The sequence below is a fragment of the Elaeis guineensis genome, chromosome 8 (genome assembly GCF_000442705.2).
Source record: "Elaeis guineensis isolate ETL-2024a chromosome 8, EG11, whole genome shotgun sequence".
NCBI lineage: Eukaryota > Viridiplantae > Streptophyta > Magnoliopsida > Arecales > Arecaceae > Elaeis > Elaeis guineensis.
The window spans coordinates 3,280,529-3,498,028 of NC_026000.2; the positions used below are offsets into that span (position 1 = coordinate 3,280,529).

Genomic DNA, 217,500 nt, shown 5'->3' on the forward strand with positions numbered 1-217,500 from the left:
TAGAGGCAGAGTTCTACGTAATGTCGAGAAATGTACCTTCTGGGCTGGGTTTACTTGCCCTCTCCAAACAACATGCTATCCAACCATAATTTTGGCCCATCATCATCATCATCAGATTACGGCTATAATAGCATTGTTTATCTTAAACAAATTGTTAACAATAAAAATAATTATTAAAATAACAATTATCGTAGTGGTGTTATAATAAAATAATGGTTTTCTTTGTTTTTAAGATAGAGTAACATACTTTTCTAGACTGCATTACGACTTTTAAAAAGAATTTTGAAAAAATAAAACAAAATCTAAGAAATATTATTTTATGTAAAGAAAGTAATAATATGAAATAACAGAAATAATGAAAAAATAACAACCATTATATTTTTATATATTTTTTCATCTTAGTGATGTTATGTTAGGTGTTTGAAACTATCACGGCGACGGTTGCTATGGTTTCTATAACACCATTGTTTAAAATCATGCTCCATGATACTTTGTCTTTCACTCATGCTTCTCACAGATTTTAAAGGTAAGCGATCATTGAACTAACAATATTCTCTCTCTCTCTCTTTATGATGCCTAACTCCTTGTCATAATTCTAAATAAATCATATGACGGTTATAATGATTTTGGCCATTCCTCCCATTTACTTATTGTGGTAAATAACGTGAAAAAAAATATGACAGACATTATTTGCCATTATTTCCTATTACATGGAGTGCAGCTATTATTTTTATGATTTTTAATATGAAATCTGAAAAATTGTGTGATGGCCTGACCCGAACAAGAATTTCAGCCCACCAAAGCCCAAACAAAAAAAAAAAAAAAAAAAAAGGAGAGAAGACTCCCTTCGGGAGTCTTCTTCCTCCTCTCCGTCGGCTCCCAATCGGAGTCGGAAAAGAGCTCCCTCCGGCTCTATTTAAGGAGGAGATCCCTCCTCTCTCTTCCACCAAAACCTGGGATCCAGTCGGCGGCAATTGAAAAATCCTCACGGAGATACGTCCCTGTGCCCGTCCAATTATTCACCGAAAAGCCTCGCCGGCGTCGGAGGTAAGCCTCCTCCCCTTCCTCTCTTCTCCCCTTTCCTTCCCATGCCTGTGTGCATGCTTGCCGGCGACCGGAGTCGTCGGATTTTATTGCAGAATAAACCTTTATTTTTGTCATTTTTCGATGTCGGTGGTCACTGCCGACCACCAGTTTGACCCTCCTCTCGTCGTTGGGTCGCCCTCTCCTGCCGATGGTCGCCCCACGCCGGTTGCACCGTCGGTCGGCCAGCCAACAGGGGATTGTGAGATCCCCTGTTTCGGCCCAAAGGAACCCACGGAAGAAGAAAAAAGAAGAAGAAGAAGGAAAAGAAAAGAAAAGAAAGAAGAAGAAGGAAAAGAAAAGAAAAAAAAAAGAAAAAGAAAAGAAAAAAAAAAAAAAGAAAGAAAAAAAATAATATAATATATAATAATAATAAATAGGATTTTCTCCTCTCTTTTCGTGAAGAAAAAAAAAAGAAAAGAAAAAAAAAAAAAATAAAATAATTAATAATAATATAAATAATAAAATATGAGAAAGAGAGTTTCTCTCTCTTCCTCTCTCTTCAGCTGAACTAGTATTTTCTCTCTCTAGAATTGACTTTCTCTCTCTAAATTTCCTCTAGATTATTTCTCCTCCTAAGATTTCTAGAATTTTGAGAAGAATGATGATGAATTTAAATGATTCGTGATGGATTTTTGATCTGTGATCGTCGGACGGTACACCGACATCCACTTTGATCAGATCAGGTATTTTTAGATTTTATTTTCATGATTTTATTAATTATCCACATGATAATTTCAGCATGATTTGATCTGATCGATCGATTTGTTGAATCATATTGTCTGAAGAATTCAAGATGAGTTTTCTTCTCTAAATTTTCTCTCTCTAAATTTTTCTCTCTAAAATATTCTCTCTTGATTGATTCTCTCTCTAAAAAGGTTAGTGAATGAAGAAATTTTTTAATAGTCCTGATCTGATTCTAATGAAAATTCTGATCCATGATTGTAGACAGGTACTGGCACCCACTTGATCAACATGAATCTTTAGATTTGATCATCCATGATTTCGATCTAGCATGATTGATTTGATCAGTTGATTTCACAATCGAGATATTGGACCAATCGTAATGTTGATTGTGTCACCTGATCAATTCGAATTGTACCTCATGAATTCTCTCTCCTCTGATTTCTCTCTCACTTGATTTTATGAAATCGATGAAGAAAACTCGATCTATCATCTTAATCCGATTTGATCTGATAGTCAAACTTTGGATCGTTTAGGTCTAATTAGATTTTGATTAGATAAATTAGATGATCGGACTAATCTAACCGTTGAATATGGTATTCGTATTCTTTCTAATTATTGAAATTGATTCTGTATAGGATTTGGAGTTTGATCATGGATATCGCGATTGATCTACGAAGAATTTTTGGAAAAAATTTATAGAATTATGTGGATTTATTGGAATGGTTCGAGGTAAGTAATGTTTCACTTTTTCTAGATTTATCGATAAATTATAATGTATTTTTCTGACATGATTTGTGAAACGATGCATGAATTGGATGAATGGTATTTTGTTATGAAAATATCTTATTTGAAATGTTATGATGAAGCATGATTGAACATATTGATTTCATGATGCATTATATTGATTGATTTCGATACTACATGATTATATATTTTATTATCGAAATTAGAATATGAAAATGATTTATGAAGAATTATGATATAAGAACATATGAATTGACAACCTGACTATGTAAAGGACCTGCCAATGGGGGCATATACGTTGGCAATTGATTTTCCTGAGGGTTCATGTCGCCAGAGAGACCAGCGACAAACCGCCAGAGAGACCAGCGGTTCCGAAGGACTTTGCTGCCAGATGATTCGCAGCTCACCGCAAGAAGATACGCGGTGTTATGACCTGCCACAGAAAAATATGGTCATAGCTCATGGTTGACGAAAAAATTTGAAGAACGAAAGAATTGAAATCTGAAAGAAACTTAATTTCGAAAAAGAAATGAATTTGGCATGAATTATATTGCATAATTGAAAATTGATTTCGAATTGATGAACTCTATATGCTTATTTTCTATAAATAATTATTTACTTAAATGCCTGATGAAATCTGTTGAAAGTGATCATTGCTTACTGGCTGTCTAGCTCATTACCTCCTATTTTACTATTTTTACAGATGTTGAGGAATTAAGATGATACAAGATATGAATGGAAGAGTGATCAGAAGCAGAATCCTATATTTTATTTTCGGTTGAAAGTTTATTGAATTTGATGTAAGGACTATGAATCATTGTTGAATTTATGAGATATTAAAGAAAAAATTTAGATCGTTATTTTTGGATTTGAATTATTGACTAATTATTCTCTGTTATTTTAAGATAACATGATAAGATCCTTGCATGCTTATGGGAAGAGTTTTCTATGAGTATGCGGCGGTTGCCATGACCCTCGATTCACAATCTCGGTCGGGGCTGACAATTAAATGGTATCAGAGCATAAGTGGATGAATTATGAAACATAGAATCAGATATAGAATGGGTATAAGTGGATAGACACTAGGGACATTATAGTGTAGATCTTTGATGATTGTAGTGGGAGAAATATTTATAAATTTTGATTAAACATTGAGATTATGTATAAAAGGATCGCAAGAGATTATGACATATGGAGTTTGAAATATGATGGATAATCTATAGATATGATATGATTAGTTAGATCTTGATCGAAAGTAATCACAAAAGATTGACATAAAATTTTTATGTCATTATGGTTATTAATTTGATCATTGGTTATTCAAGTGAATCGTAAGTTCAAATTCGATGTGAGAATAATACTATGATATTACTTCTAGTTGAGAAGTTAACTATTATTGGTAAGATAAAGATTTGATGATAAAATATTGTTCAGGATGGACTAAGAAAAATCTTTTATGATGCTTGATTGGAATATTTATCGAAATTAATTTGGTATGTGGATTATATATAAAGTGGCATATTAGGATGAATGCATATTTGAGGATATTGCAAAGAAACCTATTTCTTATTGATGAAATCGATTATGAGATTGTAGAATATTCATCGTACTGGAATCTTTAATGATCATCCTTAGATCTAGATAATAGATCTTATTATGTCTCTTGGAGACTACGTGATGTGTATGAAATTTCAATTTAAAGATTTCGTATCTAAGTTGATCAAAAATTTTCTATATTATTGTTGAGGTTGTTAATAAAAAATTGATATCTTTAGATTAAGATAAAAGATCTGATTTATATTTATTTCAGATTAAGGGATCCATGTGAATTTACAATTTAGAAATTTTGGATTTAGGAATTGATATGGAGTTTCTTTGCTTTTGTTAACGAGGTCCCTAATTGAATTTACTATTAAATAGAGATTTGATTTTTTGAAGCTTGTATGATTGTTATGAAAGGATATTTGATAGATATTGAAGATCCTGATAATAAAAATTTAAAATATATATAATAAAATAATGATTTAAATTCTTATATATTCTGATTATGTCCAAATTTGGTAGAGCATCGAAGGATTTTTTTTTATTGATTTGACTTATAAGGATTTTTGGTTTGAAAATTTTCGAATTGAATTGATATGAGAATTAAGATTTGATTTATATTGATTATAGTAAATCTATATGATGGTTTAAATATGATATTGGACTCAAGGGTTAATCAAGATTATCGTACACCAGTAAAATATGAATGAGAATCGAAAGTTAATCTTTGACTTCAATTGAAATTTAAAATTTTAATTTTTTTCTATTGATAAGGTAAAGAAATAATTTGATCAAAATTTTTTTCGATGAAACTAAAAAATTTTGATTGTTAGATCAGAGTGCGCAGTGGAAGCATGGTAATCTGGATTACTTTAGTAAGTCAGGAATGTTGATCTTTTGAGTTAAAGAATTATGATAGATGATATGGTTTGATACAAAAAATTTATTGATATTAGAAAGAATAATATTTTAAAATTTTGAATTATTTTAGATATCCTAATGTGATTTTTAAAGTAGTACTTCCACCTACTATGCTACAAAAAAATATTTAGCATCCTGATTTTAGGATGAGTGGATCCTTAATTTTTGATTTTAGATTTAGAATATTTAGAGATAAATTTTTTCTATCCTAGAATTAAATTTTATAATTCTCTATTTATTAGAAAGAATTTGAGATTGTTATCGAATGATGATTTTGATCTTAAATTATTATACTCAAATATTTAGCTCTAGGGTATAATAAAATTTGAAGTTTGACTCTTTTGATCATTATTATTTCTCTGACTGAATAGAAAAAAATTTTGAGGTTATCTATTGATATTGATGATTATTCTACAAAAGATGGATTGGAGTTATTTATAATTTAATTTGATAATGAATCGATTAATTAAGAGTTGTTAATGTTTAAATAAAGAAAATTGATATACTTACTTAGAATAGAGACATTGATTTTGATTATAAGAAAAATATAATTTTAATTTAGATCAATGTTTGAGTTATTGATTTTTATTATGAAATGACTTAATGATAAAATTTGCTTCAAGAATTAGAATATTTAAGAGTTTGAGGGTTTGAGTAAGAAAATTTCGATGACTAGAAATAGTGATATTGATTCAATCAACAATGGTGATATTGATCTTTATGAAATGACTTAATGATGAAGTTGCATCGAGAAATAAAATATCAAAAGTTCAAGAATGAGATTGAAATGATAAATCTTCAACCTTTGAAAGTACGAATAAGAGAAAATATTTTTAAATTTTGATTGATTGGGATGTCATCATATGATTCATAGAAGTATATTTTCCTATCTTATGATGGGTTGAAATTAAGAGTGGTTAATATTTTAAAATAAATAAATAAATAAATAAATGATGATGAATGAAGTTCTTATGCAAGAATAGAGATATTTACCTTCTTCTATTCACAAGAGATAGATTTGATTTTAATTTGAGTCATGAGATATTGAATATTAATTTTTATAGGAAATGAGATCATAATTTTAAAATCTTGAAATATTGAAAATCTTTGAGATGTAGATCTTGATAAATAAGAAAATGAATGGTTCCGTTTCAGATCAATATTTGATGTATTGATTTTTTTCTTATGAAATGATTTAAGAATGAATTTTATATCAAGAATTAGAATATTGAAATATTTGTGGATGAGATTCAAGTAAGAAACTATGAAGACTCAAGCAAGAAAAATTTCGAGGACGAAATTTCTTTTAGAGAGGAAGAATGTGATGGCCCGAGCCGAACAAAATTTTAGCCCACCAAAGCCCAAACAAAAAGAAAAAAAAAAAACAGGGGAGAAGACTCCCTTCGGGAGACTTCTCCCTCCTCTCATCGGCTCCCAATCGGAGTCGGAAAAGAGCTCCCTCCGGCTCTATTTAAGGAGGAGATCTCTCCTCTCTCCTTTCCATCAAAATTTGGGATCCAGTCGGCGGCAATCGTCAGAAAATCCTCACGGAGATCCGTCCCTGTGCCCGTCCAATTGCTCGCTGGAAAAGCCTCGCCGGCGTCGGAGGTAAGCCTCCTCCCCTTCCTCTCTTCTCCCCTTTCCTTCCCATGCCTGTGTGCAGCTCGTCGGTGACCGGAGTCGCCGAATTTTGTTACGGAAGCAACCTTTATTTTTGCCGTTTTTCCGATGCCGGTGGTCACCGCCGACCACCGGTTTGGCCCTCCTCTCATCGTTGGGTCGCCCTCTCCTACCGATGGCCGCTCCATGCCGGTTGCACCACCGGCCGGCCAACCAACAGGGGATTGTGAGATCCCCTGTTTCAGCCCAAAGGAACCCACGGGAAGAAGAAGAAAAGAAGGAGGAAAAGAAAAAGAAAAGAAGAAGAAGGAAAAGAAAAGAAAAAAAAAAGAAAAAAGAAAAAAAGGACAAAAAAAAAAGAAGAAGAAAAATAATATAATAATAATAAATAGGATTTTTCCTCTCTTTTTCGTGAAGAAAAAAAGAAAGAAAAGAAGAAAGAAAAATAAAATTAATTAATTAATTAATAATGATATAAATAATAAAATATGAGAAAGAGAGCTTCTCTCTCTTCCCTCTCTTTCTTCAGTCTGAACTAGTATTTTCTCTCTCTAGAATTGAACTTTTTCTCTCTACTTTCTCTCTCTAAAATCCTTCCTCTAGATTATTTTTCTCTCCTAAGATTTTTAGAATTTTGAGAAGAATGATGATGAATTTAAATGATTCTCGTGATGAATTTTTGATCTGTGATCGTCGGACGGTACACCGACACCCACTTTGATCAAATTAGATATTTTTAGATTTTAATTTCTATAATTTTATTAAATTATCCACATGATAATTTCAGCATGATTTGATCTGATCGATCGGATTTGTTGAATCATATTGTCTGAAGAATTCAAGATAAGTTTTCTCTCTCTAGAATTTTCTCTCTCTAAAATATTCTCTCTCTAAAATATTCTCTCTCTTAATTGATTTTTTCTCTAAAAATATTAGTAAATGAAGAAATTTCTTTTAATAGTCCTGATCTAATTCTAATGAAGAACCCTGATCCATGATTGTCAGACAGCGTACTGGCACCCATCTTGATCAGACCATGAATCTTTAGATTTGATCATCCATGATTCTAATCTAGTCATGACTTGATTTGATCACATTGATTTCACCAATCGAGATATTGGACCCATCGTAATGTTGGATTGTGTCACTTGATCAATTTGAATTGTACCTCATGAATTTTCTCTCCTCTGATTTTCTCTCTCTACTTGATTTTATGAAATCGATGAAGAAAATCTCGATCCTATCACTTCTTATCTGATTTGATCTGATAGTCAAATTTTGGATCGTTTAGGTCCTAATTAGATTTTTATTAGATGAAATTAGATGATCGGACCTAATCTAAACCGTTGAAATATGGTATTCGTATTCTTTCTAATTATTGAAATTGATTCTGTATAGGATTGTGGATGTTTGATCATGGGATATTGCAATATGATCTACGAACAAAATTTTTGGAAGAAAATTTATAGAATTATATGGATTTATTGGAATGCGCTCGAGGTAAGTAATGTTTCACTTTTTCTAGATTTATCGGCAAATTATAATGTATTTTTCTGACATGATTTGTGAAACGATGTATGAATTGGATGAATGATATTTTATTATGAAAATATCTTATTTGAAATGTTATAATGAAGCATGATTGAACATATTGATTTCATGATGCATTATATTGATTGATTTCGATACTACATGATTATATATTTTATTATCGAAATTAGAATATGAAATATGATTTATAAAGAATTATGATATAAGAACAATATGAATTGACAACCTGACTATGTAAAGGATCCCACCAATGGGGACATATACGTTGGCAATTGATTTGTCCTGAAGGTTCATGTCGCCAGAGAGACCAGTGACAAACCGCCAGAGAGACCAGCGGTTCCGAAGGACTTTGCTGCCAGATGATTCGCAGCTCACCGCAAGAAGATACGCGGTGTTATGACCCTGTCACAGGGAAAATATGGCCATAGCTCATGGTTGACGAAAATAATTTAAAAATGAAAGAAATTGAAATCTCGAAAGAAAACTTGAATTTTCAAAAAAATAAATTTGGCATGAATTATGTTGCATAATTAAAATTGATTTCGAATTGATGAACTCTATATGCTTATTTTCTATAAATAATTATTTACTTAAATTCCTGATTAAATCTGTTGAAAAGTGATCATTGCTTACTGGGCTGTCTAGCTCATTACCTCCTATTTTTACTGTTTTTACAGATGTTGAGGAATTAAGATGATACAAGATATGAATGGAAGAGTGATCAGGAGCAGAATCTCTATACTTTTATTTTCGGTTGAAAGTCTTATTGAATTTGATGTAAGGACTATGAATCATTGTTAAATTTATTGAGACATTAAAAAAAAAATTTAGGTCGTTATGTTTTAAATTTAAATTATTGACTAATTATTCCACTGTTGTTTTAAGATAACATGATAAGATGCCTTGCATTCTTATGGAAAGAGTTTTCTATGAGTATGCGGTGGTTGTCATGATCCTCGATTCATAATCTCGGGTCGGGGGTGTGACAAATTGTTTCTAGATAAATAATTGTAATGATCAAAATATTCTTGGTTAATCTGTTTTTGAGGTGAAGATTCTTGGATAATCTGCAGTGTTTGTAAGTTCGGGCATAAATGTAACATTGCTATTTTGCTAGTAGCCACACCGTCGACGGCCAGGTAAAAGGAAAAGTTTCTAGACTCTTAACTTTCTTCCACCTAGAAGGATCCTGCCACGTTCGTGTGAACGCTAGCATAGGCAAAAGTCTATGATAAAGAAAAAGAGAACGGTGGAGCTCAAGACAGGAAAAGTTTAGGGATAAAGGCCACACTCCACCTTTTCCTTCTGCCCGTTTGCCATTCTCCTCGGCGGCATCCATAAAGTTAAAAGACAATTATGCCGAAAATTAAAATAAGGTAAAGTTAAAGATAAACACAAGATTGCGGATTGATTTTTTAGGATGGTAAACAATACATTGTAGATTTGGCACCTAATAAAATCAGATTTGCCAGCTTGGCCGACCAATGATTGAGCAACATATGGCACGCACAATCAAATATAGGGTGGATCTCAGGTGAATAGGGCAGGCAATAATAGCCCATCGTGATCTTAGATTACGTTTGATGTATTGTTAGATAGTGATAATCTGAATTATCTGATAATTTAGATAGATTGTCAGTAATGTTTGATTACTATGTTTGATACACGCAAGTAATATTGCCATAAAATTATTGAGAATCTTGATTGAGATGTTTGATATAATAATCAGATTACTGATAATATAACATCAAATTCTCAAAATATCTTTAAATCAAATTTATTAAATCAAATAATAAATTAAAATAATTAAATAATCAAATAATAAATCAAATTTATTAAATCAAATAATAAATTTATTAAATCAAATAATAAAGCAGATAGTCTTATAATTCTTCATATAATAATCAAATATTTTAAAATAAATATTACTAATCACATAATAATAATATTTTATTATTACTCAAATAATATTTTTATTATTAATAAAATAAAAATATTTTATTATTTATTTTTTTTCTTCATTTCTCCCTTTCCTTCCTCCCACTCCCTACCTCGGTCGATCCCTACGCCTGTTCCACCCCACCCCACCCCGATCGATCCTTAGCTGCCGGCGTCGCACCCATCCCCTCCAGTGCACCACCAGCGACCCCACCCCAATGCCGTCCTCCACCCCTCTGCCATGCCCGTTCCACCCCTCTACCGTCCGTCTCTCTGTCGCGATCATCCGCACCACACCCACCGCAATCTACTCCGCATCTGCCGTTCGCCTCCGGCTCCGCAAGACCACCACCCTTCTCTCCTCCCCCCTACTATTCGCACCCGTTCTGCCTCTCTGCCGCGACCGTTCGCACCACACTCGCTGCCGTCTGCTCCGCACTCGCTGTTCGCCCCTGACTCCGAGAGGCCACCACCCCTCTCTCCTCCCCCTTGGCCGTTCGCATCCATTCCACCCCTATGTCGTGGCCATTCATGCCGTAGCCGCCACCGTCTGCGTCGTAGCCACCGCAGTCCACTCCGCACCCGTCGTCTGCCCCTAGCTCCACGAGACCACCACCACCCCTCCCCTCTCCTTTGGGCCCCGACGGCTGTCCATGCGACAATGGGTGGTTTAGCAGCGAGGAGGATGAAGAGGATGATGAGCGGGAGAACGAGAAGGAGTTTAGATTGTGTTTGTTTGATGAAGATAGTTTCGTCCAAATTTTTTATTATCAGATTATCAAATATTTGATAATCTGGATAGCCACCCCTACTCTTGATAATCTATATTATTTTATGGAAGATAATCTGGATTATCAATCCAAAATACATACCAAATATAATAATCTGATGGAGCCCCTTTAAATTATCAGCAATCTGGATAGATTGCCAGCTACCAATCGCAATCTTAGAGTGGTAGGTAAGAGATGATGTAATAGCTCATTCGAGGATCAGATAGTAACAAACTCTTATCTTTCTCTCTGGATAAATCAGACAGGAGATCTCAAGTAAAAAGACTTTACCTTACTCAATTCATAGCGTGTATTTTTCAACTTTTCTTCTTCTTTACTTTATTCCATCAAAATTTTACTTAATTTAAACATCGAAGAGTCCCTCAATAAATAAGTTTTGGCAAATCATAATTATCTTTTTTTATTCATAGATCGGATCCCATTCCGTATAGACCAACTCCATTCAAGCCAACCAATCTTCATCACCATTGCCAACTCCACACTAACTCTATTTGGTCATATTTTGGGCGGCAATGGAACTTATGATTGTTGCCACTTGAGAACATTTGATATGTCACAACTCAAATTTCTCTTCCATTCCTTCATAATACTTGCAAGCGTCTACTTTAGTTGATCAATGAAGTTATAAAGATTGCACTTTCATGGACCCTTCCAGTCATCAAGCCCAATTGGACTTTTGGATAATTTACAAAGAGTGAAAAAGGGAAAACGAGAAGGCTACTTCCACCCTTGGAGGTAACAATCACTCGAAAGAGATAAGCAGCTTCATCTCATTAATATTCAAGTTCTGTTCCAAGCCTACAAATTACAATCACACATGACCACGGAGGAATGTATTGTTGAGGCTTTTGGTCATTCTGTATGATAGGGGTTCATGAGGGCCAAAATCTGCGATTCTAATCTCCGCATGTCACCACTTTGTCCCCCATGTTACGCCATAGATGCCTTTGTTAAGGTCTAACTCGATAAAACATTAATGAATCCTAAAGTTATAATGGATTATAGGCGTGGCATTCTCTTATAGTCTGGGACTTTCGTCATAATTGCCTCATAAATACTTTTTCCTTAATCATAATGTCCAATTTTTAACTCAGCCATTTCAGCTAGTTTTCTAACTTTTGTCGAACTCAACGACTGCTCCTCCAGGCAATTTTTATCAAGTGTTACGGTGAAACCCTATATTAATATATAAGATATTTCCGATGCATAAATATTATGATGCCAAAAATATAACCGTACAGATGTTCACGTATTTCTCCCATATAAATCCTAACATCCTCATCAGGCTAAAAACTCTGTCGGATCCTTATAATTCTATTATGGAGCCTGAGATTTGATTGATTTTCTGTCTTGGTCTACAGCATGTCAACATTTGGTTGGGTTGATCACAGCTCATGAGAAAAATGGTTGAGTCACTCCTGAAACCACCTCCAAGCAGGCTTGATCAATAACAAACTGGATTCACAAGAATGACTTTTTTCTACCAAATATGGGTTAAATATCGAACATCTCTTTGGAAAATGTTCCCTAGAATAATTTGCGAGGAATTTTATCCCCAGTCCCTGTGTCATGCCTTATTGCTGCACTTGCATCGTAAAGACGTTCCAAATCCTATGGGACCGCTTAGGGAAAAAGATAAACATATTGACCTTTACTTTAGTTAGAAACGTTGTTCATTGTTCGTGGAAGTTTTATTCTCTCTCCGTTTAATGTATTCCAGGAGATGGTAGCCACCGTGGGATTGGCTGGGCTAGAGTTTGGGCTTAACCCTTGGCTGCCACTCACCGTCCCGGTTCCATCATGCGTCATATGCTTGACCAGATTTTATCCCTTATTTTGAGATAAGCTATCCTTAATGGACGTTGGATGAATTCATCCTAGTGCGAGTAGCTGTTGCAAGTAAAATGAAGAAAGAGAAGGGGAAAATAATTAAATTTATCCTGGATCCATGCCCGATTCATCGAATAATTTCTTCTTGTATCCGTGAGGACCGGCAACACCTGCTCAAAACCATTTCCCAAAAAAAACAAAAAAAAGACGCGGGTGGGTGGGTTTGTGTGTGTTGGGGTTGGCGGGTGGGGGTGGGGGTGGGGGTGGATTTGTGTGTGTGGGGTGGGGGGTTATTTGAGGCCACTACAAGTCTATTTTTCCTTATTATCTTTTTTTTCCTTATTATCTCTGTTAATTAACCCATACCAAGTCTATTTAGCCTAATTTTTATTTGATTAAAAAATTAGATCTGATCTGGAGTTTTGTTTTGAATCAAAAGGAGTACGGATCTAAAATCAAAGTTTTGTTTTGAATCGAAGGAGCACGGATCTAAAAATCAGCTATGAGTCAAGGCCACGACTTTTAGATCTAAATGACTTTAAGTTCCATTTATATCTGGTATTCTATTTAATATATTTCTTATATTTTTAAAATTAAAAGTTATACAAAATTTATAATATTTAAAAAATTTAAAGTTTGAAAAAATACATATCTCATGCATAAAATAAAATTCAAAATTATAAATCATGTATAGAGCCACTTTGCATGATCGTAGCATTTTTAAATAAGAACATTCATCTATGATGCATGGTATTATGTTTGCATCAATTTTTGACTGAAAATTTATTTTATTATTTTTAGAAGTAAAATATGAAAATATATTGAAAAAATATTATGAAAATAAGTATATTGGTTATCATAAAAATTATAAGAAAAATTCTCTAGTTAGACTACGTTCTGGATCTAACTAACGGAACTGATCATTGGTCTTGTATACACTGATACATTGCATATTTATTTTTAGGACTAATCTCTTTGTCCTATCACAAGATTAATCATAATCATGTAAATCAGAGCTAATTTTCTTATGAGTCTAGCCAGTGGGACTGATCACTAGCATACGCTGATGAATCATGTGTTTCATATCATCGGCTAATTTCTTGTGGACTTTGTCATAGAGCTGATCGTGGCCATAATCACTGAAGACCAAGAAAGGATTTAGTATTTTATTATAATTAAAAAAAGTTTAATTTATAATTGATCTTTCAGAAATTTGGTAACTTATTAACTCTGTAAATTTTATTATTATTTTTTTTTAGATCCAGAAAAATATGTGAGGACTATGACCAAGTTACGAGGAGTATACGATCTTAGAGGATATTTTACTTAACTTTATTTTTAAATAAATATAGATTTTGATTTATATTAATCAATCTTATGAGTCATTGGTAAACTATGTTTTATTTGAATCAATAATATTAGAAGTTTATTTTTATTATCACTGTCTGTATATGGATTGATACAATGCATTTGAATGTGAAGATGGACTTTACATGTCTTGAGAGATTAAATTCTAGAGATATGCGGTCATCTACCATGTATTCGGTTTGGACCATCGGGTCGGGGTGAGATCATATCCAAGGATAAGCACGGGTGTTCTTAGAAACTGGTGATGCTAAAGTATGCTGCCTGTAGGTTCCCTTTGTTTCTTAAAAAAATATATATAATCAAGACGACACCAAATCCAAACCCACTAAGAACCTGTTTGGATGGCGGTTGGGAGATTGTTAGGGTTGGATTAGTAATTTAACCAGTCAAACAAGAGCTCCAAGTAACATGTTAAAGCTAATCAGTCGACGTCAGAAAGTTGCCTAACCTGGTTTATTTTATTTCCCGAGGAGATTGAAATAAAGTTCATTTTTAGAGCTGGTGCGTCGAAGACATTGTCCCACATGAACTGGAGAGTGGAGACAAGAAGTACAGGAGACAAGCGGAGCTGACTCACGTTGGGCTTGGCATTAGCAGCTTGTTTGTCCGGATATGGATCGGTGAACGTGGCATCAAAAATATAAAAAAATATGAAAATAAAAGGAAAGATAAGGGACAAAACTAGCAAGGCCTAGCACTAGAAGGATAAAGAATATAGAGAAATTAAACCTTACAATGCAATGCATGTGCCATACGATCATACATACAATCAATCACAGTTTTTTATTCTCATAAACCTCATTCATAAATATTTATCTCGGTATATCGCTATATAAATAAATGGCTGTGATAATCTATATGCACTGTCCATTTATGACATAGTATCATAGGATAAAATTTTTAGAGGATATGAGCTTCTAGTTGGCATGTTTGTCCAATGTCAACACCACATGACGGTTGAATAAAAATGTAGTGTCACGATAGATGAAAGCCAAACGAAGCTCATCATAAATGAAAAGACTATCCATCCATGGCCTTCAAGGTTGTGACAACGACTTGAAAAATCGATGCATGCTGCCAAACTGGGCTTAGATGGTCATGACCGCAAAAAGTTCTCAGACTTGATAATGATGACTTTTTGTCTCCTTTTTTTTCGTCACTCATTTAATCAGAGATTGTTTGTTTCCGCTAGTTTGGTCCTGGGCTCAGTCGCAAGGACCATGTAAAGAGGACTATAGTTTTTTTTTTTTTTTTTTTGACCATCATTTAGTTAGAGATTGCCCATTCTTACCTATCACCTTGGAATATCCATGGAAGTACAAAGTTGAATCGCTTTTTTTTTCATCACCTAGGGTCGAATATAGTTTTGAGCAGGGCATTTCCTTTTTTTCCTTGTGTATGTGAACACACCCTAGCTTCAAGTCATTCCATGGATGCCATATTTGCTAATATATGGAGAGAGATAAGAGAAACAAAAATAAAAAATAACGATGTGTCTGCTATGGTCATATTTTTGATAAAAATAATAAAATATTATTATTATTATTATTTATCATTAATGATAAATAATATTAATTAATATTAAATAATTAATATAAATATTATTTACATATAAAACAATATTATTTTTGGTAATGCTAATTTATTCATAATATTATCTATTATTTATTGTTAAAAATATTGGTATTTTGTATTTTTAATGTTATGCTACTCGTGTTTTTTAACTAATAATAAACAATAATTTGATTTATTGTTGTTTGTCCATTATTTTTTTTATAGATTAAAATATGATTTTCTTGCTTCTTATGAATAAGTAGCATTATCGATATGACTTTTAAAAAAAATACATCCTGAATGCAAAGTAAAGGATTCATATGTTTTCTCGTTTCTCTAAACCATGTTTATTGGTATTTCATTGAATTCCATCGCCATCATGCAGAAAATTCTTATTATAATTCTAATATTCTAAACCAGATCGTGAGCATTTTGCGTCTTTAAGTCCTTCTTCCCTATAAATTTTTTATTTTATGTAGCGAGTATTACTTGTTTACATGAATACAAAAGCTCCGGAACCTTTACCTTCCTTTGTCAGTGTAGTGTAGTGGTGAGTATTTCCACTCGTCACCCAGGCAACCTGGGTTCGGTCCCCGGAAACGGCCTAACATTTCCTTTTATCTTTTGAAATTTTTATAACTTGCCTCATCCCTTAGTTGGGATTGAATGTTAATCTCCCAAACCAACTCAGACCCATGCTTATAATAGCTTTTCCCGTCACAATGCTTTCTAGCATAAGGATTTATTCCTACAGGCTATACATATGCATGCATACGTACTTGCATATTTAATTAAAAGTGATACATATGCATGCATACATACTTGCATATTTAATTAAAAGTGGGGAGTGAAGATTTGTTTAATATTGCGTGGCCAAAGAGAAACATGAATGGGAGAGGATGAGGACTCCACTAAAAACAAAATATCAGGGAATAAAGAAAAAACAAAAGTGAAGACTAGGTTCAATGACCATGGTCACCAGATATAAGATTCTATTTGACAAAGATTTCCCTGCCAATAAACAAACGAAGGATTCTCGCAGTGTTGCCCCCATCTTGGAACGAGAGATGGAGAGAGGAAGCTTCATCTTTTTGTTGTTATGGAGATCCACGTAAAGGCATCTGGCTCTCCTTCACGTGGGGTTCAAATGGGTAGATCAGTAATGATTAGAAACATGGTTAATTTGTCGCCATCTTAGCAATTGGGGGACAAATTAAGATATACGGTCAGCAAATCCTCCTGGCCCAAATAATGGGAAATCTTAGTTACGTGACATATTGTCTTTGTTAAAACAGACAATTGGAATCGGCACCAAGACGCACAGATCCTTAAATTTCTGCCACATGCTCTATAATTGCAAGAATTTCTTGTTTAAAGAATCTGCATCAAACTTAGGCATCTTGGTTTTTATTTTTATTTTAAATTTTTATAAAAATTCTGATATATTCTATGCAAAATTCATTATCTCGATATCGACTTTCGTACGGATAAAATCTTATTTAATATCATGATTCGATATAAAATCGATACGGTATAATATGTTTCGTTATAAATAATATAAAATGGTACAGTATTATCGGACTTCACGAAAAGTAGTTGTGAATGAAGTTCTGGGATAAACTACGGAGAGAGGAATTGTGCGTATGAGAATAAGATTCCGGTATGGCAATAAAGAATAAGGAACTCCACAAATCATTGAAGTTTTGCCTCCGCTTCTAGGGGAGCGTCGGCAGAGAATCGGATTCCTGAGGTGACGCGGCTGACGCGCTCCACTGTACGCGTTCCACCGATGTCCCCCGCATCTTGAGCGGCGTCACCTCCCCTGGGTGCTCTCACCGCGTCCCAAATCTAAGTCTTCCCTCCCTCTTGTTCGCACCCACACAGCCGATATCCGGCTGGGATCTCTTGTTCTCTTCCTCAGATTGCGTGGAGGTCAGGGGATGGCTTGTCTCCGAGATCTCCTCATCTCTCTTATCTTTGTTTTTGTTTTTGTTTTATTTTTTTTAATTTTTTTTCTCTCTCAGAGACTTAGATGAGGTACGAGCCAACTCATCCAACGACAACATATAAAATCTTCATCCTTATCAGAACCGGCGGAAGTTCAGCCCAAAATTTCTCGATCTATACCCACCTAAGGACTATTTTGCATCGCCCATTTGGTCCAACCAGTTTTGCAAAACAATCCCCAATATACCTACTCTAACCTATCAAATCTAATTTTTTTATAATTCTCACATGCTGATTTTGAGAATGATTTAACCAACTGATAGTAAAAAATAATCATTCAAAAAATTGTTATTCAAATGACTTGAGGGAGTATTCTTATCAAAAATAAAAAAAATGATTTGAGGGAGTATTTGATTTACGATGAGAGTCGAAATTGAAATGAATTAGAATCAAGATCGGAACGATCAAATCTTCAAAATGTTTGGATTATGATCAGAATCGGAATAAAAATTTGAATTCTTAGAAAAGAATAAGGATTGAGTTTTAGATAAATTGAACAATTTTTATTCTGCCTTGAAATCGAAATCGAAATGGGATTCCTCCCAACCAAATGGTTAGAATTGAAGTTATTCATTCCCGTTCCGATTCCAGACTCCCACTCTCCCAACCAAATACCTCTTAAATTTTTTTGATCCAAATAGAATATTATCTTCACAAATTAAATTAAATTAAAACTTTGATCCATCCGGCCCTAACTAAAGAAAATCCTTTACTCAAACGTGACCAAACAAATTTGAGCGGCTCATGTTTCTAGATGGTGTCGATTTTTTGGTGCTCCTAACTTAGATGGATTGGATTTGCAAATTAAAAAATATAATTATATTATATTTTAACTTGTTTGTTTTATTTAAAATCATAGCTATTTGAATTTTTTTTTTTTTTTTGGCCCGGAAGAAGACCTTGTTTCATATAAAGTGATTCAGGGCATCATTTGATTCTCGAGTACCGTAGGATCAACGCTTAAAAAAATGTTCCATACATGCCAAATAGCTTTTGTATAAGATATTAGCAAGGAATAGTGATGCTATTTCAACTTGTTCGTGGCATGGCTATGAAAAAAATATAAATTAATATAAAACCATCATTTATGCATATTTTTCTTCAATAAATAAAAAAAATCTCCTCAATCAAAATTATTGCAATGAGAATAGCCAAACCAAAAAATAAATAAATAAAGGCATATAATTATTTTTATTTTGCCTTTGAATTATTTGACATAAGGTGTCCTTCATGAATTAATTAGAGCAGCTATATTTTTTTAATTTTTATTCTCTTAAACTTATTTTTATTGAGCAATAACATGATTTATTTTTAATTAAATACAGTTTTTTCTAAAAAAAATATGATAATGAATATAGTTAAAACAACTCTCACAATTATCCACTTCTAGAGGACATCGGTGCACGTTTGATGTTTTTTTACTCTTTTTTTTTATTAAAATCAACTATTTCAAGAAGTATTGGTATAAATACATTCGTAAATATCTAATATACTTAAAATGTAGAGCGGACATGGAACCATATCTGATGTGCTCAATCATATAGAATACTATGCATCAATTGCATTATTCTTTTGATAAATTTTATAAATACCTTCTCAATTTTATCCCAATTTTATTTATATCTTTCAACTTTAAAAGATGTCAAATTAATCCTTTAAATTTTTAAAATATTTCAAAATGATCCAATTGTTCACTTTCTAATAAATAATATTAGCTTTTCATTTTAATGGATGAAAATGCCCCTCACTCATATAGAAAGAATCACCGGTGAGGAAGAAATGGAGATAAAGAGAGTGGTCATAAAGAGGAAGGGCGAGATCGTGAAGGTCAGGGTGGAGGGGAAGAGTAGCATTGAAAGTCTTATAGATGGGATTAGAAGATAATGAGGGTAAGGGAGTGAGGAGGAAAGAGATGAGGCAAAAAGAGGAGTTGTTGGCAAGAAGGGACGAAGATGGAGTGAGCCATCACGGAGGAGGAGGATGAGGAGGTGGAAAGAGGATTAGATGGAAAAAAAAGAGAAAGGAGGGATTGTTGATGACAAGGGGCGGAGGTGGAGGGAGCGGCCGTAGAAGATGAGGGGTCATGGATGGACTTATAGGAGGAAGAGAAGGAGAGTTAGATGAGGAAAGAAAAAAATATATGGAGAAGAAGGGAGCTACCATAAAGAGAAAGAACTCATAAGCGGGGTTGGAGGATAAAAAAGATGAGATAAAAAGAGGATCACGAGAAATGAGAGGAAGGGAGAAGGAGTTATCGGCAAGAAAGAGAGGGAGTTGGAAGAAACCAGAGAGGAGTCATAGATAAGCTTGAAGGAATAGAAAGATGAGGAGTAGATGACAAGGAAGAAGAGAGGGGGAAGGAAGGGCCGTGGGTAAAGAATGGATGAAAGGGGAAGGCTCATGGGGGGAGGGGGATGGCTCATGGAGAAGAGGAGAGGATGAGAAAGGGGAGGAGGAAGAAGGAGGAGAGAGAAAAAGAGATGTTGGCAATGGAGAAAGAAGGGAATAATCGGAGAGGAGTGAAAAGATGGACATAAGGATAGTTTAATCTTTTTGTAAAATAATGATATTATATGATGGTCATGTAATATCATTTTATTAATGGATATAAATAGTAAAATTATTTTGAAATATCTCAAAAATTTAAAAAATTAATTTAATATTTTTTAAAATTGAAAGGATGTGAATAAATTAAAATTAAAATTAAGAATATATTTTTTAATTTATTTTTTTAATATATAGATATGTTAGATTAAATAGCTAGAGCAATACACAATAAGAATCAAGAAGTAGCAGGGGATAATGGTGGCTTCTTTTATAAAAGAGGGAGGTATGAGAGGCTTTATTCTTTTTCCTCCCTTCAATCATTGGTTTGGAGAAAAGAGAAATATTATTCCATAAGAACCACAATGGTCAAAATGAGAGTGTAGAATGCTTCCACAAGTTCTGTTCATTGCTCATCGCACCGTGATGTACTTCCGACGATGCTTATGGAGTCCAGTGCCTCTCAATCGATGGTCATCGAGGACCAACAATATTCTTTATTGTAATAGTTAATGCCAATTCTGTATTTTCTTTTGTCCCTATCCGTAAACACTTTACTTTTTATATTTTAATTAATCGAAGATTCACACATTGCATGAGACTGGATGTATGAAAATAATTTTTTTTCTAAATTTGATCAGATTAAAAAAAAAATTATATCTAAATAATAAAATAATATTCATTCAAATTTTTAAGATTACTTTGTATTCTCAATTATCTATATAAATAAATTTTAATTGTAAAAATATAATAATATTATATATTAATAATATAATTTAATGTGACAATGTATTTTTTTTAGAAGGCACAATAAAATTTATTTAAAAAATTGAATTAACAATACTTCAAAATTTCTTCATATATATATATATATATATATATATATATATATATATATATATATATATATATATATCGTGTCTCTCCGACCTCCAATTTTCACATCTGACTTTTTAGTTTCTGCGGTTGAGCATTGCCGCAGCCCCCCTCCACCCATTCCGCCTTGTCCGTCAGCTTTAACTTGAACCGCGGATCTTCGAAACCATGGTATCGCATCGGGTCCAAAGAACCACTGTAACCATCGTATTGAATCGGGTGCAACGAATTGGACTCGAAATCACGCGAAAAATGAGCGGCTCGGTACTGTGGAGCCGGCGTATACTTGGCGGTCTGCCTGTGCGCCACGTTTTGGGGGTCCTCTACTTTCACGTCAAAATCTCATTGGCGACCTAGGAGTCAGCTGGCCAGGGAATTTCAGCGGAACCAAACCGCACCCGGCTGGAAGCGTCACGAGGAAAAATCCGCTTGCTGGCTTTAGCGCACTCGAACTGAAACTGCGTTTCCTTGCCGTGCTAGGATTCCAACTCGCTATCGGAGTGGGAATGCCGATTCCACAAGGTAACCTAAGAAACCAAAATTAAAAAAATTTAAAGCTTAGGACGGGTGCTAAGCGTCCAATCAACAAGGAATAAAAGTAATTGTTTGGGGTTACCAGGGTCCAACGACTTGCGGGGCAAGCCAAGCGGGCCAAAGCGTCTGAGGGGGGCTATAAATAGGGGGCCACAGCTAAAGAAATTCGCTCCCCCACGTCTTCGAGTTCTTCCAGAGACCTGATTCTCTTTATAAAGCCTGTCTTGTTTCTCGCCTCCGAGCTCTCTCGGATCCATCCATCCCTCGCTAGGTTTCGACTTCTTTTGGTGCTCTCCCTCTCTCATCCTGTTATCTCTTCTCTCTCGGCTTCAGAGCTTGTTGAGTTTTTCGCCGCCGCCTTCGAGCAGAGTCTTTTCTGATTAAACAGTATGTTTCTTCTTCTATTCTCTGTTTTTTGATTATTCTTTTTTTCGTTTTTGTGATGAGATGTGTTAGACGTATTGTGGTTTGATCGAATTTATATTGTTTTCTCCGGTGATAATCGCATAGATTTACATATTGTTTGGTATTCATGTTATCGTTGTTCTTTTTGATTCTTTTTTTCTTTTTTCTTTTTTCTTTTTGTTTGAATAACAACAAGAACTGGGTGTTCTCTAGGGTTTCGATTTGGTTTCAGATCTGTTCTTTGATGGGTGTTTCCGTCTCTTTTCTGTGTTTTGTGATGGATTTAGATGTTGAATCGATAGCCATTGTTGATGGATGCGATTGTTTTCTTTTCAATCTTCAGAACGACAAATCTTGGGTTTCTTGTTGCTATATTCTGGTGTTTTTTTTTTCTTTTTTTGGCTAATTTTGTTTCCTTTTTTACTGTTCATGGTTTTGTGATATATCTTTTTTTTTTCCTTTGATGCATGTCTTTGTTTCTAGTTTTATTTTTTTATGGTAGATCTGGGTGTGGCAGGACATGGTCTTTATTCTTATTTGCTTCAACATATGATCCGTCGGTATTTATTTGGTATTCTCACTGTGTTTCCTCTGCCCTTACATCCTATGAATCCCGTGTTTTGTTTGTTTTTTTCTGTTTTATTTGGCCTAATATTTATTCTTTTGCGCTCTTCTTTATCTTCTGGTATTTTTCCTTTTTATGTTTCTCTGTACACGGTGGGAAGGCCCCTGGTTTACTGTTTATAGTTTTACTAATTATTTATTCTTATCTGCTTCAATATATGTTCTGTAGATTTCCATGTGTTGTTCCTCTATATGTTTTTCTCTAGCTGCGTTATTGTTTCATAGGTTAGATTCTGTTATTCCTGTTCCTTTTCTTTTATTTCCCCTATCTTGGTTCTGTTCTTAGAGTAAAACGTGATATGGACTATATGTATTATGTTTCTTGTGTGATTCTGTCACGCATGCTTATTTAATTTTATTTCTTTATTTCTTGTTTTTGTATCAATAGATATGTGCTATTAAAACACTTTTTGCAATCCTTTTCTTTGTTAACCTGTTTGCTAGAATTAGATCTTGTGCCATTCTGCCCTCATGAAATAATTAAACTGAAATTGGTGAGACTAACCTGTTTTTTTCTGGTGTCACAGGAGGTGTGGATGTTTTAATGGAGTCCAAAGGTGGCAAGGAGAAGTCTAGCAGTAGTAGTTCATTACAGTACGAAGTTCCCCTTGGCTACAGCATTGAAGACGTTCGACCGCACGGTGGAATCAAGAAGTTCCAGTCTGCTGCATACTCCAACGTAAGTAGAAGAGAACTCAGATGTTCATTTTTTTTTTTTTTTTATTCATCTGTTATCTTTTATTTGTATACTAGCTACTAATATGTTGTTATCTTGATCTGTTGCAGTGCGTGAGAAAGCCATCTTGATATCCCTATTTGATGTCCTCTTTCGTAGAGTAGGATTTCCCACAATTCCAGTTTCATTTCTGCTTTAAACCAACTTCTCTGGCTAGCTGCTTTTCTGATAAGCAGACCTCACTCTCAGTCTCCCTTCTTGTCGCCCTCTCTTCTCCTTCATTGACCACTCATATTCTCATGCTTGATTCTGATTCGATGGCATCCTCGTTGGTTGATTCACCGAACCCTTCCCCAGTCTCACCGATTGGGTTTGAGGGCTACGAGAAGCGCCTTGAGATCACTTTCTCTGAGGCACCTGTCTTTGTGGATCCCCAAGGCCGGGGCCTGCGTGCCCTCTCACGGGCCCAGATCGACTCTATTCTGGAGTTGGCACGGTGCACCGTTGTGTCTCAGCTCTCAAACAAGGACTTTGATTCTTATGTTCTCTCCGAGTCAAGTCTCTTCGTGTACCCATGTAAGATAATCCTGAAGACCTGCGGGACTACGAGGCTCCTTCTGTCCATTCCCAGAATCCTGGAGCTTGCCAAGGAGCTGTCGCTCTCTCCTCTGTCTGCAAAGTACTCCCGTGGAACCTTCATCTTCCCTGGTGCCCAGCCATCTCCCCACCGCAGCTTCTCAGAGGAGGTTTCTGTCCTTAATCAGTTCTTTGGTGGCCTCAAGTCAGGTGGTAATGCTTATGTGATAGGTGATCCAGTGGCACCCAACCGTAACTGGCACATATATTATGCCACCCAGAAGCCTGAGCCGCCCATGGTTACTCTTGAGATGTGCATGACTGGACTGAGCACTGAGCAGGCATCGATCTTCTTCAAGAATTCTGTGGTTGGACATTCTTCTTCCTCTAAGGAGATGACAAAGCTCTCTGGGATTTCAGATATCATCCCCGAGATGGAAATATGTGACTTTGAATTCGATCCCTGTGGATACTCAATGAATGCAATCCATGGCCCTGCTTTCTCCACAATCCACGTGACCCCAGAGGAAGGTTTCAGCTATGCTAGTTATGAAGCCATGGGTCTCAACCCTGGCTCATTGGTATTTGGGGACTTGATCAAGAGGGTTCTCAGGTGCTTTGGCCCTTTGGAGTTCTCTGTTGCAGTTACTATCTTTGGTGGATGTCGGCTAGCAGGCACATGGTCGAAGAAGGTGGAAATAGATGGTTATGCCTGTAATGATCTGGTCGAGCAGGAGCTACCAGGTGGTGGTCTGTTGATGTACCAGAACTTTGCTGCTTCTGCTGTTACTGCTGTGTCGCCAAGATCCATCCTGCATTGCTGGGAAGGAGACAGTATGGAGAAAGCCGGCAACGTCGAAAAAACAGGATACAGCTGGGAAGGTGAGGAGGCGGTGGAGGAGAAAGATGGGAAAGATAAGAAGATGTTCTGAGAGGATGGTTATGGTCGTGAAAGCAAGTCTGTTAGTATTTGCCTATCTTTTGGCTTAATTAGCTAAGCAGCCAGCCAGGCTATTAGTATTTGCTTATGTTATTATATATGATATTTGAGTTTGTTAGTGGTATGTTACTTTCATGTGTTGGGGTCTGAATAAGAGCTCTGGGTGGCTTGCTGTGTCTGCCACAATGAGCAGTCTGTTTGGAATTTAAAAGTTTTTGGTCAAGTGATGTTTGATGTTGGATTATCTGAACCTTAATAAATTTACAGAGCTTGAATAAAATGTGAGGTTGGTTATCTATGGATTTCCATGCCACTTATGTTCGCTGGCACTCTTGTCCTTGTAGGGATATGATGATACCTTCTTTATATTTCTGATGATGGTGGTTGCATGGGAGCATCAGGTGATACAATGATTGTGTGTGCGTGTGTATGTTTTCTTTCGTTTTTTGTATTCGTGATTGTGATATGATTTTGACCTGATTGATCTTTTTATTGTTTGCTGGGACCTGCTGTTCAATGGAAGTGCATGAAGAATTTTTTTTTTTCCTCCTGGTGGTCGCCCTTTGCTTCTTTTGAGTGTTTCTGCCATGTACCTGTTCTTGCTAGTTTTGGTTTGATTTTCATTTACTGATGATTACCATGCTCACTTGATTGCTGTGTTACATTGCCTGTTTGATGTGAGTTGCAGGCTTGAGAAACATATTCTGTAATTCTCGCAAAACGCTGCTGTCAATTCTTCAGCTTTGGGTTCAGTTTAATGTGAATTAAATTCAGTTTCCATTTGGTTATGGAGCCACGCCCAAGGGAAACTCTGCAATCCCGTTCATCAGTTTCATGGGGCATTGGGCTTGTGATTTGGGCATATGGTACAAATGCTGTGATTTTTGAACCTAGTGGGAAAGGTAACGCCTGGAAATCATGATGTAAACAATCTGTCGGCTTACAAATTTTAAACATCTTCCATACATTGTTCACAGCGTTTTCCCCAGTTTTTTCATGCACTGATAAAAACGGAATCAGAGAAGCTCATTTCCATTTCAGCTGTAAAGCGAGCTGGCGAAGATGGAGGGGAATTCATGGAAGGCTTTTAGCAGTGGGCAAAGTGTCGATATTTCCGCCTCATTCGTATCAGTAAAATTGCCATTGTTTGTCTTTTTCTGTGTTTCTATCTGTCACTTTGGTAGATTTTTTTTTTTTTTAATGATCGGAAACATCCAGGTTTTTATTTTCTAAAGAAAGTTATGATATATAATTCAGTGTGATAAATATTGTTGTGATTCTGTGAAAGTTTAATGTGAGAGAACAAAGAACATGGTAAAGAAAAAATAAAGGGAAAAAGAAGATTGATAGTACGTGGATCTTATTGGAGTGGTAAATGTGGTTGAGCTAGAACTAACTTGCCACTAATTAACTAATCTAAGGCCATTTTTTGACCATATTAACAATCATCTAACCTTCATGGCTTAGCACCTTCGTTTGTAAAGGTGAGGGTATACGTTTTTGATACTTATTGGTGCTGACCAATTTTCTTTATCTTCACATGGCCTTCATGTACATATAGATAAGTACCTTCATATATATATGCATGTATATATAATTGAATGTACTTTATATATACATATATATATATATATATATATATATATGTGTGTGTGTGTGTGTGTGTGTGTGTGCATCCATCTACATGTATATATCCTCGCTTGTGTTTTTTGTGTTTCGTTTTCAGTTCAAGCAAACATTCTTGGCGGATTCTTGGAAGGGGTTGTAATTAATTGTTCCAAACTATAAGACTGGAAGTGGATAGTTTGAAAAACAGCAAGTTTCTAAAAAATGAGTTAGGCGGTTACTGCAACCATTGGTTCCAGAAAGAGATATCAATGTACTTTTTTTATCAAAGCGTAACCTGCATGTATACTTAGGCCTAGCTCATCTTCGTGACATGCAGATGTTGTATAATAGCTGTAATCTTGTGGCACACCAAATGGGTGCAGGCATGGTATCCCCTTGCCATGGAGAGGAGCACTAGTGCATCAATAAGCACCTCATTAAGCAGTGTAGAGTGCACATGGTAAGTCCATGTTATGGGCTGCATTCACAGGCAAAGAGTCATCTAATGCACATGAACAGCATATTTAGTAACAATATTTTTGCATAAGAGACTGAATATTTAGCAGGCCCCAACAGTCTGCTGTACAAGTCTTTTATTCCCAGGAGCAGCTGCCATCTTTGTGCAAATCTGATGTATGATGTATATCATCTACTGTGTTCATGCAATGTATAACAGCAGTATTGATTGATTATAACATCTTCCCTTCTTTCTAAGATTCAGAACCAACTTGTTTTAGCATAGGCATCACTATTTTAATATACAGATTATGCAAGGGTAACTCAAAATCTGATATCATCTTCTCCCTAATTAGTTGATTCTTTAAATGCCAAGTGTTCAATGTTTGACATGTATAGCTTCAACAATGTTTGTCATAAGCACCTGTCCTTATGGTAGGTGTATAACAGGTTTTGATGTTCAGCAGATTCTACTCTTTTACAAAACAGTTCAATCCAATGTTCCACTCTCTAATTATGTTTAGAAAGGTTCAACAATGTACATTTAACCTGCATCTCCATTCCCTAGCGCCACCATTGGCCTAGTTTGCATCTGGTACGACTAGTTCATGTCTATACCATTTGTATGCACAAGGATCACCATACGCACAGTATGCGTTCGCCATATTACATGCGAAGATGTCCAAGGATGTACGCATGTACCCTTTCACTGCAAAAGGGTTTGTTGAACATGTATGCTTGTGTTGTTATCTTTGCTTCCACGAGCTTGGAAACCTTGCTGTTGGGGAGTGATTGTTTGAAATAAAACTATTATAAGTTGGATAAAGAACTCTTAGACCATGTTGACTCATCAACACCTGTTCTTTTGCACAAATATAGTATTTATTTCTGATTTTTCTTACAATTGTGGTGAGAAGTTTATTTGCACCATAATAGAATTGATATCATCTAACCTTGGAAAAAAAATAAAAGGTGGAAAACTGTCTCTAGAATTTCTTATCATAGTTTTGGCTCATATAATCATCCATACCTAGTCTTATTAACTTTACATGATTTTCCGGGTACATAGGGGCATTCTCCTATTTATCAAGAATTAATGCATTTCTTCAAATAAAAGCTTCTCATTCATACTTGTTCAAGGCCTGATGTTGCTGATGACATCGTAGTTGTGAGACACTTGCTAATTTCCATGCATGGGTTAATATCAATTATTATGCTATCCGGTGTTCTTCTCAATGAAGTCCATGGGAAGCCTCTTCCCTTTTGCTAGAGTTGTTCATTTATTGTTACAAGTCAGAATTTGCCTCAATAGTTAAAATTATGTATGTGATGTTGTCTTATCAAATATTCATATATAGGATGAAGTCATGATGTTGATTCCATTAAACAACATTAATCTAGCACAGAATGTGCGAGTTTGCTAAGGCTGTTACAGTTTTTTTGTTTCCATTAGGTGTAGTTTCTTCCATACATAGCCATTAAACTTCCATGAGATGGTTGATAGACAATCAACAGCTCTTCTGGAGAAGAGTGTTATGACCCGGAAACGTGTAGATCAATTTTATGAACGGTCGAACACAGGGCCTAATAATAACAAAATAGTGAAGACTTAATGATGCCTTACAGTGCCTACAATTATGGCCCTTCATAGTTCATAGTTTCTCGAGAGGTTCTCGTGAAAACTTTGAGAGAATTAGTTGTATTTTTTATACGAAGAACATCCTATCAACCATTGCTAAATTATAACCATAACAAACTAGCCTGCATAACTCTTTCTTTTGGATTTCTTTTTCATTATTTATCCCTACCAAGACCGAATTCATGATCAGCATTATCTATTTCCAATTCGCTTTGAACCTCTTTTTGTGTAAAAGTATTGATTCCACAAGCACGACAATCGTCAGGCAGTGCAACGCTATGACTAGCTCAAGACTGCCAGCCATATGTAGAGCAAAAAAACCAGAAATTTGGGCAAAAAGAAGGACTTTGTATTTTGTTGAAAGGTTCACTCATACACAAGATTATATATGTAGATTATTTAAGCATATTTTTTGGAAAAATATGTTTAAATTCAGTTTAGGTTTAAAGAATATAATCTACCAATTCATCCTTGATGAATATAGAATGCAGTGTTTCAAGTTTAGGGAAGAGATACAGTCTTTTTGGCAAGTCAAGGTCCAACGAGTCGAAGCAAGCATGATGTTGACTTTGTTAAACAAGATTTTCGGAAGGTTGTAACTTCCGGCCTAACACATTGGATGGAAGATACTGGACTGCATGTGTGTGGGGGGTGGGGGGTGGGGTGGTGCGGGGGGTTCTTAGCCTTTCCGGTAGGTTTCACCAAATTTTAGCTTCATATCGAGCTCTGACTGATTTAGATTTTGGGATGCCTTGCCCGGAATGAGAGGTGTAATGGTCATCTATATTGACGCAAAGCAGCAGTGATTTCTCCAGATAGTCTGTAATTCCCGTTGCATCTCACGGATGATGCTGGGATTTAGTGGCTGTCCATCTAGCAAAAGATTGTGGTGAGACTAAAAGCTCCGGGACGTAAATGCTCGTCAGGATTTACCAGATTTGATTATTAGAATGGATTGTTTAAGGAAGGTGCAGCTTGACCGTTGTTGTTGCCTATTGGCTTAGTTGGGTGTCGTTTTAAGACTAAAGCTTAGATTGCGAATTCTGTTCCATATTATCATCTTTTCTTTTTTTTTGATAGAACATTATCACCTTTTCATTTCTCGCGTCATGATGTATTTTGAAGTTTGAGCCTTCGTCCAATATTTAAGAATTATAATTGAATATTTCTGTAGTGCTTCAATCAATGTCAATCTTAGGCCATCATTAGGATCGACAGTCTAACTGGTTGCTTTTAGCATCTAGAAGGCCTATGAAGTTGGGATCCTCAACGCAAGTTGGTCTCAGGAAAACTAGTGATTTCAAATATAACTGGGAAAAAAACACAAAACGTGCAAAGCTGACAAATTAGAAATTCCATGCATTCGGAAGGATGGTTCCGTACTGCAGGCTAAGTAATGCAGGACTAACATCTGATACGCAAGGGAGGAATTAGAGACCGTTTAAAAAAAAAAAAAAATCTCTTATAGTCATTCTGACAACTGTGCATTTTATTTCAGCTAAATGACTAAGTGCAGACCTTAATGGTGGGCCTTGTGTTAATTGAACATCATTGCATGTTTTGACTTCATTCGTGGACCTGAGCAATGCTGCTAGTTGCAATGCGTGTGGGGCATCACAATCTTTTCAGTCTAAGTTGATAGTGCCCGGATTAAATTGAGTAACACACAACATATAAACAAACCAATTATTGTCATAAGCGTACGCTTCAAGCACATGTATAAATAACACAAATGCTAGTTTATGTTCGGTTGGATGGCATTGCTAAGTAAGGTGATGCTTCAGTTATTTTAAAAAGATCTGTTATTAGGCCCTAACCCTATAGAGTTTTATGCTTATGCCCTTTCAAACTCGATCATCTCCCTAGGTCACAAAAAGATTATTCTTGGATCATGATAGGCATACATACAACAAAATTAAAAGTGGTTGCTTGATTTTAACCTTTTGAGTCAACTCCTGTCATCTCATGCATAATGCATGGGTTCTGCACCATCTCTCTTTCCCTGGAAGAAACAATCCGCTGGGTTATTAAGATGTTCAAACTAAGAGGCAAATGTTTTACAAAGCTGCTTCCCACTTCCCAACCTTCCGACGTTACATACATAGGTTGCTAGTTGGAAATAAGAGGAACATCAAAGTTGGGTATACGCTCTTCCATTCTGGATGGGTGTTCTTATAAGTGTTACATATTATTAAGCATGAGCTCCTTGGGCAGCTGCTTGTTTAAGTAGAGGTCATGTATTTGACGCCTTAACTTGGTGGTTTTGAGTGGCATTCGAGGTGGTTGCAGAAGATGGTCGAACACGTCCTGGATGTCGGTGTTTCCATGGACAAGGTTCCTGAGAGACATAATGTAGTAGTAGGCTCGAGGCACGATGACGGCTTGTGTTAGCATTAGTATACGTATGCAACAGTGACAGGCACAGTTGAAGCATGTGGACGAGCATGAAATTAGGTGGTCAGGCATGGCACGGTCTGCTCGAAAATGGTATCCAGTTCGGTGTTGGCCTCTCCAATCTAGCAAAATGGCACAAAGGCTTGCTCTACCGCACGGTGAAAGTAATTGAAACAAATTAACGTAGACGCTTCCAAGTCTGTAAGCAATTGAGATGCAGCATCGATAGTCCTGCACCTCACTCACCTGACCACCTGGAATACCTGAAGTCGCAGTGCTTTGCGAGCTCTCCCAATAACCCAGAATTTTCCTACCCTTCTAAATGGTTAACCAGCGGGCTGGCCGGCTGATTCAGAGGTACCTGCCTTCAGGGAGGGGCAGGGAATGCTTGAAGGCCTGGCAACGGCCTTCCACTTTTTTAGCCAGCGGATATTTTTTTTAAAAAAAAAAAAGACAAGCCAATGTAACCTCCTACACAAGAAAGATCAAAAAAAAAAAAAAAAAAATTCATTTGCAATTGTTGCCATGCATATATCTATTGCATTGAACTCTCCTGTAGTCACTGAGGACAAGAGGGTGGCAAATATGGTGGTAGGAGACGATAGTTCAGCATCCACAATTCCACATGGTATGAGATGTAGGCCCAGATTGGAGGCAGACCTCTTTGTCCCGTATACATCCCAGTCGTTTTCCAACATGGGTGACGGGGTTCTATCAGAATTTGTTACATGGTGGCCAAATACAGCGACCAAACTACAACAGACAAACGAGATAAAGAAAGAAAGAGAGATGACAAGCCAAACAAACCATCCATCCAATCAACCATACAAAACGGAAGCAAGGGAAAGGAGATGACGAAGCCAAGCCAAAGCCAATGTTCCTGTCTTCCCATTCCCACCAACCATCATCATTAACCATTTATATGGCAACATGCCCACATCTCATTCACATGATCAAACCAACGCTATAGACGTACAGAAGAACAAGAAGACAAAGTAGAATTTGAAAACAAAAATAAAAACAAAACCACCAAAACAATATATACATATATTTTTAAAAAAAAGTGATTGAGCCTATTACGCCAATATCCCGGTTCCAAAAGCGGACATACACCTCAAAACAAAGAAGAAAACCTCAATCATCTTGCGTCTGTAGCCTTCCACCACCACCACCACCACCAGCAGTAGGCCGTCGCCGTCTCCTCCTCCTCCGCCACCGCCGCCATTGCCGACGCCGCGGCGCCTTCTTCCATGCCGAGAGAACCGGATGCCTTTGCCTTGGAGACCAATGCTCTCTTCCCCTCTTTCTTTAGCTCGGGCGTAGAGGCCTGCCGCCCTTTTGAGGGAGGAGACCTCTTCGCTGCTCTTGCTTTCTCTTCACTCTACTCATTCTCCTGGAGAGAAAGAAACAAAGTAAAGGGCAGTAAATCTCTCTCCTTTTTTTCCCTCTTGGAGAACTCTTTGATATTTATCAACCCCAGATTAAGTGCACTCCTTCCAACTTCTTCCGCCCTCTCCTCTCCTCTCCTCTCCTCCCATCCCTCTCTGAACTCTCTATCCCACAAGCAATAGCTTCCAACCTGAAATATTTGTACCCAAAGACCTCGAAATGACCGAAATGCCCCTACTGCTATCCTTGACTAAGAGATATAATGCCCAGAAGAGAAGGTTTAAACCGGGGGTAATTCGGGGACGCGGCGATCAAGAACCGTACTCTTCCCGGATTTCGCGTATCCATGTGAGAGCTTTGGGCCGCTCCTACGAGGCTTGAGAGCCGGAGAGAGCCAAAGAAGTGGAAATAAGAAAGAAGCAAGCCAGCAATGGTCTTGGGATTTCTCCTCTCCATTCTCTTTTTTTTTCCCCTCTATCAACCCATTAATGACAGTTGGAGGTCAGTAATTTAATGGCTCCCCTTAATTTTGGGGTCATTTACTATTAAATTACATAGTTATTTTGGCCTTATGCTATCCTACTCTATTATTTTTTTAAAAAATAATTTGAAAAAAAAATGGTATAAGAATCGGAAAAAAAAAATACATGTATTTAATATTTATATATATAATAGAAAACGACCTGGGGGTAAGAGTTCTAAATGTATGTAGCAGCCCTGCCGCGGGCGCTGCCGCTTCCATGTGCGTGGCCTCTGGCAACCACAGACCAGCAACACCGCGACGAGATTTCCCAACGGGACCATCGACACGTCACCCCCTGCCACGATTACTAAATTACCCCTAGAGATTACAACCGTGGCACCGGTGTGAAGAGAAGGTCAATATGGTCATTCGAGATGGCCGCGGCTTGGTCGAGAAAAACCTACCGAGCGGCTAGGGCGGGGGTGGTCTAAATTTAGATTTTAGAAGCCCAAGAAGCAAGCAAAGGCCGGTGGGAGATTGTACCAAAAAAAACAGAACGCTGGGAGATGGGACGGGATGGACGGGGGACTGGTTTGAACGACTGTTTTGAGGCTGAAGCTTGGAATCGAGTGTCGAGACCACCACCATTGGACCGGACATGGAATGTCTGAGGAAACGGCCAAGCTCTTAAATCTCTGATATAGTTTTGGAAAAAATAAATAAATAAATAGAAGCAAAAGAAAATATTTGAAAACAAAATCCAACGGCTATGCTTGCATCTTGACTGAACATCATCTGAACCTTTCTTATCAATTTATTTTATTCATTTTTTAAATAATGAAGATGGGGAGATCTTTCAAGAGGGATGGCTGTCTTTCATGAGAGGAGGGGAAGTGCACAGAAATCCAGGAAAGCTGAGAGGAGAACGGAAAGGGGTGGGAGTTTAAACAAGTACCGATAAGTAGATAAGATAGATGGATAGATTGATGATAGATTTCTTACCTTTCTTCCTCCTAACCCTCCTTTTTTTTCTCTGTCTTCTCCTTCGCCGCCAAGAATGGACCAAATCCACTACTGACGAGCATTTATCTCAGATCTCTTCGTACCCAAGCAGCGCTCTCAACCATCGATCAATTGCAGTCTCGCAGGGACCCCCGCACGCCCTCCTTAATGTTGCCGTTGCTTTCTATCTCTAATGCATGAAAGTGGAGAGATGCGGAGTGCTCTTTTTTTTTTTTTGGAAGGAGATGGGCTCTCCAAAACGAGGATGCGTGGCCTCTTTCTGTGTGACGGCTCCTACTGTGGAGCGAGACCGTGAGAGGACTGAGGACCAGTAAAACAGTAGAAAATGACGACATCTTTTGATTTTTTTTAACAATATCTTATCGCAACAAGAATAAATAGGTGCCGTGGAACTGTTGGTAATAAATAAGCCTAAAGTCTGGGTTAATTACGTTCATGCCACTGAAACATGGATCTCAGACGGTAGATCAACCGAGACCGTCGTGGTGTTTGTTACCGTTGGTGGTTGACCAAGTGACCGAGATCCCGTCACCTCTGAGAAGATTTACCTTGACTTGTTAACACGGCTGGTGCACTGCTGTCCACCCACGAATCGGGTGTATCGACGTGCTTATTATTTCTTGGGTAGTCCAGCCCTGAGCTTCCACGTAAAATCCATCTCCCTGCCAAACTGCGGCCTCAGCGGCGCGGTTCAGGAGCGACTCCCCTGTTCACCCGTTAAGATAAATACAGCCTTCCGTTCTTACCGGATTAAAAAATATATACACGGTCTTCCACCGTTGTGGCAACCTGAAATAGGACTGTAGGAGGTTAAAGTAGGATCCTGGAATAGACAGAGGATATTCCTGTGTTCTTCCAAATATCCATGAAAACTAAAAAAAATAAAACATCCAAAAATTCAATGAAAATATCTGTCAAAAATTGCGCATAGCATAGATTCGGTATGGCTAGTCATATATTGCCATTCAATCTATAGTATTGTTAATCTTTTTATAAATATGTATTACTGAAAAATCAAAGTGGATGGAAGCCGATCACTAAAAATGCTCATCCAAATAACTATCTAACAACTATCATATGGCACACATTATCATATAGCACGAAATTTTTCGATAGAAATCATAGCTTTCATTATTGTAGTAACCCAACCTAAGCTAAGAGGATAAAATAGGATCCTGAGGCCACCAGGGGTTATTCATGTGTTTCGTAAGGGTTGAGCCCTCGATGTGCATGACTTGGATAACCCATGTCAAACCAGCAAAAATCTGCCGCATCGGGTAATAAATTTGTATTTTCTTGACGCATTTGATTGAAACACGAAAGAAACTGCTTGAGAGCAACTTCGGTTCACTTTATTCAAAGTAAGTTCGGCATTTCCTTATGCTAGTGATGCTTTAAAATCAGAGAAATTCAGTCTCCACTTCTATGAATTCAAGAACACACAAACTTGATTTTTGGTGGAACGCTCCCGTGGACATGTCTTTCGAGTGAAAATAGTTGAACCACCTTTCAAGGGACTAAATAAGCTGAGAGTTTGGCATAAATCGAGTGGCTAAGATCATCTATTGTAGTTAATTATCAAGAATCACGTTCGAGTAGAGCCATGAGAGATTGATTCTTACCACCTTTTTTTCACGAGGAAAAAAAATCTTTGACTGTAGTGCTTCCAACCTTATCTAATTGCAGCCATTTTTATTGATTAAAAGGTGCACTATATTTTGTAATATTATCGTGGATTCCCATATCTATCGTCTAAATTAAGAATTCAAATGCCGATCGAGAAGGAGATTTCATTAGGAAAACCCATGTGATGGAGGACCACCAAAACTTAAAAAGAAAGCATAGCTATATCTAAAGCTATATTTGAATAAGCTGGAAGGGTGACATTTTGAACTTCGTGCTAACTTGAGATAGTGGGATAGAGCACATTTTGAAAGATCACTAAACTAACGAGCACTCTTTTAAAGAATATAAGCGGTCCATTGGCTTATCAATGTTTACTGAATTTAAATTTTGAAGTTCATATTAGCCATATTAAGAAAAACAATTCAACACATATTGCTGCAAAATGAAGCTTCATCGATATTATCATAGTTAAAAAATTTATATTGAACCGTATCCATGATGCTCAACATTGAGTTAGCTTCCAATGTATCTCGAATTATTCAAAATGAAAATTGGACGACGAAGTTTATAAAAGATTTATCAAAAATGCATCAGTACTCGCAAACTTTCAAAAAATTATGAAAATGTCATTTCACCACCTATAATTTAAAAGGTGATTTCTTGTATTTTTATCTGATTTTTATATTTCTTTCTTATAGAAACTAATGTTATACAAGATAGAATTCCAACAAAAATAGGAAAATATTTTTTCTTGTTTATTTGCTGTTAATCTTTTTATTTTTTAGAAAAATTATATCTTAGGGGAACTAGAAAAATCTCATTGACTTTAGAAAATGTCTCCTATGAATATCCTCTATATACTCTTAGAATTCCTTAAAATAAAGGTAAAAAGTTCTCTTAAGATTCTCCTCATTTTGTTTTTTTTATGGTAAAAATCTGTTTGAGATCCCATGGTGCGAGGCTATGATTTGGGAGGAGACTTTGGTGAGAGGTCAGAATTCTTTTGCCAAGACTAAGTAAAGGCCAAAAGTACAAGGTTGAAAATCCAGCAAGAACAGGTGGCAGGAGGCCTTTCGTTGTCCTTAGTTTAGGTATAGTTCTTAATTCCTAAGTGTTATTTACTTGCTTAATTTAGCTTCTAGTTAAGTTTCGTGCTCCTCGTTTTTGTTTTTACTATGCTTTTTTAATCGCGTGCAAGACAGAAAATTTTATAGAATTCCTCACCCAGATCATTTTGCCATTCACATTTTTTGCTACCCTATTTCCGTTTTATTAGAGTTTGATAATGTTCTTCTAGGTGGAGGAAGAGGATATCCAATTTTTTTGAAAAATGAAACCTTTATTCTTTTAATATAATACAATTTTTTATTTAATTATATATATATATATATTTAAAATATTAAAATATCAAAATTTGGACAAAACAACCTAGAAAAATTACGGTCACAACATGGAGAAATAACATTATCCATAGTGTACAAAATTAACCAAAGTTCTCATCTAATATTTCACAGCATATATGATATTGTACGACACTTATCTTGCATACCGTAAATTTTTACGTTACCATTGGATTCAGCTCGACTACTTTTGAATCCTGACAAACCAGGCAATGCTCGAAGGGCATGATCCCACAAGCTGCTGCTTGCCTGAAAACACCAAAAAAGAACTCACCAGATCCGCTCTTTATGATTGTAGGCTCCAAAAGGATGCATTAATAAAGAACAAATTTAAAGGGAAAGCAGGTCACCACTTTGGACTTTTACCCCACACTCTCCTCTCCGTCTCCTTCCCCACCCACGTGCACCAGATGTGGCAGCCAATTAGATCTAGTTACGACCACATAAGAAATCAAAAAGCGAATGCGATCATGTCGTTCACATAATCGTATCTTCCACATCCACAGCCCCCAAAGATTTGGCCAAATCCATCTCCAATGATTTGTTTCTTTGGCCAAATCCATCTCCAATCTGTTTCCATATAGGTATAGTTTTCTAATGGTACATGAGGAGGTTTAGGACAAAGGTGGTGGGAGGTATCTAGGTTGTAGATCTCTGTCAATTATAACGGCCGTCCCTCCGAAATGATTAGGTTAAAGCCTTCAAAGTTAGATGTCAATGAGTTCAATAAAGATTTATTAATTGGTTCGTAGGAAAAAAAAAAACTCATTAGAATATTTTTTTCAAGAAAATTTCTAGAAGTTTGATGTATAAGAAAAAAATTTTGGTATATTTGGTTGACAATAAAAAAATAATATATTTTAAAATATTCTACATTTACTTGAACATCTGAAAAGTTGTATAAAATATTTATTATATTCTTAATAAAAAAATATTATCTCATTTTATTAATGACTTTAAAAAAATTTTTAGAAAAAAAGAGACCCCATTATCTTTCTATTAAAAAGCTAAAAAACTATATCCCATGTGAGTTTTTTTTCCTCTTGAAAAATCAAAAATTTATTTCGATAAGAATGTCACTTTCTAATGTCTCTTCTTTGAAAACTTCAATTAAATAAGAAGAGTTTTTTCATTTTTTTTATCAATTTCCTCCTCTTATTCTACTCAACCCAATGAGTCCTAATAGTTTTTACTGATTGCACACATTCAATGAAAAAAAAGAGAATATACTAAAGCCCCGAAAGATTACTGCTAACACGTTTATTGATAAATTTGATTAATTCATAGGTAAATTATGCAGTGTTCTTTAATGTCTAAAATGAGACAAGCAAGCTGCACCCTCCATCTGCAACTACCTTTTACTAAAAGACCGAAATTATTGTTGATTTGTGAAGTAACAAGTTGTCATCTCATGTTCTTATTCACAATTCGCTTCCACAAAAAATATTAATAACATTCATTGCCTATATAAAATTATATTTAATCAAGCGTCCAAAATCAAGAAGGTTGCAGCAACAAATATGTAGAGGATTACACTAATGTGTTTGAAGGGCTCGATCATGCATGTGGTAAAGAGAGTGAGATACACCATTAGCATTTGGCTATAGATTTTTAAGGAAAGTAACGAAGAGAAATTTGCCAAATCAAAAAATTGCAGCACGGCGATTTCCAAGAAATTTTACTGCTACTGGAAATGTTTCTAGAAAAATACTGTATTACTATGTAAAATACCATAGCTATTATGAGACTGAAGCAATTACGCAATTAAAAATGTTTACCCAAAAAAAAATATATAGTGAGCACTATCTCCTCAGATTAACTAAAACTAAATAAGGTACCAGGATTGCCCCCATCAAGGATTTGTATCGCACTCACTTGATGAGAAGGCCAAACCCATTTATCTACGCTTTCCACACCTACGTTTGGACATTCGTACTACCTACAAGCTGGAGCAGCTTCTTCCTCGAGAATTGGACCCACCTAGCTCTGTTGCTGATGCCCTCAATGTTATTTTGGGAAAAAACGAATAGCTTCTTTTGTTAAAAAACTTAAAATTAAGAATAAAGAGAAATAATCCACTGTCGTTAGAAACAAATCAAGATGTCCCTGCTATTGCATCTTAGCACTAGTAACAGCTAATGCTTCTTTCATCATGCATAACCTACAGTTTTCCTAATCGCACCACCGATGGTTGCATCCGTGCAGCTCTTGATCCATCCGAAGGTGGCAGTGTTTACTGTTTAGTCCATTTAATTTGTTTCAATCTGCTATAAATTTGACTGGATTATATATTTAATAAACAGATCAAATTTAAATAGATAAATTTTTAATTTATTATATATCTCATCTAATCTGTATTTTATCTGATCTGCTTCAGAATCTGTTTGGATGATTGGATCTAAAATTCTATAAAATTTATGGTTCAATCATAAAAAATATTAGATTATAAGTAGGTCAGATCCTATATTTATAAGCATTTAAGATTATTTTTGAGTGCGCTAATCCGAATTTCATAGAGAGAAAAAATGATCTGTTGAGATCTTTTTTTTCTTTCCCATGAAATTCGATCGATCATTTTTTTTTTCTTTATAGGATTCGAGTCAGCTAATTCAAAAAATAATTCTAAATATTTATAAATAAATAATTATAATCTATTATTTTTTGTAGTTGGAGCATGAATTTTATAATATTTTAAACTCCATCGTGCAAACAAATTTTTAGTCGGATTTCTGCCCTCTCGGGTTGAGAGGGCATTTTCCACTTTGATTACAAGGCTAGGCCGCCAGGGACATGCACAAAGTGTACGGCCATAAACAAAAGCCGGGCTCTTCACTGAATGGTCCAGTGCCACGATATACGGGTCTAATGGATCAATGTTTTGTCGCCATCGTATTTGGGAGCTCAAATTAGGTCGGACCAGACCCAAAGTTGCATACCTGGTCTCCATATCGTAGCTCTCTCATCTGTTGCCCAAGTTCTGCTCTTTGATGGGTCCATTCCTTGGTGACAAGTCGTTCGTTAGAGAATTGTCACGAGTAATACCACGGGTGACAACTCCGAGCACCCATCGGTGGCCCGTGATCGATGTGGAATTTAGTGAATTGTGCATCTGATTTGTCGTAGATTAGTAGCTGCGGAAGGCTGGGACCACCGCAAATCTTTCAGATGGATTTATCACAACTGGATCTCACGTTGTGGTCCTTTTCTTGGATGGATGCCTCACCTTTGTAGCTTCACACAATGTGGTGCATTGGTGGACCACTTGGTTGCCCCCACATAGCGTGCTTGCTTTAGAGATCATATTAGCAAGGGTGATATGGAGGCTTTCTACGGCGAAATTGAGTGAAGTAATGGGCATGCGTTTGTCGAAGTAGCCGGACTTGCAAAATTAATAATAGGAGATTCAGAATTATATTGGTATTTCCTTTTTTTTTATTATATAATTTTTTTTATTCTTTTTGTCGACAATGATAAGGGCAGTCATTATTATAATTTATTTGTAATCTTAGAGATTGTTGGGTATAAAATACCCACAGCCGAAATCCTCAACGGAATCGACATCAGCGCAACTTCGCCCGGACTCCTACGGGAGCCGGGCTCCACCGACGACAGCAAGTGCAGCTCTGCCCGGACTCCTACGGGAGCCGGGCTCCACCGCCGACAGCAAGTGCAGCTCCGCCCGGACTCCTACGCGAGCCGGGCTCCACCGCCGACAGCAAGTGCAGCTCCGCCCGGACTCCAACGGGAGCCGGACTCCACCGACGACTGCAAGTGCAGCTCTGTCCGGACTCCTACGGGAGCCGGGCTCCATCGAAGACATCAGCGCAGCTCCGCCCGGACTCCTACGGGAGCCGGGCTCCACCGCCGACAGCAGTTGCAGCTCCGCCCGGACTCCTACGGGAGCCGGGCTCCACCGACGACATCAGCGCAGCTCCGCCCGGACTCCTACGGGAGCCGGGCTCCGCCGCCAACATCAGAACAGCTCCGCCCGGACTCCTACGGGAGTCGGGCTCCGCTCTCAGTATCAACTGCTGGTAAGCTCCATCCGGACTCCTACCAGAGCCGGACTTCACCCTTAACTTTGATTGCAGCGCAGCTCCGCCCGGACTCCTACGGGAGCCGGGCTCCACCGACGACATCAGCGCAGCTCCGCCCGGACTCCTACGGGAGCCGGGCTCCGCCGCCAACATCAGAACAGCTCCGCCCGGACTCCTACGGGAGCCGGGCTCCGCTCTCAGTATCAACTGCTGGTAAGCTCCATCCGGACTCCTACCAGAGCCGGACTTCACCCTTAACTTTGATTGCAGCGCAGCTCCGCCCGGACTCCTACGGGAGCCGGGCTCCACCGACGACATCAGCACAGCTCCGCCCGGACTCCTACGGGAGCCGGGCTCCGCCGCCAACATCAGAACAGCTCCGCTCGGACTCCTACGGGAGCCGGGCTGCGCTCTCAGTATCAACTTCTGGTAAGCTCCATCCGGACTCCTACCAGAGCCGGACTTCACCCTTAACTTTGATTGCAGCGCAGCTTCGCCCGGACTCCTACGGGAGTCGGGCTCCACCGACGACATCAGCGCAGCTCCGCCCGGACTCCTACGGGAGCCGGGCTCCGCCGCCAACATCAGAACGGCTCCGCCCGGACTCCTACGGGAGCCGGGCTCCGCTCTCGGTACCAACTGCTGGAGGAGCCGAGCCTTAAGGGAGCCGAGCCTCATCTCTGACGCCAGCGACTACAGCCGCAAGCAGACTCCGCCCGGACTCCTACGAGAGCCGGGCTCCACCCACAACTTCAGCTCCGAGAGGGTTCCGCCCGGACTCCCCCGGGAGTCGGGCTCCGCTCACGACCCCTACCGCCAGGAGGACCTCACCCGGACCTCAACAGAAACCGGGCTCCGGCCGTTGCCGAGCTTCAATCGACAGATCCACGCCCCCTGACAGGCCCTCAAATGGCCACGACCCTGCTCCACTTCCTGTGGCAGACTCCGCGCAGTACCATCATTCCCTGACAGGCCGCAGTAACCATAGCCGCCCTGCTCCACTTCCTGTGGCGGACTCCGCACAGCTCCACTATCCCCTGGCAGGCCACAGTAACGGCCACGAACCTGCTCCACCTCCTGCGACGGATGCCATGCGATTCTCCTATCCGCTGACAACGGACGCTGCTCCACCCCTCATAACAGATTCCACGTGGCGGGCCGAAGTGATGGCCACGCGTCTGCCCCACTATCTTTCGCAATCAATTCCCCTGACCATGGGCGGCCCACTACCAGGCGGTTACAAACGTCGCCATCAGTCCGTTGCCTCCTCCGCCTATAAAAGGGGGACCCAGATACGTTATTCTTTAAGCTCATTCTTCTTTATCTCAAAACTCTGCTAAATTCTCCGTTCGAGCACTCCATTCTTGTTGAGGCAGAGAACTGACTTGAACGTCGGAGGGTCTTGCCGGAGCAACCCCACCTCCAGTTTAGACTTCCCTTGCAGGTCCCGGCGGCGACCGCGGCTTCCCCGACTCCAGCTTCTCCGGCGCAAGCGGATTTTTGCACCAACATGATTGGCGCTAGAGGAAGGGCTGAACCTTCGCAGCACCCTTGTTCTTAAAGGAGTGTTCAACGGAGCCGCCTCCGACCATCTCTCCGTCATCCACTCCTAATCCTCCCCCGCGAGATCGACACTCGATGCCTCCGCGCAAGGCGTCCACCCGGCGGTGCACGGCCTCCGCGGCCAGATCTCAGGCTCCGGCCTCCCCTCCCATTTCTCAGCCTCCTCCTCCTCCCCCTCCGACGGCGGCGGTCGGCGCGGAGCAGTTTGACTTGCTGGCGCAACAGGTCAAAGGCCTCGTCGAGGCCGTACAGGCAATGCAGCAGCAGCCACCGCAGGCGTCGGCGCATCCGGAGGGGGCATCTCCGGAATGCCAGAACCCGGCGGTGGGGCGGGCCACCTGGGCCAGCCGCCCCGTCCTTCCCGGGAAGGCGAATCCGAGGATAGAGAGCCCTCAATCGGACCACGACTCCACCCCTGGGAGATCCCTGCCCCCGTTCGGCCAAAGGACCCTCGAGACTCGGAGTCGAGAGGACTTCCTGGACCGGAGGCTCCAGGAGATGAACCGGCAGATCGAAGAACTCCGCCATGCGCCTCCCGCTTATGGTGAGGACATCTGCACTGACCCTCCCTTCTCCCAAATGATTATGCAGGAATCGATCCCGCCGAATTTTAAGCTCCCCCAGTTTGAAAGCTACGACGGGACGTCGGACCCGGTGGATCATCTGGAGGCCTTCCGAACGATGATGCTGCTTCACGGTGCTCCCGACGCCATCTTGTGTCGGGCTTTCCCGTCTACTTTGAAGGGAGCAGCGAGAAACTGGTACTCGGCTCTGAAGCCGGGTACCATATTCTCCTTCGATCAAATGAGCCACCAATTCGTGGCCCATTTTGTCAGCAGCCGGCGTCCCCGGAAAGGTTCGGAGTCCCTCATCAACATCAAGCAGAGGGAAGGGGAGTCCATACGGGCCTACGTCAACCGCTTCAACATCGCAGCGTTGGAGGTCCGAAACTTGGACCAGTCAGTTGCCATGGCCGCTCTGAAAGGTGGCCTTCAGAAGAATGACCTCTTGTACTCCATGGAGAAGAAGTACCCCAGAGATTTTGCTGATCTACTGGCTCGGGCTGAAGGATACGCCCGAGCGGAAGAGGCCTTCAAAATGAAGGACGAAGAGACTGCGAGGGAGCGTCAGGCGGGAGATTCTAGTAAGCCCGCGGTCGAGAAGAGGCCAAAGGAAGTCCGACCTCGCTCCCGATCCCCTCCTGGACATAAGCGCGCCCATACTCCCCCCAGGGCACGCAGGCAAAGAAGCCCGGACAATAGGTTTCGGTGGGGTTCCCCGTCAGGGAAGTTCCGCAACTACGCCCCCCTCAATGCCTCGAAGGCCCAGGTGCTGATGGAGGTCAGGGAGCAGCTCCCTAGGCCGGAGAGGATGCGCACGCACCCCGGAAAGCGCAACCCCAACAAGTTCTGCCTCTACCACCGCGATCACGGCCACGACACGGAGGAGTGCATCCAGCTCCAGGACGAGATCGAGGAGCTCATTCGACGAGGTCGACTCGACAGATTCATCCGCCGCAGGCCTGAGGATAGAAGAGACCGGCCAAGAGCCCTCCCGCCGCCTGAACCGCAGAAAAGGGAGGAGCAGCCCGGGGACCGGCCGCCCATCGGGACCATCGACTCCATCACCGGAGGGCCTCAAGAAGGAGCGGGAATACCGTAAATGTATCGCTTACTATTTCGCTTTGAATCTACTTTTCTTTTTAGCTAACATGCTCCTCCTACTTAACGTGGATGTATTATGACTGGATATGACCCCTCCAAAAACAACGGCCTTGTTAGGGACAGGAGGAAAACCTCGCCCTAACATGAGCAAAGTCAAAGGCCCGGTTCTTTTAGACCGGATGGGGGGAGAGGCCTCACAATGCCCTAATGTGCCCCCACAGCCCTGTTAGGGACAGGAGGAAAACCTCGCCCTAACTTGAGCAAAGTCAAAGGCCCGGTTCTTTTAGACCGGATGGGGGGAGAGGCCTTACAACGCCCTAATGTACCCCCACAGCCCTGTTAGGGACAGGAGGAGAACCTCGTCCTAACTTGAGCAAAGTCGAAGGCCCGGTTCTTTTAGACCGGATGGGGGGAGAGGCCTTGCAACGCCCTAATGTGCCCCCACAGCCCTGTTAGGGACAGGAGGAGAACCTCGACCTAACTTGAGCAAAGTCGAAGGCCCGATTCTCTTAGACCGGATGGGGGGAGAGGCCTTGCAACGCCCTAATGTGCCCCCACAGCCCTGTCAGGAACAGGAGGAGAACCTCGTCCTGACATGAGCAAAGTGGAAGGTCCGGACTCCCACGGGAGCCGGGTTCCCACGACAAAGAGAGGCTTCGCCCGGACTCCTACGGGAGCCGGATTTCGCCGCCAAAAAGACTTCACCCGGACTCCTACGGGAGCTGGGTCCCGCCGCAAAGAAAACTTCACCCGAACTCCTACGGGAGCCGGGTTTCTACGCCAAAGAAGAGTTCACCCGGACTCCTACGGGAGCCGGGTTCCTACGACAAGGAAGGCTTCACCCGGACTCCTACGGGAGTCGGGTTTCCACGACAAAAAGAGACTTCACCCGGACTCCTACGGGAGCCGGATTCCGCCACCAAGAAGATTTCACCCGGACTCCTACGGGAGCCGGGTTTCTACGCCAAAGAAGGCTTCACCCGGACTCCTACGGGAGCCGGGTTCCTACGACCAGGAAGACTTCGCCCGGACTCCTACGGAAGTCGAGTTCCGTTTGCCACATGACAAGGACGGATGAAAGGGAAGAGCCCCCCCCACGACGACAAGCCAAACGACAAGAGAGGGTCAACAGACGACAACATCGTGTTATGCGTAGACAAGGGTTATCACTTCCATCCCTCGACCAGGACTGCCTCAGGTTCTCCACTACTTCTTCTAGTTCTTCCTTCTTCCGCAGCGTATCCTGGAGCGTCTGACGAAGATGTCGGCTCTCTGTCTCCGCTTCTCGACGCCGCTTCCGCAGAACTTCAGACTCCGCCTCCGCATCCGCGACGGCCTTCCGCTCGAGCGCCAGTTGGATTTTTACTTGTTGAAGTTCGGCTGTCTTCTCCCCAAGGGAGACGAAAATCCCCTCGACAGTGCCCCTCAGGGCTAGGAGCTCTTCGACATCTTGGGCGTTAGCAAGCTGCGCCCTAGCAACCAACTGCCTCTGGAGACGAACGACCTCGTCCGCCGCTTGACGGAATCTCCCTTTGTACTCTTCTACCTGCCGGCGCCAGCTGGCCCGCTGCACATCGTGGCTCATCTCAGCATCTTGAAGCTGCTTCTGGAGTTCGGAGACCTTCTGTGACCATTTCTGCTCATCCTCAACCCGCGCTGTGAGCCGAGATAAGTTCCCTTCCAGCTGGGCGATCCTCCTCTTCGCAGCTGACAGCTCCATCTTGAGGGCGCTGATCCTGGCTTCTTGAGCCCAAGTTCGGTCGCTGGCGCTCTTCGTACATTCCTCGAGCTCCTTTGTGAAGTTCGCCTTCCTCCGACTGTAGTCCATGATTGCCTTCACTTGGAGACTCCTGAAGTGGGCGGCCTCAGCGGCGGCCTCGGAATAGCATTTTTTCGACTTGCGGAGCTCGTCCTCCGACTTCTTCAACTTCTTCGTCAGATGGAGGACCTCCTTTTTTAGCCGTTGGATAGTTGACTTCAGCGGGACCCCCAGGGGCAAGGGGAGTGCTTCGGCAGGGCACTTCCATCGGAAGAAGCAAACGTCAAAGACCGACTCATTACAAGAAGAAAGGCAGAAAAGAAGGAGCAGGGAGAAAGAAAGGTCATCCACAATAAGAAATTCGACTTTATTGATTAATTTTGAAGACAAGCGGAAAGGAAATATGGCGACAAAAGAAAGATACAAGATCGGAGGTCTCAGACCTCGGAGGCAGGAGGTGGAGAGCTCGGCGTGGGGGGTGCGACTGCGGTAGCGGCAGACGAAGGGGCGGCCTCGTCGTCAGACTCCTCCAAAAAGCCGAGATCAAGGTCGGGGTATCTACTGGCCACCCTCTCTCGGCAGAGCTCGAATCCCTTGGTGAACGCCTCCAGGCCGAGCTGGACGTTCAGCTCCCTCATCTCCGCGGAGGCCTTAAACTCCTCCACCACAAGGGTCCTGGCCTCCGAGACCAGAACCGGAGTCTGCTCAGCCAGATGGGCGACCTCGGCCTCCGCCTTCCTCGCCGACTCCTCCAAGCTTCGTCTCTCCTCCTCCCGGGCTTGTCTTTTCTCTTCCCGGTCTTGCCTCTCTCTCTCCAGGGCCTCCCGGAGGGCGGCCACCTCGGCCGTCTTCGCTTGAAGACGAGCAACCTCGTCCTGGCAGCGCTCCTCCGCCTGAAGGAGGTCCCTCCTCATGCGGCCCGATGCCTCGACATAGACGAAGAGCTGGTGCCCGATCTGCAAGGACGGATAGAGAATTACAACAAAGACCGAGCGACCATGCAAATAAACATCCGCTTACCTCAAGAAAGGACCCCAAGGTGTCCCAGGCCTGCTGCTCGGGATCGACGCGGTCGATCCTCTCCATGACATCGGACAGAATACAACCATCGAGCAGCCGCCTGATCAGAGCTTTGTCGTTGAAGGGGTTCTCCGATCCCCCCTCGGAGCAGACGGACTCGTCTACAGCGGCTCGGTGGCTGCTCGCCCTGCGGGCCATCGATTTCCTCCTCCTCCCCGCGATGGGCGCATCCGTGGGGCGGACCTCCGGAATGGGGACCCCAGTCGGTGGGCTCCTTGAGGGAGCCCGGGGGGCCGCTGGCTCGGCATCCGAAGGAATGTCGATGGCCGGGGTCGCCTGGACGGGCGCAGCCAAGCTCGTCTCCTCCACCCTGGCCCTCTTCGCCGAACCGGAGGTCGTCGCGCCCTTCCTCTTCTGAGCTCTCATAGCCTTGACGAGCATCCGTGTGGCTTCGGCGTCCATTGCTGAAAAAAAAAAAAAACAAACACAACAGGAAAAGAAAAGAAGAAAGGAAAAGCGGCACCGATCAGTCCAGAGTCAAAAAGAAAAAAAGAAAAAAAGAAAAAGAGAAAAAAGAAGAGAGAAAGAAAGAGGAAGAAAAGAGCGAAAAAAAAAAGAGAGAGAGAAGAAGAAGACAAGAAAAGGAAAGATATATACTTGCTGGATCCTGAGGGCTCAGGTCGATGTTGAAAAGAAGCTGCTCCCTCAGAAGGTTAGGAAGGGAAGGAGCGGGATAACTCAGAAGCTTCTGGGCAGCCTGGAGGTCGTCCTCTCCCAGGCTGGGAGCCCGGCGGACGGAATCCCTCAGAGACCCCCAGGGGGGCAGACCTAGTTCCAGGGTCGGGCAGTAGACAAAGAGAAATTTCTCCTTCCAGTTGTGAATCGAAGAAGGGGCGCCCTTCAGCAACCCCTTCTTACCGAACTGGGGGGAGAAGTACCACCAGTCCTTCGCTGAAGGATGGCGTTTGAAGGTGTAGAAATGCCTGAACAAGGGGAGGGATGGCTGGACCTCGGCTATATGGCAGAGAGAGAGAAACCCTATCAAAAACCTAAAGGAATTCGGGGCCACAGAGGCGAGAGAAATGTCTAAGAGGCGAAAGAAGGTGGCAACAAAGGCAGGAAGCGGAAGTCGGAGTCCGGCACGGAATGCCTCCTGGTACAAACAAAAGCGACCAGGAGGGGGAGCGCTGGCCCGGTCAGAGGGGCCAGGAAGCTCCAGGTCGTACTCCGAAGGAACCCCGTACCGAGCCCTTATCAGAAGGAGTTCGTCCGGAGTCGACGAACATGGAATGGCGCCCGGTGCGAAAACCGGGCGAGGCCCTGCCCCGAACGCGGGTTCGTCCGTAGAGACAGGGGCCTGGGGGTTCGAAGCAGAAGAACTCCCAGAACTTACGGGGGCAGAAGAGTCGGAAGACATTTTTTTTTTTTGGGGAGAACCTAAAGGGCCCTAGAAAGGCAAACCGAGAAGGGAACGAGATGCCGAAGGTCAACTCAGAAGAAGACACAAAAGAAATGAAAAGAGGAGAAGCCCCTAAGCGGTAAGAAGAAGAAGGTTGGCACTAACCTATCTTGCTCTGGGGACCTGGGGAGCGAGAAACGGAAGGCGCCTACGGCTCGAGAGGGCGTTCGCTAGAGCAAACTCTCGGGGAGAGGACAGACGCCGGCAAGAAATCAGAAATGGAGTAGGACGCCTAAAGACGGGAGGACGGGTTTAAATAGATCCTGGGATCCGGTGCCATAATGATCGCGAATCCCCCCAGGCCAGTCCGCATCCGACGCGTGTCCCACTCCCCGTGGCAGACGGCTAAAGGCGGCTGGCGGTTGGCAGGGTCATAATTGCGCCGTACCTAGGCCAGCGTACCTGCAGGGTTTTCGAAGCGTCCCCTCGTACCGCCCCAATTCGAAAAGACTCCGGCACGCGCTCATTTAATGCCAAAATATCTGGGAGCGACAGGGCGCAGGATTCGAAGGGACGGTTCCGGCTGTACCTCTGTGTACTTCCTTCGTTTGAAATTCAAACTCGGATGTAGGGGGATTGGTGTTGGGTATAAAATACCCACAGCCGAAATCCTCAACGGAATCGACATCAGCGCAGCTCCGCTCGGACTCCTACGGGAGCCGGGCTCCACCGACGACAGCAAGTGCAGCTCTGCCCGGACTCCTACGAGAGCCGGGCTCCACCGCCGACAGCAAGTGCAGCTCCGTCCGGACTCCTACGGGAGCCGGGCTCCACCGCCGACAGCAAGTGCAGCTCCGCCCGGACTCCTACGGGAGCCGGGCTCCACTGACGACAGCAAGTGCAGCTCCGCCCGGACTCCTACGGGAGCCGGGCTCCACCGACGACAGCAAGTGCAGCTCTGCCCGGACTCCTACGGGAGCCGGGCTCCACCGAAGAAATCAGCGCAGCTCCGCCCGGACTCCTACGGGAGCCGGGCTCCATCGCCGACAGCAGTTGCAGCTCCGCCCGGACTCCTACGGGAGCCGGGCTCCACCGACGACATCAGCGCAGCTCCGCCCGGACTCCTACGGGAGCCGGGCTCCGCCGCCAACATCAGAACAGCTCCGCCCGGACTCCTACGGGAGCCGGGCTCCGCTCTCAGTATCAACTGCTGGTAAGCTCCATCCGGACTCCTACCAGAGCGGGACTTCACCCTTAACTTTGATTGCAGCGCAGCTCCGCCCGGACTCCTACGGGAGCCGGGCTCCACCGACGACATCAGCGCAGCTCCGCCCGGACTCCTACGGGAGCCGGGCTCCACCGCCAACATCAGAACAGCTCCGCCCGGACTCCTACGGGAGCCGGGCTGCGCTCTCAGTATCAACTACTGGTAAGCTCCATCCGGACTCCTACCAGAGCCGGACTTCACCCTTAACTTTGATTGCAGCGCAGCTCCGCCCGGACTCCTACGGGAGCCGGGCTCCACCGACGACATCAGCGCAGCTCCGCCCGGACTCCTACGGGAGCCGGGCTCCGCCGCCAACATCAGAACAGCTCCGCCCGGACTCCTACGGGAGCCGGGCTCCGCTCTCAGTATCAACTGCTGGTAAGCTCCATCCGGACTCCTACCAGAGCCGGACTTCACCCTTAACTTTGATTGCAGCGCAGCTCCGCCCGGACTCCTACGGGAGCCGGGCTCCACCGACGACATCAGCGCAGCTCCGCCCGGACTCCTACGGGAGCCGGGCTCCGCCGCCAACATCAGAACAGCTCCGCCCGGACTCCTACGGGAGCCGGGCTCCGCTCTCAGTATCAACTGCTGGTAAGCTCCATCCGGACTCCTACCAGAGCCGGACTTCACCCTTAACTTTGATTGCAGCGCAGCTCCGCCCGGACTCCTACGGGAGCCGGGCTCCACCGACGACATCAGCGCAGCTCCGCCCGGACTCCTACGGGAGCCGGGCTCCGCCGCCAACATCAGAACAGCTCCGCCCGGACTCCTACGGGAGCCGGGCTCCGCTCTCAGTATCAACTGCTGGTAAGCTCCATCCGGACTCCTACCAGAGCCGGACTTCACCCTTAACTTTGATTGCAGCGCAGCTCCGCCCGGACTCCTACGGGAGCCGGGCTCCACCGACGACATCAGCGCAGCTCCGCCCGGACTCCTACGGGAGCCGGGCTCTGCCGCCAACATCAGAACAGCTCCGCCCGGACTCCTACGGGAGTCGGGCTCCGCTCTCAGTATCAACTGCTGGTAAGCTCCATCCGGACTCCTACCAGAGCCGGACTTCACCCTTAACTTTGATTGCAGTGCAGCTCCGCCCGGACTCCTACGGGAGTCGGGCTCCACCGACGACATCAGCGCAGCTCCGCCCGGACTCCTACGGGAGCCGGGCTCCGCCGCCAACATCAGAACAGCTCCGCCCGGACTCCTACGGGAGCCGGGCTCCGCTCTCAGTATCAACTGCTGGTAAGCTCCATCCGGACTCCTACCAGAGCCGGACTTCACCCTTAACTTTGATTGCAGCGCAGCTCCGCCCGGACTCCTACGGGAGCCAGGCTCCACCGACGACATCAGCGCAGCTCCGCCCGGACTCCTACGGGAGCCGGGCTCCACCGCCAACATCAGAACAGCTCCGCTCGGACTCCTACGGGAGCCGGGCTCCGCTCTCAGTATCAACTGCTGGTAAGCTCCATCCGGACTCCTACCAGAGCCGGACTTCACCCTTAACTTTGATTGCAGCGCAGCTCCGCCCGGACTCCTACGGGAGCCGGGCTCCACTGACGACATCAGCGCAGCTCCGCCCGGACTCCTACGGGAGCCGAGCTCCGTCGCCAATATCAGAACGGCTCCACCCGGACTCCTACGGGAGCCGGGCTCCGGTCTCGGTACCGGGCTCCGCTCTCGGTACCAACTGCTGGAGGAGCCGAGCCTTAAGGGAGCCGAGCCTCATCTCTGACACCAGCGACTACAGCCGCAAGCAGACTCCGCCCGGACTCCTACGAAAGCCGGGCTCCACCCACAACTTCAGCTCCGAGAGGGTTCCGCCCGGACTCCCCCGGGAGTCGAGCTCCGCTCACGACCCCTACCGCCTGGAGGACCTCACCCGGACCTCAACAGAAACCGGGCTCCGACCGTTGCCGAGCTTCAATCGACAGATCCACGCCCCCTGATAGGCCCTCAAACGGCCACTACCCTGCTCCACTTCCTGTGGCGGACTCCGTGCAGTACCATCATTCCCTGACAGGCCGCAGTAACCATAGCCGCCCTGCTCCACTTCCTGTGGCGGACTCCGCACAGCTCCACTATCCCCTGGCAGGCCACAGTAACGGCCACGAACCTGCTCCACCTCCTGCGACGGATGCCATGCGATTCTCCTATCCGCTGACAACGGACGCTGCTCCACCCCTCATAACAGATTCCACGTGGCGGGCCGAGGTGATGGCCACGCGTCTGCCCCACTATCTTTCGCAATCAATTTCCCTGACCATGGGCGGCCCACTACCAGGCGGTTACAAACGTCGCCATCAGTCCGTTGCCTCCTCCGCCTATAAAAGGGGGACCCAGATACGTTATTCTTTAAGCTCATTCTTCTTTATCTCAAAACTCTGCTAAATTCTCCGTTCGAGCACTCCATTCTTGTTGAGGCAGAGAACTGACTTGAGCGTCGGAGGGTCTTGCCGGAGCAACCCCACCTCCGGTTTAGACTTCTCTTGCAGGTCCCGGTGGCGACCGTGGCTTCCCCGACTCCAGCTTCTCCGGCGCAAGCGGATTTTTGCACCAACAGAGATGGTATTTTTTTTTCTAACCCACCAGATATCCAATCAGATCTAATCCTAATGGGATGGATTTTATCCAATCCGATTAAGAGACAAAGTAGATATGAATTTTAAAAAAAAATCTGAAACGGATTCAGATTAGTATAGATAATGGTATGTCCCATCCCGAACCCGTCTCGATAATATTTCTCTTTCTCTCTCTTGTTTAAATAAAACCCAACTATAATCCATACTCCTTCCCACTCTGATACCCAAGGGTCAAACCTTAACTGAGCAGTGGCCTGGCGGGTCCCCCCTCCATCTTGGCACCCAAACCCTAGCAGCAATCTGATAGGGGCTTTGTGGTGGATGAGAAGGGTGCCGGTGGTGGAAAAGAAACGATGAGAGCTTGCTCCTGCTTGGTAGTGGATAAGGGTATCGATACTAACAAAGAGAAAGTGGGATCGAAAGTTTGGGATCATTCGCTCAGGGGAAGAGGCAGCTAGGATTTCATGTGCTACTTTGTTGGATCGAGCATCACCGACTAGAAGTATTGGTCTAAGGGCTCGAAGGACCGCCAACTAGGTGGCGGAGGAGGAGGGGAGGAGGGTGGTGTCCACGGCTCTGACAAAACCCTAGCCATCATCTAAGCTTCCCTATTCGGCCGCTCCAAGCCTTCGGCCTCCCATCTGATTAAGATAAGACCTTTTTATACATAAATTGAGATCTCTCTCTCTGTTTTTTTTTTTTTTTGTGCTTTCGCTTCTTTTTGATCAAAGATCAGAGGGGGTTGAGATTTTTGATTGAAATATTGGACGGGGGATTTCGGATATATCTAATCTGATCCGATCTGTTCTTATATCTCTGTTTTATTTGATCCGATCCAATTCGAGATGAATACGGGGTGGGTATGGACATGAATTTTTTTTTAAATAAGATGGATATGAATATTGATCGATCCAACTAATATCCAATCTATTTCCACCCTTATGAATCTTACCTTTGAGCTACGCCATAATTGAAGATAAATAGTGGCTGCACCCACGAAAATGTAGGCTAGATCTCGTATCAGTAAAAAAGGCCCCATCAATTTGGCTAGTTATCACTATTCAAAAGAAGAAAAGAAAAAAAATAAATTTCTTATTATAAATATCCAACTATGAATAATTTAATATTGTCAACTTTTTTTTTCACAATAATGAGTACTAGGATGTCACCCACGCTTTGCAGTGGATGAGGCGCTGCCGGCAGAGCTACGGAGATGGGGGCAGGGGCACGGTGGTCGGCAGAGCCGTGGGGGGGGGAGACACGACCGATAGAGTCGCGGGGTGGGGGTGGCGACCGGCAGAGCCGTGGGGAGCCACGACCAGTGGAGCCATTAGAGGGGAGGGGGCAGGATTTTTTTTACTCATGTGGACCGCACAATCTGCACCGGCCATCCCCCCCACCCCCCATGTAGTCCATGGAGAAAGAAAGCAACCCCCCAAACCCCCTGCGTGCGTGTGCGGCTCTGCCAGCTGCCGCACCCCACCCCTGTATCTCCGTCGGCCGTGCCTCACCTGTTGCAAGGGATCTGGAAGGGTTCCAAGCAAAAAAAAAAAAAAAAAAGAGATCTGTGGGAAGGAGAGAACCTACGGGAGATTGGAGGGGGGAGCCCGATGCTGGTGAGGATCGGGAGGAAATCGACGGTAGAGATCGATGGTAGAGCAGGGAGGACATCAGTCTCTCTTTTTTGGAGATACATGGGAAGTGAACCACTTGAGGGAGATCGGAAGGCATGGCTGATGCCGGTTACGATAGGGAGGAAGGTGATGATGGAGATCAGTGATAGGCCGTGGTGAAGGATCTGAAAGGGTTCCAAGCAAAAAAAATTGAGATCTATGGAAAGGAAAGCACTTGCGAGAGAGGTGGAGAAGGTTCGAGAGGGCTCGAGAATGATTCGATGGAAAAAGAAAAAAAAGACCAGGAGAGTCCAAAGCATGCTGAAGAAAAGATAAAAAAAAGTATGTAGCCCTCCCATATCTGATACGTATGTATAGTCAGCTCTGACATATTATATATTATATGGCATATAGAGAGTGGAGGAATGCGCTTTAATATATAGGATAGATTTTATCAATTTAAAATACAATGGTGTGAGGAGGCTGCAATGTCCGTCGGAAGGATACGCCTCTTATCTTCTGGCTTGCACACGTAAAGCCCAGACATAGAAAAAAGGCCTCATAGGCTTTTGTCAGTGAAGCAAGCCCCACATGCCGCAGAGATGTGACAATAAGAGTCCAACAAGAATTTCCCAATTGATTCAAACTTTCACCCAAAAAAAAAAAAATCAAGCTTCATTAAGAAGACAATTTGAAATTATATACAGACACAAAGCATGTAATCTGCAGAAGATAGATTCAATAATTTAGGTTTTATGTTATAAAGGATTCGGTGTGACTAATATCAACACTTTCTTCATCATTGATACCGATGCAGCTAATAAAAATACATGACATGGGCATTTTGAATGGCACCGAGTATATTTCAATATCATCTTTGATGAAGGATGTGCCTTTTTTTCTATCACCCTACGTATGTAAGCTCTAGCCAGACAAGAACAGTTTGTTGGACTTGTCTCGAGACCAAAAGTGGCATATCTTGCAGATACGTGATTGTAAGAGTCCAACAAACATATTTAACGGAGATTTGAGCACCAACAAGAAGAGCAATTTCAATTTCCATCCAAGGACCGGCAAAGGAGATGATCTACAATAAAACAAATTATAAATTGAAAAATTAGTTAATGACATGATATGGCACTTATTCTGCATAATTGGACATATACTGTTGCATTGCTCAAAAATGGTTGGGTCGTATGCACTTCAACAATCGAGGAATTAGTGAAGGTTGTTCACTTAAATTGAAGCAGATAACATTGATCTTTTTTGCAATCAAGCCACCCCAGAATTTAATTGCTTGATTCATCTATTCCAACGGCAACCCCTAAGACATTCCAATATTCTCGAGGAAAAGATGATAAAAAACCGAGAGATTTTGCATGATGAAAAGAAGCTAAATTCAGTCTCCTGAACTCATACATTTTGTGGATTTTGGAAGCATTCTAATTTTTAAGTAATGACATGGCAGTGCTTGCTGTTGCTTCAAAAATTAAAATAGGAGATAATCTCTCAATCGACCTATCTTCCCTTGAGGAAAAAAGCCTTTGCACGTTTTCCCCCAAAACTCCCTATAAGGTGAACTAAGAACTCCGTACCTAATCTTGGTGGCATTGGATGACAGAAGCACATGGAGAAGTATCGGCACATCGTAATACCCGGCCCACGAAAGTAAGCTCAAGCCGGCCCGGTCCACATTCCTTACAATAATTATAAAAGCAGCGCGAGCTCTCGCGATAGGCCGCATGGGCCTATATCTGCCTCATGTTCGCGTGCCTTTCCCCGCTCTCTTCTTCTTCTATGCCCGAGCACCACCCCTGCCACCGCCGGCGCCTCCGATCCCTCCATCTTGTGGCGACTATCTTGCCGTCCTCTTACCTCCTCTTCACCTCCTTCTTACTCTCTTTTCTCTTCTCTCTTGCTTACCAAGAAAAGACTTGGGTTAAAAAATGTATGGATCTATACGTGACATGTATGTCACCAACAGCAAATTAAGAGGGTGCTTGGTTGGAAAGAGTAGAGGTCTGGAATCAGAATAGGAATGGAGGATTCTTATTTCAATCATTTTGTTAGGAGGAGTTCCATTCTGATTCTAATTCCGAGATGAAATGAGAATGATCTAATTTACATAGAATTCAATCACTACTCTTTTCTATGAATTCAAATTTTCATTCCAATTTTGATTTCATTCACAAACCAAGTATTTCGAAAGATTTGACTATTTCAATTTTGATTCAAACTATTTTGATTTTTATTTTGATTCTGATTCCAATTACGAACTAAGCGCCCTCTAAAAGTAATAATTTACTTTAGCACACATTTTGCTTTTGCGGTCGTTATTTTAGTTGGCTATCTTCTCTATATCAGTCTTATGCCATATATTTATCTTTGGCTTAAGCCACCTAATTTAGTAACAGAGGCATAATTGGTAAGAGTTTAATCCTCAAAACACAATGCCGTATGGTATTCACTTATCTAAAATGCCAGACAATCAAAGTCAGTTGAATACATATTAACGGCAAATTAAGAAGTTGCCCTTGCAAGCAAACAGTGACAACTTAGAATTAGCATTAATCCTATACATAGAAAGTGAAATTCTTTGTGCACTGTGGGCGGTGCAGAACCGCACACACCGTCCATGATGATTGGTTCTCGCATGGGGCCAACAGAAATTTTTTTTTTCGTGCATCACATTCCAGCCCTGCGTGGGAACCAATCACCGTATGCACCGTACGTGGTTCTGCACCGCATGCGGTTCTGCACTGCCTGCGGTGCACAAAGAATTTCTTTACATAAAAATATAGAATGGGTGATGTTCAATAATGGATCCATTATCAAGAGACTAGTTAGAGCTGAGAATGCAATCTAAATGTAATCATGCAGCTCGGTTGGCATGATACATGACCTTGATATTTCAATTATCACGAAGTACTCCTTTTATATGATGACATATTGACATATCATATATTTCTTATTTATCATGCAGCAAATGATATATTTGTATCAACGTGTAAATGATTTGGTTTAGATTTTATTAATTAAAAAAAATTTGATTATCATTTAATTAATCCTAAAAATAAAATGATATATTAATAATTTTTGTTAATTATTATTTTTTTATATTTATTTTTCTATCCATCTTTATTTCTTTTGGTGAACCTTATAGATCATTTCCTCATACAACAATCAAATTTCATCGAGATGTTAGTAAGCAAGAGCCAAATATATGTCCAAAGCCAATGAAAGATTGTATACATGGCAACTCTCTAGCTGTGAGTCTATTTGAAGATAACTCAACTTCATGAGACTTGCATGTAAAAGATAAGATACAACCCCATGGGGCATGGGCTAACGTGCTTGATGTTTAAATTGGCCAACAAGATGACATTTGACTATTTGAGTCCAAATTATTTTTACGCTCATGCTCCACCCTACACGACATGACCTAGAGGCTTCGACATTGGCATCAATTGATAAAGCTGTGTTCTCAATACATTTAGTGCTACCTTATAGGATTGAAATTAAATTGGATATTGATCGGATATCATCATATTCATATCCATATTTATTTTATCTGATAAATATAAATACAGATATAGATATTATTTGGATACAAAAATTCATATTCATATTTATTTTAAATAGATACAGATACAATTTGAATATTAAAAATATGGATATAACTACAGATATTACTTAGATAATTACATTTTATGATTATAGAATTAAAGATATTACTAAATAAATGATAAATCAAGTCAATAATATATTTATATAGTTATATATATTTTTTAAAAATTAATAAATAATATATAAAATTATATATATAGATTTAAATATTTGAATATAGATTAGATAATTATATATTTATATTTATATTTATTTATTTATTGATAAATATGAATATGGATATAAATATTAATGTGGTTCTTAAATATCTATATACATCCGGATTGATTCAATATCAAATAGGCGAAGGGATCGTATCCATACCACTTTAACGCGTACCACCTCACCGTTACACGAACGTCGCAGTCGCTGCACGTGCAACATGTTTTCCGCTCGTGCTAGCAGTATGAGAGGGCCCTAGGGATGGCCTTCACTTTCGTCTCCCCCCCTCCCAATATTCCGATCCAAGGGATATCCTCTCGCTTCTCTCTCTCTCTCTCCATGCTCTCTTTTTAGGGTTTGCCCGCTTCGTACTCTTCTCTGTTTCTAGGGTTTCGATCGGGCTCGTTCCTCCTCTGGGCGCCTCCAAAGATGAAGCTTACGGTGAAAACGTTGAAGGGGAGTCACTTCGATATCCGGGTTCAGCCCAGCGATACGGTGAAGTCGATCTCTTTTTCTTTCCGTTTTCTTTGTTTACCTCACCTCTCTTGCTTGAAAAGTCTTCTTGTATTCTCTGGTTGTATCATTGACGTCAGGGTTCTTGCGATGATTAGTCGAAGGCCACATTCTTCGGGAATTCTTTATTTGGGGGGTTTTGTTATTTTTGTTGGGGGTTTGCTCTGAGTTCTTGAGAGTATATTGATTCCCTCTTTCGCACATGTTTTTCTTGTTTATTTGGTTGGATTATTGACGGTAGGAAGTATTGCTGAAAGCCACATTCTTTACCTTCTCTAAAAAAAATCCAGTTTCATACGGCTTGCATCGAGTTGTTGCGAAATTGTGGGACTCGTGAAAGTAAACAAATTTTTAGGGCAAAAGAGGCACGTTTGTCAAGAGTCCATGGAATCCAATCATTTATTTTTCTTCTTTTTTCTTTTCTTTTCATGTTTTTCCTTTTTCTTTTTGGTTGTAGGATTTTGGGTTGGAAATTTGATGTCTTTATAGGGGTTTCGTAGGAGGTTGTTTCTCTCTGCTGAAGGTTTACATGTGTGTTTTGCGTTGATGATATAGAGGGACAGCAGAGTTGTGTTTAAGTTTCCGAGAATTTCTAGACGACTGAAGTGGATGCAAGAAGATTATTCAAATAAATAATTTTTTTGTAAGCTAACAGGGATTTGATGTTATTGCAAACCCATTGTTGATGGATCAGATTGATGCTGTGGTCACAATTGCGGATTCTTTGTTGACCGCTCTGGTTGAAATTCTTCCTGTTATCCCTGCGACATGGTTCCAAAACTCTCTATCCTCCCGAATCATCTCATGATCATCCCCATCAAACCTACCCCTATATAATTTCCCACCCCTTGGAAAAAAAACTTTTCTATTCCACATTGCATGCTTCTGTGTACCTTCTGATTCATCCACACCATTTAGCTCATGATCCAAGCCACTTGACATTACCATCCTTCCCATGGCCCCCACATGTTCTACCCATCCAGAATTTCCTTATTTACTTGCTAGCTTTTTTGCACCTCCTAATGCCCTCTCTTCATATTTCTTCTTACAACCTGCAGACTTCTATCAGTAATTGTAAATTCTTGCTGTCCTTTTCCTTTGATGAAAGCTTTGCAAATCTGGCTTTTCGTCTATTCCCTCTTCCAAAGCTATGTGAAAATCAACTTGCGAATTCACTGCAATGATTTCCTACATCAATGGTTCTGAAGCATCTAATTTCATAAATTCATTAAATTCTTTCACCTTGAATATCAGATACCTGTAGTAGGAGTGGATGTTGGAGCAGATCTGGGTATGGGAGCAAGCATGCAAAGCTCAATGAGAAATGAAGGGGTAATAAAATACCTTGATCCAAGATCTTAAAAAGCAGCTGTATTATGCAGATGGTCAAGGTATTGCATAGTACCTAAGCGACATGTGGCTGCTTAGATGGGTACCTATGTGATTCCCCTTTTGCCATCTGTGTACATAGAAAGGTAACCTAGACCCTGTGTGGGGCTTCCAGGAGGCCCCATATGCATATGTGGCTGCATAGATCACTTTTTAAAATAATGTTTAGCTCTTTTGACTTTACATTCAACTTTGGAAAATTCAATCATAACTTGATTGTCTATAAAAGCTATTATGGGACAACCAATATGTTTCGCTGCTCTCTGATTATAAGTAACTTGAATGCATTATCAGGATTTTGTAACAACTTGAAAATGCTCGTGACTGAACCTTCAAGCATTATGGGATAGTGAGATTCAGCTTTTCTTCAATCTATTATTTGTTGATAACATGAATTCAATTCACAATGTGCATATGTGAAATTCATTTTCAAGCAATTTATATAACCAAACAATGATTGTATCATATGATTTGCTTATCAGTTTCTTGAAGAATCTTTGGGCACACAACACAACTATCATCCACAAATTGCATTGGTGGGGACACTTGAGCATTGTTTGCTTGTCTCTTTAAGTACCTATCTTTTTTAAAAATCTCATGAATCCTTATTATATGGTAAGTGCTGTGTGTCTGTTTCTTCAGGACCACTGATGCACTGTCACTTGTAAAATGACAAGTATCAGCTAGAGTTTTCATAAATAGCAAAAATTATTGATTACTTGTCATATAATAAGTCGATTGGCATAAAACTTGGTAAAAATTATCAAAGGATAGTTATTACTTTCTGGCTAGTTTGTCGTGTATGCGCAACTTATCAATTTCCAAAGTAAATACTTGTTGTTATTGGATTCTTCTTGGAAATCTTATTTAAATCTGAACTGATATCCGGTTCATATCCATGTCCACATAGAATATAATGAAAATGATAACTAATATCTAATTTGTATAATATTTGTTTAGAACAAATAGGGATATGATTAATATCTGATGTGTACCGATTTGTGTTTAAAACAAATGCAGATACAAACTTTATTATTTGTTGGTATCTGTCTCCGTATTCACAAAATGGATATAACCAATATCTTTTCCACATTTGATAGGTTATCCAGCCCTAGTAAAACGTAAGGCAATTGCCTATGTAGATTGAAGTATATGTCAATTGACATGTGTCTGGATGTTGATCTGGTCATATGAAACCCATGAACAATGGAACTATGCCTAGATGCTAAGGAGGTTGTGATGTTGTTCCCATCAAAATAGTAAAACAAAATTGCTCTTTTACACAACCAAGCAATCGACCCAAGTTTGCTAATTTCTTTTCTGCGCTTCATCCATTTGTAAGCAAGTGAAGGCTTTAGCTATATTTTTGGTTCCAGTTTCCTTTAAGCCCTATTAGAAACTAATTTACTACTTGGTCAATGTTATTGACTTCAAATGCTGATGCAGAAATTTGGTAGCACATTCTTTTATTTTTCTTTTCTTTAGATTCTGGATAAAATCTCTTTTAGGATGCAAAGCAATCCAAGCCTCATCATTAATGAAACTAGAGCTGTTATTTCCACCTTGAGATATCCATGTTGATCATCAACCCATGCATCCCTTGGTTGGTGGCGACTTGGCACCATGCTCAGTGCTCCAAGGTCCTTATTATCTTTTGGTTGGTTGGAAGGATAGATGGTTAAATACTTGATTGTAAATGATGTATCCCCTCATCCTAAAAGTCATCGTGTGTGATTAGTCTCCTTTCTTTTTTATAGAAGAGCAGTATGAATCTTAATCTAAAAAGAGAAAAATAATCTCTAAATGGACTTGAATTTTTTGTTTTTTACTCTTGAAATATATACTTCTTGACTTAAAAAGAGAATTAGTTAATCAAATGCTTTAATAAATGAAGCATCTATGCAAGACAAAGATGGTCCCTAGGCGCTTGGATGGTCATCCTGCCTAAAGGCCTAGAACCTCTAGGTTCCTGGGCAGTTGGGTTGTCATAGCATCTAGGCAGCTACCTATTACGACAATAGCCTTTTTAAACGCACTTCTTTTCCACTCTTTCCAAGTTAACACTATATTGTTTGAGGGGAGACAACCCTATTTACTTGGGTGGTTGGCCTTTAGATCAATGGCCACTTAAAACAACTGAAGTTCGTGAAGGTAGTTTTTTTTTTTTTTTTATAGTGGAATCTGATGTTTTCCTTCTTGGTTAGTTGTATTTTACCGAGAACTCCCTACCCCATACATGAAAGGGGAAAAAAGCTTTAAGTATCCTATTCTCACCTGCTTGAATCACATTTTTATACCTTGCTTTTCAAAAATGACTCATCATTTTCAAAAAGAGATTTCTAAGTTGAATTTTAAAGTTTGACTTTGATTCTTTAAATTTTTAAAATGTAGTTGTTGTTTCATATGAAAGGATTTGCACATACCTTAAAGGTTGTTAATAATACATAAGATCTTGCATTGAAGCTTTCTTATTTTTCACTGGTTGGCAATAGTATATGTCTATCTTCATTGAGGAAGACTAAAGTCGAAGTTCCAAGACTTGTAAAAGCAAAATTCTTGATTTGAACTTGCTTTGAAACAATGAAACCTATGCAGACCCTGTAATTGCATTTGAATGAACTATGAAAAATTCATAATAGTGTTTTTTCATCCTAAGGATAGAATTTTCTAACGCATAGAACTGAGATTCCTCATGAGTCATGATATCCTAGTTTTCCAATGCTGTGCTTTGCTTTGATATAGCCAGTGTTGCATGGACACAGATATGAGAATTGGATTGGATGCATATCCAAGTGTTTGACTCGACAAGAGGGAAAAGGGGAGACATGGGGATATGTAGGATAAACTATAATTTTAATCCAGAAATATATATTTTTACCTTTAAATATTGTTTGTTTGTACATTAAAAGAAAACATTAATCAACATACAGGTTTCTCATTCAAACTTTTCAAATAACTTAAGAATACAAGAAAAACAATATTTTACAAAATTATTTCAATACTTAAATTTTTGATCGATCTCAAGGAGAACAAATACTCACTTCTAATTAGAGGGTCAAACTTGTATTCGGAATGGTTCAACTCCACAAATCTTTAAAAGCGGCGATCAAAAGAAATTCATAAGTGTTCAAGTGTTTAATATGTACCCGTCTCAGATACATATACAACATGGATTTTTGTAGCTGGATCCATTGCCCAGGTAATGCAGCATGTAGCTAAATAAGATTTTTCAGGCACCTTGAATAGTTCATGTAGCATAGGTGGTGAAGGATAACCCATCCCAAAAAGTACTGAGTTGAACTTTGTAGGCCAATCGTTACACAGCTAATAACCTCTTAGACCCATTTATTTTCCTGACTATTACTAATGATAGGTCATTTTCTAGCGCATTTAACAAATGGCTGAACAATGTGGTTATGTTGACGATGTTAATTTTTATTTGCTATCACAATGTGGTTATGTTGGCGCTGTTAAATTTTATTTACTATCTGTGTTACTTACTGAAAGTTTTTAGCTAATTGTTTTTATCCATGTATAGATAATGGCTGTGAAAAAGATTATTGAGGACGTACAGGGAAAAGATAACTATCCATGGGGGCAGCAATTGTTGATTCACAATGGGAAGGTCTTGAAAGATGAAAGTACATTGGAAGAGAACAAAGTTAGTGAAGATGGATTTCTTGTTGTCATGCTTTCTAAGGTATTTGAATTTTCATTTATGTATGTAGAAAATCCATGATATTTCTGCAATTACTTATCATTAAATTCTTTTCCTTTGTATTTTAAGTTATTAACATGGAAAACTATGTTAAAGGTGCATACCGGTATTGCAGTGATTAGCGAAACAAACATTGACTTGGTGTTTTGCTTACAGCAAATGAATGGAATCATACTCTAGAATGTTACTCTTTTATGATCTTTTAGTCAATCACCAGGAGGATCATTTACAGTTTCAGTCAAGCAACATGCTAATTCAAAACCTACAAAATTATGCTAATGTGCAAAAGGGCTACAACCAGTGGCGACACCTTGCCTCCATGTTGGAGGAGGTTATGGGTTTAAATTTTAATGGTGTTTATTGTCATGTAGTTGACCCACATGATTCTACTAGTAATCTATATGCGTACTGACAATGTGTCTGCATCTTTTATCTCCTTACTCTTCATCAAATGTTTTAGTACCTGTATAGTTCCTGCCGGTTATTTTCCATCATTTCACAAAATGAATGCAAGTAATTATTTGATATAATATTTATCCTCCACAGTGCTTCACGTACCTTTTCTTCCTTATTTGTTGTGAAGGAATACATTAGTAAATGCATCAAACTGTTATTTTTATTATCTGTGCACAAATTGTTCAGTGCTCTAATTATGAACACACTACAACAATTGGATCAAAGCCATCCTTTTTAAGGTTGTAAATTTCTATGCTTGTAGATTAGAGGGCAAAAGGAGAATCATTAGCTGATATCATGAAGATGATGGATACTTTTTATTGGCATGATTGTATTGAAGGGGGTACAGGCATATGGCTTGATGAGTTTATTGGTCCATTTTCATATTCAAAAACCTATTAAACTGCAATCTGATAAGAAAATATTTAAAATTTCATCTTTCCATTTTGACAAAATACATCCCAAAACTTACTTTTTTGCATGGTATTAGAAAAGTAGCTTAGGAGGAACACTAATAGTTCATTTGTATTTACACTAAAATGTTAAAATTTTCAAAAGGTCAAACTTAGTAGGTCCTGAACCATGAAGCCTTTTTCTTTCATAGGAAGAACAGAACTTTACTACCTATTATTTGATATATAGACAAAGGTTAATAAAACCAAGGAGGGAAGTTAATGCTTGACCTAACTTAGAATCGTATTTTGGCCCTGACAAGGAAAAAGCACAAGTTTTGCTTGCAATGTGGAACTATAATGAGAAAAATAATTGCAAAAAGAAAGAAATTGAAAAACCAAGATAGATATTTATGTTATGATTTTTTTTTTCAAGCATACCTTTGATTTTGTTGCTCTGTGTTTGAATTGACTCCTGTCAAAGTTGGTATTTGAGAGGGAGTGCCATGATCTCTAAGAGGTTCACTTGTTCTAAAATGTAGTTGTCATAATGTTTTTTCTAATTGAGCTTAGATATTTGAAGGGCGAGTTTTTAATATATCAATCTTAGTGCCTGTAGCATTGACTCAGGTTCGCCAGCAATGGAACCTAAATAGATTAGCTTATTTTATATCTGAAATTTTGCAGTTCCATTAAAAATGTAAGGGCCGTAGGGGTTGGTTGGGGCTCCATCGGGAAAATTCATTCTAGGACCAGTGAGAAATCTAGGAATATTAACTACAGAAAAGAAAAGAAATCTATATGTATTTTACTGCCAATTCCCTTGTTCCAGAATTTACTGGATTTTGCCCATTTTGCTTTTCTAAAGTTCTAATAATATTAAAAGTTGAAAAAAAATGCATCTTGTTTTTCTCAATCCTCATAAAATTGAGCCCCTCTTGTTATGTGGGCTTTCTCAATCTGTGACTATGCTTGGATATGCCATCTCCGTGGGTTTGAACTGCTGTCCTCAACCACTTCAACTTCTAGATTTCTTTTGTTGCACTTACAGTCCCATACTATGCTCCTGCTATAACCAACCCTACCTTATCATTCTTGTCTCATTTCCAGCCATTCTGTGTCTGCAACTTGTATTTTTCATGATGTAGATTTATATTATGCAGGCATACTCGTTGGGTTGCTAAAGCATGCATGATACACCTTGAGATGACTTCTCAGTTTGACAGTCCTAACATTTATGACATATTTTTTCACCTCTCAAGGACGTGATTATTTTGACTTCTTCGTGTACTGTAAGTGTTTGAGGGCATAGATGCTTAGGGTTCTTATGGATATTATGGTAGAAACCTTCATAACTCTACTTGACTAGAAAATTAAAAGAAGATAATTAGCCTTAAAAGAATTGAATTCATTTAAAATAACATTAACAAGAATGCTGGGAATTATCTGGTGTGCTTGACACTAGGAGACCTTATGGGAATCCATCAGTTGGGTTCTTCACTCTTTGTGAAATAGGTGTTCTTGAGGCCAAACAAATCTTCACAATTTTTTTCGCAATTCTTGCCTATATAAACATTGTAGTATTATTAGTTTCTGTACGATGCACTTCATCATACTAAAACCTCCTTACACAAATTGCGAAATATCTTCCACTTAATAGTTTATGCCAGCCTTGTGTTTAGTTCCTTATACATGTGTAGTATTGCTCATGAAAGATTTATAAATGACAGACCCTTCTTTGTTTCCCTCCAATATGGCATTGCTATCTTCTGTCATTTTTGTTGTAAGCCTTTATTATGTGCTTTTTCCTTCAATTTTATTCACTTGTTGCATTGGCATCACTTCAGAGCAAAACTTCAGGTGCACCAGGAGCCTCATCTACTGCTCAGGTAGTATCCATCCCATCGTCATTGTGCTCCCTTGATTGTAAATTACTATGCTGCAGTTTTTCATTAGTGTTACTGATTCAAATATCTGTTTAAACAGCCTTCAGCTCCAGCTCCGGCTCCGGCTCCGGCTCCGGCTCCGGCTCCGGCTCCGGCTCCGGTTCCGGCTCCAGCTCCGGCTCCGGCTCCGGCTCCGGCTCCGGCTCCTCGTCCTGCTTCTAGCAACCCTCCTGCACAAGCTCCGTGAGTTGTTATTTAGCATATGTGCTGTTGCTGCATCTTGTCTTATCATTCTTTAGTATTTTCAATATTGCTCATGCCAAAGAATTCACAAAGCTGGCACCAATTATCGGGGATGGGGCTTATTGATGTTTATCAATGTTTTTCATGTCTCTGCTTCTTTTACAGGGCCTCAACCAACCTTGCAAGTGGCACTGAAAGAGCAACAATGGAGTAGGCCTTCTCTTCTTTGTTAATAATCATTTAATTATTGTGGTTTTTTATGATTTTCTCCTCTTGAAAAATAAGACAATTATGCAAAAGATTGCTAGTGATAACCGCAAAAAAATATAGGCATTTGGTTTTTGTGTTTGTGCTTTATTCAGTTCTTCCTTTCCTGTACTTTATATCTAGCTACTAAATTTTCATCTGGAGATTATGCTTGTGGTTGTAACGAAGAGGATATATTGCTATATCAATTTATTTGGTGATCAGCTGCACTTGCATGAGTCATGGACTTCACTTTATTTATTTGTTGAGGATGTTGGACTTGAGCTCCATTTCCTAGTATCTACTATTCTATGACTTTCCATTGAGTAGTTATTTCTCATTTCATTTTTTAGGCTTCATGTTCTACTTATGGACCTTCTAATACATCAAAATCGTTGCGCCTAGTGTTGCATGTGTTGCACGTTCGTCTTATATAGTGAAAACTATACATGTTGCTTTTGTCAAAACTTAAGAGGGCTCAAACATCCAAGGAGAACTAAGCAAGGTTTGCAATCTCGATACTGGGTACCAATATACAAATTGGTATGGTATAGTATGCATCCCGTGCCGAAACATCCATCGAGCCTTTTTTCTCACTTTTTATCTGGGTACCTCGATATGGGTCGATATGCTTCGATATGTGTCAGTACGCCTTAGCATGGGGCAGTATAGGACAGTACAGGGCCTATATCGATCCGAACATGAGTTTCATACTGGTTCCCACTTGATATGGTATGGTACATTCCGTACCTACAGTTCGGGCCGGTATGGTAGTCTATGCTCCTAAGTTTAGAAGTAGTTAAGTTAAAGTAGCAATTACAATTTCTTTATTAATAAAAGAAAATAAGAAATATGATTTCTTGCATTTCTCGAATTTTAAGTGTTTTAGCAATTCAAATTTGAGTTTATATGATACATTCTTGGCTGTCTAGGGAGACAAAGGAGAGGTTATGGTGGGATGAAAGAAAATTTTCTGTTAGTTGAAATTATACTTTTAAAAAAGTGCTACCATTTGCATGCTTTTGAAGATTTTTAATTTTTAAAGTGAATTAAGGCACCTTGGTTTTCAAGAACATGTAAAATCACATAACTATTGGATGCCATGATTTAAATATTGACTGATTTAAAAGAGCAACTTATGGTGAAAACTCATTTTTCATTATTGTTATGTCATTTCTATTAGCACCTTGTCAGTTTTTGCCTCAAAAACATCCACTAATTGTTTTCTCTATAATATTACTCCACGAGAATATGCAATAATATCTTCTTCAATTATAACATTTATGATAGTTATTTTTCCTCTTTTTGGGTGGGCCTTTATGATAACAGTCGATGCGTGGATTATTAGATGCTGGTTCGAGTTTTAGTCGTATAAATCCTAGAGTTTGTGCTTCTTTATTGCAGGCCTGCTGATGCTTATGGTCAAGCTGCATCCAGCTTAGTTTCAGGGAGTGATATTGAGCCAGTGGTTCAGCAGTTGATGGATATGGGTGGTGGGAGCTGGGACAAAAATACTGTTCTGCGTGCACTTCGTGCTGCTTACAACAACCCAGAGCGTGCTGTGGAATATTTATATTCTGTGTGTAATAAAACATCTTTTAGTACTTCTGGATGTGATTAGGGAACAATTGTAGGATGATATAGATGATATTTTGTATCGCTTATCTCAGGGTATTCCTGCTACAGCAGAAGTTGCTGTTCCAGTTGGTAACATTTCTTCAGCTCAAGCATCTGGTCAGGGGGCAAACACGACTGAGACAACTACAGCTCAGGCCTCACCACTATCTGGAGTACCAAATTCTGCACCTTTAGATATGTTTCCACAGGTTAATTTTTTGTGCTATCATGTTTCCCTTGCCCTTCTCAAGCACTTAAACTTTTAGCTAAATGAATTTATATATAATAGGGAACTCCAAGTCTTGGTGCAGTTGCTGGGGATGGATCTCTGGATTTCCTCAGACATAATCGACAGGTATGCCATTCAAATCCCACATTATATCTTAATTATATTCTTGCTAAAAAACACAATCTATTTCATTGGTATTTGCTAGTCCATTTGTATACACAATTAGAATAGGTAATAGTGCAAGATAATATGATAAATCATTTTCTACACATACATACCTGCACAAGTATATGTATATGTATGAATTTGGCTCTTCCTGGCAGCAATCGTGTTGAAGAAACAGAAAAGCTAACATGTTTTGGTACTTATATGTGATCCAAAACTATAATTCATTTATGTGCTTTGCAAGGAATCTATAGACAGCCTTTGACTTTTCAGTGGAATGGGCAGCTAAAGAGATGCATCATTATTTTTTGCCCAATACTCGTGCATTTGTGGTGATTTCTTTTATTCTCTTTCCAACATGACCTCAACTGTCTCTCGTTCCAAAGAAGTTTGTCAGTCATCTTCCACCATCCACTAGCGGTAGCAATTCTAAGCATTCAGAACCTTATTATATTTGGATACATGTATGTGACATTTGAGAATCACCCTTCTACTAGCTGTGGCTGAATTAGTCCTGGTTACATGATGATACCAAGCTTTTCAAGTTTGAAATCTAACTCTTAGTGATTCAAAAACAATGAATTTGAAATATAACTCACAGTGATGAAAAACAATTAATTTGAAATATAATTCTTAGTGATAAAAAAAAAAGAATCAACTGAATGCCAGTCCTGCGTTCACATTATTAGTTTTGACAATTCTCTGGGTACTATTGAAGGATATATGCCTCCAGGATCTCCCCCCTCCCCCCCGGCCCTCTTTTTTTTTTTTTTGAATATGGACTGTATGCATCGCCAGCCCAGATATGCTTTTTTTTCAATATCTTGAAGATGTTATCAACGTGTGTGCATGTACCTATTTTTAGCTGGTTCGATTCTTTTCACCAACCAAGGGAGAGTTTGGATGCTGGGCTACCCTATCTGTATGATATCATGTACCAGAGTTGGACTATATATGACTTGAGGTCCTCAGTTTCTTTTTGGATGGGAGGTAGAGGGAATAGTTGGAGAGATCAAGGGCAGCATAGAGGATAATGGAAATCCCATAAGTGGAATTTGATATCATGTACCTAATATACACAATAAAGATGCAAGTACCCTTTCAACATACATTCAAGGACATCTTGTATCCATAATACATGGATACCCATGGACAAGGTAGCCATATATATGAGCATCTCCTAAAGGTTGAGAACATTATTTGATGCCACTCTCTGAGTTGACGCATATCTTTTAAAATGTTTACTTAATCTTTTTACTTTGTTCAGAAAGGTGAATCCAATACGTTGTCATCCATCCATAGTAGTTGATTTATTTTGTATTAACTGTTGAATACTGAGCTGCATACAATCATATTTTTCCCTAATCTGCTAGTTCCAAGGATTGCGTGCAATGGTTCAAGCAAATCCACAAATATTACAGGTTAGTATTTTCTCTCTCTGTTGATGTATTAACCTGCATTTTCCAGTTTCAGAAGCAGTACATTGAAGTGTTGTTCTTGCTGTAGCCTATGCTTCAAGAACTCAGCAAGCAGAACCCTCAACTTCTAAGGCTAATCCAAGAGCATCATGCTGAGTTTCTCCAGTTAATAAATGAGCCTGTTGAAGATCTTGAGGGGTAAATTTTCCTCATCCATCATTTGTAGGGTTGTTTGGAAATTCAGTGGTTCGTTGTATTTATATTTTTGAAAATCAAGTTGTGTTTGATCGTTATAAGAGTAATGGCTTGACCTAAGTTCAAAAAAATTCAATGTTTACTGTTCGCGGTCAGCTTAATTGCACAAGTTTTGTTTTGTGTATTCCTATTTTTTTTTTCTTCTTGTGTGTGCGTGTGAGAGAGGAGGGGGGGGGGGGGGGGGGAGGTGTGGTAAAAATTCATCATATTTAATTTACATGGACAAGAGAGGTGTGTTAAAAATTCATCATATTTAATGGTAAAGATTCATCATATTTGATTTCCATGGCCATGAGAGGTGTGGTAAAAATTCATCATATTGAATTTCCATGGCCAACTTCTTTGTTAATATCTTATACAAATTTAAATTCAAAAAAGGCATACCTTACTCATTTCTTATGTCCATGTTCCATTATGTTTTCTTAATTTAGAGGACATGTCCAAAGACCTACATGACTTCCAGATATATTAGAAATTAGTGGAGGCTTTACATGAATCCCTTTGACCTTTCTCCATCTAAGAGTGGATAACTTCACCCTTGCTTTTTCTTTACTGATATTTTTTTTTTCTTTGATAATTAATCTATGTCGATCAAGATTTTGCCTGAAATATTAATAATCTTATTTCATAACATACACTTTTGCTGTGTATGGCTTGTGAATGTAACTGGTTTTTGCTTCTTTCATGTTTCTTGTGCTGTTGTCTTGTAAAAAAGATAAACTAGGTAACCAAGTTTTGGATATATTCTTGTCCTCATGCAATTAAATTGTAGTGCTATCTGGTCATTTCCTTTCTTCCTTGGGATTCATCATATTTGAAAATATCTGCAATACATGATGATTGTAATTTTTCCAGGGATCTGTTCGATCAGCCTGAGCAGGAGATGCCCCATACCGTCAGCGTTACGCCTGCTGAGCAAGAGGCAATTGCACGAGTATGTCTCTCTGTATCTTCTAATGTACCGGACTCTCATTTTGATATTATATTCTGAGTTTAATATGCTGAAATTCTTATAGATTGAAGCCATGGGGTTCGATCGGGCACGTGTCATAGAAGCATTCTTAGCTTGTGACAGGAATGAGGAGTTGGCTGTAAATTATTTGCTAGAACATGCAGGCGATGAAGAGTAAAGGTATCTCCTAGAGCATCACATTGCCGTTTTCATCCTATGATCATTTTGCTTCATGTGACCAACCAAGTTCCTGCTGTGCATGACCAGTGTACCCCTATAGCAGAGCATTCTCCTTTAAGTATAGTAGGACCACGAGAACTTCAATATAACTTCACATGTATAAAGAAACAAAGAACGAAGCAAGTGTCTAGGTTATATGTTTATTTATTTTTTTTAAGAACTAGCAAATCAATTCCTAAAATGACATGCAGAAGGTATTCTTCTCTAGAACTCATGGGACTGGGTTCTCTTTGTGGTTTGTCACTGATAGTGAGCTGGATTGATCTGAAGGACCTCAAGTTACACTTCTAAGATAGTCATCTGAGCAGAATAACTAGGTTTAAACCAAGATTGGAAAACTTTGTCTGGTCTTGGCCGAATCAAATGGATTTTGGTTTTGCTAATTTTGGCGGTCTTGGTGGTTTTTTTCCCAATTTCAGCAGTTTCAGTTCAAAATTATTCAAAGGCTTAAAATACCATAGAAATAGATGAAAAAAATAGAGAAAAATAAGTCAAGAAAATAAATTAAAATACCATGGAAATTATATTTATATTGTTTTGGCATGAGCCTCCTCTCCTCTTTTTATTATTATTATTATTATTTTTAAGGATCATCGTTTGAGTGTAACATGGATGGCAATGTAGAGTCTACATTCAACACCTATAAGAACTGAGTTTTATGCAGTCGAGCAGTAAGCTATTAAAAAAAATTACTTTTCTTTTAATCTTTCGAGAACATAATTTACTAATGCTTTTAAATCTGTAACAAAGCTTGGAATTTAAAGTTTAGTATAGAGAAAATTCTTTTTGGTGTTTAAACCAAGTAATGGTAAAGAAATTATTATAAATTGCATGTACAATGATTTGACAACCTAAGCCAACCTTGGCTGAAACTCACCATAAGCCAATGGTTTGGATTGCTCCTGGCAGTGCCTAGAACTTGGTGTGGGTGCAAGTGTTTGAGCATCCTCAACTGTGTTAGACATGGCAACCTCCAAATATCTAGGCATGCGGACATGGCATATGTGTATGTATCATGTAGATGCATTTATTATGTGTTGTTTATTGAAGATATTTTGAGATACTTTTTTTGGTAACAATAGTTTGAGATACTTGAAAGCAAGGTTTTGAGTACCATGGATAGGACTGCCTCGGTTTTTCCATGGAACGGATGCCCCACATCCAGACACCTGGGATGGTGGATGTCTTATCCCATCCCAATCTATTTCCTGATTTTGTACGGTGCCCCATCTTGACACTCAGGATGGTGGGATGCCCAAAGTGCTACTAGTGTTTAAAACCTTGATTAAAATGATAAAATGTCCTAATAAAACTTGAGGGCTCTTCATTAGAAGTGCCTGGCATTTAAAACCAGGGGTTCCCCATCATAACACCCCATAAAAAGTGCCAAATGTCACATTTTTTTGTTGACATCAGTAGGGCACTGCAAAGTGGAGGATCTGTTTCTTGTCGTGCCGTGCCCTGTTGTGTCTAGAAATGTTGATACTTTCAGACAATTTAAACATGGAGGGTCTGGGTAACATAGCCTCTGGCCGAGACCAAAATATTCCGTTGTTGGACATTCTGATGGAACTCAGAACTGTGATTTAGACCCATTTTCACGGATAATGCTTTGTCTATGTTAAGACACTTCAACATATTGTGAAGGCTGGCCAAAGTTGAATGTTACCAATATTCTTCTCATGAAAGATTTTGTGCCATTGATGAATAACAGATGGTTTGCATCAGGCTAGCATGAAGACCATCAATGGATTTGAACCATATTCCTGGAAGATTGGCATAACTTTCTTGCGCTGCCTTGAAGATGGGTCATCATGCATTTCTGATGATGGCAATGGAGTCTTGAGTTGTTTCCATGGGCCAACTATCCATCTCGTGAACGCTCAATGATTAAATGATAGAGGATGCGACAGATGATTTTTAGACATTGCTTTTAAATAACTTCTATATTATATCTCATAACTTCCATAATTGCAGCTTCTTTCATCTAATTGTCCGCCATTTTTCTCAGGTGATTTGATTTTGTCTTCTGTATTTGGTATGTAGCAGGGGGGGGCGTATAGATTGAGATATCTGGAAAGATTTCTGTGGATTGTCTTTAATTGATACTAATTTATTATAGTTTTTTTTTCCTTTTCTGTTTTTTTCTCCTTTCCTGGTATAGTAGTAAAAGAGTTTGTTTATGTGCCTACAATGCTTGTAAGCTTGGGTATTGCACATGTAAGTTAGAAATTCTTTGGATAGTCGTGAACTAGAGGAAGGAAACAGATCTACATAGAAAATCAGTGAAACAAGGGCTGCAGAGATACGGGGAGTATTGGGATGATTTGATGACTCTTGGGTCCTTGAATGAGGAGCTTTGTGGGAGAGATGGGATGGAAGTTTGTCAGTGAAGTGGTGGTTGCGTATTTAGTTTTGGTGCATTAGTTTGGCAGACATCAAGTATTAAAACGAATTGCCAATATGCACGTTTCAGTATAATAATCCAAATAAAGCCCGTCGTGACTGCATGATCAAATGCTTGGTGCCCATGATGCTGAAGATTTTCATAACGTGATTTGACAGGAAATTGAGTGATAGGGAAAAAAAAAAGGAAGCATGGTCAGTATTTATTCTGATGATACTGCCATATTTTAGCTGAAAATCATATTAAGAAACCATCACGGGACACAGGTCCTGGACCTGCCAGTTACTAGATGATTTCAATAACTTTGCTCGCTTCGTCATGATCTGCTGCCTGCTTACCGAGGGTTATAGATGAAGACTTCAATGTATGATGTCTAGTGCCAAGTAAGAGACCAAAATAGCGTGCATAATAGACATACCCTAAAATTGTCAAAACCGAAGTCATTTTCTGAAGGCAAAATTCTGCTTACCCGGATCACAATGTCAGAAAGGATGCCTAACTAGCCTGCTACCTCTTCAATTCAGCCTTATGCTAAGGTTCCCAAACCACCTAGTTGATAAGTTATCAAATTCAGATCCACTATCTTCTAAGACATGTAGGAAACGATTAAAGGCAGAGGGCATGGCTTAGGTCCTGCTGTGAAGCGTAAACTAAGCGCCTGCTAAACATGGTCGCTTATGTGATTCTGGTTGGGCTTCCATATTCAGCAGTGCGCTTTAAAGTTATAAAAGACTGCTCCACGAATCTGAAAGTCCACAGTGTATTACAGATAGGCCCGTAGAAGCAAACTAGAGCGGGCCTAACCTGCAACTCACCAGCAAACAGGTGGTATAAATCAGCTTGAATACAACTATACACTGGAAAAACGAAATTTCACCAATAAAGTTGCACTTATCGAAACAAGACAACACCGCCAGACCCGGAAAGACTGGCAATAAGCATATAAATTGGTACTAATGTTCATGACTGTTATACCTGCCTGGTAATACAAGACGAAATGGGAAGCAGTGTTTCTCTTACATTGCCTGCAATTTGCATTTAAAAAAATAAATAAATGACAAAATTGCACCTTCAAATAAATGTTTATTTATTTGATGAAAGGGTTAGCATAGCAGATCTCTTCCTTTTGCATCCCCAGTTGGAGGCCACCTGGTTTGTCTTTCTCTTACTCCCCAGATAACCTTGGCAGTTCGAAGCTCCACAGTAACACTTGACCATGGGCCCGAAATGCACGAATCTACATAAAATAAGGATATGGATCTTATTATCCTCCCCATGTAACAGATTTGAATAGAAGATCAGATGGAAGGTTGAACAAACTCTGTTGTCAAGCAACCCAGACGATACCAATGGTTGAAATACATTTACTGAGACCCTCAAAACAAACAATACACTGAATATAACTTCATTAAAAGTCATCTAATACAGAACTATGCAAAATATTGCATCAAGTGATATAAATGTCCAATAGTTTTTGTAGAACATGCATGTCATGTGTGCTTCTAATATCATGGAACCCAATCATTCAAAAATGAGAACACATTAAAAAATACACGTATGCACTGGCATATTAACCAATATTTCTGATATACATTTCAAAATATATGCATATCAATTTACAGTTTCTCAGGGAGGCACCTTATGGAAGTTGTATTTGATGCAAGTTAAAACACATTGCATGCAAAATATATCAACAGAAGGGATTTGCATGCATTAACCAATCAGCAAATCCATAAAACAAATTGCCGAAGTGAAGCATCATCAAAAAGATGCAATTACTCCAAAAACCTTATACAGTACTCCATTCATCACAACACATGGGGAACATGCGGCTAAGACAGAAAATCCAGGCCATTCCTTGCACAGACCAGGTTAAAACAATATATGTCCAGACCTGGCTCAGGCCCAACTAGAAAATTCTGCTGTGAAACCATGTGCATGACAGCCAAATAGATAGCATAGAACACAATGGGTTGCTATCGACACTGAAAAATGTTTGCTTCCTTGCAAAAACAAAGTGCAAAAGATTAAAGTGTCAATAAAAAAAAAGCAACATTTGTTTAGATTATTTTCCAAACCTTCTAATTTTTATAACCAAACCAGAGTACCAGACTCATTCCAGTATGCGATCTCCTTTACTTAACCAATGAACTTTTACCATGGGCTATAATTCAGTATTAAATTGAAGCAACGAGTAGTATTATAGAACTCATGCTCCCTTATGACCAATGATAAAACAAAGACAGCACCCGCTAGAACCATCATAGCATTGATTTATTCACCAGAAGTTCAGTATGCCATAGATTTCCTCTAGATACACAACAAAAGCCTTATTTTAACTGAAATTCTGGTGAATGTCTGATTCACAAGTAGCAGTTGATATTGGCAATCTAACAATTCATGACAACGAAACCAAGACACTTCTACAGCAACAAAAACAAGATACATCTACACAACCATAGAGTTACATCTAATGTTTTATAACAACAAAACCAAGATACTTCTACAATCCTTGTGATTGGCCACATCTACAAACAGTTAAGATTGTTGGTTGGATTTTTTTTAATCGATAAGTTTAGAGCTCAAATGTGCAACTATGACCACTCTGACACCTTGTGCATATTGGGTTGAAGATGATAAATACTAAATACAATATTGAAGTACAAATATAGGTCACCCAAGTGCTCAGTATACTGTCAATACAACAGCAAAAGCAATTAACATCTAATAAATTTACAGTATGGATATGTCCCTAGTCATATACCAGCTGACATTGTCAGCAAGTTGCAAAACAAAATTATCATCTCTCTCATATATCATACATGCCACCATGCAGAGTATAATACATAGACATGCAACTTACAACCATACAGAATCCTATATACAATATGTAGATTCGCAAAGCCACATGGCTTCACAAATACACATGATCTGCACCACATTAAGCTATGAAGAAATTGAAACTCATCATCCAGAACCGGGAACAGATAACCTAAAACAGGGATAATATTCTTTAAATAATTAAGGTTCAATAGGCTTAGCACTGAAATATTTCAAATGATAAAAAATTGTTTCTGGTAAAATCCAAAATGGCACGTAAGGTGCATCTCTGTTTTTTTTTCCCTTCCACCACAGATATTCAGAATGAGGACAGGAGCAATACAGATGGACATAATGCAGAACTATTAGTGTGCAATTAAGGCCGAAATGGCCACAAATAGATTGCAGCGTCAGAAAGAGGAAGAAAGACAAACTAATGTCAGTAATAACAGATGATTTGTTAGTAAAAATGGCTAAATGCAACCAAAATAGCCAAAAGGCCTAAAGTAAGAGATATAGTTTATATAACATGTATATTGAACTTTTTTCTGATTATCGTACATGGAATCAATAAAACTTGACAAACATGACCAACCAAGGATCATCAGCTAAAGAGCCGTGTAAGCCATTCAGTGCTTGTAGTGGTATATATAACTAGAAGTTTTACAAGGCAATTGAGGAATATCTAACTAAAAGATATAATAACATCCAGAAATAATTTGAACTTTTGCATAAACTGCAACTTAAGCAGAAGAAACCAAGAAATCAAAATCAAATAATGAAAAAGAAACAATAATTTATCTGGTACCTGTAATCATATGTCAAAGGCTCCCCAACTTCTACAGAACAAGAAGCAAACACACCAACACGTGTCTCCCCATCAACTTGCCTTTTAAATTTTTTTTAAAAAAAAAGACTGATCAGTCATAGCATGATCTGGGGAAAAAATAATTTCCTACTGTATATGAAAAGCCTAAATCAATATCTCCCAAGAACTGACTAGCTTTGAAAATATTGTTAAAAGACATACTGAGCAGAAATTTCAAAGACATACCACTTCTCTAGTTTACAATTGGGATCACAACTGTGGTTTAAAAAACGAGAAGCATTTCCTTTAAAAGTTGCATCAATCGTGAAATCTTTACGAATCTCACACATGTAAAAATTTTGATCGCCTCGGTGTTTCATGTCCCAAAGCCTTTGCTCACACAAAGCATCATCAATAACTGAAACAGAAGAAGGGAATGAAAATGTAAATCAAATGCTAAATTCATAAAAAAAGATGAATGTGAGTCTCTGATCTTTGTGTGCTGAAGATCATTCTAAATCCAAAATTTACAATATGCACATACCACGTTAAAGAAGCCGGACTTTACCTAATATATGCACAGTAATGCATGCATGAATGAACATGCAAAGAATCAACAAAAGAAAAAAACCTCAGAATATAGATATAACAATGCAAATTTCCTTCTCAACTATATTATTGTGATTAGGGAAGTTATAAGCATAGCTCTAAGAATGCTAGGTCACATAAGTCTGCAGTTAACAGACTAGCCTTTTCTTTCACATATATTGATGCTAGCATTCTGCATGTTCTATGTACATGGCAGGATACATGAATGTCTTATTTTTTTGTAAAATATTCATGGAAATAGAAGGTTGTAATTTTATTGTTGGAGATAAAAAATAGAAGAGGGGTGATGGCCCTTGAACTACCACTTCTTTGCTTCCCTAGCATTAAGGAACAAATACGTAGGGATTCTTATTTATTTGTTTCTCCTCTCTCTTAACTATATTATGATTCATTAAAAGCATTATCATATTAGAAAAGTCCAGTTACACAAGACATCTGGTTTACAAAGAAAAGACTAGTCACAAAGCTTCTGTTCACTTATCAATGAGTATGATTTAGGTTGCCTAAAAGCCAGTGATTTAAGCTAATTTATAAACAGTAGTTCATTAATTTACAATAGTGGTCAGCTAAATCGACATGCAACTGTATAGTGATTATGATCACATACTTAACTTGCAAAGGAAAAAGAGAGAACAACATAATGATGCATTTGCCAAAGACATCCAGATAATTATATTACGTTACATGATAAGGCGTCAATAACATCCAAAATATCTATTTCTAATTGCTCAAGTGAATATCCAATTCTCTACTTCCACCAAAATGGAAGCATATTAAGAGGCATGGATACTTTCAAGTTTCAACAGCCCATAGGTAACTCATAAAAAACTGTGTTTTATTTCACTGAAAGGAAACCAAACTTCTAGACTTTGGTCAACTTCGGTATGGATCGAATGCTCGTTGCTTCACACACATCCACCGAACTTAGAGTAATTCCATGTTTCTGTTTTTCCCATTGTGTGATTTATAAACTACAACAGGCAACATACTAGAAATAGTAGAAACTGAAATGTAAACTTTTGTTTCTAGGGAGGTTGATCCTCTACAAGCATAGTTGCAACAGTGATTCAGTCCAGAATAACTATCAAGAATCCAATAACAAGATACAGATTACAAATGGCATTATTTAAACACCACATAAGATTAATTCATTCTTCACCATAAATATAGAATTACATTTGAGGAATTAACATACTATGTTCCATATAAATGTTAAGCAAGCATAAAAAACATGATAATGATGTCCATCTACCTTCTCCAATATATTCGATGACAAAATCTCCCTTTTCCATTGACTCTAATGCCACTACTCCCCATCCACAATGTTTTGTCTACAAGAAAAGAAATATGAGATATATTGCATGAAATAAATTACATGGAACAGAGAAAACAAAAGTAGAATTCAAGAGAAATACAAAATTATAATTGACTTCCCAACAATTTATTTGCAATATGCCTTTTTTCTAAATGATAGAACTATAGAATCCTTTTTAAGAAAAAAAAAATGGCAATACTAGTGTCTTTTAGCACCTAAGATTTGAAAATAAACCAAGTTTAATGAAGCTACTTCAATCTTCATAAGGATGGCCTTGTAAATATTTATATGAAGCATAGAGATATTACGTAAAACCTTAGTCAGGAATCTTCCACTTAGGGTGGCATATTCACTTTGGCATCTCCTTTGAAAGCCATCCATGCACCCACTTCCTAAGCATTTCTTATCAAATCTTTCTTTATTATAGCTGCTTCCGATATCCACGTCCTGCACCAGCTTCGAGCAACTAAGCATAAAACCTAGACCTGCGTCTAAGTTAGTTAAATAAAATAATTAATCTCTAAATTTTACTATGGCATACAGAAACATATAAATGTTATTTACATCCCTGGTCCCATTGTCTAACATTCAGGTCCTAGCTTGGTCTAAACCCTAAACAATTCTTGAAGGGAATTCTAACACATGTCGTAATTTTTTTCCTTAAGATACCTAAAATACCATATTGTATAAATATGATGAACAATCTAATCCAAATTATGCACTTGAAATAAGCACATAGACAAACCTACGGTTACTATATTTAAAATCTAGTTACATCATTTAAGTACATAACTACTTGTTATAAATAATAGCATTCCAAGGTACACCTGTACAGCCTTTGTCAAAAACAACCAGTGAAAAAGAAAAATGCAAAGCAGAACCAAAATTGATGAACAAAGATTGGTCATGAATATAATATGTATGTTAAGTAATAGTTATCTTAATTAACATGCACAACATATGTATTATTATAAGTTGATAAAACCTGCAAGCACATCATCCTGCCCCTCCCTGGTTTTACTCCACTTGTCCTAGAAACAAAAGTAGAAGAAAACCCCACCACAGCCATTGTCTCTCACTGCTAGACATGAGACGGCACTGCCTCTTGTGCATCACTCTTCAGTTTTTCAACAGTCAACAATTGCTTTGTTTTCTATTCCTTTCGACTTCCATTTCCCCTCTTTCTGTTCTTCTCCTTAAACCTACACAAGTTTAGGGCATTTTGTTCTATCTTACCTTATATTGTATCCTCATCTTCTGTCTCCCTCCATGTTGCTTCTCTTCCTTCCAGTTCCTCCTCCTACTTCTACCTTCCCTAGTTCTCTTCATCATCTCTTCCATTCTCTTTATTTAACCAGAGTAATTGGATTGCCTCAAATAAAATATTACTCAACATTTTATTTTATAAATAAACTACAACTACAAAAACACTGTGAAGGACAATATGGTATCTTTCTAGTAATTAAAAAAAGATGGAAAAACTAGGTTAATTTAAAGTTACAGTATCAGAAAAATTCCATTCACAATGTACATGAAGTCTTGAGTCCTTTGCAAAGTGGATCATCAATGAATAGTTAAATGCTAGAAAAAAGGAAAATGCAGAAAAAATGACCAGACCCACCAAAGACAAAAAAACAACATGATCAACCTTTCAACGTGCAACTCAAAAGTAGAAGTGCAGTGCGTTGCAAGAATATTTGGATCAATTACAATGGAAGTATCACACGAAAGGACTTATATGTCCATCCAACAGAAATTTCAAGTATGCTTATTCAAATCCTACAAAGTCTATTTCTAAATAGAGGTGTATTAGACCTACTTGATAGTATTTTGTAGTAGCTAGATGATTTAGCTGCTAATATTCTGGGGGAACTTATATTGTTCAAACTATGCGATCATAGTTGTTGATGCCCAAAAGGCATACAATGTGGTTCTTGTCATAAATAAGTATCACTTTTCTAACAAGGCCCATATCCTCCTGTACCCTTTATTTGGTACGAAGGATGGATAGTAGGGATGGCAAAATTGATCCGACCCGATGGGTATGCACCCTACCCGAACCCGGTCAAACCCGAAAAATAGGGTTTGACCGGGTTTGGGTTCGGGTTCGGGTTTGGGTAAAACCCGAAAACTATAGTACGGGTATGGGTAGGGTATGGGTAGTGCTATTTTCTATCCGAACCCGAACCCGACCCGAACCTATGAGTATGGGTAATACCCGAACCCATACCCGAATCCATATCCAAATATATATATATATATATATATACACACACACACACACACACACACACACATATCCGAATATATATATACATATACATATATATATATATACACATATACATATACATATATATATATATACACATATACATATACATATACATATACATATACATATATATATATATGTATGTATATGTATGTATATATATATATACATATACATATATATACATATGTATGTATATGTATATATATATATATATATATATATATATATATATATACATATACATATATATATATATATACATATATATATATACACACACAAACACATACACACACATATATATGATCTCTCTCTTTCTCTTTCTCTCTCTATATATATATATATATAATTATATATGCGTATGTATGTATATGCATGCATGCATATATGTATGCATGTATGTGTGTGTGTTAGAAGTGTGTATGTGCGTATGTATGTATGTATATATATATATAATTATATATTTGATTTATCTTTATATATAAATCTTAAATTTATAGTTAATGTGATAATTATATTAATTTCATCAATTATCGAATTATACTTGTATATTTTTTTCTTCATTCTCATTATCTTTTAGTATTTCAAATTTTTTTTTCACTAAATATTTTTTATTATAGAATAAGATAATTAATATTTTTATATTTTTAAAATATAAAAATTTTGAATTCTTTATCTTTTTGAACAAGTCCTAATAAAGATAGTCTTATTTTATTTAAAAATAATACCTTTCCATCTCTATAAAATCAGAAATATAAACTTATTCAAAATATCAATAATAATAATAATTATTATTATTTCTTCATTATGGTTTTATCTTCAAATAGACAATTTCAATTCATCCCATGATAGTGATTCATCTTTAATTCATCCCATAAAAATTAAGTTTAAAATAAAAAAATACATCAAGTGTATATCAACCAAGCCAATAAAGCAATTGAATCTAATAAATAATTATTTTTACACTATATAATCTTTAATATATATTTTATTATAAAAGTAATTAGTAGCCTTGATTCTAAAGTAAAAAATTGAACGTAAAATATTTTCACTATATATTGCAGCTAAGTATATAATAAATAACTAATATAGGACTTATAAGTATATATATGTATTCAATATTTTAGTTACATAAGTGTATAATAAATGTTACATAAACTATAATAATTTTAATATAATAAGTAAATAATATAAGTGTATTTAATATTGTTATTATACAAGTGCTACACAAATTATAGTACTTTCAATATAGAGATTTTTAATGTAATAAATAACTTGTATAAGTATATAATAAGTGTATCTGGTATTGTTATCATATAAATATATAATAAGCAAGCTATTAACCAACTAATATTTATTATTCAAATTTAATTAAAAATAAACTCAAAATTATATTATCTATTAGTATTCTAATGTCTAAATTAATTAAAGTAAACTCATAATTATTAATTATAATATCTAAACTTTAAATTAATAATTATAATATATATATAATATATTAAATACCCTAACTGCCACCGGTTTTCTCCTAAACCTAAAATCCCTATTCCCTATTCTTAATTTTCTTTTACCTTGGAAATTTTGATCGCCGCACCGTCTCGCCGACTGCCGACCGTCGTCTCGCCATCTCGCCGACCGCCGTGCCGTCCCGCCTCGCCGTCCAGTCCTGCCTCGCCGTGCCGTCCCGCCTCGCCGTCCCGCTGTCCCGCCTCACTGTCCCGCTGTCCCGCCTCGCCGTGTCGTCCCGTCTCGCCGTCCAGTCCCGTCTGGCCGTCTCGCCGTGCCGTCCCGCCTCGCCACCTCTCGTCCAGCCCAGTCGTGAGCTCCACAGGCCCTGTTTTCCATCTCACGACCTGTCGTGACCTTCTGTTCGCCGCCGCTCCACCACCTCACGACCTCGCCGGCTCCCGTCCAACCCTATCGTGCCTCGGATCGAGATCCACAGGCCTTGCTCGCTGCCACTCCACCGCCCCTGCTCATCGCCCCCGTCTCCAACCCCCACCGCCCCTGCTCATCGCCCCTATCTCCAACCCCACCACCCCTACTCATCACCTCCGTCCAACCTCTCCGCCCCTGCTCATCACCTCCGTCCCACCCAGGTCCTTGTTCAGTGTTCACATCGTGTTCAGCCCAACCACAGGCCTTGCTCGCCGCCACTCCACCGCCCCTGCTCATCGCCCTCATCCGGTCCAACCCCGTCGCCCCTTCTTAGTTCTCATCACCTCCGTTGGGCCCCGCCTGCTCATCGCCTCCGTGACTCCGTCCAACCCCTCCACCCCTGCTCATCGCCTCCGTCCAACCCCGCCGCCCCTGTTCGCATCGTGTCCAGTCCTGTAGGCCCTGCTCACTGCCACTCCGCCACCTCTCCACTCCGCCACCTCTCCAACCATCGTGTTCGGGACGAAGGAGGTAATCTCAATTTTTTTTTTACTTTATCCCTGTTGTGATTGCCATACATCATCATATGATACAAATAAAAAATTATTAAAATTTATTTATTTCATTAACAAGTACTTCATAAATATTATCAATTTATTTATTTATTTATTATTTTAAATTAATATTAAAAAATTATATTACGATCTTTTACTATCTACATATCTTTGAAGCTGCATGGATATATAAAATGTTATAAATTTATAGAATAGTTGCTTATTTATGTTTTGTATATAACTTTTCTCATGGCAGTTTATTAATGATGTCGGAAGAAATATTGAGCTCTCAGAATCCCAAAAATGGAGGTTCTTCTCAAGAATTAGAGGAAAAATCTAATCCTTCAATACCACAAGGAACTTCTACTTTTAGTACAACTCTTACACCTACATCGAATGTCATGGGTGCTTCATCTGAACCAATTTCTATGGCAGATAACTCAACTGTAGAGCATGGAAAGCAAAGAAGTGTGGTTTGGAATCACTTTACCAAGAAAAAAGTCAATGGAATGGATAAAGCAGAATGCAATTATTGTCATAAGTTACTTGGAGGGTCTTCGAAGCATGGAACAAATCATTTACATCAACACATGAAATCTTGTCCGAAAAGAAGTACAAAGGACATAAGACAAATGATGTTAAGTACGGATGTTAAAGGGGATATAGCTAATCATGCTTTTGATCAAGCAAATGCAAGGAGAGACTTGGCTTCTATGATCATAGTACATGAATATCCTCTTTCGATGATAGATCATGATCTGTTTAAAAAATTTCTCAATACACTTCAACCACTTTTCAAGTGTCCATCTCGCAATACTATAAAAAGTGATATTTTTAAAATTTATGACTTTGAAAGAAACAAGATGATGAAGATCTTAGAGAATAATACTAGTAGAGTTGCCATAACAACAGACATGTGGACAGCTTCAACCCAAAAGAAGAGATTTATGGCCGTCACAGCGCACTTTATTGATAACTCGTGGACTTTACAAAGCCAACTTTTGAGGTACCGAACTCTTTAATACTTTTTTAGTGCTGTTTTATAATATTTTGTACTTATATGATTGTTTTTTGATTATGAATTATTAAATTTTTAATAGGTTTATCTATGTGCCTTGTCCGCATACCAGTGATGTTCTTGCTAAAGTATTGGTCGATTGTTTATTGGATTGGAATGTGGATGCAAAGTTATCAACAATTACTTTGGATAACTGTTCAACGAATGATGCTTTGATTGGTATTGTGAAAGATAAATAACAAATTGATTACTTGTTGCAATCTGGTTCCATGTTACACATGCGTTGTTGTGCCCATATTTTGAATTTGATTGTCAAAGATGGTTTGGATGTGATAAAAAGTAGTCTTGAGAATATAAGGGATAGTGTAGCATATTGGACTGCAACTCCTAAAAGAGTTGAAAAGTTTGAAGAAACTGTTAGACAATTACGGATTTTTTGTAGTAAGAAATTATGTTTGGATTGTCCAACAAGATGGAACTCTACTTATTTGATGCTTCAAACTGCTATTCAATATAAGGGTGTTTTTACTCGATTGAGACAACGTGAATCTTAATATAAGTATTCACCTAGTGAGAATGATTGGGAGTTTGCTCGAAAAATTTGTGAAAAATTGGAGATTTTTTATACTGTTACTGAGTTATTTTCAGGAATAAACTATCCTACTGCCAACTTATATTTTAGAAAAATTTGTCAAATTAAGTTGGCTTTAGGAGAATGGTTGTTTGAAGATGAAGTAATACATGAAATGGCAATGAAGATGCTGGACAAATATGATAAATATTGGGGTGTTGTGCATGAGATAATGGGTGTTGCTTCAATTTTAGACCCAAGATATAAGATGAGTTTAGTTGAGTTTTATTTTGATCAAGTCTTTGAGAAGGAAGAAGCTCCCAAGTATGTTGATAAAATTCGGATATTATTAAATAATTTGCTGAAGAGCTACAAGTCAAGTAACATTTCAAATGCAGAAAATGTTAAAGATAGTGAGGGACAATCAACTATCAAGTCAAAGCTTGATTATGATGATAGTGCTTTACTTTCTTTTATTCAAAGTAAAAAGAAAGCTAAAGTAACAGTTATGACTGAGTTGGACCATTATTTAGAGGATGATGTGTTGCCTTGGTCTGATGATTTTGATATTTTGGTATGATGGAAGCAAAATGGATTAAAATATCCTACATTACAAACTATTGCTAGAGATATACTTGCTATTCCTGTATCCACAGTTGCTTCTGAATCTGCTTTTAGTACAAGTGGCAGACTTGTGAGTCCTCATCGAAGCCGACTCCATGCAAAAACAATTGAGGCATTGATGTGTGCTCAAAATTGGTTATTAGCTTCTAAAAGAAAAGGTATATTAAATTTAACATTATTTATTATTTTGTGTACTTTTCACTATATTAATATGTTTATCTTATTTTGAATCATTGATAGATGGATCATTAGCTACAAATACTTATGATGATGATGATGATGATGATGGTCATTTGGATTGTTCAGGTAATAATATTTTTACTTTATGATTATTTTTCTTACTTTGTTATATATATTTACTTAATTATGTATTAATTTTTTAATTATTTGTTGCAGAGCCTACTATTTGCCTTGAATGATTTGTGGAGTTGCAGTCATTTCATGAAATTATTTGAAAGTTTGGTATTCAAGTTCACTACCTTTTTAGCATTATACTAAATTTTCATGGATGAAATAATGAACTTAATGGTTATGTTAGATTTTGAATGGTAGTTCTATTTCTATGTTGATTTCTATAAATTTGGACTTATAAATTATATTTTATGTTGAATTGATAATTTTGTTTTGATTGATAATATGTAGAAATTTATTTTGGTTGTTTATATATTCTATGTTTAAATGTAATTCTATTTTTATGTTTGATTTGTATAAATTTGAACTCATAAATTATATTTTATATGGAATTGGTGATTCTATTTTTGATTGATAATATGCATAAAATTATTTTACTTTTTTTTGGGTATAGAATGGACGGGTATGGGTTGGGTATGGGGCGGGTATGGGTTGGGTATGGGGAAATGAGTTACCCACGGGTATCCCCGAACCCGTTGGGTATGGGGATGGGTATCTCTTTTCTTACCCGATTGGGTATCGGGTAGGGTTTGGGTATAGGGTATTAAGTTCGAGTTTGGGGATGGGTAGTATACTACCCGACCCAAACCCTACCCATTGCCATCCCTAATGGATAGGTGAGGAAGGATGGATAGGTGAGATGATGAATGAGTCTTCCATCCATCTTCTTGTGTGTTTGGTAAAAGATGGAAGGATGGATAGGAACTATTCCCTCTTCTATTGGATATAGAAGGAATGTAAGGATGAATGATATTTATATAATATTTTTACTAAACTATCCTTGGATTAAAAAGTATTATTATTATCAATTTATAGAACTTATTTATACTAAAGAAGTAGGGCAATATATAAACTTATAGTCTTCGTAATTTATAATTATATAAAAATAATATAAATATTTAATTTTAATTTGATTTAAGTAAATAAATTATTTTATAAATCAATTATATATGAATTAATTTTTTATATATCTTAATTATACAACTATCTAATTAATTTATAATTTAACTTAAATAGTTGATTAATGTTATATAAACAATGTTAACTAAAAAATAGTGAATACAAATAGAAAATAGAAGGCAATTCTAATTCCTTCTAATTATGAAAATTATGTACTAAAATTAAAAAATTAGTAATAAAATTTAATAGTATAAGATTAATAATGTAGGTCAAATAATATATATATTAAAAAAATGAATGAAAAAATAAAGAAGCATTACAATTTTTTTAAAAAATTAATAAAGAGTAATTTTGTCAATGTAGAAATCCATCCCTCATATGTTCCATCTATCCTTTCAATTTGAAAGGATGCAAATTGGTAAGCTAGGATAAATCAGCAATCTATCCTTTTTCATCCATCCTTAAGATTTTTTAAACCAAACGATGGATAGGGGCCATCCATACCCCATCCATCCTCCCTTCTATGACTCCACTTAGAGTTAAAGAGGGTAGTGTTGAAGCCAATATCATCGACATCATCCCAAACTGTCTGATTCGAGGCATATAGAGCTGTATTGGTGGTGGACCATGATGGTTTCAGCCTTCACATTGAGAAACTAGCAAGGAGAGGAGGAAAAAAAGAAGAAAAGAGAGAAAAAGAGAGCGATGAAGGAGGGAGAGAGAGAGGAAGGATGGCGGATAGCCAATAGAGGGTCAAGGAGAGACGGAAAGGGGTAGAGGAACGACTCCACCCTCCAAATCCCCTATTTCATTCGAAAGGGCATAGCATGAGGGGTGGAGGAAGGGCTCTGCCCTCCGTGATCCCTCTGTGCCCTTTTACCTCTGTCGACCGTCTACAACCTTCCCTCCCTTCCTCCCCCTCTCTTTTTTCCTCTCTCCCATTCTCCCTCTCCCCCACCCTCTATACTATGTTGATATGGGCCCGGCACAGAACAACATAGGGGTGTATCAAACTATGCCATGGGGCAACCAATATAGGGCCGGATATCGGCACGACGATCCTTAGTCGAAGCTCTTTACATGTTAGAGGAGAGCTTGACCTCTTTGTTATATCCAAGCAACAATCCATCCTCCCTTCACTTCAACTTGGAGCATTGAAGGTACCCAATAAAGCAAAATAGTCTAACTAGTAACTACACGTCAATTTAATACTTCAACCACCAACATTTCTTCTTATAAGATGTGAGTCAAAATCCAAGTGACAAATGTGTGTTTACACATATACACATATAATGTATGTGCATGTATACACATGCAATATACTATACTTAATGTCCCTACTGAAAAAGTTTCAAGATAGCATCATACAACTGAAGTAAATTGAAATGTTTGATACAAACAATAATATTATGCAGTCTATGATAATAGCTGCTTAAAACTAAAACTTAATAATATAGCTTAATAAGTAGAACTTTGGCCTCAATTGCTAAATTAGCATGAGCAATATCTCCTATTCGCGGGTCTACTAATGTAGTCCACCCCCAGAGGCACAGGAGTGGCATTAGGTTCTGGGGGACCCAACCCTGTGAGATTCCCAAGTGCAAGTTGAAAGTGGGCTTGCTTCTGGCTATTTCTTCAGTCGTCAATCAGTATTGATCCGGCTACTCAGTCAATCATCAGTGCACCATGTGAGAGATTGCTTTATAGAAACTCTAATTTAGATACTTGAAAAACCAAAGGATCTATAAACCTCAAAAGTAAGGTAACAATAAATATTTGGAATAACATGACCAGATTGGGGAAATGAAAGCTGATTAATATGCTATCATTTCCAACAAATAGATGAAACAATAACTACAAGTAATGGTGACTGGTATCATGAAAGATCTAAGTAAAAAAGTTAGAAACTAAGGAGAACACGAAACTAATGGCAAAGTACACTCTACTGAGGACACTATAAACATCAATCACCCAAGTCAAGGAAAATATATTGGCAAATCTAGTTATGTTTAAAAGTAGTCATCAAACATGTACGATTGGGAGGAGACTAAAAAGGTGAGATACCCACCACTCATGATGGTAGCAATTTACCATAGTTACCAATCAAACATAATGCATACATAAGGCAAGTGCATTATGTTGATATTAATATTAAGCGCACAAGCAAATATGCAAACAACAACTTAACTGCAAACCACTAGAAAAACTGGAGGAAACTTTTACCTTAACAATTTTTATTTTTTTCTCTTTGCGGAAGGGTCTGTTTGTACACATATCTGAGCAATGACAGGCCTTGGAACAGCTGACTGAGAGACCCCTGTGGGAATAATGCGTCCACATAAATCATCATTTAATGCTTATCAAAGACCAATTTATACCAGGATTGTAGGGTATATGCCAATCATTGATTCATGTGACAATATTTATATGTACAATAATTTTGCAAAACATATGTCAGCATGTAGTAGCTCCAGCTACAAGCTTGACAACACCTGGGAAAAAAATTTACATGTGGAAAGGGCAAAAGGATGGCACAGTAATATTGGAAAAACTAAGAAGACGTGGCTCAACCATGTCACATCACTACCACCTGGACATGTCAATGTCCTATGTAATTCAGAAATAGATTTAAATCAGAGTAGGAAAAAGAGTTGAAAGAGTTTTTCAGTTTTCACACTGTAAGTTTATATTTTTTTTATCAAGTCAAAAATTTCATAGTACCCAGTTACTTGATACTAAAAATATAAGCTTGACAAGACTTTATTTGGAAAGGATTTTTATTAGGTTTTATATCATGAATCACCGTCTTCAACTAGCCCATTTGAGATAGATTTTGAATTGCATGTTGAGTCCAGTCAAAAGCATATCAAACAGTACTTTGAATCTTTGATTATTTTGTAAACTAAAATATTGAGGAAATAGAATCACATGGAAAAAGATGCATCAAATAAAACAACATTGCAGCAGTTTATCCATAACAAAAGACATACAGATTTTGACTATGCAAAATAACAATAAAAAAAACACAATCTACAAGTGAAAAGTTTGAGTCAATGGTTAACAATAATAACAATGTTTTGCAATTGAATCCATAAATATAAGCAACTGATCATGACCAAAACAGATGCCAGTACCTGCATTCACAATTTTCCCTACATATGGAGTCTGCAATGCAATTTGTGCACCCAACACCAGTTTCTGCACCATCACGCTTCTTCTTAACTAAATAAATATCTTGCTTTGTTAAGGACACAAAATAATATCACATGAGACCTGTCTTTGATAAATAAACACTAGATCTAAGTAATTAAGCAACACAACTGTTTTGCTGATTTTTGTATTTTGGAAATTTTACGAAGTTCCAAGTAATATTCAAGACTAAAGGATACTACGCCTGATATGTATGTAAGGAGATGGCTCAGTTTTGTTCTCCATAACATCTTTCAAAATGGCACCAATCTCAAACAGTTCATCAACATATGGAAGTGGCAGACGGCTAAAGACTTCCTGCAAATAAAAAGAGAACAGTTGAAACACCACCTGAAAAAGCAAAATAAAATAGTAAAGAAACTCCTCAAAAATTCATTTATTTGAACTAGCTCTTCCAGCAGCTTCCGAAACTTTTTTGGGCTCCAAATTTATTATTCTTTTAATTTTGCATTCAAAATTTCTAGATCTACAGAAAGACAGAAATTTGGGGAATCCCATTCAAACATAAATTTCCAATTCTGTGTAATATAAGAAATTTTATGAATTTTTACAACACATTCAAACATTCATTGCCCAAAAAAAGGCTGAATGTTCATAACTTCAAATATTGAGAAAATGTGCAAGATCACAATATACCATGATTTTACAGAATATTCAAATACATCCAAAGAAGAATTCTTTCATTTATAGGATATGACCAAGTAATTAGACCAAGGAACCAAATGAGGAAAGTCCCTGATAAGAAGTCCAGAAGAGAAAATTGTGGATGATGGTCCTAACCTCTACATCACTTGTGGGATCTGCATGCTGTTATCCAATCAAATAAATCAGTCCTCTCAGCCACAACCTAATCAATAAAAAATAAGAATAAAGAAGCATAGTTCTACAACAGGAACATTAAAGAAGAACAGGAACAGAATGCAAGTCATGTAGAGCAAGCAATCATATGTGTTAGCCCAATTTTGTTTGTCATGAATTTTGTGATTCACATATTTAACTTGGATATCTATCAAAAAAATGAGGAAGCAATAAAAACTCATAGCAAGAGAAGACAGATAAATAAGGCAATCAATCTGCAATGAACTGAGAGATATTAACTCCCATCCAATCTGTGGAATTTTCTGTGTAGATCATGAGGCGGAAAGTTCAAATCAGGTACTCGACTTATTAGCTATAAACAAAGTGACATTAATTTTCTTCCTTTCAGGTGGAAGAGAGCTTAATAAGTAAATGCAACCCAATCAACATCAGCATGAAAGCCTGTATTTCGTCATTTGATGTAAGTACAATAGAAAAGAGAAAAGAAATTAAAAAAAAAGATCTATAGTACTGGTAAAGATAAATTGCGAATCATCAGACAAGCAGAAAATGTAACTTTAACCTACTTCATATATGCCACTCTTAAAGGTGGTAAGAATCAAACAACAAATAAAAGAAATAAACCTAATCATTATGAAATTTGACCCTACCAACTGCTGACCCAAATTATTTTTAGTATTCTGAAGTAGTGAAAATGTGTTCCTTCTTTAATTATGCAAAACATGTGTTTTTTCAAAAAAAGAACTCTGTGACACAGATTTTTTATGAAAAATAGGATCAAGCAACAGAAATGTTGTGATCCCATAAAGCCAACACATTACCAACACAAGTGAAGGGGTTATCGCTTATCTGCATACAGCAATATAAACCATGGTATACTAATACCGAACCAGAAACCTATTCCAAAAATTGCAGAACGTTCAAAGACGTATTACATTCCTGATACAACCATTTTCATGAGGATAGCAAACTTATTAATGAACGGGCTCTCCTACTATAGCAATATGAACTTATCTAATCATTGAGGACATCAACAACACTATCCTTTTTTGCTATCTCATTTTCAAATTATATGTTTGACAGATTGCTGCAAATCTAATGCAAGGTCAAGAGATGCAGGTGCTTCTAAAAAGAGATTTCTAACACAAGAAATTTTGACCTGATTTGCATACAAGAAACCTCTATTAAGAAATTCTATGATTCTACTGAAGAATGTAACCAAGCATGATCAGCAAATTTTGTAAAAAAAGAATTAAGAGAATAGCACATCTTGTCTCATGAAGAAAAGAAGAGATCGACCTCCTTCTCAAGTCGCCAATCAGCAGGATGCCTCCAACAAACCAATGGCCCTGGTTGAGCTGTTAGATAGATGATATCTTCAGGCCATGGTGCACACTTCGGGTGTACTGCTATTGTACATTGTACACAACGCCAGTAAAATTTCTGCTTGCAAATGAAACAAGCCTGTAGGACAATAAAGAATAATGAGTAGTTTATACACCAGTTAAGTACACTCAGGATATGTTGTAAAGTCATACCTCCATAAGAGAATTTCAGGAGAAAATCCATGAGACGAAAAGGATTTGAGATAATCAATAAAATATAAGTATTTACACAGACATATAAGATAAAAGGTAAACAGAAGACGGGTGAGCATTTGTATTGTTTATAATTAACCTTAAGTGAGCAAGCAATATCTAGGGACCTGTACTAGTAAACATCAAGAATGCCCACACTTTCATAACACATTGGTGTCCACATATCTAAACATGTAAAATTTGATTATTTTGCATTGTAATGAAGGTAACTATCAAAGTTGACATGTCATCATATGAGGTATGGTAAGGTAAAAGCCTACTGCAAAAAGTCTTGTAGGGTTATTATATAAGATTAAACTGCAAAAGCATGACAATGTGGGTTGCAGTTACCTTTAATGGAAAGGATGGAGTTTCAAAGTAGGGAATAGCTTTACTTAAAGGTATACCTAGACCCCAAATTGTGGTTCAACAAAACAATCATAACACATCCTTCACAGATTGTTTTGTCAAATTTAGATAACAAATCATCTATCAAAATAACAAATGCTACTTCATATAAGCATAACGGTCCCTTCATAATTTAAGTCTGATAAGTAACCAAGACAAACTAAGATGAACAAAAAGAACTCATATTGTGAAACCCTAACCAAGGAACCTCAGAAATTTAAGAAAAAGGAAGAAAAGAATCACCAGAATAGACGCAGCAATTTAAAACTAGATCATCTGATAAAATATGATCAAGGACAGAGATAGCAATGACAACTAAAAAGAAGGTACAATGTGAAATATAAGATCAAAGACGAAAAAGAAGGAATTGAGATAGAGCAACAGAATCATCAGATTAATGATATCTTCTCTAATGAGGCACTCATGTAGCCTTCCATGCCTCAAAGGAAAAGGACAATCCTCAAGAAAACCCATACTTTAGATCCAACACCAACAGAGCAAGGGAGAAGATGGAAAGGAATGCAAAGAAGAGGATACTAGGCCTGTTGTCTTAATAAGCTCAGCCAATACTCCCTTTTCCAGTCCATAGGACTTTTTCTCTAGGCCCTTGTCATACAAAAAACTAAAAGAAAGACTCACAAGGTTGATCCAAAGGGGAGAGAAAAAGAAGACAGAGGGACTGACTGAAAAGAAATAAGAGAATAAGGGATACGAAAGCTTCCCAGTAATATATGCACATATAGAAGAGGGCCACGTGAGCATGAGGGGAAAAAGATAAGATAGGGTGGTGGTCGGTAAGCATTAAGTACTTGACTTCGATCATCATCCTTTGTATGGACGAAGACCTTAGAGACCTTAGTTTGACTTAAGAGCTTTTTGGTAGCCTTCAATCTAGAGAATTGGTATCATTTTATTTGGTGCACTGCCTGCACATCATAAATGTCATCTCACTTAAATTATCATGGGCTTGACACATGATAAATGAAGTGAGTGCGACACACACCGCATTACAGGGGAAAAAATGCATCAACTAATCATACAAGAATAGTGTTTTATGGGAGAATCAACTACTAGGATCCTACTCCAAGATAAAGATTGGATCCTCTTTTAAGACAGAAATAGTAGAGGAACCTTTAAAACTAATGATGTAAATAACGGAGAACGAGAGATTAACAACTAGAGTTCAGTATAGATTTATAAAATTGTGACCTAGAGAAAGTAGTAAACTTGTGCAACAGAAGACATTGGCTGGAAACTTTTAATCACAAGGAAACCATGTTTCATCACCTAGGGTAGCTAAAGTCAAGGAATTGAGGAATTCCTACCAACAATAAGAGAAAAAAGCCTCTGATTTCCTTAAGTTCTGCATCCCAGTAAAAAGGACAGCCTCTCATAGAAACAGGTTGGCCACTTACACCAGAACCCATTTCCCAATCACTAAGTATGATGACTCTCCTCAAGCATTAGAGAACAGTAACTTGAGTATTGGGCTAACAACTCGCAGTAACATGACAAACCAGCCAACAACTAAAAAGCAATTAAAATGACATAAAAACATAAACTCTAGATTCCTTGGCTACTTTATTATTCCAAAACCATAAAACCTATTGCCTGGAATATCCATGCTCATATAAGTGGAAGCAATGCATGTCTCACTTGATCAAGAAATTGAAATGGGATCATCGCGAGATCAAATGATCGATACATTAAGTTGACATCCACATGGTGAAGAAAGCTATTCTTCCCAACTAATTCAGCACTAAGCAATCCAAGTTGGTGCATGGTTCTTTTGATCTAGTCCTAACTTATTGAACCAAAATCTCTGACTCAAAACTGTCTACATTCAATCTGTTCATTGTTCCAAGCTCATTCTTCTCCAATTAAAACAACTAAGTCGTTCAATTTCTAAGCTTGTTTTTGTCATTGGTTAAAGTTTTCTAAATCGACAAGCATTTCCATGAAAGTTCTTGAAAGATAAGCACTTACATGTTCGATGTTTGGTAAACATATAAAGCAAAAACACTTTTTACTAAGCTGATAGCACTTATGTCTAACATAAACAGGATAGAACCTAAATTGGATATACAACTGGGAACAGACATCAAGTTCACCCTTTTAATAAACTTCTAGTCAAAGTTGGAGCCCTAATAAAGCTGATTTTGGATGAAAGTGTTATATCTAACTTATAATCCAAAGCAATATCAAGACCACTCTATTCCCTGTTAGCGAGTTCAATCCACTTATACTAGCCTTTTACCCAACTCTGTTTGGGTTAAAAGTGTAAATAAAGAATTTGGAGGCCCAGCCCAAATGTTCAGCCTTTTGGATGAGTAGAATTCATGGTGAGGTGGATTGAATTATTAGGATTTAGTCAATCAACTTGCATCATTGATAAGTTTGCTTTGTGCAAGGCATAATAATTAATTATAAGAAACAAAATAGTAGATTTGAATAGGCATAAAACTGCTTTTTTCCAGCTTCTTTAAAAAGCTGCTTGCTAATTTCTACTTATGTAAGGAAAAAATTTTTGGATATCACCATGCTAAAATGTGTCTATGCACCTGCATTACCTGGACCCTCGGTCCAGCTCCAAACATCCATATCGGATACATATCTAAATTGGATACATATCAGGCATTTAGATACATATGAAGTTTTTTGGTTACCACTTTCAAGATTGGTAGAGAGCTGAATTCTCCCAACAATGAGTTTGGCCCTCCATTTTAACATTAGGAGTACTTGTTATTTTTAGAAATTGGTTAAGGATGTAGGTCCTAAAATAACTTTGCAAAATATTATTTTTCTTATATCCTTAAGATAATTGGGAAGTTTGAATACCTTAGCAAACAATATATTGTTAATATATTTTTAATATTCAGACAAAAATAATTGAAAGAAAGATGACTTAGATAGTTTGGACACGTACAACATAGGCCAAGGGATGCATTAGTATAAAGGAATGATTCGATACATATGGAAGGAATAAATAAGGGTGGAGCTATACCAAAATCATATGAAATGTCATAAGAAAGGACTTGATATTTCAACATCTTTCAGAAAGTATAGCCCTAAACCGACCCCAACTAGTTCAAGATTTAAGCTTAGTTGAGTTCAGGTGAGACGAACAATATTTAAAGATACAAAAATATATAATTTAGCTAAATTAAATTTTATCTTACATATCCCCATATCACGATTTTCCCTCTTGTCAAGTCAAACACTTGGATATGTGTCAAAATCCATGTCCATGCAACACTGGAGTGCACGTGTGTATGAAACTATTTTTGCTTTCAAAGATGTAAAAGAATTTCCTAGAACAACACCAAACATGTCTATACATCATATATTTGGACTATTCCTTTGAAAGAAAATTGACAATACCAGCTTCCAATGTATGTGTGCTTGGGATGGTGTGTGTGTGGTCAAAGCAAGAATAAAGTATTAGAGCATACACAATCAAGGAAAATAAGGCCATTATATAAGACCTAAATTATACTAGAACAAAAATTCAACATGCAAGAACCTCCTTTCTAAAGATAAGTATGCATGAATTCTTTACATTTGGAAGACAAAAGCAAGTAAACAAAATGGTATAGTTATAGCTATATTATGTTCTAAAAAAAATTACATGCTGAGGGCACTTGAAAGGTTTATGGTTAGGGACTCCAATTTTTTGCTTCGCACAAGTCTGATGGAAAGCTTGTCGACAACCTTTGACTGAGCACTGCACTTCTTCACCAGGGTGGATACATCTTTTGCACATCTTACAGCCAACCTAAAACAGAAGCCTAACCAAATATAAGAAGCAGAAATAACTTTAACAAATAAGAATTCAACCATTGTTTTCGCATCAGAATCATCAACTATCTAGTTAGATATCACATAAGATGAATGCAAGAATACAAGCCTAAAAAATAACTCAAAGTACCTGGTCCTTCATTCAATTTTACCAGTCATCATTTTCCTTTTATAGTGTACAGAATGAGGAAAACATGAACTAGTTTCATTCTATTCTTACACATTTTTTAAATTTGATCAGATAAAATGAACATAACAGAGTTATGAGAATGACAGTGAGGATTAAAGGGACAGGTTGAAAGAAATAGATTCTTCTTTTGATTCTCTCTGATCAGAAGTTATAGACAAACTGCTGGAAATAGGATGTCAGAAAAGATAAAAGTTGGAAAAGATACTCCAGTGGGCTCTTTAAATTGTGCAAACAAGATTGATTAGATAGGTTAAATATTCACTTAAGAAGCTTTTCTTAAATGTCTCTACACTAAGAACCCTGTTTTTTTTTTTTTTTAAATTTAGTTATTTCCAGATCTTGGAAAGCAAAGAGATAAAGGCTCTCATGCATGTAGTACGCCTAGTGACTAACTAAATTGTCAAAAGATTTCCCCTATTGCTTTGATCAGTTGATGAATACAATGTCTCCAGAAGGACAACTGACAACTAATATTCTCCATTCACAGTTATTGTTATAGACACAACCGCAACGACTTCCTTTTCCTTATAATTTAATAATTTATTTAAAATCCCTGAATATTTGCAAAGTCTCACACGATTTTCTTTGTTCCTTCTCAGGAATTCTCCTAATGACAACTATTTTCTGATATTTTCCAAATTTTTCCTCATTTTTCCTGCTGAAATAAACTTTCCTATACTGGCAAAATTTTTTACAGAAATGATAGAAACTATCCTCCAACATTACAAAACTGGAAAACCAAGAAAAGAAAGAAGACGGTCCAAGAAGGGATTTAGAAACCCTAAAAGCCAAGAAATCAAAAGAAAGGCCTACTGATTTACCACACTTCTGAAAAGTTTCCAATAATGTTTTGATCGGTTGATGGAGATAATAATTCAAGGACAATTGATACAGTACTAATATTCTCCATGGCCCTAATTGTTGCAGATGTGATTAAAACAACTTGATAATTTTTCCTCACAAAATTCACTCGTTCCTCCTCAGAGATTTTCCGATGGATTACTATTTTCTCATGTTTTCCAATTTTTTTTCTCGTCTTTCCTTCTAAAAAATGGAGCTTTTCTTATCCTAGGAAAATAAAGGATAAAAACAACCAAAACAATCAGAACCGTTCTCCAACACCAGAAAATAAGAAAACCGGGGAAAGAAAGAAGATGGTCCAAGAAAGCTTACAGAAACCCTAGAAGCCAAGAAACTTAAAGAAAGAGACTTCAAGAACTCACCAATATCGGGGCATCGGTGAGGAAAGGCAAGACGCACTCCCTCTCGGGCACCCCGGATGCTACCTTCTTCTCCATCCAAACCCTGACGTGCTGCTCGAGCAACTCCCCGCCGCTGGCCTTCTTGGCCCCCTTCCGCTCCCTCTTCAGCACCGAGCACGTCCCGCGCGTGGAGGCGGGGAAGCTGAGACGGCGGCTCCACCGGCAGTCCAGGGCGTCCCAATCAAGGGTTTCCTGGCTGGAGGAAGAGGACAAGCAGGACGGATCGCAAGGCTGGAGGACGGGAAGAAGAGCAGAAGAAGAGGAAGGGGCTGAGGAGAAGGGAGGGGAAGGGGAGGGAGGAGATTACTGAGATCCGGCATGGCCGATAAAGAAGATAAGGGTTAGAGCATCGAGGGAGAGAGAGGGGAAAGGCAGCTTTCTCTCTCTCTCTCTCTTTTTGCAGGGGTGTGTGTGGGTTGGAGGGAGGGAGAGAGAGCGGGAAGGAAGACAGAAACTGAAGGGAGAACTGAATTGGGACGCGGGCGGGAAAACAGGGGAACTGTGGGGCATTTAAGGAGAGCCGGGCTGGTTTGGGTGGGCGAAATTACGGATGGATCGCCATGGGTTAATTACTAGACGGCCATCGCCGCCGCTTCTGAACCCATCGCCGGCTTTAGAGGAGAGAGCGCACGGAAAAACACGGAACGGTGAGTGATGTATTGATGCGAGGTGGAAGGTTTTTCCTGGTAAAGGAAGACATATTAGCTATATTGATTGAAATGCAATAAAAGTTTATGATACAGTGGAAAGCAAAAATCTGTGGTGAACGGTGAGAAACTGCAATAGTTGGTCAACTATAGGTACACAAAAATATCACATGGCCTCATTCACTTAAAATAGAAGAAAAAAAGTTAGATTTTCGTTTAAAATAGAAGGAAAAAAGTTAGAATTTCGCTGCCTATTCTTTGGGCATGTAAACTCTATACTTGCAATTGTTTAGTAGTCTTTTATTTTTTTTGTTCTTTTATAATCTTCTCATGATTAATGACTAACATAATCATTATATGGTTTTATACAATTTCTGTTGCTTGTGCCTCATTTTGTACTTAGAAGAGGAATGGCCAGAAACTAGCATATCCTCAATGGGAATATCTAGCCGAAATTGGCTTAAAGGAGGACAATGCCAACAAAACAAGAGAGGCTGTTCAAGAGCTGGGAGCGTGGTTTATAGAATGAGAATATTCAACAGGAAGAAAAGAAAGACTTCGGCTTAATGCCAGCAAATTTACCATGCACACTTTCTCGAGGTACCGTCGCACAAGAGGCAGAAGCCTCCCCTGTACTTCCCTGCTCGCCCAAAACAAAGTAAAGTTTCCATGGAACCAGGCTTGTAGAATGGGGGACCAACAAGGACGTTGACCACATGCATACACCGACCATACTGCAACAACCGCCGCTGCTTTTTTTGCACCATTGCCTGCCAAAGATTTCAACAACCATGGCTTCCGGTCCAACGTTTGAGGCAGAAGAAAGCACACCTTGCTTACAGCCAAGCAAATAGTAGGATTACCTAATACGACTTGGTTCCATGATCTGAAGTTTCAGAGAACGAAAATGAAGTTTAACCAGCAATGATTTGCATTTTGCCAATGAATGATGCACAAAGGAAAGCCATCTTGCTGTTCAATCATGAAGCACCATGGTTACAATTCCACACATTATAGCAACATTATCATTGTCAACTCACACATAAGTTCAATCTTCCATCCATACTGCAGATTCCTCCACAAATGCAGTATCGAGAACGTTTACAGAGACACATGTACAGACTCAATGATGCTACACTTGAGTCCCAATCAATTATTGTATCCTTTTACATTCTTGCGACTCAGAACTCCCTATCTGGGAAGAGCATGGGAGCAATTAGAGACCAGATGTAGAGAGCTGCTGTGGCCCACCCCGTCACAATCCTGACCCACACAGAGGGCCACCCAACATCAACAAGCTTACCACTTTCACCGATGGAGGTGGACCAGCCAGTCAGAAGCATAGCCGAGTACATGCTGGCAAGAGAGAAAATGAGGTGGAAGAAAGGATATGAGTAGGAGATGAGCTTCGCCTCATCCTTCTTCCTGTCTTCCTGCTGCTCTACCTTGTCAAAGGGAAGCAAAGGCTTCTCAGAACCTACACCAGGTTGAACACAGGAAACTTCAAGCACATGTCAAAAGCCATCTAAAAAACTAGAGTCAAACAGTGAAGTAGGTCTACGAATCAAAGACTGAATACTGACTGGCACGTGGTGAGCTTGGAGGTGAGAGCAGAGATGTTGAAGAACCAGCACGAACGGCGGAATAGACAACAGAGAGGACGGTAGTCAGCAATCCCAGAGTTAGACTTCCAGTTGAGACAGCTTTTGAGTGATTATGGAGACCATTGCACTCGTAATCCCTTGGTTCACTAGAGAGCCCACTGTAGCAGAGGTAAGTGCAGTATAGTGAGATAACTGATGCTGGCAATAAGCTGCCATTTACCTGCATGCACCAGCAGAAAAAAAATGTCTCAAATATGGGAAACATGTCTATATGAATGAACTATCAGCATTACAACAATAGAACCACCATAACAACAATAGAACCACCATAATAAAGATGAAGGAGGCAAGAACTATCAGCATTAGAACAATAGAACCACCATAACAAGGAGGATGGAAGTCACTTAGCAGTACAACACCCTTCATAAGCAGCTTCATCGCATTGAAAAAACACCTAATTGTAGATGGCTGATAACATATCATACCATGAGTTGCTTTGCTTCTCCAAGCTACCTACTCCTGACTACAAGAATATAGATTTTGCTCTACCAAACATTTAACAGCTGAGAATTGCTGTATTTTGGCCCTATTTCATGCAATCCAACACAACCACCACCACAAGATGAAGATAATATTTTTACAGAAAAAACAAAAAAGAAGAAAGATGGATAGATTCTATTAGAAAATGTCCATCTCCTGTATCTGATTAAAGTACAAAGAAGTCTCACTGTTCTTTTGGGAATGGTGTGATTCTTCGATAATTCTTATAGCTGGTATCTAAAATCAAGATCATTTGACAACAAGACCAACCATCACTTGAAACCCATTAGACAGCAACATCATCATCACTTTAAACCCAATTTTCACCATGCCACCTTTTCCAGCACTAGACACCTAATTATCAAAGTTGACATGATAATATAACTAAAATTGATTGCATCACTCTGGAAAATAACTATAGGCTGGTGTAAATTGAGGCTGAAGAGGCCTGAAAAAAAGGTGCTATAAGTCACAGCAGATCTCAACCTGCGCAACACAAGGATAGAGGGAGATCCCACCGATAAATTCGGTCAGCTGAAACAGTGTAGAGAGATAGCTGAAAAGTTGATTACATGATGAACACCAAGTACCACAGTAGCGCTGAAGAGCCAGCCATACTCATGTCACCCAAAATTCCATGAAAACAAATCAGCTGCAACGAAACTAGCAGCAATAGGCAAGGAGATCAACTGCCCCATGAGTCTGAATATCAAATTTATTAGTTGAGCTTTCAAAAGTTACAACTAAAATGCTTCTTACTTCTTCTGGGACAGCCCTATTAACTAAAGCCCACTATTTTTATATTTACAAAGAAAAAAGAAATTGTGACTTAAGTACAAAAATGAAAGAACATATTGCACTCTTAAGTAAACTAATATATGATGTCACTATTTTCAAAAATTCAACAGTTATTAGCAGTAAAAACTTCATAATAGTTTGCCCTCCAACAGCCACTAAAAGAAAGAGACAGACACTGTCTTACAGATGAATGTGTCCTTGGGTACTAGTTGAGCATCAATATTACTGTACTGTCAATTGATCAAGAAATCTAAAATATGAAATTGAAAAGTGTAGCAACCAAATCTGGAATTGGAAAAGTGTATGTATACATTTATGTTTGATAGAATAATAATATATCTCAGGCATTTCAGTTTGTTATCCTCGACATCTAGTATCTCCAACATGTTATAAAAGCACTTATTTTCTTCATCCTTAGATGCTCAATCAACCCACCTAGCATATATCATTCTTTTTCAGCCTATCTCATTTCAGCTACACATGTATGTACTTTCTGTTAGCCAGACAATTTACATTCTCTAAATCATGTGACAGTTGCATAAACTTTTAAAAATAAAATGCTTAAATTATTATTTTTATAGAAGTAAGATATCACCAAAGGAGTTAAATAGTTGTGAATTAAATTGACTGATAACTAACTACTGTTTTAGATGTTCTAGTCCGCTAGTAAACTAAAGAATACAGCATGGAGATACTGGTAAACTCTACTAAGAAAGAACGAGAACTTCTAGATGTTTTTCATGAGTAAAATCAGCTGAAAGATGGTGAGTCATGTTTTTATCCCATTACAGGAGTCCTGATACCAAATAAAAACTGTTAAGACAGGACAAGGATATACTACACAAAAGAACAACAATTGTCCAAATTATTCTTAAATAATCAAACTCCTATTATGGTTAAAATTTACATCATACTACACTTAATGTTTCTGGAAACTTAATAGTAAAATCATTATACCTTTGGATGCAATGCAACCACTGCAAAAACCAAGACAAGAATCAATGTCAAAACAATAAAAAAGGTGTTGAGGCCACAATCATGTCCCGATGGAGTGAACCAGTGAAACAACAGTCCTGTAAATGAGAATGTGGTCACATAGCAAACAAGAGAGACAATGAACAATGCCATGTACCTGCAATTGAAGGATAATGGTTAAGAAATCATTCAGCTACGCGGATAATAATTATTATAAGCCCAGAATCGATTGCTACTAAAGAGCAATGTAAAGAAACATCTAGATAATTATACATACCAGAATTGCTCATCCTTTGAGACCCAACTGTCATTCCATCCATGTACAAAGTCCAACAAGAGAACAACCTGAACCAGAAGAAACAATCCCGACCCAAATTTTGATATTGTCTCTGCAATAAAAAAGTACCAATGTCACTGAGTGCCAAATTCATCTAGCATAAAAGCTTCTAGTTCAAATTAATATATCATATAAGTTTTGTATACATACCTATAAATATCTGAAAGTGCATGTATACCCTCACAAATTTACTATTTGTGTATAAACCATTACAAATTATTTCTTTTTGCCTGTCTACCCTGAGGTCAATAAGCCATCTAATGCTGTGAAGAAACAAGCTATTTAAAATTGAAATAACCGAAATACCCTTGACTCAAAAAGGTAGATGTGCCAAATAGAATAATTTATAAGGGTATACGTGCTAGCAAATTTGCAAGAATATACATGCATGTTCAGATATCTATAAGGGTGTATATATGTTTGCACCTTCTTCTCCTGGGACAGAATAGAGAGGGAGAACCCAAGTGTTGAATGATTGTGCATCTGAAATAGAAAGAGGTGCAAGTGGCAGTGGGCCCTATGGCCTTGAACTCCAAGAACTTTCGGTACTAAGGAACCACCTTATTGGAGAAGGAGAAGCAGTGACCACAGAGCTATACCGGGAGCTATAGACTAGGGGTAAACTAAGTTAAGTGAAAGTAACTGAAAGATAAGATAAAATAAACAAATCGATAATTGTTTAATTCGTGAAGGATCTTCTCTTTGAGTCACATTCTAATAATTATACATCTCATTACTAACTAGTATACAACCACTTGCTTCCCATGATGATACCAGTCACTGCCTGTCTTCCACTTTTCTCTAACAGTTGCAACAATCAATTCCTATTGTTCTTCCCATTTTCTACATCCTATTTTTCTTCGTAACCACCCACGATCCACATCCACTGTGTGATCTTTCCACTAGGTCGATGGTTTAATCTCCACAGGTCACCAGATCTGATTGGCCTTAATTCATGTACTTAGTACCTCAGATAGGCCACCTTTGCTTGGCCTATACTCCTGATTTGCACTTCTGGCGATAATTTGGCCGACATTCTTTTAGATGTCATTCAGCGTATTAGTCATCACATGGCCATTTTGATTGGTTGTCTTTCACTATTTCCTTCAACTCACTTGGCCTGTCTATGTGGCACAATTTGAGTAGTATTCCGTCCATAATTTTAAACATAGCATTCCAGTTATCGGCCTCTGAGCTCATCTTGCATAACCAATTCCAGATGCTCAGTCCAAGAATCTTTAATCATTGCTCTAATTTGATACTACCACGTGGTTGCAAGTGCAGTAATCCTTGATCATCAATATCGGTCAGGATGTGATGAAAGCAATACACACACACACACACACACACACAAAATGCTAGTTAAACTAACATCATCGAGCAAACTGTGACATTGAGGATAGACATGAAATAAAAAAATAATTTATAATGGCATATACAAAAATAGTAAATTTTTAAGCGAATACATAACCTTCAAATATTTTTTAAGCATATAGATGCCAAAAAAACTCCATCATATAATCATAATATGACACACTAAGCACTAAGACAGACTGGCTTCTTGCTTGTTTGTCAGTTTAAGTTTAAAAAAATAATTGCCACCTCCAATGGTGCAAAAAGGACAGAAAATTAGCCATCATAAAAAAAAAAATCAAAAAAAAAAGAGGAAAAAAGAGAGAATGAAAGCAAATCCCACCATCTTTATAACTTTATTAAACTTCTATGGACCGGTGATTTCAAAAATTTCAGGAACTTAATATTCACTAACTAGGAATCATGAGAGTGAAAAAATGTCAAAAATCCAAGTCAAAATATCACATAAGAACCACAAGGCAAAAGGATAAAATCTAAATTCCCAGTCTACTAAATATATTTGGTCATCTTCTGAGCCGTTAAGGCAACAACTACCATTAATAATTTAATATACTCCTATGAAAGACATCCACATCTAAGGGTCTTATCTTCTGCAATCGGAGCTATCCAGGAATTCTTATCCCGGTTACAATTCCAACTCCATAAGATTAACTCGCACTTCCACCAAAATTTGAGGCCCTGCCCTCACCTGCACCATCTATATCCTTCATTTTCACCATCTCAGACCACAAGCCATAACCTATTACTTATCCTCTATTGGTGTGACTTCTAAGATTCACAAACTAAACCCGTTATGCCTTTTCTTGATCATCATTAAATCCATTCAGTCCTAGTCAACTCACAAATTGTATAAACTTCACATCTAAACATGTCCAACTTGACCGTTATCTCGATTGAAATCTTCCTTTGCCTAGCTGAAGAAATAATCGAAACAAAATTATCACAGTTTTTTCAATTTCTGGATAAGTGAAGTTAATATCTCAAAACCCCGATCAAGGGGCGCAAAAACTAAATTACATGCAAATCCTCTATTTTTGTCTTTCTTTTTTACAGTTTATGGGGTACGCTTCCAATCAAAAGAATTCCACTAAAATTAAAATTCAGTGCAAAATCTCACCATAGAAGCTGACGAGGCCATTTGGAACGAAGAACATGAGAATCACCAGCACGCACCAGCACACGATCTTCGCCATCCATCCACCATGGTGCAGCCGATCGCGTGGATCCTTCTGATCCTTAATCCCCACCATCAGAACGGCCAGGATCGTAAAGAAGAGGAAATTCCCGAGGCTGACACGAAGCACAGCATCCGTCTCGAACCACTCCCTATCCGGCGTCTGATGGAAGTGATTGATCCCTGCAAGACCCCCAATAATTCGAAATCCACCACCTAAATTGGATCAACGAAGACGAATAAGGATCAACTGGGATTCTAGGGCTTACAGGGCAGTTTCTCCATGAGGGGGGCAGCAACCTCGCGGAGGATCCAGGACACGATAAGGGAGAGAGCGAAGAGGCCGCAATAGGCGATGCGGGCGGAGCGGCGGCTGATCCCGCCAACAACCGACCGGCACGCCTCGCAGGCGCAGGCCGCGCAGCACGAGGCGAGGCACGACGCTGCCCACATCTCCCCTCGAACTCCTCTTCTTCTCCTTCTACTTCTTCGAGATGGCAAGAAACCCTAATCGCTTGATCTGAGAAACCCTAGGCCAGAGGGAAGTAAAGAAACCGGTGGGGAAAATCGCACCTTCGCTCCCTTTTAACCAAAGGAGAACGGGAAACAAAGGGTCATCGAAAGGAAGAAAGTCCCGAGAGACCGAGAGAGCCGGGGCCGGATTCCTAGACTTTAAAGTCGGCAATCTCTGGCGACTACCTTGTCCGCGGATTATGGGGAGGAAAATTATTTAAAGACTCCTAATTGAATACTAATTATTTATAAGTTCAAATAAAATTGCTATCCATTATTGAGCATTAAATTACTTATGAGTACCTGAATGTCATTAGATTTACTTACAGTTGGTTTGTTTGTGGCCGTAAATGGAAATAAATGGTATTTTTTACTCAATTTTGACAGCATGTACAAATCAAAACTATGTGGTCTCTCTTGTTGATTGCCAATTAATGGAAGTTCTTGAAGTACAATATTATGTGGAAATTTGTTCAATTTTTCATCGGTGCGTTTTGCTTTCTTGATTGGATTATTCAACCTTCTCTAACTTTTATTCTTAAGCTGACTTCCATAGTTATGTCTCGTATTAGCAAAAACTTCTGAAATGTATTTTGGCAGAAATCCTGATAGAAGCGAACGATCACTCCTGTACCTGAATCGGATCAGTATGAACTATTAGAGTTCTTTCGACAAGAAGCATTTTGTTGGCGATACATGAAATAAGTGTTGAAAAAGAATATTAGACCAACTACGTTAAGAAGTAGATAAGTTTGGGTGGGACAGACCATTCATTCAATGTGGAGGGTGAATGGTCACTAATTGACATTTTTTATATGGACGGAGGATGGAGGAAGGAGTGAAAAACAAAGAAATTTGATACAACCATCAAAGTTTCTACTTTGATATTGCAACAAAACGTGATATTTCAATGCAAATGTATCTGTACTCAGCTAAACTGAAAAATCAAATGTAAGAAAGAAGAAAGAGGTCCTTCCACAATCCAATCCATTGGTTCTTTCTTAGAGTAGAGATTGTCAGGAGCCTTGGGCTAATTTTGTTCTGCCGTAGTACTATCAAAATTCTACAACAGAACCTGCAGCATGGAAGATGGTACTTGTTATTTATTAGTAGTTTGTAAAAGATTTCTCAAACTAAATGAAAGAGCACTGCTGTTCCAAGAAGAATTTAACATTTATTGATACTCAGAAACAGATCCTTGTCCAAATTATGCAGGATTTGTTTGTAGATTGATGAACAATTGAAACAGCTGGAAACATCAGCCACAATTCCGCTAAATCATTTCTTTCATGTCTGTCAATAGAAATCCTTCCTCAATTATGTTATTCTTTGCTTCTCATGTTGCTTGGAATTTCTGTCTTTTATGTTTCACCAGGTCACCATACATCCTCCCAATCATAGTGGGCACTCAAGTCATTGGCGGTAATGTAAATCATATATAATTACTACACTTGAAACCCCAAAATATCATGGCTCATTGTGTAAAGAAAGAAATGCCATACGATGTCATGAATCTTCAAGTTAATCACAAGTTAATGGAGAATGGTAGATTGGTGAAAAGGAGGGGAACACGGGGTGATAATTTAATTGAGAAACAGTGGATTGATCAAAACAGATAGGACAGTACACCAGGAAGAAGAACAAGATTTGAGGAGCCATCACCCTTTGAGGCATTGACATTCATGGTAATCCTGGCTAAAACAGTGCTAGAGAAACACCACAATTGTTGCCAGGCACCATGGACGCTTCTTCTTTCTCTTCTTCTTATTCTTCTTTTCGGCCTTGAAATTTTCTGTTTCAGAATTCAGAATCCTTCCCCCAAAAAAGGGCACAGGAAGGTCAAGGTAATAAAACAGATTCAAAGGCATATTATTAGCTCACATGGAAAACCCCAAGCCATAGGAGTTGAAACTCAGCTGCTTAGGAGGAAAAACCAAAACAAGAAAAGTATGTTTTGCTTATAATTAATGAAAGAAAAATGAATCCTTTTTGTAGTGTAAGTGGTTCACCCTGCATTATCAAACCCGAGTGTGAGATAGTTTATTAATGCCAGCTTGCCGGAATTGATAAATTTCTAGAATTTTTTTACCGTCTGATAGCATTGGCACCCAAGATTAAAAAGTATGATACATTACTCTATTAGTGGTTGACAGCAAATTCACCTCAAATGTGGTATACTGACACACAACGAAGGACATGTGCTTGTCAAGGGGCAGTTTCACTTCACACTTTCCAACCCCTCCGGAGGCAGGTGTAAAGTTCCACACGTTTCTCAGATGATTTTTCTGTGGTGACCCACATATACACTTAAAGCGGGGGAATGGCTGGTTGTTTGAACTGAAAATCAAGGCATCTTAAAATGCATAGACAAATCCATCCACATTTCACACAATGCTGGCGATAATTTAACAACCTGCTTCCACATTGCTGCATTTTGCCTGTGACCTCAGCTGTTCTGAACAATTGCTGAGAACAGCATCTGATTAATATCCTCATCAGCATTTTTCTCATCTCCTGAAAAAGGCTATCTTCTCAGTCTTCTTAACAATATTTTATGTCAACAGAAAAGCTTATAGGTGCCCTTACCTGTCTTTCCTCTCACTTGAGCTGTCCACTCATCAATAACCTGTGAAAATGAAAGTGTTAGTTGAGACAAGTCGCTGATCTACTCAAACTACATGAAACTATGAAACTATAGTCACATAATTTTTTTTTTTCTAATTCATTAGTCCTTTTCCCAGCAATGTGGCATCAGCAACAACTTTGGATTTTTGATATACAAAGTGTTAGTGAGGATTTTTTTTATTTGTGAGATAATATATGTGAAAATTATTATTTGTCAGAAAATAACCACAATTCTTCAGTACAGTAGAAGCATAAACAACTATAACTTAAATGCAATTTGGTCATCATGAATAGTATAAATTGCCAGATGTCTCGATGTGAACATTTAGTATGCTTAAAATTAATTATATAGCAATAGGTAGTTTGTGGAAGGACCAGTGTCTAGATAATACATAGTTTATTGATCTCAAGTTTCACCCAGAAAGTCCACGAATATGTGCAAGTTTTGCGGTCTTTGCTCCAGCGAGTTCAATTCTAATGTGCAAGAAATTCCATTGTCATTGGGTTAGCTGAATAATTTTAGTAGGAAAACAAAAAAATGCATCAAAACATTCTCACAACTTATAAAAGTTGGTAGAGAATTTGACCTAATGTAACTATAAATTCTAGCAGGTTAATTTGCATAAAAATGTTATAGGAACTCCTCATTTTACATTTAGTATTGCAAGCTACCATTTTATCTGGTACTGACAATTCCTTGCGGTACCAGCTTTTCAAGACAATGCACTTGACTTTTATTTATGGTTGCAATTCTTTAGCACAACATGGAAGTGCAACAACAAAGGGTCAAGTGAAACTACAGGTCTTATGAACCATGGACTGAACCTTGGCGCTTAACCAGCAAGGTACAGAAAAGAACAATATGGGGCCATACTGTCCTCATCTGTACTAGACGTGTGGCAGACAAGCTTTAATCCTTGCAAGGAAACAGTACAAACAGTTGAAAGTTTTTCATCTAACAACTCTAAAAGGACCAGGCAATGTTTCTCCACTGCCTCCCATTGAGATAGAAAGTGTTGGGGCATTAAGCTTATGTAGGAGATTACATAAGTAATTATTAAGTTTGTTGCATTGGGTGTACATAAGAGATTACCTAAGTAACTATTACGTTAGTTTATCTTCTCTTCAATAGTTTCTACTAATTATTCCAGAAGAAAAGGATTATTGAACAAATAGCCTAGACACAAGGAAACATAAAAGCATCATCTTCAGAAAGATAGGCAGATCTAGAAGTTACAAGCATCCCAAGTTGTTTCAGTTGGTCTCACTTTTCAGAACTTAAAGACATAGTTAACAAACTAGCTTGCCAAGTTGGTGAACTATCTTGTGTTGATACAAGAGACCAGCCTCAGCCCCACCTTTTGTCAAGAATATGACCATGCTTCCAACCATCCTAGTTCAATCTCTCAGACAAAGAAGTATTAAGAATACACTGCCCCAACAAGGAAATTAGAAGTTAATAACTGCTCTTGTTAAATATAAATAGTCAAAGGCTATAAATCAGTTTAGTTATCGATATGAACCATAACAGATAATCTTGATCCTAAGACTATCGTTAGTTGCTAGGTGTATTCCTGAATAGACTAGGAATCTCATTTTACCATTACTTTGTTATACTACCAATGGCAGCATCACGAATCATTTCAAAGAAATGATGATAAAATTACCCAGGTCAACTACTTGGGGAAACACCTCTAGGCTTTGAACTTGGAATACAACTGTAGCCTTTGCACAATTACAAGGTAAACTCCAACGCCTCCATCTTCATCTGATGTTCCCAATGTTACTAAAAAAATATGATACTCTTGGTTTAGGTTTTGCTCTGTAGTTTCTAGAAAGAAACAAGAAAAGTGAACCAAAAAGAGCAAAAAGGTCAAGGTCCAACAATGTTCTCACCTGTAAGATATGGGAGGAAGGTAGAAATAGCAAAAGGTTCAAGGCAAATAAATCTGAAAATTCACTTGAGGGAACATCTAATTATTCTGCAGGATCAAGTTGACTATTTGTGATAGATGAACCTCACAAAAAAGAGTGAGATAATTTGCATTTTTCCAGATGTTTGTTTCCAAAACTATATATCGAAAAGTTATATTCCAGCATATTTAAAGGTCAATATAGTTCAAAGTAGAAGCGGTCTTTATCTGGGATAGCAAAACATGTATGCTACTGCTTAGTGCGAAGTTAACCAACAAAAGATTAACCAAAGCTGTAATAGAGTGGATAAGCACGTAATCAAATAGGGAAAAAGGAACACTGGAAATTGGTGGATATAAGGACTCTCCAAGCCAAAAACAAGGGTCAACTTAGTAGCTCGTTGAAGCAGATAAATCTGCAACACACCAGATTTATATGGAGAAAAAGAAGTCAGTTGCATTTATCAAAACATTCCAATATTTTTACTCTGTTTTCCTTTCTAAGACCTGGTTTAAGAACTTTATAATGAAGAAAAACAAGGCTAACACAACAGTAAGAGTAACAAAGCTAACACAATATTCCATTATTGCTTTATACTTAATGGGCAGCTACAGATTAAGCATTGGAATTCAACATTTCCTGATACAAACATCCAGGTTAACATTGAGATCTAAAAGAACTTACAACTTTTAGCATCTGATACTGACACATATATATATTGAAAAAAAGTATGCAAAATTTTGCACTGCAACGACAATGTGAAATTCATGATACTATCGATCACATGCTTAATATGTATGAAAGATATTGCATAGCACATGTTTGCCTTTTATTCCTTCTGAATAACAACCTCACCCTTTAGAAACTATGTACCGGCTACATTTTATAAGCTAGGCACTTATTTACACCATATATACTAAATAGAAAGCAAAAGGATTTAAAGTACCCATGTCATTACAGGCCTGATTCTAGATGATCATGGCAATCCTATTCCCAACCACTTCAATCCAAGTCATTTAAAGCATAAGCTCCATAGGCCCTGGTTTTCATTTTAAGAAGCAACAGATGGAAAAGAGAGCTATAAAAAGAAGCCTAACATAATTTATTACTAAGGAGAAACAGTAAAGAAATAGAGTACTACCTGATTTAAGTTTGTATATGCAATGTCATCAGATTCACTTAAAAGTGGCAGACCAGAAGATGCAAGCAAGCGTTGCAATGAACTCCTCTGCCCTACCAAAATTGTCCTCGCTTTGTCTATAAGATCCTGCTAGTCAGAACAAAGTTTATATCTGCTTGCAGAAATTCTTGCCAAAACGCGTGCAGCATAACATACATGGAATTACATTTAGCAACAAGGCATATATAGCAGTGATTACTTGTTTAATCTGAACATTTTTTGGTATGAACATTTTTTACAAGGATTGCAATGATGCATTTACTAACAGTTATCCCACCTGGCCTAGTTCACAACACGAAAATGTTTCTCCTATTAATGTTTGTATGTTAAATTATGTTCGTTCATTTCCTTTTAATAAAGTTCATGACAACAGGTTCCCTGGTACTTATCATTAGAGAAGATTCATCCATCTTATATCTTCAGCATGAGATTTCCCGCTCAGTCTAACCTGTATCTGTTCCCTGACAGTCTAAATAGAGACAGAGATAATCAAAATCAGCTTTCTGGATGATAGTCTCTATTATAGGAGTCCTTTCCATAAATTTGGACATCAAACCATTCCTATGCAAAGGTTTTATATGGAACTTCCCAACAGAGATCATTTCAGATTTCGATACTTCAAGTCCCAACCAGTAGACTCTCATATACTCTTGGCTTTTACCCTCCATAGTTACCCTGTGACTCTGATACCCATCGGATGAAGAGCCAAAGAATAATTTTCCTCTAATTCGGATGCATAAAAGATGATTGTGACTCTAAAAATTCATTTGTCCCTTTTGCATTGCTATCATAGAGCACCCAATGACTTCCTGTAACTTTACATGCTTGATGCCCATTTGAATAGGTAGCTTTGCTGATCCAATGCTCCATGAATTGATTTAGCCCCTTGAAATAACTTCACTCCTCACTGAACTCCTAGCCATTGTTAATGGCCCAAACAATAACACTGTCTTCTTCACTAAATGTAGCTTATCGGAGTTAACCAAGAAAAATATTCAGGAGTAGCAGCGAGGGAGAGATTTAAAGAAAAAAAGGAAGAATAAAAGTTTGCAATTCTTCTTGAACTAAAATTTAGATGGAGAAGTAAAGAAAGAAAGATAATCCCTTACCTGCTTTTCTGCGAGGAGCTCACGGCACAGTTCCTTGAGAGCCACCAGCTCCTCTTGGATCTTCTTCATCCGAGCAACGATCTTACAAGGGTTTGCCTGCAGACCAACCGACGACATCCAGTTCAAGAACCACAACACCGCAAAAAAGAAAAAAAGAAAAAAAAAAAAACCTAGATTTCTTTCTTTCATTCTTTCAATTTCGCTTTCTTCGGTTGAAGAATTGAGCAGCAAGGCTCCTCTGACCTCCAAATCCATGGATCTGGTGGATTGGCGATCATAATCCTCCGATAAACCCTTGACGGATGGACCGACCGGAAAAATCCTGGAAGTAGTTAATCTAGGGTTTTAAGGGAAAAAAGGGGGAGAATACGAACGTGGTCAGGATAGGAGCGCTGGAATTCGAGGTCGAGGTGGCGCTGTACGACGGCGAGGTCGCGGCTCGCTTTACCCAACACCTTCAACACCTCGTCCACCGCTTGGTGGTGCCGCTCCCCCATCTCTCTCTCTCTCTCTCTCTACGCCTTCTCTTGTTTTCCTCCCTCCCGCCTTGCGTCTCTTTTTTTGAAGTAGTTGAGCGGGCCGGAGCCTAACAAGACCCGTGAACCAACGAACCGGCCGCATCTTCTTCGAATGGGCCGGGCCGGGCCGGGCTCATGTCGGTGAACATAAGGAATTCCAGAATTGGCATTATAATAAGAGCAAAGTTCGAGTGGGTTATGGATGATGATATATAAAAAAAAATTGTGCATGAACCCTGTTCCTGCTATTCACGGTTAGCTTAATGAACTTGTGTCGCCATTGGCGGAGCTGTTGTATCTTTTTCCCCTTAAAGTCATTTGAAACAGATTTCATGCATGTCACGTTTGGTATATGCTTATTGTTTTCAAATAATTGGACGGATTTAGATCTCTTCTGAGAGCTTCTGCTAGATTTCATTTTCATTGGGCATGTGACATCTGGCACATTGAACGGCGTCATTTCTACGTATTCATATATGCAACTTGTCGGATGTAATGATACTTGTATCATTTTTCTCCCATGCTTACCTCAGGTAGGGTGTGACAATTTTGTCGGACCATATCAGCAATAGATTAGGTAAAAAATTTATCAATTTGAACGTGACCTATTTATTAAATAGATCAAAAATTTAAATTTAAATATAATTTATTAATTAAATAATTAATCCAAACTGATCAGGATAACCCGTTTACTACGCACGTTGAATCCAGTAAAATGGGTTAAACACATTGAGTTTTTAATAGATTAAATAGATTTAAACGAATTTAACAGATTAATCATATCAGATTAAATAAGATTGAAATAGGTAAAGTAGATCATAAATAAATTAAATAGAAGAAGTTAAGATCTAATATAATTAAATAGATCAAAGATCTAAATCCGAATCCCACCTGTTGAATAAACAAATTTGGATGGGTGTGTCTGTTTAGTATCCAAACTTATTTACATCCAACCCAAGTCTGCTTAAAGTAGATCGTTTGCAGATCGGGTTGATGGGGCCACAAATTGTCATCCCCTATCTCAAGATAGGTGGATATTTATGCTGGATTTCTTAATAAATTCCTGTTAACCTAATGACACACCATTTATGTATACGGGCTCCTCACCTGCCGTGGCTTGGGCCTTCTGTACCTGATAAGTGATAAGTTGGTTCTAACTGACCAAAAAAAAAGTGATTCAAACAATTTTTAATAAAAATAGAGGCACATAATGAACAATATAATACACTCTTCTCAAGTTGTTCGAACCAATTCGTGCCAGACTAGCTAGAAAATGGAAGCCTGCCGGGTTAGGAGTCTCGGAGTTTTTGATAGCCCGTTAAGCGAGCAGTGATGGCAACTCTTAGGTGTTATTTCCAGCTTTTCTTGAGCAAGTCACAGGTGGTGAGGTCTGATTAACATTTAAGGGCAAAATTTAGCAATGGTGCATTCATCAAAACAATTAAAATCAGAATTCGCAAGGCTCAAAGCAGCTACACCATATTCTCATTTCAAGAGGTGGACTCTAGCCACCTAAGAACTGCAAGGACACTCTGTATGTGATTTGAAGTTTGAAAGACTAATAAACATTCACCCAGCCACTCATCCAGAAGCAAACTGGTAACCTTCAACTTAGTAGATTGCATGTAAGCCACTAGCAGATTTCAAACATGTTCAACTTTTAAGCTACTAGGTTTAACATCCAGCAACAAGCCAACAACTATTGCTTGGTGCTTGACAAGCCATAATCAATGACTAACCTTCATTTCTCCTCCCATCACTGGCTTTGAGTTCATGAAAGTGAGCAGCATGCTCATCCTTATGATTAAAAAATAATAGGTGCTTCCTGTGGAGATTATTGTTGATGGACAGCTCCCTCAAGATTTTTGCAACAGTCAACTGCCTTGATCTTTTCTTTTCCTGGAGAAATACTGCATGAAGAGCATCCAGTTAATCATGCCCATTTGTTGTAGAATTTATCATCTTTCCAAAGAACTGACAATTTTCGCTACTAACAGTCTCAAATTCGCAGACCATGATAATCTGACAACTTAGTCAATTATGCTCTACATGATGTCGGTAATCAACTTAAATGTTCGGTGCCAATATCAAAAGGCAGCACAAAATGTAAATAGTGGAACAGGTGAGACCTGTACAATTTTTCCCAGCATAACAGTCAGATCCTTCTAAGAGCATGAATAAATTACTGAAAATGCATCATAATACATTAGATTATCAAAGTAATTAGGAAAGAATATTATCAAAGAGAGCTATATGTGCAATCTTACAACTAACCTCTTTGAATAAGTCATAGTGTTGAATTGCATCTCACTTCGTATTTTTTATAATACATTATTGCCATGGAGCTAAGTTTATATCTAGACATTTTCCTTGGCACTGAGTTCTTGGTTACCTGATTCAGTTCATAAAGCATAACACCAATCAAAATCAATTTACTGCCTACTACGTTTCCATGTGAGAATACGCATTTTTCCCAAGAAGACCACCTTTTTAATGCATGGTGTCCAAGTATCCTACAAGCGAGGTCGAACAAAAACATGCAATGAATAAAAGAATAGAGGAGGATGGGGAAAAAGGGATGATGGATGAAGGATTTGAACAAGTTTCTGTTGACAGAGATTGCAGCTCATTTGTAACAAATGGTTTCGTAAAGCTGAACACAACTGGATAAGGAATACTGGATTATGCTCAAGGTTTATTACACAATCTCCATATTTTTATTCAATACATGTTATGCAGCTGTGGCAGGAAGTTTAGTTTCATGCTTGACGAAACATCTTGATTCCTCCTCTGTGATTTCCTCTATTGTATTTCTCTATCGCTCTACTGGTTTTCATCTTAAGACATGTCTATGATCTACAATACAATTTTTTAGAAATTAACTTATGGAGTCTTCAACCCCTTCAACTACCAACTCTCTAAACCATAAAATATGGTGATTGGCATCACATATAGTGTTTCGTCAACTCATACCAGGAGGCTGTGGTAACACAACATAGTAAAAGCACATCTTCAGTACATTTCTCATTGTGAGTGCAGTTGCCACAAAAAGAGACCTGAAATCAACTTTGTTCTTTTCTAGGTCCATTGACCTATAAAAAAAAGAAAAGAAAAGAAAAGAAAAAAAAAGGGAAAAAGTTATCATGAATCCAAATCTCAACTAAAACCAACTAAAGACCAGCAGGATAGTTGGCACCTTCCACATAAATTAAACTGTAACCCATAAAATGGCAGCTACAGGTGGAACTGAGGAGGCTTAAAAACAACCACTTTCTGAAAATGTGTGAAACTTATCAAGTTATGCCTCTTGAAAGAAAGTTGATGCAACTTAATTGAAAATAAGAAGTGTCTGAGCAAAGGATGGTAGAGGCATCAATATTTCATGAATATGTGGCAAAACAAAGATAGGGCTAGAAAAAAAGTACACTAAGGGAAGCAAAAATGTAGAATCAATTGAGGATGACAAGGTGGACAATCAAATGATGTGGCCTGAACTTACGCAATATATATCTAAAAATTATACTGATGCATAAAATGACAGCTACAGCTGGAACTGAGGCGGCTGAAAAATAACAACTTTCTCGAGATGGGTAAACTTATGAAGTTATGCCCCTAGAAAGAAACTTGATGTAAATTACATGAAAATAAAGTGTATCTGAGAATTTAGGTGAGAATGGCAGAGATGACAATATTAAATGAATAAGTGGCAAAACAAAGATAGAGATAGAAATGAATAAACCAAGGGAAGCAAAGAGTGGAATTAAACGAGGATAACAGGGTGGATAATCAAATGATGTAATGATGTGGCCTGAACTTGTGTACTGTAATAACATCATTAAAAGTTGCACAAGGAGAATTGAAGAAGTTGGAACAACAGACACTTTGAGTACAGCTTACTGGCTCATACGACCCTATAAATGGACCTTTTTCTCAGATGCAGAGAAGTGTAAAATATGACAAGGGCATCCACATACATATAAACAAATGTTGTATTAGGCCATACAAATCATACAGGCATCTTAGAGACTAACTGCAAGGACTATGGTCTGAGGTCCAAACCCATGATCCGAGACAAAACAAATTGTGTCAAAAGCACCAATCAACAAAATTTGACCCATAAAGTTTACTCTTATACTTCATCTCCCTCACTAGCACACTCCTTAAAACATTTCCATTGCATTTGCATTATATTATTAGGCATCCTGCATGCATATCCATTGTATTCTTAGGCATCCTGCTCTTCCCAGATCCTTAAATACAAATCTATTCCCCACCCTCAACAAAATTTAACTTTCGTTCACGTCCTTGCATATTACCGAGACATCTCAAACATGCCATGGTTGTATTCTTAATTGATGGTAATATTAAGCTTCTAAGCATTTACTTTTGCCTCTCCTATAACAAATACAGACCCAGCATATCTTTTATCTTTTATGTTAATTAAAGCTGATGTACTGATTTGAATTCTTGAAAAAAATTCAATATTTTCTCATGATAGTCAACATTAGTTCTCAATATCTTGCTAGCTATTATGCATTGAATGACACCCTAAAAGTATATCTACAGTCCACCACCAGATGGACATGAAAATCATGAAACAAAGAAAAGTTACAATACATTAAATGAACTACCTAAATCCTTAACATCATGAGCATTCTGCCCCTTCCATGCCATGCTTCATATAGTATATATTACAGGATTAAGAGTCCCGAACAACTTTATTGCATATAATGATGAAGGCATTGCTTTACTATAATCCTATTCACTTAGAAGCAGTATCATGGATTTTGAGATAAACATATACAATTAGATCTGGTGGCCATAAAAACAGCAAGTTAGTGAAATATGTATCACCACGGGAATGATAAATGGACACAAGAGAGAAGATGGAGAGCTATAAGAAGTTCGAGTTTAGAGACAATCTGGGCAAACATTCATACATGAACAGTGAAGCGCACGACAATGCTAAATTAGTACACTACAGAGCATGCTACATCATTTCTTTACTCACTGAAATGTATTTTAAATAGCAATCACTTCACTGGGAAAATCAAGGTGGATTGCACATTAACATTTGCTACTCACAAACAAAACTATTCTATAGTTATAAAGAAAGACAACCTTACCGTGCAATGTAACATGCCATAATCTAGAATCTACACAGAAACTTCATAGAAGTATGTTCTCCAACATCCCTGCTTTCTTTCAGTCTAAGTTAATTAGTACTAACTAAATGAAGTTAGAAGAATCTAAGGTGTGAGGACAATGGAGCTATTAACTAGGCCTTTTCAAGATTCATGAAATAATGAAAACTTCATTGATTTTAAAAATAAGAATAACAAAAGGTGAAATCATGTCTTTAATGAAACTTCCGGGAAAAAAAAAACAATTTTTTGTCCCCTTCAATTCCTACTCATTCATTCCGGCTTTCCTCCTCTTCTTCCTTTTCTTATGCGGCTCGCTCTGATCATCCAACCCTCCCCCTTTTTTTTCATCATCATCATCCAAATTCTTCCTTTTCTTTCCACCGCCATCCCTTCCCCCCTGGTCCATCTCCCTGCTCCTGTTCTTCTCCTCCTCCCTCTTCTCTCCTTCTACCCCCATCTTCTTCTCATTCCTCCTCCCAAGATCGCTTCTTTCCTTCTCATCGATCGCCGCATTTTTGTTCTTATTCCTCTTCCCATCCTCTCCTTTCCACACTCCGCCTACATAATCCCCCTCCACCTCCGTCAGGTTTCCATCACCGCCGTCATGCAGCACATCCTTCTCCTCCTCCACGTCCCGAATCGCTCCGATCTCCTCCTCCGGCCTTCCTCTAGGGTTATCCTCTACCTCCCTCGAGTGGGGATCGCCGACGCCGCTAGCTCGCTTCTTCCTCCTCTCCTCCTTCTCTTCCTGCTGGCTCCCACGCTCCGGTCGCCGCCGACCACTGACCTCCCGATGGAAGTGGACGAGTTCGTCGAAGGCAGCAGAGGCGCGCTTGAGGTAGGCGGCGACGTCCCGGCGAGCGCCCGTCTCCGCGGCGGCGAAGCGGGAGAGAATGGCGGCCGCCTTCGAGACAGAGACCCGCTTCGAGGACGCCAGTGATCCCGTCACCGCCCTCATCTCCTCCTCAACCCCACCGAGGGAGAGAAAGAGGGGCGTAGGCTTTCTAGGGTTTTGACTGAATGACTGGTTTTAAGCCTTAAAAGGGAGGAGATGCGTGCACCATTAGTTGGCCGGAAATGGGCTCGATCCGGCCCAAATACCATGGGGCCGGGCCGACTTTCGTTGGACTATGAACTAGGCCCAAAAAGGGTTTATAGAGCTTAGCAAAATTCTTTGTGCACCGCGGGCGGCGTAGAAAATCCGACGTGGAATGCATCATCTCGTCCGATTGGTCCATATAGTCACTACTTTTTAATGTGCATTTAATGCATGCAGGTCAGCTTTTTTATTTAAAAATTTTGTATAACGAAAATATCTCTATTCTTTAAAAAAATTATGATATTCTATATCCATATTATGACATCCTACGCTCATAATATATAGATGTCACAATTTTTTTTTCTAAATAATAGAGGTATTTTCGTTATTCAAAATTTTCAAACGAAAAAGCCGATCTGTAGATATTAAATGCATATTAGAAAGTAGTTGGACAAAAATACATCTCTAATATTATGATATCTTAGATCATATTATGACATTCTGAGCTATATTACACTGTAGGATGTCATAATTTTTTCTAAAAGATGGATATTTTCGTCATATAAAATTTTTAAACAAAAAGATCGATCTGCAGGCATTAAATATATTTTGAAAAGTGGTAACTATATGGGCCAATTAGATGAAGAGGTGCACTCCACGTCGAATTTTCTACACTATCCGCGGTGCACAAAAAATTTCACGTAAAGTTTATTTAATATTTGGGCTAAACTTGGGTAATCATTGGCCTGCCTTGAGCTTGGACAAGCGCCAATACGGAGCCCAAATTGAGGCTCGAATCCAGCCCAAAAAAACTTATTTTTCTGTCCTCTTTTTTGCCCCCCTTAATCTTCCTATTTAACTCTACAATGATAGAAGGAAGTTGGTTACTTATATGCTAAGATTAAGTGAACTAACCTTTCCTCTTAAACATATTAGCATTTCTTGTCTACTACAACCATTCATTTATATAATTACTTGCCACATATCTTTAATCGAGCTTAGGCATGTCCAATTTTGGCTCAAATAGGTGATTTGGGCTGGTCCAATCGAGTTTGGGTTTGGATTTTTTAAAACTAACTGGGTTTAAGCTCCGTTAAAACTCGAAAAATATTCGGCATGGACTCAAAGAGGGATACGACCTGGCCCATTTTCAGCCTTATATAAAGCTAATCCGAATTTGATTATGATTTGAGGGCAATGGCCGTTGCAACATTCTAACAACCACTATAGCCATTAAGGTGGCCATCCCTTTCTCTTTTTTTTTTTTGATAATCAAATTTATTAAACCAATCTAGAATAAAAAAATAATCATGGGAATCAAAAAATAAAATATTAGAAAAAATAATAGGAACATCTAATGTGGTCATCAAAAGTGTAGATCCCATATAATTAGCCATATATATCACCATCCAATCCACGGTATTGTTTATCTCTTTATAAATATGTGTGACTTCCAAAGATTATAAGACTACTCTCATTTTCCAATAATCTTGTTGAAATGGATGAGAACCAACCTCAAATGAAGTAGATTTAGATAACCATTTATCAGATGTTATAGAATATCCTTCAAAAATAATGTAAACAGCTTTCAAAATTTTCAAAATATATAATAAACCTTCCTATGCAATGAAGTTCGGCCATTGGCACTACATTGTTAAATAACCGATTTCTCATACCGTAAGCAAACCTCCACTAGAACTACTTACAACAAATCCAATACTATCCATGTCATCATGATTCAATATACTATCATCAAAATTAATTTTGAGAAAATTGAAGAATGGCAGTTTCCAAAAAAACAGATCCTCCTAGAGAACATAGGATCTGCAAATAAAAAGCCACAATTTTCCCAGATGACAAGGTAGTTTTGAAGGCATGAACAACAATATATTCATATGCCTGTGTCGAAGTACACGTTAAAATTAATCTGGGATTTTGGATAATATTTTGAAAAATCCGATTATTCCTTCCCTCCCAAATTTAATAAGCTAGATAACACATAGAAAATAGCCTCGGAATGCTGGCACCGTTTACCTAACCTCCCTCTAACCATTTCTTATGTCAAGGGCATTGAAACATGGTTATCTCCCATATGGTTGGGTGGGTAAAAGTTAAAACCGGGGCAGGAGTCGGTAATCCACCTCGTTTAATTTTTACGGACATACACGAAGTCTGAAGCACAGGGACCACATCAAAACAGCCCATTTATGAATGCCCAGGTTGCCACCGCCGATCGATAGTTGAGAAGATGTCCCTCTGCAAACGAGTTATTAAGGCCCTCAACCACTCCATCAGATACCTCAGGAAGTGTATAGCCCGACAATTGATAGATTCGAAAGTTTGAAAATCCAAAGATGGAATTGGAGTTCAGATACAAGCAAGTCACACACAAGAATTTTTCCTTTTCTTTTGACCAAAACATCTACCAGATGATCGGTCAACGGCCACCTTGTTTCACCTACAAAGATCTTGATGGATTTGATTGTGGAGAGTATTTTGAGGATAATGTCCTCCGTATTTCCTGACAGCCTCGAGCCTAAAAGGGTTTACAACATTATTGGATTTGATCAGCCTTCAAATTGCATGGCCAGGAAAAAGTTCTTGGCATGATAACAAAACAGCATTTAAAGGTCTGCATTTAACATCTTTAGGCGTGTAAATGCTGTATCCACGTCAGAATAAGAATTCCAAAATATAAAAAGACTATACACTCTACAATCTCCATTGAAGCTGTATGGTTAAAAGATGTCCAGTCTATACGAACACATTCCTTGCATATTGAACACCCTCATTAAGCTAAAGCAGAAAGGAATAGACGTTCTTTACGGTCAGCAGATTATCAAAGTTACGACTAGGGAGTTATTTTTGGCATGGAGGTTCTCCCAACCACCTGGCACGGAAGCCTGTGCCTTTGCAATCAGGACAGCAAACAGATCCCTGGATGAAAACAAAATCAAGCTTATTAATGTGAGACAGCAGCAAGATGCCAAGGTCCTCAAAGTAACCACATTTCGTTACCTTCCCGTCACATATAACACAGGTAGTATTTCTTGAGGGCACTTCACACAGCATGTTGTTGCCCAGGATGAAGAAACCTGTACCGCGACACCATTTGCATTCAATGTAGCCATTTGATTCACAGGATGAACAAGCAATTGGTTGTGGTTGCTGCTCAGAGTAAATGTATTGAAAAAAAAAACCATCTCATTCATTAAACCAATAGAACACATAACAAGTGGGAAAGAATCAACAGAAATATATAATTGCAGATACTTTAATGCAGTCACAACAGAAATATATAATTGCAGATACTGCCTGCGCACTATGTGACTATTTCTTAATCAAATGATCAGAACTTTTTTTTTTCCTCTTTAGAAGTTTGGAGTTCTAAAACTTGACAGATGCCCTGGGGCATCGGCTAAGGATAGTTCCCTCCATGTTTTCTAAAATTATGGCAAGCACAGATAGCTCTCAATCAACTGTACTCCCTCAATGTTATCAGGGGAAAAAAAAAAGATACTCTGTAAATTCTCTCTTAGATTCCCAATTCCCAGAGACCAAAAAATTCATCTTCTATATCTCAGTTTCCTTCAACAAGTTACAAATAAGCAAAATCGAAATCCACAAATTAGTATCTATGCTGGATCTCAAATAAGCATTAAACATCCACAATTCTGGAACAACTCTCAGCCATTCATCTCATGAAACAAGAATTAATGTAACATAAGAACTTTACTCATTCTGGGTGCCCAATTAGATTAAGATACTATATTGTTATATATAAAGCAAACTCTTGGTGGATGTTAGCTGAACATTCAACTGTCTACAGGTATTTCTGAAAATATGGAACTTTACTAAATGCGCTAGCCTTGGCCTCACTCTTTCCTATCCCTATTTACTTAAGAAATGTAGCAGTTAAAAGTGGGAGTGTGTGTATCATCAGACAGAAAGCTTGAAATATCTTAATCTTGATATCACAGTCATCCATGTTCATGAATCACATGTGAGCAGTGCTATTCCTATGATAAAAGCAGACATGTTAACATATGCACTCTAAAACTTATACTGCACTGGAGGGAAAGAATTAAAAAGGTAAACTCTGTGGTTGTACTGCGACTTCTAGCTCAACAGATTTGACAAAAGAAACGAGCAAACTGAGCAGAAATTCAAGAAAATGTGAGAAAATCATTCCTTCAGTTCTGTTACGAGACAAAAATAATAGACTTCAAATGGAAACAATCTAGCTAGATATCAAGGCTTATATGAGCTATTTCCTGATCTATGGTGCTAAACCAATCAATTTAACCAGACGCACTCTCATCTCCTAAAGTCATGACACCTGTTGGGCATAAAATACCCTCAGCCGAAGTTCTCAACGGGATTAACCCTCGCGAGTCTCCCCCGACTCCGGCTGCAGATAGACCTTCTCCGGACTCCTACGGGAGCCGGACTCCGCCCATAACTCCGACCGCAAGCAGACTCCGCCCAGACTCCGTCACCGACTTCAACTGCTGGTAAGCTTCGTCCGGACTTCGCCCCTGACTTTAATTGCAGGAAGACTCCGCCCGGATCCCTACGGGAGCCGGGCCTCGTCTCCGACTCCGGCTGCAGACAAACCTTGTCCGGACTCCTACGGGAGCCGGACTCCGCCCACAACTCCGATCGCAAGCAGACTCCGCCCGGACTCCAACGGGAGCCGGGCTCCGTCACCAACTTCAACTGCTGGTAAGCTTCGTCCGGACTCCTACGGGAGCCGGATTTCGCCCCTGACTTTAATTGCAGGAAGACTCCGCCCGGACCCCTACGGGGCCGGGCCTCGTCCCCGACTCCGGCTGCAGACAGACCTCGTCCGGACTCCTACGGGAGCCGGACTCCGCCCACAACTCCAACTGCCAAGTAGACTCCGCTCGGACTCCTACGGGAGCCGGGCTCCGTCACCAACTTCGACTGCTGGTAAGCTTCGTCCGGACTCCTACGGGAGCCGGACTTCGCTCCTGACTTTAATTGCAGGAAGACTCCGCCCGGATCCCTACGGGAGCCGGGCCTCGTCCCCGACTCTGGCTGCAGACAGACCTTGTCCGGACTCCTACGGGAGCCGGACTCCGCCTACAACTCCGACCGCAAGCAGACTCTGCCCGGACTCCTACGGGAGCCGGGCTCCGTCACCAACGTCAACTGCTGGTAAGCTTCGTCCGGACTCCTACGGGAGCCGGACTTCGCCCTTGATTTTAATTGCAGGAAGACTCCGTCCGGACCCCTACGGGAGCCGGGCCTCGTCCCCGACTCTGGCTGCAGACAGACCTTGTCCGGACTCCTACGGGAGCTGGACTCCGCCCACAACTCCGACCGCAAGCAGACTCCGCCCGGACTCCTACAGGAGCCGGGCTCCGTCACCGACTTCAACTGCTGGTAAGCTTCGTCCGGACTCCTACGGGAGCCGGATTTCGCCCCTGACTTTAATTGCAGGAAGACTCCGCCCGGACCCCTACGGGAGCCGGGCCTCGTCCCCGACTCCGGCTGCAGACAGACCTTGTCCGGACTCCTACGGGAGCCGGACTCCGCCCACAACTCCAACTACCAAGTAGACTCCCCCCGGACTCCTACGGGAGCCGGGCTCCGTCACCAACTTCAACTGCTGGTAAGCTTCGTTCGGACTCCTACGGGAGCCGGACTTCGCCTCTGACTTTAATTGCAGGAAGACTCTGCCCGGACCCCTACGGGAGCCGGGCCTCGTCCTCGACTCCGGCTGCGGACAAACCTTGTCCAGACTCCGCCCACAACTTCGACAACAAGCAGACTCCGCCCGGACTCCTACGGGAGCCGAGCTCCGTCACCAACTTCAACTGCTGGTAAGCTTCGTCCGGACTCCTACGGGAGCCGGACTTCGCCCCTGACTTTAATTGCAGGAAGACTCCGTCCGGACCCCTACGGGAGCCGGGCCTCGTCCCCGACTCCGGCTGCAGACAGACCCTGTCCGGACTCCTACGGGAGCCGGACTCCGCCCACAACTCCGCCCGCAAGCAGACTCCGTCCGGACTCCTACGGGAGCCGGGCTCCGTCCCCGACCTCAACTGCTGGAAGGCTTCGCCCGGACTCCTACGGGAGCCGGACTCCGCCCTCGACTTTGACTGCTGGTAAACTCCGTCCGAACTCCTAAGGGAGCCGGACTTCGCCCCTGACTTTGAGTGCAGATAGACCTCGCCCCGGCTCCTACGGGAGCCAGACCTCGTCTCCGACTCCGGCTGCGGGAAGACTCCGTCCGGACTCTCACGGGAGCCGGACCTCGTCCCCAACTTCGGCTGAAGGAAGACTTCGTCCGGACTCTTACGGGAGTCGGACTCCGGGCTCCTCTCAAACGGGTAGCTAACCACCTCTCTCCGCCAGACACTCCAGCCGAACTTCAGCCGACAGGTCTGCACTCCCTGGCGTGACGCAGCAACGGCCACGATCCTGCCCCACTTTCTGCGACGGATTCCGCGCGGCCCCATCACTCCCTGGCGGGCCGCAATAACGGCCACGACTCTGCTCCACTTCCTGCGACGGATTTCGCGCGGCTCCATTACTCCCTGGCAGACCGCTATGATGCCCACGATCCTGCTCCACTTCCTGCGACAGATACCGCGCGATTCTTCCATCCACTGGCAAGTCGCGACAACGGACGCCGCTCCACTCCCCGCGACAGACTCCACATGGCGTGTCCTGGTGATAGCAACGATTCCACCCCACTACTCTTCGCAACAAACTCTCCCTGACTCTGGGCAGCCCACTGCCAGACGGTTACAGATATCGCTATCAGTCTGTTGCTCCCTCCGCCTATAAAAGGGGGACCCCAGATACGTTATTCTCTAAGCTCTCGTTTTTACCTAGAAATCCTGCTAAAATTTTCGTTCGAGCACTCCATTCCCGTTGAGGCAGAGAACTGACTTGAGCGTCGGAGGGTCTTGCCGGAGTAACCCCACCTCCGGTTTAGACTTCTTTTGTAGGTCCCGGCGGCGACCGCGACTCCAGCTTCTCCGGCGTAAGCAAATTTTTGCACCAACAGGATTGGCGCTAGAGGAAGGGGCTTTGAACCTTTGCGGTGCCCTTGTTCTTAAAGGGGGCAACTTCGGCTGTGCAAACCTCTCTGTACTTCCTTCATTCGAAATTCAAACTCGGAAGTAGGGGGACTGGTGTTAGGTATAAAATATCCTCAGCTGAAGTTCTCAATGGGATTAACCCTCGCGAGTCTCCCCCGACTCCGGCTGCAGACAGACCTTGTCCGGACTCCTACGGGAGCCGAACTCCGCCCACAACTCCGACCGCAAGCAGACTCCGCCCGGACTCCTACGGGAGCCGGGCTCCGTCACCGACTTCAACTGCTGGTAAGCTTCATCCGGACTCCTACGGGAGCCGAACTTCGCCCCTGACTTTAATTGCAGGAAGACTCCGCCCAGATCCCTACGGAAGCCGGGCCTCGTCCCCGACTCCGGCTGCAGACAGACCTTGTCCGGACTCCTACGGGAGCCGGACTCCGCCCACAACTCCGATCGCAAGCAGACTCCACCCGGACTCCTACGGGAGCCGGGCTCCGTCACCGACTTCAACTGCTGGTAAGCTTCGTCCGGACTCCTACGGGAGCTGGATTTTGCCCCTGACTTTAATTGCAGGAAGACTCCGCCCGGACCCCTACAGGAGCCGGGCCTCGTCTCCGACTCCGGCTGCAGACAGACCTCGTCCGGACTCCTACGGGAGCCGGACTCCGCCCACAACTCCAACTGCCAAGTAGACTCCGTCCGGACTCCTACGGGAGCCGGGCTCCGTCACCAACTTCGACTGCTGGTAAGCTTCGTCCGAACTCCTACGGGAGCCGGACTTCGCCCCTGACTTTAATTGCAGGAAGACTCCGTCCGGACCCCTACGGGAGCTGGGCCTCGTCCCCGACTCCGGCTGCAGACAGACCTTGTCCGGACTCTTACGGGAGTCGGACTCCGCCCACAACTCCGACCGCAAGCAGACTCCGCCCGGACTCCTACGGGAGCCGGGCTCCGTCACCAACTTCAACTGCTGGTAAGCTTCGTTCGGACTCCTACGGGAGCCGGACTTCGCCCCTGACTTTAATTGCAGGAAGACTCCGCCCGGACCCCTCCGGGAGCCGGGCCTCGTCCCCGACTCCAACTGCAGACAGACCTTGTCCGGATTTCTACGGGAGCCGGACTCCGCCCACAACTCCGACCGCAAGCAGACTCCGCTCGGACTCTTACGGGAGTCGGGCTCCGTCACCGACTTCAACTGCTGGTAAGCTTCGTCCGGACTCCTACGGGAGCCAGATTTCGCCCCTGACTTTAATTGCAGGAAGACTCCGCCCGGACCCCTACAGGAGCCGGACCTCGTCCCCGACTCTGACTGCAGACAGACCTCGTCCGGACTCCTACGGGAGCCGGACTCCGCCCACAACTCCAACTGCCAAGTAGACTCCGCCCAGATTCCTACGGGAGCCGGGCTCCGTCACCAACTTCAACTGCTGGTAAGCTTCGTCCGGACTCCTACGGGAGCCGGACTTCGCCCCTGACTTTAATTGCAGGAAGACTCCGCCCGGACCCCTACGGGAGCCGGGCCTCGTCCCCGACTCCGGCTGCAGACAGACCTTGTCCGGACTCCTACGGGAGTCGGACTCCGCCCACAACTCCGACCGCAAGCAGACTCCGTCCGGACTCCTACGGGAGCCGGGCTTTGTCACCAACTTCAACTGCTGGTAAGCTTCGTCCGGACTCCTTCGGTAGCCGGACTTCGCCCCTGACTTTAATTGCAGGAAGACTCCACCCGGACCCCTACGGGAGCCGGGCCTCGTCCCCGACTCCGGCTGCAGACAGACCCTGTCCGGACTCCTACGGGAGCCGGACTCCACCCACAACTCCGACTGCAAGCAGACTCCGCCCGGACTCCTACGGGAGCCGGGCTCCGTCTCCGACCTCAACTGCTGGAAGGCTTCGCCCGGACTCCTACGGGAACCAGACTCCGCCCTCGATTTTGACTGCTGATAAACTCCGTCCGAACTCCTAAGGGAGCCGGACTTCGCCCCTGACTTTGAGTGCAGGTAGACCTCGCCCCGGCTCCTACGGGAGCCAGACCTCGTCTCCGACTCCGGCTGCGGGAAGACTCCGTCCGGACTCTCACGGGAGCCGGACCTCGTCCCCAACTTCGGCTGAAGGAAGACTTCGTCCGGACTCTTACGGGAGCCGGACTTCGGGCTCCTCTCAAACGGGTAGCTAACCACCTCTCTCTGCCAGACACTCCAGCCGAACTTCAGCCGACAGGTCTGCACTCCCTGGCGTGACGCAGCAACGGCCACGATCCTGCCCCACTTCCTGCGACGGATTCCGCGCGGCCCCATCACTCCCTGGCGAGCCGCAGTAACGGCCACGACTCTGCTCCACTTCCTGCGACGGATTCTGCACGGCTCCATTACTCCCTGGCAGACCGCTATGATGCCCACGATCCTGCTCCACTTCCTACGACGGATACCGCGCGATTCTTCCATCCTCTGGCAAGTCGCGACAACGGACGCTGCTCCACTCCCCGCGACAGACTCCACATGGCGTGTCCCGGTGATAGCCATGATTCCACCCCACTACTCTTCGCAACAAACTCTCCCTGACTCTGGACAGCCCACTGCCAGACGGTTACAGACATCGCTATCAGTCTGTTGCTTCCTCCGCCTATAAAAGGGAGACCCCAGATACGTTATTCTCTAAGCTCTCGTTTTTACCTAGAAACTCTGCTAAAATTTCTATTCGAGCACTCCATTTCCGTTGAGGCAGAGAACTGACTTGAGCGTCGGAGGGTCTTGCCGGAGCAACCCCACCTCCGGTTTAGACTTCTTTTGCAGGTCCCGACGGCGACCGCGACTCCAGCTTCTCCGACGTAAGCGAATTTTTGCACCAACAACACCCATGGCAAAAGCAGTCCCCACTGAATCTCCTGCATTATCTCCGCTCTCCCCCCTCGTTGGATGTGCCTTGGGTTGCTTTTTTTTGTCCCCTGAAATCTAACATACGTGTCTCCCTTGTTTCTTTTGTTCTTACTGTAATATCCTTCACATAATTAAACCTTAAACACAAAGTCATATATTGGGCTGCATCTATAATGCACAAGGAGAAAATTATTTTGATTATTGAAAGTAAATTCCCTTTCGGGAGCATCTTTCCTTCAGATCCTCTTTGAATTCTTTCTTTCTACAACTCCAACGTAATGGCATGCAAGATAATCCATTGAAACTTATATTTCTTATTAGGCATCTTCAGGTAAAATGAAGCTTAGAAGAGATCATTAATGAAAATTAGGAAGTCCGCCTAACATCCTAAACCCAAAAAAACTGCAGTGCAACTGGCACATGATCCTACAATTAGTCACAAGGTGTAAGATTTTGCCTCTTTCAACAATCAAAGCAAAGCATCCCAACAGAAAGTCCGCTTCAATAACAGTATTTCTTTAGAAGACTCTCTAGAAAACAGAAATTTGAACTTTTGCAGTTACAATGTTGTTTCTGAATTATATGCTGCTCTTGAGGAAGTGTCCCAACTGCGTAGAATCCAAAACTAGAATGGAGTCAAAAAAGGGATTCCAATAAATTGTTCAAAAGAATGATCGAGAGTCTAACGATGCTAACTTTGTCAAAATTAATTGCCATTCAATAACACAGATAAAAAGAACCTTCTAACGTAAATAGTTATCTGTTTGTTGGTTTGCTTTGTTCCAGTATCAAGTCATACCTTTTTCCAAATCAAAAATGAATTTAGCATCAAGTTTCATCTAAGATTGAAGTATTCTTATAAAGAAATTGGTTTGGAAATATCAATATATAGACACACAATACAGTGACATTTCAAGGGAGGGATGGATAGAATTCATTTTAAAATTAATCGATGGACCTCCGATATAAACTTCTTCGCCCTTTTCATATTGCTCTACAAGACTGAATTATACCACACACCGGTTTCTCCCTAAAAATTCTCAATCCAACAGAGTTAGCAAATCAGTTAGAACCAAGATAAAGAAAGCATAAAAAGTTCGGTTTTTGCAATATAACTGCATAGCTTGTGTGGCAGCCACACAAAGTGACCCAATTGCATCCCTTTCCATCTCACTCATACGATAGTCTCCGTCCCTAGTTCTTTCTCCACTTATTAATTATTATTTTAATTTTGTACATGTTGTGAGCCAAATTTCGCCTCCCTGGTACAAATGCATCACAACAGAGATTTAATTTCATGAATGGGAAACTTATTCAGCGGCAAATATAAATCTAGGCCCTATCTTCCTAAATTCCAATCGAAATTAAAAACAAACAAGATAACGGAAAAAAAAAAAAAAAAAAAAAAAATCACGAAGAACTAGATCAAGGACATAAAAACACCTCAGAGACATAGAAATCTCTCCTTGTCCCAAGAAACGCAATCCAAAAAAGAACCTTCGAACTGGGAACGAGACAGAAAGAGAGGAGGTGGGTACCTGAGAGATGAGCCATGCCCGCTCCATCCGCCTGGCGAAGCTAGCGGAGCTCTCGGAGGAGTCGACCATGGCCGCCCTGACGACAAGCTCGGGCGCCTTCCAGAAGATTCTGGAAGGAACGGCGCGTCCTCCTCCTCGCCCTCGCCCTCTGGGAGGGAGAGACGCGAGAAAGGATTTGGGAGAGAGAGAGCAACAGATCGCCATTGGGGGTTTTGTTTGGGCGCTTCGCTCCTCTTTGGCTTCGCCCAACTCTTCTGTGATGAACTCATTTTCTTTTATGGGGACGGTCTAAAATCAAACACCGGCCACGTTGCCATCCCGATGAGGCAAACGAGAGACATGGCACTTCCAATCTGATAATATCCAAATTAATTATATTTTATCGGATGAAATTTTTCAATTTGATTGAATTTGATCGGATAAATTTTTTTTTTTCAATCTAATCAAATTCGTTCCGTGCTCAATTCTAAATTCCATGTTGTCGGATGTAAAGAAGAAATACGATGAGAATGAGATTTCAATGCAAAAAAAATAAAAATATCAAAAAAATTAAATATGTCTCGTAACACATTAAGGTGGCAGTGTTAAAATATAGATCCAAAAAAAAATTATGGAAAACGACCCTCTCACGAAACTACAATCAAAGAAAAAAAGGTTCTGAGTTGGACCGACATTCTGAAAAGTACAGTGATATTAGAAATTTATTAAAAAATCTCTGCCGATTATGTAACATGCTCCAAACACTCCATATGCACTTCACAACATTAGTTGGCATTTGAGGTAACGAGAGAGAGAGAGAGAGAGAGAGAGACTTCGATGGCAGGAGAGAACCGCATTCTCTTAGCTGTATAACGGTAGGTTGATGATTGTGCCCTGGGACAGCTATTCGATGGATAGAAAAATTCTAGGTTTTGTTACATCTCTCTTTACTTACAATTTACGAAACTTTTAGTAGTATTTGAAGGATTGAAGTTGACAGTAATTATCTAAGCTTACCCACCTACCCGTGGAATCTTTGGCATCAACCAAATTTGATTGATGGCACATGGGCAGTCCTATAAATTTCATATCATCAAATAATGAGTATATGTTTCAGTTAATGCAGCAGATCAGTTAGTTGAGCAAGAGAGACATGGTGAATCCTCATTTCTAATATTTGCCCTGGCAGCTGTTTACCTTATGAGCTAGGCTCATCATTAGGAGCTGATATTCACTCTTTTAAGTAATAATTAGTATATGTATCCCATGATGGGCATCAAGTCAAGAATTTATTCATTTCATTCTCTGATATTATAGTATGAGATTTTATAATTTTATTTTTTAAAAAATATTTTATATATAAAAAAAATTTATTTTATATAATTTAATTTTTTTAATTTATAATTAATATAAAATTAATGATGTTCTTTCATCTGCATCATAATATCTGTTAGAATATTGATGATGATGAAAAATAGAGTATGATGGAATATTACCCTTCTATTTATTAATGGTCAGAGATTTTAGGTACGATGATGCACCTGGATTATTTAGATTTGGATAACTAAAATGTGGATGGGTCAGTGGCGACTTCGTGCACCGTCGGCTGGGGGAGTCCAGAGGTTTCTTATATAAACAGTTAAAATATCAATATATATTAAAAAAATAAGGGGGTTGTGCGTATATATGTAGCCAATAAAAGGGGGGGCAGTTTCTTTTTGCCTCTTTCGCGACCCCAGGCTATTACCTAACCTCATATTTCCGCACATCTCACCCAAAGCTTGTCATTGTTTCTGTTCTGTGCCACTGGTTTCTAAGCGGATGGAGCTGACGGCGCAGCAGCTGAAGGGTTTCGACGGTTCGGACCCGAGCAAGCCCATCTACGTCGCGATCCGGGGGACGGTCTACGACGTCACCTCCGGCAAGGGCTTCTACGGCCCCGGCGGCTCCTACGCCGTCTTCGCCGGCCGGGAGGCGAGCCGGGCGCTGGCTAAGATGAGCAAGAACGAGGAGGACGTCTGCGGCAACCTCGACGGCCTCTCCGACAAGGAGATCGGCGTCCTCCAGGACTGGGAGAAGAAGTTCCAGGCCAAATATCCTGTAGTCGGCCGCCTCGCCGCTTGAAATCCCTTCAGTCTATCCATCCCAGAATAAAAGATGCGAACTTGATACTTATTGAGGTTTTATTTCGTGTGCCTGCTGTCGATTAGTGCTTGTCGATGGATTTTATCTTGTTCGATAATGAGGGGAGGTCAGGTTGTGTATACAATTTACTAAATAAGTGAAGACTCCGTGTGTGAATTCAGTAAGCTGTTGCCTTCGTTATCGAAATCCGATGTAATAACCGATTCGATCTATACATCATAATTAGGGCTTGATTTGTATGGGATTCGTGAATTGATGCTTCTTGACGGCTTTTGTTCGATTTGGCATTTTGAGTATATGTGGTTGCATCAAAATTAACAAAATAAGTGATGGTTGTTTTTGTGGATTTATGAAGTTATTAGACTACTTTTTGATTAATGATTGTGCCTGGTCTGATCCTTGAATTGTATGTTTAGCTTCTTTCTGTTTGACGATCTTGTTGGGACATAAATAGGGAGGGAATTATGTTGTTCTCTTTTGTACATTTGAAAGCATGTATCAGTTGGGTGGATTCCAAAAAATTGTTAACTTTTTTGTTAACAATTTTAAGTCATAGAATTGTTACCCCATAGATCACTGATCAGCACTGACACCTAATATTCTTTTTTTTCTTTGAGGGAAGTGATTAGACTCTAAGAGCCTAATTAGGATCCACAGCGATGGAGTATTATTGTTATACTCGAGCAGGATCTGTTTCATAAGCTTGCATAACTGTATGCTTGATTGAGATCTGATAATCTAAGTTTGGTTAGATGAATTTGCTATATTATTTGGAAAATCTTTTCTTATATGCAGATGATATATTGGAAGTCAGGTATCTCGAAATAAAGTATACAAAATGAGGATGATGATGAGTCTTAAATATTGAAGAAAGGATGTCTCAAGGTCAAATTTCAGTACCCTATATAGGTGCAGTAAGATGAAGAGATATATGAGTGGATTTTAATGGTATTGTTTGATATTAAAATGGTGTTTTTTTGCATGTATCCTTGTATCTTGTTTGTTTTGTGCATGTGGATTCTCCTGATGAGTTGATTCGAGTGATAAAAGATGGGTGCCTTGAATGACGTTTGATGCCCAAGAAAGATAAGAATTCTTACCTGTTGTTTCTTCATTTCAGTGTTCACAAGTGTTTTAGACCTTTCCTGTTTTTGAACTTATTGCTAGATCTTGGGTTTTTCCTTTTAGCAAGGAGTATGATTTTTTAATGGATGACCCACTTCTTCTTCTTCTTCCTTTTTTTTTTTTTTTGAGTAAAAGGGAGCTAAAAACCACCCATCCTTTATTGCAAATGAAGAGGGAAAAATACAAGGTTACAGAGCTCTATACACTATGTAACCCAAAAGGGACAAGGATAAAAACTAACAAGTGCCAAAACTGCCAATCTTACGTACAAGCAATGGGTGAATTTGATTTATGTAATTCGAACCCGAACTTGATTTATGATTCATTATTTCAATTTCACTGACCATTGTTCCTTATTTTTTTTGCATATAGATTAGATTTCCGCCTATTCTTTATACCCTTTCATGGATGAATTTATGCCTATTTTCATATAATAGGATTTACATATACAACATATATTACTGTCAAGAGGGGATTATCTTAGTATTCAGATATTTAGATTCAAAATAAGAAGGGGATTAATTCAATTATAAACTTGCAAAACAAGGATTGGGTTGCGCCATATATATTAAAGAGTATACAATAATGCATGACCCACTTTGATAATTGTTAACAAATAAGTTTTGCTTCTTCATATAAATAGGACTGTGATCATTCTATCATTATTTTTGCATGAGTTTACCTACTATGGTTGTACTACACTGATTTCATCCACCTTTGTGCTTTTTCACCTTTTGACTTTATGAAGAAGGATAATTTTACTTGTTCTAAACTTTAACCTTTATTCTTTCTGAAGGGAATCTTTCCCCCCCTCTCTCTTTCATTTTTTTTTTTTAATTGTGTTGTGTTCTTCTAATTTGCTATAATGACTCTGATAAGTTATTCAAATCACACTGTGGTTGTTGTACATTGATTTTCACTTTTTGAGATTCATAAGAAGAATGGATTTGCTTGTGCTACTTTTAACCTTTACTCTTTGAAGATAACTTTTTATTCATTTTTTTAAATATATTCTGCACTTCTAAATTGCTATCTTGACTGTATTAAGATTATCAAGTTGTGCATCTGTTTTATTTGCAGCGGATAACTTCGTTTCTTTCAAAGTTTAATTTGCTAAGTGGTGCCTGAGTTGTTTTGTCTTTACATGTGATTGGCTACTGTGACTGTTTTTGTGAGTGCTATTGACATTACTGTCATATGGTGGAATTTGTGGGAGCACTTTTGCTATAGCAAAGAAAAGTTTTCTTGTTAGTCTTCTCCTCGCCAACCGGATACAATTACAAGGTAAGGGATTGAATGTCTTCTAACAAAAAGAAAGGTATGGTACAATGCAAACTGAGTGAGTACGAATTTTGGAGAAGAGGCCCCCCACCAAACATTGATGGATAAAAGACACCAGACTGTGATAATTTTTGGCATTCTGTTACAAAGAATTATAGAAAGACAAAAAAAGAAAAAATCGAATATTTTGAGTAGGATGGATGAAATTGAGATATGCTCATTGGTTGTTATTTGATCATTACATGCCTTTTGACACTTTGTGGTAAAACAATCTTGTGGATAGTCTTACACTATCGATCTTCAAGAACAAAAGGCAAATAGAGAATGCAAAAGTGGGATTTGTAATAAAACTGAAAACAATGGGGTCATAAGCAAGTTTCTGAGAGAGAAGAGGAATTTTGATTATTGAGTACAAATTAGCGGAGTCTTGGCTTACATTTTATAATAGAGGATTTATTTAAATCCAGTTTCAAAAACATAACTTCTTTCATCTTGAACATTTTTCTTCTATATATTGAAGAAGACAGCGATAAAAAAGCTTATAAAACACTTGCACTACCAAATTGATCTCTAGCCTCCTTTTGTTATCTTGTAACCTTCAGCTCTCACCATGAATCATCTGTTGGACAGCCTACCGATCTGGTATTCAAAAAGATCTGGATATTACAGTCACACAGGTGATGCTGTGACTTCATTGATGGATAATATGAACTAACCAAAGATGCGTGCAGGATTGAAGTCTGCTTCTCCCTTCCTCAACCTTCTCTTAGCTAGCTATAAGGCTCCATATTAATTTTTTTTCATCCTTGTATGATATATTATACATGCGGAGCAGCCATACACCCATGCTCTGTAACAGTAGCCATTTGCACTCCGGGTAAGGAGCCGGTAAAAATGTCTTTTCATCCTTTACTTTTTCTGTTTTTGTTTGCTTCATGTTAATTTTCTTCTGCATGGGATTAACATACGTCAGAATCTATCAAAAAATGTATTCCAGAATACGCGCATGCCTCATCCATCCAGGGACCGGACTGCTTGATAATTGGCATCAAATAGTTATCAAGTATTTGTTATACTTTTTTTGTTTTGGGTTTTTCGAATATGATACAGTATCATGCATTTGATTCGGTTCCAAATCTGAGCAAGTGGCTAATCATCCACATGTTTTGGACCTGAACACAAGTCTTTGGCGATCACCCTGCTCCATTGGCACCCATCGAAGTTATGTTGCTGATAGAAAGGAGGGAGAACTGAACCACCTAACCATCGTTTCTTCAGCCTTGCAGTTCATTAAAGAAGGTTAGAAATATTTATTGAAGAATGATGTTTCCTTCTTAGGTGCACGTTTATTTTCTTTTTTTATGTGATATGGACACCTTTTAACTCCTGACCAGTTTAATCATGAACCAATCCCACTGTGTGGGAAACTTTTCTAAGACAAATCTTTTGGCATCATCACATGACCAAATATACTATCCCATGTGCTTTATGGAATTTAGTTAGTATGTAAGCTTTACAGTTGAGCTCAGCTACCACGAGTTGTGTGGTGCCAACATCCAACCAGCTTGCTGTTCTCATGAATGCAGATCAATGCCTCGGGGAACAATCGCAGACCAATTAGAGGCACTGGTATCATACTTAAAAAGTGCTCATATGCCAAATTTGAGTTGTAACTCATCTTTTTCTTTTTCCCTAGCTCATACTTTGGTGATTTTTTTTTTTTTTTTTTTGTTGGTACTTCAACCCATCCTGTGGTGGAAGTATGGTTTTCTTTGTGCCACGGATCTACAATAATGCCATGTGAAATAACAAGCAAGGAGGGTCCTAAACATAGTGCAACTTTTGTTAGCCGAAACCAAAAGAAAAGAGGGTGCAACTTTATGAAGAACAATCGGGATAGAGATGATTTTTTCAGAAGCTCTATATCAAGTCCTAACCCTCCACCTTTAAGCATCGGGCAAGATCACCATCCATCTAACAGAGGAATTAGATTTTCAGAAAAAAAATAATGATGACGAATACCTTAAGCTTCAGTTCACCAAAAAAAATATCTGAAGCTTCAAGAAAAGTTGGTGTTATTTGATAAAGCCTGGTGCATCCAAAATACTCGAGTGCTGGCAGGCTAAACATTGAAAAGAAGCAAAATCTGTCGCCAAAGGAAAAGAAAAAAAAAAAAAAAAAAGGAAGGAAAAAAAAAACCTTCAGCATTGTAGAAAATATAAAAACGATTGACAAAATAATTGCTATGTAAATCACATCTTTTGTTTACTTAGATTAGAACAAGCAAACTGACCCTTTCGATGCATGGAAATAAGTTATATTATTTTAAAAAAATAAAAAAATAAAAAATAAAAACAAAATAATTTGATTAGGTAAAATGAGTTTGCAAATGGAATAGGTAATGTAGAATAAGCAAAATTACATCAATTTAAGCTTTATTTGATACCCACGGGTTTGATTTTATTTCAAAAGGTACGCTTTGAATTCCTATTACCTTGGGTTTGGATCTAGCATATCTGAAACCAACCCATTAATTTCATACACAATAATAATCCAACTTGACAAGAAAATTAAACAAGTTATGATAGAAATAAATAACAAAATTTCCTAAACTATAGATAGGATAACAAGTCTGGTGAAACCTGAAATCATGTTTTTGGTTAAAATAAACCAAATATATATTTAAGCTGTCAAGTCATCCGCCAAGCTAATGTATATGATCCCAATCGTAATGTAGAGTGGGAGCGAGACTATTATGAATGTCCTAATCGTTTTAACGTGATGATAGTAATTTGTTCTAGTGATACAACTTGTGCGTTATTCCCATGTAAAAGATATCAAGGATGGTTGTTGAAAATTCTTAATATTATTCTTACCAAAAAAAAAAGGAAAAAGATTCCTAATCTTATATCAAATCGAAGCTCTAAATAGACTTGACTTAGACCCTGAGGCCTATGGATCAAGTATGGCTTCAAAGGTAGACTCAGGTAATTAGTCGGGCTTAGAAAGTTTTTTAAAGTTAGAATGGATCCCAGTTGATCATATATCAAGTTAGGAATCAATTTGAATTTTATCAATCCAACCTATCCGGGACTTGATTTTGATCGGTAGCTGATCCAACTTTAACCTAATCTTCCATCCCAATGCAAACTTAACAAGACAGACCTAATTTTGGATGGATGGATTTTGGATTCAAATTCAGATTTAAGATCTCACCGAGATCCTATTTGGCTAAGCTTTTAGAGTGTCAGAAAGTATTTTTTGACCCTCAAAAAGTACTTTGTATTATATAGTGATGTTTGATAAAAAATCGAAAAATTATTTTGACTTTATCAAAAAGCTGAAAAGGTCTATTTGAGAAAAGCTTCATTTTGAAGTTTTTTCCAAAAGTACTTTCTAAATAATATCAGAAAGCTGTTTTTATTTAAATAAATTTTTTTAATGACAGAAATATCCACTAACAAATCTCATAATTATATCATATTATATTATTATACTATATATATAATATAATAATAAATTAATATTATGATATATTATAAATATATAGTATAATCTATTATAGTATTATTATATTATTAAATATATGTTGATATAATAATATTTATTAGTAATATAATATTATAATATAATATATTATATTATAATATATTATTAAATTAGATTATAATCCATTATATTATATTACATTATATATTATATCATAATTATAATAATATTATATTATAGTATATATTATATTATATTATAATAATACTATACAATAAAATAATAGTTTAAAATGTAATAATATTTATGTTATAGACATATAATATAATATTTTATAATATTATTACATTATAATAATAAATATAACCTAATAATATTTTAATAATAATATAATTATATTATAATAATATAATATATTATATTATAATCTATTATTATATTAGATTATAACTAATATATTATATTATATTATAAATTATATTATAATATTATATTTATATATGATAATAATATTTTAATATATAATATAATATTATATCATATTATTTTATATTATTCTCTACTATACAATACTATGTAATGTCTTTTATTGTCATTTTATCGTATCCAAATATTTTTTTTTTATTTTAGTTATCAAGTATATATTAAAATTTCAAAGCACTTTATAAATATGGTTATCAAACAGCAAATAGCTTTTTGTAAAAATGCTATTTCTCAAAAGCTCTACTTCTAAAAGCTTCAAAAACTCTACTATCAATGGTAATCTCAAATAGAGCCTAAGTCTAATATGATTCGGAGATACTAAACCTTGATGTGGTAATTTATGAATCAACCCACTATACCAACATGTAATTGATCTGAGATAACCATGGGTTTAGTGATAAAGGATTCAAGTATAAATAAGGGTGCAAATGGGTCAGATTAGATCGGATTATGAGTGACTCCGATCCTATCCAATTTTTTGATTGGGTCATAATGTTGGACCTAGACCCAACCCAATTGAAAATCGGATCGGATCGAATCCATAATCAAAAAGTCTGCCCTATTGGATCATTTGGATCAGATCGGATCTATGTATAATTCGGTTTCAATCTAAAAATTTTAGATCCGACTTGGGCTCAAATTTTGGTCAGATCTTATTTTTATGATAAACTAATAAATACGAAGTTTATGACAAAAGAAAATAAATATTACTTTACTTTGACTATTAATTTATAAGCAATTTCACAAAATTTCACAATCAAATTGAGTAAAATTGTATGAAAAATAATAATATTACAAGAGTATTTAGAATTCTAATCCCGCTTTATTTGTTCTATAGTTTACATGTTGGATTCAATACTGAATTCAGGTCGGATCGGATCTAAATTCAATAAATCCAGATTCAATCCAAAATATTAAATGAGTCCAATTTGAGAACCTGACCCGGCCCCGTGGGTTCATTAAAATAGGTTGGATTAGGTCTAAGTGGGTCGGGTCACGGATTAACTTGATCAATTTGCAGCCTTTAGTATAAGCGAGTATGTGGATGAGTTGGTTTAAGTTTTCTTGAAGTGAGAATGAGTTTCTATTAGGATTGGAATTGGGCTCGGACCGATTAGAGGCCCATTGGATCGGACTGACTTCGGATCGAGCTTGGGTCAGATCCGAAATAGTTCAGGCCGAACTTGATCTTAAATATAAGGCCCATTGTCTTTCGGGTCTGGTTCGGACATATCTTGGATTCAAATCTTAAATTTTAAAATATTTTCAGATCTAAATCCTGTCAGAAGTCCAAAAAATATTTTGGATTGGACTTGGATAGAAGTATGCCTGGCCGAGCCTAGCATGTTTCCGACCCTACTTTCTATATGCAAACTAAAAACTTCTTAAGAAAATTAAGTTATACCTTTACATTTTCATTAAATTCATCATTTTATTCATATTTGATGTCATGGTTCTATAATAGTTTGAAATCAATTATAGAATAAATCCTCAAGTGCGTACATGTGCTTTGCTTGGTAAATGAATAATCTGTCTCAGGTGGAAAAGGAAATCAAACCTTGATGCGTCCTTTAATATCGACCAACCTCTTCCATCATTGTTTGACATCGAATCTGAGCCTCATATGGCAACTAAAAGAAAAATAACTAAAATTCTAAATGATTAAAAGCACTCACAATCACTAAGCTTAGCTTCAATCTGACGATCACTTCGAAGCCGAATCCACTTATCAAAACTGTAGGACAAAAGCAAACGCCGCTAACGTCAAACTCAACATTTAGAAAAATAAATAATAAAATTATAGAGGTCTTGGTGATTGAAAGTCACCGATCATAATTTGGATTACCTGGATGTTCAAATCCTACGTACAGAAACCTGGTGACAAAATAAACTTCCCACATAAAACCCAACATCTAGAAAACCAAAAAGTTATTCCATACAGAAAGAAAAAGAAATCCTACTCACGTAATCGGCTACATGTGAGGCATTATGGGCATCATGACATCGGGGATAAAACAGTTATAGTTTAAAAAAAAATAGAAATATATTTAAAAAAAAAAATTATAAACATACCGCCTCAACTTTTAGATCAAATTTGCTTCCTAATGGCATTGGTTAGCTATTTTAAATGACAAACCATGTTTTTTCCTTTTTTTTTTTTTAGCTTATTCGAATGTCTTTTTAAGATGTGTATCCTTTTTGGCTAGATATATATATATCATAAGCTAAACGAGGCTGCAGACTCGTCACTCGACGTTGTTTTATGTTTGGACGTGGCAGCAGTGTTTATGTATTTTTATGATATTTTATTTTTTGATTATGTGAGATATTAGAGTTGTATAATTTTTTATTTATAAATATATATATATATATATAATTATGTAAATAAATAAAAAATTAAATTATTCATATAGCTACTTTAAGATTTATATAGATAGATGAATAATTTTTATCATCCATGCGAATATTTTGAAATCTATACTGATGGATGAATAATTCTGTTTATTCATTGATTGTTTTGAGATTTATGTTGATAGATGAATAATCTAAATCATCCATATAGTCATTTTAAGATCTATGTATGTGGATGAATAATCATAATTATCAATTGATTATTTCGAGTCCTGTACAGTGGATGGATGATTCAGATCGTTCATGCAGCAACTTTGTGATTTGTGCAGGCATCATCCCCTGCCATTTGGGAACCAGGCTCCAAGTGATCGAGCAAGGAGATCCCTCCCTGTCTCCCCACTCTTCTATCGTCCTCCACCCTCCATTCAACACGGTTGCGGAGTTTTGGGCTTATGTATTCGAATCAGGAGGACAAACGGAGAAGAGGGAGGGGTGGACCGTGGCCCGTTTTCCTTTCGATCTAGGTTTATTCAGTCGGTGACGCATCTGGGTGTTTCCTATGCGATCAGGCTCCCCCCGAGGCCATGTGGTAGGAAACGGGAAGCGGGTTAGGTGGGTCCGTGAGGAGTCCCACATTTGAGATAGATGTGACACAGCAGCGTACGTTTAAAGGAAATCCAAGAATAGGGAAGCATTTTATTAACAAGGATGACGCATTACGTAGGACGCAAGATTCTATTGCGTAAAATTTTTCAAAATAAAAATCGAAAGGATTTCTTTACACCTTTCTCATTTTCTCTCTATACCTATGGTCCTATAGTTATCTAGTATAGAGTCGGCGACGAGCGTTCTACCAGCCACCCTCGTTAGGTTGAACCAGGTCCACGAATGAGCTGATGGATCAGTCCAACCACGAACGAATACAGAGGAAAAAAAAAAAAAAAAGGGAAAAAGAAAAGAAGAAAGAGCCGGGACCTCCTAGTCCATTTTATGTCTGGTTGGACCGGTCCACCAGCTTGTCGGTGAACCTTGTCCAACTAAAAATTTCTCGTATGATAACTTTAGGCAACATTTGTTACCCAGAGCCTGAAGGCCGGAGGTTGACATACGTCAGGGAACATAGGATTCGTCTCCCAACTAGATGGACCCACTGCCACGTGTCCACGAAGCTGTAATAAACCTAGACCGAACAAACGAACTTGGTCCCCTCACCTAGTTCCCGAAAATCTAACACTCGCACCCTTCCGCCACAGGTGGGCCCGATCCCATGTGGTCCCCACAAATCGAAGTGTGGGTGTTTAGTTTGGTGCTTTTAAGGGAGGGCGAAATAAGTACGTCTCATTGATTAGCGACCCAGGGGTCGGGTCAAATCTATGGCTTAATGCACAGGACATCAAGGCGATTGCTTTTCTTTGAGCATTTTTTTCAGCAGTTTAGACTCTTTTTATGTCAATTTTCTTAGGAATTTTTACTCGGTTTGCGTTCTTTTTGCTTGGTGGATGCAAGAAAGCTCACAACTAAACTCCCATTTTCTTTTCCCTTTCTGAGTCTCCAAGGTTTGCGAGTAGATTCGATCCAAATAGGAAGACCAACTCGAGGGGATATTGCTTCTTTAGAATCTGGATCCAAAGATGCCATCTTTTATCCATATGTCGAGTTCTTCCGAAAGATTTGATCTAAATTTGAACGAAAGATCTCTTCTTTCTGCATAGATTTTGTTCTTTGAGGAAATCTGGACAAAGAAGAGAAGCCATTGGTATTCAAATGGGTTCCCCAGGGGCTTTTCAGGTCTCGGAGGATAAGGAGAGTATAGAGGAGGAGACAGCGGGACTCACCGGCGAGCCTCCAAAGGAAAAGGAAGCTATCGAAGTGGAACAGCGGGTTCGGGCTTTGCGATGGTCCCCTTTGAGCTGGTTCAGAATGCTTGCCGACGAGATGCATTGGAGCTTTGTGTTCGGCGTCGTCATCGTGAATGGAATCAGCCAAGGCTTGGGCGGCGCCATCTGGAGAGTGGCCTCGGATTACTACTGGAAGGATGTTCAGAAAGTGCAGCCATCGGCAGCTCAGGTCTATCATGGGATAACTTCCCTCCCTTGGATTGTGAAGCCTCTGTGGGGTATTCTCACTGATGTTCTTCCTGTGGCTGGGTATAGGAGGCGGCCATATCTTATTCTCGCAGGTAAGCAACAGAACCCCAGAAAGATGTTTGCTTTCTTTTATGCAATTAAGAGATTTGTTCATGTAAATTTAACAAGGAGGAATTCCATTGTCTTGATCTTCCTTCCACTGCTTTATTTCTTGTTCAAGAAACTATTTCATGTAATCTTAAGTTCAGAAGAAATGATTAGGACTGCGCTCCTGTCAAGAATCTAAGGGGACTGCTTTTACTGAAGTCTGAGTTGCTGAGAGCGTATCGGGTTCTAGATTTCTGAGTAAACCCCCTTTTCTTGTTTAGGAATAACTCTGCGAGCATGACTAAGTGGAATTACCCGAGTTAAAACGCCTTCAAAATTTCAAACAAAGTGCCTCTTCCCAAATGGAGGATGGATGCAACTGCTCATGAACTACAGTTGAGCTTGCCTGAGTTTTGACAATGTTGCATTCAACTCTCTGTATGTGCTCGATGAGTTCTTCAATGTTTGTCTTATGAGATCTGGAATCACAAAGCTAGTCGTGGCTTTTTGTTGAAGTAGATTTCTCTGCTAGTCTTGTCATCTTGATGACCCCCATTACCATCTGTGTCCTCAGATAACTGTTATGAAGTCATTATCCTGCCATATTTTTCTGACTGTTCACTGTTGATTCTGAGTTGTTATGTTGCTCCTTCCCTGCCCTTTCGGGTCTTAATTTGTGAATCCATTCTCAGTACTTCATGTGTGCTTCCAACTCCTTTATATGTGCCTTTAGGATTATGAGGAATAGTGACCTCAGTTTGCTGGCAATGTATTAAGGCGTATTTGGCCCAATGACCGGTCAAATTTACCAATACAACTCACCTAGTTGAGAACATATGAAACATGTCGATTCAAATTTGCTCGTTGGAGAAGGTGGTGGTGATCATGCAGCACTCGTATACATTTCAGCCGTTTCCTCTCTGTACTTGCAAATTATTAGAGGCTGGGTTTGCATTTGACATTTCTCTTTTGCTAGTATTGTGGGAAAGAAGCTTGCTAGATAAGTTAATCATTGATCTATAAACTTGTCAGTATAGATTTCTAAAAAACTGAAGGTAACAATTCAGATTCTATTTTGGCTAAACTGATCTTTGTGTTCCATGTGACACCTAAATGTAAATGATTTTGTATCTGATCTAAATTAACATCATTTGCAAAATCTTCGGTTCTTTAAGTTTTACTTCTCTTCAAGTTTCATGTATACGATATTTGCTCTCCTCATGTTTAATATACTAACTCATAAATTAGCAAAATAGAAGAATGAGCTTGACAATTGTGCCCCTCTCCAATCTCTCTAAATGTTGGTATCTCTTCCCCTTTTCTTTTATTTCGGGTAAATGGATTTTTTTTTACCATGATCTTAGTATGATTTGGTGTTTCTTCTTTAATTTCTTAGTTTCCATTGCTACTCGTAACATTGTTTTCATTCAAAAAATCTTCCTGCCTTTTATAGGGTATGGAAGAATATGGACTGAATATTTCTTGGTGAATACAGGTCTTGTGGGAGTGATCTCTATGCTTACACTTTCTCTGCACAGCAAGCTGCATGTTGTGTTTGCCTTGATGGCCATGACTGCCGGAAGTGCTGGGGTGGCAATAGCAGATGTGACTGTAGATGCCTGTGTTGCACAAAACAGTATCAATCACCCTGCACTTGCTGCTGACATGCAAAGCTTATGTGGATTAAGTTCATCCATTGGAAGCCTTCTGGGGTTCTTAATCAGTGGCTTACTTGTTCATGCAATTAGTTCTCAGGTTTGCTTCTGATTTCATCCCCGTTTAAACTGGTACTGAAATTTTATGGCTTACAATTGTAAGTGTCAGATAAGGGCAATTTGATTATCATTGCAACTTTTCAGTTATTCCTTGCTGATTAATGATTATACACCCTTTTTTTTTCTAAAGGGGGTACTTGGCTTGATAAGTATCCCTTTTGCACTGGTATTTTCAGTTGGATTAGTGCTAAAGGAGATGCGTACACCAAACTTTCCTTACAGACAGGTGAGATGAGTTGTTTAGCCTTGGAGCTTATAATATAATTCATTTTTGCATCTTGGCACAATTGCTTCTTAAAGACCCTTCTGACATCAGGTATACCAGAAATTCTTGCAAGCCAGCCAAACTATGTGGACGACTTTAAGGTGCCCTGATGTATGGAGGCCATGTTTATACATGTACTTGTCGCTGTCCCTAAGCTTGAACATCCAAGAAGGAATGTTCTATTGGTACACAGATTCAACTTCTGGACCATCTTTCTCTCAGGTATTTTCCAACATTTTGATTGTTGGAACATCCAGTGTTTAATTGAGGCAACTTCTTCCTCAAAATTTACCAAACTCTCCATGCAGGGAACAATTGGCTTCATTTTTTCTGTTGGTTCAGTGGGTTCCCTACTTGGGGTTTTGCTCTACCAAAATGTTCTGAAGGAATGTCCATTCCGTTGCTTGCTTTTCTGGAGTCAGTTGCTTTCTAGTTTCTCAGGAATGCTGGATTTGATTTTGGTGTTTCGTCTAAACCTGAAGGTTGGGATGCCTGATTATTTCTTTGTTGTGATTGATGATTGTGTTTCGCAAATGGTTGGCCAGCTCAAGTGGATGCCACTTCTAGTACTTAGCTCGAAGCTCTGCCCCATGGGAATTGAAGGCACTTTTTTTGCTTTGCTTATGTCTATTGATAATGCTGGCGTGCTAACATCATCATGGGCTGGTGGCCTACTGCTTCATATGCTTAAGGTTACTCGAGCAGAATTCAGTAATCTCTGGGTTGCTGTATTGGTTAGGAACATAATGAGAGCATTACCATTAGCTCTTTTGTGTCTAGTTCCTAAAAGTGATCTGAGTTCTACCATTCTTCCTGCTGACATGCTTACTGGAAATCATGAGCTGGAAGCTCATGAAGCAGAAGTAGATGATATCGAACTTGTCTCGCTTGTTGACAAAAGCTGATGGCAGAGCAGAAGAATTACCCATCTATCATATTGGCAATATGCTTGATATTTTGATTCCATCAAAAGTTTTCCCCTATATCACTCAATTGAGCTCAGTTGCAAATGACAAGGCTAAGACGCCTCTCGTGTAATTGGTGGTGACAGATAGTAAAGCAGAGTTAAGAAAGCCTTCTGGTATTCAACTTGTTTTTACTAGGATATCATGATTTTATTATTTTTTTTAAATTCAATTCCTTTGTATAATGTCGATCTAAAAAAACCTGTGCTAGTTGATTCAAGGAATAATTTTTTCTTCTACAGTACATATAGTTCTATTTATGCAGTTTGAATGTGATCATCAAACTACAGGTTACAAGGCTTCAAATATCTTACATTGGTGGCTGTTTGGTCATGCCTGAAATATGGTACATTCTGGTAGGGAGATATATATTCGTGCAAATCAGTATATCTCCTGGATATATATGGTCCGAGTCAAACCTAATTGGAAAGGCCAAAAAGTAATATAGAATACTGAAACAAAACATATAATCAAAAAATTGCTTGATATGTGGCTGATTAAACACGGTTGAAGATAGTGGATTTTTTTTTTTTCTTTTATAGTGGTATATATTACTTTCAGAGATCTTGTCTTTGTTTCTCCTTGAGCTTATAAAATGTCAAAATAAATTCCCACCAAAACAAGGGATTAAAGTACACTCTACTAAGGTTCTACATCTCTGTATTGGATCCTGCACTGGTACCAGGACCGGACCATACAATATGCTGCCATGTCGACATATGGTAAAGGTTTTTAATCGACACAGCAACCATACAATGTGTCAATATGTTACCATATTGCGCTCTTGTGTCATACCGGTTCTCTACAGATATGGTATGATATTTTTCGGTATTGACCGGTATAGTTAAGTACCTAAAACCTTGCATTTTACAACAAAGTTCAGTAATTAACTTGGAAGTCATGATGGGGGTAATAAATTATGTCTACCATGACCACTGAAATATGCTATCTCAACAAAGTCAATTTTCTTGGTTTTGTGACTAGTTGTTGATATTTCTTTCTTTTCTTTTCTTTTCTTTTCTTTTTAAAGGATAATGAAGACTAATGAGCTGAAAGCCATGTTAGTCACCAGCGATTTTATTTAAAAAAAGATTTGTACAACCAGAGATTAAGATAGAATTTACAATGAAGAGGAGGAGGCAGATGAAGGCCTAGAAAGAAGTTTTTATTAAGAAACTAAGAGAACCCAATAGGAACATCAATCTGGAAGGAGAGGAGAAAATTAAACAAGGAGACTCAAGTGGCCCTAGTAAAGTGCTCAAAGTGCAGAAAACCAACAATGCCAATGGCCAAATATCAGTAGCGGCAACACCAGTAAGGCTGGTCCATCATGGTCTCCACCTGTGAGAACTGAAGCCAAGAGCAACAACAACAGCATTTCAATTTAAACAGAGAACAAGAAGACATCAACATCTAATAGCGAGGGCATCAACCATACTCATTTGGTAAGGAAACACTAGGTCTTTGAAATGTCTTAATCTGATCTCACAGTTTACCAAGACCAAGAAGGGGCCTGTGATCCAGATGAATAGACCAACTGTTGAACAAGCTAATAGCAAAAAAAAATTATGTAAAAAGGAGAAACCTCTAAATCTAATTCAAGAAATTCGCTTGTTTCTTTCCAACCAGCAGCACCAAAGAATAGCCACCACTAACATTAGCCCAGCAAAGTGAATGTCCTTTAGGAAACAAGCGAAAATCCAAGTCGTACAGAGACCTTTAAGATCACAACTTGGATAGGGAATATTTAGATTTAGACACAGAATGCTCCACATCTCAGAAGCAAAGGGACGAGAGAGGAATAAGTGGCTGACCATTTCAAAGAGGTCGGGGAAATGGGAACAATCATCCAGAGATCTGTCTGTTCTTTTTAATATATTCCCCCTCGTATTCAACCTATCTAGAAGTGCCAACCAAAGAAAAAAAACGGATTTTCAGAGGTGCCTTTAGATTCCAGACAATGGGAGCAAGATCCCATTTAAAACCCCTCGAATTGGGAAAGCTATACAAAGAAGCAGTGATAAACAGATCAGAGGCAGTAAGAGACTAAAAGAAATTATTAGGTATAATGTTTGGGTCTTATTTGAAACCATCCAAGAGATAGAGCAATTGCTGCAACTCAGCTGTAGCATCAAGAGATATTCTTTTCCTGCACCACAATATGTGACCTGTACAAGCAAGTACTAAAATTTTCAAACCTGCTTTCTGATTTTTTTTTTTTTTTTTTGGTATATATCTTCCCTCTTTAAAAAAAGAAAAAAAAAAAAAACTTGGTATCTGGAACCATTTATCTCACCCCCACCCCTAGAGGTTTTCGATTATATCTCTACCAACATGAAGAACATCTCCAAATTTGATTAGTGCTAATTTGCGTCAAGAAAAATAATATCAACTCCAACACTTCATTTGTTTTCTCTTCCAATATTGTGGTGCACCTTTTTTTTTTTTTTTTGGTAAACAATATTGTGGTGTACTTTTATAGGAGGTGAATAGCCTAATGTTTTGTGTCCGCGGAGTCAACTAGCAGAAGATGAATCGGAATCTCCAAGCTTTGAACCTCAATACTCCGTTTTTGCCGTCCAACGTCAAGCTAAAGACCATGGTTTTGACAGTATGAAGGATGGTAATTGATCGACCTTCTCAAAATTCTGCATCTCTGGTACGCCTTGTGCCAGCCACTTCATCGGTATGCATGAAGAGCATGATACCAGTTGGGCAGTTTCTGATGAACCTGATGACAGCACGGAAATTAATGGAAGATGGACCAGCTGATGGTACCGTACCAGCGACTCGAGTTGCTGATAGCCCAGACCGACCAATCTCGATCGAGATACGATTCCTTGGAAGAACTTGTGATGCAACTTTTTTCCCCATAGTTTCACTGCCCATTTCGCCCGATACATCTGAACATTTCCTTCGGAAAGGGAGCTCGGTGGAAGAAATCAGCGTAGCTTCTCAGACGCTTTTACAAGTGTTAGATTTTAAATAAATAAATAACTAAATAGTTCATTATATGACATCCTATGGTCCAAATCTTTGTGACAAAAATATTTCATCATGAACCGGATGGTAGGGGTCTACAAGAATCGAGATACGTATCGAATTATTATCGCACAGGTACGCAATACGAAAGAATTACAGAATGAAGGGATGCAATCACCATCATATACGAGAGGGGGGGATATCCATCTCCAAGCGATGCTACGAAGCGCAACATACACGCAGATACATACGCATTTCATAGGTATTAACAACGCCGTGTATTCCGTGACAAAGGGATTGCATGCGGACATCAAGGATTGATGGGAGCAGCCACTGGCTCTTCTTCCACGGCTTGGTTCTCTTCGAGCATGTTCATCAACATGGAGACCTGGTCCTGAAGCATCGCATTTTCCCTCTCGACCTCCCCCCGTTTGCTCCGTTCCTGCAGCAGTTGAACTTGGAGGTGCTCGAGGCATCGTGCATCCTCTTCCAACTGCTCGTTGAGCCCATCGATCTCTCTGTCCTGTTTCACCATTTCCATTTCACAATCAGCAAGAGATAGATGTTAATTCCCATCGTAGAAAAACAAGTCACCACCAGACCTTTCTGTTCATCTCCTGAACGGCGATCCTCCGCATGCTCTCCACGACGTCAACGTTTACGAGCTTCCGCTTCTTGCCCACCAACCATCCCTTGGGGTACGACGTGGAGTCGAAGTCCGGTGGGGGAAGCAGGACTTCAGCCGGGGTGCGGCGGCCGCCCAACCAACCCTTGGCGTTTGGCTCCAGTGGCTCGAAGAGAGCTCTGCGGCGGCCGGATAATGCGGCTTTCGTTCCCTCCTTTGGGCTATCGTCTGATGCGGGTGGTGGTGCAGCGTCCATCTTCGCCGCTTCCTCGGGTTGATTGGTGGGTGCTTTGAGGTTCTCTTCCCTGAGTGCGTTTTCCAAGCTCCGGCCACCGGCTGGAATAGAAACAAGGTTATTGGCGATCGAACCAACTACTTTAAATAATGATAACGAGGAGAAATTATATGATGATATCCTACACGGCGTGCACCACGTGGCAGTGCACACCAGTAATCACAGAGTGCATAGCGCTTGATGAATAGATCTCGCAGAAACAAACGACTGTGATCGATTTGCTTGCGCGGGCACACGATGTTCCTCAGAAGATATTTTAGTTTCAATTTATTAAATCCAGCGACTCTAAGTCTAAGGTGGGGGTGCGCCTCAGATTATTGATGGACGGGCGAGGAATTAATGAGAGGATTAATTAATACCTCCGGCTGTAAGCAGCTGGCAGTGGGCTAGACCCCTTCACAAACCCTCAACTCCAATCATTCTGCACCATTCATCTCGTGTACACCTAACAACCGTGGTCTTTACTCTTTAGTGTCAACAACAACTAAAAATATTTAAAATATACCTACTTCTTGCAACGTCCTAACTGACTAATTTTTACCTTCATAATGCAATAGGCTTTTGTTGGGGCAATTAAACTTGAGGGCTAAATGATAGGCGTAAAACCCTTTTTTTTTTTGGGTTATTGCCCCTAGTCGACGCTGAATTACGATTTAACACGAATGATTAGAATTAAAATGGGATCCTGTATTACACGAATTTTGGACCCTAAAATATAATTCCATTATCGTATTTGAGGAATAAATTAAAGCTACCCGTCTTCAAGATTGGTAACATGATGGCACTGTACTTTGTGGTATAAAAATTGTACTTCAGAGGATCCAAGACAGGGTGTCGAAGTATAACTTGGTCGATTTAAATATATAAGAATAAGCAAAATTTCATACATAAATTCATATTTCTCTGGCCGATTTGCAGACAATAAATTATTAGAAAAAGAAGAAAACGGCAGAATGGAACCGAGGCATATACCTCACGGTGGGTCATGTGTGTGCCTTGGAACCGACAAGCAAAACAAGAAACCTAGTCGTGCCGGTCAAGCAACGTAAAGAAAAGCGACATGGTGACGGCTGACGATCGCACGCAAGCCACGAACCGGCATTTACCGGACAGTAGCCTCAACACCTCGGATTCTGATTCTCTCTCAACAATTTTCTCACACAACCAAATGAAAAAAAAAAAAATTAAAAAAAAAAAAAGCACAAGGAAGAAATCCTAATTGTCGACGATTTGTGTACAGAGATTGGGATTGGAATTGAGCGATTGATGGTACCTGATCTCTTGCGGGAATTCCAAAAGATTCGCGGGGGAGAGGCCGGCGAGAAGCCTTCCATCCTCAGAGAGTACTGAGAGGGAGACCCGCTGTTGCTCTCCTTCCCTTCTCCCCTTTTCTCACAAACCTTTAAATCAATTCCTTCTTCCTCTCTCTCCTCCTTCTCCTCCTCTCCTTCCTCAAAAAGAACACAAGTAATAGACCAGAAAAGAAGGGAAAAAAACAGATAAAGAGAGAGAACACAAGGAAGGCTAAGGCAAACCTGGTTTTGGTGCAGAGATCTCTTTTCTTTCTCTTATTTTTGAGAATTATATTTCTTTTCTCCTATTCTCTTCCTCGAGTTCTTCTGTAAAAGGAAACGAAGTGGGGGAGGGAGAGAAAGGAACTCCTCCTACTTCCTTTTCTTACTCTTTCTTGTTATTATATTATTATTATTATTATTATTGTTATTTGTGGTTTTGGACGCCACTGGGGTGTTTCACGAGGACATCAACGCCGATTAATTGGATGAAGGGTGAGCGATAGTAACAGCAAACGCAGCGCAAACTCTTTAACATAAATGAGCACGGTTACTGTTATTATAGGATCCACCTAGAAATTTAGGACCACAACTTACGCAAGCGAAAAATTACTACAATGCCAGCCGGTGAAATTTCCCATCACAAACAAGGCTTCATGCGGACTTTTACATGGGAGTTTTGTCAAGATAAGAGAAAAATAATAATAATAATAAAAGAAAAAAAATTATAGAATAAATTTATCTAATTATATAAAATTACAAAAAATACCGTAACTTGTTTCGTTGGAAAAGATTTATTAAATTTTATTAAATTATTTTATCTCTATCCGGTAATTTTTTTCTACAGCAATTTATAAATTATACCACGCATCCACGTCTTATCGATATATATGCATTGTTTGTGATAAATCTATGGACTCATCCGACAAAACGATGTGATAGTCTAAAACAGATTTTTTGTGAAAAAAACAATATGATCTGTTTGATGTAGATTAAGATGATTTTCTTGTTAATACGAAGATAAAAATTTTTTGTGGTCGTATGTGACCATAGATGTCATCATCAGCACGTGCTCAAATTTAGTAGCAAAAATTATAATTATATTATAAATGTGGGCAGACAATATAAATAAGAACGAGAAACACGAGAGCAATCCTTGGCCAAGTGATCCACAAAGTTGGTGACACATTAGGAATGTGTAACTAAGATCTAGAGCTAGGGTTTTTTAAATCAGAATAACTCTTCCAAGAAAAATGAACAACTACATTCGGAGCTAGTCAAGTAAAAGAAACTGATGCAGATGAAATGAACTACGATTATAGATCGAGCTAATGCAGACATAAAAGAGGTAGTAAACTAGCAGCTCATAAAAACTTGTTACAATAAGCAAATGATGTAAATATAAATGAAAAAAGCACTGAAGAATTGCAAGATGCATATCAAGCTACTGCAGAGCCATAGAGTTGCTGATCCCACAATTTGTTGTCCTTACCTAACAAGAGTAAAATGTAGAGCGCTTATGTAGCGCATTATTTGCAGAAGCCATTGTTAATCAAGAAGTGGCAATTCCATCGAAGTGCAGATCTACCCCAAGAACAAGACCATACCACTTCTAGGCTTTTAAATGAGCGAACAAGACCAGAGCAAGCGACAGACAATGCTATTATCGAGACAAAGTATAACAAAAACAAATCAAATCATCAAAATTTATTATCATCAAGCTGATATAGGTACAAACGCATACTTTTCAAGCGTCATATCATGCATTATTGGCTAAATTTTTCAGCTGATATAGTATAAATCGTTCCATGAATAAGCATTCAGAAAACCCCATGTTTGAACTTGGCACCATAAAGGAAAGAGTCAGAAAAGCCCGAATTACACCAATCCCATGAAATATATGGGATTTGCTTCCTGTACTGCAGACTGGCAGGTGACGATGTGGAACAAGGCATTTATCCATAATAAGGTGATCAGGATTAGCTGGAACAAGGAAAGATACGTAAGTCATCATACACACGCTAGCATATACATTGGATAAAATTTTTAAGACAAATTTCTGCTTGCACTCATTGTCACGCATCCTCCAAGCGTCTTCACTTATCAGTTCATCATATAATCCGAAAACTCCAGCTCAAATGCACCCCGCTCCTCCTATTTATTGAAAGGACGCCCTTTTCAAATGCCTCGGGCTTTGGTTATTTTTCATTTTTATTGAGAAAGACACCTTCTTATCTCTTGCATATTCAATTTTGCAGCGGTATTTTTCAAATATTATTTTATGTTTGATTTCAAAGAAACCCAAATATTTATCTCCCATAAAGAAACTAAATCTTTCCTCAACAATTATGCTGCAAACATCTGATGAAGGTCCCAAAGTAAGAGACCTAACAGATCTAATCAGTGTTTCAGATGCTACAAGATGAAATCATGCAAGTTTGGGAAAATGGAGCATCAAAATAGAGTAACTTGAATAATACATGGGAGACAACCATATGGAAACTGTTGAAACATCTGCCCACAAGCAAGGGTGACATACCACGATGCATATATAGTTGTGACACGTCAAATATGCAATCAGAACCCAATGAAGGAACCTCTGATATCCACAGATTGACCAAGGGCAAGCACTTGAAATTAACAAGACCACACAATACAGATCTCCTTTTTTGTAGGATCCAGTAAACAACACCCTATAACATCCACATTTTCTTCATGTTTTGTAGGTTCTAGCATATCCAACAAAGATATTTAACGGGAGGCCAATTTCTTCAGGTGTTGGAATATCCTTTGTTTTATCCACTGCCTGTCGTAAGGCAGAAAAGCTTGAATTGAGTGATCATACCTGCAATCAGAACCCAGACGTGTTGAGCTGGAAAGATCATGCATGATTACAACAGTATGTTAAATGGTAAATGATACATACACCAATGCACTAAGATCGGTCAGGCCATCTATGAAGTTGTAAAGATCAGTGATGTCATAAGTGATATTTCCAATTGTGGGATTAAGATCCTTGAGTTTCCTCTCATACAAACCGCAGATTCCTGTGCACGTCAGAAATGTGATCACCACAGAATGTAATCATGAATCAATGAAGGAAGATCAACAACCCTTCAAGTAGTGGTCAACTAATCAGCAGATATACTGACAATGTTTTACCTTGCTCTTGTCTGCAATAATGGGAAGCTCTTAGTTTAAGTAGTTTCACAATTTCTGGTACTACCAACAGATAACTGCTGGTTTCCAAAGCTATGCTGCATGAGGTTTTCATGACACTGATAAATTGGCTACACAGAATCCTAAATTTGATGCACATATGTTTTATATGCACTATTGGCTTTAAGATCATGTCATTAAAAAACTAGTGTAATTGATATGTGTTTTTTACAACAAAACTAGTGTAATTGAGATGTGGCTTTCTCAATTAATGGCCTTTATCACAACAAAATGCAAGAAGCAAAGCCATTATATACATCCATTATGGACTTTATAACAACAAAATGCCGTTATAACAGTTTCGTAGGCCTTCCATCACATTATATACATCCATTATGGACTTTAAAAAGATGACTGCTATTTAGCCAATATGCCATCATAACAGCTCATGCAAAGTGGGAATAATTGCTGTTATTTGCCATATTTGCTGTTCATCTGCATTAAATAATGTTTTTTTCAATACAATTTTCCTAACCATCTGGAGGAATCATTTTTTTTTTAATAATAATACTGTAAGCAGGGACTTTATCAAACAACATCTTTACTTTCCTTGTTGTTTTCTGTTATGTCTGCATTATTCAAAAAACAAACACAGTTTCAGGACACAATGGGCAAATAATGGCTGTCATCCGTTATGACAAAACAATGGCTCCAGAGAGGATCTATATCAGCACAATTGGATCCCTTACTCATGCTTCAAGGTGCCATGTTATGAGAAAGTGAAGACCGACTCATTCACCTCTTTGCTGGACTCATAGAATGAATGGACACAAACATCACGACAACATTGAAAACATATGCTGCAACTATGGACTGGACTGGACTGGACTAGACAACAATGAAGGATGATTTACCCCAAGCATTATCATAAGAAGAGCAAGATGGTATTATTATTACTCTCTCAACCTCACAAACAGATAATCTCTCAAGCTCACAAATAGAGGACTAGGGTCTCTTAGGAAATCAAGAATTGCATCGTTTGTTGCTTTGACTGAACCAATCTACTGTTCCTCATCCTTTCTCTTTAAATAGTGCCTACATGGTTAAGCACTGGCTATCGAACAACAAGCAACCACTTAGCCTGCTTAGCCATTTAACCATCTGTTTAAACTAGAAAATAGTTGCTTCATTTGCTTCATCATCTAAATCATGATCTAAAAGTTCATGACAATTTAATATATTTCATCACTAATCTAAAGATTAAAATATATACTCAATATGCTGGCCAACATTTTTTCAATGTTGCTTCCTTTCAAGGCACTACATACAGGTTTCATGTAGGTACACCAAAGTGCATTAAGACGAGAGAAAAGTGATCTTTTTGCCTAACCTGCCCTAATCCCAGCTTCTTCTCATTATAAAAGATTAGTTTAGCCCGCCTTGTCATTGATAAAAGTCCACCCTCCACCCTCCAATTGCACAATTAAATCAAGTGCACCACTTTCCCTCCTTGCTCACATTTTGTCTTCTTAGTTTGGCAGTTTCCTTTTAACTTTTCTACATATTTTATTCGATGATTCAAAACCCTGACTGAAGAATAGTCAACAACCTATAGCTGTTTTGATGACTATGCTAATGTAGTTATTCTGGGATGTCAAATGTGCATGATATGCCATTCAACATGCCATTCAACTCCAAAATTCACAGAGCTCCTATTACCTAAAACATCAAAATACCTACAGGTTGAAAATTAAACAACTTGATGCCTTCTACTTACCAGGCAAGTGTTCAGAAAATGGACAACTTAAATTTCACATCTAATTTGGAAAGTATAAAACTTTGTCACTGAGGCTTGCATTACAACATTAACAACTTGCGCTAGACAATCAACCAAATATAGCAAGTTAATGAAAGACAAGTACTTTTATGCTTACAAACTCAAAACATTGTTGTATATTCTAAGTTTTTAGTTTCTCGGAGACAAAGTTGCAGATATTGAAACCCATTTTTGGTTCTATGCCTGCAGAACAACCATTTCACGGTGCTGAACTTGCTTGAGTTGTATGTCATTTTCAGTTTATCCATCTTAGTAGCACCTAATAAATCGAGGCCTCAATAAACAGACTCTAAGAGTAAAATTTGTCTAAAGGCAGTTTTAGTGAGTCTACAAATGGTCAAGAACCAGTCTTCCTGCGAAGGAAGCTACCTATGTTGTTACAGTATCAGCATGCACATTAAGATATACATTGTGCCAAAGACACAATTTACATATATCGATATTTGGGGTAATCTATTGATCTAGTATCAATTGGCAATTCTCTATATTATTGCATATTAATGAATATATAATGTTGTAGAAAGATAAAGAGTGATACCTTCTTATATACTTAATTTTATTAGACTGAACTTACTGAAAGTGTTCTTTTACTACATTTGCTTCATTCAAGTATGGTATTATGATTTAAATTTGTGCATTGAAGTTGTTAACATAGTGTAGTATGCATCCTATTGATTTTTATCAGCAAGGATAATGCATATTTAAGATGCGATATATTATGCATGTATATTCAGAATGCATAATCTGAAGGTACCAACATTATTTATACACTATCCTAGATATTCCAAAGTGGAGAAAGATCAGTTTTCCTGGTATATATTAGTGTATTGTAAAGTAATCCATTAAGAAAGATATGTATCTTTCTGTTTTGATGTATTTCAAATCAAGGATCGAAGACTTGAAACTGGACCCTATGTCGGTGGGCCAGCGGTACGCCCCTGTACCAGACCCGAAAATGAGGGATAAACCGTGGAGGAAAAGAGAAAAAGAGAGAGGAAGGGAAGGAACAAGAGGCTGGTGGAGACGCCTGCGATGGCCATTGGAGGGCTGTGGAGGCTGCCGGAGGGCCATCAAAGCCCCCCAGACTCCACAGTCCACGAGAGAAACTGAGAAGAGAGAGAGAGATAAAGAGAGAGGGGAAGGAAGGAGAGGAGGAAAGAAAAGGCAGTAGGGAGGCCACCGAAGGGCCGCCAAGTGGCCGCCATAGCCGTCGGATGGCCCAAAACCCACGGCTGCCACGGGTCTGAAATAGGGGCTTTGCCCCTGTTTCACCGGATTTTTTAAAAAATCCGATACATAGCGAAGCCCCTATTTCAAATTCGCGACGTCCGTGGGGGGATTTTAGGCCATCCAACGGCCATGACAATCATCCGGCAACCTTCCAACAACCTGCTCGCCTTCTTCTTCTTCCTCCTCTCCCTCCCTTCCTCTCTCTCTATCTCTCTCTTCTTAGATTCTCACATGGAGGACCGTGGAGATCCAGAGGCTCAGCAACCATCCGACAGCCTCGACGATCCACCACCGGCCTTCCCCTCTCCTTCCCTCCCCCTCTCTCTTCCTCTCTTTCCTTCTCCCTAGCTCTGTATTGGCCAGCATTCCGAATTGGATGCCTGAACCGTACCGATGAGCCGCCAGTATGGTTCGACACACCTCGAACTATCCGGTTCGACAAACCCTATTTCAAATATATGAACATAATGTGGCATCATACTTTCTATTCAAGGTTTGGGAAGAAATATCTTCGATTATTTAAAGCATCAGAAACCAGCATTTTGCTCAACCGCTAAGGAAACATACCAGAATTCACCATGCAGGACATGACCTACAGCATAGGGCTAAAAGATGCCAAAGATGCAAACAAATACATGTCTACTCAAAAGCATAATCTCAACCAGAACCATCAGGCCTTTGCGGAACAACAATAATTCAGCTTTGTGAACCCTTGTTTGCCACAATAAAATTTGATCTATAACAACATAGTATCAGCGATGGTTAGTAAGTGCTACACATTATGTAATCAACTTTTGAGAATATCCAGCAGTCTGTATACATGTCCACTTATATTTTTAAATCGCCTGCACAATTTTTCATTCACTGCGAATGCTTAACATATCACTTACAAAAGGACTTGATTTATTCTGTATGTGATGTAAATTTTTGACATTGACAATCATGTTGAAAGTATAGGAGAACTACTTTTTGAACATCATACTAAATTTGAACCAAAACAAGCAAAAAATTGACGAAATACACAAAATCTACAGGAGCTTACAAGATCCCAGAAAGGTATTTGGATCCAGACCTAGCATAGCATGCTGAGGGTCTTAGTTCTATTGTCCATAAAGCAAATGGAAAAAAAAAAAAGAAAGAAAGAATTTGAAGCAAAGCCTTTTCAGCAATCATTAAGATAACCACGTGAATAATTTATAATATAGCTTATTTACTGAAAATTAAAAACATGGTGCTATTGAAGATATCATGAATACCATCCATAGCTTGACTAATCGAATTATAATCCATAAACGTTCTAGTTGCCCTGTTTTGGGATGTCTGCATTAGAATAATGGTGTGCCTGTTAGCCTGCACAAAGAGAAGCATTCATTAGAAGAATGTCATTGGATCAAAACAAAATGCTGAAAGACTTGAAACAAATGAAATAAGAAACTCATTTCATAACTGTTAAGACTCGAGAAATATGATGCTTCTATCAGAACAATGCATGTAAAGGAGATTTTAACATCATTCATTTCATTATTTCATAGTAGCAAACCCATCATGACCTTAATATAGTTAGCCATCAGCAATATATCTTATGCACTAAACATTATGTAAGCTTTCAATTACTGAAAAAATAATACTGAATCAAAGAAATTGTTCTTTCTAATTATATAATCAACACCACCTCCATGAATTTTCATTGAAAAAGGGTTTTAATCAACAACATCACAGTCCAAACTACTAGCACATAAGGGCTTCCTATTACATATAGATTTGTTCCTTAGGTGCTTCCACTTCATAAGTTTCCAAAACCTCACCACTCTACCAATTAAAGTATCTATGGGTGTAAGCTTTCCACTTCTGAGGTAGACTAAGGTTTAGACTTCTTGTTCATGCATTAACTGTTGGATTAGACTAAAGGTTTTAACGCACAAGAGAATTTCCAGGCCTATTCAGGCATGTCCTCAACCTTCAAGAAGGGTAATAAGAAGATAGGAGTGATCTTCTCTCTGCAAAAGCTTTCCTTCTTGGTGAGCAAATTATGTCCGTTACCACAACCTCGAAATTGAATTTTCCAGCTAAAAGCCATCCCGCAAATATCTCAAAAACCAGCATTCACAAAGAGAAAATCATCAAACAATCTTCTTGCGCTAACCCACTGTTGTCCAAATAACTACTTAACTCGTACACCTTAAGCACACCTATCCCAAATCCACCATCCAAAATACTATCTTTGTGATTTCTGTGCTCATTCATGCATATGCAATAGACTACTGCAAGCATCCGTAAATCATCCATGACGCACCAACGAATGGACTGATATCTGGATTTAATACCCTAGCGCCCAAATTTTGCAATTCGGGCATCAAGATCCCTTCGTTTTCCTTTCTTGATACCAAAATCACATTAACAAAACCAAACATGGAACAGAAAATCTATACCAGAAGCGAGAAAACCTAATTCTCTTGAATTGCGACAAGAGCGAGCAGACAACACGGGATAACAACCCACACACACAAATAATCAGAATCCAATCAAGAAAACCAAAAAAAAAAAGAAAAAAAGAAAAAAAGAAAAAGAAAGCTAGATTTTTAAGCTAAGACGGCGTAGAATCTAGAGAGGCACGCGAGAGAGAAGAGGGCTGAGAAGGAGAAGGAGAAGGAGAAAAGAGCTCACCATGTTTGGATCGGAACCTAATAAGCGAGAGATCGGAGTTGAAGGTGGGTTTGGCTGCAAGAAACCCCCCCTCAAAGAGATGAAAGATCTCGGAATCGAAGCCGGAAAGAAGGGCGTCGGCCGGTGAGAAAGGCGAGAACGGCGAGGGGTACTTCTATTGTATCACTGAAGGTGGGGACCTGCAGCTTTGAGTGGCCTCCGAACATGCGGTCAGGGTTTGGGTTGTATCGTTCGCGCAAAAGAATGATTCACATTATTTTGCAACATCCACCGTCGGATCGCGCAATATCTGCTTCCCGATCTGTACACCGGACGGAAGAGATATTTTTCAAGGCTTTGCGAGCGGTGCAACGTACGATCCAACGGTTTGCATCGCGAAAGAAGATCAATCACTCATTCGCGCACAAGATACAACCCGAACCCAAGCGGTCGTTAGCTGTAACGCGACCGTGCTTGGAACCTGAAGGATTCTGGATGACCTGAAGGATTCTGGATGCTCTGGCAAGCATCCTAAAAATTTGAGGCCAAAAAAAAAAAAAAAAAAAAAAAACTTTGTGGTGGACGGGGAGAAATATTGATCGATAAATGATTTATGCACAAAACTAATGCGTGTCGTTTGAAAGAAAAATGGCATCTGGTCTTTTGGCTTTTGAGTCCCCTTCCTTGTCATGCTTTTAAATTTTTTACAAAAGGCATATAACAACTTCTACCAGAAAAAAATGCATATAACTACTAAATTTGATATTATGTTTTTCTTAGCATTTCTTAGCATGATATATAGTTGCGGTAGTTTGTTTCTATTTAGCACATCTCACATATCTAGTGCTTAAAACACCCTAAGGTTGCACCACTTTACCAAAATAAAGCTTCTATTAGAAGTCCAAACATCGATTAGAAAAAAAATGTTTGTGTCAACGGAGACTTTGTTGCTTGTCTCATTTTCCTTCAATGTGATATCAGTCACATCACAAGAGAACAAGAAATATCACTTTTGCACAAATATCAAATATAAGATTAGCATATTATACTATGTAAGCATTGGGAGGTAGGTTGCTTCATTTTTACCAAGAGAAAGGAGAAAAGCCCCATTCCCTTTTATCCCAATATGCTAGTGAGGAGGTGTGGCCGGACTATTGGAAATGCTTGGCTTGTTAGTATGGCTAGAATATTTGTAGACGGTGGCAAACTAAAATTATGAAATTTTATATTATTTTTACTATTGATTTTGGATGCCTTCCCGATACGACCATTCAAATATTAAATTTGCACGGTCTAGTTATATTCATGGTATTTGTTGTAGCTACTAATGGCTAGCTTAACAAAGAATTGATGGATATTAATGGCAGACAACCTTCTCAGGCAACGCTGGCCAGGTGCCTCACAATGCCCATTGTGTGCATCTACTTCTCTCCTTCAAATGCCCAAAGGGATTGGAAGACTCTTGGGTCCAAAATGGGCCAATCTTTCAGGCTATCGATTGAACTACAAAACTTATACTGAAAGCATCATGCATACCAGGAATATTCACAAAGGATGGGATGATGTAGCTGAAGTCTGTATTTGGTGTCCTTGGAAGGAATGCAACAATAGAACATGCAACTACATAGCTATGTTTTTCAACTGGATATGCAACCTATCAGCTAACAAAGCTAACGAATGATTGCATACTTCAACGTATATTAAGAGTCAGTCTACAAGCAATCTCCACACTCATACTCTTTTTCTGATGTAAAGGGAGGCTCACCGTCACCCGGAAACTTTATTTATGAATGCAAGAAGAGGGAGGATTCTTGCAGTTCAAATTGGCCTATTACAACATCACAGTCAATAACAGGAAAAAGAAAACAACCCCCATCCAAAAAACAGAGTTCAACTTTGAAAGAGACAAGGACTGAAACTTTTCAACTTCAGCAACATTTTCAGAAAAACTTGGTCAGAGCAATACACTAATATTTCTTAGAGCCTGTTTGGATGATTGGGCTGAAAATCCCATTTGGTACTTATGGATATAGACCTAGCTAAGTCTATAATCCTATTATCTAATTGGTTGTATTGGCCCACTCCATGAATCTAATAGGATTTTCAGCCCAAACTATTCAAATAGGTCCTTATTCTTGTCCTCCTCCTCCCTCCTTTCAAGACAACAGAGATAGGTGAAGGGAGTCATAAGCAATCATGTCCTTATTTTATGTTGGTCTTGATAGTGGCTTTGCTAGCTAAGTGTCCTTTTCCTACTATATATTTGAACAAGAGGGAAAGCTCTGCTAAATTTCATCGACTACTCGTAGGCATCTCCAAATCTAATACTGATATTATTGGTTGCATAATGCAGTTGGTATGCCAATTTGCCTTCATGGCAAATATGTTGCAGTTGTCACTGATAATTATCGATGGACAACGTTTTAACAGGATTACCTTCACTAGGTACCTCTAACCGCTCACTTTCTTGAAAGCTGAACTCAGTTAACCTTCTCCATGCCATCTCTAACAGACCTATTTTTACTGCTGCTATGAAGCTACGAATCTAACAGTGCAAGTACTTGAAGAATCCAGCCCATATATACGGTCTAGAAATTAGCAATCTGAGTCAAAAGAAACACCAAACTCCACTGGTGTTTGATTCACTAAAGTCACAAATTTTGGAACAGCATTAACAAACTGATAAAAGCATATAAAATGAAATTGAGCATATATCCTCTGAACAACAAGGTTCATATCAAAGTGATGAATGGACATATATTGCTACAAAAACTTCATCATGTGAAGCAAATATTTTTAATTGGACTAGAACCTTTTGCCAATTTCCTCCATTTATTCACAGAACCTTTCCTTGGTTTGCCATTTACATAAGCTTTCATGGTCTTCTCTTCATCATTACTGCTTATACCTCTTCCCTCTGTTTAGCTACTGTGAGTTGCAAGTTCTCCTCATCATCACTATGAGAAGATTTCAATAAATCAGGTGGTAGTAAAACGCCACATTGTTTTGCTTTGGGGATAACAAAACTCAGACCAAAGGTAGCTATATTTAACAGGTTTCTTACAAGCACTGCTAGCCACAGGTTATTGAAATCAGTTCTGGCATAAAACAAATGGAGAATGCTTCCAATGTCAAGCTGCCTACACTATCAATACACATGAGGAGTGCAAAGAAAATCCCTTTGATGCCTGATGGGCACAAGTTGGTGGTAAAGACCATCATTAGCATCCATCCTATCCTACTTGTAGTTCAAACGCAACATTCCTCAAGGATTACAAAGACGTAGTCAGGCATTCCAAGTTTAAGATTCATTCGAGCAAAAAACAAATAAAGATGAGGTTGATCATTCCATAAACAGCATAAAGAAGGTAGGCACAGAAGTGTAGGCTTCTGAATGTAAATCTTTCAGCAGCTTGTGGTAGATGAGGACCACAAACATGGAAGTCATATTGCGCCAAGGCATAGATCATGCCATTGGCTTCCTGCATTAAGAAAAACTTTTGGTCAATACTATTTTTGAATTTAGATCTTACAAAGCAAAAGGGAATTTTGCAAGAAAATTCATCCTATTTGAATGGGTCTGCTTCCATTCTTTTGATTGTCAATAGGTTTTGCTTCTGTAACGCAAAAAATAACAAAAAAGGAAAAAGAAAGAAAAAAAAAAAAAAGTAAGTTAGTTACAGAAGAAAGGATCATATTTTAATTTAAAAGCAATCTATTTTCAATTCCCCAGACGATTATGCATGTCCCTTCGTGACTATCTAAACTCAAACCAAACAGTATTTTTCAGTAGAAGAAAGATATAAAAAGTAGCTAAATTTTATGAATAAAATCTAAATGTATTTCAATAAAATTCCTTAACTGGCTGTTGTTTTGCCCGGATCAGCCTTGCACGATATTTATTTTTGGGAGTAAAATAATTAATAACAACCAATATCAGCCGTTATTTCGTATATATATTTGTGATTAAGAATTTTTTTATGTGGGTACCTTTTTTTTTTTTTTTAAGGGAGGGTGCATATTTCCAGCCAATACTAGCCGATGGCACCGCCTTCATCTCCATTGCCGCCTTCTTCCCCCAAATCAGCGACCGTTTTTCCATGGAGCAGTCACTTCCACCCATCCTTTTCAACAGTTATTTGTTAGTTATTTGTTCCATCGTGGCCGCACTCAGTCGAGCACCCACGTTCCAAACTTTAATAAAAAGCACAGCAATATAGATAGAACAATCGCACCCATCTTGAAGAAATGATGATAAAATATCTCCCTCCAGTATCATTCTTCCTCCCTCACTCTTATTTTACCATCCTTCTCCCTGCCTTCCAAATTTCCCTACCTTCCTCCATCCAATTAGTTTTTATCTCCCCACAGAGCCCCAAGTCATCAACCCTCCCCTTCCCAAACCATCGATCAGAAACCTTCTTCCTGTCGAGTTTAGAGTACTACCTATATTCCTTCCCTCCAATGAATCACTGATGAAGGAATATGAAGAAACCATGCGAAGGGACACATCATGACATGACCAAGGTGATATCTAGGCCTAGGAGTGCAGTAACTACTCGACAAAAGATGATAGCTTTCATGGGATTGAAGCACACCATCTTGCTCCTCCTCCTCCTCCAACACATCGTCTCCGGAGATGATCAACCGCTCCCGTATCGTCGACAACAAGCAATTCTCCGAGAGAAGGCCACCCTCTTGTTTTTCAAGAACAACATAATATCTCCACCACAAGCAGCTCTCGCAAATTGGAACGAGTCCACCGATGTTTGTGACTTCATAGGTGTCATCTGCGATCGATGGCGACTCCATGTCGTGCGTCTCCAACTTCGTGGCAGGCTTGTATCCAGCGCCCTGTCCCCTATCTTTGCCAACCTCTCCAGCCTTCGCGAGCTAGACCTCTCCAATAATAGTCTCACAGGGCACATTCCTCATGAATATTACTCCAACCTACGGCACCTCAAGATCCTAGACCTATCAACCAACTCTCTCGATGGCCAAATTCCACCATCTCTCGCCAACCTCACCGGACTTGAATGGTTGGGACTGTCAGGGAACCATCTCGATGGCCCAATTCCACCATCTCTCGCCAACCTCACCGGACTTGAATGGTTGGACCTGTCCGAGAACCATCTCACCGGGCACATTCCAGTCGAATTCTCCAACCTCGAGCAACTCATGTTCCTAGAATTGTCAGCTAACCTTCTCGATGGCCCAATTCCACAATCTCTTGCCACCATCAGTAGCCTTTTCTATATCAACCTCGGCTACAACCTTCTAACAGGTCAGATTCCAGCCTTGATCCTTCGCAACTGCAGTCAATTACAAGATGTGGACTTCTCGGTCAATTATCTCACTGGTGAGATCCCTTCGGAGGCCCGAATTCATCTGCCAAACTTGAGCATTCTCAACCTTTACTCCGATAATTTGACTGGAAAATTACCCCCGTGGCTTTCAAATTCATCATTCCTAAGTCAGCTGGACGTCGGATATAACTTCCTTTCAGGTGAACTGCCTTCGGACATCGTCTCGAACAAGACATACCTTAAAGTTCTTCATTTGTCTTACAACAATTTTTCAAGCCACCATATCGACACTGACTTGAGACCATTTTTCTTAGCTATTTCCAACTGCTCAAAGCTGACGGAACTTGAGATGGCAGGACTAGCGCTTGTTGGACCATTGCCTCAACTTGTAGGTGGAGTCCCCAAAAGCTTGTCTACAATTCAGTTGGGTGACAACATGATCTTCGGACAAATCCCTCCTGACATTGGCCATCTTGTTAATATCACGCTATTGAATCTGTCGAGCAACCTTCTCAATGGAACTATTCCAACTCTGATCGGCAAACTTCTGAAGTTAGAGCAACTAATCTTTTCCGATAACTTCTTGAGTGGTGTGATTCCTCCGGAGATTGGAAACATTGGCTCAATAGGTCTGCTTGATTTATCCAACAACACATTGTCTGGTGAAATCCCAAGGAGCCTTGGAAATCTAAGTCTTATCAGTGAGATTCATCTTCAGAAGAACCAGCTTTATGGAGAAATACCTGCTAGTCTCGGAAGGTGCATGAACTTACTAAAACTAGATCTGTCATACAACAGATTAACAGGAAGGATACCTCTAGAAATGTCCGGCATTGTAAAGATTTCCTTTAACCTTTCACACAATCAGCTTCAAGGTCCTTTGCCGATAGAGCTTAGCAAGATGGATCAGGTGCAAGAGATTGATTTGTCATCGAATAACCTCACTGGTGAAGTGATATCTCAGCTGTCAGCATGTGCTGAACTGAAGCTCATCAACCTCTCACACAATTCTCTTCAAGGACAGCTTCCCAAATCATTTGGAGATCTCCAAAACCTTGAGACTCTTGACGTTTCTTTCAATTACTTGACTGGGGAGATTCCATTGAAACTTAACAAATGCACCCGTCTCACCCATTTGAATCTTTCATACAATGACTTCAATGGACCAATACCCGCTGGTAGAGTCTTCTCATTATTCACCAATCTATCCTATCTTGGAAATCCACATTTATGTGGCTCAGTCGTCGGACGGGCTTGTTCCGAACGACGAAGATGGCTGCACTCGCATAAATTCTTGATCACCATTTGCGTCAGTGCTTCATTATTAGCATTGTTACTGGCATTATGTTGTGTGATTGGAATTAGAAAGACCCGAGGCAGGATTTTCAGAGGGAGAGATGACATGTTTGGTAGCTCATCGCTGGTGCTAAAATCAAGTTTCCCACGAATCACCTACCGAGAACTTGTCAAGGCAACCGGAGAATTTGATCAGGATAGGTTAATTGGTTCTGGTAGCTATGGACGGGTCTACAAAGGAGTATTAAGAGACGGGACCATTGTTGCAGTGAAAGTACTGCACCTCCAAACTGGCAATTCCACGAAGAGCTTCAACAGAGAATGCCAGGTTCTGAAGAGAATTAGACATCGGAACCTTATGAGAATCATTACAGCATGTAGCCGACCGGATTTCAAGGCTTTGGTCCTTCCTTTCATGGCCAACGGAAGCCTCGAGAGCGTTCTGTATTCAGGATCTTCGGAACTAAGCTTGATCCAGAGGGTGAATATTTGCAGTGATATAGCTGAAGGAATAGCCTACTTGCATCACCACTCCCCTGTGATGGTCATACACTGTGATCTGAAGCCCAGCAATGTGCTTCTTAATGATGGTATGACTGCTTTGGTCTCTGATTTTGGGATTGCAAGGCTGGTGATGAATGTTGGAGCGGGGAACACGACTGGGGCTGACGACATGGGGAGTTCGACTGCAACTATGCTCAGGGGCTCTATTGGATACATAGCACCAGGTACGTTTGTTTATGATAAAGGAGGTGGATTTATCTATATGTATATTATGTTCATGCCTTGAAGTATTGAGCGAGTCTTAGATGTGGACTAGATACTCCTTTTTTTCACTTCTTCTTTTTTTTTTTTTTGGTTTCTATTCAACTTTCAGAAATTTATGCATGGATTGGAATAAATTAAATGAAGTTTTCTTTTCCACGAAGATAATTTTGTGCCTGGCCAAAGTTCCGATTCCATTGAAGATTTTTTTTTTTCCGCTTCTATTTCATCTTCCTCACCGCTAGTAGGTCTCCAACAAATCTAGTTTACAAGTAGTGGTACTGCAGAAAGACAACTTGAAGCATATAAATTTTGAGCTTTGCAGAAACCACTGATATATACAAATACCCATACGCATGAATGGATGCTTCCATTTACTCATCTATGTGAGTTTTTCAGAGTACGGAATTGGCTCAGATGCATCAATCAAGGGAGATGTTTACAGCTTCGGCGTTGTAGTCCTTGAAATGGTCACCAGGAAGAGACCCACAGACGAAATGTTCAAAGGTGGTTTGGGCTTACCCAACTGGGTGAAGAGCCACTACATTGGGAGGATGGAGACGGTCATCGATGCCTCCTTGGTGACTGCTGTGGAGAATCAGACATATGAAGTGAAAAGAATGTGGGAGGTGGCAATTGGAGAGTTGGTAGATTTGGGTCTACTCTGCACCCAGGAGAGCCCGTCGAGTAGGCCGACGATGCTGGATGCTGCTGATGACTTGGGTCGCTTGAAGAGGTATCTTTCGGGTGACACAACCACCAGTTTTGCCACCTCTTTGGGAATGTCATCTTCCACCATTGGGGAGGATGCAGGCACAAGCATATCAAACTTGGATTAATGGGTTCTAAAAAATATGAAATCACAATGTTCTGATAGGCAATGCTTTCAAAGGTTGTTGAGGGTCATGCAGCAGCTTTGTGTGTGTGCGTGCGTGTGTGCGCGCGCGCGTGTTGGGCGATCTTGTTGCAGTTCTTCTGGAGGTTGTCAGATCTAGACGTTGTTGTGCTTGGTTGAAAGCAGTGCTCTGTCCTAACATTGTCTTGTAACTTTGTTCAGAAGTTGGATCCGGTTTGAACGTTATTTTGTGAATTTGCAACTAGTCTAAAGTCTTCATTTGGATATTTGCTTTCTGAAAATTTGAAGAGACTAAATGGAAACTCCTTAAAAGAAACTCTACTGGTCCATAACATTATTAATCTAAATTTCATATACTTTTTTCTTCAAAGGAAATATGTGCATTGTAATCTTTTTTTTTTTTTTTCTTGATGGTTGAAGGTGGCTGGGAAAGCAGCCACCTGTCCTTTATTGATAAGAGTAATATATACAATGAAGGTTACAAAAGATCTATAAAAGTAGATCAAAGAAAATAATTAAAAATTAATTCTTCTTGGAAGGCTCCTCCTCTACTCAAATATTCAAACAATTTTGTAAAATGTTGGAGCAAATCAACCGACCCCAGATGCCGACTCTACATCAACCGAATGAACATATTATTCTGACTTATAATCGGTTGACTGACCGACAGTCGGTTATTATCAACCAACAACAAACGATTTGATTAATCTCCGACCGAAGATCATCGGTATATCCGAATTACCGACCAATGATCATTCAGGTCTACTACCAAGTTATCAGTATCATCGACATATAGTCGGCTTATCTACTTAACATATCCTAACCATTATGAACAGTTATTGACTACGTATCACTGTTATTAGTGGGAATAAATAATACCCACATGCTTGATGATTACATCAGAATCATCTATAAAAGGAAAGGTAAACGAGCAGCACGGATAAGAAAATTCTAGTCCAAAACTCTGCCACTCTCAACATTTCTATTAGCTGTTTACCAACTTTCTCTCTGACTTAAGCATCAGAGGGTCTCCGTCGGACACAACTCCAGTCTATGAGGACTTTGTCTTGCAGGTGCTCTTCACCGAAGACAAATGACAGAGAGTTGGCCGCAATAAATTGGTGCGCCAAGTAGGGAGAAGACACTACAGTCAATTATGTCGAGAACCAAAGCTCAGCATTCGACTGGATCGACGAGGTAGTCTTCCTATCGAAAAGATGTTTCTCCCCCACCTCCGATAGCAGAGTCCAGTTCCTTGCGTCCTGTGGTTATTAGGGACGCACAGATTGCTGCACTCATACAGCAAATGAAAGTTTTGACGGAAGTGGTTCAAAGCCTTTAACAGCAGTAAATCTAGCAGCCAGTGTAGCAACCAGTGGCTTAGTCAGTGCCGTCTAGGTATAGTCGCCGTCCTCCACGATGCTCACCCTCCTCATCTCTGGAGTAACCGTCTCAACACTCCCATCGAGACGGACAACTACATTCTCGGCACTCTCATCGTGCCATCCACCATTCGCGGCATTCTCCCTCTCTTCATGCACACAGTATTAAGAAGGAGAAATGGCCGTGGATGCCTTCTGCTTCTCTTTCTTCGAGTTCTTCAGGGGGTTCCATCCTCAGAGTTTTTCAGCAATGACGACTTGACGACTATGAATGCAAGTTTCGAAAAATTGATCGTCAGCTCGCCCGACTTTAAGTGAAAGACCGAAAATCTTTCAATGACTATGACTTCCACACTGCCTAACCTCTCTCTCGGTGCATCTTAGATGAATCGATTTTCTTTCGATTCAAAATATCGCAGATGGAGTCATACGATGGCTCCATCAATCCCATCGACCACTTGGAGAGCTATAAGACTCTCATGATGATCCAGGGGGCAACCGATGTCCTCTTATGTATTGACTTCCCGATAATTCTTCGAAAGGCTGCTCGAGCCTGATATTTCGAGCTTCAGTCGGAGAGAATTAACTCTTTTGAGCAACTTGAGCATTCTTTCATGGCCCACTTCAGCACAAGCCGAAGGCCACCACGGACATCCGACAGTCTCTTCTCAATCTAGCAAGGTGAAACAGAGACATTGAGAAACTTTGTAGTTCATTTCAATACAGTTACACTTGAAGTCAGGGATCTCAATAAAAATATATCTATATCGACCATAAAAAGGAGTCTGAGGGGATCCAGATTTATTTACTCTTTTGACAAAACTCTCCCTCGGATCTATGCTAAACTTCTGGAGCGCGCGTATAAGTACATTCGCATGGATGAAGCTGCTTCTGACCGATGTCAAACAAATGAAAAAGATCAGAAAAAGAGATAAAAGAAAAGTAAAGCTTCGATCAAATCAAGTAGGCCGACTATCAACAAAAGAGCTTCACCTCGAAGATGGAGTCCGAAGTCGAACTATGGCAGGTATGACTCTTATACTCCTCTCTTTGCTCCTCATGTGCAGATCCTGATGGAGATCGAAGGAGTAGAATACTTACGACACCCTCCACCAATGAAAGCACCATCGAGGAGCTGAGATAAAAAGATATACTATCGGTTCCATCGTGATCACGATCACAATACCAAACAGTGCATCCAGCTCAGGGATGAGATAGAAGTCCTGATTCGATGAGGCTATCTTGAGAAGTTTTGAAGGGATCAACTGACTCAACCTCTTGCTGATCGACAACCTCAGCCACAAACTGAGGAGACTATCAACAATCGATCGACTGCAGGAGTGATTAACATGATCTCCGAGCGACCAAATTAAGGGATAACTTTCGAAGAAGAGTCGACAAAGAAATGATGACTCGACAATGTAATAATTTTTTCGAAAGAAAGATGTTCGGAGAATTCAAACTCCCTATGATAATGCTGTCGTTGTCTTGACAACAATAGCTAATTATGATATAAAAAAAAAATTTATAGATAATGAAAACTTGATGGATATTTTATTTTACTCGATTTTCTCTCGAATATGACTACCGACTGATCGACTTAGAAGAGTCTCGACGTCATTAGTCGGTTTTACAGAAGATGCAGTCACTGTGGAGGGAGAAATCATTCTTTTATTAACCGTAAGAACTGAACCACAATAGAGTACTGTTCTCGTGACATTCATGATTGTCTGAGTTCTCTCGACTTATAATGTCATACTCGGATGGTCTGGTTTGAATGCTCTAAGAGCAATAGTCTCGACTTATCATCTACTAATCTGATTTCTGACAAAAAATAGAATCAGAGAGATGCATGGAGATCAACAACTTGTTCGATGCTGCTTCCTAATTTCCACATAAAATAATCAACCCGAAGACTCTTTGTCCGTCGATAAATTGGATCAAAGAGAAAATGAAGAGAAGGATGAACCAGTCGAACAACTAGTTTTCATCTCATTAAAAGAAGAAGATCCTAAGAAGATGGATCAAATTGGATCGCAGCTATCTGATCCAGAGCGGCAGTAATTAATAAATCTACTGAGAGTAAATACCAATGATTTTGCTTGATCGACAACAAACATGTCAAAAATTTCTTCGAAAGTAATAACTCATCGACTCAATATTGATCCGAAGTTCAAGCCGGTGAGACAGAAGAAAAGATCTTTTACTCCTGAAAAGCAGAAGGTCATCGACGAAAAAGTTGACAAGCTCCTCGCAGTTGACTTCATCAAGAAAGCTACTTATCCCGATTGGCTCGTTAATATAGTGATGGTGAGAAAGGCCAATGAAAAATGAAAAATTTGCATCGACTACATAAGTTTGGATGAAGCTTGTCCGAAAGATAGTTTCTCTTTGCTAAAATTTGATCAGTTAGTTAATGTAACTTTGGGACACTGAATCTTGAGCTTCATGGACGTCTTTGCAGGCTATAATCAGATTCGGATGGCATCCAAAGATGAGGAGCATACAGCCTTCGTAACCGACAAAGGTATCTACTGCTATAAAGTAATATCTTTCGATTTAAAAAATACTGGAGTCACTTATCAACGGCTTGTCAACAAAATCTTCAAGACACAGATCAGACGAAATATGAAACTTTATGTGGACAACATATTGGTGAAAAACCCCCAAACCTCAGATCATATTCGAGACTTAAAGGAAGCATTCAGTACACTTCGATGATATCAGATGAAGTTAAATCTAACTAAGTGTGCATTTGGAGTGACTTCTGAGAAATTCTTTAGATTTTTCGTATCGCAGTAAGAAATCGAGATCAATTTCGAGAAAATAAAGACTATCATCAACATGAAACATCCAAGCTCAAAGAAAGAGATACAGCAATTCAATAGAAGGATCACCGCACTTAGTCGATTCATATCAAGGTCAGTAGAAAGGTGCTTGTCTTTCTTCAAAATTTTAAGGCAAACAAAAGACTTCTCATAGTCAGATGAATGCTGATAGTCCTTCGAGGATTTGAAAAAATACCTTGCTTCTCCACCATTACTAACAAAACCAAAGGTCAGAGAGATTTTAAATCTCTATTTGGTGACATCGATGGAGGTGGTTAGTTCGATGCTTGTCCGAGAGAATGAAAATCGGATTCAACGGCCAATCTACTACACTAGTAAGGTGCTTCACAATGCTAAAGTGAGATATTCAAGAGTGAAAAAAATGATCTACACTCTAATTATATCATCACAATGATTTCGTCCGTACTTTCAAGCACACCCCATTATTATCTTGATAGATCAGCTATTGAAGGCAATCTTGCACTGACCTGATACATCGGGTCGAATGATAAAGTGGACAATAAAGCTTGATGAATTTGATATACAATATCGCCCATGTCCATTAATAAAAGCATAAGTTTTGGCCGACTTCATCGTCGAATGTACAATATCTGATAATAAATATGAAGATAAAACTGATGACAAAATAAAATAGGCCACGACTCCTGAACCTGACTTGACATCGGTATGAGTGCTACATATTGATGGAGCATCTAATGCATAAGGCAACGGAGCTAGTCTCATCCTCATAAATTTTGAAGGAATTATAACAGAATATATCCTTCGATTTAATTTTAAAGCTTTGAATAACCAAGTCAAATATGAAGCACTTTTAACCGGCTTAAAAATTATCAAGGAGCTTGATATCGACAGTCTGAAGGTCTTCACCGACTCACAACTAATTACTGGATAAGTTAAGAACGAGTTTGAAGTTCGAGATTCTATTATAATGAAGTATCTTCAGAAGGTGAAAGATCTAACTTCAACATTAAAGTATTTTGAAATCTTTCACATCCTAAAAATAGAAAATACTCGAGCCGACGCACTTTCACGACTCGCAATCTCTTCTTTCGATTCACTCGATCGGACATTCGTCGAATATCTTGAACAGTCGAGTATCGATAAAGTCGAGGAAGTACTATAAATTACTGATGAACCAAGCTGGATGGATCCGATCATTCGATACTTAGCTAATGAATCTCTTCTTATAGATCCCTCAGAAGCCAAATGACTCAGATGGATAGCCTCTCAATATATTTTAATGAATGGTCATCTATACAAAAGGTCGTTCTCTCTTCCCTTATTGAAGTGTTTGGGACCAACAGATGCCGATTATGCACTCAGAGAGGTCCACGAAGAGATTTATAAAAATCACTTAAAGGGGCAAATCTCTAGCTTATAAGATCCTATGACAAGAATACTATTGGCCTACTACGAAGAAAGATGTAGCTGAACTTGTTCGAAGATGGGAACCATGTCAGAGATATGCAAATATACAACACCAACTGGTAAGTCAGTTGACATCGATTGTTGCACTATGACCCTTCACACAATGGAGAATAGACATACTTGGTTATTTTCCTTTGCCATCTGGTCAGAGAAAGTTCATAGTGGTCGCCATCGATTACTTCACCAAGTGGATGAAAGCTGAACCTCTGACACAAATCACTTAGAACAAGATGGAGGACTTCATTCAGAAATCAATTATATGCAGATTCGATTTACCATACACCATCATCACTAACCATGGTTAGTAATTCGATAATCAGAATTTTAAAGAGTTCTATGCTAAATTTTAGATTACGTACAAACTTACATCAGTCGGCCATCCACAATCCAATGGCGAGGTGGAGGTAACCAACCGAATAATTCTATATGGACTCAAAATTAGACTGAATGAAGCTAAAGACCTTTGGATGGAAGAACTATATCCGATCTTATGGACATACTGAACGACTCTTCACATACCAATGGGAGAATCGCCATTTAATCTAGCTTATGAAATAGAAGCGATGATCCCATTTGAGATTGGATTACCATCAGCAAGGATAGAGCAATACAGTGAACCGAACAACTCAGAATATCGGAAAGCCGATTTAGATTTACTTTCAAAAGTCTGACAGCAAGCTCAAGTTCAGATGGCAGCCTATCAGCAAAGGGTAGTCTGGTATTATAATGTAAAAGTTAAACCGAAGGTCTTCTATCCTGAAGATTTGATCCTAAGAAAAGCAGAAGTCTCAAGATCTCTCGACCAAGGAAAGCTATCTCCGAACTGAAAAGGATCTTACAGGATAACCGAAATACTCAGATCGGATGCATATTGACTGAAAACTCTAGAGGGAGTAACCATCTCCCGAACATGAAATATTGACAACTTGAAAATATATTATCAATAAAATTGTCCGTATATACATTATTCAGAATGAAACATTGAATTTTAGAGTCACAAGTTTCACTAAACTATAAAGTGGTAGTAGATCGACAGATGGATGGTCAATTTCTATCGACTATATTTTGATTTTTCACTATAAAAACTGACATATCAATTATACTTTGGCTTTCACTGTAAAAGCCACAATACCGAATGTGTCTCGGTACCGAATATATTCCAGCTTTTCACTGTAAAAGCTGATCATAGTCAAATGATTATTATGCTGATTTAGTCTTAACTAAGTGAAATACTATGCCAATACGATTCAGATCAAATTGAAATTATACTGACTCGACTACGATTGATCGAAGGATATTCAACTTACCACCGATTATCAAATAATCTAACGTACTAACCTGACTAAGGTCGGACGAAGGATATTCAGCTTGTTATCATTTATCTTAATACCTAAGTATGTCAATAGATGTTTGACTAACGGATGAATCTTATAATTACTATCGGATATCCAGTTTATCGATCGATATTCGATTATACAATTACAATTCTACAACAATGAAAACATACACAAAAAAAAATCTATACTTGGATAAAATTTCCTTTCATTCATTGAAAAGAAGATTACAAAATTAGACCGAAGTTCGATTACAATATTTTGATTACAAAAAAAAAAATAAAAATTACATCGATCATCAGTTGCCATCTCCATCTCTTTGCTCTGTTGTAGCATCTGAGACTTGAACAACTTCCAGTGTTGTCGGTGCTCCATCTTCGGTCGGCGTGGCTTCTTCAGCAGCTTCATCTTTCAGGATGGGAGAGATGATGCTGCTCAAGTCAAGATCTAGGTATAATTTTTTGACCCATCTCGACTGTCCTCATACCTGACGCAGTAAAAAGTGAATCCACCTTCGAGAATCTCTTCTTTGAACTCTTTAAAATTTTTGAAGTTCTCGATGGGATGGTTAAGAGACTCCCTTACCGACTCTGCTTCTGCTCTTGCCAGCTCTGCGTCAGATCTTGCGGAAGTCGATTCATCATCGAACAGTGCCAACCTTTTCAGGGTAGCCTGATGTCTTTCAAGTTTGGCTTCGAGTTCGATGATGCATCCGTCTCTCTCTCTTCGAAGCCGATGGATAGAATGCTTTTTGCTTTTGATTTTCGACTCAAAAGACAAGATGCCTTGACGAGCCGACTCAAGTTCAGCTTCAGAAGATTGAAGGTCGACAGTTAGACAAGCGATTTTCTCATGAAGTTTCACCTCCCATTCGATCATCGCCCGAAGTTGTTCAAAGGCAGTCGCCTTCTCAGCATTGGTGGCCGCCATTTTATCCATCCATGTCCGATGGAAGTCGGCAACCTTCCAATAGTTGACTTTCAAGTCGAACATATCATGTGCCAACTACAAGCAGAAGATAAGTTGGATCAGATAAAATAAAAAGTGCATAGAAAAATTTACCTCGAGCATCAATGGATACAAAGAAGAGAACATCTCGATGACGATTCTGTTATTTCTTTTCTCCCAATCAGCTAGGAGAAGAGCAGCTTCGATGAGTCACTTGGCCAATGCCAGATTGGCCAAGGCCGACTCATTCTCAGAAACTCTGATGTCCAGATGAATAGTATAACCCGTCGATGATCTGTCATCTGTCGAAGTCGTCAGTGCCCTTCTCCGATCTCCTGTCGGCAGCCCCGCACTTGAAAACATGGAGAAATCCGAGCTTGACTGTGCTCAAGAGGGTTCCACTGGAGGAACCACCGACATAGCCGTCGATTGGTCCGGCTCAGCCCGAACCTCAGTTGGTGGAAGTGCCAATGGTGCTACGGTAGCTTCGTCTTCTTCTACCGCCCCACCGTCAACGAACGGCACTTCAGGAAAAATCGGCTTAGAAACCGACACCGACGGCATATCAGATTCTCTTCCTGGTGGAATAGGAGCCCGACCTTTCTTCGATAGTCGGAAAGGTCCAGCTTCGGATGCTGTCTTTTTTTTGGTAGCATGCTGACGAATATCGATGATCGATACTCGTGCCATCGGCTGCATAGCTGCAATCGAAACCAAAAAATTAATATAGCTAAAAAATAAATAAAATAATAAGAAAAGTGATCAACTATGCTATATCTAAAGTGGTGATCGAACTAAGACCGGCATCGTAGAGAGCTTATTCGATCATCAGCTCTCTCTACGACAGGATCGTCATGTCCTTCAAGCGATGAAAGTCTTCTCGATCATCGACCTACACCCGACTGTTCTCGTTGGAGCCGGTCCTTGGATCACCCCAGCATGAAGGGAAGCCTCAAGGAAGAGAAGAAGCAACGAAAAAGAATTGATTCTTCCATCCATGAATGGACGATGGAAGACCGGTGATGAAGGAAAGACCTTTTCTTGGGTTGAAAAGCCACCAACCCTTGGCCTTATAGGGACGGAGAACAAAGAAGGTATAGAAAAGAAAAGGATGAGGCTCGGTCAGTATTAACCGACACAACAAAGCAAAGCTAATTATAAGCCAAACTGAGTTCGGTGCCAGCTGAGTGGGGCAAAGACCATAATAGTCCAGTAAATTTTGGACGAACTCCAGAATCGAAAATCGAAGATCCGTCCGAAGGTCTTCGACATAGAAGGCCAACTAGCCCGGAGGAGGAGAGTTCACTCAACCATCGGTGTCAGACGCAAAGAGTTGATATTGCTCTGAAATTTGATATTATTTTTGGAACCAATCAACATTGGGTTCGGATAGTGAAGAAACCTCCACTTCCGAACCCGATGGGGAGTTGTCGGTCGGATTTTCCGACCGACTATCCCGAGAAGAAGAAGCCCTAGCCATGGGAGAAGAAGACTAAAGAGAACAAAAAGAAGATAGACCCAAAAAAAAAGGATAAAAATATTTAACCTGAAAGCTAAGAACAAAAAGGCGAAGAAGGAACCCTGGTCTTCTGGCGCTGGGGCGACCTTCCGGTAGAGTTTCTGCAGCAGAGGATGAAGACAAAATGTAAAGTAAAAGTCTGGCCGAAAGTGATCTTATATATATATGATCCCTCAACGGTCAGAATGGAAGTGATCAAATCGGAGTCTCATTAGATGACGACACATGGCAACATCCGGATCGACTATTGATCAGACGGTTTGACGCACCTACTCTTCATCGTGCCACCTTACCATCATCTACGTGAGTAGCTCTGATCCAATGTCATTCGAACATGTGGTCAAAATCTACTAGTCAGGATCATATCGTCCGGCATTGAATTATCTTCCTGAAACGACGTCCGATACAGACATCCGATATCAAATTATCCAATTGACATGACAGCCCAATAATGATTTTGCAGCCATTGAAACGATAAAACAGTCGAAGAACTCTCTATTTCAAAAAATTCATAAAGGACAATAACTGAGTCGAGGTTTGAGATGGTACATGACGACTTCTTTCATCTAACGTGACAAATCACGTGATAATATGCACGTCGGATCACCTTGGACTTGAGAGTGGAGGAAAACTGTTGGGGCAAATCAACCGACCCCTGACGCCGACTCTACATCGATTGAATGAACATATTATTCCAACTCATAATCGGGTGACCGACCGACAATCGGCTATTATCAACCAACAATAAAAGACTTGATCAACCTCTGACCGAAGACCATCGATATATCCGTGTTACCGATCGATGGTCATTATTCAGGTATACTATCAAGTTATCAGTATCACCGACATATAGTCGGCTTATCTGCTTAACATATCCTAACCGTTATGAACAGTTATCGACGACGTATCACGGTCATTAGTGAGAATAAACAGTCCACTAACTCTATGATTATGGTCTGATAATCTAGCGTCATAAAAAATGGGACCACGTGCTCGACAGTTACATCAGAATCATCTATAAAAGGGAAGGTAAAGGAATAGCACAGGTAAGACAATTCTGGATCAAAACTCTGCCACTCTCAACATTCCTATTAGTTGTTTATCAATCCTCTTTCTGATTTAAGCATCGGAGGATCTCCGCTGGATACAACTCCGATCTGTAAGGATTTTGTTTTGCAGGTTCTCTTCACCGATGATAGGCGACAAGGAGTTGGCTGCAACAAGTTTATTGTGGATCTTTGAGAATCCCGTGATCATTTTGAAATTGCAAAAAGTGGAGCAAAAAGAGAAAAGATGTATAGCTTCTTTAGCAACTACAATGATGGAGACAAGCTTGATGGAAAACATCCGGGAATTCCTTTCTCTCCAACAAGTACAAGTAACGGCACCAATTAGCATTAATACAACCTTCGGAGCTATTTTGGAAAAGTTTTTCTTCTTTCATTCCAGACATAGACTATTAAATAAGTTGTGTGACCGTAGGATTGCAAGCAAACGACAGATTGAGTTCCAGGTGATGGAGAAGAAAACACAATCAACAAAAAGATGATCCATTGATTCATAAAGGTTTTGATAAAGGACACAACCTTCAAGGTTCTTGCCCAGTTTGTTTCCAATGATATCTCTGGTATTAAGTCTCGTTCTCCAACAAGGGCAAAGAAAGTACCTTACCTTTAGTGGTATTGTAAGCCTCCACAAGGATGATGCAAATTTGCATTTCACACCTCTTGACGTCAAGAAGCGACAATAAGCGAAATATGTGTATTGTAATCAAGCTCTGAATAATACAGGAAATAAATAGTAAAGCCTAGTCTTTGTGTTCTATCTAGCAGGAAAGGGTCGGATAATCCTCCCATCCAGACTAGACAAATTTTCTCAACAAATCATGATAAAAAAAATCTCAAAAATAATAAAAACAATATAAATTTTGTGGAATGTTTACTATATTGAGAAATTAATTTACTCAATAGTGTGCATCAATTAAAATTTGACCCAAAAAAAAAAAAAAATCAGAGAATGTAGTTGGTATGTTTGATGCATGCTATGAAAACTGACGAGGTGCGTTCGTCGACCCCAATCGAGTGATCAGTTTACCATGGATTAATGCCATACCATAGTCCATCATCGAAGCGACCAATGCTGTTTCCAAATGACTTCCATGAGAAGGATGAGTTACTCCGGGGTCCTCTTTGCCACTTACCCCTTGAAACCAAGGCAAGCAGTAGATTTAAACAAGGACCGATGTTCTTTGGAATCGCACCGACTGTCCCTTAATGCAGGTGGTAGGGTGATACTGTCTGAACCAATATGACTATATTTACGAGGATCATATTCTGGACATGAATTATCTTATTCGGCCCTCAAAAAATTTTGATACACACCAACCTAGCTCTTGCACGTGATACATCAATCAAGGAAAGATTCAACCATCTCCGTTTAGAGGGGATGCGACTCCATTTGAATGATATAGTACATCCCTATTTTTTTGGAGCAAAGAAAGGTAATCCTGAAGTGATAAGCAGGAAGGTAAAAAGAGCAAGTGCAATCAGTCACCAAATTCCAAAAAAAAAAAAAAAAACCCAACACGGACACAAATTTCATTTTCATTTTTTTTTTTTTCTGGCTTTCTTTCCCTACAATATAGATACAAGATGACCTTAATTACATATCCTGCTTCATTAATGTTTTCAACTTTCTAGAAGATATATTTGTGTAAATCATAATTAATAAGGCCAGAAACACTAAAAGACATATTCAATATTCATAATTTATAATTAAAGTATGATAATCATTACCAACTAATAGCCTGCTCAATAATAGATTTTGAGGTCATGACTAAGTTATAGGCCACTCCAAAATAGACTAAATCAAACTAGGTGGAGTGAAAAGTTTGAAACTTCCTTTTTTTTTTTTTTTTGTGTGTGCATAAATCAAAAGTTTGAAATTTGATAGGTAATATATGCACGATCAAAAATGATATTTGAAAAACTAAGGGTGCATTTGATTATATTTTTTAATTTTTGATTTTTAAAAAATATTTTTTATTTTTACTATTGAGTAAAAGTAAAAAAGTAAAAAGTATGTTTGATAACTACGTTACTATAAAGCAAAAAGCAATGTTTGAAGACGGCAGGTGAACAGCTCGACGAAGAAAAAAGATTCAGGAAAAGAGTGAGAAAGGGGTGGGGAGGTGACGAGCTCGACAAGAGAGAAGGATTTGGGCTCTATACTTTTTGATTTGACGTTTTAGATATGTAAAAATAAAAAAAGCAGAAAAGCAAATTTTGGAGAGTAAAAAATTTTTGCTTTATATATAAAGTAATTATTTTGATCTTTTTAATTTTTGCCTTTTATTTTTCTTGGTATTACCAAACATTACTTTTTTATTTTTATTTTTTAAAAATTAAAAAGTAAAAAAAATATTTTTTTAATGACTAATGAAACGCATCCTAAATTTATCAACAAGCATGTAATGAACCTATATCTATGATGGTTCATTGTCTTCCACCATGAGTCAATTCAATCGATTAAAGCAAAAGGGTTGAAGACTCAACCACCACAGCAGCAACAGCTCATGAAGAACTTACAAGGCTTTTAGGAAATTGGACAAGGTTCTGCATCTTTGTTTAAAGACTTTGAGAGGGTTGGTGAAACTCCTTCCAATTTCTACCAATGGGAGGGTCTTTGGTGGAAAATAGTCAGGTTCCCTTTTTTTTTTTTTTGAGAATACTGTCTGAAATTCTAAAGTTAAAGATAGAAACTTGATAAGAATTAACATAAGACATGAAAGTAAACGATTCCAGGACAAAATTTTGCTATGAGATGGAAACAAATTGGGTGTAATTTCTCAAACAAATGGTTCGAAGCCAACATATAGCCAAGTGGATCCATGTTGGAGAAACTTGGAAGCCTACCTGAGGTGCCAAGAAATTAAAAGTACTGAGGTAATCCATAAACACCCATTAATCTGGCATGACAAATTCTATAATTGTTCTGGTTAAATTAATTGGAAATTTTAATTACTAATATTCTTTTTTCAGGTGTCTTTTTCTTTCTAAAGTTATTCTATCATGATCAAGGTTTGTAATCCACTATTATTATTTTCTTGTAAAATAATCTTACTAATGATTGCACTTGTTCCGGTGATAGCATTACTTAAATTTTTTTTTTTTTTTTAAAAAAAAGGGACCTACCTTACGTAAGTTCGGATGACGCTAAAGATCAATTAGACTATAAAGGGTCCAGCCAAACCTAACAGCACTTACCGAGCAATACACATCATTCAGTCTTATTCACTTTTTGACGCTTCAGTAAAAGTTCGTAAGACCCATAAATGCCTGCCTCTTCTTCAATCAGAGATGATTGGAGTGCAAATTTCGTCATGACGGACATTTAAGTCTGATTAAATTGCGGCTGTGATAGGATTATGAATGAGGTGTCTCAAACCATATAGTATGAACGAGTACCCTTATCCCATTAAGTTCGTGATTGAGCTCTGAATTTAACCAGTGGAAAGGAAGAAAGCGATGGATCACTCATTAGTGTTTGAAGATTTGAACTAAAACTCTACCTCAGAGAAAGCATGGTTCCTTTTTTTTCAAAATAATCCTCATTGTGACAGGATTCCTTTTTTCCTTTTCTCCCCTTTTTTCAATTCTAAAATGAACTAGTAGCGTACGTCATGCCAAACCTCACGCTTGCCAACCAGCAATAAATATCGCTAATGCTTAGGAAATCTTGACACTAAAATAAGCTCTCGGTGACTGGAAAATGCCTCCCACTCCCAATGAGAGTTGATTCGGGCGCAAATTTTGTCTTGGATAGATAGGAAAGGGCAGATTCATACCATTTAATATATAAACAAGCACATATGTGCCTCATCCCACTGAGCTCATTAACCATTGAGATCGTTCTAGAAGGCAAACAAGAAATAGATGGACCACTAATTTTGCCTAACCCAAAAAAGTCTGAGAGATCATGAGCAAAAGAGTGTTACAAGTGCACTAGTGGGAGGAGAAACAATAAGGACAGCCACATACACATTCATCTTCATTTTTCTATTTGTTCTTTATCCCTTTATTTGGTACAAAGGATGGATTGGAGGAAAGATGGATAAAAATATCCATCCATCCTCCCATGTGTAATTGTGTTTAGTGAATATAGAAGAAGGAATGAGAATGATTTCCTCCTCTGTTTGGCATAAGAGAAATCAAACGAAGGATGATATTTGTATGATATTTTTACTAAACTATTTTTTGATAAAAAATATTATTGTTTTGAATTGATAACACTTATTTGTACTAAAAGAGGTAGAGCGAATATATAAACTTATAGTCTTTATAATTTAGAATTATATAAAAAATTATATAAATATTTAATTTATTTTTATTTAGTAAATAAATTATATCGTATACTATGCATACTATGTGGTCGTATGCACCATGCCAATCATCAAGATGCATTCTTATGGGCTCCATTCGGCATGCGCTTGTCTTGGTGATTTGGTCAATAGGAATGCATCTTGGTGATTGGCATAGCGCACGGCCTATTTAGTGCATGTAGTGCAGGATACAATGTCTCCTGAAGAGGGGTGGATGCAACTCAAGGGTGATGCAAACATAATTTAGTTTGCCAGTTTAGTGCAATAACTTGAGCCAGATGGTCAGCCCGGCCAAATCTAAGAGATGTTGAAAACTGAGTGTAGTTCTTGAACACTCTCATCTTAAGAAAGATGATTTTTGAGTAACATGCCAAGATGTGACTATTATTGCATTTGCATGCAGACATTATATCTAGTGGCACCTTAGCATTCTTTTGAGATATCTGACATTGACTAATTTTTTGTTGATGTTGATGTAAGAAGTTGACCAATAAGAAGCTGATCACAAATTGGCATAAGATGTCCCACAAGTCATATGATGTATGCTAAATATTGCAGAGTGTTGAATTTGTGGCTTCAGGGTGATATGAGAGTATGTCTCCATTATGTGTTTAGTTGTTGCGAGTTGCAAGTTCTTCTCATCATTGGCATAAAAATATCAATAAATCAGCACTAGATTGTTTTGCTTGTTTAAATCTCTTCCTCAAATGCTCCTTTGTGTGAAAGGCATCCAGATCAATCTTAAAACTTGTTTAAATAACAAGGTTGGCCTTCCAACATGCACTCCCTATAGACAACTTGGCGAAAGAAGAAGATTAAGCCCTTTCTGAGGAGAGTTTGGGATCAATTGTTAATGCCAATGTTCTGGCATATCTGCTCAAAGAGAAATAATAGGATCTTCCTCTACAGGCAGTGTTCCATCTTCACAGTACTTCAGAAAATTCTGCATTGCTTTAAGGACTGGAAGTTTCTTGGGTCAAAGAAGATTAATTCAGGAGGATAGAATTAGATTTGGGGCAATCTTTCTTCACTGCCAAACAAATAGTGGCACAAGCAACCTGAAGCTTAAAATTGATCGATTTCTCAGCTTATCTCCATTTCAGCTAAACAGGATTTAGTTACTCTGTTGTTGCTATACTGTCTTTGTCCTGCTCATATGCTGCCACACAGCGAAAGCTCTGTGTTTTGTCCTTTCTTCAGTTCTCTTGGCTTGCTGGGTTTTCGGCAGCTTTTTTTCTTGCGCAGTTCCTTTTGTCAATTCTCTTCAATGCAATAAAACAGGGTGGCCTCTTCTTGGTTCCCTCTTCAGTCCAAAAGGAAAAGGTTGTTTTGCTTTGTGAATAACAAAAATCAGACCCAAGGTGGCTATCCTTAAAAGGTTTCTTATAAGCACCACTAGCCATAGGTTCTGAAATCAGTTCTGGCATGAAACAAATGAAGACTTTTTTTGACATCAAACTGTCTGCTGTCAGTATATGTTGTAGCAAGAGATCAATAAAAGAGAAATCGAAGAGACAAAGATCAATGCAAACATAGGATTTATGTGAAAAATCTTTTAAATCAAAGAAAAAAAATCACGGATGGAGAAGGATGAAGATTTTCACTATCTTCAATCATGGAGATTACATAATACAATGCGAAAGAAAAAAATCCTAAAAAAGTATTCACGCCTCAAAAATAATATATCTCGCCAAAATAGGTACACCGAGATATAATCAGAATCGGATTGGATCCATACCCCACACCTTCGGATTTCAGTCGAAGCATCATATCATAATGGTAACGATATATCTGTAGCCAGTGTTAATCTAAATACAAAACATCTCCACAGTATACATGAGGAGCCCTAAGAAAGTCCATTTGATGCCTAATGGCCATAACTTGGTGCCAAGGACCATCATAAGCATCCATCCTATCCTACCTCTAGTTCAAACACATCATTCCTCAAGGATTACAAAGTAGTCAGGCATTCCAAGTGTAAGATTCCATCTAGTGAAGAACAAATAAAGATGAGGCCGATCATTTCAGAGGTAGCATGAGGTAGGTGTAGAAGAGCAGGCTTCAGAATGGAAAGTCTTTCAGTAGCTTGAGGTGGATGAGGACCCCAAACATGGAAGGTATGTTGCACCAATGACATAGATCATGCCAACAAATTCCTGCATTAAGAAAAATACTGATCATTTCAATTTTTTAATTTGCATTTTACTATACAAATGATTGCTTTGCTTTTTGGTCTAAACTCTTACGCTCAAAATGTTTGAATGACGTCCTCAGAAAATCAGTCGGCCTTTATCAAGCACAAATCGATATTCGAAAGCTACATAACAGTAGTTGAAATTATCTCATATTGCAAGAAATCTAGACAGAAAGGATTACTCTACAAGGTTGATTTTGAGAAAGCCTTCAATAGTATCTCTTGGTGATTTCTCAATACTCTTATGGAAAAAAGAGGTTTTAGTCCAAGATGGAGGAGGTGGATACTTTCTGTGGCACAAATGAACACATCCTCTCTCATTATCAATGGAGCAATTGGTAAATCTTTCAGCAATAAGAGAAGATTAAAACAAGGCAATCCTCTCTCCCTCTTTTTATTTATTCTCATTACTGATGTTTTAAATAGAATGTTTAACAGAGCATATGCTAACAACCTCATAAGCAGTCTAGGCCCTTTTCAACCCAATGAGAATATCTGCTGCTTGCAATATGCGAACGACACAATCATTTTTTGCAAGGCCATGAAGAATAATGTCAACAGTCTAAAAATTATACTATACTCCTTGGAACTTCTCACAGGTTTGAGAATTAACTTCAGCAAATCTAGTGTCATTGGACTACGTTTGCCACCAGAAGAAACAAGTTCCTTCACCTGGATGCTTGGAAGTTTTGCTGGTCAGTTACCGATTGATTATCTAGGCATACCCCTCCATAGCTCGTCCTTGAAGGTGCACAATTGGAACTTCATACTGAAAAAATTGGATAAGAAGCTAGCGAGATGGAAGTCAAAGGTCCTATCTATAGCTGGTCGAAAAACACTTCTAAATTCAGTGCTCAATGCTATACCAGTCTACTGGATATCAGTCTTCTTTCTCCCATAATCAATGTTATAGAAAATCAACACTGTCTACAGAAACTTCTTATGGGGAGAAGGTGAATACTGTGGAAGAACCAAATTCTTTGCAAATTGGTCAATGGTTTGTCGTCCAAAATGTATGGGAGGGTTGGGGATTAGAAACCTCAAAATCCTAAATCAATCTTTGATTATGAAATGGTGGTGGAACTTCTCTCAGCATGGAAGATCTTGAAAGAATCTAATACAGAGCATCTATTACAAATCCAAGTTACAGCTATCGCCTCTTAGCATATCTTGCAAAGGTGCTTCACCATTTTGGAGGGGTGTCATCAAACTTGACAGCATCTTCCAAAATTTTACCACTTCAATGATAGTTAACGATAAGAACACATCCTTCTGGCATGATACCTAGTTAAAAGATAGATCATTAAACTCTCTCCTGCCGAACCTTCATGCTCTTGCAGTCAACCCTAAACCAGCATTAATGGCTTCCTCTCTAATGAGGACTGGCTCTCAAACTTTAGCCAACCACTTAGCTTTGCTGCCACTGAAGAATACATCAAACTTATCAAATATTTGTCATACACAAATCTATCAAAGGAAGAGAATAAAAAATTGTGGAAATGGAGTAAAATGGCAAAGTACTGGATCAAAAATTGTTTCTTGTTCCTGTTGATGGAAGAGTTCACCAGACAATTGGACAGACACTATGGTCACTGTCACTTCCTAAGAAAGTTAAGATTTTTGGCCAGCTAACCTTCTACGATAAGATTTTGATAGCTAAAAATCTGAATAAAAAGAGAATGTAGGTCGTGCAGCTGTATCACCTTTGTTATAGGAGCAATGAAACCACTGATCACCTTCTTCTATTTTGTCCTTATTTTATAACTTTATGGATATTGGTAACCCAAGATCTGTGCTATCCATAGCTCCCAAACAGTATCTCTCAATTTTGGAAGGATTGGATTAAATTATTTCCTGACAAAGAACAAGGTAGAGCTTTCATTTCTCTTCTCTTTACATCACACTGGTTGATTTAGAAAGAATGAAATTACTGAATCTTTCGATTCGAAGCATACTCTGTTTTAGAAATAGTAAAGAAATCTATCCAAATCTTTGAAGAATGGACAATGAGAACCAAGAGCCTAAGAGGGTCAAAAATCTCAAAGCTGTTTGAAGAACTAAAATGAATATAGATGCGCACCTCAAATTCGAGAAACTTATGGGCAATTGGATCTTCTACACAGGAGAATGAACCTGTTAATCACCAAGAGCTTTGATCGGAGAAATATCGATAAGACGAATCTATTGGATTTGCTGATTTGCTGGCCTCTTCTACCTCCCTTTTGTACTCCTCCATTCTCTCAGATGTTTGGTCCTGAGAACACTATAAATTACTATCTCAGGTAATTATGTAAATATTAATATTATATTATAATATATAACCCTGGGGAACATCCCTTTCCTTCTTTTTTTTTCTCAAAAAAAATGTTTGAATGACGTTGATATCCCCAACACATGCATACAAAAAAAAAAAAAAAGAAAAGAAAGAAAAAACAAGAAGGACACAAAATTTATTGTCTTCCATTACAATTGAAAGAGAACCTTGCAAGAAAATCCATCTTTTGGAGAGCCAGAGGGAAAGGGAAATTCCCTCGAAGTTCATTCATTGAATAGAAGAGCAAGAAAATCCATCTTATTTGAATGGGTTTCCTTCCATTCTTTTGACTGACAACGGGTCCTGTTTCCATATTTAAAAAATTAGGAAAAAAAAAACCTAAGTTATTTGCAGAAGAAAAAGTTGCATTTTAATTTAAAAACAATCTATTTTCAATTTCCTAGACAGTTATGCATGTCCCTTTATGACCATCTAAGGATATTTTCAGCTTATGAAGCAGTTTGCAATCTGCGGGCGTTTTTGTGTGTGCATTCTTTTGAGAATAGAAACATCATCGTCCAATAAAATTCAAACCAAACAGTATTTATAAGTAAACGAAAAAAAATATAAAGGAGCTAAATTATGTGAATAAAATAAAAATATGGCAATAAAATTCCTTAGTTGGCGGTTGTTTTGTCTAGATCAGTCTTGAACAAAATTTATTTTTGGGATCCCAATAATTACTTAAATAACAACCAATATCAGCCATTATTTCGTACATATATTTATGATTAAAAATATTTTTATGTGGGTACTATTTTTGTTTTTTTTTATTTCTTTTTAAGGGGATGCATATTTCCAAGCCAATACTAGCTGATGGCACTGTCTTCATTTTTTTTTTTTTTTGATATAAAAAAAAGAAGACTATTATGCTATAGCACAACCGTCACCAAATTTTATTCACCGTAAAATCTGTACAACAAAAAAAAAAAAAAAAGAAGAAATTGACAAAAATGACAGCCGGTAAAATAGCAGTGGATAAATAAAATTGACGTACGTCTAAAAAGATCTAAAGAGGCTCGGAGGTGAGTAAGCGTCCACTGAAACATTCAAGTCACGTATCATCATGACCCCTAAGATGGGGCGCAAGACAGGAACACCCACAACCCAGCAGAGACAGGACCATGAAAAAGTTGGATCAATCTAAAAGAAGCCACTTCATCTCCATCGCTGCCTTTTTCCCACAAACCAGCAAAGCCGCTGTTTTTCCATGAAACTTCCACCCATCCCTTTCAACAGTCATTTGTTCCATTGCGGCCGCACTCAGTCGAGCACCCCCACGTTCCAAACTTTAATAAAAGCACAGCAATTTAGATAGAATAATCGTACCCATCTTGAATAAATGATGATAAATATCTTCCACCACCCTCTCTCACTCATGTTTTACCATCCTTCTCCCTTTCAAATTTTCCTACATTCCTCCATCCAATTAATTTTTATCTCCCCACGGAGCCCCGGCCCAGCCATCAACCCTCCCCCTCCCAAACCATCGATCCTCTCCAAGTAAAGAAACCAGAAACCTTCTTCCTCTCGAGTTTAGAGTACTACCTATATTCCTTCCCGCTAGTGAAGGAATATGCAGAAGCCATGCGAAGGAACACATCATGGCCAAGGTGATATCTAGGCCGAGTAGTGTAACTTCTCCACAAAAGATGATAGCTTTCATGCAATTGAAGCACACCATCTTTCTCCTCCTCCTCCAACACATCGTCTCCGGACATGGTCAACCGCTCCAGTATCGTCGACACCGAGCAATTCTCCAAGAGAAGGCCACCCTCTTGTCCTTCAAGAACACCATAATATCTCCACCACAAGCAGCTCTCGCAAATTGGAACGAGTCCACCGATGTTTGTGACTTCATAGGTGTCATCTGCGATCGATGGCGACTCCATGTCGTGCGTCTCCAACTTCGTGGCAGGCTTGTCTCCAGCCCCCTGTCCCCTGTCCTCGCCAACCTCTCCAGCCTTCGCGAGCTAGACCTCTCCAATAATAGTCTCACAGGGCACATTCCTCATGAATATTACTCCAACCTACGGCACCTCAAGATCCTAGACCTATCAACCAACTCTCTCGATGGCCAAATTCCACCATCTCTCGCCAACCTTACTGGACTCGAATGGTTGCGACTGTCGGGAAACCATCTCGATGGCCCAATTCCACCATCTCTCGCCAACCTCACCGGACTTAAATGGTTAGACCTGTCCTACAACTACCTCACCGGGCACATTCCGGACCAATTCTCCAACCTGCAGCACCTCGAGGTCTTGGAACTGTCAGGAAACCATCTTGATGGCCCAATTCCACAATCTCTTGCCACTATCAGTAGCCTTTTCTACGTCAACCTCGGCTACAACTCTCTAACGGGTCAGATTCCCGCCTCGATCTTTCGCAACTGCAGTAAATTACGAGATGTGGACTTCTCGTTCAATTATCTCACCGGTGAGATCCCTTCGGAGGCCCGAATTTATCTGCCAAACTTGAGAATTCTCAACCTTTACTCGGATAATTTGACTGGAAAATTACCAACGTGGCTTTCCAATTCATCATTCCTAAGTCAGCTGGATGTGGAATGTAACTTCCTTTCAGGTGAACTGCCTTCGGACATTGTCTCGAACAAGACATACCTTGAAGGTCTTCGCTTGTCTTATAACAATTTTTCAAGCCACCATAACAACACTGACTTGAGACCATTTTTCTTAGCTATTTCCAACTGCTCAAACCTGCGGGAACTTGAAATGGAAGGACTAGCGCTTGGTGGACCAATGCCTCAAATTGTCGGTGGAGTCGCCAAAAGTTTATCCGAAATTCAGTTGGGTGATAACAGGATCCTTGGACCCATCCCTCCTGACATTGGCTATCTTTTCAATATCACGCTATTGAATCTGTCGAGCAACCTTCTCAATGGAACTATTCCAAATCTGATCGGCCAACTTCCAAAGTTAGAGCGCCTAATCTTGTCCAATAATTTCTTAAGTGGTCCGATTCCTCCAGAGATTGGAAACATTAGCTCAATCGGTCTGCTTGATTTGTCCAACAACAAATTATCTGGTGAAATCCCAAGGAGCCTTGGAAATCTAAGCCTTATCAGCGAGATTCATCTTCAGAAGAACGAGCTTTATGGGGAAATACCCGCTAGTCTTGGAAGGTGCATCAGCTTACTAAAACTAGATCTGTCATACAATAGATTAACAGGTAGGATACCCCGAGATATGTCAGGCATTGTAAAGATTTCCTTTAACCTTTCACACAATCAGCTTCAAGGTCCTTTGCCGATAGAGCTTAGCAAGATGGATCAGGTCCAAGAGATTGATTTGTCATCGAATAACCTCACTGGTGAAGTGATATCTCAGCTGTCAGCATGTGCTGAACTGAAGCTCATCAACCTCTCACACAATTCTCTTCAAGGACAGCTTCCCAAATCATTTGGAGATCTCCAAAACCTTGAGACTCTTGACGTTTCTTTCAATTACTTGACTGGGGAGATTCCATTGAACCTTAACGAATGTACCGGTCTTACCCATTTGAATCTTTCATACAATGACTTCAATGGACCAATACCCGTTGGTGGAGTCTTCTCATTATTCACCAATCTATCCTATCTTGGAAATCAACATTTATGTGGCTCAGTCGTCGGACAGGCATGTTTCGAACGAAAAAGATGGCTGCACTCACATAAATTCTTGATCATCATTTGTGTCAGTACTTCATTATTAGCATTGTTATTACTGGCATTATGTTGCGCGATTGGAATTAGAAAGACCCGAAGCTGGATTTTCAGAGGGAGAGATGACAGTTTTGGTAGCTTATCTCTGGTGCTAAAATCAAGTTTCCCACGAATCACCTACCGAGAACTCGTCGAGGCAACCGGAGAATTTGATCAGGATAGGTTAATTGGTTCTGGCAGCTATGGACGGGTCTACAAAGGAGTATTAAGAGATGGAACCATTGTTGCAGTGAAAGTACTGCACCTCCAAACTGGCAATTCCACGAAGAGCTTCAACAGAGAATGCCAGGTTCTGAAGAGAATTAGACATAGGAACCTTATGAGAATCATTACAGCATGTAGCCGACCGGATTTTAAGGCTTTGGTCCTTCCTTTCATGGCCAACGGCAGCCTCGAGAGCTTTCTGTATTCAGGATCTTCGGAACTAAGCTTGATCCAGAGGGTGAATATTTGCAGTGATATAGCTGAAGGAATAGCCTACTTGCATCACCACTCCCCTGTGAAGGTCATACACTGTGATCTGAAGCCCAGCAATGTGCTTCTTAACGATGATATGACTGCTTTGGTCTCTGATTTTGGGATTGCAAGGCTGGTGATGAATGTTGGAGCAGGGAACGCCACAGAGGCTGACGACATGGGGACTTCGACTGCAAATATGCTCCGGGGGTCCATCGGATACATAGCACCAGGTACGTTTGTTTATGATAAAGGAGGTGGATTTATCTATATGTATATTATGTGCATGCCTTGAAGTATTGAGTGAGTCTTAGATGCGGACTAGATACTCCTTTTTTCACTTATTCCTTTTTCTTTTTGGTTTCTATTTAACTTTCAGAAATTTATGCATGGATTGGAATAAATTAAATGAAGTTTTCTTTTCAAGGAACATAATTTTGTGCCCGGCCAAAGTTCCTATTCCATTGAAGAATTTGTTCCCTTCTATTTCATCTTCCTCATCTGACAAATCTAGTGGACAAGTAGTGGTACTGCAGCGTGATCATCGCTTAAAACATATAAATTTTGAGCTTTGTAGAAGCCACTGATATATAGAAATACCCATACACATGAACGGATGCTTCCATTCACTAATCTATGTGAGTTTCACAGAGTACGGATTTGGCTCCGATGCATCAACCAAGGGAGATGTTTACAGCTTCGGCGTTGTAGTCCTTGAAATGGTCGCCAGGAAGAGACCCACAGACGAAATGTTCAAAGGTGGTTTGAGCTTACCCAACTGGGTGAAGAGCCACTACATTGGGAGGATGGAGACGGTCATCGATGCCTCCTTGGTGACTGCTGTGAAGAATCAGACATATGAAGTGAAAAGAATGTGGGAGGTGGCAATTGGAGAGTTGGTAGATTTGGGTCTACTCTGCACCCAGGAGAGCCCGTCGAGTAGGCCGACGATGCTGGATGCTGCTGATGACTTGGGTCGCTTGAAGAGGTATCTTTCGGGTGACACAACCGCCAGTTTTGCCACCTCTTTGGGAATGTCATCTTCCACAACTGGGGAGGATCCAGGCGCAAGCATATCAAACTTTGATTGATGGGTTCTAAAAAATATGGAATCACAATGTTCTGAACAGGCAATGCTTTCAAAAGTTGTTGAGAGTCAAGCAACTGCTTTGTGTGGGTGTGTCGGGCGATCTTGTTGCAGTTCTTCTGGAGGTTGTCAGATCTCAGAGGTTGTTGTGCTTGGCTGAAAGCAGTGCTCTGTCCTAACATAGTCTTGTAACTTTGTTCAGAAGTTGGGTTCTGTTTGAACGTTATCTGGTGAATTTGCTACTAGTCTAAAGTTTTCATTTGGATATTTGCTTCCTGAAAATCGGAAACGACTAAACGGGAACTCCTTCTGAATAGAAACTCTGCTGGTCGATAACATCATTAATCTAAATTTCATATACCTTTTTTTTTTTTTGTCGAGGGAAATACGTGTGTTGTAATCAGGCTCTGAATAATACAGGAAATAAATAGTAAAGCCTAGTCTTTGTGTTCTATCTAGTGGAAAAGGGTCACAAGATCCTCCCACCCAGACTAGATAGTTTTCTCAATAAAACATAACAAAAAACTGTAAAAATAATAAAAATAATATATATTTTGTAAAATGTTTAGTATATTGAAAAATTCATTTACTCAATAGTATGCGTGCATAAATTAAAATTTGAGAAAAAAAATTAGAGAATCTAGTTGGTATGTTTGATGCATGTTAGGAAGATCGACAAGGTGCATGCGTTGACCTTGACCAAGTGACTAGTTTACCATGGATTAATGCCATGCCATAGTCCATCATCTAAGCGGTCCGATGCTGTTTCCAAATGACTTCATGAGATGGATGAGTAGCCCTCTCTGCCTTACTGTGTAGCCCTCGTTGCCACTAACTCCTTGAAACCAAGGCAAGCAGTAGAATTTTAGTATATGGGATCGAAACAAGGACTGATGTTCTTTGGAATCGCACCTGCTGTACCTTACTGCAAGTGGCAGGATTATATTATCTGAACCAAGATGACTGTATTTACTGGCATTATATTCTGGACATGAATTATCTACTTTATGTTGTACTCAATCTTGGGCCCTCAAAAAATTTTGCTGCATACCAACCTAACGCTTGCATGTGATAAATGAATCAAGGAAAGATTCAACCATCTCCTTTTAGAGGAGATACGACTCCATTTGAATGATAGGAGCAAAGAAAGGTAATCCTCCAGGTGATAAAGGTGAAACAGGAAGGGAAAAAGGGCAAGTGCAATCAGTTGCTAAATTCAAAAAAAAAAAGAAAAAAAAAAGAAAACATACACACACAAATTTCATTGCCAATTCATTTCTGGCTTTCTTTCCATGGAATATAGATACAAGATGACCTTAATTACATATCCTGCTGCATTAATGTTTTCAACTTTCTAAAAGATACATTTGTGTATATCATAATTAATAAGCCTAGAAATTTTAAAAGATATATTCAATATTACTAATATATAATTAAAATATGATAACAACTATCAACTAATAGCATGGTCGATACTAGATTTTGAGGTGGTGACTAAATTATAGGCCACTCCAAAATAGACTAAATCAAAATAGGTTGAGTCAAAAGTAAGAAACTTTTTTTTTTTTTTTGGTAAATCAAAAGTTTGAAACTTGATAGGCAATGCATGCATGGCCAAATATGATATGTTGAAAGCTAAATTTACCGGTATGCGCGCAATGAATTTCTATGTAGGATATTATCTTCCACCATGAGTCAATCCAATTGATTAAAGTGAAAGGGTTGAAGACTAAACCACCACAGTGGCAACAGCTCGTAAAGAACTTAAAAGGCTTCAAGGGAATTGGATAAGGTTCTGCATCTTTGTTTAAAGACTTTAAGAGGGTTGGTCATACTCCTTTTAATTTCTATAAAAGGAAGGTCTTTGGTGGAAAATAGTGATTTTTTTAAAAAAAGAATAGTGTCTAAAATTGTAAAGTTAAAGATAGAAAAACTTGATAAGAACTAACATACGACATGAAAGTAAACGAATGTAGGACAAAATTTTTGGTATGCGATGGAAAAAAATTAGGTGTAATTTCTCCAACAATCCATGTTGGAGCAACTTGGAAGCCTACCTGAGGTGCCAAGAAATTAAGAGTACTGAGGTAATCCACAAACACCGACTCTGGCATGATAATTTCTGCAATTGTTCTTGTTAAATTAATTGGAAATTTTAATTATTAATATTCTTTTTTCAGGTGACTCTTTCTTTCTAAAGTCATTCGATCTTGCTCGGGATTTGTAATTCACTATTATTATTTTCTTTTATAATAAATCTTACTAATGGTTTTGCACTTGTCTGGTTGTCTCTGTGATTGCAGTTACTTGAGGGCACTACTTGGTAAAAGGGGAGAAGAAAAAAAAAAAAAAAAGACCTGCCTTATTACGTAAGCTCGGATGACGCTAAAGATCAATTAGACTATAAAGGGTCCAGCCAAACCTAACAGCACTTACCGAGCAATATACATCATTCACAGTCTTGTTCACTTTTTGACGCTTCAGTAAAAGTTCGTCATACCCATAAATGCCTGCCCCTTCAATCAGAGATGATTGGAGTGCAAATAACGTCATAACGGACATTTAAGTCTGATTAAATTGCGGCTGTGACAGGATTATGAATGAGGTGTCTCAAACCATATAGTATGAACGAGTAACCTTATCCCATCAAGTTCATGATTGAGCTCTGAATTTAACCAGTGGAAAGGACGAAAGCGATGGATCACTTATTAGTGTTTGAAGATTTGAACTAAAACTCCACCGGTCCTTTTTTTTAAATAATCCTCATTGTGATAGGATTCCTTTTTTTTTTTTTTTTTTTATTTTCTGTCCTTTTCTAAATTCTAAAATGAACTAGTTGGGCCATGCCAAACCTCACGCTTACCAACCAGAAATAAATATCGCTCATGCTTGGCAAGTCTTGACACTAAAATAAGCTCTCAATGCGTGGAAAATGCCTCCCACTCCCCACGAGAGTTGATTTGGGCGCAAATTTTGTCATCGGTGGATATTTAAGTGCAGATTCACAGCATTTTACTTTTTAATACGTAAACAACCACATACATGCCGTATCCCACTGAACTCATGAACCATTGAGATTGTCCTAGTAGTGAAATATAGAAGGATAAATAAGAATAATTTTTCTCCTCTAGTTGGTACAGAAGAAATCAAAAAAGAGATGGATGATATTTACATGTTATTTTTAATAATCTATTCTTTGATAAAAAATATTATCGTTATCACTTTATAATATTTATCTATATTAAAGAAGTAGAGTAATATATCAATTTATAGTCTTTATAATTTATAATTACATAAAAATTAGATAAATATTTAATTTAATTTGATAAATTATTTTATAATTAAGTATATATAAATAAATTTATTTGTATATAAATTATATAAATAATTTATTAATTTATAATTTAATTTAAATAGTTAATTAATTTTATACAAATTCTTAACTAGAAAAATATAAATAAAAAATAAAAGATAATTTTAATTATTTACTTATAATTACAAAAATTATATGTCAAAATTAAAATAATTAGTAAGAAAATTTAATTGTACATAGTAAATAGTATAGGTAAAATAAAAATATGTATAAACAAAATAAATTTAAAAGCGAAAAAGTGCTATTATTTTGTTAAAAAGTTAATAAGAGATAATTTTATCAATATAGAGACCCGCCTCTTATATATTTCACCCATCCTCCCAATCTGAGAGGATGCAAATTGGTAGGCCGAGGTAAATGGATAATCTCTTCCTTTTTCATCTATCCTTTCAAAGATTTTTTAAACTAAATAATAAATAGAGACCATTCATGCTTCCAATCATATCCATCCTTCTTTTCATGACCCAAGTAAACATAGGATAAAGGCTAGAAATAATAAAAAGGTTGCGTCGATGTTTAAGGTACTATATGGAACCACACAGGCTTTGCTCAGCTAACACTAGCAAAAATGATGTGTACTAAGTGGGTGTCATTTGGTGGGCCATTGGGCCCATGATGCACCAAAATGCAAGCCAATTGGCATCTAATAAACCAATAATTATGGTAAGAATGGTGCAAATACATCTAAAGGGGGAAGAAATTATATCTTGCATTGTGTGCACCAGTGGTCGTGTGCCATGCCAATCATCAAGTCGCACTCTATGGGTTCCATTCATCGTGTGCTTGTCTTGACGATTGGCATAGTGCATGGCCAATTTGGTGCATACAGTGCAGGATACAATGTATCCTGAAGTGGGGGTGGGGGGTGAATGCAACTCAAGGGTGACACAGACATCATCTAGTTTGCCACTTTAGGGCATTCACTTGAGCCACATGGTCAACCCAACCAAATCTAAGAGACGTTGAAATTAAGTGTAGTTCTTGAACAGCTATCTTAAGAAAGATGATTTTTGAGTAACATGTCAAGATGTTGATCTGACTGTTGTTGCATTTGTATGCAGACATTATATTTAGTGGCACCTTAGCATGCTTTTGAGATATCTGACAGTAGTTTTATGTTAATGTTGATGTAAGAAGGTGATCACGAATTTGCATAAGATCACTAACAAGATATGCGATGTATGCTGCATATTGCGGACTGTGGAATTTGTGGCTTCAGGGTGATATCAGGATATGTCTCCATTATGTGTTTAGTTGTTGTGAGTTACAAGTTCTCCTCATCATCGTGGTGAGAAAAATATCAATAAATCAGCACTAAATTGTTTTGCTTGTTTAAATCTCTTCTTCAGATGCTCTTTCGGAAAAGCATCTAGACCACTCTAATTAAAACTTGTTTAAATATTAAAGGTTAGCCTTCCCACATGCACTTGCTGTGGACAGCTTGGAGAAAGAAGAAGATTAAGCCTTTTCTGAGGAGCATTTGGGATCAATTGTTAATGCCCATGTTTTCGCATATTTGGTCAAGGAGACATAATAGAATCTTCCTCCACAGTCAGTGTTCCATCTTCACAGCACTTCAGAAAATTCTGTCAGAGAAGATATCAGGAGTATAGAATTGTATTTGGGGCCATCTTCCTTCACTGATGAACAACCAATGGTAGAAGCCAGCTGAAGCTCAAAATTGATCAATTTCTCAGCTCATCTCCATTTCAGTTAAATGGGATTGAATTACTCTGTTGTTGCTATGTTGTCTCTATCCTGCTCATATGCTGTCACACCGCGAAAGCTGTGTGTTTTGTTCTTTCTTTCCTTTATTCAGATCTCCTGGCTTGCTGGGTTTTCAGCAACTTTTTTCCTCGTAGATCCTTTTGTCAATTCTCTTCAATGCAATAAAATAAGGTGGCTTCTGGATTCTCCCTTCGGTCCAAAAGACACAGGTTGTTTTGCTTGGGGAACAACAAATATCAGACCCAACATGGCTATCATTAACAGGTTTCTCATGAGCACCACTAGCCCAAGGTTCCTGAAATCAGTTCTTGCATGAAACAAATTATGGAGACTGCTGGACGGTCAAAAAACAAATGGAGATTTTTTTTGACATCAAACTGCCTGCTATCGGTATGTATGAGGATCAGCACAAAGAAAGGTCCCTCGATGCCTGATAGGCACAACCTGGTGCTGAGGACCATCATTAGCATCCATCCTGTCCTACCTGTAGTTCAAACACATCATTCCTCAAGGATGACAAAGTAGTCAGGTATTCCAAGTTTAAGATTCATTCCGGTGAAGAACAAATAAAGATCAGGTCGATCATTTCAAGGACAGCATAAAGAAGGTAGGTTGAGAAGAGCAGGCTTCAGAATGGGAAGTCTTTCAGTAGCTTGAGGTGGATGAGGACCCAAATATGGAAGACATATTGCACCGATGACATGGATCATACCAACAAATTCCTGCATTAAGAAAAATCTTGGTTAGTAATATTTTTGAATTTATCTCTAGCATAGATAAGTGAAGGTTTGCATTTTATTTTACAAATTATTGCTTTGCCTTTTGGTCTAAACTCTTACTCTCGAAATACCAAAATCCGTCTCATTTCAATGAGTTCCCTTCCATTCTTTTGACTGACAATGGGTTCTGTTTCCATATTAAAAAGTTTTTTGAAAAAAAGAAACCTAAGTTATTTGTGGAAGAAAGTATTGCATTTTATTATGGCAGACACAAAATAAAGCACATACAGACTTGCACAATCATACAAAATAGAAAAGAAAAAAAAAATGAATACAGGATTTATGTGGCTCGACTGTAAAGCCTACATCTACGGACAAGACACAAGAAAAAAAAAATTTACTATGATGAAAAGAGAAATACAATTACTTAAAACTCTCCAAACTCTAACCCTAGTCTAATTTTTCAAATCTCTCACAAAAACTGTCGGCCTATCAGCCCGTCCCCTCCGCTACCACCACAAATTTCACAAAATATTCCATTTGGATCGCAATGCGGGCTCTTTGGGTTGGATCATAATTCGAATTCATGAAAATATCCAAAATTCAAATCACATTAACGTATTTTAATTTAAAAATAATTTATTTTTAATTTTCAAAATAGTAATGCCTATCCCTTTATGAATATCTAAGGATATTTTCAGCATATAAAGCAATTTGCAATGTGTGGTGTATTCCTTTGTGAATAGAGACACCACGGTCCAATAAAACTCAAACCAACAGTATTTGTAAGTAAAAAAATAAAAAATAAAATAGCTAAATTATATGAATAAAATAAAAATATTTCAATAAAATTCCTTAATTGGCGGTTGTCTTGCCCAGATCAGTCTTGAACAAGACTTGTTTTTGGGAGCAAAATAATTATTTATATGACAACCCATATTAGCCATTTTTTCGTGTGTGTGTGTGTGTGTGTGTGTGTGTGTGTGACTAAGAATTCTTTACGCGGGTACCAATTTTTTTTTTAAAAAAAAATGGAGGGTGCATATTTCCAACCAATACAAGCTGTTGCCACTGCATCATTTTTCCCACAAACCAGAAAAGCCACTGCTTGGCTTTTCCATGAAACCGTGTCTTCCATCCATTCCTTTCAACAGTTATTTCTTCCTTCGTGGCCGCACTAAGTTGAGCACCCACTTCACAAACTCCCATAAAAGCAGAACAATTTACATAGCATAATCATACCCATTTTGAAGAAATGATGATAAAATATCTCCCTCCAGAATCATTCTTCCTCCCTCACTCTTATTTTACCATCCTTCTCCCTTCCTTTCAAATTTCCCTGCCCTCCTCCATCCAATCCAATTAGTTTTTATCTTCCCATAACCCTCCCCACAAAACCACCCTCTCAAGGAAAAGAAACAAGAATCCATCTTCCTCTTGAGTTTAGACTAGTATCTAAATTCCTTTGCTCGATGGAATTACTCATGCCAGAATACGAAGAAACCGTGCGAAGGAACATATCACGGCCAAAGTGCTATGTAGGCCTAGCTAGTAGTGTAACTTCTCCACGAAAGATGATAGCTTTCATGGGATTGAAGAAGCACACCATCTTTCTCCTCCTCCTCCTCCTCCTCCAACACATCGTCTCGGGACACAATCACCCACTCCCAGATCGCCGACACCGAGCAACTCTCCAAGAGAAGGCCACCCTCCTGTCCTTCAAGAACACCATAACCTCTCAATCTCAAGCAGCACTCGCAAATTGGAACGAGTCCGCCGATGTTTGTGACTTCATAGGTGTTGGTTGCGATAGATGGCGACTCCATGTCGTGCGTCTCCCACTTGGCGGCATGCTTCTCTCCAGCCCCCTCTCCCCTATCCTTGCCAACCTCACCAGCCTTCGCGAGCTAGACCTGTCCCATAATCTTCTCACAGGGCTCATTCCATATGAATTCTCCAACCTACGGCACCTCGTGATCGTAAACCTGTCAGGAAACCTTCTCCATGGCCCAATTCCACTCTCTCTCGCCAACCTCACCGGACTTGGATGGCTGGACCTGTCCAACAACCATCTCACGGGGCACATTCCGGTCGAATTCTCCAACCTCCAGCAACTCGAGGGCCTGGAGCTTTCAGAAAACCTTCTTGATGGCCCAATTCCACAATCTCTCGCCACCATTCGTAACCTTATCTTCCTCAGCCTCTTCAACAACTGTCTAACAGGTCAGATCCCAGCCTTGATCTTTGGCAACTGCACTCAATTATGTGTCATTGACTTCTCGTCCAATGATCTCACTGGCGAGATCCCTTCGGAGGCCCGAATTTATTTGCCAAGCCTGTGGACCCTCAATCTTTACTCAAATAATTTGACCGGAAAATTACCATCATGGCTTTCAAATTCATCAGTCCTCAGACAACTGGATGTCGCATATAACTTCCTTTCAGGTGAACTGCCTTCGGACATCGCCTGGAACAAGCCAAACCTCGAAGTTCTCCATTTGTCTTATAACAATTTTTCAAGCCACCATAACAACACCGACTTGAGACCATTCTTCTTAGCTATTTCCAACTGCTCGAACCTGCAGGAACTTGAAATCGAAGGACTAGCGCTTGGTGGACCATTGCCTCAAATTGTAGGTGGAGTCGCCAAAAGTTTATCCAAAATTCAGTTGGGTGATAACAGGATCTTTGGACCAATCCCTCCTGACATTGGCTATCTTTTTAATGTCACGCTATTGAATCTGTCGAGCAACCTTCTCAGTGGAACTATTCCAACTCTGATCGGCCAACTTCCAAAGTTAGAGCGACTAATCTTGTCCAATAACTTCTTGAGTGGCGCGATTCCTCCAGAGATTGGAAACATTAGCTCAATTGGTCTGCTGGACTTATCCAACAACAAATTATCAGGTGAAATCCCAATGAGCCTTGGAAATCTAAGTCTTATCGGTGAGATTCATCTTCAGAAGAACCAGCTTTATGGAGAAATACCTGCCAGTCTTGGAAGGTGCATTAGCTTACTAAAACTAGATCTGTCATACAATAGATTAACTGGAGGAATACCCCTGGAAGTGTCAGGCATTGTGAAGATTTCCTTTAACCTTTCACACAATCAGCTTCAAGGTCCTTTGCCGATAGAGCTTAGCAAGATGGATCAAGTGCAAGAGATTGATTTGTCATCGAATAACCTCTCTGGTGAAGTGATATCTCAGCTGTCAGCATGTGCTGAACTGAAGCTCATCAACCTCTCACACAATGCTCTTCAAGGACAGCTTCCCAAATCATTTGGAGATCTCCAAAACCTTGAGACTCTTGATGTTTCTTTCAATTACATGGGTGGGGAGATTCCATTGAGACTTAACAAATGCACCCGTCTCACCCATTTGAATCTTTCATACAATGACTTCAATGGACCAATACCCGCTGGTGGAATCTTCTCATTATTCGCCAATCTATCCTATCTTGGAAATCCACATTTATGTGGCTCAGTCGTCAGACGTGCTTGTTTCAAACGACGAAGGTGGCTGCACTCGCGTAAATTCTTGATCACCATTTGTGTCAGTGCTTCATTATTAGCATTGTTACTGGCATTATGTTGTGTGATTGGAATTAGAAAGACCAGAGGCAGGATTTTCAGAGGTAGAAATGACACTTCTGGCAGCTCGTCTCTGGTGCTAAAATCAAGTTTCCCACGAATCACCTACCGAGAACTCGTCGAGGCAACCGGAGAATTTGATCGGGATAGGTTAATTGGTTCTGGGAGCTATGGACGGGTCTACAAAGGAGTATTAAGAGATGGGACCATTGTTGCAGTGAAAGTACTGCACCTCCAAACTGGCAATTCCACGAAGAGCTTCAACAGAGAATGCCAAGTTCTGAAGAGAATTAGACATCGGAACCTCATAAGAATCATTACAGCATGTAGCCGACCAGATTTCAAGGCTTTGGTTCTTCCTTTCATGGCCAACGGCAGCCTCGAGAGCTTTCTGTATTCAGGATCTTCCGAACTAAGCTTGATTCAGAGGGTGAATATTTGCAGTGATATAGCTGAAGGAATAGCCTACTTGCATCACCACTCCCCTGTGAAGGTCATACACTGTGATCTGAAGCCCAGCAATGTGCTTCTTAACGATGATATGACTGCTTTGGTCTCTGATTTTGGGATTTCAAGGCTGGTGATGAATGTTGGAGCGGGGAACACGACTGGGGCTGACTACATGGGGAGTTCGACTGCAAATATTCTCAGGGGTTCTATTGGATACATTGCACCAGGTACGTTTTGTCATGATAAAGCAGCTGGATTGATATATATCTATATATATATTATGTTCATGCCATGAAGTATTTTCTTTGAGTTGTATTCATGCCATGAAGTATTAAGTTTGAGACTTAATTAGATATGGACTAGATCCCTTGATCCCTTCTTTTTTATATTTAACTTTCAGAGCTTTATGCATGAATTGGAGTGAATTAAATGGAAGTCTTCTGTTTGAGGAAAATAATTTAATTTGTGACCGGCCGAAGTTCGGATTCCACTGAAAAAATTTTTCCTTCTATTTCATCTTCCTCACTGCTGGAAGGTCTCTGACAAATCTAGTTGACAAATAGTGGTACCACAGCATGACCGCTTAAAACATATAAATTTTGAGCTTTGCAGAAACCACTGATATATATAAATCCCCATACACATGAATGGTTTCTTCCATTTACTAATCTATGTGAGTTTTCAGAGTACGGATTTGGCTCGGATGCATCAACCAAGGGAGATGTTTACAGCTTCGGCGTTGTAGTCCTTGAAATGGTCGCCAGGAAGAGACCCACACACGAAATGTTCAAAGGTGGTTTGAGCTTGCCCAACTGGGTGAAGAGCCACTATAGTGGGAGGATGGAGACGGTCATCGATGCCTCCTTGGTGACTGCTGTGAAGAACGAGACGTATGAAGTGAAAAGAATGTGGGAGGTGGCAATTGGAGAGTTGGTAGATTTGGGTCTACTCTGCACCCAGGAGAGCCCATCGAGTAGGCCTACGATGCTGGATGCTGCTGCTGACTTGGGTCGCTTGAAGAGATATCTTTCGGGCGACACGACCGCCAGTTTTACCTCCTCTTTGGGAATGTCGTCCTCCACCATTGGGGAGGATCCAGGCGCAAGCATATCCAACTTTGATTAATAGGTCCTAAAAAATATAGATCACATAATTCTGATTTCTTATAGACGGTGCTTTCAAAATTTGTTGAGGGTCATACAGCTGTTTTACTTTGGTGTGTTGGGCGATCTTGTTGCGGTTCTTCTGGCAGTTGTTAGATCTCATTCCTTCTGCAGGTGGTTGTGCTTTGCTGAAAGCTGTGCGTTGGTCCTGTAAACTTTGTTCAAAAGTTTTTTTTTTTTTTTCCCTTTTAAAAAGTTGGATTGTGTTTGAATGTTATTTACCGAATTTGCTATAGTCTAAAGTTTTCATTTAGACGTGCTTTCTAAAAATTTGAAGCGACTAAATTGAAACTCTTAACACACAATGCGATTTCCTATACTGTGTCGATAACTTCATTAATCTATATTTCATATATATTTTTGTTTTTCTGGTAAAATATAAAAGAAGAACAATTATTGAACTAAGTGCAATGCGAACAGAAAAAATCAGCAGCATCTCGAGTATTTTTATTTAAGCGGCATCTAGAGTTAACAAACAATGAATATCTGGAGGAAACTGTGAATCAGTGACAAAATCAATAGAATGCAGACCAGCCAAGTAGTCTGTTACTGAAGTTGATTCCCTAAAAACATGGTGAACTTCGAAGGAAGCATGGAATCAGAAGTTTAACGTCCTATAGCAAAGGATTAGGATTATCAGAAGAAGCTGTGAATAATACGCGAAATAAATGGTACAAAGCCTAGTCTTTGCATTCTATCTGGCTGGAAAGGGTCAGATGATCCTCCCATCCGGACTAGATAGTTTTCTCAACAAACCATAATAACAAAACCTCAAAAATAATTGTTGAAATGAGCTGTAGATCCCTCTGATTAGGAATGCAATCGTCTAATTAGAGAAAAATATATTTGTATAATTCCTAAATTGAATCCCTCTGATTAGGAATGCAATCGTCTAATTAGAGGAAAATATATTTGTATAATTCTTAAATTGAATCCCTCCGATTAGGAATGCAATCGTCTAATTAGAGAGAAATATATTTGTATAATTCCTAAATTGAGCCCATGAAAATTAATAAAAAGGGCCCTTTTGGTCCTAGAGAAGTAATCCTTCTTCCTCTGAAATCTTCGTCTTCACCCTCTTTTCTATTCTTCTTCTGTTTACACTTCTGTTTGTCAACATGGTATCAGAGCATATTTAGGGAACAGAGTGCTCTGTTCCGCCTCATCTCAATCCCTAAACCTCTTCAACCGCCGATCGTCCACAACTCAAATCTCTCCTCTCAAACAGAGTGGGATCTGTTCCTCCTTCAAACCATCGCCGCTGCTCTCTCTGTGGATCCCTGCAAACCTTGAAAGCCACTCTCCGTTTTTGTTAAATATCTCACTCTCTCTCTCTCTCGCATCCCTTCAAATCATCGGCGCCTCTTCCCCGGAACCGTCATCTTCATCTATGTTCACCGCCTCTGCTATGATCGCTGCCTCCGCTGTCGCGGCCATCATCGCCGCCGCCGCTGCCTGAGCCTTCTCCACTATGATCGCCGCCGCCGCTGCCGCTGCCATCGTCGCCACTGCTGTCGCTGCTTCTGCCATCGCCGCTGCAATCGCCACCGCTGACGCTGCTACCGCCACTGCCGTCGCTGCTACCGTCGCTGCCATCGATGCCACCACCGTTTCCACCCGAGAACCACGGGGTTGAAAACGGTTCTCATCTCTTATTAGATGCTATTTTTTCTAGAGCAACAATGGAGCATCCTGTTTTGGAGTTTCTGAATATTATCAAGGCACCTTTCATGAAAGCAGAGATTCGATATTTTTTCGTCATCTGAGTTTATCTCAGATCGTTGGTGAGAAAACTTCAATTTCCTCCCTCAAGATTGTTCTTGTTTACTTGATCATTTAAGTTTTTTGTTATGGATGATAAAACTCCTTTAACCATAGAGGATTTAGAAAAGTTAATGGTTAGGATGATGGAATGTCATATCTCGGGTAGTGAGTTTTCAAAGATCACCCTAGAAACTAACCCGGTCAAATTGGATGGGCCGGGTACCTACTTAAGTTGGACGCGACATGTTCGTCTAATTTTGGATTCTCACAATCTTGAGGGGTTTATAAGTGGTACTGCAAAAAGGCCAGAAGGAGATGGGATAGCTGTTAGACAGTGGAATTCTAATAACTCTCGGGTGGTAGCATGGCTTCTTGCCTCTATGGTACCAAGTGTTGCTCATACGGTTGAGACACTAACGAATGCTTATGAGTTATGGCAGGCTGTAGCCACAACTTATTCTTATAAAGGCAATAATATGCATGCCCATAAGATCCAGCGAGAGCTTCGAGGACTTAATCAGGGTTTTCGATCTGTAACAGAGTATGTTGGAGAATTAAAAAAGTTGTAGAATGATTTTGATTTTTATAGTCCCTTTACCCCTAATCATCCTGGTGATGTTGATGTGTTTCGCAAATGGATAGAGCGACAGCGACTTGTGGATTTTTTGGATGGACTAAATCCAGAGTTTGAGTATCGATGCTCTTCTATTCTTAGTACACAGGAGTGGCCAACTCTTGATGAAACTATTTCTTTGGTTCTTAGTGAAGAAACTCGATTAACCACTATGTCTTCTTCTACGAACACAACTATACGATCTGCACTTGTGGTACAGCCTAATACTCTTGGAAGCTCGTCTCCTAATTCTGCTTAAGAAACTCAGCCTCGACCTCGTGGGGTTAAAATATGTGACCACTGTCATAAGTCGGGCCACATCAAAGCTTACTGCTATGAGCTACATGGTCGTCCAAATAGAGGCCGTGGTCGTGGAGGTGGTCGTTTTGGTAGAGGCCGAGGTCAGTATAATCGGGCTCATTTTTCTTCTATGGAAGATTTATCAGTTGAAGAAATACAACTTTTGAAAAAATTCAGATCTGATGTAAATATTTCTGAAAGCAATACTTCCACAGAAGATTCTTCAAATCAACCAGTCAGTTCTCAGGGTAATTTTGTCCAAATAGGTATCAGTGATCAAATTCATGCTCTTAACTGTAGTAATTTTTCTTCATGGGTTGTTGATTCTGGAGCATCCAATCATATGACTGGATCCTTTAGAGATTTTGTGTCTTATATTTCCTGTTCTGGTCGTGATAAAGTTCGTCTTGCTGATGGCTCCTTTACCCCTATTTCTAGAAAAAGATCTATCAAATGCACTTCCGAATTATCCTTATCATCTGTTCTACATGTCTCAAGATTTTTTATAAATCTCCTATCCATTAGTGCTATTACAAATGATCTTGATTGTGCCGTAACTTTTTTCAAAACATATTTTGTCTTTCAGGAACCAAAGACAGGGAGGAAACTTGGGACTGGCATAATGCGTAATGGGCTCTGCTATTTGGAGGGAGGAGTGTCTGGAGGCTACTCAGAAACCAGTTTGACTGTTTCATCTTCACAAAAGGAAGATCTGTTGCTCCAACACCGCAGGCTTGGTCATCTTTCATTTACTCTCTTAGCTCGTATATTTCCAACTATTTTTGAAACATATAAAGAGAAGCTTGTATGTGATGCCTGTGAACTAGCTAAACACACTAGAAGTACTTATCCAAACTCAGGCCGACGTAGTAAAGCAATGTTTGAGGTAGTTCATTCTGATGTATGGGGATCCTGTGGGACCACCGCTATTTCTGATCATCGGTGGTTCATCACTTTTATTGATTGTTTTAGCCGTTGCACTTGGGTTTATCTATTGAAAAATAAGAATGAAGTGTTTCAGTAATTTAGAGATTTTCATAAAATAATTGGTACTCAATATGGAGCAACTCTTAAGATTTTTTGCTCTGACAATGGAACAGAATATCTTAATAAAGAATTTGAGGAGTATATACATAATAATGGAATTATACATCAAACGACGTGTGTTGACACACCAGCTCAAAATGGAGTTGCTGAAAAAAAGAATAGACACCTTCTTGAAGTGACAAGATGTTTGATGTTTTCTATGAATGTTCCTAAGTTCTTATGGGGAGAAGCAGTGTTAACTGCAGCATATCTGATTAACCGAATGCCACTTCAAACTTTGGACTATAAGACTCCTCTTGAATGCCTGCAAGGAACTAATTCTTTTATAATTTCCCCCAAGGTATTTGGTTGTGTTTGTTTTATTCGGGATCATCGACCTTCGGTTGGCAAGCTTGATGCTCGTGCCCTCAAGTGCATTTTTGTAGGATATTCATCTACTCAAAAAGGATACAAATGTTGGTGTCCGACTGAGCGGAAGATGTTTATCAGCATTGATGTAATATTTCGGGAGTCTGAGCCATTCTATATATCTTCTGTGTCCTTTTCCTCTCCCGTTATCTCTGGAACTGGTCGAGAGGGGGAGTCCTCTGGAGGGAGTCCTATTACTGTGGATGTTACTATGGATGTTGATACAAATGGTGCATCTGACACTCAAGGAGAAGCATCTGACACTCAAGGAGAAGCATCTGAAACTGCATCTGAGACTCTCCCACAGCCTGTTTTATCTGATTCATCTCCTCTCTCAGAGTCTATTACGCATTCTCCAGTCTCCAAGTCTTCCTCTCCTGTCCCAACGGTTTCATCTTCTACGACCAATGGTAATTCTCCTGTACCTCCCATCCATTTTACATTAGATAATGATGATCTAAATGTTCCTATTGCTTTACGGAAGCCTACTCGTCATGCTGGTATTCCTACTCGACTTAAGGATGGAGTAGGGTACAAACATGACATCACTAACTTTGTATCCTATGAGTCTCTCTCTCCATCTTATCAGAGTTTTATAGCTTCTTTGTCCTCTGTCTCCATACCCGAGAACTGGAAGGTTGCTAAGGAAAATCTCAAGTGGAAAGCCGCCATGCTTGAAGAAATGCAAGCACTAGAAAAAAATAATACATGGAAACTTGTACCTTTGCCAGCTGGTAAACAAACTGTGGGATGCAAATGGATTTTTATAGTTAAACAGACACCTGAGGGTACTGTTGAACGGTACAAAGCTCGCTTGGTAGCAAAAGGATATACTCAGACTTATGGCATCGACTATGATGAAATTTTTGCACCTGTTGCAAAAATGAACTCTGTTAGAACCCTTATATCATGTGCTGCTAATTTCGGATGGGATCTGTTCCAGCTCGATGTAAAGAATGCTTTTCTTCATGGAGAAGTTCAGGAGGAAGTATATATGGATGTTCCTCCAGGATTTGCTACTGCTCAAACAGTGGGCAAAGTATGCCAGTTACGACGATCTCTTTATGGTTTGAAGCAGTCACCTCGTGCTTGGTTCGATTGCTTCCGGCAAGCAATCATTCAGATGAGGTATAAACAGAGCAATGCAGATCACACACTCTTCTTTCGACACAATAAGGGTAAGATTGCTATTTTAATTGTCTATGTTGATGATAGTGTAATCACAGGAGATGACTCTGAGGAGATAGCTCATTTGAAGGCCCAGCTGGCACAGGCATTTGAAGTAAAGGATCTTGGACATCTTCGATATTTTCTTAGGATAGAAGTTGCTCGTTCTTCAAAAAAAAAATTTCTCTCCCAAAGAAAATATATTCTAGATCTTCTTAGAGAAACTGGTATGTTGGGATGTCGACCTATTGCCACTCCTATTGAGCAAAATCATCGACTAGTAGCCGATACCGGTGTCCCTATTGATCGAGAACGTTATCAATGATTGGTAGGGCGTTTGATTTATCTATCTCATACACGGCCTGATATTGCATTTGCCGTTAGTGTGGTAAGTCAGTTTATGCATGATCCACGTTCAGTTCATATGGATGCTGTAACACGGATACTTCGTTATCTCAAAAGTTGTCCTGGTCGAGGTTTGCTTTATTCTTGTCATGGCAACCTACGGGTAGAGTGTTATACTGATGCTGTTTGGGCTGGATCACTTGATGATCGTCGCTCTATCTCAGGTTACTGTACTTTTGTCGGAGGTAATCTAGTCACTTGGCGAAGCAAGAAACAGAATGTAGTTGCTCGATCTACTGCTGAAGTAGAGTTTCGAGCTATGGCACATGGCGTATGTGAAATTCTATGGTTACGGATCTTGTTATTGGAAATAGATCTTTATCAATCATCACCTCTTATGCTATATTGTGACAACAAGACAGCAATCAATATTGCTAATAATCCAGTACAGCATGATCGTACAAAGCACATCGAGATCGATCGATATTTTATCAAGGAAAAGCTTGATGCCAGAATCATTTGTATGCCTTATGTGCGATCTGCTAATCAACTAGCAGACATTTTGACCAAAGATCTTAGTGTGTCTTCTTTTTCATTTATTCGTGACAAGATAGGTCTTTATGATATCTATAACCCATCTTGAGGGGGAGTGTTGAAATGAGCTGTAAATTCCTCTGATTAGGAATGCAATCGTCTAATTAGAGAAAAATATGTTTGTATAATTCCTAAATTGAATCCCTCTGATTAGGAATACAATCGTCTAATTAGAGAAAAATATATTTGTATAATTCCTAAATTGAATCCCTCTGATTAGGAATGCAATCGTCTAATTAGAGAGAAATATATTTGTATAATTCCTAAATTGAGCCCATGAAAATTAATAAAAAGGGCCCTTTTGGTCCTAGAGAAGTAATCCTTCTTCCTCTGAAATCTTCGTCTTCACCCTCTTTTCTATTCTTCTTCTGTTTATACTTCTATTTGTCAACAATAATAAAAATAATATAATTTTTTGTGGAATGTTACTATATTGAAAAATTCATTGACTCTATATCAAAAAAAAAAAAAATTATTGACTCAATAGTGTGCATAAATTAAAATTTGACAAAAAAAATAAAAATATCAGAGAATGTAGCTAGGAAGACAGACAATTAGGAGCATGCGTCGACCCCAACTGAGTGACTAGTTTACCATGGATTCATGCCATGCCATAGTCCATCATCCAAGCGGCCAATGCTGTTTCCAAATGACTTCATGACATGAGAAGGATGAGTCATTGTGCGGCCCTCTTTGCCTTGCCGTCTCGCCCTCTCCGTCACTTACTTCTTGAACCTAAGGCAAGCAGTAGATTTTTAGTATATGGAGTCAAACAAGGACCCATGTTCTTTAGAATCGCACACACTGTCCCTTGCTAGAAGTGGCAGGATTATACTGTCTCAACCAAGGTGACTATTGTTGCTGCTGGCGGCTAAGCTGTCGGAATGGACAGATCTGTGATAGCTGAAGCTTGATTCCATACTCGAAGAGAACCTGCAAAGCAAGTTCTTTATCGGAGTTGTTTTCAGTGGGAACCCTCCCATATTTAAGTCAGTCATTAGAAAATATTGAAAATGAGGAAGAGAGTGGAGCTTGGGAGCTTACCTGAAAGTCTCCTATGCCCCCCTATTTATAGGTGAGGTGTCTGACTAGTTTTCGAAGCAAGGACGGGAGTGGTACGGAGGATTACGCTGTTTCTGTTTTATCTAATCGAGATGAGCTGTTATCCATTTGATCTGAAACATATTTGGAATGCAAGACTGATTAGGCAACTATTCGATGCACAACTGCCATCGCAAATCTCAGCCTTTTGTCTTGGTTCAACATGGCCTGAGCCAACTAGTTCGGCATCTAGCCAAGATTTGGATAACATCGGGCATGACCGAGATGAATTGCTATCCCATATCAACTATATTTACTGGCATATATTCTGGCCATGAATAATTTACTTTATGTTGTACTCAATTCTGGACCCTCAAAAAATTTTGCTCCACATCAATCTAACTCCTACATGTAATCCAACTATCTCCTTTTAGAGGAGATACGACTCCATTTGAATGATATAGTATATTTTTTATTTTTTGGGAGCAAAGAAAGGTAATCCTCCAAATGATAAAGGAGAAGCGGGAAAAGAAAAAGAACATGTGCAATTCATCATTAAACTTTGGAAAAAAAAAAAAACAAATTTCATTTCAATTTAGTTGTTAGCTTTCTTTCCCTACTATATAGACCCAAGATGATCTTAATTACATATCCTGATGCATTAATGTTTGCAACTTTGTAGAAGATAAATTTATATAAATCATAATTAATAAGCAAAGAAATACTAAAAGGCATATTAAATATTAATAACATATAATTAAAATATGATAACCGCTATCTATTAATATCATGCTCAATACTATATTTTGACCTCATGATTAAATTGCCACTCTAAAATAGACTAAATCAAATAGGTTGATCCAAAAAAAAAAAAAAGTCTACCGCCAATGAAAGTAACTTTTTTTTAATTATTGTTATTATTATTATTGATTTGTGGTGTGGTGCGGTGTAGAGCGGTGCGGTTAGGGTTAAAAGGATGAAAGTGGGGTGTTGAGTCAAAAGTTTGATTTTTTTTTCTTTTAAGTAAATCAAAAGTTTGAAACTTGATAGGTAACACATGCACAGCCCAATTACTATTTTGAAAGCTAAATTTGCCGGCAGGCATGTAATGAATGTATGTCTACGATGGTTCATTATCTTCTACCATAAGTCAATCCAATCGATTTAAGCAAAAGTGTTGAAGACTCGACCACTACAGTGGCAATGGCTCAAAAAACTTAAAAAGCTTTAAGGTAATCGATCGGATAAGGTTCTGTGTCTTTGTTTCAAAATTTTGAGAGGGTTGGCCATACTCATTTTAGGAGCTGTTTAGTTCATAACCAAAATCAAAATAAGAATGAGAATCGGAATGGCTTAGAATCAGAATCGGATTGGTCAAATCCTCCGAAATATTTGGTTCGTGATCGGAATCGGAATCGAAATCAAAATTGAAATGTAAATTTGAATCTATAGAGGAAAGTAAGGATTGAGTTCTATATAGATTGAGCCATTCCTATTTCATTTTAGAATTGGAATCGGAATGAAATTCCTTCTAACCAAATGGTTAGAATGGGAGTCACCCATTCCAATTCCGATTTCAAACTCCCATTTCTCCCAATCAAACACCCTCTTAATTTCTACAAAAAGATCTTTTGAAAAACAGTGAGGTTTTTCTTGAGATATAATGTTGAAAATACTGAAGTTAAACATAGAAAGTTGATAAGAAGTAGCGTAGATCTGTGAGAGATGAAAGTAAACAATTGTATTTATTCAAAAAAAGAGAAATTAAATAATTGTAGATAAAGTTTTGCCATGAGATGGAAACAAATTGTGTGTAATTGCTCAAACAAATGGTTGGAAGCCAATATATAGCCAGGTGAATGCATGTTGGAGCAACTTGGAAGCCCACCTAAGGTGCCAAGAAATTAAAAGTACCGAGGTAAGTCATACACATCGATTAATATATTCAGAATGTTAGAGAAATCTGGCATGATAATTTCTATAATTGCTTTTGTTAAATTAATTGGAAATTTTAATTACTAATATGCATTTTTTAGGTGTCTCTTTCTTTCTAAAGTTATTCTATCATTATTAGGGTTTGTAATCCACTATTATTATTTTCTTTTATAATAATCTTGCTAATGGTTGCACTTGTTTCTTTGATGCAGTTAGACGAGGGCACTACTTGAAAAAAAGAAGAACAAATAAAAAATAAAAAACTGACCTGCCTTGACGCTATATCTTGTTGTTCTTTAAGATCAAATACACTAGAAACCTAACAGCACTTACCAAGCGATACACATCATTCAGGCTTATTCACTTTTTGACACTTCATCACGAAAAGTTTGTAATAACTATAGATACCTGCCTCTCCAATGAGAGATGATTGAAGTGCAAATTTCTTCATGATGGACATTTAAGTCTGATTAAATTGTGGCTGCGATACCATTAATAAGGTGGCTCAAACCTTATCCCATCAAGCTTATGATTGACCTCTGAATTTAACCAGCAAACGAATAAAGAGATGGGTCACTCATTAGTGTTTGAAGATTTGAACTAAAACTCTATTTTAGAGAATGAAGGGGTCACTTATTACCCACCAGCAATAAGCATGGCTCATGCTTGGCAAATCTTGACACTAAAATAAGCTCTCAATGACTGGAAAATGCCTCCCACTCCCCATGAGAGTTGATTTGGGTGCAAATTTTGTCATTGATAAGATAGGAGGGGCAGATTCACACCATTTTAATTTTTAATACATAAACAACCACATATTTGCCTTATCCCACTGAGCTCATTGACCATTGAGATTGTTCTAAAAGGCAAAAAAAAAAAAGAAATAGATGGGTCACTAGTTTTACCTAACCAATAAAGGTCTGGAGGGATCATGAACAAAAGAGTGCTATAAATGCACTAGTGGGAGGAGAAACAAGGATAGCCACACAGAGGTCCATCTTAATTTTCCTATTTATTCTCTGGAGGTGGGAGATTATAATAAAGTTGTGTTGATGTCCCGGGCGCTAATGTGTAACCCCACAAGCTTTGCTCTGGCCAGCACGAGCAAAAATGATTGTGTACTAAGTGGGTGTTCATTTGGTGGGTCATTGTACCCGTGATGCACCAAAATGCTACCCTATTGGCATCCAACAAACCAATAATTGCAGGTAAGCATGGTGCAAAGATGCATGCAGGTGGGTGGATGCAACTCAAGGGTGACACAGACATAATTTAGGTTGCCACTTAGTTGCAATCACTTGAGCCAGATGGTCAACCCTCTAAGAGATGTTGAAATTGAAAGTAGTCCTTGAACACGCTCCTCTTAAGAAAGATGCTGTTCGAGTAACATGTCAAGATGTATATCTGACCGTTACTACAAGTCCTGCAGTATTTCCTAGTTGCAATGCAAAAAGTTTATTTCTAAGAACAGCTTTCAATTCGGTGATCATATGATTTGAAGTTCTGATGGAACTTCTATCATTACCAGCTCAAAGGGTGATTCACAGCCAAGCATTAGAAATGAGTTACATGAAGGATCGTTTCGCCAAAAAATGGGGGAAGGAGTTGCATGAAGGAGCCAATGGAATGCCTTACCTGTTTTAGAACATGTTTGCCCTGCATAGCTTCAAGGCTTTAGTAAAACCTTTTCAGATTCATGCTGGGTATTGTACAATTATTGTTTCTAAACAAGGGGTTAACACTTCAACCACCAAGTTAACTGGTTTGGACACTTCCTACGAACCGTTGGTGAGAGTTCATTTTGAATGTTTAAGATTTCTTATCCCTGTCCCATCCATGGACAGTAAACTTCCGAAAAGTATATAAGTACAAATGATGAAAAAACAATTGCATTTAAGTCCAGCTATTAAATTTCCTTCCATCAATACTGGTATCCGAAGCGTTAAGGGGAAACAATCGAACTAATGCTAGCTATAACATTATAAACAAAGAGTTCAGAAGTTCTAGATGCCATTATTATCTTACTTTTCTAGGAAATTAATAAAGGTAAAATCTGTTTGCACACATCCAATATCGAACAGGATTCTGAAAAGATTAAAACGTGTCATAGAGAGTCTGGGTAGAAGCTTGCATCTGATGGTGACAAGACCAACGTTTGTGAGTGGAATGGCATTGCGTGCAGTCTGTGTCCTGAAATAGATTGAACTCTAGACTCGTGCAGAAATATCTGTTTGCAACGATCCCACATTTTTTTTCTTCAGTCTTTCCTACCTTTGAGTACTTGAATTGTCTGAGAATTCACTTGAAGGTTTCATACATTGTATGCATCGAGCTTGGATCTTTCTCTAACCTCGAGCAACATTTTTTTTTTTTTGACTGAAACCTCGAGCTACTTAGTATTCAAGAAAATCTTATACAGAATGAAATCCCCGAGAGCTTTGGCATTTTCAAAATAAAATCCCTGAAATGCACATGCATCCTTTTGCACACGAGGCTTATCATCCCCAAGATCCAAACTTCCCCAACAGAAAACATCTTGTAAGAGATAAAAGCTTTACAGGCCATCACAAATTAAGTTAGTTTAATTCTTGAAGATTAGATATTAATCTTGAAAAAAATAATAATAACTTTA

At 39.1% G+C, this 217,500-nt stretch overlaps 14 protein-coding genes, 1 long non-coding RNA gene and 1 pseudogene across 22 annotated transcripts in view; 7 read left to right on the plus strand and 9 right to left on the minus strand.

The window, feature by feature from the left end:
• The first annotated feature begins 21,758 nt into the window (after positions 1–21,758).
• LOC105050758 (S-adenosylmethionine decarboxylase proenzyme) lies at positions 21,759–25,107 on the plus strand. The gene is made up of 3 exons (XM_010930896.3): positions 21,759–21,977; positions 23,147–23,298; positions 23,406–25,107. The coding sequence occupies exon 3, from the start codon at positions 23,595–23,597 to the stop codon at positions 24,801–24,803; it is 1,209 nt and encodes a 402-aa protein (XP_010929198.1). The 5' UTR covers positions 21,759–21,977; positions 23,147–23,298; positions 23,406–23,594; the 3' UTR covers positions 24,804–25,107.
• Positions 25,108–31,760: 6,653 nt separating this feature from the next.
• Positions 31,761–34,078, minus strand: LOC105050757 (uncharacterized). Its single transcript, XR_833086.3, has 2 exons — positions 33,763–34,078; positions 31,761–32,301 (listed from the first exon to the last, which is right to left on the minus strand). It is a non-coding gene; the product is annotated as an uncharacterized lncRNA (long non-coding RNA).
• A 23,732-nt stretch (positions 34,079–57,810) lies between these two features.
• LOC105050755 (ubiquitin receptor RAD23b) lies at positions 57,811–73,395 on the plus strand. Of its 2 annotated transcripts, none has more exons than XM_010930892.4 (13): positions 57,811–58,033; positions 62,979–63,140; positions 65,854–65,895; positions 65,993–66,135; positions 66,301–66,345; positions 67,786–67,960; positions 68,052–68,207; positions 68,288–68,353; positions 69,766–69,813; positions 69,899–70,008; positions 70,921–70,999; positions 71,082–71,197; positions 72,972–73,395. In XM_010930892.4, exons 1-12 carry the CDS (start codon positions 57,968–57,970, stop codon positions 71,193–71,195), a joined length of 1,206 nt encoding a protein of 401 aa, XP_010929194.1. In that variant the 5' UTR covers positions 57,811–57,967; the 3' UTR covers positions 71,196–71,197; positions 72,972–73,395. The 2 variants fall into 2 exon arrangements, with proteins under 2 accessions (XP_010929194.1, XP_010929193.1); XM_010930891.4 differs by having other exon boundaries at positions 57,812–58,033; positions 72,986–73,395.
• Positions 73,396–74,555: 1,160 nt separating this feature from the next.
• Positions 74,556–100,158, minus strand: LOC105050754 (histone-lysine N-methyltransferase ASHR3-like; annotated as a pseudogene).
• A 150-nt stretch (positions 100,159–100,308) lies between these two features.
• On the minus strand, positions 100,309–106,791 carry LOC105050753 (uncharacterized). The gene is made up of 6 exons (XM_010930889.4): positions 106,433–106,791; positions 106,107–106,346; positions 103,556–103,667; positions 103,261–103,435; positions 100,945–101,185; positions 100,309–100,838 (listed from the first exon to the last, which is right to left on the minus strand). The coding sequence occupies exons 1-6, from the start codon at positions 106,614–106,616 to the stop codon at positions 100,543–100,545; spliced, it is 1,248 nt and encodes a 415-aa protein (XP_010929191.1). The 5' UTR covers positions 106,617–106,791; the 3' UTR covers positions 100,309–100,542.
• Positions 106,792–108,687: 1,896 nt separating this feature from the next.
• Positions 108,688–114,061, minus strand: LOC105050752 (uncharacterized). Of its 2 annotated transcripts, XR_003801675.2 has the most exons (6): positions 113,879–114,061; positions 113,505–113,600; positions 112,357–112,482; positions 112,162–112,254; positions 109,263–109,302; positions 108,688–109,190 (listed from the first exon to the last, which is right to left on the minus strand). XR_003801675.2 is itself a non-coding variant. In XM_010930887.4 (5 exons), exons 1-5 carry the CDS (start codon positions 113,999–114,001, stop codon positions 109,123–109,125), a joined length of 453 nt encoding a protein of 150 aa, XP_010929189.1. In that variant the 5' UTR covers positions 114,002–114,059; the 3' UTR covers positions 108,688–109,122. The 2 variants fall into 2 exon arrangements, 1 of the variants encoding a protein (XP_010929189.1); XM_010930887.4 differs by lacking the exon at positions 112,162–112,254 and having other exon boundaries at positions 113,879–114,059.
• A 1,561-nt stretch (positions 114,062–115,622) lies between these two features.
• Positions 115,623–120,191, minus strand: LOC105050751 (uncharacterized). 2 transcript variants are annotated; one of them, XM_073242643.1, is made up of 2 exons: positions 119,436–120,191; positions 115,623–115,932 (listed from the first exon to the last, which is right to left on the minus strand). In XM_073242643.1, the coding sequence occupies exons 1-2, from the start codon at positions 120,125–120,127 to the stop codon at positions 115,857–115,859; spliced, it is 768 nt and encodes a 255-aa protein (XP_073098744.1). In that variant the 5' UTR covers positions 120,128–120,191; the 3' UTR covers positions 115,623–115,856. The 2 variants fall into 2 exon arrangements, with proteins under 2 accessions (XP_073098744.1, XP_073098745.1); XM_073242644.1 differs by lacking the exon at positions 115,623–115,932 and having other exon boundaries at positions 119,317–120,191.
• A 2,624-nt stretch (positions 120,192–122,815) lies between these two features.
• LOC105050750 (uncharacterized) lies at positions 122,816–132,084 on the minus strand. Of its 2 annotated transcripts, none has more exons than XM_010930885.4 (3): positions 131,696–132,084; positions 123,227–123,303; positions 122,816–123,145 (listed from the first exon to the last, which is right to left on the minus strand). In XM_010930885.4, exons 1-3 carry the CDS (start codon positions 131,897–131,899, stop codon positions 123,037–123,039), a joined length of 390 nt encoding a protein of 129 aa, XP_010929187.1. In that variant the 5' UTR covers positions 131,900–132,084; the 3' UTR covers positions 122,816–123,036. The 2 variants fall into 2 exon arrangements, with proteins under 2 accessions (XP_010929187.1, XP_019707814.1); XM_019852255.3 differs by having other exon boundaries at positions 123,227–123,376; positions 131,696–131,975.
• A 1,305-nt stretch (positions 132,085–133,389) lies between these two features.
• Positions 133,390–134,058, plus strand: LOC105050749 (probable steroid-binding protein 3). The gene has a single exon (XM_010930882.4). It carries the CDS (start codon positions 133,496–133,498, stop codon positions 133,796–133,798), a length of 303 nt encoding a protein of 100 aa, XP_010929184.1. The 5' UTR covers positions 133,390–133,495; the 3' UTR covers positions 133,799–134,058.
• Positions 134,059–143,911: 9,853 nt separating this feature from the next.
• On the plus strand, positions 143,912–147,967 carry LOC105050748 (probable folate-biopterin transporter 2). The gene is made up of 5 exons (XM_010930881.3): positions 143,912–144,728; positions 146,219–146,478; positions 146,629–146,724; positions 146,815–146,985; positions 147,072–147,967. The coding sequence occupies exons 1-5, from the start codon at positions 144,314–144,316 to the stop codon at positions 147,666–147,668; spliced, it is 1,539 nt and encodes a 512-aa protein (XP_010929183.1). The 5' UTR covers positions 143,912–144,313; the 3' UTR covers positions 147,669–147,967.
• Positions 147,968–150,763: 2,796 nt separating this feature from the next.
• LOC105050746 (protein HEADING DATE REPRESSOR 1) lies at positions 150,764–153,292 on the minus strand. Its single transcript, XM_073262277.1, has 4 exons — positions 153,166–153,292; positions 152,904–153,077; positions 151,313–151,671; positions 150,764–151,233 (listed from the first exon to the last, which is right to left on the minus strand). The coding sequence occupies exons 2-4, from the start codon at positions 152,962–152,964 to the stop codon at positions 151,021–151,023; spliced, it is 633 nt and encodes a 210-aa protein (XP_073118378.1). The 5' UTR covers positions 152,965–153,077; positions 153,166–153,292; the 3' UTR covers positions 150,764–151,020.
• A 2,067-nt stretch (positions 153,293–155,359) lies between these two features.
• On the minus strand, positions 155,360–162,039 carry LOC105050745 (enhancer of rudimentary homolog). Its single transcript, XM_010930879.4, has 4 exons — positions 161,813–162,039; positions 160,405–160,498; positions 155,849–155,969; positions 155,360–155,767 (listed from the first exon to the last, which is right to left on the minus strand). Exons 1-4 carry the CDS (start codon positions 161,813–161,815, stop codon positions 155,674–155,676), a joined length of 312 nt encoding a protein of 103 aa, XP_010929181.1. The 5' UTR covers positions 161,816–162,039; the 3' UTR covers positions 155,360–155,673.
• A 4,035-nt stretch (positions 162,040–166,074) lies between these two features.
• LOC105050933 (uncharacterized) lies at positions 166,075–170,247 on the plus strand. The gene is made up of 2 exons (XM_073262264.1): positions 166,075–169,121; positions 169,558–170,247. Exons 1-2 carry the CDS (start codon positions 166,277–166,279, stop codon positions 169,995–169,997), a joined length of 3,285 nt encoding a protein of 1,094 aa, XP_073118365.1. The 5' UTR covers positions 166,075–166,276; the 3' UTR covers positions 169,998–170,247.
• A 20,532-nt stretch (positions 170,248–190,779) lies between these two features.
• Positions 190,780–194,897, plus strand: LOC140859761 (uncharacterized). The gene is made up of 2 exons (XM_073262274.1): positions 190,780–193,775; positions 194,194–194,897. The coding sequence occupies exons 1-2, from the start codon at positions 190,967–190,969 to the stop codon at positions 194,631–194,633; spliced, it is 3,249 nt and encodes a 1,082-aa protein (XP_073118375.1). The 5' UTR covers positions 190,780–190,966; the 3' UTR covers positions 194,634–194,897.
• Positions 194,898–201,798: 6,901 nt separating this feature from the next.
• LOC105050931 (uncharacterized) lies at positions 201,799–205,794 on the plus strand. The gene is made up of 2 exons (XM_073262317.1): positions 201,799–204,718; positions 205,177–205,794. Exons 1-2 carry the CDS (start codon positions 201,922–201,924, stop codon positions 205,614–205,616), a joined length of 3,237 nt encoding a protein of 1,078 aa, XP_073118418.1. The 5' UTR covers positions 201,799–201,921; the 3' UTR covers positions 205,617–205,794.
• An 11,663-nt stretch (positions 205,795–217,457) lies between these two features.
• LOC105050744 (uncharacterized) overlaps positions 217,458–217,500 on the minus strand; it is a 6,740-nt gene continuing 6,697 nt past the window's right edge. For 2 of the 4 annotated variants that reach the window (XM_010930877.4, XM_073262311.1), the window contains one exon: positions 217,458–217,500. This exon is cut by the window's right edge and continues 344 nt beyond it. The gene's annotated coding sequence lies outside the window, so the exon portion shown is untranslated. The other 2 variants (XM_010930875.4, XM_010930876.4) reach the window with 2 other exon arrangements.

What these genes read in the sequence shown, in the direction of transcription:
- LOC105050758 (XM_010930896.3), top strand. Translation starts at nt 23,595, where the DNA reads ATGCTTGATTCTGATTCGATGGCATCCTCGTTGGTTGATTCACCGAAC.
- LOC105050755 (XM_010930892.4), top strand. Translation starts at nt 57,968, where the DNA reads ATGAAGCTTACGGTGAAAACGTTGAAGGGGAGTCACTTCGATATCCGG. An exon ending in GAGCCTCATCTACTGCTCAG is followed by an intron (nt 65,896 to 65,992) that starts GTAGTATCCATC and finishes CTGTTTAAACAG; the next exon opens with CCTTCAGCTCCAGCTCCGGC. An exon ending in ACTGAAAGAGCAACAATGGA is followed by an intron (nt 66,346 to 67,785) that starts GTAGGCCTTCTC and finishes TCTTTATTGCAG; the next exon opens with GCCTGCTGATGCTTATGGTC.
- LOC105050753 (XM_010930889.4), bottom strand. Translation starts at nt 106,616, where the DNA reads ATGTGGGCAGCGTCGTGCCTCGCCTCGTGCTGCGCGGCCTGCGCCTGC. An exon ending in TGGCCTCGTCAGCTTCTATG is followed by an intron (nt 103,668 to 106,106) that starts GTGAGATTTTGC and finishes TTTTTATTGCAG; the next exon opens with AGACAATATCAAAATTTGGG. An exon ending in TCCAAGCTCACCACGTGCCA is followed by an intron (nt 100,839 to 100,944) that starts GTCAGTATTCAG and finishes AACCTGGTGTAG; the next exon opens with GTTCTGAGAAGCCTTTGCTT.
- LOC105050752 (XM_010930887.4), bottom strand. Translation starts at nt 114,001, where the DNA reads ATGGGGGAGCGGCACCACCAAGCGGTGGACGAGGTGTTGAAGGTGTTG. An exon ending in AGCGCTCCTATCCTGACCAC is followed by an intron (nt 113,601 to 113,878) that starts GTTCGTATTCTC and finishes GTTGGTCTGCAG; the next exon opens with GCAAACCCTTGTAAGATCGT. An exon ending in AGCTCCTCGCAGAAAAGCAG is followed by an intron (nt 112,483 to 113,504) that starts GTAAGGGATTAT and finishes TCTGACTAGCAG; the next exon opens with GATCTTATAGACAAAGCGAG.
- LOC105050751 (XM_073242643.1), bottom strand. Translation starts at nt 120,127, where the DNA reads ATGAGGGCGGTGACGGGATCACTGGCGTCCTCGAAGCGGGTCTCTGTC. An exon ending in AGGAAAGCCGGAATGAATGA is followed by an intron (nt 115,933 to 119,435) that starts GTAGGAATTGAA and finishes CTCTTCATGCAG; the next exon opens with TATTTCTCCAGGAAAAGAAA.
- LOC105050750 (XM_019852255.3), bottom strand. Translation starts at nt 131,899, where the DNA reads ATGGCGATCTGTTGCTCTCTCTCTCCCAAATCCTTTCTCGCGTCTCTC. An exon ending in GGGCATGGCTCATCTCTCAG is followed by an intron (nt 123,377 to 131,695) that starts GTACCCACCTCC and finishes TACTCTGAGCAG; the next exon opens with CAACCACAACCAATTGCTTG. An exon ending in GTGTTATATGTGACGGGAAG is followed by an intron (nt 123,146 to 123,226) that starts GTAACGAAATGT and finishes GTTTTCATCCAG; the next exon opens with GGATCTGTTTGCTGTCCTGA.
- LOC105050749 (XM_010930882.4), top strand. Translation starts at nt 133,496, where the DNA reads ATGGAGCTGACGGCGCAGCAGCTGAAGGGTTTCGACGGTTCGGACCCG.
- LOC105050748 (XM_010930881.3), top strand. Translation starts at nt 144,314, where the DNA reads ATGGGTTCCCCAGGGGCTTTTCAGGTCTCGGAGGATAAGGAGAGTATA. An exon ending in GCCATATCTTATTCTCGCAG is followed by an intron (nt 144,729 to 146,218) that starts GTAAGCAACAGA and finishes TGGTGAATACAG; the next exon opens with GTCTTGTGGGAGTGATCTCT. An exon ending in TTCATGCAATTAGTTCTCAG is followed by an intron (nt 146,479 to 146,628) that starts GTTTGCTTCTGA and finishes TTTTTTCTAAAG; the next exon opens with GGGGTACTTGGCTTGATAAG.
- LOC105050746 (XM_073262277.1), bottom strand. Translation starts at nt 152,964, where the DNA reads ATGGAAGGCTTCTCGCCGGCCTCTCCCCCGCGAATCTTTTGGAATTCC. An exon ending in GAATTCCCGCAAGAGATCAG is followed by an intron (nt 151,672 to 152,903) that starts GTACCATCAATC and finishes TTTCTATTCCAG; the next exon opens with CCGGTGGCCGGAGCTTGGAA. An exon ending in TTCAGGAGATGAACAGAAAG is followed by an intron (nt 151,234 to 151,312) that starts GTCTGGTGGTGA and finishes ATGGTGAAACAG; the next exon opens with GACAGAGAGATCGATGGGCT.
- LOC105050745 (XM_010930879.4), bottom strand. An exon ending in GATTAGTCAAGCTATGGATG is followed by an intron (nt 155,970 to 160,404) that starts GTATTCATGATA and finishes TGACGTGCACAG; the next exon opens with GAATCTGCGGTTTGTATGAG. An exon ending in ACCGATCTTAGTGCATTGGT is followed by an intron (nt 155,768 to 155,848) that starts GTATGTATCATT and finishes TTCTGATTGCAG; the next exon opens with GTATGATCACTCAATTCAAG.
- LOC105050933 (XM_073262264.1), top strand. Translation starts at nt 166,277, where the DNA reads ATGAAGAAACCATGCGAAGGGACACATCATGACATGACCAAGGTGATA. An exon ending in TATTGGATACATAGCACCAG is followed by an intron (nt 169,122 to 169,557) that starts GTACGTTTGTTT and finishes TGAGTTTTTCAG; the next exon opens with AGTACGGAATTGGCTCAGAT.
- LOC140859761 (XM_073262274.1), top strand. Translation starts at nt 190,967, where the DNA reads ATGGCCAAGGTGATATCTAGGCCGAGTAGTGTAACTTCTCCACAAAAG. An exon ending in CATCGGATACATAGCACCAG is followed by an intron (nt 193,776 to 194,193) that starts GTACGTTTGTTT and finishes TGAGTTTCACAG; the next exon opens with AGTACGGATTTGGCTCCGAT.
- LOC105050931 (XM_073262317.1), top strand. Translation starts at nt 201,922, where the DNA reads ATGGAATTACTCATGCCAGAATACGAAGAAACCGTGCGAAGGAACATA. An exon ending in TATTGGATACATTGCACCAG is followed by an intron (nt 204,719 to 205,176) that starts GTACGTTTTGTC and finishes GTGAGTTTTCAG; the next exon opens with AGTACGGATTTGGCTCGGAT.